This window comes from Caloenas nicobarica, chromosome 17 (genome assembly GCF_036013445.1).
Source record: "Caloenas nicobarica isolate bCalNic1 chromosome 17, bCalNic1.hap1, whole genome shotgun sequence".
Taxonomy (NCBI): Eukaryota; Metazoa; Chordata; class Aves; order Columbiformes; family Columbidae; genus Caloenas; species Caloenas nicobarica.
In genome coordinates this window covers 9,731,660-9,980,629 of record NC_088261.1, presented here as the reverse complement: position 1 = coordinate 9,980,629, position 248,970 = coordinate 9,731,660, and the positions used below count along the sequence as shown (strand labels likewise).

At 46.5% G+C, this 248,970-nt stretch overlaps 1 protein-coding gene across 2 annotated transcripts; it reads right to left on the bottom strand.

The window, feature by feature from the left end:
- Nucleotides 1-24,594: 24,594 nt before the first annotated feature.
- On the bottom strand, nucleotides 24,595-234,550 carry GALNT17 (polypeptide N-acetylgalactosaminyltransferase 17). 2 transcript variants are annotated; one of them, XR_010607134.1, is made up of 12 exons: nucleotides 233,899-234,550; nucleotides 181,578-181,761; nucleotides 161,861-162,027; nucleotides 151,236-151,410; nucleotides 147,956-148,153; nucleotides 101,557-101,674; nucleotides 43,650-43,835; nucleotides 39,392-39,529; nucleotides 38,060-38,155; nucleotides 27,306-27,473; nucleotides 26,189-26,673; nucleotides 24,595-25,637 (listed from the first exon to the last, which is right to left on the bottom strand). XR_010607134.1 is itself a non-coding variant. In XM_065647033.1 (11 exons), exons 1-11 carry the CDS (start codon nucleotides 234,134-234,136, stop codon nucleotides 26,545-26,547), a joined length of 1,797 nt encoding a protein of 598 aa, XP_065503105.1. In that variant the 5' UTR covers nucleotides 234,137-234,550; the 3' UTR covers nucleotides 24,595-26,544. The 2 variants fall into 2 exon arrangements, 1 of the variants encoding a protein (XP_065503105.1); XM_065647033.1 differs by having other exon boundaries at nucleotides 24,595-26,673.
- Nucleotides 234,551-248,970: the final 14,420 nt, after the last annotated feature.

The following is a 248,970-nucleotide window of genomic DNA, read 5'->3' as shown; positions in this document are numbered from 1 at the left end:
TAGCTCAAAACTCCTATCAGACAGTATTTTTGGTTAGACACAACATTTTCCTCCAGGTAGGCACGCTCTGCTCATGACCCTGCAGGCTGGCTTTACTATTAGCATCTCACCTACACTTCTTCCTGATTAACATCTACAGAAAGTATTCGCTAATGCAAATCCAGAGGCGGTAATTTATTTGGTAAAAGCTAGTTAATCCTGGCAAGGCTTTCCTGTGTTAAGTATAGACTAATATCATCTTGTTTTAATTGCTTCTTTAAGAGTTTCCCCCAAATCAAAAACATTTTAATTAAAAAATTCACCAAGAGTATCTTCCAGATCTTATCCCATTTATTCTTCTTCCCACCACAATTATCAGCACATTTGTAAAGTTCTAAAGAAAGTAATTACAGCAGATGTTGATCGCTGTCGCTAGCACTGAGGTTGCTGAATGCTGCACATCAGTCTCCCAACTTCTACCTTTTTGCAACTGTCTGAAGCAGAAATTTCCATTCTTGGTCTTTGCTCAGAGAGGAAGATGTCTGTGCAGGAGCTGGGATGTTTTCATGCCAGCAGCTAAGGCTAGGGGAAATCGGAGGGGGACGGGGGAAGAAAGGAGGACATACGATTAAGAAACTGCTAGGGATACAGAGATTTAGGCAAGGAACAGCTGAAAGCCATCTTATTTTACCTATAACACCATTTGTAATGAATAAAAGTCCTGTCCAACCACCACATTCCCAAAAGGCAAGATGATAAATCCTCTAGAAGTGCCGCCAGCACACACAGTCATGATGGTGTAGAAGTCTCAGACTGAAGATGCCAAGGGCACTCCTGCCACACTGGAATAAATGTCATTTAACCCCAATCTCTGTCTGGGTTTCTACTTGCCTACAATGAGCTGGCTTCAGAATAAGCTGTCAAAAGCAGTTCACCATAAAATGACAGAAAGCTGAGATAGTCACAGGATGGCCATACATGTCCCTATAGACAGAAATTCAACACAACAGCGTAAGCACAGGGTCAGCAACCTGTAGCATGAGGCTGATGGTGTGGGCAAGCAAATTTTCAGTGTCCTCTGACTGCTCAGAGCTGCAAAACTATGTGCGGAGCAGTGTCTCCTTTCTCTGCTTTGGGAAGAAAAATAGCACCCAAGCAGCGCTCACTTAAATGCTTGCTCACGGTGGAGAACTTCTAGGTCTGAGCTAAAATTACAAATAGAGCAAAAGTACCTTATGGAGTTGTGCAAAAGCTCCAGATCTTCTTTCTCTACATGGCAAGCTAGTTTCACAGAAAACTCAGCTCTCTGCCTTCAGCCCATCAGTTTTTGGCCTCTGTCCTGGACTCACCAAGTCAGACGAATCCCCGCACGCACACGGACGGGTGGGTTTAACGCACCAGGTCATAGTCCAAGTTCAGCACATCTTAGAGAGCAGAAGCTGGTTTCCACAGGGCTGAATTTCACGCACACAAATTCTAGGGCAAAGCCATTAATACTACAAACATGTAGCGTTACGGGTTGGTGTGGGAAGGCAGGCGAGGCTCAGCCGGCACCTCGACTCCTGGCACAGCCATGGGGACGAAGCAGGAGTCCTCTGTCCCAAGGAGAACATGACAGCGAGCATGGCTGCTACTGAGCCCTCTCCTCATTTGTCAAGTTCCAGTCTGCAAATTGTTTTACAGAAAGCACTAAAAGCTCCTGAAGTGAAGGATTTCAAATGGAGGGGCTGAGAGACCCCAGCTCTGGCAGTACGAACAGTACCGCTATAATAAGGGTAATCACTGCGTGTTGTATGGAAAAACCTCTTGAGTGACTGCTGTTTGCAGAGGCTGATTAAATAGAAATTAAACTCACCTGCATGTTCAGCAAGAGATGTGAACCGAATAGCAAGAGCATCCTTCCCATGGCTGCACGGAGCGTTTGGGGAGCTCGTCCCATGGCCTGGCACGTCCACACCTGGGCTGCTCTGCACCTTCTGGACCAGCACCAGCAACCTTAGCATTTATTGCAATTAAAAGAGCCACGTGCACTTACACAGAGATGGCTTCAGATAGAGTATGAACAAGCAATTCATTGGCCTCAAGTGGTTTGTGGGGGCAGAATGCAGCTCCCTGTCTTGCCACAGCTGATTTACCAGTTACAGCTGGTCGTCTTCATTTCATTCGAGCTCTCTAAACACCTCTCCATCTTGTGTTTGGGTCCTGGCAAGGCACTGAGTGCTCCATGTGTCCTTGCCTTTAAATAAACAGACAAACCATAAGTCATGAGGGGCCAAATTCTACACCACCAAGCATCATGGCTATGACTATGAAGAGATTTCTTAACCTTGATTGAAAATGGGAATTGCTTCTTATGGTGAAAGCGAGCTCCAAGCACCAGAAACAGGCTCCAGATTAAAACTCGTCGATACAGTCTTGCCAAAATTAAATGTATTTGCTAGTGTATAACCCACACTTTAATCCTCAAGACCTTCAACCACATACTTTGAATACTTATTATTGCTTAAACTCAATTTCAGAGAGCATTTTTTGAATCAATCAGCTACTGTCCTATTCATTTGGAGACTGATCACAAAACTCACTGCCTCTTGGACGTATTAAACTAGCAATTATTTTTAAATGTTTGTCCCCTTTAAAGAGGAAAAACAAGCACTGGTTCAGAGGACAGAAGGAAAGAAACAACTTAAGAGGGACAAAAATATGTCAAATCTGAAGAAACGTTGAGCATATGGATTTGTTTATGCTGGTCTCAGTAACAGGCTCAAAGAGATGGGTAGTGCATTAGGGGTACTACAAACCATTGTTATTTCTTGGGAAAGCAGTTACAGAGCTGTCGGGACAAATTGCTTCTAAGAATTCAGGGTACGGACTTGCTGACATCTGTCAGGCAGGAAGCTCGAGTTCAAATCACAATTGCAATTCTTGCAGTATTTTTAACCAAATCAGAGAGTGAACTTGCATGAATAAAAGGACTCCTTTATGTAGAAGCTGGCAAAGTGAAAACCATTTCTGCCTTTCCAGAACCCCCAAACTACCTCCAGCAGCCCAGGCAAACACAGAGTATCCTCAGCAGCCTCGCTGAACTCCTAACCTGATCTAGCAGAAAGTCCTGCGCTAGCACAAAGGTTGTTATTGCTGCAGTCGCGCCAACGCCACGCTCCCGGAGAAGGATTAACATGTAATTCTTTCTAAATTTGGTTTATGAAATATTGACACGCTGGTGCCTTCGCAATAAGCTGTAAAGACATCTTCTCCGCGGCGTGCAGCGGGAGCTCGGTGATGTTTATTTACTTATCCCTTTCACTAGGTTTGGCTCCGAACGCTCGCTCTGCAATTGTTAGTGAGCGCCCCAGGCTGAGCTAAGCAGATACCAGCAGGTAGAGCTAACAACCAGCGTTAATAAAAACCAATGGAGCATTGTGACAAGGAAAACTGTTATCCCTTTACAGCTCACAGTCTCCTCGCTCTGACAGAAGATGATGATCAACAGATGTAGAAGAATCAGCTGGGGGCAGCTCCAGAAATCTGTCTCTTAAACACATCCTTTTGCAGTCCCAACCATCTGATTTATATATTCACAGACATTTCTTAATACTTTTGGGACAGCTTATCTTATTGGCTAAACAAATCCACCAATGTCTGCATCACTTCTAAGTGTGAAATCATGTTTTTAAGGTTATTGCGACCCCAGCGATGTTAGACCCTTTCCAGTCGCAGCGACCTCTTTAATGACAATCCTTTGTATCGAAACGGTCCAGCTTTGTAAAGGTCTCGCTGCACAGCAAAGAAGTCTTGGGACAACAGCGTCCTGTTGGCCTCCCAAACATGCTCTGGTCCAAGACATGACCTCACCACAAGGCTTTACTGCCTCTTGCCGAAACAATGCCTTCTTCTGTATCCCGGGGAAATCAGTCACCGCTCTGGCACGCTAAGGTGGGTTCAGGAGCGGAGCTTGCGGCTCACACCTCTGCCTTAATCCAAACCAGGAGCAAGAATCTGCATTTACTGAGCAACCGCAAAGACGTGCTCAGAAGTAGCAAGCTGCCTCTCGGAAAAATAGGATGAGGAATTAGTTTTTCATTGGCATTTGCAGCAGAAATGAGGCTGCGCACACCCACGCAATGAGGCTGCTGCACCGTGAGCACGAGAAGCCCCCAGGCAGGAGCAGCTTGGGGGCTGCCACGAGGCCCATGTTGCCCCCATTCCCACCAAACTGCAGGCACAGAGGTGGGTTGGTGACAGCACAGAGGAAGCTGGCATGGGATACGACTTCCCTGATGTATCCCAACTGCGACACAAGACATCTTTATCTCTGGGTGTTCATAGAATCATAGAATGTCCAGAGTTGGAAGGGATCCACAAGGACCATCAAGTACAACTCCTGTCCTTGCATAAGACCCTGCATCTTCACCACCAGCAGCCCGGTTACACCGTAGAGCTCCACTGGTTCTTCAGGTAGGCTGCAGTGACAGTGCAGATAGAGACAATTTTAATAAGCATCTTAATGAGCCGTTCACCCAAATGGTGCCCTGGACTCTACTGAGTCCCAGAGGCTCATACAAGCTCAGGTGTAGGCGTCTGAACTGTAGCCGTCCACATTTAACCACCTGAAGCCTGTCCCTGTTTCTTTAGCCATTAGGAAAAAATGATGAGCAAATTCTTAACGGTTCTCCCCAACCTGTACGGATCCGTGAGTGTCCTAAGCACCAAGAGAAATTTTCCTGTCTGACAAAAAGCTCAGTTTTGTCTTCTCAGCACTCACCCTCATCCCTCCAGTGTGAGCTGACATCAATAGCGAATGACACGGGATGAGACAGAGGCCAACCCAAGAGTAACCTTCAGTATTTCTGGTTTGGGGGCATCTCCATTTATCTTCCATTACATCCAAATACTTCATTTTTCAGAATCTGATCAATAACCTGATAAGGCGCTGCTGACCCAAGTTCTTATTTTTACAAATCTTTCACCAAAGTCAGAGGCAGAGCTTACCTAAGCAGCAAATAAAGAATTCATGGTCACTCTAATAAACATTACCATTGACTTTTTCCTTTGCAAGAGTGAATGAGTGTAAATAGCACAGTCTACATCTGTTCTGGAGAATGAGAAAAGCATATTCTTTTTATTTGGTTTGGTTTTCCTATTACTCTCTGCATATAGAAGAGCTACCTTAATTAATGCAAGCTTATTATGAAATTAGAGCACAAATATAATTAAAGCATTGATTAAAACGCCAATGAAACAACCAGCTAAACCACTTTTGAAAGAGGAGCAATATGAACACTACTTGATTAAATATTACAATTCAGTCAATATTTAACCATTCAATTGTATTGACTTAATTTCTACATTGAACTGCAAATAAGCATCTCTCGGGACCTAATTATGTTAGTTTTGCTTCCTTTGTTGTTTGCTAAAGTTTGTGTGTTTGTTTGTTTTGATATTTCCTAAACTTCTGAGAGAGCAGAACTTCCATTCCAGGGCACCATACTTCATGGAGATAACTGATGAGTAATAAGGAGTCTTGGTTATTGTGTTTATTTTTGGAAATTAACCTTCCGAAATCCATAACATCTATAAAAAGAAGCCATGTCTCCTTCAGATAATGAGTTTGTTAATGAACTTAGCAGCTCAGTCAAATCAATACCCTTGCCCCATATTTACTGAAGGTCACTCTGGCGCTTAGTGAAGAAATTTGCCACCCTCCTTTCCACATCCATCTAAGACAAACATCGCGGCAACATCCCAAGCAACCTCCATCTCCTCAATGACACACAAGGAAACCACATCTTTAGAGCCACATCTAGCACTGGATGGATCGACAGCACGATGGACTCCCAAGGAGGAGTGAGAGTCCCCTCTAGGAAGCACTGACCCTCAAAGGGTCTGGCCCAAGGCTGATGGAACAAGAGAAATGGGGAATGCAACTCATCCTCCCATATTCAGCATGCAGTGACACAAGTCAAACTTCTCTGTCACCTGCACAAGAACAATGGCGAAGTCCTTCCTGAAGGGAGGAAAGAGAGAAGGTGTGTTGGAGGAAACAGTAAAGAAGGAAGCTCAGACATATCAAACTGTATCAGCCATCCCCACCTTCTCCCCACCATCATCAGAGCAAATTCCGTTTTGGGGCTCCTCAGCCTCATGTTCAGCCTGGAGAACCGGAGCTGAGGGGAGACCTTCTGATCTCTGAACTGCCTGAAAGGAGCTTGGAGCCAGAGGGGGTCGGGCTCTGCTCCCCAGGAACAAGCGCCAGGACCAGAGGAAACGGCCTCAAGTTGCGCCAGGGGAGGTTGAGGCTGGATCTGGGGAACAATTTCTTCCCCCAAGGGCTGTGGGGCATTGGAACAGGCTGCCCAGGGCAGTGCTGGAGTCACCATCCCTGGAGGGGTTGGACAGACGGAGATGAGGTTCTCAGGGACATGATTTAGTGCTAGATTTAGGTTATGGTTGGACTCCATGATCATGAGGGTCTCTTCCAACCAAAATGATTCTATGGCTCTATGTGGCCATGGTGTCCCGCTTCTCTCTTCTCCTCACAGCTGCTCTCCATCCTGCTCTTCACACCTGGGGCCTCCTGATCAGGCCAAGCTTCTCCCAGGCCCAAAGACTGATGCCCCAGTTGTCTCCTGGCATCTCCTTCACCCCCTGAGCACACTACCACGGCCATTTCACATATGTTTCTTTGCAGCATTTGCACGGGCCTCCCAATTGGTTCCCCGGAGTGTTTCTGTCCTTTAAAGCCCCAAACTGAGCTGTCTGAGCAAATGTGTCTAGCATAAACATGGCTATTGACCACCTGTTTAGCACTTGGCCGCTTTGTCAAAGTAACATCTGGGAACATCAGAGAGCCTGGAGGAGGCCATGTGCCCAGCCTGTCCCTCAAACTGTATAGGATGAAAAAGCACGCCTGTTCTTGAGGTTGTCAAGGCATTCCTATGTTTTCCAGCGCTCACTGAGCAACCGGTTGCAAGATAGATGGGCATTTTTGGAAGAGACAAGGTTGCATTTCAGATTCTTGCAGGCTGTTTGCTCTGGAAAACTAGCACAGTTTCATTTGCCTCTTCTTTTTCCCCTACAATATTCTGCAATCCTTTTTACTTAGGGAAACGAAACAGCTATGAAGTGAGGACCAAGATGAAAGAGAAGAGGAGGAGATTTTCTAGCACTTTTTTTGCTCAGCATTTGCATTGGATCCTTAATTGGGTCTGCAGTAACGTCTGATCTGTCCCAAGTGTGCAGCTTACTCACTGGCTGTGCAGACACCTCCCAAAACAAAGCTCAGCTTACCTACAAACGTGTGTTTTCATCAGGAAGGTGCCTTGAGAGCAAGCAGCCAGGGATCAGCATGCACGTGTAGTCTTGTCTGTCCTCTATGCCTGACACAGCTGCACAGTTCAGAGCAGAGGTTTTACAAAGCCTGTCTTCAAATAAAACTAGGCTGAAGTGTGAAAACCTGCTGGTTTGTCCAACTTGGTAAGTGCAACTCATTTAGCTCCAGAAAAGTTGGTACAATTGTTGGGACACTTCCCAGTTCCTCCATTAGGAGGCAAAAAAACATTAGTCAGCCCCCAGAGGGAGGGATGAGTTTGAGTGGTTTTATTTTTTGTATGTTTAACCTCCCAGGCTCACCACAGAGTGCACACACAACAAGCTCTGAGCAGGACTTGGACTAAGAAAAGCTAAAACTATCACCATTTTTTGCTCAGCAAAGAGGAAAGAGGAGTATATGCACGTTATCGCCGCTTGCAGGAAGGACACTGAAGCGGTTTAAAGTTAAAAATGCAAATCAAAGCCCAAATGAACTTTGAGATTGCAGCAAATGTGCTGTTGTGTGTCGTTTGCAGCATGGCAGAAACAAAGTTGTGGCGTGTGTGTGAGGTGTTAAAAAGAACAAACAACGACAGCAACAAACCTATTCTAGTCTTAGATAGAGTTTAAAAAAAAAAAAAAAAAAGACACACAAAAAGGGAAGTTTGTTAAGGGGTTATCAACGTGATGGCCTCCATCAAGTGATGTCGCACAAACTGAAAGCAGCTTCTGAAAGTGAGGGGGAAAAAAACCAGTTTATGACATCTAGTGGTAAAAGCAGATGTGCACACAGGCGCTGTCGCTGCACGGAGCCCTGCGAGACACTCGTATGCCAGTCAGGGCAGCCGGGCTATTTTCGGCAGCGAGGTCGCTGTACTTACATCTGCACTCCTTGACAATAATCTGTGTGCAAAGTGTCAATTCTTTCTATCAAAAGTCAAGGCGCTACCTGCAACGGGTGAGCGCTTTCAATTCCACTACCAACTGCACGGCACATGGAAAAACAGACCTTTGCATAGGCAGATACCACGCTAACAACAGCAGATAGCTTCAGCTCAAACGCAGATATCTGTGAGCTTTTATTGTAAATCTTGTAGCCGGTTTCTTAGAAATGATGACTGGCTGCATCTTTTCTGGTTTGGAAAAATGTCCATGCTAGAGTAAGAAAAAAGCTGCTGAAACTGCACCTGGGATTTCTGAAGTGAGTACCAGGTACCAGTCGTTGCTCACAGAATAATAGAGTCACAGAATCATAGAATAATTGAACGGTTTGGGCTGAAGGGCCCTCCCCATCTCCCCCAGTGCCCCCCTGCCATGAGCAGGGACATCTGCACCAGCTCAGGTTGCTCAGAGCCCCGTCCAGCCTGGCCTGGGATGTCTCCAGGGATGCTTCATCCACCACCTCTCTGGCCAACCTGGACCGGGCTCTCACCACCCTCAGGGACAACAATTTCTTCCTCACGTCCCATCAAATGATGGGAGCACTCACAGAGGCCGTATGACATCCCAGAGCACACGCAATTCCTGGTGTAACTGTACTTTTCTCTTATTGCGCTAGTAAGGGATGGCACTTTTGTGCAAAAAACATCTCCTCATACCCACCTTGTCCTCTAAATAGCCAATTATTGATACTCTTTCTAAGCACCTTTGTATGAAGCACTGTGATGGTAACAGATAGTTGCTTTAGATAAACAGCTTTTCTAGGTCATTTGGTGGTGTTCTCCATCACAGAAGAGCTGCCTCAGTCCTGCAGGAGACCACGGCTGGTAGAAACCCCCCCCAGACCTGGACAGACCTTCTCCCTGGCAAAGCCTCTGCCACAGCATCGCTTCACCCCCTGCCAGCATCCATTCAGACGTGCAGCAGGGCTGCTGGTGTGCTTTCCTCCAGGGACCCAGGGCAAATCTGAGCTTTTGCTTGACCATCACCACCAAAGGCACTCGACTCTTCCTCACGCTCTCCTCCATCACTCACTGCTGCTCCAAGGACTCCTCTTGGCTGCAAGGACACTGAGTGCTGCTCTGCTCTGGTCCCGGCACGCACCAGGGATGCCCAGAGTAGGTGAATCAGGGTCCCTTGGAACCAAGAAAACCCCTGAGAAAGGGAAAGAAAAGGGTGGACGTGCCTTTTGAAAGGGGAAAGTACATATTGCAATGTACACCCAGCTACAGCACGACTTGATGGTGCTGCTAAAATGCACACAGCTCCACCTAATAACTCAGCACAAATAACATAACGCTGGGTTAAGATTTGTCCACAGTAAATTCATGAGAATCAATTTAGAAGAATATTACTGTTTACACAGGATAAGCCGCGTCCCTGGCTGCCTTTTAAAGCAACTCTTTAAACTCTAAAAAGTACTAATTACAAAGTTCTGAATCACTTTGTCTTTTTACTGCTAGAAACACTTTGTATAAAGAGTTGCCACACACAAAGACGAGCAAAAAGCTGCAGTTTCTCTTTTAGACTCACAACCCAATATATTTTTAAGTCAAAAAGACTGTCTAGGTGCCAGGGAAAGGACAAGGTGACTGAGTTGGCAGAGGTGGGGACTTTATCAAATGACATGGTCGTGGGTCCAATACCAACACTGCTCCCTAGGACTTCAATGTTATCTAAAGCTCTTTCTGCATAAAACAAGCCAAATCAGATAAAAATCAGATTCTCCTGTGGTCCTGCCATTTCTGCCAAGTTCTTCCACCACAGGACAGTCTGCAGGAGAAGGCAGAGCTACTTTGCTAGCGCAGCTTTTCAGTTTGTAACAGAAGGCTTTGTTCAGCAGAGGTGGTCGCAAGCACCTTTTGGTTGATCCTTTCTTATGACGCTTATTTTGAGAGGGATCACAGCACTTTCTAATCTTACAACAGCCAGTGCTTTGGTGCTCGAGGGATGCAAACAGATCTCACGGCTCTGGTTTCTGTTCTGGGTGCCAGAACAAGAAAATTAGGGTTTCATCATCATTTCGCCACATGACCAAGAGCATGGAAATCCTCTCTTCCTATTCTGTTTCGTTATTTCAGGAAGCTGCTAAGCAGAAAAGCAAACATTTATTTATTCCGAACTCACACCAAAATAGAAATGAAATATCCGGGAGAGAAGGCACGTGAGTGCCCTTCGGCAGCCCCGGCTCACGCTTAGTTGTGTGGTTTTTGTTGTTGTTGTTGTTTTGTTTTCCATTCAGGATCCAACCTGACAATGTGCTGAACGGGTTTGGTGAGGCTTCATTTGTAGAGAGCTGGAAGAGCAGATCAATACCCAGAACTGCCTGCAGAACTCATATGAAGTTGTAGTTAAAGAACCCAGACAAAGAACAAGAACTGTGCAGTTTTAAATGCCAAGAGAAAATCTATTTCCAACCATCTAAGGGGAAATTCCCTTCCACACTCTCCTCATGTCCTGATAACATTAATCTTCATTAGCTTTTTCCCCTGTATTAATGTAAGAAATGCTGCTTGCTCTGGGGCTTTCTGGAGAGGTCTCCTTCGAAGAGGATTTTTGCAGAACTTACTGTAGGATTCTAGGGAAGTGTCATCAGACAGCCCCTTCATCGGATGCTGTACTCAGACCCCTGCTCAGCATCTCTAGTTAGAAGACACGATGCGTTGGTACCTCTCGTGTCCCCCTTTCCTCCATCCGTGCCGGAGCCGTCCTTGTTTTCAGACAGACACTAATGCCCACATGCTTCTTGCCAGGAGTCCTCCAGGTATCTCATTAATCACACAGCTTGTCAACGTGTGCCCTGGGCCCACATTTATTTGAACCCATTTTTTCCAGCGCAACTTTGAGCAAATTCAAGAGCCAAATCCTTCTCGCAAGGGCTGCTGCAGAGCTTGTGTGTTCCCAGCACCAGATCCTGCGATGTCTTGCGACAAAGCATCTCAGACAACCCAGCAAGCTCAGAGACTGTTCATCCTCTCGTAGGAGGAGACTTCCCATGAAGTACCTCTCTTTAGCGATGAATAAATGTTATTTCTGCACAAGGACTTGTCAGCGGTCTGTGCATTATGCTGGCTCAGCTGTTAATGGATGAAATTCATCCACCCCTCCATGAAGCATGGTGTATTTTCTAGAGTGTGGGGTGAGAAGAAGAAGGGAAAAGCATTTTTCTAGGGGAACTTGCAAGCCACCTCTTGTGAGAATAGCCACTGGGTGCACTGGAACCTTGCCCACCTTCCCAGATCAGCGTGGAGATCAAGGTCTGCTTAATTAAAATCAGGATACTAGAGTGAAAATCGTTCTTCTGCCATTCACAAGGGCCACATCTAAGAAAAGAATCATCCCAATAGCACCAATGGGGAAATTCTAGAGATAGAAGAGCCACAGAGGATGCAGGAGCAACACCATGTCCAACCCTGGAGAAGGACTAACCCTCCTCCCTGAGCCCCGTCTGCTGCAGCCACAGGCGAGTGGAGCCGCGAGCTGCTGGGTCACCAGGAGATGCTCACAGGGGGTCTCGGAAATAACCAGCAGAGTTTTGCTCGCAGCGTTTGGGAGGGACGTTCAAAGGTGCAGCCCCCACTGCCCCCGTGCTCGCTTTGCTGCCGCTGCCCACGGAACGCCGCAGCCTGCAGCCGGGCTTCCTAATCCTGGATGTGGCTCTCCAGCCTCGTGCCGTTTGCAACATTAAATTGCATGAGCCATTTATCTGCCTTCAAACCAAATCCCCAAAGCGCACGGCAAATTAACCGGCTCCGTTTTTGCTGCCCGCTTCCACGCCACGGGGATGCTCTTGGCAGCCTCTGCTAAATGACGTGGGCTGCTGTCTACCTGGTAGCTGGTTTTGGCCCTAAATCTATTCCTGTAACAAATTCTGTTGTCATCTTAGCAGTCCTGTAGTTGACCTTTATTCATTTCTGCACTGAAATATGGTTAAAAGGGGTGTTGGTTGCTGCGAGGTGTAGAGGGAGGAAGACAAGCAAGCCTGTACTACTCATGAAGCCTCAAAGCATTCCGGGTTATGCTTTCTCAGTCAATGCCACTCTTCATTTCACTCCTCATGAAAACATCACAACACACATTAACAGAAATGCATTTAGCCTCATAACGGGGCAACATGACAAGGATAAGCTCCCCTTAGCTGGGCAAGGGGAGAAAAGCTGAAATTTGGACACTTGATCACATTCACTGAACAAATCACAACAGCTGTGAGGCAACAACCTTGTCACAGCTTTCAGACCTTCTAGTGTGTTGCCCTGGTGCATCCTATTGCTGAAAAACTTAGTTTTCCCCCAGTTTGGCTCTGCCCTTGAAGCAGAAGCTCCCAGACCGCGCTCAGCTCTCCAGCCAGCCCCCTCACCTGCTGAGAAAGTTTGAAATCTCACCCCAAGGACCCAAACCCAAACAGCAAGAGATGTGTCCGGTCAGGGAGAGAGAGCGAGGTTTCCTCCCCACCACTCGTTTAGCATCGGTGTTTCCAAACCTCGCTCCTAGATGTATGTCCCTTTTTTTCCTTGCCTTAGAATCCTGGGGACCTCTTGTGGTGGAAAGTAAAAATGTGTTTATTTGAGAAGAGTAAGAGGACTGGGCAGTCCAGACTGGCAGGGTCTGTAGCTTCTTTAAAGAAACTTTAGCAATAGAAGACAAATGATGCCTTGGGGATGAGACCAGGGCTGAGACCTGAAATAAAGCAGATCTCTGTGTCCACCAAGGCACTCAGGGGGGAAGAGGGATGCCGCTATGCTGACCTGTGGATCTCCGCATTAGATTACTTGTTTTAAGACTATGCTAGCCCAAGGGTATGGAAACCAGGGAAGGGAAAGTCAAAACAGCTCAAGCTAGATTGTTTCTCTGCAAAATGCCTGTGGGTTGCTAAAGAATGATGGGTGATTTAGTCCCTTTGAAGATTTCGGTGCCCTCTCCAGTCAGCTGGCAAGATCAGCTCTGCTTGGAAAGACACCCTACAGAATGCAGATGCCCAGACCGGGTCCCAAACCCCCACCCCACTCCGTCTTGCTCTCTACAAGATACGCAGAGGAGACCGCGAAGACAAGTCCGATGCAAAGGCGAATGGAGCTTGGAAGGCTGTGGGGAGCACAGTCCGTTTGCTGTGCTCTTGGCTTGTTTATCTACAAGGGCGTTGCTCTTATGATGAAAAAAAATACAGTGTAATTTTCAAAGGCTCTTTTGCTCAATGGAGTCTCCTGCTCAGCATCTCCAAGAGCTCAGGACATGCTTTGGTTGGCTTTTCACAGGCCCATGCTCCTGTTAGAGCCCACGCTGTCCCAAGGGGCTCACACCAGAGGCCCCAGCACAGGACATGGGCCCAGGGCAGCGCTGGCAAAGCCACCTCAGCACCAGCCCATGGAAGTCCCTCTCTCCTCTGAGCAGCCAGAAGATCCCTCCCGGCCACGTCAAAGCAATTTAATGTGAAGCTACAATTACACACCACTCCTAATAGAACAGCGGCTCTTAGGTGGAAACCCAGATGATCTATACCTCCTCTTTAAAATATTAAACTACCAGTCTCTCTCTCGTCTCCAAGTGCTTGAATAATTAACCTGCCATTGATTGCCAGTAGTGCCTCTGCCAGAGGTGCTTTGGGACAACTCTGCTCCCAGGGAACTGGACTGTCCTTGGGGGGAGGCAAAGCAAACCCCCCCACAGGAGACCCTGTCCTGCAGCCGGTCCCCATCACCCACCCAGCTCCCCGGGGAACAGGTCCCTGGCACTTGCCTGATGCCTTGTCAGCAAATATATTTCTTTTGCTATGATTTGTTTTAATGCCATTTGATATGAACTGTTCTTCTGATTGCCTTAGAGATGGACAGTTCCCTGTAATCCAGGCCTTTTGCCCCAAATGATACTGTTCATATAGCAGATTTACAATTTTTAACTTTTCTCCTTATTTCTACTCCTGTGTTTTCTTTCCCCCCATTTTTGAAGACCATCCCATTGCCTGTGCAGAGATGCCTCTAATAACTCTGACATTGCCCCAGCTGGTTTACCGAGTAGTTTAGATGGGGTTTATTAGGCTCACATGTGCGTTTGGGGTTCATTAGGCTCATTTTCCATGCTGGAAAAGGCCAAGACCTCAGCAGACCCAGCAGTTCCCAGTGCTGATGATAACACCCCGACGCTCACACAGCATCAGGGCCGGGGGAGCAAGAGGCTGGGAGGGGACACGGCTGCAGCGGGGGAGCGAGCAAGTGGCTGCGCGGGGCCTCGCTGCATGTTGGCCTTAATTCAAAACAAATATCGAGGGGATTTTCCAGGTCAAATGGACAGAGTTGTGTTTGAAGGTGAGGCTTGACTCCGCAGCTCTGTTTTCACCCATGACTTCAGCAGTGCCAGTCGAAGGCAACACAGCTCCGCTGCTCTTCGCTCTCTCTCTCCGCTCTGCCTGAAGGTGTAATTCCCTGGTTTGATACACTGATGGCCAGGACACTTGTTGTAGTTAAGGATCAGGGTTAAAAAGTCACACACACACAGAAGATGTTGGACTGTCCCCTGCACCACTGGACACTCCCATGCTCAGCATACGGCAAACCAGGGACGTGTGGCTGACACCAGAGCATCCCCGTCAGAGGCCTCACTGGCAAGGAAAGAACCCACCAGGCACACTGGGAGCTCCGAGCTTAAAATTCACGTTCCTGTTTATTGCCACGTGTGCCGAGTGACAAACCCCTGACCAGGAGCTGTGTCCTGAGGGTGCCAGCCAGGCAGACATCCCCGGTCTGTGCCCTCTCTCCAGCTGGGCAAATATAAACCCCTTTAAACGTGCTTTTTGTTAAAACAAGACTCAACTTTCACAGTTAAAGCTTCACATAAAGTCATGCAGTCACCAGGGCACCACTCGAGCCATTCGTAGCGGTATTCAAAAGCCATTTTTTGCCCCCATTTGGGATTTGCTAGCCCCATAGGTGAGCCCTGCCCTGCTCACAGCTTTGGTGCCACCCTGTGCGGTTAATCCTGCGAAAGCGCCAGGCTGTTTGGTTTCCAGGCACAAGGTGGCACTGGGGAAGCAGCTTTGCCTGTCGCTGGGCTCTGGTTCCCTCCCGTTATCCCCACAGACACAGTTGCTGCGTGGGATGCGGGGCTGGAGAAGTTCGGTTTTCTGTCCCTCTGCTCTGTGAGACCCCCCTGCAGGGCTGGGCCAGCTCTGGGGACAGCACAGGACACACATGGAGCTGCTGGAGAGGGGCCAGAGGAGCCCCAGAAATGACCCGAGGCTGGAGCAGCTCTGCTGGGAGGGCAGCCTGAGAGAGCTGGGGGGTTCGGCTGGAGAAGAGAAGCTCTGGGGAGACCTTAGTGCGGCCTTTCCAGACTTAAAAGGGGCCCATAAGAAAGATGGGGACAGACTTTTGAGCAGGGCCTGTTATGACAGGACAGGGGGTGATGGTTTTAAACTAAAGGAGGGAGATTCAGGCTGGACATGAGGAAGAAATTGTTGCCCCTGAGGGTGGTGAGAGCCTGGCCCAGGTTGGCCAGAGAGGTGGTGGATGAACCATCCCTGGAGACATCCCAGGCCAGGCTGGACGGGGCTCTGAGCAACCTGAGCTGGTGCAGATGTCCCTGCTCATGGCAGGGGGGCACTGGGGGAGCTGGGGAGGGCCCTGCAACCCAAACTGTTCTGTGATTCTATTATTCCAGTTTTTGGGGTTTTTTACATGCATGCACTGTAGCATACTTCCCTTCAATGAGGATGTGAGCATGCAGGAGAGGGCAGAGTGTTCTACCCTGGGACACAGGGAAAGGCCACTTAGGTGCCACCAGCCCCATGGGCAAGGAGTAGCCTCTGGGCAAGCACTGAGCACCAGCACCTTCCCTGGGCTGCCTGAGAGAGGGGAGCAGCTCCAAGGCAGCTGCCAGTGCTGCTGGAGTACACAAGATGATAGTCACTGGTGGAGGACCCACATGTGCCTGTCTGCAGTGGTAGTGGCTTTCACAGAATCACAGACCCTCGAGATCATCGAGACCAACCATAACCTATATCTAGCACTAAATCATGCCCCTGAGAACCTCATCTCCGTCTGTCCAACTCCTCCAGGGATGGTGACTCCAGCACTGCCCTGGGCAGCCTGTTCCAATGCCCCACAGCCCTTGGGGGAAGAAATTGTTCCCCAGATCCAACCTCAACCTCCCCTGGCGCAACTTGAGGCCGTTTCCTCTGGTCCTGGCGCTTGTTCCTGGGGAGCAGAGCCCGACCCCCCTGGCTCCAAGCTCCTTTCAGGCAGGTCAGAGATCAGAAGGTCTCCCCTCAGCTCCTGTTCTCCAGCTGAACCCCCAGCTCCCTCAGCCGCTCCCATCACACTTGTGCTCCAGCCCCTCACCAGCTCCGTTCCCTTCTCTCAACTCCCTCCAGCACCTCAAGGCCTTTCTTGGCGTGAGGCGCCCAAAACTGCCCCCAGGATTCGCGGTTTGGCCTCCCCAGTGCCCAGCACAGGGGGATGATCGCTTCTCTAGCCCTGCGCTATGACTGTACCCGAATACCTTCTCCTGTCTCCACCCTTCATCTCAGGTGTTTCAGCCGTCTCTCTGGCCGTGCTTCATGCAGCTCCAGCCCAGGGACACCCACGTTGTTCGGGGCATGCGGGGTCTCTCGTAATAAATGGCTGGAGCATGTTGCACACAGCGAAGCTGAAAAATAACAGTCATGAAACGTTAAAGACCGCAGCGAGGAGCAAATACCTCCTAGGTAGTTTTCCAGGCCGATGGTTACAACAACCTCACTCTATGTTCACACACAAATAACAATAATTAAAGCAAAACCCAACAGAACTGCGTACACTCTTAACCAGATTGAAAATTAAAAAAATAAAACCCTCCTTGGGAAACAATTACACTTGTTCTGTGCTGTTTAGCTATTCTGAGTCTCATAGGAGTCCAATCTTTTAATGAGACATAAGATGCAATTACAAAGGTTAAGATCCCACATATTCAGGGCAAAACTATGTCCCTGCTCCACAGGATGGGAGCGGGAAGAGTTTTGTGCTCAAAGGCACAACATCTTTTGTGAAGAACAGTATTAGCCTTATTGACTGGATCATCTGTCTCATTGCAGTTTAATAGCAAAATTGCAGAGAAATAGATGAGCTTATTACTTTTTGTAATTTCATGCGAAAATTTGTGATATGGGGGAAATCGTTCATTAAAACACGAAAAGCAGCTTGTTTAATTTTCAGGCTTTAAGGACTCTGATTCAAAGGCTTCAGTAATAAATCCATTTTACCTGCCACTTTTCTCCAGGAAGGATCCAAATACCACGGGGCTTTCACTTTATATGCAATCAAATATTAAGGAACAATTCAGCGGGCGTTTTTCACTCCTCACCTTGCAACTCCAACCGTTAAATAATTCATGAAGGACTAAAATCCGCTCCCCCTCCAACTGCAATGGGCAGATGCTCCTGTTCACATCCCTCCACCTGCAGTAAAAGGAAATTGGAGTTAACTGGGACCATGGTGGGCTGGGAGCAGGATTTTTTGCCCCATCTGTAGCGAAGCGGGAACGGTTCACAGCCACGTTCAGCCCACAAGCACGTTCCTTGCGAAGCATTATTTTTTTTAAAATGTGCATCTCAGAAAAATCATGTTTTCCCTCGCCTGCTATTGTCACTGATCACTTGCCTCGCAGCAGTCAAGAGATAGCAGCTGATTAATATCAAATCTCTGGGAGCTGTTAGATATCCATCAAAGGCCTGAAGAGTGTGTCTTTTGCCTATTGAAACAGTTTAACCACTGATGGGATTATAATTATCTTGCTATCAACTGCAACAAAGCAGCTCAGCAGGAGCCGCTACACTTAAACAGAGGAGGTCAACTGAATTACCCTGGTGCGAAAGGAAATGTGAGACCATGACCTTGCTCCATAGATCGCCTATAATTAATTGGGTTTATGATTTATACTGCGGCCAAGCTTTCGCCTGGTGGTCCCAGGCCAGCGGGTCACACTCTTGGCAGCTGGATGGTCCCTTGTTGTCAGCTCCCATTGAGGGTTTGGGATGTGGGAAACCGCCCTGCACCAAGCGGGGAGCAATTCCCGGCTCCAGCAGTCATGCATGAGCAGGAGGTGCTGCTTTTGGGATAGGAAGCATGAAAAAGCTGCAGCTTGCTCTTTTCTGGACCAGAAGAAACATGGCACATGGAACAGGAGCAGAAGGAAAAAATCCATCCAGCCTGGTTGGTCAGCCTGGAGAACAGAAGCTCCGAGGAGACCTTATTGCAGCCTTTCCGGACTTAAAAGGGGTTGAGAAGAAAGATGGGGACAGACTTTTCAGAAGGGTCTGTAGTGACAGAAGAAGAGGTGATGGTTTTAAACTAAAGGAGGGAGACTCAGGCTGGACATGAGGGAAGGAATTGTTGGCCCTGAGGGTGGTGAGAGCCTGTCCCAGGTTGGCCAGAGAGGTGGTGGCTGAACCATCCCTGGAGACATCCCAGGCCAGGCTGGACGGGGCTCTGAGCAGCCTGAGCTGGTGCAGATGTCCCTGCTCATGGCAGGGGGGGCACTGGGGGAGCTGGGGAGGGCCCTTCAACCCAAACTATTCTATGATTCATGGGCCTACTACAGGGCACCTGGACAGAACGCTCTAGGTATTTCTTCCACTCTCATTTAGCTCAACTGGGGTAGCATAAAGACTAGTAGAGTAATTGTTTTGGTATGGGTTTTTTTCCTTATCAGAAAAATAAAGTCAATCTCGGCCTATAACAAACCCAGGTTCCTGAGACCCACACCCTCACATCCACCCTCATCCCTTTCACCCCCCCTCTGCACGAGTGCTCTGGATCTCTCAGTGAAGAACCACAGGCTCGCCTCACCACCTGGGAGAGCCGTGTCCCAGCCACGACGGCTTTCTGCTGCTTGAAAGCGGGATCCACCTGTTACCTGCACCTTTTCATAGTAGGAAGGTCTTGGAATCTGGATAAAACGTGGCTTTGGCCATGCCATCACCACCACCCAGCCTGTGTCAGGGCAGAGGCAGGACGGGTACCAGCTGCTCTAACAAGCTGTGCCGATGTCTAGTTATTAGCAATAAAAAGAAAAAAAAGAAAAAAAAAAGGATCTGGTTTATAGCCACTATGATTAAAATTTAAAGAAAGTAACATGGTCTGGTTTCCAACTCCAAATGCAAACTTGGAGAGGAAAGCTCTAGATGGGGAATCTAAACAGCAAAGCGATGGTGTACAAAGAACAAAATAACTAGGGGAGAAAACAAGAATATGGCGAAAACAAAGCAAGAGGAAAAAAGAAGAAAGATGAAACAGGGTAGAATAAGAAAGACTGAACAAAATCAGAAGTGGAAATAAGAAATCAAAACAAATAGTGAAGGGAAGAGAGAGCAAAAGAAAGAAAAAACACGGAGAATAAAGGAAGGAGAGAGGAGAGAGATGGAGCAAACTCACACAGAGAACAAAGAGGGGAATGTAAGGCAGCCCCTGACACAAAAACTAAGACAAAACAGCACTGAAGACAAAGGGAAAGTGGAACAAAAATAGCACTAGAGCAGAAAACATGAAGGGAGTGAAGGTACCAGTAAGATGACACTGGAGTCAAAGGGCAAAGCAGTGCGCGGAGCAGCGCGGGAGGGCAAACAGGAGCAGATGCTGCTCCTGAGCTGCTCATTCTCCATCCGGCACAGCCCTGCGGGACAAGGGGAGTCCCGGGGGGTGAGCAAAGGGAGCGGGTCACAGCACAGCCCCACGGCCATGAGTGGGTCCCACACCATCCAACCCATTACAGCCTGGCTGCCTCCCCACCCTGGGGCAACGTGTCCTGTTCTGTGCACAGAAACCCCTCCAACAGCTCTGTCACTACCCCATGTCCCTGAGAACCTCATCTCCGTCTGTCCAACCCCCCAGGGATGGTGACTCCAGCACTGCCCTGGGCAGCCTGTTCCAATGCCCCACAGCCCTTGGGGGAAGAAATTGTTCCCCAGATCCAACCTCAACCTCCCCTGGCACAACTTGAGGCCGTTTCCTCTGGTCCTGGCGCTTGTTCCTGGGGAGCAGAGCCCGACCCCCCCTGGCTCCAAGCTCCTTTCAGGCAGGTCAGAGATCAGAAGGTCTCCCCTCAGCTCCTGTTCTCCAGCTGAACCCCCAGCTCCCTCAGCCGCTCCCATCACACTTGTGCTCCAGCCCCTCACCAGCTCCGTTCCCTTCTCTCAACTCGCTCCAGCACCTCAAGGCCTTTCTTGTTGTGAGGGGCCCAAAACTGCCCCCAGGATTCGAGGTGGGGCCTCACCATCCCACTCCACTTTTTACTTGGAATAAATTAAATTATTTTTCCCCCAGTCAAGCCTGTTTTGCCCGTGATGATAATTGCTGAGTGATCTACCTACCTGTATCTCGACCCATGAGGTTTTTCATCTTTTCTCCCCTGGCTCTGTCGAGACAGAGGGGTGAGAGAGCGGCTGGGTGGGCACCCAGGGGCCAGCCAAGGTCAAACCCCCTCAGCTCAGCCTTGGGAAGCTCCTGCACGTGCCAATGCCCCACATGGGATCTCCGCCGCATCCACGCAGGGCGGCATCCCTGGGCAGGTTTTCCCAAGACAAAGCTTCGAGCACATTTTCAGCGCTGCGGAGCACTGTGGGAAATAACCAGCCTGCTCAAGGGGAGCACAGGGGCTGGAAGGACCCTCGCAGTGGCTGTTCTGCTCTCAAAACGCCAGGAGTTGTTACCGGTTTAGCGCGGGGTGCCACCTTCCGCATCTCAGCGCAGCCAACCACCTTGTCCTCACTCAGCCATTATTTTCCTCCTGGCTGTGATTTCTGAAGAGCACAAAAAGAAATTAGTTCCTGCACGGGTTCTTGCCTAACTATGAAATGCTTGCCTATAAAAATAAAACCTAGAATTACAATAGCCAGGGAAGACATTTGGAGAGCTATTACCCATCACGTCTCAGAGCCACCAGATGGGGGATAAAATACGAAACTCCTCCTCTGGAAAGCTCTCTGGGTTATACAGTCTCTCTTCTTGTTATTTTGCCTTCTGTGAGAGGAACAACACTTGACACAGACGATCATGATGGCTGTTCTAGGTAGCAATTCCTGCATACTTTCAGAATAAATATTTAGCCGTTTAGGATGCCCTGGAGCTAGCACCTAGGTGGTTATTTTCCCAATAAACGGCATTGCCTTGAGCAATTGCCTCTCAGCTCCGGCTTGTGTGAGTAACCCAAACTAGCAGTCCTGTACATAGGAATTGACCTTTTTTTTCTGCTATAATTCCAACCTCAGCCCACAGCTGAGACGTCCCCGGGGTGCGGCGCTGTGGATGGCACCAGCTGCTGCACCCAGCCGAGACACCGGCAGGGATTTATCACAGTAAATCCTCGTGGGATGTGACACTCGCCCCACTTGCTCTCCACAAGATATCCTGGATGAGTGGAGACTGCTGAGCTGGGATTTCAAGCCTGTCATTTCTGCTACGTTATTTTATTTTGGATGTGTTGCTGGGAGGATGCTGTCACTTGGCTTCAAAGCAAAAGGTGCAGCTGAGATCCCGGTCCCGCCAGCACTGACTCACCTGCAAACCTGAGCTCAGCCGCTGGCTTCAGTATTTCGTGTGGCTCCTGCCCGCAGGAAGATTTAAAGCCATTAATAAATTCGGGAATGTTTTTATTTATAAGAGCAGTGATTGCAGGAACCACCTCGTCCGAACACACGGGATCAGCCCACCTCGAGATCTTGGCCTTTCAGTAAAAACCCAGAAGATCTCGGCCCCTCACCTTTCGGGCACTAGGCTGACAGGGTGGGAGGGTTTACATCCCTAAAGCTGGTACAAAGTTTTTCTGATGTTTAAAGTACCATCTAGAGATCACTTTGGTTCGGCAGTGACAGGGAAGGGCTCTTATCCTTTTTCCCCAAAAATAAGACCTGCCCCAAAAATAAGCCCTAGCATGATTTTCAGGATTTTTGAGGGTGCTTGAAATATAAGCCCTACTCCAAAAATAAGCCCTAGTTACAGAACATTTAAAAAGTCAATTTAAACAGTGTCAGAGCTATACATGTAAAAAATTATTACGTTTCAGAGCAAAAATATAAGGTCCTGTCTTATTTTCGGCAAAACGGTATTACCAGGGTAGTACTTCATCTCAACATCCTTGGAAATCCAGCTGAGATTCCTAATGGCTTTTCCTATTCGCCAACCCAATGCAGGACGGCTTCTCATCTGCCAAGGTGAGCTGTGGAGATTTCAAAATGCCAATTTCGCAGTGCAGAGTGGAGCACTTAAATCTGTATCCATTGGCAGTGGATGAGCACCCAAAGTGCCCAGTGACCAAGCAGAGAGGCTTTTCTATTGGGAGTCCATGAGTTAAAATTTTGACTTTGAAACGACAGCAGTTCAACTTTGTTTGAGGGCTTAGAGGGAACTTTCCGAAAGTTTGGCTCTCTGCCCCAAAGATCCTGCTGAGGGCATCGAAAGAGTAAGAGCTCGCTGTTGACTTCAATTGATGATTGTACCGCTCTCTAACCTGGACCTTTCCCTTTAGAAACCCTTGTGTGTGTCAAATGCACAAAACAAGAGCACGGTTTTTCTTGCATCACTCTTTGTGGGTGCAAACTGGACACCCCATGACGCAGTTTTATTTATTAACACCACACTCTGCTCAAACAGGCCCAAGGCTGGAGGTGACACTTACCCGGACCAGCGCTGACAACCTGCCGTGTCCTCGGCTGCTGCTCCCACCAGAACCGCCACGGTGCCCTCAGGACACGCTGCACCCACAGACACGCTTCTCTCCGGCATGGGCGTATATAACACCGACCCACACCTCGCTGTCCTTATAGAGACACCGCATCACCCACCAAACTGGATCTTAGGACAACACGGATGTCAGAAAGTGGGTCTAAGGAGAGCCCCAAGCTTCAGCTGACATTAGAAACCTGCAGCCTGGGTACAGGAATGCACTTGCAAGCGATGCTTTTTTACCATGTAACGTCTCTTTTCAGCTTCTTGAACCTAACTGCATTATCTCGGTGAGTGGCAGCCGGCAGGGATGGATGAAATGGGAGGTTAATCTGCATCGGCCATCTCTCTTGATTTCTCCTTCATTTCCATTTCTTTTTAAAATGGAAGTTCCATTAAAACAGCAGCACTTTTCTATTAAAGAAGTAACAGAGAAGAATGACTGCCTCTGTATCTCATCAGCAGTGAATCTTTTTAAAATCACTCAAGAGGCAAGGCTCAAATCATATATTTAATAAGAACCACTTCGATATCACTTTTTAAAGCAATTAACATATTATTAGAGATAAGCGCAAGATGCAACATTTAGATCCAGATTTCTAAGACAGATTTCTACAGTTTAGGAGGGCGTGGACCTCGGGTCGTCGCCTCGGCAATCATCTCCGCATGTCACAAACCAGTGTCACAACAGAACTTCAGTTATATGGACACAGCAGATTAAATTCTCGCTTTCAATCCTGATTTTACTCATGCTGCTTCTTTTCAGTCATCTGAAAAGGACTCTGTGTCCACCGGTGAGAATGGACAAAGGACCTCGACAGTGTTTCTGCCCTACCTGAGGGTCCTGGAGCGAAGTGTTCACTCCCACCATCCCCTTCCTTCTGGATGTCCAGGCATTTGCTTTCTTTACGGAGCATGAAGGAAACACATATCGGAACCTTCGCTTTTTTAAAAGGATTGAATAAGCCCATCACCAACAGGATCCCCATCACCAACAGGATCCCCATCACCAACAGGATCCCCATCGCCAGGTCGTTTTGTGTCACCTGGTCCCCAGCACACGTCCATCAGCTCCAAGAGGCCCCACAAATGCCACCAGGTAGCTGGAGCTGCTCGGTGGTTCACCCAGGGGCTGCTGCCTCCCCAGTGGAGCCGCGTGGTCATCCCAGGGTGACTTTGGTGACAATCCCGTGCGTTAAACAGAGCAAGTCCCTCCTGCCAATTCCAGCAGTCGAGGTGCAGCCACAGATTCTTTTGTGCTGCCGGTGATGGGGACAGAAACCTCCAGCAGCTGAAGCAGATGGAAGGCTGGGGGCGGTGACACCTTATACCAGCACAATTAAATCTGACAAAGCCCATCTGTTGGTGCCCCGGGCGCTGGCAGGACTAGAGCTGAACTGGGAACCATGAATTACAGCACAGGCAACATCCAAAGGTTTTTTGCTTGTTTCTCCTGAAACATGCAGGCTTTTCCCAACACTAAACAATATGTGGCTTCCACTGACGACTGACAGCAAACTGATTGCTCAATTAAAGGGCATTCTACCATTTTGACCATGAGCTGCCAAGTTTCAAATCCCCCAGACTTTCCTGGAGTCCACTTCATCATTAAATTGCTTTTCTCAGAAAGCAGCAACAAATGCAAAGGGAAATACATCATGCACCTAAAGACATTGTGATCGTGTTGGTTTTGTAAGTGCTAAAATTTATTACACAAGAGATGATGCAACAGCGAATAAGAGCAAAATTCTACATTGACTCCCTACTTTGCAATTCAGGACAACTAAGAGGTTTTACTTCATTAAGGAAGGCAAGGGAAAAAATCAGAGACAACCCCAATGGAAGAGGAAGTCTTGTCAAGCCTAAATGAACAATCAGTCCTATATGATGCTCATCGCTGTAGAAAGAACAATGCAACATATCTGCTTCTGTTCAATAAATTACTAAAACGTCAGTTATAAACCTGCTGCATGGCATTGAAAATTAAACTCATTAAACGTCCAGGTAGCTCCATCCTGATGCAAATGGAAGACAGAAATGAGTGCTCTGCAGCAAACAACTCTGTGCACATCCCATCTTTGGGAAACATATTTACACGTACATTTCATATATTAATATATTTTAGTGCACCCTAGCCAGAGGGCAACCAGAAAGAGTATTATTCCACGAGAAGGACAGGAGATGGGCTGGCTTCTCCCCGCCACCGAGCGGAGCCTGTATCCACCCTTTAGTCTGGAATCCATGTAAAACAACTTTCCAAGACCACGTTTCCCTTTGCTGGTTAGCCAGCTATCAGGACCCCAAAACACTGGTCTCCCATGATGGTAGATTTTGTAGCCAAGACTACTGTGGGCCAAAAAAAGCAGGTGAGATCGCCCCACAACCCTTAAGTGACTCCAAGGTCAAGAATTTCAGCCAAACTGCCATTTATTGGTGTCTTGCCCTCCCACTCCATTGCCCATGAAGATTGCAGCACCGTGTGGTGTTTGAGGTGGACCTTGCCCATAGTCTCATGCTGCCCGGGCAGGATAGGTGTGTTTGAGCCTCAGGAAGTGACCTACACCACTACAAAGTTACGGAGAGGACCATTATTGAGGTCTTCATTCAGAGCAAGAACGTCTTAAAAACAAACCTTACAGCCTCCATGGGAGGGAAGCCTGCGCGGGACTTTCTCTTGTGTTACCTGCTCGCAGCTTGTTGCGCACACCAGCACGTCCAGCCTCACTTCTACAAGGAAAGAGTGAAAAAAGGGTCAAGGTGGGTGTCCAACGGGATTCTCCAAGGGGACAGTGCCAGGCCACCAGCTTTGCTGGGAGGGCAAGGTGGACCTTGCAGCTCCCTGATCTGCAGTCTGACTGATCCCCAAAAGAGAAGACAACTATCCATCCAAGGTCTTTTCCAAGGGGAACCCATTTGGGGTGTCCATGGGAGGGACTGGTGCTGCCTGGGCTGGTTTGTGCAGCAGCACCTGGGCGATGGAGAGGGAGCAGTGGGAAATCAGTGTTTTTATTCAACAGGATGTTGTTTAATGACATCTGTGATCCATGGGAGCTACCGAGGTGTCTCTGAGAGCTTTGCTGCTCCCAGTCTCAGGCAAGGGGCTGTGGGATGCAGGGGTGAGAAGGGGGAAAGAGATCGCACCTAGCAAAACACCACATCTTGCAAATTCAGCTCATTTAGGGCCTAGAAACCTTTTCCTCCCACAAGTATATACGTTTTCCTGCTTGCCAGGTAGGTATATCCAGAGTCTCTCGACTCTGATCATGCTGCAAACCTACCTGGCCCCTTTGGGAGAGCTTGGAGTCGTCCAGGAAAGCAACAATTCCCTGTCAGTAAATCGCTCACAAGACTGCATGAGCTTATTACAGTCATTCCAGCAGAAATAAGTGGTACCTTTTAGAGTGCTCGCCAGAAGAAAATAGCAGTTCAGACCCAATTTCACACAGTCAGGATCAGCTGTGGGAGACTAATATACAATAAAAATAAAAAGACACAAATGCCCGTTTCCCCCATGTCCTCTCCTAATAACATGAATAAAGCTCTGTTTTGATATTTTGTCCTTTCCAAAGGAGTCCAGTCAGTTCAGTCCAAGCCAGCTGTGGTTTGAGTCCAACTCCTCTGACCCTTCCACCCTTTACTTGATGAAATTTTTAATCGTCCACCTTTGTCCCGTGCAGCTGCGAAGAATCAGATCGATGCCGGCCATTCCTCTGTTCTCCACTTCCAAGCATCGTCCCGTTCCCTTGTTCAGGATGGCACCATTCTAAAATTAAAGGATACGGGGAAAATATTAAAAAAATTAAAGACACGGGGTTGCCTGTGAAGTGAACCAGGCCTGTGTGCTGCGCAGGAGTGCAGCTGCGTCCTTGTGCATTGCTGGAAAGTGCACAGCACTTGCTTGGGCAGTAACGCAATTCAAACAGTGAAAGAATTCCTAAAATAATCAATGTGAATTGATCGAGCAACATTTATCATTGACAAGACGGACCCCTGAGCAATTAAAGGACATCAATAAACTTTAAATAGCGTGGCTGCACTCCTGCGTTATGACGGTGTGATACTTCTGTACATGTGTATTATTTACTCTCTGCTTTGGGACAAAAGTGCCATGTTTTCCTGTATTTCACCACAGATTATCTGTAAGAAACAAAGAAATCTGGAAGTCATTGGCAGGGTAGGTTACACACACCTGAGGGTATCAGAAAGGGAAACTTCCACTGGAAAATAGCCCTAAAATATTGTCCCTGCCTCCGATCCCCCTTTTCCCTGTCCCCTAGGACTTATCGCCTGCTGCTACACAGGACCATTCCAGCTTCGTCCCGCAGTGTCTCACACCAACGATGTGCCACAGCCCGCGGTTTGGGAAGCAGCATCGGTGACAGACCCACGACAAACCTGTATGAAATTCCAGCGCTTATGGAGGCTGCTCTTGACCTTTTCGCAATCAAGGAGCTGAGGGAAGCGGCTTTTCACATTATCCACCAGGCAGCGGGTATCGGGGAGAAGAGTCGTGGTGCCGAGGGCGCCGAGATGAAGGAATCCCTCCTTGGTGTAGCGCGCAAGCTGCGGGACAGGGAAGGAGAGGAAAAAAAATCATCAGTATCTTTGGAGCATCGCTAAAAAGTGATGGAAAGGACAAGTTTGCAGAGCCCTAGAACAAAAAACCCACAAACTGTGAGGATGGTGCATAAAGTAGAACTGACGAGAGGAAAAACCCAAGTTTCTCCAGTCTTTTTTTCTTGTTGTTTTGGTTTTGGTTTTTTGTTTGGTTTATTTTTCAGATGCAGATGAGGAGCTGGGGCATAGAGAAGGGAAAATAATAACTCTGAGCCTTAAACCCATCACGAGGCAGACCCCTCCAGCCTCCTTTGGGCCCAAACACTGCAGGCTGGGGACATGGATGCTTTCCCCTGGTTTTCTGCCGGAGCCAGCTGGCTTGGCCGGTCCAGCTGGCCCAGCCTGGGGCTTCTCACACGTTTGGCGAGCCAGCCTTGCTTTGGCCAGCAAACGGTGCTGCCGGTGTGGCTGGCACAGCCGTACAGCAACTCCAACAGCCGCCAGGCCGCAACGGCAGCCAGAGGAGGCCAAGAAATAACTGGCCCCGTTCCCCGGAGGATGGAAGCCCAAATCTCGTTTCGACGCTGAGGCAAAGGCTCAGAATCGCGGCTCGGCCCTGCAGCACCCCCACGCTCCCAGGGACACAACTCGGCCGCCAGGGCCGGGAGCATCGGGCAGGGCCGGTGGCTCCTGGGGACACGGCACAGGCAGGACACAGATGGCACCGACACAGCACCGGGGCCGCACACAAAGGGCTCCTCCATTTGCGGTGTTTAAAGAATCCCAGCAAAGTATTTCCCTAAACATATTTAAATTCAGGAGTGAAAAGGGATGAATGACAGCGGCCTGCCTTTTATAGTTCAAGGGAAAGACATACACAGCTGCTTATTTAAATTATGAATCAATCCATTATCTAGCAGACAAATGAGTATTCAGCACATTAATTAACTGAGCATATCTATGACCCAGATGCTTCAAAACAGCCAGTAAATCACACTGGGAGTTTGGGTTATCTCAATTGGAATAATTAAACACTGAAAATCAAGTTAAAACAATGTAACAGGGTCCAACTCCAGCAAGTAAGCACAGGTACAATCTTGGTGCTTGAGGCCCATTCTGCCCTCCCTCCGTGATGCTGGCTGCAGGTCCAGGTGTGCTGGATTGGGATGGGTGCCTGTCGCGCTTTGTTCCCAGCTGCCGATGCAGCTACACTTCCAGCCAACGTGTGTCTGAAAGCAAGACCTCCCCTACTGTCCATCCCACCGAGGTCCATCTGCCAAAGGGACTGACACCCCGGCAGATTGAGCTGCCCACACCATGCAGCTGATGCTGGCGTGGGACAAAGCTGCCCCGTTCCGTCCCCCAGTGCAGGATCCGCTCTTCTGCCCCCAAAGCCCTCTGCAAAGATGGTGAAGAACAGTTCTTTGCAGTTAATTCCCCCTCCAAACCTCTGCGCTGGTGCACAGGGGTGGACTGGCTGATAGAGTTGGGGTGTTCAGCCTGGAGAAGAGAAGCTCCGGGGAGAACTTAGTGTGGCCTTTCTGGACTTAAAAGGGGCTGATAAGAAAGATGGAGACACACTTTTGAGCAGGGCCTGTTGTGATAGGACAAGTGGTGATGGTTTTAAAGTAAAGGAGGGAGATTCAGGCTGGACATGAGGAAGAAATTGTTGCCCCGAGGGTGGTGAGAGCCTGGCGCAGGTTGGCCAGAGAGGTGGTGGCTGAACCATCCCTGCAGACATCCCAGGCCAGGCTGGACGGGGCTCTGAGCAACCTGAGCTGGTGCAGATGTCCCTGCTCATGGCAGGGGGGCACTGGGGGAGCTGGGAAGGTCCCTCCCACCCAAACCATTCTATGATTCTATGACAGGAGGGCAGCCTGCAAAGCTTCAAGCTGTAACCATCATCACCTCCTCCTCCTCCTGCTGATTCTCCATCTCCCCCAAGTGCCTGAGCACAGGATGGGGATCCTGTCCATCCCCAAGCCCAGCTCACATTGCTGAGGTCCCAGCAAGGGACCTGCCCTGTGTACGAGGCTGGAGTAACCTGAGCATAACCCACCGAGCATCTCCAGCCCAGCTGAAGGCTCAGATTCACTTTATTTGTTTTTAGCAGTTCCATGTTTCAATGAGCTGAGCTTCAAGTGCTCTGACAGCATGTTTTTAACCACACAACTCACCTGAATTGAGCATCGACACAGAGAATGAGGACACTCGCCTTGTAAAAAGAGAGAGGAATATAAAGGAAAAGACAAAAAAGACAAGCTCTCTGCATGACAGACAGAAGAAATCATCCAGAGGTCCCTAATGGGCAGTGCAAGTTATTCTCCTCCTGTTTTCAAAATTTTTCCTACCATGTACATAATTAGTGTGCCAGACACTTCCTTTTTTATGATGTTTGGCAGCTCATCTTCAGACAGTTGGCCTAATGCCCACAAGGCAACACGATTTCTGCTCTTACATGTTACCGCCTAATGTGGTGGGAAAAGTAAGTAGAGCAAAAATCAAATCTTTCCCGAGGAAGGGAGGAGGGTGGGGGCTGGAGGGAGACAAAACGAGCTGAAAAACAAACACGGGTATTATGAAAAATGCATTAAGTGCATCTATTAGCTGTGTCATCTACTATGTATAATAGCCAGATAAATAAAGCACCGAACACGTGTCTGGATCCAGCACTCTGCCTAGAGCCTGATCTGCTCTGCTGAGCGCAGTGCAGGCTCCGCAGCAGCCGCTCCAGCCCTCCAGCCTGTCCAACCGCCAAACCTGAGAGCGATTATCCCCCCCAAATCCCACCTAACTCGGGAGTGCAAGCTCTGCTAAGACATTTATGGGATTTTTGTCTTTTGGGATATTTTGACACAGAAGTTCTCAGGGACATGGGTTAGCGCTAGAGTTAGGTTATGGTTGGACGTGGTGATCCTGAGGGTCTCTTCCAACTGAAGTGATTCTATGATTCTATGATGTCTTAATACTTCTTTCATAATTTTGCTTCTCTCCAGATCAAGCCGGAGGTCTCAAGCACATGGTGACAGTAGGGGGTGAAGCACTCGGGTAAATGGGAGTCCTACAGTGAAGCACCGATCCTGCTAAAGTTGGGTTTTTCTCGAGTAATAAAAGCCCAGAGCAGAGGCCGACACCGGGACGGCCCCGCAGGTGGCTGTGCGAGCTGGATGCTGTCTGGATTTGCCCGTACGAGAAGAGACGGGAAGCACTTCAGTCTCATCACCACATGGTGCATTGACCAACATTTTCAAGAGCAGCTCCAGACAGTGCAACACGTAAGACCTGAGCTGCCCTTAGAAACTGAAGGTGCCACACAAATGCTTTATCGTATCAGTAAATTACACCTGCTGCTGTTATTGAAACCTTCTGAGTGGTTGTAGCAATTCAACAACACAGCATCTCAAGCAAAGTTGTGTGCTTCAACATGGCCAGCACAGCTCCAGATAATGGTCTCTGGGAAAGGCAGTTGATGAGAACGTATCCTTTGGCTGAATATGAAAGTTGGGTGAGCAAGATGTAACAGCGAGACGTTTTTGCAAGTGCTCATAGGAACATTCAGCATCTGTGCAAACACCCCCGGGATAACGCCGCTCCTCGGCTCAGGGCCTGCCACGAGCAGGTCCAATGTGCCCCTTCTTTGGGTGCTGTGTTTGGGAAATCTCAGCAATGTAATTGTGCAAATCCTGTTGTCTTGCCCAGGAGTGTACCCGACCCACCCGGCACCACCTCGACAGTCCGTGCTCCTTCTTGTCCTCACGGCACGGCCAGGCGAGCTCTGCCCACAGGAGCTGGGAAGGCTCTTCCACCAAACGTTCTCCTGTTGGACCACAACGGTTTCCTCCTCAAATGTTACATAAGGACCATCCATCCTGCTCTTGACTCTTGCATTACTGACCACCCCAAAAACATCAGCAAGTGTCTGGAGAAGGTTCCTCCCTTGGAGATACCACGGCTGCTTTGCAGTCACCAAGGTTTGCATCACATGGTCATCATGGTGTTTAAAGATAATAAGAGTTCATCCTTCTCCCCAGGAAACTATTTCATTGATGAAGAAGGAGGTTTTGCTGACATGCAGTCCAGTCGCAGGAAGTTAATGACAGCCCATACCATATAACCAGTTAAATCCAATGGTATTTAATGTAACAAAACCATGTTTTTTCTGGCTTTGGATAAAGACAAATCACCAAAGTCAGATATCTGAGTTTAAATTCCGCTTTACCTGCCCTAAAAATATATGTTTTCTTTTAAAGTGAGCTGTCCTGGGTCTCATTGCCAGGCAGGAGCTGAAGGAACAGGGAAGGATATGGACGATCCAGCAGGAAAAAAAACAATCACGGAGGTACCAGCCTGAAGGAATTACCCAGCCTGGCACAGGACAAGAAACGAGGGAAAAACCAAGAGGAAAGACCAGAGAAAAAGAGTTAAAAAATATTACCAAGCTAACCATTTAGAAGTGGTTAACAGTGATGAGGTCTTAGGTCTCTTAATCAGTGTTAGTAGCCCAAAGCCACATCCCCTGACAGAAACACTGATCCATATCCACAGGCTCTTACAAATACCTTTCCAGGTAAAAAAACCTGCATCTTGCAGAGTCGCCCACCGTTTTACACCACTTTTGGGGGGCTGCTTTGCTCCGGGGGGACCCACACCCCCACATGTGCCCGCAGCATCGCTCGGGTTGATCTCCCATCAGCAAACTTGCTCCGCCAATAAATCTTCTTTGATTATTGTTGCTGGCTGGCTGCATCTCAGGGATGGGAGAAAGTTAATTAGACGTCTTAGCACCTGGGAAATAAAAGCCTTGACGACCTTCATTGACTCTATTGGAAAATAATTTAAGGTTGTTTAGCTTCCTTTCCACACTGAGTAGATCATCAATTAGCAACCACAACTAAAGTGTCCAGTATTTTCTTCTTAACACAATTTAATCTGATGTGCTCTTTTGTCACCTTTGATACTGCAGTGTCCCGGATGATCTCAGTATTGATGGTTTTGTCCTCAAGTTCTGATGCTTAAATGGGCAAAACATATTTTATCCTGTAATTAAATGAAATGCTCCGCTGGGTGAACATTATCTTAAGTTTTATAGTATTATAGTGCTTTCTATCACCTTAATATATCACCATAGTTCTGTCACTCCAATGAGATATTACTATATTATTAGTGTAATACATCATTACAGCAAGGTGTTTTCGTGATGTATTGCTTAAAAAATGAAGCCATCAGGAAGAAAAAAAAAATCCACGAGCAGGTTCAATATAATTACAGGATAAAATGATACTTCATCATGAAATCTGATAATGATTTGACCTGGAAGTGAATGAAAGCAGGCAGAATGGAAAGCTGAAGGGAAAACAAGAGAAAAAAACCCCAAATTTTCCCCCAGTGATAGATGCTACAGCTGCAAGCAAAAGCCAAGCCCTCATCTGCATTTGGCGCCAGGTATGGGATCCATATGAAGGCTACAGGCTTAGCTTAAACAGATTAGCAGCCGCCAGCAGAGAGAGCAGAAACTCAAGATATTATTTGGTATTATTATAATACCAACTGCCCTGCCTGGAACGGGACAAATCACTCCCTGCACAGCAGGTCAGTCCCCCTTTCTCTGCGCTGCTCACATACAGACACGTGGCAGCACGGGGTGGGGATGGATGGATGGACTGTACATCGAGAGTGAGGACTTCCCAAAAAATCCCCAAATTTGAGGGACCTGGGGGGTTCAGCCTGGAGAACAGGAGCTGAGGGGAGACCTTCTGATCTCTGACCTGCCTGAAAGGAGCTTGGAGCCAGGGGGGGTCGGGCTCTGCTCCCCAGGAACAAGCGCCAGGACCAGAGGAAACGGCCTCAAGTTGCTCCAGGGGAGGTTGGGGTTGGATCTGGGGAACAATTTCTTCCCCAAAGGGCTGTGGGGCATTGGAACAGGCTGCCCAGGGCAGTGGTGGAGTCACCATCCCTGGAGGGGTTGGACAGACGGAGATGAGGTTCTCAGTGACATGGGGCAGTGCCAGGGGTGGGTTATGGTTGGACCAGATGATCTTGAGGGTCTTTTCCAACCAAAATGATTCTGTGATTCTATACCCAGCATGGCAGAGAACAGGACCCGCGACCCCGCTGTCCTCGCACCGTTAAATGCCAGCAGGGAGCGCACACCTTCCCCTCGCTCGCTGCCATCGAGCAACCTGCTCCTCAACTGGGAAATGCATTTAAATGTGTGTGGCTGAGCCACGGTACCAAAGAGAGGAGCTGAGATTTGAGGACACTATATGAACACTGAGCTCAGGCACCACTGTGGGTGCTTTTGGATGCAGAACAACTCAAACGGAACTGCAACCCCTTGTGTTTCATACATATATATATATAAAACAAGCAAACTATTTGAACAAAGTGTTGACATTACTTCTAATTAAATTCCCAGCAATAAATTACAACACGCAGCCCATTAATTAAACGGTAGCAGCAAAAGTCCCATTTCTTTTGTGTGGCGTCCGTGCTTCTGCAAAAGGCTAATTTCAAAGCTTCTGCACTCACTGATAGCTACTTTTAAAAAGCATTTTCAAGGAGTTAAGTTAATTGCATGTATCGCGAAACAAAAGAACTGCCAAGAACTGGCTCTCAGTTGGAGAGGGAAGGGACAATGCGGAGGTGGAAGACCAAGGAAGAAAAATCTGCACTGAGTTTGCACGACAGGCGAGCTGGAGGGAGCCAGCGGCACCGCAACGTTTGACTTGAGAACATCAGGTAGGGAAAGAAAACATCGTTAAGTTTAATCACAGAAAGAGCTGAGGAAAAAATAAATAACCTGCTTTTTGCCATTCATCTTAAACCCCAGGGTTAGCAGACAATGTCAGGCTAATTCAGTTTCTCATACTGTAATGCACTTAGAGGTCCAAGTTTCCATCCAGAACGTCCAAAAGGCAGTTTGTGCCATTTAAAAAAAAGAATTGTGTGCATTTAAGCAACAGCGAGGTTATATTTAGCAGTGACTTGATCAGCCACAGTTGACTGATCTTTGTTTAAAGGCAAGGATAAACCAAAGTGAGATTTCTCTCTCCCCCAGAGGACTCCTGCAGCCAGTGCTTGGGCTCAGGTGGCTCTGGAATTTTGTAGTTCAGGCTCAGATGAGCTTTGGGGTTACTTAGTCCTGGTGAGCCTGGAAAGTCCAGGGTGACCATATTGTGAAAACGGGCTCTTTATGCATTTCCATCACTTGAGCTATGCGTTTTTTTAAGCTGAAAATGAGCCTCTTTGAGCTTGCTGGACCCCCAGATGCTCACTAAGATGAACGGCTGTGCTGCAGCTCTGCAGCCCCACTCGCTCCATCTCAATCTTCAACTCACCCTCGCACCAGTGAGGCCCATTTTGCAGGTAGAGAATCAAGAGAGACATGTTTAAGTCATATTTGAGGCCTGTGACAGAATAGAGAATTGACACCCCGTCTTTTTAAGCCCTGATTAATGCTCCAGGTTTTCAGCCAGATTTGATGATGTGACAACAAAAAATCAGATCTTATCTCAGGAAAGCTGCCAGGAATGGGATCGTATGTTCCCAGACCCTGGGGAATGGCTGTGAGATTTTGCTGTGAACTCTAATATGTGTTTCCCACCTGAAAAGCCGCAGTTTGGCACCTCCCTCCCTCCCTCGGAAAGTCCTCCTGCACGAGAACTGTGAAGGAGCTCCACTGACATTATCTGTAACATCCAATGGATTAAAGCAAGTTCTCTTTCCAAGATCAATTTACATATCTCTGGTATTCACACAAGTCTTCAATATTTGGGTAATCAAAAAGAAGACACCCAAATGCAAGATGTGCTACAACCCGTCACGGGCTAGAACACAACTGGAGCCAGGAAACCAGTCACAGAAGCCTCTGTTTCAACTGGAAAGCTCTGATGCTTAGACTGGAAATCTGCTCAATAAATAAATTACCCCAAATATGTTGGGAAACCCTCCTGTCTGGTGAGGCACTTTTCTTCCTCTCCCTGCTCTCCTTTCCAATTCATGGGAGAAATTTTCACCAGCAGGTTTTTATTATGCAAATACCTGCAGGTACTCAATGGGATGGTCTTTATCATGTTGTACTTTACAATTTTGGTCTTAACGAACGCAACCACAGTGCCTTCTGCTGTAGCATTATGAAGGAACCAGATGTTTCCCCTCGCTGTACCTGCACGGAGACCCCGGTGACCCGGCGCAGAGATGCAGGGCAGGCTGGCAGAGCTCCCAGGAGCAGGGATTCAGCCGCTGGTGTTGAGCACTTCCAGGTAATTTATACACTTCTGGGTTGAGAGGAAGGTTTGAGACAGTAACGTGCCTTTGATGGCACACTAAATCTGTCAGACACTGGAGTGTATCAGGATTTGAGCCTTCCCTCATTGCTGTGTCACCTCCTGTGCTGCTGCTGTCGTGCAGGAATTTCAACAGGACCTCGGTGCTCACGGCGCTTTAGACACACGGTCCTGCCCACCCAGCAGCTCTCAGCCTAAACCCCGTGTCATCTGACGGCGCTGGTTTGGGGTCGTGATGATAGAACAAGCTGTTGGAAGGCATGAGCAATGGCAGAGTAATAAACATCGTGATGCCAAGAAGGAAAATGGTAGAATGACAAGCCAGGGCTGCCTTAGTGGGTAAGGGAAGAACAAAGCCCATAGAGCACAGCGACCAGAATACCTGCAATGAGAGGGAAAGTCTTCCCTAAAACATGCAAGGACAGATTGTTGTCCTGCAAATAAAAAGAAATCTCTGTCTACCCCTTAAACATACCTAACACAGCATCCGGGCACAACTAGGATGGGATTGTCTCACCCAAATCAGTGTTAAACTTCCAGTGTAAGACTTGTCCTCTTGGCCATGGAGAACAAGTGGCAGGACCTACCCCACCGTGGGGGGTTCCATGGGTCTCCTCCTGAGGCACAACCCGACTTCTTTTTTAGAGAACGTGGATAACGGCTTCAGCCTAGCAATGTGGTGCTCAGACAGCTTTTAGGTTGAGTTTTGCTCCAATTTCTAAGCAGATCAGTAGATAAAGCCCCTTCCCGTGTAACCTCATCTGGGTGTTCCTGCTCTGGTGGGGAGATTGGACTGGATGAGCTTTCGAGGTCCCTTCCAGTCCCTGACATTCTGGGATTCTGTGATTCAGTACAAATGTGGCACATCCACAGAAGGTAACAGGGAAATATTTCTGAGTCTGGCAATAAGCAAGGACTTTTCAATGAAGAGAAAAGCAACAGAAGAAACAGTTTTGTCAGAGCGGAGTTTATCCCACGTTATCCTATTGCCACTACAGGCCGTGCAAGCACAATGACAGTAGAGCCCGTCATCCACAATCCCTCTGCCTTGGCTAAATTTCTAATTAGACAGCCACAGCATTTACATGGGAAATGTAACCAAAGCAGGAGGTTGAAGCCAGATAGGTACGTACATCAAATCCTGATGATAAACACCCGGGTCCTCATTGGATAGAGCCAAAGCACCAGAAGAACAAGTGCTGCTACTCTGAGGCTTTAGGGAGGTCAGGCACAATTTTGATAATGAAAGAAAACCTAAAAATCACACTGTAATTCTTGAAAAGCACATGTGTCATAACATGATCATTCTGTGTCCAGACCTAAAAGGAAACTTGTTGTATTTTCTCCTTAAAGATTGTAGGTGAGAAGGATATTGTGGTAAGGGATCTGGATGATGAGATGATGATTACCAGGCATAGAGAAAGAAAAACACAAAGGAAATCACAGGATTTAGGTAAAATACTGAGGTGAGAATGTAAGCAGAGATAAGAGAAAAACAGACAGGAAAAGTTAGCAGGGAACTGGGTAAATTATCCCCGGAGCTGATGATCCTGGAAGTCTAGAGTCTGCTCTTGGTTTTACAGACGCCAGCAGTGACAGAGCTCATGTTGGACACGGGTTGTTCCAACTCCACGGCAATGGAAGCAGCAGCATCGCCGTGCTGCTTTCTTCTCAAAACATGAGAGAGAAAGCTACAGAAGGGGCTGAATTAGTTCATCATCACTAACTTCGAGTGTTTGACACATCCATTAATCCTCTATAAGATATAAGATCTAGAAAGAATCTTGGAATGATGGTTTTTAATCCAGAATAAACTTAAAATTAAGATAAGAAGCTTTTGTTTTGCTCTAAAACTTTGGAGAGGCAAAACAAGTGCTAGAAAACTGATGTGATGGTAAATCCCAGCCAAGCTGAAACGGCTGATTATTATCCTGTTAAAAAGCGCTGTTTGTTTTCTCTGCCCAGTTGGTACATTTTTACTCTGCTGGGTGAAAGAAAAGAAATATCTTAAAGTGCTCTGCTTGTGTCCGCTCTGCTCGGCTCATTGGTTATTTGCTTTCAGCATTATTTACCCGCGTCTGGAAGATTTTTTCAAATTATGCTTTTACTTGCAGCTCCGTCATGATTACGGTAATCCAGAAAACAGTCTAAGAGCAGCTGGGGAAATGCACCTTTACATCTGAGATATTTTTAACAAGCTGGGCTTTATACATTTGATGGAGAAGCCAACAGACACGTTGCGCATCGGCACTCTCTCCTCTGCCAGGTACAACCTGCGTGTCCCCAGCAGAGTCACTGTGTCCCCACCTGCGGTCCCCAGCCGTGACACGGGTACAATATTGCTGTGTGGTTCTCCTGCGGGCCCTGGTCCAGGCACACGTCTTTCGCCTTGTTGTTTCGAAGCTGTAAAACACAAAAAGTGCAGAGTTATACGGCCCCATCTCTCCAGACATAAGCAATAAACTGATGCGCAGCGATGCCTCTGGCCTCTTGTGTTATAGGAAGAATTTATGGTGCTATATCACCAGGCATAATCAGGCAGAGAAAGGCTTAGTGCGCTGTACGTTTTCTTTAAATACAGAGCCTAATGATGACTGCTTTCATATAATAATCACCATCCAGAGGAGCCAACTTCCTTGAGCACAGTTTTCTTTGTATTTGGTCATGTGTGGTGGCAACAAACATATTTTTAGACCGCCGGCAGCGTGTTGCCAGGAGCCTCAAATCAATGCAGAATTGCTTGTATTTCATCAAAATCTCAACAAAGCTGGTGGGGGGAAAGTCCAGCTAGCAGAAGGAGCTCCTTCGAATCATCGTGGGCATGCAGGAGGAGATGCAGAGGTGGACAAACAGCCGTCAGGGACTGACGGACATGCTTGGGACACAGCGTGGAAGTACTGGGTTCATGCGACAACGTCCATCGGCGTCACCGCAGAGGTGTCCTCTCCCCAGTTTCCCTATGTAGGGCAACTGCAATAGTGCTTTGGAAAATACTGCTTTTGGGGAGGTTTCAGCTTGAAGGTATTAAGTTAACTTTGATAATAAATCTTTCTTAAAATTAATAAATCGTTCTTAAAATCCATGCCCATGTGGGGTGCTCAGGCTGTGCCTTCTCGAACTGCAACTATTCCATGAGACCTATTGCAACAGAATATTATTAGTTCCCATAAATGCCCTTTTTTTCTACTCCCAGTACGGTCTCCAATCCAGAAGAGACTGAATTAAGCCTCCTTACTTTATCTTGTCCTTAAGCTGTTGTGACAACACACTGTATCCTATAGAGATCTCATAAGGAATTAGGCTGAGTTTAAGTCAAAGGGTTTTATGAGACGACTGTGCATTAAAAATACACACACAGCTGCTTAATCCATGGAGTCAATGAGTAACATAGATAATTTTCTGTCAATTCAGTAAATGTGGTATTAAAATATTTTACTGCATACGGCCTCCAAGATCAGAAATAAATTCCCAAATAAGTTTTTAGAAGAAACTCTGAACAGATTTATACGAATTTATATAATTATAAACAAATAGTAGGTTTTGATGCACATTCCTCTCCTTTCAGGCTATTTCTCATTGGAGACTCGCCAGCTGTAAATATCACCAGTCTGATCTAAGGGACTGCTCGGTGTTAATTACCTCGCCATAAGCGACTGTGTTGTTGTATCTTCTCATTTCCGGATAAACGTGATCCAGATACCACTGGAAATTTTTACACTTCAAGCTCTTCCTTAACGCTTTTCTCTCGGAAACATCCCCAATGTCAATACCTGGATTCTGAAAAATAAATACACAGCATGTCACTGAATGGTTACTCTTAAAAAAGACTAAAAATGAGTCTATTTTACTGATGTTTCCACCTAAGAACTGCCAGCAGTTGAGTAACTCCATGCAGAGGCCATGCAGGGAATTTTGGCACACGTGTCGGAGGCTGAAATCATCTTTGTAGAAGTCAGAAGGAAAATTTGGGTTTATAAGCCCCAGTAAGAAGGAGACACCTACTTATCTCACAGGTTTTGAAGGCATCCTTGAAATGGCCACCAGACTGATGCTGGACACAATTTGGTGCTGGGAGGTAATTTAGAAAAGAGAATCGAAATGGAGAAGAAAAGGTTTTGAAGGAAATAAGGAAGGTGCAGCGTAATAGTGGCGAATCTTCCGACCCACTGCCCCGGGCTTTGGGTCCACCTGAGAAAGACGAAATCTGCCAACGGGCACGACGACAAAGTGTTTCTAACAGATCTCACCTCTGGTTTAGGTACTGATGTATTGGACTTCCAGATGAGCTTAACATAAAGGGTACGTCAGGATCTAAAAGACGGTCATGTGCTGAATCCTGGACAACGTCCTCAGACACACGGTGTGAACCGTGGGGTTGTCCTGTGCAGGGACAGGAGTTGGACTCGATGATCCTGGTGGGTCCTTCCAGCTCAGGACATTCTAAGATTCTATGAAATGCAAATCCCTGACTGAGCACCAAACCTCTTCCCCTTACACACCAGGCGTGTGTGATGCTGCTAAGAGTTAAGAAGTATAAAATAAGAGGGGGGAAGAAAAGAAGAAAAAAAAGAAAGGCTTACGATTCATATAGGCAGACAGCTAAGAATAAAGGATAAAAATGACAGGAGAAGAGAAGTTGAGGCCGAACCTCAGAAAAACCTCCTGACAAGTGGGACAATTAGTGGTGAAGTAGTCTCCTTGGAGACACAGAGGAACCCCACTGCTCCAGAGGATTTAAAAGCAGACAAGGCTACAAGATCTGTCCTCAGAGGAATAATCTGCCAGGAGCAGCGACTGGAGAGACCTGCCCCCCTCTACTCTTTTATTCCACTACAGAATTTGGGGAATTAATGCAGCAGCCCGGTGAAGGAAAACAAAGGCTCAGTGCAGCCTCTTTTACTCCTTCCTAGAGGTGTCAGGGGTTTTAATCTGGTTTAGCTCCTGCTCTTGTCTTTTGCAGTGATCATTAAATACAGCTGGAAAAGCAATTTTCCATTACAATGCTTGTAATGATCTTCTAATGAATTATTCACTCTGCTTTACAGAAGACACCATTTTAATGCACGACTGGTAGCTCATAGGTAAAAATAAAGATGATTGAGCATAGACAGGTAGGACAGGCTGAAATCTGAGGGGGCGAGATGGGACACAAAGCAGAGCGGGACCACAAACCAGTCAGCACCTGAAATATTTAGCGCATGTGGTCCGGCTCAGGTTTGAATATAGTAGCATCGCAAAATAATTCCATATCTGTATTAATATCGACCCCCTGCAAAATACCACCTGCCAAACAAAGCTTCACTAAAACTAAATTTCCGTTTTATTGGTATGACCTATATAAAAATCCCAAATGGTTTTTAGGGTGAGCTGGATCTGTTCCCCCAGCGCTGATCCCTGTGATGCTGCCTTTTTCCAGCCGTACGGGACCTGCAGCTTCACATTGAATTTTAATCCCTTTCTGCCCTCTGTTCCCGAGCAGGAGCACAGTGCCTGACATCTAAAAAGAAATCAGCCCAGGGATTAGGGCTGAACCCACGGTAATTTATGGCCCCTGCCCACGGGTGTTTGGATCTTGCAACCTATTTTTAAGAGAGACCTGAAATCCCTCAGTCTTGCAGACAACTCTGCCTCTCCAGAATCCTTGTGCCTGTCACAGCCAGTGCCCTCCTGCAGCTTGCTGTGTAAACACTATTTCCTTCCATTTCCAGTCATTTATTTTTCAATAACAAACTAATCCAGGACTCTCCACCACTGGCAGCTCACAGACCCTTCCCAGGTTGCTGTTGCTCTCTAATGCAGCACAAAATTGTGACTACCGTGGCTCTAAATGCCAGTAACTCTCCCCAGGTGTAATCTTTCCGCAGAAAGCAGCAGCTCGTGGTTTCGTGTTCTCCAGAGCAGCCGGGAGCGCAGCGCTGCCAGCCGGGGACGCTGCCGCTGCACCGGCGGGACCGAGGCGGCTCTTTGCAGGGGTGTGAGCAGCAAAGTAGGAGCATTTTGGAAGGAAGCAGTTGTGGTCAACAGCAGGGTGACCATGAGCCAGCACTGGGCCCTTGTGGCCAGGAAGGCCAATGGGACCTGGGCGGGATTAGAAGGGGGGTGGTCAGTAGGTCAGAGAGGTTCTCCTGCCCCTCTGCTCTGCCCTGGTGAGACCACATCTGGAATATTGTGTCCAGCTCTGGGCCCCTCAGTTCCAGAAGGACAGGGAACTGCTGGAGAGAGTCCAGCGCAGCCACGAAGATGCTGAAGGGAGTGGAGCATCTCCTGTGTGAGGAAAGGCTGAGGAGCTGGGGCTCTGGAGCTGGAGAAGAGGAGACTGAGGGGTGACCTCATTCATGGGGATCAATATGGAAAGGGGGAGTGTCAGGAGGATGGAGCCAGGCTCTTCTGGGTGACAACCAATGACAGGACAAGGGGCAATGGGTACAAACTGGAACACAGGAGGTTCCACTTAAATATGAGAAGAAACTTGTTCCCAGTGAGGGTGCCAGAGCCTGGCCCAGGCTGCCCAGGGAGCTTGTGGAGTCTCCTTCTCTGCAGACATTCCAACCCGCCTGGACACCTTCCTGTGTAACCTCAGCTGGGTGTTCCTGCTCCGGCGGGGGGGTTGGACTGGATGAGCTTTCGAGGTCCCTTCCAGTGCCTGACATTCTGGGATTCTGTGATTTTGTCTTTATTTTTAGCAGCAAAAGGGTGGCTGGAAATAACCGCTCGCACGTGGTCTGGCCGCTTACGGCAACTTCAACAGCCCAGCGCTCGTACCGGTGTACGCTGCAAGTGCAGTGAGTGGTGGGGGCTCCGCAGGGCGCCCCGAATCCATGTCCCAGCCATCACCTGGAGAGCCTCGCGCCCACCCCTCCCCATCGCCCCTTCTTCTCCCTCGGGCAGGACCAGATGAGGGGGCCGGTGCATCCAGGGTGCTCCCAGCACGCTCCGGGCAGCGTTCGGAGCCGGGAGGCGGGAGATGCTCTCGGGTTTCATGATTAGACACAACCTGCACGGAGACCAGAGCTCAAGCAGCAGCCTTGGACCTACAGAAAGTCCTCCTGGACCCTATAGAGCTTTATGCAGAAGTGCAGGGCATCACCTAGAGAGGTCCATGTGCAGGATGTGTTCTCTGGGCACAGTCAGCCTGTCTTGTTGGTGGGATCCGAATGTTTTCTAAAGACACGCCTTGCTGCCACACAACAAGATTTACATGGAAAATAATGTGTCAAATCCAAGAAAATCGAACCATTTCTGAACAAAAATAAATAGAACCACCAAAGCTATTTAAAGAGTGGTTTTGGTGCATTTGCACATGGTGCTGCTGGGAGGACATCTCCTGCGAGCCACCGACCTCCCATCCTTTATCTCTGAACACGGTTTCTAAGCGCTGATTGCCTCAACTTCCTCGGTGCTGGCAAAGCAAACAGCCCAGGCCCCTGGACCACACACCGTCTGCAGCAAACTCTGGGCAGCGACAGCGTCTGCAAGCTCAGAAACCCACGCTGGGCTGCACGTAACACAGACCTGCCTAAGCCGCAGGGAAAACCTCATGATGCTGATATTAATAATCTTCTGCCAACCGACTTTACAGACAGACTCCATCTGCGGAGCAGTGTAATGACACAAATTCATGCCATGTAAACACTCCACAGGGAGATAAACACTACAATCCAGGTTTAATTTTTAGAAATGAAAATAAAAAGGCTGATGGGAATCGCAGGCATTCCTGCAAAGTCTGCAGGCTTTGCAGCATCTCCATCAAAGCAGAGGGAGGTCTGCTGACTTCCACAGCTGGGGATGTGACCTGGGGTATTTAAGCCTATCTTTCACCCAGGGGCACTAAATGCTCTATAATTCAAATTTTTAACCCAATAAAGTGAAGATTTAGGATAGGGTGCAACAGCCTTACCTCTAGTGGCAGGTTCCATGCGATGTAGACGTGGGATTTATAGTCATCCATCCACACCTCGGCCACCCGCAGGGCATTGCGCTTGGTGTAGAACCCGATGTTGTTGTTGTAGGGCTTCTTCTTGCGCTCAATGTGAGCCACCCGGGAGCAGGGCAGGACCTCCATGCTGCCGCCGCACAGCCACACCTGCAACGCAACCGCACGGCGCCGTCAGCACCAGGCAAATTAAAGAGAGAGGAGTGGTGGGGGTTGAGTTCTCTCACATCACATCATGCTTACCGCTCATCGTATCACTTTCTTGCGCTCTGTAACTACACAAGGCTACAAGCTTAGCTTAAACAGATTAGCAGCCGCCAGCAGAGAGAGCAGAAACTCAAGATATTATTTGGTATTATTATAATACCAACTGCCCTGCCTGGAACGGGACAAATCTCTCCCCGCACAGCAGGTCAGTCCCCCTTTCTCTGCGCTGCTCACATACAGACATGCAGCAGCATGGGGTGGGGATGGATGGATGGACTGTACATCGAGAGTGAGGACTTCCCAAAAAATCCCCAAATTTGAGGGACCTGGGGAGTTCAGCCTGGAGAACAGGAGCTGAGGGGAGACCTTCTGATCTCTGACCTGCCTGAAAGGAGCTTGGAGCCAGGGGGGTCGGGCTCTGCTCCCCAGGAACAAGCGCCAGGACCAGAGGAAACGGCCTCAAGTTGCGCCAGGGGAAGTTGAGGTTGGATCTGGGGAACAATTTCTTCCCCCAAGGGCTGTGGGGCATTGGAACAGGCTGCCCAGGGCAGTGCTGGAGTCACCATCCCTGGAGGGGTTGGACAGACGGAGATGAGGTTCTCAGGGACGTGGGGCAGTGCCAGGGGTGGGGTAACAGTTGGACTCCATGATCTTGAGGGTCTTTTCCAACCAAAATGATTCTATAATCATTTAAGTGGAAGATGGAAACCCATGGCCAGGTTTGGCCTCTGCTCAATGGAGATACACAAGGAGAGTTTAACCTGTGCCCGGAGCAAAACATGTGTCGATGATGACATGATCAGATCCATGTGCACGTGGTATTAACACATCGTAGGACTGGCTGCTGTGTTTACAGTGATGTTGCCACTAAATAAAAAGGATTAGCGACTGGAATAGTTGAAACAATTGCAAGATCTCCTCTTGCAGAAGGGATGCCAGTGAAACATACGGCAGGGACAGATTTCTCCCACTTGAAAACATTTGTTCATTATTTTTCTTTCACATGCTGTTTAAAATTCCCTTAAATCATAGTTTACAAGTTAATAAAACTTTTTTGAGATCTTGTCTTTATCATATGGAAAGGGAATTCACAGAAAGACTTGCCATACCTGGGTTCCTCCCTCCCCGTTTGTCTTCACCAAGACGTTATTTATCTTAAATTGAACACGTGCATCCAGGACACCAGGACTTCAGGCAATCGTTACACACACATATGCCAAACAGCCCTAATAATCCCAGTTTCGCCTGTTTTGCAGTCTGCTCTGCATTATCACCGTGCACAGTTGTTGTAACACCCATCGTTTCTGGGATCTCTTCCAGGCTCACCACCTTTTATCCCATCTGTGTTCCCGAAATTTAACCGACCCTGCTCAATCCCCTCTCCCGACACTCCAAGGAGCCTCCTGGCTGTATCAGGTGCCCCTTTTTAATCTCTAAAATGTGGTTTCAGCCCACCCAACGTGGGACACGAGCATGGGGGGTGCAGCTGGGATTACCCTTGGGGTGATGTTGCTACTCGTGCTGCTCTCAGTGGGATTGCTGCAAAATACAGGAGTGCACACCCTAAAATCAGAGCCCCATTTATTAGCTGGTGTATAAACTCACAGCAAAAAAAATCCCATTTTATCCTTGTTTTGCTGTTTGACCTTTCTGAATGCTTTTAAACATAATTTCATGCCCCCAGAGCTGATGTCTGAGATGAGGAACATGCTCGTTCCTCCTGTCCAGCCACAACCACTCTTGTCTCACAAGGTCTCCCCCAAGTTTTGCAACCGGCCACATGCTGGCGAAAGAAGTGAGAAGTAAGCAAGGCAGTTCTAAAGAAAAAAAAATCATTTTTAAAGTAGTATTCTCAAGGCAATAGATTGTCAGAAATTGTGTTTCTTGCCTGCTCAGTTCTTTAGTTTCTCAAATAGGAGCATCGAGCTTGGCCCTCGGGTGCTCCCAAAGCTGGTGGGTTCGACCACAACGCTGAATCAAATGGCCAGTCCTGGAAGATCCCCAGCACCACCTGTTTTCGTAGTTTTGGGGATTTGTTAGGTTTTGTCCTGATTACAGATCAGAATAATTATTTTTCAAATGTAAAAACCACGATGTAATTAAAATGTCATTTTTCAGCAAGCCTGCCTCTAGCAGTAAAGGTGCAATATTGTCTTTCCGTGATTTAGTTAAAAAAATCACATGGCTTAATGACGGACAGTTTTCCTAGATTTCTGGAATATTGTACAAACTATCTTGAAATGCACATACTGTAATAATATGACAGAGAAAAGCGTTGGGCATTGTGCAAAGGGCATGGGTTATACACATATCCACATGTCAATTCCAGAGAGAGGAACAAAAATATAATTTAAAAAAGGCGCTTATGCGAGGAGAGACCATATTTCTATCTCCTAAATAAAGCCTAAATTGTCATTATAAATTTTTTAAAAATCTGGTTTTACAAGGCATTTATAAACATTTCTTCTGCTGGTAACGGTGGGAGCAGTCCCCATCCCATGGGAAATGTCGCCAGCATCCCTGCCCGCAGCGTGCAGAGGAGGAAACCATGGCCTTGGAAGAAACTGCTCCTTCGCATGCGGCCTGGCGAGGACTTTCTGTTCCTTTGACATCCAAAAAACCACGTGAACGTGTCCGCATGGGCTGCAATCCTGAGACACGGTAGATTTCTCATGTTCATAGCAAATAAATCTCCGATCCTTTCAGATACTGCAACTAACAGGACAATCAGTCCAGGAATACAGACCCCGCTCCATCTCACCCGTGTCTAGCTGTCTCATCTAGCAGAATCACACGATGGATGGTCCCATCTCCTCCATGCTCTAAGGAACCTAGAAAACATCTCAGACCAGGTTTTTAGTCTGGTATTTGTGGACACAGGCTGTCCAGGAATTCTTTTACAGTGTCTGTGAAAAGGACAGGAAAAAAAGTTCATATATGATGCACTGTAACCTAACGTGGAGAAGTTTCTGAAGGGTTCTTCTCCTCACCTGAGAAAATTCACAGGACTTGGAGATTAGAAACATCTGAAAAACACCATGGTAGACATTTAACTTTGAAATATTCCTAAAAGTCTTTCTGTGCCAAATAATTCCTTATAATATGGTATCTTGAAGGGGCCTCAGCTGAGGTTAGACTGCCACTGCACTAGGAACAACCCCCACGAGTTGTGACAACCTCTGTCTTCATGTGATAGTATCTCAGTTAGATTCCTCGAGTTGGAAAAGGAGAGAACAAAGACAGACAGCACAGAAATAACTTGTCAAGCTGCTCAGTGGAAGAATCAAGACAGTAATTCACACTTTCTCTACCCCAGCCCAGCGACGTCCTCGCTGTGACCTCCAGACGTCTGTCTTAAGCATCTCCCCACAGGAATTGTAGAATAATTCAGGCTGGAAGGGACTTTTGGAGGGCTCAAATCTGGCCAAGCTTCTGAGTCGGAGAAGCTTTCCCAGGACCTGCCCCGTCCTGGACAGAGAACAGGGGCTCCACAACCTCTTGTGGACCCGGTGGATGCTCTTGTTGTGGGAGCTGAGCAGAGGGAAGGGATATTTTTCCTGTTCGCATTAATAAAAACAGTTTGAAATCAAAATAGTGCCAGAGACAGAGCTCGCTGTAAGGTGCACGTAGGAGGGAGGAGGCAGCCCTGGGATGCTCACAGCCTCTCTGCTCCCTAAGGTACTTCTTGGACTATGTACTATATACATCTGCGGGAGAAAAATAAGGAATTTGGGATATTTCAGGTTTTTTGTCAGCACAAACAAATGCCTAAACACCAAAGCAGTTGTGTGTCCATGTGGTTCATCTTTTACATAGAGCTCCCACCTGGACCCGTCAAGCGCAGCCCGTTGCGTGATTGATTTACAGCAATGTTGTGTGCGTAGCTTCACCTTCAGCGTTCAGGGCCAGACACCGTGGCAGCGTGGAGACCCACCTACATGTCCCTTCTGGGAAGGAGTTTCAAAAGGGCATCCTGATATAGCAGCTTGTGCTGCCCCTTGTGCAGCCAGGTGACAGCAGAGTCCCCTGGGGACAGCGCGGAGCTCCGGCTGCGTTTGGGTCCCGCTGCCACGAAATCACGCTGAAAAGGTGCAATTTAACGAGCACAACAGTCAGCCGGCGTTTGCTGCACAGAAAATCGTTACTTGTGATGCTCTGCAAAGCGGCGTCCATGCTGTGACCAGACCCCAAGTTAAACGGAAAGAAATTAAGGAGATATTTTGTGGCGGTGCTTTCAGGAACAGGGGAGCATCAAAACGTGGTCCTGGGGAACAGGGGACCAGGCGGAACAAGCTCTGCAAGCAGCAGAGGGAGGATTTCAAACCCACTTGATCTCTACCCTGGCCCTGGGGATTGAAGGAACAGTTTGTAATGAGGACTTAATGTGAGGCAAGCTGCTTTCTGGGCAGCCGTGAAGGACACTTTCCTACGGCAGCGGTGGCATCCACGAGCAGGGCTGATTCCCTGTTGGCCGTAGGCAGAGGTGGATGTGTGTGGGGAAGGGTTACTGCTGCTCTTCTGGATGTTCATGTCGTCTCAGATCTCCTAATGGAGCTGTGACCAAAGATGCCCTTGTTCGTGTGGGCTGGGTCAACCTAAACAGTGCTACAGTCAATAGGTTCTGCCTTCGCTGGCTATGGTTTAGGGAGGGCTCATGCAAGCAGCTTTAGCAGCAGATCTGGAGTATTTTCTTAAGGTACACTTTGATTCTTTATTATTATTATTATTTATTTTTTAATTATTATTTATTATTATTATTAATATAATTTATTATTATTATTATTATTATAAATAATCCAAACATGTAAGTTCCCTGTAGATATGGAAAAGCGTGAACTGACCAAGATACTTTTGCCTTTTTCATGCCACCAACACAAGGCTCTTTGTAATGTGGAGGACGTAACACGCAGGTGCGCAGATGTGTCCCCATCAAAACCATGTGAATCCTTCCTGCATTTGACATAAAGCTGTTGCTGTTGCTGGTTAGAGAGAGAGGCTGAAATCTCAGCTCTGGAAAAGACAATGGGAGTTGGTGCTGTGGATCTTAGGGAGGGCAGCACTTAATATCCCTTAATATCAAGATTAGACTGTACAGGAGCAGTGTTAATACTATTATTCAGAACAATAGGAATGAAGCTCTGTTTTTAAACAGTGCTGTGTACAACAGGAGGAAAAAACCCACATTTTTGCTTCCACCCCTTCCAGATCTGTCCCCGCTCACTCAATTCTCTTGGCTATTGCCTTTGTGCACTAGTTGAAGGGTTGAATTTCTGGCTGCTGTGAGCAAGTTCAAGTCCTCTGAAGTCAGTGGCCATGCACCCAAAGTACGACTACACCAAGGAAATTCTGTGATCTTTATTAAACCAACATCTAACGGTGAGTACGAGCCCTGGCTGCTTGCTCTGGAAACTGCTGAAGATGAAAGAGAGTCCAGATGGACGGAGGTCTTGGAGTGTTTCATGGACGGATCAAGCAGCTGTGCCACAGTTATCGCCCGAAACGCTGGCCCCAAAGACAGCCTCCAAGTTTGCAATCACAGCTCAGTGGGTGTTCTGTCCCGATGGGAAATATTTCACGAGTTGGCCAGACTTGAAGGAGTGATGTTCAACAGATGATGGTGCCTACCACGTCGAGATGAGCAGGTTATTAATCTCAGAGCGCCTTTGCACAATGCTTTACCCACACAGGTACTGGAATTTTAACACATTTTTTTAGTGGAGGTTGAAGGCTGTCTGTGACAATCAGCTATCAAGTGGTGTTGCTGATGATAGCTTCAGAGCCACAGCAATTGCTCAGGCTTTAAACTTTCATACTTGCTTTGAGTTACAAAGTATTCATTATTTCGCAGTACGAGACAGCTTCACTGAAGAGAGGATTTTAACGCTGCCAGAGAAAATAAGCAGATGGCAGAGTGAATGGCAAAAATATGACAGCACGGCCCTGGTCTCTGGCCATCTGGTTTGGACCTCAGTTTAACATTTCAAGCTTGCACAGACCAAGTCTATCTGCAGCAGCCTCGGTGCTGGGAGGGGAACGCGTCGGGCAGGAGAACGCAGCAGCCGACAAACGAGGATCTGTCCTTGCTGAAACGGGCAGATACTTTCTCCCCTCTAAAACAAGGGCCAGACGACAGCTCAGTTCCAGATCTCGCTCGCCCTGCCCGACCTGCCCGGAGGTCATTACCGAGGTGATAGTCGGGGTTTGTGGCAGTGCTCTTGCTTTTGGCAGGACTAGCAAAACAAGTTTTGCGCTGGCTCCCTCCAACTCTTCTGGACATCAGTTCTGAGCAACAAAATTCAGGGTCTGGTGAAGGGCTGGAGCACAAGTGTGATGGGAGCGGCTGAGGGAGCTGGGGGTTCAGCCTGGAGAACAGGAGCTGAGGGGAGACCTTCTGATCTCTGACCTGCCTGAAAGGAGCTCGGAGCCAGGGGGGTCGGGCTCTGCTCCCCAGGAACAAGCGCCAGGACCAGAGGAAACGGCCTCAAGTTGCGCCAGGGGAGGTTGAGGTTGGATCTGGGGAACAATTTCTTCCCCCAAGGGCTGTGGGGCATTGGAACAGGCTGCCCAGGGCAGTGCTGGAGTCACCATCCCTGGAGGGGTTGGACAGACGGACATGAGGTTCTCAGGACATGGGGCAGTGCCAGGGGTGGGTTATGGTTGGACTCCATGATCTTGAGGGTCTCTTCCAACCAAAATGATTCTCTGATTCTATGAATATATAAATCTATACCTGTGGTTCAGACACATCCAGCAGTGGTTGGCAGAGCAAGCTCTGTGCACCCAGGAAGGGCAGGACCCTTTGATGCTCCCCTTAAGAAGAACAAGATCTAAAACTCAGGTACAGAGCCTTAGATACACCTGACAGTTTGTTTCAACACTGTTGTTGATCATCTTTTCTAAGCATAATGAATGAGAAAGACCGTGGCAAAAACACGGGAGAGCTGAGGAAACATTGTCAGTCTGGCTTTGAGCACTGACAAGGCGTAAAATACCTTGTGTGTGTACGTGTCTGTTCGTAGTCACAGGCACTCACACCACATAACACACACGCAGACGCTGCATACGTTTCCTCTCTCTGTATTTGCATGCTCTAGTTTTAACTTCATTAGCTGCTCTTTTTTGATGAGTTCCTTGAGCAGCTTTCGGCAGAGAGGACGGGCTGAGTCACATTCCACTGTATCCATCGATGAACACGGACGGAGGAGCTCGGCTCCGTCCCAGCGCCTTCCCCATCGGCAGCTGATGAGATGATATCTATAATTACAGATCACAAAAGCTGCAGTTGTGATGTGCTGCAGTTAAGAGGATGGAAAGAGCTCGGTGGAGCTGGTGCTGTCAGCCCAGGAGCTGCTCTATCACGCGCCTGCCTCTCTCTGCATAAATAATTCTCTTTCAGAGCTGCCTCTTTTGGTTAAAACGATACACGGCACCTTCCCCCCTCCTCCTGCCACTCCCACGTGGAATCCTGTTAGTCCGAAGAACCGTCTACAGATAATTTTCTCCAAAGGCTTTTTTTGCATGAAAAATAGATCAAAATTCTGTTGAACTATTTATGCTATTTTATTTTTACAGCTTTGACAGAAATTATAATAGGAAAATGAGATCAAGATGCTTTTGGTACATTACTGGCAATAAAATTTTTTCAAAAAGAGCAACCTCCAAGTAGTTCAGGGTCAAATCCTGCAGGTAATTTCTGTACTACAAGCATATAAAGCCCAGCATGTTCTTCATCTCCTGAAAGGTCTTATAGGTATTGTTGATGCTGTTTTGAAGGCACTTGTCTTTTATGAGTTGGTAATAATCTTTGCATTATACTATTACAACATAATCAAGTACTTGTCATGCTGCCAAGACTGAACAGATAACATCAGAGCACTGAGGAATTTTAGTACTAAACTTATTAGGAGAGACCCAGATTTACACCGCGATAGTTGCAAACCACTCCAGAACGTACCCGGCGCTTTGTGCTCCGCTGAACGTGGGTTTTGGCTATATGGGAGCTGGGGATACAGGTTTTTGCTCCAGCTCCAGCCAAGGCTGGGAGTTCAGATATGGGAGCATCTCTCCAGTTTCACCAAGCATTTGCAAGATGTGGATTTAAAAATATCTTGTTCCATTTTTTCTTTTTTTTTTTTTTTTTAAGAACTTTTGGAGGTGCTAAAATGACAGAGCTACAGTCGCTCTGGTTGCTATAGTTTGATTTTGCAGCAATTAAAATATTGGTCCTGATGCACCGAGAAGTGAAATGCTTCTTTTCAGCAGTTTTTCCAAGCCAAGAGGATGCGGACACTTGTCATTACAGCTAATCCTCCTCCTGCTGTGCTTTGTGATCGGAGTCTTTTAAATGTAGCTTCCCACCAAGCCCATCCTTACGTATCTTATCTGGCGATAAAGTCAAATCAATACCTGTTGTAGCCGGGAATGAAGCACTATTTAGAGCAGGTTGTGTTGCATTTGTTGGAGAAGCACGGCATAAATTTTTCATTACAAAAACCTCCAGTTTGAGCAAACGCAGTTGTGGTGTGTGCATATCCTTCTCCTTGAACGGAGGCAGCACAGAGAAATCACTGCTTTGCACTGACGTGAAGCTTTATTCTAACGTCTCCAATATGTCACATGTTAAACTATTTATGTTCCTTGCCAAGTTAAGAGGGTGAAAACAGTGGCCATTACCTGGTATTGCTGTAGGTTAGGACGTGAGGAGCGAATGGCGCACCTGAGTTCCACTCATTTGGCATTTTTAAGTGGCCATTATAAAAGGAATGAATTCAGTAGTGTCAGCAGGAAAGGTAAGACATTTGGACAACCTGGACATTCCTATTATTGGTCTGGCACAAGATAGGCAGGAACCCGTCCAAAGTGGCATCAGCGATGAGGATAAAATGTGAGTAAAGGAATGCCCAAAACGAAAAAGAATTTGTTGTTTTAAATGTAGTATTGCCCTCTCCTCCCACTTCCATTCTCTGCTTGAATAGACAGGGTCTGCAATGGTCAGGATAGGACATGGTCCATTGAAAAATCATGTTTGAAGGACATGGCTCATGAATACTGTGCCTGAGCTGGCCGCTCGGCCCTCGTCCTCTTGGAAAGGTTTTCCGTGGTCTCGTGACAAAGAAAAGATTTTCATTTTAGCAAGGAAATTCCTTTTCCTGTTTCAGCTGCAGGATGTTGAGTCTTTCTCTTCCTCATAGAGGTTTCTAAGACAATTTATGAGTTGTGCAGGATGGAGTTGTGTTCAGATTTCCAGCAAGACGGTCTCTGGTGGGTCCATCCCGTGGTGTCGCCTTCTTCTGAGACGGATGTGCCAGGGTTTTGTCCCTCCTTGTGGCAGTTCTTGGTCAGGCTGGTGGTCTTGGCTGTAGGTACAACACTGCACCTTTGCTGGAGCTATAGCGAAACGGCCTCAGCGGTGGTATATTCACTGCTTTTGTATAAATCCTCGCACCACCAGTCCTCCCTTGATGCGATCTGTGAAAATCCACATATCCTAATTAAAAAGCCATCCTCTTCAAGGAGTGCTTGTGTCCACCCGCAGAGATGGTGAATGCTCTGTTCCACTGTGGTGGAAGTGAAAAGTTCCCAGAGAGAGCTGATTTTCCTTCCTTTTTTTCTTTTCCCCTCTGTATGTGGTTTCTTAACTCACCCTCATGTAATTCTGCTTAACATCTCTATTGAAGTTCTCGCCGTGATTGTTACGTGAGACAGTGGCGCTCACAATAGCTTGAAAGGAGCACTGCAATGGTGATATAGGATGTAACATCTATATAAGTATATGTAAAAATGGAAAATATTATCTAGCTTGCTGCGTGTGATTTATGCAACTTCTGATTGTCTTCCATTAACAGCCATCAGTTCACGACGAGGCGGTGTTTATTTACCAGAATTTGGATTTAGTAGCCTTGCTGTGGTACGTGTCTCTCCTTGCTATGTCACACAAGTCTTGCGCCAGGGCGATAAAGGTCCTACTGCTAAATTGCACCTGTACATACCAAACCACAAGGCTTTCTAGAGGCAGTAAGGCCAACACTTCACCTTTTCTGTGTGCTGAGGATGCTTAAATCACAGGCAGGTTCTGCGTTACCTCTCTGACCTCGGGGACAAGGAGGTGGCAGCGAGTGCTTGGCCCTGGGGACGTCCCCCCGCGGTGACGGGGGACGGAGCACGGCCAAAACGAGAACAGAAAGGATAGAAACGGCTTCAGATCTGGAGCTGGAAATGTATCTGTACGTGTTGTTTCTTCTGAAAAATGATTAATTTGGAGAGATACCGTCTCTCAGAACTATACGAGGGAGCATGTGGAGAAATGATTATTTCTTTGCCTTTATTGCTGTTTCTTGATTTTATTATTTAGGTCTTTGTTCTGATACATTCCTTATTATTTTAGCTGCCCTGGGTAATTGTGTTTTTCCCTTTAACTAGGAAGTTACTTTTAAAAGAAAGGAGGGGGGTGAAGATAAGGCAAAGCTGTTAAATGGGAAATCTATTGCTAATTAAGGCACAGTTTTGCTAATCACCTTAGAAATGAAGTTATCAGCTGAAAAAGCCTGGAATTTGTGTAATGAAAGTTAGGAGCAGCTTGGGTTTGGTTTTTTTTTTCCCCTCTTCCTTCTGTCACAATACATTCAGAGATTAAAAGTTTACCTCGCAGACTTATCTTGACACCGTTAGACATGATGTCTCTTTGCATTAACTGCAGGCGGGCTCGAGCTGTTCCAGGATATATTTCGGTCTGAATAGTTAAAATTTGGCAAAGTTACGAGCACGTAAAGTCAGGATCCTTTAATGGGAGCTGTCGGTGTTCATCGTGGATGTCATGCCGTGCTCCACCTAGAACGCCGCGTCCAGGACCCAAGGTAGTCACTGTCCCTTCTTATTTTTTGTGGTTGCTATTATTATTAATGATAGCCAAGGGATAAGGAGGAAGCACAGCATTATATAAGGCAGCAATAGTATGGCTTTTCAGCTAGATATGCTGATGGATGAGAGGAGAAGGTGCTGTGCTGGGCCACGGGCTGGAAGGGGGTGAGGGACCAGCCCCAGTTTTGCCTCCCATCATGCAGGAGTCCTCTTTTTTTTCTGATGTTGACTTTCTTTGTGCAAAAACCAGATGGTGAGCCTGAATTCCCTTGCGTGGCTTGCAGCTGCATGAAGAGAAGCGAGACGTATGAGTTATCCTGTCATCCCAGGGGGTGCAGCCCCTGCATCAGTGTTTTTTGCTGAAAATATTCTCCTTCAGTTTTATGTTCCCTGCCCGTGGGCACCACGGCGTAGCAAGGGCTGGTTGCAGAAGGCCGGGGAGGGGAACGAGGTTTTTTTAATATGTAATATATGCATCAAACCTTTGTTTTCTGTGCCTTCACCTGTGCACATCCTCTGCTGCTCAGTGGGTGCTGGCTGGGTCACAACGCTGCATATGGGCACCCCAGGGATGGAGCCTTGGGTGTCCCTGTTCCACGGGGTGCGCGGATGGGGATATGAGGGAGGCGGCAGCCCCCACGCTCAGCAGCATCCTCCTGCTTGCCCCAAATGGCATCCAGAGACATCTTCTGGGTCGCTCCTTCCAAGCAAACCAGACCTGTAAAGCGCTAATAGCACCGACGATTGGATATTAGGAAAAAATTCTTCCCGCAAAGGGCTGTCGGGCACTGGAACAGGCTGCCCAGGGCAGTGCTGGAGTCACCATCCCTGGAGGGGTTGGACAGACGGAGATGAGGTTCTCAGGGACATGGGGCAGTGCCAGGGGTGGGTTATGGTTGGTTGGACTCGATGATCCTGAGCGTCTCTTCCAACTGAAATGATTCTATGAGTCTATGACATCACCAACCTCAAGGCATGAGCTTGGCCAACCCTCCAACACCTATTTCTAGCCCTGCTCATCCGGGCAGCACAGACCTGAGGCTGGTGTAGCCCAGGACAGGCTTTTGGCACCTCCCCGGGTCACCCTTTTCTGCCTGGCTGGCTACTTTGACAACAGGCAGATTGCCAAAAGCCCTTTTGTTTGAATAGTGCTTCTTGTGAATAATTACCGGCTCTGGCACACAGCAGCAAAGCACATTGATAGCCGCAGTATATTTTTGAGGGCAAAGGGGATCATGGACAGTAATGGTTCTTAACTGCTTAACACTTTGAAAATCGTTTCTGCGGCTGTTGCAATGAGCTGGTCAAACAAAATCAGGATTTTTGGACCATCAGTATGCTGCGTTTTGCAAGCAGTTTTCCATTTCCCCTCCATTACCAGGAGTGCAGTAACCGCAGGGGACGTGGACAACCCCAGACAATGCCAGGGTGTCTCCTCCCTTGGCTTGTGCTCGGTCCTGGTCCCCACTCTTCTCCAGGATGCTCCCAAATGCTGTGGCTCCTCTAGTCCTTCATGAAGGAAGGACATATCCTAGGAACAAAGACATATGGAGTGCTCCATAAGAGCACTGTAAAAACAACTTCAACCTTGCAAATGGAGGCCTGAACACTGATGGCAGAGGAGATCCCAGCACCCCAGGCCGGTTGGGTCGCAGGGCCCTCTGTGGATCCCCAGCCCAGCCCTGCTCACGCAGGGTCACCAGAGCAGATCACACAGGTCGGGCCAGGCGGGTTTGAATGTCTCCAGAGCAGGAGACTCCACACCCGCTCTGGGCAGCCTGCTCCAGGCTCCGGCACCTCCCAGCAAACAAGTTTCTCCTCATGTTCACATGGAGCCTCCTGTGTTTCAGTCTGTGCCCGCTGCCCCTCACCCTGGCGCTGGGCACCACTGAACAGAGTCTGCTCCATCCTCTGACACCCACCCTGAGATATTGATCCCATTGATCAGATCCCTCTCAGCTTCTCTCCTGCAGCTCAACAGCCCCAGCTCTCTCAGTGTCTCCTCATCACAAAGATGCTCCAGACCCCTCAGCATCTCTGTGTCCCTCTGCTGGACTCTCTCCAGTAATTCCTTGTCCTTCTTGAACTGGGGAGCCCAGAACTGGACCCGGTTCTGCAGATGTGGCCTCAAGATGCTGGTGTCTTGGCTGGGAGGTTACACGTGCACGAGAACGGCGCCTGGACGTCCTGTGTAGCTCTGCTGCTGTATCGCATCGCGCTCAATCTGCTCCCCAGCCTGGGTTATCCCCAGCACAGGTCACTGAGGCTGTTTCTCAAATGCTTTCATGCACCCATGACACCTTTGTGCTTCCGGAGGGGGATGAGAAAGCCAAGCTGGGTCACCCCACCCCTGGATCATGATGATGATGTCTCATGTTGACCAAAGTTCGCCTCCTCCATGTGCAAACACCGCTAGAAAGTAGTTGCCCGATGCATTTTCAGCTTAATTCGGACATTTCACTGATCAAGAGGAATCGCTGCTTCTCCACGCTGAATTCTTAGGAAGTCACATTTTTCTTGGAAAATAATTGCAGGTGTATTACCCACCAGCTTTCTGAAAAACACATCAAAGGTCTCTGGGTGATGGATTTGTTTTCTGTTTGTTTCTCTGAGATTTCTTCACTAGAGTTTAGCATTAACTGGTTATTTATAAATCCAAGCGTCTTTCTGTATGTTTGATTATTCCTGTGTGTAGACTGACGGAGAAGTTATTGAGTCACCGTCATTAACTGGAGGGGAATGCTTCTATTTTTAGTTCTGTTTCTCTTTACGGGTGGATGAATGGCAAGCTAATAGTTGTGTTGAAATCTGAATGTCAGAAAACAAGGCAGAAACTTGAGACTTGCTTGTCTTATTTAACCTGCTGTGTTACATACTCTATCCTTGAGTCTTTAAACATGTCTTTACATGCCATCCATGCATATTTTATCAAATAAAGTGATCGTTGTTTCATCCTTTGTAGGAAGCAGTATAAAATACTCTGCCTTGTTAAACAGGCTAAACATGAATTAATTTGACTATACCTTATTTTTATGATTGGTCTTAATGTTGTGCTGGCTCTTGATTACCCATCTACTAAGATAATTCCTCAAGGCATTAGCAGAAACAACAGGCAAATAAAGCGCAAGGACGTGAACTATGGCTGGAGGCTCTCGGAACCACAGGTTGGTGGACAAGGACCAAATGCTTCCAAGTCTCTAAAGATCTGATCATACCAATCAAAAATAATCAAGAGAGTTATAACAGAGAAGCTGAATCAGGAGGAGAGAGTTGGGCAACAGGCATATTGCCAAGTGTCGACGGATGAAGCTAAAGGACGTGCAACAGAAGCGCTGCAAAAACACAGTTTTTCTGAACAGCCAAATCTCTCAAGTGAATTAAACTGCGCTGGAGGTTGGTGAGAACAGTCGTTTCCCAAAATGTTCCTAAGCTTAGCTGCAGGAAGCTTCATCTGAATTCTCTGGATCAAAGCAAACCGAAACACCTCTTAACAGGTCATAGACTCAGCTCATTGATTTATTTACAAAGTTTAGGAACTAATATTATCTAGTTTGCATGAAATGTGCAGAACAGAGATAGCAGTAAAAACATACAGTAACATTTTCATGTGTTCAATCTGATAGGAAGCTTTTTATTTATTTGGTATTACTGTGGTTACCACACTCCTGTGCTTCCCCTCATCCTGTTATGTAGAAAAGTCTCACTAAATATTTGAGAGATTTTAAGAATTTCAATTCTAAGCCCCCAAATGCACAGTCGTTTCCTAAGATCACCATTTGTTTCTATTTTCGTATTACATCCCTTTTAAAAATCATTAATTAATTTACTGCTCCAAAAAAAAAAGAGAAAACCTCTGTAGAATAATGATACCCTCAATCCGTGCAAAAGGTTCAGCACTACATTTCACTCAGCGCAGGCCAATTTCGAGATTGCATTTTAATAACAGTCCTTATCCGTTCTTCCCTGACTCCTCTTGTCCTTGATTTGCCAATTAGAAATAACGGCGGTGGAAGCGATACAATCCCACAATGCTGCTTTCAGACAGACTGTCACCCAAACAGCTATTAGAGCGCCATAAAAAAAGCTCATAAGGCATTTTTTTCCCCCAATGAAGCATGTTGATTAAAAAAAAACGTAATGTTTTCATTTAGCTATATGTACACATACGTAGGAACACACGTACTCAGATATTTGACTCTAACACGAAGAAACCAATTACATTCTCTGTAACAGAGAGCCTCAAAAAGCACCCAGAAGTATGAAAATGGTGATTATATTCTAATCAGACATCTCCAAGGAGAATATTTCTAATTTTTCAGCCGAAGCCCGGAACAGCACGCAAAACAGCTTCTCACTGTAAAAAATTGTCTTTAAGTCAAAATCGCTATTTTCCAAGTCTGTCAAAATCAGGCTGCGCTTCAGGCCACCCCATGTGGTGGCATCTACCTCAACGTGCATCCCCAGCTGCTCCCTTGGTGTCCCCACCACTCTGGCCGGGGACATCGCAGCAGCGTTACGAATTCCGCCCGGTGGTTCTGTAAAAACTACGGCAACAAGCCGGCGTTATACAGACATTAAGTTTGGCCTCTGCAGTGACAACCGTGTCCCAGCACCCCTGGGTGAGGATGAAGAACCGGCAAGCACACGGCGACACCTGCCCCCAGGGCCTTGCCAGCCTCAGGCAGTCTGCGGCTTAAGGGCTCCCTGAGCAAGAGGTGGAGTCTTGGTATTTCATAACCCTCTGCAGATTTAATTTTGTATTTTTTTGCGGCAGCAGCAGCCACGGGGACGGCAGTTTGCTGTTTCTGAGTGTCTGCAAAAGCCAGGCCAGGGCTCTTGCGTGTCATGACCGTGACAGGTCTTGAAGATCACAATCTGTGCTTTTAGTTTATTGTCGTTTATTTTTATTACATTTATTTATTATTTTTTTACATCTCCAACTAATTCGCTTCAGGCCATTGCCAGAAGAGGGCTCTGATGGCACTGAATCTGATGGGGCTCTATGAGGTTCAAGATGACCCCGGTACGTAGGGCTGTTGTCCTCCTCAGCCGTGTGAGATCGCCTCTGCTGAGTCTGAGCCGGCACCAACAATGAGGGGACAGTTTTTTGTAAGAAAACACACTTACCATCCTTTGACTGGAGCAGAACATGGAGAAGGGCTGGTCTCTCTAAAATCACGCCCTCTTTTTTTCTTTGGCCTCTAAGAGAAGCAGCAAAGCTCCGGATTGCTGAGCACAGGCTCATACTGGGGCTTTGCTCCTCGGCAGCTTTGCTACACGAGACCAGAGCAGCTCTGCTGCCATTGCCTGGAGAACACTTGTTCATTTTATTTTACATCTGCGCTGTGGACTCGGTGTCCTGTGGGGAAGCCAGTTCATCCCATCTCCTTCCAGCAGCTCCACGACTGGGGAGGGCTCACGGGAGCAGGCAGGGAGGGAAGCCAGGCTGCTCAGGAGCGGAATTGCTCTCCCATCCCTCAATTACAGCCAGAGAGCAAAGAGTCCAGGGAAGAACATGAATTTATTTCATGTAAGCGGCTCTCTTACGCAGCCGGGTTTCACAACAGCTGTCTCAGAGAGCAGCTGAGATGCGGGCAACGTGCCTTCATGGGATGAAGATGAAGAGAGTTTGCAGATGAAGGATGTCCAGAAAAAAACGGGCAAACGGGTGCCCACATGGTGTGGGTGCAGCTGGGACGGCACGGTACCACCTGCCCCATCACGGCACGGTCCTGTTGTGCTTGGCCATGCTGCCTCTACAACAAAGCAATGCAGCAGAAGAGGACGTCCCAGGCTGGGTTGCACGCCACGCATCTACAGGACTTTGGTGGCACCAACACCCAGAGGTAACAAGCCCTTTGTTTTGGACCAGGACAAGCACAGGTGCTCCTCAAGCACTGCTGACCCCTCCCAGCGAGGGGACAAGGAGGTGGCTTCCACAATTGGAAATTAACCGCCTGTATTAATCATGCTACCTTGTGGGGACGAAACGGTTTTGCCATCAGATATTATGCCCTCAAAAATCAGCACGCTTCAAGTTTTTCATGATGTCATCCACGTTCCTGGTACATGTTGGCTTAGATAGACATCTAGCTCAGGCCATGAATAGACATCTCCCCGGTCCATGGCCCACTCCTGCTCCCTCTCTCCGCTGGCTTAATATATTGGAAGTCACCTGTTACAACATTTTGATACACCAGGGATGGGCAGGACGAGGGGACCTGCTGTGTAGGGCTTTCTGGTGCCTCGCCAAAGTCCATGAGGACACCCACCGATGAAGGACAAGAGCAAGTCCCAGAAGAGCCGGTGGACACGTCGGTGGGATGGGTGAGCGCTCTTATTTCAGCACTCTCACGATTATATTCAAAATGCTGTTTCTGGAGAAAGGCTGTGCTGTGGAAAAAGCAACCCCTGTCGTTTAGTAGGAGTGCAGGAGGATGAAGGGCATCGCCCATTAACAGTAAACAATTAACGGGGCCAGACTGTTCCCAGCTCTTTTGGTCTGAGAGACTGAAAAAGATGGATGCTCCTGATGTAACTGTCACTGAGCTCATTTATTCCACCACCTTTTCCACCATGAAGTATTTCCCAAGCCGTTCGTCTAAATAAAGTATCACATACTTATAAACAAAGAAGTGTACAGTGGTTACCCAGGCAGTTCCAAACTCTGCCTGCTCTAAAGAAGAAATTCCTCTCGCTCTGGAGCCCACTTCAAGCTTCGCTCCTGCCTCTTCCGAGCACTCACAGTCACGCATCCTGAGCCGGCTTTCATTAAACTGAGATTAAAAGGACTTTCTCCACAGACAAAATCATAAAATGGAAAATGTCTCATTTCAGCTTTTGCCTCCCAATACCAGGCTTGCTATTCAAGGGCACACCAGCACTAATAACTTTTCTGCTGAAGCAGCTACTTGTATTTTATTCCTTTCAAACGCACGACAGAGGCTACAGAACCCAGAGAGAAGGTGCAAGACACGTTTTTAAGAACAGCTCTATGGGACACGTACACGATGTTTGGCTCTGAATACAAAGGATACAGGTGTGAAGTGTCTCACACTTCTACCTTACAGGTATTTGCTGATAATTCAGCATATAAAGGTCTGGCCATGTCTGAAAACACAGAGGAGTCAAAAGCATCTAAAAACTTTTTCTTTAAAAATTTGGAATATGGTGATAACAATGAATTCCGCCAAAAAGGAAATGTAGCATTTCGAGATAATGGATCAAGCCTCATTTAGAGCTCATTGGAATGGAGAGCGCCTGTATTTTTGGTTTTGCATTAGGTTCAAAATTCATAATAAATTATAATAAAAATAAAAGCCCTGAATAGAGCAAAATTTCAGATTTAGTGAAAGAAAACATACTCATCAAGTAGAGCATTTTTTAACTTCAGTTTTGGAAGCTTTTCAGGTTTATGTGAAATGCATTTCAAAACCTGAACAGAAATAATGAGTTTTGGAAACTGCAATGTATAAAGTGAATAATGCAGAAGAAAATAGACAACGAGCAGCACTGTGTCTTCAGGTCATGACGACATTATGACTCACTTCTCATTCATTTGTTTAGATTTCAACACCAATTATTATTAGTGCCTAATTCATCAGCATCCCTGGGTTTGGTACGAGTTTCAAATGCCGAATATAGCGATTCCATGTAAACGCACAAAACCACAGGAGATGGAAACAAAGCATCAAATCAGAAGATCCCACCTTGATTGCTCCCAGATTGCTGTCACCAAAGTTTTCTGAACCATCTGCTGGTAAAAATGCACATTTGCTGCAGCCGTGGAGCCTTTTACGTGTTTTTCTGCTCTAGCAAGGTCACGCAGGAGAGAGGCTGGTTTTGCAAGTCATATCAGCATGTTATGATATTTTATTTTACCTGTAAGTCACCGGGCAGCCTTAAAGTCACTGCAGACCTTAAAGCAATGAAAAGCCTTCAAGCAAATTCCCTCTGAAATGAAGCCCAGGCCACGTTCTGGCTCCACTTCAAATTACACTTGTAAAGTGTGAGCCAAGTCCCTATAGGCAAATGGAAACGCTTCCATCCCCCTCCACAGGCTTTAAATCAGCCTTAAGCCTGGTCCCGCACGCCAGTTCGTACGGGAGGTGCCAACGGCATCATTACCTACCAGGGCTGAGGTTTCCATCAGGAGATGCCGGTAAAACTTATTTTTAATTAAAAAGATGCATCCAGGTGCAAAAGGATTTGCTCCTCCGAGGCGCCGGCTCTGAAAAGCGCCTCTCGGCTCTGCTTCATTAGTTTAACGAGAAGCCGCTCATTGATGTCTCCTGTAAGTGAGGGAGCCCTGGCACACCGGTAAGCGCTGGAGGCAGAAAAAGCTTCCCTGGCTGCTCGTGTCCCCCTCATCGCCATGGATAACCCGGACAGGGAAAGGCTGGGGGTCTCCTACCCCCTTCTCAGCATTTCTACGGATTTTCAGCTAAGAGCAGAGAGCTCAACTCTCCTTCCATCGTTAAACGGTTCCCCTGTATTTTTGAATTAGAATTTGCTGCTGGAAGGACCACGACGGAGCAGCTGCACATCTATTTCCATCACTACCTGTCCCAGCTCGGAGTCGACAAGGCTGCCCAAGCCTTCAGTACTGCCAGGGAAGGAAAAGATGGGGTTTGGTGTCACCACACCTGCCCCGCACCAGAGACCGGGGCACCCGCACACACCAATCACCGCGTACCAGCGATAACAGGGCTTTGCATATGCCCACAAAGCGCATAATAACTTCCCTTGTTCTCATTTGCTATATTCTGTCTGTCATGGTTTAGGTGCTTTTCAATGTCTTTCGAGCTATTTAGAATTACTCATCCTTCTACGGCATGAAATGAGAATCTGCACTCGAACTGCTGGTACAGAGCTTGTCACTGACTGTTTGCATCTCGGTGTAATTACTCTGGAGATAGATGCCTTCTCCAGAGACAGATGACTCAGCTTTCCCCGAGACCAACATGTTCTCTGCCCTTTTCCCTGAAAATAAGGTACCCTGAAATTAAGCCCTAGCACGATTTTTCAGGATTTTTAGGATGCTCGAAATATAAGCCCTACTCCAAAAATAAGCCCTAGCCACAGTTCATTAAAAAAGTCAATTTAAATAGTGTCCAGGCAGCTATACATGTAAAAAAGTAATAAGTTTTGGAGCAAAAATTAATATAAGGCCCTGTCTTATTTTCAGGGAAACAAGGTAGTTTTCCAAAACCCTCTTGCTGTAAGAAAACCCCTAAACCCAGCCTTGCCCTGGGCTTTGTGTTGGTCTGGAGTCCAAGCCCAGCCTTGCTTCAGTGAGGATAGGGCAGGCACAAAGGTCCCCAGCAAAAATCCTGTGAGGGCGAGCTTGCCATGTACCAGGATCTGCATTTCCATGACAAATACTGCAATTTGGAAATTCCTTCTAATTCTCACCAGTCCCAGATAAAGGTGCCAGAACAGAAACAGGGGCCCGGCTCTTGTGGAGCTTATCTGGTTTGAGCCGCCACTGCGCTGACTTACTGGGAGAATACACACACAATTATGTTTATTTTTATAAATAGCATCATAAATATAATACTTATTTAATTATGGACACTCTTCACCAAACTTATACCATCACACCAGCAAGTAACCCCTCAGCCTGCAGTGTCGGTGGTAAACCAGCCAAACACCAGCTGCTTTTTATTTCTCTTAAGCTCCATATGCACAGGAGAGAGACAGGATTTTGTTTCACCTGTGTTAAACCAGATATTACCGGGTCACACAGGTGCTGCACAAAGCCCAGCCGAAGCCTTGGTGCTGCCAGTGGCATCTTATGACCACGGCAGAGGGACTTGGGTTTAGTCCCGGATCTGTAAAATCCCTTAAAATGGAATAACAGCAGCTGCTAAGCAAATGTATAGTCGAAAGTTAGCAATTAATTTATGTGTTGTCACAGGTCACACCCCGCACTATCTGCAGATAAACAATTAAGTGGTATTTAACTCCTTCCAAGAGGCAGCAACAATTACTTAGGACAACGGTATTGTAGTTGCTATTTTTCTTGAAAGTGCTTTGCTTTGACCAAACCCTATTGTTGTGTTTCATTTTCACACTGGTAGTGTTTCCCTCTTTGTATTTTCTAAATGGAAATCAAAACCCTGAAGTTTTCACATACCAAAAAGGGAAAAGGAAGCTGAAAACAGTTCTTATTTAGCTCCAGTCTTCTGCCCTACATTTCATTTTGCATTAAAGTAGGAAAAAAAGATCTTAGTGGGGAGCATTTCTTCCCTCCCAGGCTTTTAAAAGGAAGTTCTCTAACCAAATATGCAAAACCCCATGTGGTTTTTCCTGAACCCACACAGAAATAGGCGACTCCACAAAGAGCTTTATCCACCAGCGTCAGGGTGGGATGAATTATCCCTCAAAAGGCACTTGTCTCCCTCTGATCTGCCGAGATAGCCCAGATGCGGGGCCAGAAAAAGAAAGACATTTCAAGACAGGTGCGGTGGATATTCCACAGCTCATCCGCACGTGGGATTACTTAGGAAGAGCTTTGGTTGTGGTTGGCATCCCCACGCTCTTGGCTCTCTGGACACCAGAGCACTTGTCCGTGTGTCTGCCTGGAGCAGCATATTTTAGGCCTGAAGCAACGCCCATCAGAATCAACAAAAAATTCCTACGAACCTCACCAGACACTGAATAACGACTGAAATATTTATTCACCAGAAAGGAGCTCAAGCTGTTATCAGGTCCTTATTACGCAGAATAAAAAGATTAGCTTAAAAAAATCCAAAGGCCTTCACCTTTGCAGGGCGGACACAGCCACGCTACGGCTGAGGACATGTGTCCCACCCCGTGTGGGACCAGGTGCGAGCAGACGCCTCGAGACCGAGGAATTGAGCTGCAAATGCTGTTTGGCACCCACAGCCTGAGGACCGTGTTATATAGGCATTATTATACCTACAGCAGCTACAGGAACAAACCCGAACCCTGCACGGGTACTGTCACAATGAGATCCACGCTGTCACAGTCACTGCTGGCCAAACTGTCTTATGTTTCTGAGCTCATCTATGCAATAACATAAAATAAAATCTATAAACCAGCAGGAAACATGCAGGCTAATGCTGGAAGAAAAAAAAACATCTTTGGAAACTAGAAGTGGTGACTCACTTGACAATCACAAGAACTGGTAGGAACCGGGATAATCAGGGAACTGAAAAAAAGCCAGAATGAACCTCAAGTCTTAAAGGACAAACTTAATCCGTGATTCATGTTACTGCTGGTTGCCCTGCAGCACCACCTCACTGCAGTCCCCTTGCTCAGGTTTACAGCTGAGACGGCAAATTCAGGGACAGGCCGGGCACTTACTGAGACTTTCCTGTGACAAGAACCCACCAAAACGAAGGAGGAATTGAAAATCTGGAGCTGGGCAGATGGTGTCTGGCAGTCTCTGCTCGGCCTCATGTGATTTCATTCCGCCTCCTAAATCTACTGGCTTCAAACCGTGGTAAAAAGTCATATCCAAAATGAAACGCACATTCTTGGAGGGTTCTGCTGCTGCCGCCATCTGCAAATCATTCTTCATAAAAATAATTACGTGCAAATGGCTACAAGAGGGGGAAGAAATTCCTCAGCTCCTTCCAGCAGGAATTTCGGTAGAAAAGGAGGGGAAGAGACCTGTGTGCAGCAAGTGTTGCCACCCCCTTTCAACGGGGAACATCCTCAGCGGAGGGAAAAGCGGAGAAACGCGTCCTGCACCTTGCTGCAGAAACACTCTGCATGAGCACAACCCACTCGACATGTTCCCAAAGCACCGAGTGCCGACACGCAGCTCTCCCCACACCCCGGGGCCGGCCAGAGAGCCTTTGGGTCTAAAACCAGCTTCCAGAATTAATATATAGCATTGCAAGAGGCAACATGGGGCAAAACCACAGCCCTGGACACGAACCTCCTGTCCCCTCCCGGGACAGGGACCGATGTGGCTTCGCCTCGCACGGGGCTGCTCCGCAGATGAAAAGAGGCAGCAAGAAACCGTCTCCGCAAGAAATCACATCTGACCCACACCCACAGCTAACGGGCTGGTGTGACAACTTGTGCCTTTGGCTTCATTTTACCCCGGGAAGGAGGGGGAGAAGCTTGGCCCAAAGAAAGAAGGCATTGGGCAGCTACCTTGTATGATCTTTTAGAAAATTTTTTTTCCTTTCCAATGCAAGTCATGAGACTGGAATGAGTGAGGCTGTAAGATTAAACAAGTTATCAGCTCCCCATCACTGGAAACGTAAACCCCCTTTTTCTCTCCAATGGCAATTAATAAGGAGCAAAAGCAGATAAAACAAGAGCCGGCTGCTTGCCATCTCCGCTTCATCTCCAGATAACTATTTTCTTAAAGCTCCGCAGACAGGCTGTTCTGCAGTGGTCCCTGCAGATGAGGCTGTCTCAAGAAGGATAAGGACATAAAGGAAGAAAAATAAGATAAAGAGATGGGGGAAATGCTTGGCATGCTAAAAAGGGTGAAAACCTACAAAGCTATTGCTCAGAAGCAACACAGGAACAGAGATGAAAGGGAAAAGATTAACTTCTGTTGTTCAATTTTATGACGGCGCTGTACACAGCTTGAGTTAATAGGGCTTCTTGCTGAAAATCATACAGGACAGAATTAGCAGCAGCTAAAGCAAACGGGGGGATTTGATGATTAAATCTCAGCGCGACAAAGCGCTTGCTTGCCAGTGTTCTGCCACGCTGTTTCGAAGCCTTTATTGCCGCAGCTCAATCCAGCTGAGCTGGGCAGTGTTGTCTGTCTGTCTGTCTGTCTGTCCTGGGGTACCTGCAGTGAACTGAGAGTTGTGCTGAGCAGGGAAGTACCACGGATGAGGCACAGCCACAGTGAGGACTGCACCGACTCCCCGTGTTTGCTCTTAGAAAGCACAGTGTGGGGAAAAAATATATTGTATCTATCTTATAACAATATATAATCCTGCCAGGGTAGCCGCACTAGTGCTCCCCATCACATCTGTCTGAGCCCAGCACCTCCCTGTTCACTTCTCTCGTTTGTACCTCTTCGGTCTGTCAATGAGGATCTTACAGGAGACTGCACCAAAAGCTTTGCTAATGTCAAGATAAACATCCACTGCCATGCCCTCACCCACGACCAGCCAGCCCCCTCCTTGCAGAAGACTATCGGGTTGGTCATGTACAATTTTCCCTTTGTAAAGGGAACTATTGGACTATTCCCAATTGCCTTTTTGCCTTTCAGGCACTTGGAAATGGCTCCCAGGATTAGTTGCTCCATCACCTTCCCAGTGATGGAGCAGAGGCTGACTGGCCTGTAACTCTTCTTTCCTGTAGACGGCAGTGACATTTGCTCTCTTCGAGTCCTCGGGCTCATTTCCCAGTTGCCATGAGCTTTCCGCAGCAATCGAGTGGCCTGGCAATGCTATCGAGGCAGCTCTCTCAGCACTTACGGGCGCATCCCTCAGGCCCCATGGACTTGTGTACGTCCAATTTGTTTATGTGCCCTAACATGATCCTCCTCCACCGAGAGCATGTCCTCCTCGCTCCAGACTGTCCCTCTGGTCTCAGGATTCTGGGGTTCTTAAGGGCCAATGCAAGCAAGATGAAGGTGGCATTGAAGGCCTCAACCTTCTCCAGTGTCCCTGTCCCATTTAGCAGCAGACCCACATTTTCCTTTGTCTTCGTCCACTGCAGACAGACTCATAGAAGCTTTTGTTGCCCTCTACATCTTTCACCAGATTCAACTCCAGGTAGGTTTTGGCTTTCCCAGTCCATCCCCATGTACTTGGAGAGTGTCTGGGTTCCCCTTGGGTGACCTGACTCTGCTTTCACCCATGGCACGTTTGGGTTTTTTTTTATTTAGAATCACAGAATCATTTTGGTTGGAAAAGACTCTCAAGATCATGGAGTCCAACCATAACCCAGCCCTGGCACTGCCCCATGTCCCTGAGAACCTCATCTCCGTCTGTCCAACCCCTCCAGGGATGGTGACTCCACCACTGCCCTGGGCAGCCTGTTCCAATGCCCCACAGCCCTTGGGGGAAGAAATTGTTCCCCAGATCCAACCTCAACCTCCCCTGGCGCAACTTGAGGCCGTTTCCTCTGCTCCTGGCGCTTGTTCCTGGGGAGCAGAGCCCGACCCCCCTGGCTCCAAGCTCCTTTCAGGCAGGTCAGAGATCAGAAGGTCTCCCCTCAGCTCCTGTTCTCCAGCTGAACCCCCAGCTCCCTCAGCCGCTCCCATCACACTTGTGCTCCAGCCCCTCACCAGCTCCATTGCCGTCCTGTTTGAGTTCTGTGAGGAGCTCCTTGTTCACCCATCCAGGCCCCCTGCCACCTTGGCTTGACTTCCTGCAAGTTGCAATGAACCATGGGCAGATGATCCTTCAAAATCAACCCATCCACCTAGACCTCTCTTTAATTTTTATTCAGTTTTTTTAAAGAAAGGTCAATATCAAGTACCTCAGAGTATGTTCCAGTCTTCTTGGATCTCCTCTCTGAGCTGAGAAGTCACAGTGAGTTCTACCAAAGCTACACTTAGATACCACACTGATAAAATATTCTAGATAAGACAACCCAAAAGGATGATTTTGACTTTGTTTTTCTTGAGCATAAAAATGCTAGAAGCAATTTTCCTCTCTTTTATCCAAACCTGAAACATACCATTGAGTTCTCCAGACTCCATCAAAGCATGAGAGCTATGTTCCACACTGCGGCTCTTTAAGAAACAATAGTCCAAACTCCAAAGCCTGATTTCAGTTTGAACTGTCAAAATATTTTCCACAGCCAGTGCAGGTACACACTTACAACTGCCAGTCATCCCAGATGTCTTCCCTGGTAAGGAGAATTTTATTTTACTTGCTAACTTTTTAATCCGTTTTGCGGAAACACTTCATCCTAATTGTCTATTAAAGGCAAGTAAATAAGACGTGATTTCCAGTAGGACACCCATGTTACGCATGTGAGAGACGACACAGCAGACTCACCAGCTGGGATTGCTGCTTTGACAGAAGCCACCAGAAGAATTTCGATAAACAAACACACCATTAGGGCTATAGCTTCTCAGCAGTGCTCCAGGTATTAGGACAGCTTTCAAATACTTGCTAGTATCATTTTGAGCCCCAAAAAATCTGCTGTAAGTAGCTTTAGCAGATCCCGAGAGCCTCTCCCGTACACGTGGCTGTGGTGCTGCTGCTTTTCCCTCCGTCCCAAACACCAGCGTTAGAGCCTCTGCTCCGATTCCACCTTTCCCTTCCTTGTGGCTGGTCCCGCACGGGGCTCTCCCCCCATTTCACTCCCAAACACCATCGGATGAACCGAATCAAACATCTGGAAGGGCATTTTCTTTGATAAATCAGCCAAACTCTTGTAAATCAGTGGCAATTTGACAACCTCCAATGGTTTCGTCTCCCTTTTGGATGCGAGCTTTGAGTAAGACTTAGACCACTTGTGACCAAGTCCATCTCCGTGACACTTTTTATATGAAAGAACATGTCAAATCATGACATCTTGGCCCCTCTGAGATCCATCTGAAGCCAGGCAACTCAAGCTCAGTTCAATATGACAAAGTTGCAGGATTAATAAAGCTGCTTAAGAGACGAGCTGCTCACATCGGAGTCAGCCGCGTCGTTTATCGACACCACAGCGTGATCGGCGTCGGGAATTTCGGCACTCAGAGCTGGCAGCTTCCAGGCCAGAAGGCACCACGTCACCTTGAAAGTAAGTGTTTCCTCTTGCTCTCAGCGGCACTCCGGATTAGTTAGAAGTTATTTGTTATCTGAAACGCAGCGTGACACCGAGAACAGCCCGTGACCAACGGGGACACTCGCCAGATCTGCTGCCGGTGCCGAGGGGACAGCAGGATTCACAACGGTCGGCTGCCCAAACCAAAACACGGCATCGTGCTCTTCAAACAAATGCCCTGTGTCCAATTCCCTGATGCCTCTTTTACAAATTGAGCTGCTTAATTAGCCCATGATGAGTTATTGCATGCATTAATAGGAAGCCCATGCAGAAGCGCTGTGCTGCTGCCTCGCTCAGCAAACGGGCTCCCAGAGCTGCCGTGCACATCGACTCGAGCATGTGGACTTTGCAAATTAAGGTCAATGAGAAAATAAGACCTTCATGGGTTTGATTTTTTATCTTGCTGCTTGCCACGGAAAGGGTTCCCTGTCCCTGACAGCCTCTTGGTGACGGCAGATCGAACTTAGTTTGTCTTATTTTCTTTACTATCAGTCTGATAACAGTATGAATATTCAAAATAAATCACAAACAGGCCAAAATACCCCACATGCTGCACATACAAGTGGCAGTGAGCTGCCATCGCTCTACAGCCATCGCTGTAGACGGCTTTTAGTGCAGCATTGGCTACAGCTGAACACTTCAAAAAATCCTCCTTCTCAGCCCACCCGGAAGCTCAGCCTCACATAAATATATCCAAGGTCCTCCTGAAATATATGCCACTCATTTATCTTATAAATGCACCTTGAGTTTATTATCTAGACAGCATCCTCAGCCCCTTGGAAGCAGGGCACCCATCACCCCGAGGTCTCACCAATACGCTCCTGATGTCCCTTTGCTGTTGCAGGTGCCACCGATAACTCAAGTGAAGGTGTTTTTGAGGATGCTTGATTTGCAGAGAAGGGAAAGGAGAATTAAGAGCCTGGCAGCCAGAAGCAGCGTTGAGCTTGGCAGAAGTGCAACCAACACCCCTGGTGGGCTCCAGGCAGGACCCCGGGGTGCGATGCTCACCGGATCCTCCACGCTGAACACATCGGTAACGCTAACGAGCCCGGAACAATTAGACGGTGTGACGATAACCTTGCAGATCATCTCTGATGGTGCCGTGGGAAGCTGGGCAGTCCAGGGTAACACAATGCTTTTTAGTCTTTGAATCAGTGGCAATTAACTGGAAGCTGGACTTGCTGAGCGCTGTGTCCAAATATATTCTCTGCTGCTCACAGGCTGCATTAAAAGGCGCAGTTAAAAGTTTCTTATTCCCGTCTTCGAGATGGGCAGCCAAAGAACAAAACTGTTGTGTTAACACAAAGAATTAGCCTGAAACAGCTGGAGACCGAACCCAAACTCAAGTGCTGGTTTTGTGCAAAGGGCCGACCTTTCCAATGCACTAGAAATAGGTGAAATCTTATATTTACTGCAGAGAATAAGCAAGGATGGAAGGAATTAAGTGGGGGGGGAAGAAAAAAACCTAGCTCTTTGGTTATTTATAGTCCTTCTCTGTGCCGCAGGAGAGTGTGTGTCCACTCACACCCGCGAGACTGTAAAGAACCGCAGCCAAATGGGCAAATTCCCTACAAAACACTCACAGGGGACATGGAAATGGATCTTCTTTCCTGATCAAGAGGCTCAAACGAACAACATGCAGTTTGCAGAAAAGTCATTTTACAGCTTTGAGCCCTGCTTTGCAGCAAACATGGTAAAATTCACAATTTTTCACAACGGAACACAGGCCAGGACCCGGCCGGGATGTTAAACTGTATCAAATATCATCAGGAAGGAGAAAAGCCTGTCGTTTCAATTTACCCTCTGAACTTACTACAGCTGTGAACAGGGAGACAACAGAGAAACAATAAGCCATGCGGGTTCAGAGTTTCTGGCTTCAGACTCTCAAATTTCAACATTTTCCGCAAGACTTGGTCCGTGGAATCAGCCACTTCCAAAGAAACGCACGGTATTTGTATGTTCTCCTTATATAATTTACTAATGCTACCCCAATTTCCCTCTCCCCCAAAGCAGCCCTGACTTCCACAATAATGTTAAGCTCCAAAATATAACTCTATATCATAACTGGAACCGCACGGAGGATGTCATGGTCGCAGCGTCCGTCACGAGCCGACTCGGGGACGCTCGATCCTCCACGTGTGATACAATCGGGCTTTGCATTCACAGCAGCCCCAAAGGTTCCCCGCGTACAGGAATTCAATTAAAGCACTGAAAGGCTCTCCTACCACTTTGCCCAGACAGGCACATCAATTTCTGCCCACAATTAACTAGAGTGGAAAAAAAAAAAACAACAACGAAATGAAATCTGAGAGCGACCCTCATTCTCTATTGACTGAAATTCATACTTGGCTTTCAGCTAAAGGCCACTGTCAATCTATCACCTTTGTCCAAACCCGTCTGAGAAAGCGCGGAAAGCAGGAAACGCTGAAGCTGGTATTCAAACCAGGGGAAACTTCAAAGTGACAAGAGAGAGAAATAAAAAGACTGCGGGGAAGCAAAGTGACGGGAGGTTACACAACTGGGATTATCTGAACAGCCTTGAAGACAAATTCTCTTCGTTGTGACGGGCTATATCTTAGAGTTCTTTCCTTGCCCCTTTTATTTTTTTTTTCAAAATCTCTTCGGCTATTTAAATTCTCATCATTGTTCTATTTTTCAAGTAGTCCTCAAATCACTTTGACTCCGGTACAGAATTTGGAAGCACACAACTGATGAAAGCGAGAGGACTCTGGTCCTCGCTGGTACGTCGCTGCAGCCGCAACAAACCCTCTCCTTTCGTTTTCTCTCCTATTTTAACTGCCAGTACTTAAAACTTATCAACTGTGATATCAAGAGAAAAGGTAAAGCAAGAGACAGGGCTCATTTATTCTTCTTGCTGCTTCACTTACGAGACGTCACCAGAGCCAGGACTCCTAATCAAAGTGGCCTTGTAGACGTGCGCTGACTTTTTAAAATGAGGAATATTGATTAAAAATTTAACTTCGATCATGAAATTAATTTTATTTGGTGCTTCTAAAAAGTCTCAAAGTTTGGTGAGCCTCTCCTTCCTTATTTCGATATTTGCTGATAACTAATCACTCCGAATAGCCCAGAAATTAAGTTTATCACGGAGGCGTTATTCTACATAAACTATGCAGCTTCTGGTAATACTGAAAAATTCAACACTTTAAATGGCTTAAATTCAGAGGCAAAGCAACAGCAAACATTCCTGAAACATTTCAGAAAATCAGCTATTCAAAAATTCATTTCCCCATCAGGATTTTAACATGAGAAAAAATACTATCTTCACTTTTTTTTTTTTCATTTTTGTATCATTTTGCCATCATTTCTAATATTAAAATGGACACGAAGGTATCTTACTCGGTATTATGCACAAGAACACTCCCATATCTTAGAATAAAAGAGGAAACCAGACAGTTCAATGCCAGAACACAGCACAATTTAACTGTCACACAATACTGCAATACTTGTTTCAATAATTGTCTGCTCTGACATTCATGTCCATGTACAAGTCATAAATATAAACCCGTTAGACCCAACACAATTCCATTTGAAATGAAATTCTGAAGAGCCCACAGTTTTTCAAGCCCGTACTTTAAACATATAAAATCTGTTACCGCATGGATTTTCCTTCAAATGTATGAAACCGCACGGAAATACAGATTTTGAAATAGATGTTTCCAGGAAACAACAGCTCAGACAACAACTCTCGGCCTCACCAGCCACTGCCAAGTCCTTGGCAGAGCCCAACACCTCAGATATGGGGGATGATCTATGTGATACGTAATATAACACATATATTTGCACAGCCTCCCCACTCACAAGGATTTCAACACACACAACTCTTGTGTCTTCAACACACACAACTCTTGTGTCTTCAACACACCCAACTCTTGTGTCTTCAACACACCAAGGAATAATTTAGTCTTGTCCATTGGCCATTTTGCAGCAAAAAAGAAGTGGAGAAAGTGTTATTTATTTGAAAGAGCCACATGAGAGCTAGAATCACGGTGATGTGATGAAACACCTGCTTGAAAGAGGTATCAACCAGCCAACTGCTTTGCCTTTTCAAGAGTCATTCCAGGGTTTCTCTTGAGTGATGAGGAGATCAAGTGACGTTGAGGGCACCCTGAGCGGGCAACGCCGAATGCCGAAGATGGCAAGAGCATGGGCAAGTCCTCAAAGTCTCAGTTTGTACAAGAGCCACACTAGCATTGTGTCTATGAAAAAATCACAAAATAAAATAGACCCGCAGTACATTCCTTCCACATCATCCTGGAACCAGTCGCAGTAAAAGCTCCTCCATTCAGATGTGATTCCATCCAACATGATGAAACTCTTAAGACATGTTGGCTTGAGGAAGACAAGGTCATTGTGAAGCCAAAGCATTGACCTACTTTTCACTTACTCTTTCTAAGGAAAAAAATCTGAGGACTGTGGGCTCAGACCTGCTCTGTGAGATGATGGTGTGAAGAGGAAGGAAGAAGAGGAGGGTGAACGAAGCATGTTGACTGTTCCTCTGAACAAAAGACAGGCCGGAAAACTGGAAGAGCAGCAGTGCACCCAAAGTGGTGACAACACCACTGAATTAAGAGCGGGTTGGCCACGGTAAGAGCACACATGTTCACACTCATCACAAAACAGTGGAGCAGCAAATCCAACCCCATTCCTGCAGCCCCACCTGAAGTGAGGAGCTCAAGGACAGATGTGGTCTTAAGGGCAATCAGGCAATTGGGACTTGAATCTTTAACATCTGAGCTGGGTGATCTAAACCACCATCCTTGGTCACACTTCAAGCACATCAGCATCTTCCTGCCATTTTAGAAAAGATGAAAGTTTAGGGGATGAGGAGGTTCCATCTGAACACGAGGAGAAACTTCTTTGCTGGGAGGTGCCAGAGCCTGGAGCAGGCTGCCCAGAGCGCGTGTGGAGTCTCCTGCTCTGGAGACATTCAAACCCGCCTGGACGCATTCCTGTGAATCTACTCTAGGTGAACCTCCTTTAGCAGGTGGGTTGGACTAGATGATCTCAAAGGTCCCTTCAACCCCAGCCAGTCTGTGATTCTGTTTGCTGGTCATGAGTGGTGGTCCCACATCTCCTGTCCCTCACCCGGTGTCTCCACAGGCAGCCCAGGCATCACACTAACCTGGGGCTTTCTAGATGGTTCCTACCCGACCAGGACCATGCTGGGCTGTAGGATTTTTATTCCATGCCTAATCCAATGATTTAGACCAGCTATAATATAAAACCAGCGAGCTGGCTTCATCTTCTCTTCTGCAGCAGCTGCATCCATCTAAGAGCCCACAATTTTATTTTATGGTTGGACTCCATGATCTTGAGGGTCTCTTCCAACCAAAATGGTTCTACGAATTTGGGCTAGGATTGGGCTTTTTTTACTGACTGCTCTCCATCCAAGCTCAGTTGCTCAATAGGGATGTTCCTGCTTTGCTGGCAAAAAATAAGCCTAAGAGTCAACAGGAGTTCAGACCTGTAACAACAGAATGATGGAAAAAATTGTAATAGAAAGAGCCAGAAAGCTTAATTCTTGGCTGTTGTGCAGTAAGAAATAAATGCTGTTAGCTAGCTCAGCGCAAGTCTGTGTTTTTTGGTACTAGTTTAGACTTCATAAAGATAATAAGGCGTAATCGCGCTACACAAACATCTCAGCTCTTTGCTTGGATTATTTTACATGAGGAAAAAATAGAAAAAAATTGCTTCAGTAAAGGTTTTAAAGGAAAACTAACTTGGAAAAACTAAGCACTAGCAGGCAGTTAATGACACCTTTTGTTTTGCTGGGCAAGATGCCCAGAACGCCTAAAACTCCCTTTATTTGCCCTGATCAAGTCGGCAGCCGTTCAAGTGTCCCCAAAGCCCAACCACAGGGGTTGGGAAGTGATTAATGCTACACCAGCTGACTCGCCGCAGTCCTTAATGTGTTTTTCCAGAAATAAAATGAGAAAATACTTCATCCTCTCTTTAATTTGCATGATATTCACCTGCTTTTTCAACACTTATTACCAAGTTCATAACGGAATAACTAGGCTAAAGACCCAATGTGAAATGGAGTTTCATTTCCCAGATCACGTATTACATTTTAATTAATTCTAATAACTGCTTATAGCTATTAGCACAGTGCCAAGTCGGGACTTGAGTATATATATATATATATGCAAAATTTCATGAAAGCTATTTCTGTAAGACTATTTTTGCAGAGAAGTATTTTTCCACGTCCTTGGTTTTGTCTGGAATTTGGGGACAGGGGGTACTATCGAGGTTGGCTGGTCGAGAAGGTGATAGAAAAATTCCATACCACATTTTCTTTTGAGGCAAAAATAATCTATTTTGAGGCAACTAATCTCTGATCAGCACTGTTTTCCATCACCCAAGCAGCTGCGTGAAACCAATGGAAACGTTTCCACCTGGAGAAAGTTTCAGTGATTTCTTCCAAGTAACTTTGCAGCCAACTCAGTGAAAAACCGGCTCTGCCCTCCAGCCAGCACAGATCGTGCCGTTCTTCTTTTCAAGCAGGAAAACCGGTTCATTTTCTAAAAATGGTTTCCATTTCATACTCAGGAAAATAATATTCCAAGTGTCCTCTCTCCTCAGTGAAATTATTTCACGTAATTCCCCCAGCATCTGGTTTTATTTCAGGAATTTTATGTCCGGCTTTGCAGAGCAACTGTTACAATTGAGACAAGGGATGTGAACTAAAATAAGAATTCACAGGATGTTTATTCTGACTTCTGAAAAGCTTCGCTAAGGTCCAGAATATCCTCTTGGACAGGGGGATCTGAGTTCAGCTTCCAGTGGTTTCCTCCTGAATTCAGCCCAAAGACAGAAATACCACAAACTAAGAGCTTTGTATTCTCTTCTTTACTGAGCCTTAAATAATGATGCCTTTTTATGCATGGCACAATCTATATTTGAACAAGACAAGTGGCAAAGAACATGAAATCTAGTGATTTGTAACTGAAGACTGAGAAAAAAACATAATTCTTGTGAAGTTTTGGGTCTTCACTGTGAAGGCAGCAGAGGAAAAAAACACAAGTGAATTGTAAGAAAGATCTTTCTGTAAATCCTTTCCAAAGAAGTAGGAAATAATCAGGTCTGGGCAAAGTTTTGATAAGCAGCTTTCCAGTGTGGAAATAATGTTTATTTTTGTGATAATGTTGGCCGGTGGCAGAAGAAAATGGCTGTCTGGGGCACTTTGCTGCTACTAGGATATGAAATTCCTTCCAGCAGGGTCTGCTTAGAAAGGTTCATCCAAAGCCTGAAGTTCTCCACCACTTTTCCTCCAAATTTCTGATATAATATCCAGGGACACGGGGGATTTGTAACCAGTGATGAGGTTTTCCCTGATTTCCCAGACCATGAGCATCTCTGTAACACCAGAGGACTCTGATGCCTCCTGAGCCATTGTTTCAAAAGAAAAAACCACACAAAATTCTTTAGCACTCGTGCTACTATTATTATTATTATTATCATCATCATCACCATTTTTACCCTCAGCCTTTTCACTCTTGCTAAGCTTGCAGGACCACATGCTCTCGCTACAACGCAATCTCCAACAGATGATCCTTTTCAGGAGTTTTCTTTAACTTTCTAATTTCTCAGCCATGCTAATTCCCAGTATTAATAATCACTTGCTGCATCTGGTTGCCCGAGCAGCATTTGCCACTTAAAAGGATTTCCCGTGTATCAGAACACACTCACTCCGGCAAAGCGTCTGATCTGGAGTAACGCGCGGTGCCCTGAATTGCGTAAAGCCGTTGGCTCTCAGGGGCTTACGCCTTGTACATTGTAAATATATAGCTTTAAACATCTCCACTTTTGATCTCAAATCAGAGGGAGAACAATAAAATAATCCATTAAAGACGGGAGCTCGGGAAGATGCGGTGACTAAAAGCATCCTTTGTTTGGAGGCTCAGCTGGCGCTGGACCAGAGCTTTCCTACTAGAGATGGAGAAAACAGTTAATTTGTTCTGCTACTAAAAAACAGATTAAAGCACAAGGCTAAAGCACAGTAAATAACACCATGTTCCTTCTCAAAGCCAATCAAATGGTTATATAAAACAAACAGAAGCATTTTATAATTCAAATGGAAAAGGAAAGGAGGTTGAATTTGCACAGGGCAGACCCAGGCACTATATTTTTTCAAGTATTTTTCTCTCCAGGAGAGAAGCAGCAGCAACCTGCCTTCCATTCAGGAACCACTCGGCATGCTGGCAAGTAATCCATCAATTCGAGCGCTTTTTTTCCTTCAAGCAATTATGTAGAGTTCACAGTGTATTAATTTAAAGGTAGATCTCATCTACATAGTATGCTAAACCCTCACATTTAATCAGAAATCAGCCTCACGTTCGCTAAGCACCACCTCTCTCTTGTTTCTTTGATTTGCCCGATTTTGGCAGCGTTGGTGAAGGACAAAGGGACTTTATTGATACTTGGGCAGCACAAATCGCCCAAAGCCCAGAAACTCATCTGGTTGACACGGTGGCAGTTCCAGGGCTGGACCAACAACTCACGCAGAGCAATTTATCCAGGTCAGACCACAGTTCCAACCACCTTCTCTGCTTCTGAGTTGCCAAAAGACTTTCATATTTTGTAAGTATATAAAATATTTACAGCTGTAGGACGAGCACACCAATACGAACATCTTGGCTCCTGGATTCAACGGTAAAACTGAAACCCCAGCCCTGCACAAACACTCCAACATATTCCAACAAACGTACAGAAACTGGTGACGTTTTCGGGGGACAGTGTGGGGACAGCAAAGCTGGTTTCAGGTACGTTTGGAGCTACATTAACCCACACTATACATACGTCATGTGAATTAGCAGAATGTATTATAGTAACCCCATCAGTTACTATAATATAACTGATAATATAACAAATAATAATATAACATCCTGAGAGAAGCTAGAGAGTGATCTGGGGAATGACAGGGTCTATCAGCATTTACGAATCCTCCACATCCTTTCACAATTCCACATTTACGAATCCTCCATGTCCTTTCACAATTCCACATTTACGAATCCTCCATGTCCTTTCACAATTCCACATTTACGAATCCTCCACATCCTTTCACAATTTCACGTTTATGAATCCCGCCCATCCCTTTCACAAAAGGACGGCTCTCTAACAAATGACACCCTCTCCCCTCCCAGACTAATGCAAACACAAACCAGCCACTTTGCATTTCATTCGAATCACAAGAGACACTTCAGGAGGTAACAAATTGAAGGCATTCTTGCCCTATATATTTTCACAACAATAATTTGCTTTGCTTTATGCAAAAAAATGTCATGAATATGTATTCCAGTAGCAGCGCACATAAATCAGAGCTGGGGTGAACACACAGCTCCTCAATTAGAAACCTGCCTTCCCCGGGGATTCACCAGAGTGTTTGCAGAAAAACACCGGCAGCCGCTTTGTCCACAGCAGCAATAGGTTTAAGTAACTTATTAATATAACCCCAGGCTACAAACACCCCGTGCACGGGCTGCGGCCACCCTCCCCATCACCAGGTTTGCTGCTCTTCCCTCTCAGCCTTGTTTTATAAGATAATGTGCAACGTCTGCCAGACCACGCAACCCCAGATATTCACAGGTCACGGAGGTATCAGCCTGCAGTGCTCATCCTCAGCAAAAAGCACTTGTTTGAAGCAGCCCAGCGTTGCTCTCCGTGACATCTGGCTTAACCACAGCATGTGGTGCAGAGGTACTGAAACTTTGCTTTTCTTTAGACTTTCCCAGGTTGGAGCAATGCCGGAGAGAGAGATGATTTTTATCGTGGCATTTTCACATGAACAAGCATGAGGGGACAAGAGGAAACGGCCTCAAGTTGCGCCAGGGGAGGTTGAGGTTGGATCTGGGGAACAATTTCTTCCCCCAAGGGCTGTGGGGCATTGGAACAGGCTGCCCAGGGCAGTGCTGGAGTCACCATCCCTGGAGGGGCTGGACAGACGGAGATGAGGTTCTCAGGACATGGGGCAGTGCCAGGGTGGGTTATGGTTGGACTCCATGATCCTGAGGGTCTCTTCCAACCGAAATGATTCTGTGATTCTATGAGTCTAAGCAATTAAGTTAATGTAGCATATTTTAACCAGAGACCAGATTTAAATGACGACGTGATGCTGGCGCAAGCCAAGTTCACACAAGGAGGATTTGGTGCTGCCGCAATCCACATTAAACCGCACCAACCGACCTTCTCTGAGCAAATCTCTGCCTGAGGACTCAGCCTGGCTGATATGGGACTCACACCCAGCTCTTGGAAGTCAAAATCTCTTCTCACTGACACACGTGCAGCTCTGCCCGGCACCGAAACGCAAAGCTGGGAGAACAGACCCCAGGCAAACTTCTAAAAACCAGCAGGCACTGGAAACTTCAGCAAGTGCCCGGCCTGACCGAATTCCTTTATTGTGTCCAAATTACAAGTTTGGTAAGGACTCTGCAAATCTCCTATGGAAAATCTGACCTAGAGACGTGCAAAGCGCTGTTACCATCATCAGCGTCAATTGTACAGTCAAAAGGAAGGTTCGGTTCTGCCGGATCGGTGGTTTGACTCAGACGCCATCCACAAGTATTACTGCAAAGCAGCAGCAATTAGCAAAACAGAAAACTGATGAACCTCTCAGGGAAAATACGTTTTCAAATACTCTATTAAATCATCCTCAAGCAGAGGGGGTTATTTCCTGCATCGTGAGTGGGAAGGATCACACACCTTCCAAATCCCTTTGGAGCAGAGCAAGGCTGATGTCCCACAACTGCATTTATTGGAAACGGTTATACCATAACCAGCAAAAGGCCAGGACAATTCTCACAAGGATGAGCCAACTGGATTAGAAAGGAAACCTGCTCATTGTCTCTTTTCCATCATAACTTATTTCATCATCAAACAAGGTCTCAGTAATAAACTTAAGTTCTGCGGTTCCCTAAATTCAGCAATACTCTAACCTGAGGACCTGTCACCAATAACAATAAAGATTCCAGAGATCCAGACATCCCATTTCAACAGAAAATTTCCACCTACTGTGATGGTAACCAAGAGAAACAGCAAAAAGCCTGAATAAAGACTCTCTTTTTAGGCAAATTCCATAAAACCAGGTGGGTTTATTCTATCTTATGTTTTAAGATTTCCCCTTCGCTACCACCAAGGAGTTCTCATTTTCTGCCCACAGCGAATTTGTTGTGGATCAGCTCGAAAAGCATGAGACCAAAAAAATGGGCATTTTCTAGTAACTGCCCTGCACGTGTTTATGGGAAAATAAGTTAGCTCACGTCTTAAAGATACGATCATGCCACTTCCAGGACATCAGCATAGTTTAAATAGCAATTCTTATGCAACATGCAGGAACTGCAAGGCAAGACATAATGAAATATGTCTTATAATTCTCCATGCTCGGGAGGAACATATGTTGTCTTTAAATAGTATTGCCTTTCAAAGCAACTGATATAGAAAAAGTAGATAAATGTCAGCCTGGGAATGAGATTTTAAAGGCAGGTCCTCCCTGTGCAGAGTCCTGCGTGGGATAATTCAAAAAAAATCAGGGCAAGAGCTGGTTACCCTGAACAGGTGATGTATCAGTTACAGTGCAGAATGGGCAATTTAAAATTTTTTTTTAAAAAAGTAAAAATTAAAGAAATTTAAAATTATATTTGAGACGATAAACAAGGAAGAAGCAGCAATTGGTTTTCCTTGGCGTGAAGCATCTGGCTCTACACAGGGTGCCAGTATTTCAGGTAAGTGCGGTGGCTGTCGGGTGTTCGCAGGAACCATCTCGCATGGACGGTTCAGGCTCGCGGTGTCACATTTGCCGCCTTCAGACTTTGCTGGTGTTGCGGCCGCTGAGACCTGTTTTTCCTTGACCCAGCCCTGGGACTGTTGGAGATGAGCTGTTTTGCTACACTTCAAGCATCCTCGGTATTTTTTTCCTTTTTCTTTTTTTTTAAAGCAACATTTCAATGACTCTTAGAAGAGCGGCGACAATTTCTCAAAGCTGCCGTTCGGCAGAGTATAAATGTCTCCTGCAGTGGTTTTTTTTCACCTAAGCTCTACTGATGAATTGATTCTGTTCGTCTTCTTTCTAATCTACTGTTCACGTGAAAAGCAAATTTTGGCAATAAAAGCAGGGCCAGAAATTGCATTTGAGCTGTCTACCCTGCCAGCTGCATCTCCACAACTCATCAATGCCAGCGTGTCCCTGCGACCTGTACATCAACTTTCAGATTAGCACACGTTTTTACGGCCCATCTCTAACCTCTCTCAAGGGGTTTAAAATGAAAACGCTGACACATCAGCCCTCGCTGCAGAGCAGGAGTGCCAAACGCAGTACCCGTGCAAAAGGAAAGAGATGTAATCTTTGAGCATGTCTACTAGTGATGTACAAGGAAGGGTCAAATGAGGAGCAACAGCAGGAAAAAAATCAAATAGAAAAATCCGTAATATCTGCCAATGCTGACTTCTAACTGGCTCGGCTGGGCTGGCAGGCACAGCAGCAAAGAGGAGGATGAAGTCAGGCACGCTAATCTGATTAACGGGTGATTAAAGGACACGGATTGAGAAAGGCAGAGGGTGAAGGGTTAACAAATACCACACTCGGAACAGCAGAAGGGAGGACACCGTCTGCCTTGATGATGAAATGAGTGCAGTTTTGACAGATCTGGGTCTGCTGTGCTTAACCTCTCCTGCAAGGAGATTTCGAGCTGATTTGCTCTGTCAGAAGAAATCCTTCCTGCTGCCGAGCGCGTCCCCGGCACACGACGGTTTAGCCGGCGGCAGGGCACAGAACCAGCTTGGAAATCACTTACTGTGAACTTGTGTGCGTCTTCGGTGCTTTATGGCTTTCCCGGAGTTGTCCTCTAAACACAGACGAGTTGCAAAGCGAGGCCACACAAACAGAGGTGAAATAAGGACTGGGAGACGCGTCTCTTCTCAGCGAGCTCAAATGGAGCATCCAGCCTATGGCATTTACCCAAACTCCCAGTGCAGGAGTTAAACTTAACGAGGATGAGTCACTCCAAGCGCCCAAGTCTTTCTTCTCATTATAAAGGACACGTATCCCCCTCCAGGACTCCTCAGCGAGGGATGGAAGAGGGGACCCTTCAAGTAAGAAGCCCAGAGCTGCAGCAGCATCTCATGGACACAACCAGGTGTGCCTGAGCTGGCACCGCTTTTGTGTGCACAGTGAAACGAGACAGAAATAGGTGGGGTGGGAAAGACTCTAATAAACTGAGTAGAGATTAACATTCAGGAGTCCTCTCTTCACCTTCAGCCAAATTCAGGTCTAGGTTTTTGAGAAGTGAAGCTGGATGTGGCCAAGAGCCGGTGCTGGGTGGAGAGGAGAAACGTGTAGTGCTGCTGTCCCAGACGTGGGTGACATGTGGAGTCAGAGCCACTGTCTCTAAATTTCATAGCCCCCAGTGGACTTCTGATGCCATTAATTAATCCAGGAACTTGTTGATTAAGTGAACGTTTAGAAGCAGCCAAGTGCCCACACACACGGTGAAGAGGCATTTTCTTTGGTGTTTTCAAACTCTGGGCTCCCTTTGGTACGTGTCCCAGTGGAAGGGCCCAAGGAAAAGCAATTCTGTCTGCTCGCCCGGTGTTACTTCTGATTTTGCAGCTTCCCCACGTCCTCCCCCACTATCCAGGCTCCAGACGCCCTCTCTGCTGAGCATTCCCAAAGCACGAGCCCTTTCTCACCCTCCATCACCCCTCTGCCCTCCTCCGAACCATTTCCAACTCAAAATCGTTCTTGAGACGGAGGTCCTGGAGCTGCACAGCACACTCGGGGTGTGGGCAGCCACAGCAATGTCCTCGCTTTCATTCTCAGCTCTTTTCCTGGTAAATCCTGTGTTTTCCAACCCCCAGTTCCTCAAACAGAGGACGGAGTTTCGGAAAGCAAAGGATGGACGTGGGCAGAGAAATGAGTGGGGCACGTATGACCCTCCATCAAAGGGGGGTCAACCACACCAACATTTCTACATTTAAAGCACCAAACGCCTCTGCAGCAACGCGAACAGAAAAACCTGCACGTCTGTTTACTTCTGAGAGCCCGGACCCTTCCAGGTGATTATCAAGAGCATTTGTACAATGGGCTTTTCATGCTCTTCAGTCGACATTATCAGATATTCTTTACAGTCTATTCTATTTACATGATACACATTTGCCAAGAGCTAAACGCTTTCAATGAGAATAATCTACTACACGCTGCTCATTTAGAATAAAGTTCTCTTTTTTCCTTTACAGTGATGCTTTCCAGTAATGAAAGCAGCCGGTCCCAAAATGCCCCAGGACTTATTCTTAACTGGAATTGAAATATGGAAATCCGGGAGAAAAAAAAAAAAAAATCTCATTTGCACTTCTTGAGATGTGCTCTAAAGCCAGAAAAAGTCAGCAGAAGGAAAATCATTCCCTCAGTGCAACGCCCAGAGATCTCCAGCCTTGGGCCAGGTCTCCTGCAGCTATAAAAAAAATATTTCTCTTCTCCCTCCATAAACCTGCATGAATTTACACCAGCAGGATAAGTACAACTGCACACGAGCTGTACCAGATGCAACTATTCATTTATCTGCAGTTCAAATAATGCACCTAAGGTGTGCAGATCTGCTCGAAGAGCACGTTCCGTGCACTACTTCAAATGTTGCTATAAAACAAGGAGTTTTATGAGTATCTGTTGTTGAGTTAATCATCGATTTATTTCTGAAGCCTGCGTACTGGAAGTCAGATCAACTTTAGGAGAAAACGGGAGAGAGATACAATTTTATGAGAAGATAAAAAAATAGGTTTATGGTATATTACCATTATAGTTCCTCCTTCATATGTTTCAATGTCTGAAAAATTTAAAGCGCTCTCTGTATTTTCCTCCCTTCTCCATAGCAATGATTGCCTTTAGATATATATACCAGTTACAGTAATACAACGGAAAATGATGATATGCCATAGGTATTTTATTATGCATTCAGTTTTTTAGGACTTGGATTCTAACCGCATCGCAGAAGCCTGGTCAGCAAAGCCAAGAGAACTTCTGCAAAGACAGCAAAACTGACGATTTCCCATTTCCTATCACGTTTTCCAAAGCACGGAACATATCTCCCTCTTAAAAGTTACAGGTCTTCTAAATTTGATACCAATAAACACATTTTTTACCTTTATACATGTCACAGAAAGAGCCCAGCAAATCCATTCAACATGCAGACTGCTCTGCCGTGAACAGAGCGTCCCCCACGCCAAGCGAAATCAGAGCAGCCCAGGCAAACGCCTCCCCGGGGGTGCTCAGTTTTTAGGTAGATAGTTTTCAATTTTATGGTTCAGAAAGATGCTGGGAAGAGGGGAGCGATTCGGTGCCTAAGTGTCCCTCGCGAAAAAATGAAAATACCGTTGCTGTAAATGTTTTTTAATACAAGGGAGATTTTAGAAACAAGAGGCACTTTCCAGCTGAAATCGAAGCAGAATAAATGGAATAAAAAGCTCCCTGGCCTGATGTGTAAATCCACACCAAGGGCAGCAGCTTTTGGAGGCAGGGAGGACATGAATGAGATGGATTCACCCACTCCATCTCCCACGCCACCGACAGGCGGTTTTCTTGGGGTCACAGGACACCCCGTCCCTTCCTCCTGTCCCCCCGGTCACCGCGGGGACACGTCACCAGGTCATCAAACCAACCACACACCACAAGAGCAGAATCGGCTCCTCAAAGAGGCTTCAAAATGTGCAAAATCCAAATTCCTTTTTCTGGGCCATCATCTCATTTGAGCAAACCAACAAGCTCTCCAGAGATCCTCCTCCATGAGCCGCTCCTTGCGCTGTGACCACAGTCAACACCAGATGTAGTTTCAGTTGCTGTTAAGCTTATACATTAGGAAAAAAATACATTAAATGGCAGTTTCAGATGAGGTAACCATCTTGTTACTGTTCTTGAGTGTTCTCCTTGTATCATACAAATGATAATCCCTGAACAACTGTTTGCTCCTGTAATATAATCTAAATAGACAACATTAACTCTTGTAAAAATCAGACAAAAGACATGACAAGACGCTCTTCTGTGCATCTGACAAAAGCAGCAGATGATGTAAATGAACGGTTTTGAAAGGCTTTCAAAATGGTTCACTTGGCTGATTTTTGACTGTCAGCAAAAATTACCATGAATCCACTCTGCTTAGAAAGGTCTGTGTGCTGTTCCTGCGGCTCGTACACAGCTGAGTGACCCAGACCTCCTGTGATCAAACAGGTTTGTCTTCTGAATAATTTTTGACTCTTTGGTATTTTGAAGCTTTTGCTCCATGGCCTTAGAAGCACATGGAGATGCATTTTCAGGCAAAACGGGGGACCTGCAAGGAGACATGGGGGTTCAGCAAACCCTTGGCCATGGGTCAAGTCCAAGTAGAATAGATATGGTGAGAGAGGATATATATGCTTGTTACCAAAGGAACTCAGCGGGGAAGTGATGCCACTGCTCTGACAGGACGGTGTGGGATGAAAGGGCTGGCGAGGAGCAAGGCTGGGTAGCAAGAAGAGTTGGTGACCCATCACCATGAAGAGGTAGTTACCACCACCATGGAGAGGCGGTGACCCATCGCCATGAAGAGGTGGTGAACATCACCATGAAGAGCTGGTGACCCATCACCAAGAAGAGGCGGTGACCCATCACCATGAAGAGGCGGTGACCCATCGCCATGAAGAGGTGGTGAACATCACCATGAAGAGCTGGTGACCCATCACCATGGAGAGGCGGTGACCCATCACCAAGAAGAGGCGGTGACCCATCACCATGAAGAGGTGGTGACCCATCGCCATGGGGAGGCGGTGACCCATCACCATGAAGAGGTAGTGACCCATCGCCATGGAGAGGCGGTGACCCATCACCATGAAGAGGTGGTGACCCATCGCCATGGAGAGGCGGTGACCCATCACCAAGAAGAGCTGGTGACCCATCACCACGGCACATCAACAGCCCAAATCCTGGCAGTGGTTCCTCCCTGTCTGGGGAGCAGAAGTGCAAGAAAACTGTGTCTGAGCTGGGGCTCTTTAGCTTGGAGGAGACTGAGGGGTGAGCTCATTCATGGTGATCAATATGGAAAGGGGGAGTGTCAGGAGGATGGAGCCAGGCTCTTCTGGGTGACAACCAATGACAGGACAAGGGGCATTCAGTACAAACTGGAACACAGGAGGTTCCACTTAAATATGAGAAGAAACTTCTTCCTAGTGAGGGTGCCAGAGCCTGGCCCAGGCTGCCCAGGGAGGTTGTGGAGTCTCCTTCTCTGCAGACATTCCAACCCGCCTGGACACCTTCCTGTGTAACCTCATCTGGGTGTTCCTGCTCCAGCGGGGGGTTGGACTGGATGAGTTTTCAAGGTCCCTTCCAAACCCTGACATTCTGGGATTCTGTGAAAATTATTGAAGACTTGGTGGCTTTGATGAGCTTGGACTAGAAATGTGGTTGCAACCCTCTGATGATGTAGGTAGCAAGGGCTGTGAAGGGGGTTGGGATGGATAATGCGGCTGGTCACCCTTTTGGGTGCTCCGGCAAAATCTGCTCCTTGCTCGTGGCTTTGGGTAGGGCTGGAAAGGGCCCTTGGTGGGAGCAGAAGGGTTTGGGGGCTGTAATGGTGCGAGAACTGGCTGTAATATCAGAAAACTCTGCATTTTTTTTTCCAGCTCTGGGTTTGTCAAATTGTGTTGAATGGAGACATCTGTGCTGGCCGTTAGAGCAGGGACAGAGGAGGCCCCAGGGCAGGCAGCGTGTGTCATCTCCTGGGACTCACCACCCCCAGTACCCACTGGAGATGCCACTGGAGCGAGCACAGATAAGGGAAAAACACGGCTTGCCAACATCTGAGTTCACAAGCAGTGAGATATTATGGGATGTGGGGCTGGCTGAGCAGAAACCAGAACTATAGGAATGTGGTTTTTTATGTTCGCAGCCAAAGCCCAGGCTCCCGATCCTGGAAAAATCCAATAAGGAACTTGAGCTTTTTGCGGACCCACACTCATTTTCAAGTATAAATGGCCAAAGCTAAGGTTTTGAATATATAACAGATGTAAAATCTGTACCTTTATATCATTTTAAACCAAAAGACCCCAGGAAGGAGAAAGGAAACATTTTATTTCTGAATGCAGTAACTCTACAGCTGCAAAGCCAACCGAATCAGACCAAACAGAGGGGTGACAGCCGACACTCAGGTTTGGGTTTAGATTTACCCTCCTGGCGTTGACAGCTGCTTGGAGGGGACTGGGATGAGGACAACGTGTCCTGGCAGCACAGGGGACCCAAGGACAATCTCAGGGAAAAGTACCAACCTGGGGATTTGCACCAGCTCCATCCAGAGCTCCAGGGACAAAACGGGCAGGGACAGGGGGCACAGGGAGCGCTCGGGGTTAATACAGACACGTCTGTGCTACTGGACCCCGTAAGGAAAGGAGATTATCCACAGTCACCTGCCTTTGCTGGGCGGACAGACACCTCTGGATGGAAAGACCAGACAGTAAGGAGTTTTATTGCCACTCACAATGTCTTCGCCAGCAATGCTAGTGCCAGCTCTTAAACATTAAAGGTTACGGTCCTTCCACACAGTCCTGGCTCATCGTTTCATACCCAGCTTAGACCCTTTGTTTGGAAAGCAAACAAAAACCAGCCTCAGAAGCAATTATAAAAATAACACCGATATGCCTTTAGTAGAACCAATACTTAGCAACAAATAAAATAAAAGAGAAACCGAAAGCAGACTGCTGAGCTGAACAGGTCAGCGATGAGACCACCACGTGCAGACCGGTACCAGCTCATGGGGTCTGGGAGATGTGCAGGACAGGGATGTGCAAAATGCTGGCAAAGACCTGAAGCGTTTCAGAGCGGAGGTACCGGGGGCGTCCCAATGCCGCTGCCCATGAACGAGGCAGCTGCTCGACCCCATGTCCCCATCTGGGCAAGGGTGACAACACCGAGGACCACCCTCCTCCTAAAGCGAGCACTTAGTTATCTATTGCTCTGGGTACTGCTATCACCCTGGCTCTTGCTATACACTTAAACCTCCTGTTTTACATATTAAGTTAGATATATTTAGTCCAAATGTGAATTTATATCTAATTGTTTCTCTCCATTTAACTCGGTTGCTTTGACAGAATTGAAGCACCTTCTGAAAAATAAACTCGGGTTCTTGGTGCCCGAGGCAGATCCAGACAGTTATCTCCTCTATGGGATTACATATGAATTCTTCATTATAAGCTGCATTATCCGCAGCGGTTTCTGCAGCGTTAGGAATTGCTGATTCTTTTTCTCTTTTCAGTCCTGGCACTGAGCTTCAAGGCACAGATCTGATATTAAGGCACTGCAGTCAGCACAAAGCAGTATTTCTTAATAAAGTAAAAATGAAAAAAAAAAAAAAAAAGGTGATCTTGGCTTGATTGATGCCACTTCATTTGCATATGCCCACTAGCAGCACCTTGGTTAATTAATACCTATTTTGTGCCTGCAGATGAATGTGAAAGAATATGTTTGTTATTGAAGCTTTAGGTATAAATTTATTCAATGAACAGGTTAGTTTACTTCCCGGTGTCTTCTCCCAGTATTTTCTGTGCAAATAAGACATAATAACTCTCTAGAAGGTGGTGACACGTGACAAAATCCAAGAAGGATGCACTTGTATTTTAAAGCTAGACGAATTAATTAGCTCATAAAAAGGGAGAACCGTTTGGAGGGGGCAAAGGGGGGAAGGATGAGAAACAACACCTTCTTCTAGTAAAAAAAATTGTTTTGAAAATATTAACCCTTATGGCTCAAGTTCAGCTTCAGAGGCCTCACTCCAGAAAGGCACTTAAGAAGCACTTCAATTTAAGCAGGTGCAATCGTGCCACAGGAATTAAGACGACTGCCCAGGTGCTGGGAGGTTAAGTGTTCTGCTGGATCACAGCCCGGGCAGTCAAAGGTGGAATTTCATTTTATTCTCTGCTCTGCCTTCACCAGCTTCCTGCACCAGCTGCTTCTAACCAGCTCAGGGAGAGACAGGATGCTGAAAATATTGCTAAAATCCTGAGTGCAGAAAAACCCCTTAATATATACTTTAGTTCCATCATAACTAAAACCTTAGTGGCCAAGTTTTTAGGCAAAGTCAAGGAAGTTTTTGGTCAACCGCCTGAACTCTCATAGAATTTGAGGAAAGGATTTTTCTGGCAGATTAATACCAGGGCGAGGAGGTGTCGAGGTCAAGCAGTGACATCTTCCCCTTGCCCCAGGACTCCTAGAAAACCCCTGAAGTCAAGGAGACAAACGAAAACTGTGTGCAGGGTTCCTGGGGTTTAATTACCTTTTACACATTACGGTGGCAGTGCATCGCAGTGATCAGATCACCTATGAAGCAACAGTCTTGCTATGAATACTAAATGCACCACGGGGAAGTTTGCTGCCGCGATAGAATCTGCTTTATGGGGAGCTCTGACTGTGAACGAGTCCCACGGAGCAGCCCCTCACCAGCCTCACCGAGCATCACAAGGACGCCCTAGACTGAAGGATAAAAGCAACACGAACCATAAATCGCGTCTGGTTACTTCCAATGTTACTCCCAACGATGCACAGGGCAAGTGTCAAGTGATGTCACATCGAGGGACGCTCAGCGCCAGGCTCCTGCTGGTCACAAAAGGAGACGTTCTGGGACGCCTGAAGGAGGGAAATGATTAGTTCCCACTGAATTTGACTGGGAATTTTCTCCTCCTTGTCAAACTGAAGCAGTCACTCAAGTCTGCTGGTACCGAAAAAGCTGTGGAACAGGTGAGCCAACTCATTTGAGAAGACGACCAGCCAAACTGATACTTCACATTGCCATTAATACTGTTACAGTCCAAAGACATCACCACCTTTTCTAAACACACAAGGCAATGCAATCCTGACCTCAATAAAGTTTCACATACACAAAAGCTACGTGAAGACGGTAAACCAAGTAAAGTGAGCTCAAGTACACAGGTATAATTTAGATCAAAAGCAGCCATGGGCTGGACACAGCACAATTTGCCAGAGGCAGAGATCTTCCAGAGTCTTCTACAAAGCTTCAGAGCCAGGCATGATGCTGTAGCAAGTGTTAAAATACCTAGTAAGTATTTTACAACTGCTTTGTACTCACTGTGTGCTGGAGCTTGTGACAGCACAACGGAGAATGATGCTCAGGAACACCAAAAAGGAGAAGGTCAGGAGGCAGGTGACTGACATCCAAACACGCTGGACCCAGTTTCTTGGAGGAATGGGTGACTGCAACATGGCACAATCCATCAAAAGTGCCCAAAAGCTGCCACAAGAGGAAGTGCTACAAAGCAATCCCAAAGAGCAGGATACTCATGTCCAAGGGATTCGGATTTTCAAGGAGTTCAGGAGATGCAGGATCTTCCAGCAAAACTGGGATGCTGGAAGAGCATGGGCAGGAGGCAGGGGAGAAAGGGAGTGAAGCTGGGATTGCTACAGGGATGGGACAGTACCTGGTCATTAATACTAGTATTATTACTACTATAATCTTCTGCTGACTCAGCAGAGCTGGGCTGGACACACACGGTCTCTGTTTCTTGCCATCAGCTGCCTTTTAACTGTGCTTCGTATGGGGAAGAGTTCAGGTGAAAAAGAAACAGCTTAAAGAGTTCCCAGAGCTGAGACTGTGACCGCAGCGGGGTCTCTTGGAAAACAGTGGGTTTGTTTGTAAAAATGACCCGAAATTCCTTGAGAGAGGACGACTGCAAAGCCTTACAGAGACGCCGAACATGCTAAAAGGTGGTTAGGAATTTCTAACTACAAGCTTTTTGGCTGAAAAATCACAGCAATGTAACAGGATTGATTACATCTTCACCAGGAACAATCCTTATGCCTAGGAGAAATCTGTAGGCAATGAAGAGAGAACCTTATCCTTGAAAAAATCCCAAAGCTCAGGGATTACGAGACAGGACACCCGAGGTCTGAAGCTGCCAATCCTGCCCAAGTCACCGGAGAGAAAGATAAAATCAACTTTGTGGCTCTGGGTGAGGCAGGGAAGAGATCGGTGTGTCCCACAGCCCCAGCAAGTGCATCACAAGACAGCCATCTCATAAGAAAGGACAGATTAAAAGACAGAAAAATAACCTTGTCTGTGCACTCATGATGAACAGGGAGCTTTCCAAAAGCGTTATGAATATAATGGGATGAAAAAAACCTCATTCCTCATCTCAGTTTATTACGAGACTCATTTATTGGTGCGTAATTTCACGTCAAATTTTCTCTTGGCATTTCCCAGGCGTGCTTTTTGTAAGAAGACAAAGTTCAGTTTGGCTTGGAGGTGGTTTTTAGGAAGACACAAGCCTGGTTTTTGTTTTATAGGGTAATTTATATCCCAGACATTGTAGGCACATGCACAGAGTAAATGGGCTGCTGCTCACCTTGTATAGTGACGACTGAAGGCGGAAAGCAAATTTCAGAGAATTATTGTTTCACATACCCAGAAATACTTTAAAGGACAGTTGTCCTCCAGGGAGCGATGCTATAAAACCAGCTTTCAGGGGCCTAACTCTGCCACATCTCAGCAATTCCTGATCGAATTGCAGCCGCAAGGCACTGGGAGAGCTGGGATGGCTCCAGCTTATGCATCATCCCCACATTAACAAGCGCTCAGAGCTGGAGACGTGACCATGGCCTGGGGGACAGAAGGGATGTCCCAGGGCTGCTTCCACTCCGCAGGACCCAGAGGGCTCATAAAGAAGCAAACCAATGTGCCTTGCAGCACAGAGGAGAATATGCCAGTTGAAATGGTCTGGGAATCCATCTTCACAGCATCCCAGAATGTCAGGGGTTGGAAGGGACCTCGAGAGCTCACCCAGTGCAATCCCCCCGCCGGAGCAGGAACACCCAGATGAGGTGACACAGGAAGGTGTCCAGGCGGGTTGGAATGTCTGCAGAGAAGGAGACTCCACAACCTCCCTGGGCAGCCTGGGCCAGGCTCTGGCACCCTCACTGGGAACAAGTTTCTTCTCGTATTTAAGTGGAACCTCCTGTGTTCCAGTTTGCACCCACTGCCCCTTGTCTCACATTGGTTGTCACCGAGAAGAGCCTGGCTCCATCCTCCTGACACTCACCCACACTTCAGCTGCTTATACCCATCACTGCTGTTTAAGAAGACTTCAGTAATTTATTTCCCTGCAAGAACACGGCGGGTGAGAGGCAAAGCACGGCTGTACCGAGCCCGCTGGTATCAGACACACCAACTCTTTCTCCTCCCAGACACACCAGCCTATGGTGAACGTCAGCACAACAAACCTCCGGCCCACATCGTCCTTAAAATGCCTGTTGATGCCGCCTGGATCCCACATTTCAGTGTGCTGGGACACCCCTGCCCAGCCAGCCAAGAGACATCTCCTGCTACAGGAAACCCTGGAATCCTCCCACAAGAGCAAGGGTTGCCTGGATGAGACGCATCGGGTGGCACCGCAGGGGTCTCTGGGGTTAAACACAAAACGAAACTCTTGCCTGAGCATCAAAGCCAGGGCTGCTGAGATAACCTGAATCTGCCTGGCAAACGTCTTCATCTGCCGGGTTTTATCCCAACAACCAAAATATAAAACACAGATGGTGAAGTAGCACCCTGAGCCCCAATCCCACACCCAGTGAGGTTTAGGCATTTCCACATAAAATCTGGAGGGAACGTGGCCAGGGATGGATGCACCCCTGAGCAACAAGCAGGAGAAGGGGAAAAATCAAAGACTTGGGGTGTCTCCTTTGTCACGTCTTTCTCCAGAGACGATGGAGAGCCGGCAGCCCAGGAGAGGCTAAAGGGCTTGTGGAATGGGTGTCATGCCCAAGAAACACAGCGTGTGGTGGAAAAAAAGAAATCAACCTGTCTTGGGGATGCTGGAGGCGTCTTTGATGCCCAGAGCCTGATTGTGGGCATGGAGGTGAGCACCCAAGCTTGAGGAGCCCCTGGAGCAACCTCACCAGACATCACTGTAGTCCAAATCCTATAGCAGTGGACATTCAGATTCAAATTTCCAAAATTCAGTGGAAAGAGCAACATGGGAACAGCTCTGTTCAACAGTTAGGGAAAAGACAAGCGCTGTGGAACCTCCCTCAGGATTTAGGCTCCAGTTTCTAAAATCCATTGGTGAAAAGCATAAATGAACCAAACTTTGCTTAATCTCTATGAACCTGCATGGCCACTTGCCCTTGCTGCCCACAGACCCTTTAGCTGTGGAGATGCTGTGGCTGCTGTGCACATCTGGTGCTCTCCACATCTGGCTTTTAACACCTGGGCGACCAGGGTGGACTCCAGTGAGTTAAACCAATGTCTGGCAGATCCTCAACCATCATTTGTCAGGGACACCGATCCTGTGAAATACCAGTAAATAGCTGACACCTGCCAGAGTTTCAAGTGAAGATACGGCACGGCTGAGTCTTAAAGTAGATTTCTTCATTCACCAGTGAATCACAACCGCGACACGCAGCCTATTGCATGGCAAGAGTTATCATCTTCCCCAGCAAAGACGATCAGTGTCTTCCCAGCATAAAATTCAGCTTGTCAGTGAAAACACCAGAATCCAGTGGGGTGAAAACAGCGGAACCTTCTCCCGGCTCTACCTGTCCCCATCCGTCAGCGGGCAGCAGGCAGGGATGACAAATCATTTTCTATCAAGAGGAAAGAGCGAGCCGGGAGCTCTGCAGCTGCTGCGATTTCCCTTCGCTGGCAATAAACGGAGCAGGACGGTGAGAGCAGAGCTGCTCTACACCTCCCAATGCAGAGGTTAGAGCCTGTTTAGAAAATAATCAAAATACGGCTCCATTTCCATGGAGGCGGTTGTGATGAAAAGCATTTTACCAGTTTGGAAATCTAAGCCGGAGCTTCTTATAAAGCATCTTCAAGCACCTACAGTAAATACGGAGCTGACAAGGAAAATGCCAAACATAGGATCTGAATTTGTACTTTTACTGATTTCTGCTCTTAAAATAAATGCAGGCAGTGACTGGATATTGTTCAGCGCTGTAAATGTTTCTCCAGCCACACAACAATCACTCTGAAGAGCAAAATCAACTTTTCTAACAGTATGCAGGTACAAATAAACAGACTGTGGCTGCACACGAAGGCAACATATTACTGGTGTATCGCTATTTCTAAAGCTGTAAGAGCTTTTCCAAGGTCAGTCCTATTCTGCCTCTTATTTTGTTCCAAGTTAACTTGTTTTTTCATTTGGAAACAGCCTCAAAAAACAAAAAAAAGCCCCCATTTCTAAGTGGATTTTGGTGCCTGACTGATAAAATACTTTCTAAAGGTTGGTCTTGAGTTTATATTGTTGGCAGATGGGGGAAGTGTTGCGGTTTTTTTTGGTGTTTGTTTTGTTTGTTTGTGGTGGTTTTGTTTTTTAATGTTTCCTGAACTGCAGGAGTCTCTGGGGTCTTGCCAAGCCACAGGCTTTGTCCTGCAGATCAGGCTGGGCTGACCGTAACTCCAGCATCTGTTAAATAAAACTTACCCCAGGCTTTGGTGGTTCCCCTGTCACTTTTACCAAGGTTTAGCCCCCAACTTTTCAAACAGGGTCTTGCTCTAACTCTAAACTTTCTTTCCCTGATGGGTGAGCCCAGAGTTTCATGCCCTTCCCCTCCTGCCCACAGCCCCACTCGAGCATCCCCCCCCGACTCACAATGACTTTGGCATCATCTGCATCTGAGCAGCTTCGTGGAGACTCCAGTTCCTCAGTGTAAGTTCTCAGAAATGTCAAAAAAGCAGGTGTTTGAACAGTACATACTCCCCAGATAAGCAACTGGTATCTGGTAATTTTAAACCCAAACATTCAACTAGTCAGAGATATTTTCTCTCCTTCTGTGCAACCAGAAACGCGTGTCAGCCCATGCGCTGACACCTCCTGCAACCAACCACAAAATAAAGCCTGGAAGACGTCTTGCAGCAAACCCTATCTTCATAACTAATTCAGTCTCAGCAAAACTAGGTGCAGATCATGAAAAATCATAGAATCATAGAACAGAATCACAGAATCATTTCGATTGGAAGAGACACTCAGGATCATCGAGTCCAACCATAACCCACCCCTGGCACTGCCCCATGTCCTGAGAACCTCATCTCCGTCTGTCCAACCCCTCCAGGGTTGGTGACTCCAGCACTGCCCTGGGCAGCCTGTTCCAATGCCCCACAGCCCTTTGGGGAAGAAATTGTTCCCCAGATCCAACCTCAACCTCCCCTGGCGCAACTTGAGGCCGTTTCCTCTGGTCCTGGTGCTTGTTCCTGGGGAGCAGAGCCCGACCCCCCTGGCTCCAAGCTCCTTTCAGGCAGGTCAGAGATCAGAAGGTCTCCCCTCAGCTCCTGTTCTCCAGCTGAACCCCCAGCTCCCTCAGCCGCTCCCATCACACTTGTGCTCCAGCCCCTCACCAGCTTCGTCGCCTGCACATCACGAGAAACTTGATTCAACCCTAACTACTGCGTCTCAGCAAACCCTCACGAGCCCAATAAAGCCTTATGAATAAATTACATGCTTTTCAGCTTCCTATTATTCGAAGTGATTAAAAAACCAGTGTAAGAACGCATCATCACAGATCCCTTGCGTCCCACCAGCCTCAGCGCACATGGCACAGTGTGACAGTCACCGGTGAACGCTGGAGTTCAGGCCCAGGCGCTGATGGGCTGGGCGCTTAAAGGAATTTCAGGTGTTACCAACCATCAGCTACCTCTGTCTGCACCCAGACTTTAATATATGCATCAGAAGAACTGGGAGAGAGACAGACATTTGGAGATGATCACACAAAAAGCCCATTTGCAGTGACAGCAGTAACACACGTCACAGCGCCAAAACGTGACATCTGATATTAGACGCCTGCACGTTTGGTTGGTGTCGTGAATTCCACCCTCACCAGGGAGATTTTTACCTTTTGATGAGAGGCACTATTTAGATATTAGGTTCATGCAGGTAAAATCCCAGCCAAATACCCATCCAGCAATGGTATTTCTGTGCTCCCCATTACGCTCATGTCCATCACTCTCCATTTTAGAGACGTGCACAGTGGCGTAGAAAGACACAGAGTACCGGAGCCGGTGTTCGCACTCGGGCTGGGAAAGCAACTCTGTGCTAGTGTTTGTTTGGGGTTTTTTTTACAAAAAGAGAGGAAAAGAAACCTAAACATCTTTCTCACGGCTCACAGCCCTGCCCTGCCGTCCTTCCTCTGCTCCCACCCAGCGCCCACCCCACGAGGGGATTTTCCACCTCTCCCAAGGCTGGATACAGGCTGCTCATCCCCCGCACGTCATCTTGGACCCAACAAAGCTACAGATGTTGAAAGAATCGCTTGCTCTAAATACCCTCCCTGTATTCTTCTTATAATGTTATGGAAAATGCATGCATGAAGAGAAGAATTTGATTTTCTGAATGTAGAAAGAACCAAGCTCCCTTGTGGAATCTAAATATACCTACTTGATTTTTTTTTTTTTTTTTGTCTGACCCTCTCAACATTTCAGCATATGAATAAATGTACTCACATAAACAAAACGGGCTCCTTCATGGATAAAACACACACACGGGAGATTTGTGCCATTAAAATGCTATTTAATCTATTTTAAGGGTTTCTGAAAGACTGAAGGGTGCACGAGCACGGTACCCTCTGGGAGAGCATCAATGTCACCGCCGGTACAACTGGGTTACTCATGTGCCCAAGTGGCTGCAGGATCGGAGTCTGATTATTAAAGAAAACCCCACTACCGACAACATGCTCAATACCCTCGTTGTAGCCATTTGATTTTCAAAGCTGGGTATTCCCAGCCCTTACAGCTGCGCACACGCGGCGGCACCAGAAACCTCATCTGTTGAATCTAGATGACAAATCTGGGGAAAAAAACCGGGCTATTAAAAACGATGTGCTGTTTTCCGCTGGAAATAGTTTTAAAAGACCTATCTCAAACTTTAGATGATTTAACATTCATAGTAAAATGTAGCCTGAGTCAGTCATTAAACCTCAAAGGGATCCCTGGATTGTGCTTTTCTTAATGAATTCAATAATCGATTTTTACTACACAAATAAGGTGTGGGATGGATCAGCTAATAAGCATTCTCAGTTAATTGCTTTCTTCAAGTGACAATCTGTACAAATGATACCATCCAAGTAGTAATAATATCCTTATTGATTAATTTAATCTCTAAAAGACAACCCAAATAAGTTTAATTAGCAACGTGTGGCAGGCGCACACAACTCTTTGGAAACAACCTTGCAATCCATCCCAGGCTTTAAAATCACGGCAATGGTCCCGCAATAGCCTTTTGCGTCTTCACTCAAATAGACACGCGCAATTTTATGGAGCATCTTTAGTGAATGTCTGTGACTAACCATGAAAACCCACGAAACCCTCCCCGCAGAGAAGGGACACGCAGCAGACACAGCCTTCCCACTTAGTCACACAGCCACTAAAAGGAAGGGCCACAAAGAGTTTTAAAATAAAACAAAAAATTTCAACAGAAGGAGCAGAGGTGGTCAGGCAAGCCAAAATTCACACGTAGAGCCGATGGGGACCCAGAGCAGCGTCAACACTTTCAAGCCACGGAAAGTGGACACTAACTTAATAAAATCAAAGCAGAAATGTGTTCGGTACAGCAAAGGGTTAAAAGAGTTGGCACAAAGCTTGTTCAGAGAGGGCAGGTTATTCGTTCTGGGCCCGGGGAAGGGCTGTGGGTCCCCAGCACCCGCGTGTTCCCCAGGACGGGCAGCGGACAATTGTTCTCCTGGTTCATACAGTGAGACCAGTCGTGAGATGTCTCCACAGCTGTCCCAGCAGCTCCACCAGCATCGCCTGGTCCTCAGCCAGGCGCGAGGATGGGATTGCCACAACCAGTCTGCTGGAGGGAGTTATGAACTCAGGGACACATCAAATGTTTGGTCCTTGTTGCTGTCAACACGGTAAGAAAGACCTGGTGCTGCCGTAATTTGATTGCAAGGCGCACTTTGAGAGAAAAAAGAAAAAAAGAAAAAAAAGCATGCTGAAAACCATTCAGTTGAAATATTAGGCTAAACTGCCTTGCTTAGCAAACTCTTCTCCGCTCTCTGCCAAGAAAAGGGGAATTAGACTCAATTCTGCCTGGGGAAGTGAAGCACTGGACATCAGGGACAAGAGCAGTGAATAAGCACAACCTTCACAAGACACTCCAGCGTGATAAAAGAAAATACAATAACACAGAGAACAGCGTGCTCCCCTTTTCAGGGCCAAAGCTGCCCGGCAAAGCACAACAGGAATTTGCCTGGGGCAGCAACGTGCTTAATGGCTTCAATATGATTATCTGAGCAACCCAAGGATGCTTGGAATCTTGAAGCATATTAATAAAACACAGCTCTTACACACTATAAGGCCTCAGCCCTTCTAGGTTAGGACAGACGAACCTTCTCACCTACTTATTTAATTTTGTTATTCAGATTACCTGCATTTAATTTTGCCATAATTAACTTGTGCTTTTGCCCGAAACACTGTGATTTTTCCATGCCCTTCCCATAGCCTCAGCTGGTTTATAATCTCATTTTGGTTCTTTGAGCATTTTTGATAATGCAAGAAGAGAACGTTTTAAAAAAATGCCATGGGATTCTCAGACAGATGATAGTATTTGCATCATCAAAAGGAAAATAAGTATTTTCTCTACTTATTTTCATCGAAAAGTCACTGAAACAAGCAAGAAACTACCAAATTACTTTTCCAACTATAGCTACGAAAGACACTTGCACAGAGAACGATTGTCGGAGCTCAGGAATCTTTGAATATCTACATTCTACATAGTCTCACAAGGTGGATTTCCTAAGTATTTTGGCTCTCAAAACCACCAATATTCTTAAAACCTTGACCAGAACACATAGTACACAAGTGTGCGAACAGCAGGGAAACATCTGGGTTAGAAACGCAAGACTGGAAAGTCATTTGGGGAAGAGAGTGATAATTTTTTTTTTCCAAAAGGATGTTTATTAAATAGCCTTTCTATAAAGTTCAACATGTGAAAAAGAAGACGACATATGCTCATCACTTGGTCCCTGAGACATCCACCTTATTTTTCCTGTTAAGAAGCCAATCTTGCACGAAATCCCCCAAAACCCCAGCAGATGGGTTGAATTACTAATTGTGTAAAGACTAGCTCCACAATGGTATTGTTAAAAAATCCCACAAACAAACAAATAAGGACGGCCACAAGAGAAGCCTGGTTGAGAGCGGGATCTCTCTAGACCCAAGAAATGAGCTGCACGATGATGTGCAATAATTACTTCACATGCAGAAGAGCTATATGGCGTATTTAAAGCCCTTAATTTCTATTCCCTTGTTTAAGTGAGATTATTGCTCCCTGTAGCCAATGACAACAGATTTTTTAAGTTTCTCCCAATTTGCCAGCAAAGCAAATATCCTCTGGTAAATCCATGAGCTGAACAATGATTTTTCATTTTTACAGCAGCACGGTCAATTCAATTTTCCAGTTATAAGTCTCAAACCTCTCCCTATCACTTTGTTAACGTACAAGTGCTGTACTCTAAAACGTGCCTGCAAGAATCTCCACAGACTTCGCCGTCCCAAGTTGCATCTGAACATTGAATTCATTGCTTATGAATTCACTTCCCTCTGTGTAAACACTTGAATCACTAAGCCACATCTAATATTGTACATAGTAACCAAGTGCTGTTGTCACGGTGGATTCTATAACGAGAAATGCCTGTGCGGATGCTCTAAAAATACGACTATTCACGTTTCACCTTAAAAAGCAAATTCAAAAGTCCCACCAACTTCCCTAAGACTGTTCACATGACTAAAACGGCACTATATTTTTTCTCATATTTAAGATACCTGTAACTTACAGTAATGGTGTAACAACATGCCCAGGGCCTGCACATGTTGACAAGCCATTTCAACTCAGCTTGTTGCATCAGGTCAGACCAATAAGCAACCAAGAAAGAAAAAAATGCACTCACCCCTAAAAACAAGTCATTTTCCCCCTCGAAGTTAAATTAAAATGCTATAAAACACATCAGTGCTTAGTTCCCCTGAAGCATTCTAATAACTGTTTATGCCAACTTGTTTGAGTGTTGCTTTGGGTTCCTCAAATACTGTTCAGGTGCAATTTTTCTCGCAAATGTGTCACAAACCTTGATGCCGAGCTCTATGTTCTCCCCTCCGTACACATCCATCCCGGGATCGAGAAGCCCAATTTCTCCGAAGAACTTTCTGTGCACAACGAACGAGCAACCGATCATCGCCGGTGTCCTGGACAAAAAGAAAACCAAGAGAAATGCACAATTATTGACATTTTCCAGTGTTTAATGGACTGAGGGCTAATTTCTGCAAAGTTACCTCAGAGACTTTGCAGCAATGAGCGACTTCTGTGCCTTTGAAGATATTTGTTACCACTGCAATGGCATTGTCCAAAGTGTAAATTCATTTCACTGTGTGGACTGGAGAAAGAGTTCGCCTGGGATTAAACTACTTAAAAGCCTTCAGGTCTTGGCTTGGTGTGTCTATGGGCAAGGGCACTACTTCTTGGGGTTTCAATTCCCCATTTGTAAAGGAAATATAATAATGGCATTTCCTTTCTCTTATTTTGCCCTAGCATGTAACAGAGAAGACTTCAAGACGGACAGTAGTTTTTATGGTCCCTTGTGAAACGAGGTTTCAGATTGGGATGATGACAAAGGAGACGTTATCAACTAGCAACAGCGAGGTAAATTGCACATTTGAAAAAGCAAATTCTTTAAAAACTCAAGACCACTGCTTGCAGAAATATCTGCCCAGTTCCACCAACATCGACAGGGCTCTGGGTTAGAGATTAAGTCACGTTCATCCTGTGAAACCCTGTGCCCTGGAGCTAAGAGCACTGCTCAGCTCCACCTCTGCAGGGCAGCCACCAACGGTGTCCGCTCAGGGAAAATAACAGAGAAAGATGAGAGCGGTACTAACAATACTGACATCAATAGAATAGCAGAAAAATTGAGGGGAAACTTAGTGTCAAGGGTAAATTTATAATAACCGGGCAATTTCAAGGATGTAATAGATGGCTGGGTCTGCTAACGACCCCGGCTGCCATGGGCACACGCACCGTCCCTCCCTCCTTCCCCAGCTGGACCAGATCTCCATCTGATGTGAGGATGCTTCTCTGGTTCGCACAACCCGAGATCACGTTTGGGGGTATTTTTTGAGTGATTAAACACTTGTGACCTCTCTCTATAAAATTACACTTTGCCACAGAGCATGGCACTGGAAAAAACTGTATCATTATGCTCTTGCTGCTTAGGGATACCATAACCGCAACAGATCAGTTTATGTGGAAAGTTTACCCCCGGGATGTTTTCTGTACTAAAATAGAAATATAAAAACCATTCTTCTCTTTTGCTTTGATTTGAATCTATGCTGTAAAGAAAACAAACAAGGATCTGCTTAGAGGGATCAGCACAGAGGAGACAATGAACGTCAGAGCTAAGGGGTGGCAGGTCCTGCCAGAGTCAGCTCCTATGGGAGCTGCGGGTGTCCCTGCCCACCCTGCGCTCACAGCTCCGAGCAGGGGGAAGCTCCACCACGGCCACCACCTCTGCAGCTCCTCACCTGGGCCTAGAGGACACTGGGGAAGCCTTGCAGGGTGCAACACCAGCGGTAGCCCCTGTACCTGGAATCTCGTCACACTGGTTAGAGACGGACATTCTCCAGAGGGAACCTGGTCTTCAGGTAGAAACGGGGCAACGGGATCACGTATTCGTGTCCAGTTCTGGGCTCCCCGGTTCAAGAAGGACAAGGAATTACTGGAGAGAGTCCAGCAGAGGGACACAGAGATGCTGAGGGGTCTGGAGCATCTTTGTGATGAGGAGACACTGAGAGAGCTGGGGCTGTTGAGCTGCAGGAGAGAAGCTGAGAGGGATCTGATCAATGGGATCAATATCTCAGGGTGGGTGTCAGAGGATGCAGCAGACTCTGTTCAGTGGTGCCCAACGCCAGGGTGAGGGGCAACGGGCACAGACTGAAACACAGGAGGCTCCATGTGAACATGAGGAGAAACTTGTTTGCTGGGAGGTGCCAGAGCCTGGAGCAGGCTGCCCAGAGCGGGTGTGGAGTCTCCTTCTCTGGAGACATTCAAACCCGCCTGGACCGACCTGTGTGATCTGCTCTGGTGACCCTGCGTGAGCAGGGCTGGGCTGGGGATCCACAGAGGGCCCTGCGACCCAACCGGCCTGGGGTGCTGGGATTTTAACGGCAGCCGCGAAGTCCTGGCTCAAAGCACATTTCACGGCTTGTCTGCGCTGTGGAGCGTTTTCAAGGCTGAACTGACCAGTCGCGGCTCACAGAGGAAAACACCCTCGAATATACCCAGACACAGCTTACAGATAGCAAGGGTCACGCCCACGCTCAGCCTCTCCATCCACACCACACGAAATGCTCGTATCGGCCAGAGGAACATCTGGGGTCCCTGAGACACCCCGGGCTCAGCTCCACCAACAGCGGCCAAACGAACCCTTGTGAAACCCCGAGCTCCTCGGATGATGAGTTCTAGCCACTTAAGTATTATCATTTATAGACGTTTTAATACTTCAAATAGACTGGTAGAAGAACTGAACGGTGCTGCCATATTAAATTAGTTACAAATTGAATCCATCAGTGGGTTTTTTCAATAGATTTCTTCCCTGACAGCCAGCTCAGCCTTCCTTCGAATAAGCACTATAATGTTTCATGCTTTGCTGCCACTCTAGTACTTAAGATTTCAATTCTCTTGCTTTATTTGTAGCAAGTTAACTGCCATTAGCAGAAACAATTCTTTCTGAAATGATAACCACATTACAGATGCCAAATCTAATAGCTCCATTATCCCAGATTACCTCCTGGAATTAAATAGAAGGGTAAGTTGTTGTGGTTTTACGTGGAGCATGAACAAGCCAGTTCATCTGCTCCGCTGGGAATAGGTGTGGGGGAACACGGGAACCTCTGACTTCACTCAGAACCTGTTAGTTCTGTTAAAGGCACTCAAGAGATCAATTAAAGCCAGAAAAAAACCCAGGTGAGAGTTTCAGACAAACAAAACTGCATTTCTGGCCCAATAGTTTGGGTCACTGGGAACTCACCACCAGATAAACAAGAGTTTCTGAACTGGAAGCCGCACACGGTAGCTGTACCCCAAGAAAGCTTTTTTCATTATTATTTTGCAACATGACTTTATAGACCGCAGAGTCACCGATACTCTCCAAAACGCTCCTGGAAACAGCCTGTTTGGGATGTTGTAACTTCATGTTCAAATTTTCCTCCTCTTCCTTTTGCCGCAGATTCTGTTTTCCACACAAGGCACCGTGAAGCCTGCAAAGCAGCGCAGGGTCCGATGTCCCTCGGGCAATACAAATTAAGTGCTACATTCTTCTTTGTAACAATGCCTCCATATTAAATAAATGAGGAACCAAGCGGCGCTCAACAATTTAAATAAAAACACCATTTGATTTTGTAGTAAATCCTTCAAAAAGGTGGACGTTTACAATAATAGATCGTCCATCCAGAATGAAATAATGGCCTGCAGACAAAGAGCTGATAAAGCCTCTTGTTCCTGTATCCCTTAATTAAAAGCATTAACATAGTTTGTTTTTAAAAATCACACAGCTCAGCTCAGCTAAATGCATTTTTATTTGTCCCAATAGCTATTCTTCCTTTAATGAGAAAAAGGCAGAATTTGGCAGAAAAAGCATGAACAAGATGTTTAGCAGAACTATGGGGTTTGTATCCAGAAATGCACAGCCTTAGTTCCTTACCATTATTTCAGTTGGCTCCTCTATACAATAAGTGACGAAAGGTCAAGAAGAGCAGCTTTTATGAAATATCCTCGGCATGAATCTCTAAGTAAAGATGAAGAAGATAAAGGAAAAAAAAACGTTTATCCCAGTCTATTAAGTTACTTTAATGGTCTTCCTTTCTTTAGTGCACAGTTGCCATCTAATGATTAAAAAGTCTCAAGTAGATTGCTTCCTCAATTCAAGGAAATTAATTTTCTTACCCAATTGGATTTTGCTTCCAATTTTATACTAAAGCGCAAGTTATAAAATATGTAGAAAAAAGATATTAAAAAAATAATTAGCAGTCATGCCGCTGAGCAGCAAAAGGCTGAGAATAAACTTTAAGAACTGCTGGGGTGTCCAGTTTCCATTAAACTGCTGTTGTTTCTAATAATCTTCAATCACGGTGTTGCTCTACCTTCAACGCCACATTCCCACTGCTTTAGGAGACACAGCACCCCATTTAGCAACATCTGGGATGGTCCTTTACCTGCCCAGAAAGGTGTTATTTGTCCCTCTCCCAAATTTGTCATTCCTAACTTAACATACCAAACTCAAACATCTTATTTTCCATTTTGAGATTTCAGACTTGTCCAAAACACGCACAGTTTCCCACTTTTGCTGCCCGTCTGTGTTACAGCTGGGGGTCACTGGTGGGAGCCAGCATCTCAGCAGGGAACGCTGCGAGACTCTGAGCTTTATGGTCTAAATTTACCAAACTCATAATATGTAGCAAATTATCAACTTGGGTCAAATTAAACCTGTGGATTTAAGTAGTGTCCTATAAACGATTTTCCCGACTATACCAGGGTAAGCGAGAACACCATTTCTTAGGGACATGGTTTAGTGCTTGATTTAGGTTATGGTTGGACTCGATGATCCTAAGGGTCTCTTCCAACCAAAATGAGTCTATGATCTTTATTTTTACGTGGCACTGTGTCATAAAACACCTGATTTTCTCTTGGCCAGAGATGAAATTAAAGACCCAATTTGCAAACAGAAACAAGTGTCAGTGTCATCACCTCCGTGCTTCTGCGCTTGTGGCACAGCGAACATAATGCAGAATAAATAAAGACCGGGATAAACGCAGGTTTATAGCAAGAGAAGTTAAACACAAGTATGTGGTATTAAGGATTGTCCCCTCTGGTCAGAGCTCCAGGAGAGGCCTCCAGAGACCATGCAAAGCCCTTTGCTCTGCTGACAATAACCGTGTCCTTGGGGCTCGGGGACTCAGGAGGGGACTCCAGGCTGGAGCCCTCCTGTCCCAAGTGCCTTCCTGGCCAGTCCAGCTGTATGGGAACGTAGCGGAAGATTTGGCGAGGAGGTTAGTTAAATGTGAATACGCTCAAGTGACTCGCACCTGTCTGTAGAAAAAGCACATACATCACACTAATTGTTTAACTGACCTTGTGTGCTCGGTGAGTAGAACGTCTGTGTTAGATAACATAGGCCTGTGAGAAACTCTAAGCACCTTATCACTATGTCTGAGATTCCTGCTTTGTTGTGAGAAAGAGCGGGAGGCTGCGCCTGCCTGAAGCCTTGAAATGCAGGCGAGCTCAGCAGAACCAGGATCTTCCAGCAGGGCTGAACTGACCAGCGCCTGCGTCCCCCTTGTGTCACCTCTGCCTGGGAGCTCAGGTGCGACTTCGGAGATCCCCCAGTAGAGAGGTAACTAAAATAAAACTTGCTCTTTGCAATGCATTCGTGGCCTCCGGCTCTTCTCGTGACGTGCCTGCATATGTGTACGCACCAGCCCAGTGCAGACCGCGCACTGGGCCCAGTCTGGCCGCAGCAGGATGGCTCTGGGATGGCAGAGGGCTCCAAGTGCCACTCCGGGCGTGCGCTGTCCTGGGCAACCTGCTGTCCGTCTTGCTGCAAAACCTCTGCTTCCTTGGGTTTTGAGGGCAGAGGAATGGCAGGGGAAAGGAATCAAATGAATTAAACATTTGGGAAACAAGCCCCTTCTTCAATTGCACTTGGCTTGGTGGCTGCGTGCAGCCTCGGGGACTGTCCCACTCAGACCTGTGGGGAACTGGGGTCATCGGAGTGGCTGTGACAGGGAGGCTCAGGCAGATCCCAAAGCTGGAAGCAAGCTTGTTTTCCTCTAAAATGAGATGATACCAGGGCACAACAACTCTCTGTGCAGGGCAAATGGCAGGGCCAGGCAGAGCAAACCAGGGGCCCAAAGGCAAATCTGGCCCTGCCTGCTTTGTCAGTCCTACCTCACACCGCACTTCGCATCCCTGCACTCAGAGAGGATTCGGTCACATCCAGGAGGCACCAGCGAGGATGAGGATGCTGATGAGGCAGCACCGTCCTGCCCAGGGCAGCCCTCCCCTCCAAGAGCTCCTCACCTGCAATGGCAAACGTGTGCCCATCTCACCCCTTCATCCCATCCCAGCTGCTCCCAAAAGCAAGCGCACAAGGCAGACACGGCCTGGGTGCATGCTGTGGAGTGGTTACTTGCTTTAAAAATAAACTTCAGACCAGTAATTTAAGAAATCTGCAGTAATGGAGGAGCGTTTGAGCGGCAGGGCGGCCGCGGGAGGTGGCTAACAGCAGTGCCAGGGCAAGGGGCTGATGGCAGAATCCCAAAAACTAATGTCACACAAGCAGCACATCTCGGAAGGAGAAATATATCTTGCTGCTGCCTCCTCCGGCGGGGCATTTCCATGCAGACGTGGTGCCAGGCAGGAGCTGCGCTCTCAGCTTCCCTTCACTGCCTGCGTAATGGCCTGGGCAGATCAAAGCTGGATGTCTTTCACGAGAATGTAATAAAATTTCTACGAAGGAATGGCATTTTAGCCCACAGCAGCGTACCTTGCCTAATATTATCCCCAGGATGGCATCTAACAATAGTTGTTTCTTGAATAATTCTCGCTTCTCTGCCCCAGTGACCTCGGTTAATTGTCTGTTTCGAATTGGTTTATTTTCCCGCTGTTGCTAAGTACTAGAGAATGCGCGAAACAAATTAAAAATAAGAGATACCACATAAAAGAGATGCTAGATTGAATGCCTCTTCTGAATTTACTGGAGATTAATACGACTTAAACTATTAATGGCACAGAAGCTGTGAAAACCATGTATTTTTTAAAATACCTATTATATCTACCCATGCCTGTGACCTTGCTCGAGATGGATTTGACTTTGTCGCTGTTGGATGCCTGCTCCGGTTTCCACGTCAAGAAGAGACTCACTCTGGGACCTCGGGCAAAGCATTTAACTTCCTTGTCCCTCTGTTTCCTTGTCTGTCAGATGGGTATAAGACCTAAAAGCTCTTGAGAAAAAGCTTTTATAAATCACTTTAGTGACTTCCCCATTGGCGCTGCTGAATTAACTACCAATATTGTTACGTATGCCAGACCCCCCCAGTTTAAGTCATCTACAGTAAGAAAAGCACTAGTAGTTAATAAACTTATAAGCGAGAAATTGTGCACACAATTTGCTATTTCTAGCCTTGCTTTAAGCCATCAGCAGCAATGAAAACTGTGCACATACCCTCACGGTGCTAAGACAGAGCGTCCGAGCCTAACGCAGATTTCTATCTACACATCCAAGCTTCAGGACTGTAACTTAATCGTAAAATTTCCCCTCCAGCATAAAAACTGCTGGCATAGTCACTGCCTAAAAGCATTTTCCTTCCTTATGTATTTTGGAAAAACCCAGAATGTCCTAGCACTAAAACTCACTGGATGCCTGAGCACCCACCCACATGGTCCCGTTTTCTTGGGCACTTTTAGCAGAGGTTTTCGTGCAGATGTGTGCTGTTTGAGGCCGTCAAAATGCTCGTGTGCTGGTAGCAATAGTCCCCAACTATGTATTTTGTCAGCTGAAGTAAAACTCCAGCCCCGAAGGTCTCCATTGAATGGACCAGAGTTTAATCCATTTCCACAGCCACTTAGAAGCAAAAGACACTTGGCCCATGTGCCAACTGCCCAAGCATCTCCCACAGCCACCTTGTTGGGACCTCAGCAAACGACACCAACCTTGAGAAACTCTTCCAGACCTAGATGGGAGTGAGCCTTGTGGGAATTCACACACACAAAGGCGTTTTGGGCTTTTCTCCATCATTTGCCTGGGTCCTGGGAACAGTGCGAGGTGTCTGGTCCCGCTCGCTCTGCGTGCACGGGGAGCAACGCTGCACCGCAGTGTCTGAGTCCAAAAAAACATAACTCAGAGTACGAGACTTGAAGAAGTCACCTTGGAGAAAGTAAATTTGATAATTACCCTTCAAATGTGACTCAGTCTCTGTTCAGGAATGGTTTTGAGGAAATAGTTGCAATTACAGGATTGTCCCTTGGGATATACTTAAAGGATGGCTCTTCGTTTCAGCTGATTTAATGGCAGTTGCAGAGCTATTCCTGGAGGCAGCGCAGAGACGGGCGCTCGGGGAAACCCACCCTTCCCACAGGGATGAGCCCGGGGAAAGAGGCTCCTTCCGCACAACTGCACATTTGCAAACGAGGTTTGACCCTTAATGGTGTCCTGCTTATTCACAAAGAATTAAGGGGAATAACCCTGATCACTCACAGCGATTTATTAGGGACAGTCCTACAAGAGATGCGACACAGAGGCTCAGATTTAGAGGCTGAGATAAAACAGAGCATGATTTTTATATATGCGCTGGCTCCTATTGGAAGCTGCTGAAAAATGCATAAAAGAAAGCAAGAAAAATACTTTCCCTGGCTGGAAAGCTATGGCACATGGAGACAGATTACAAAGGGGAGCACAGATTAGCATGGATGAAGAGTCAGAACGACACAGTATTTAGTTAACCTGGTTGTACTTTTCCTACATGACTGGTCCCCTAAAGGTCTTACACTCAAAGCAGATCTGGAAATTGCTGTTACGTTTGACTCACGCAGAAATTATCCAGCCGGAGTACATCTTGTAATCAAACCCAGGAGCTAAGCCACAAAGCCTTGTCTCCGCAAGGAAAATAGATGTTTTCTTACATCTCATTAGTTAAAACACGTTAACCAACATGAGATAAAATTCTAGCAAAACAAAGCGGTTTGCAATTTTAATCTGAGCCGGGGGTGAGAGAAAATCAGAGTCTCTTCCTCTCGATGTCTCACCGCCCAGGAAAGCTGCTGTTAACGCGGGTGGGTAAGGACAGCACGTGCCTTTACAGATTAATCAACAGAAGGTCACGGTCCTACTATTGACTATCAGTCGCCTCTTCAACGCAAATGGCAACAACCCGCCCGAACATCTTATTCAGGGGTTTTCAATCTCACAGGAACTTTTCATTAAAAGGGTAGTGTTTGTCTATGCAAATCAGACCTATTTACTGCATGGTAGAGACGCAGAACTCACTCCCCAGGGCAACGTCAGGGACTGGCTTCAAAGTTTGGCCAGAAGTAGTTTAAAACCTCATTTCTGCTAATTGGCAGCGACTGAAATCCAGCTCACTGGGCTGCGCAAACCAGAATGGGTGGCGACTTCACCAGTCCTCCTAGACACCTGGATTTAACACCACAGCTGGGCAGCCAACACCTCTAAACCCTTTCCCAGTTCCTCGAGCAGACGATGTTTTTATATAGTAGTGGATTTAACAAGAAGACAATGTTTTTATCTAGTCTTACATTTAAGGTGTTGCATTTGTACCACTTCAAAAATCCCACTGACACCACGGCAGGCAAATGCTGGGATTTCACCTCAACAAAGGGGAAGATTTCTTGTACTTTATTTCCTCTAACACATGATCTTTTGGCACTTCTGACCCCTGACTTGTAACAAAATGTTTGGTGCAAGAAAAGGGAAAGAAAAAAAAAAAAAGACCAAATATTTATCCTTGGAAACACATAGGATAGAGACCAGAGTTTGGATGTCACAGACAGCACTTGCTCATCTAATCTGACATCTAATCCTAATCCCATTGGCTTTCAAATGGGAGCACCTAATTCCTTACAGACAAATTAGATATGGATTATGGCAAACCTGCGCTGGGGACATTCTGGTCCCACCCCTGGGTCTCTGACATCCCACTTTCCACAGCCCCCAGCCCCGGTGGGTTCGGTCCCAAATCGCTTCTGCAGGAATCGCTTCATCAGGAACACGGCCCTTCCCTCACTATCTAACTGTAACTTCACCACCTTCCACTGTTGCTAGACTGCTAATTAAATGATAATTACTTTTAGATGTAATATATATAACTAACAGGCACTTTACAGGAACATGTTATTTACTTTTCTTTTTTTAACGTGAATATATTTTTTCTCAAGGGCAGAAAAGTGTCTGACTTTCGGTCATGTTCTTCCTCTCCACCTAACACAAAAATCACAATGAACAAATTTCAGTGGTAAACAACCTTCTCTTTGCTGCAGACACAACTCTGAGCCCAACACAGCAACACCCCAGCCAAAGCGCCGAGTTGGAGCTGAAGGATCAGGATTCAAACCCCCAGATCCCTCGCTCTGGTCCACGGTGCTAAAGAGCCCTCGGTGCCCAAAATGGGACTTGGGCAGCATGTTGTGCCCTAGAACAGGAAAATCAGTGTTCCCATTTAACTCGCTGGGCTCCCCCGACTCAGCGAGCGCTTCCCAGGGGCTCCATTCTCAGCTTCTCTTCCCATGGAATGACCCCAGTACAGAACCACAGCACCCCAGGCTGGTTGGGGTCGCAGGGCCCTCTGCGGATCCCCAGCCCAGCCCTGCTCACGCAGGGTCACCAGAGCAGATCACACAGGTCGGGCCAGGCGGGTTTGAATGTCTCCAGAGAAGGACACTCCACACCCGCTCTGGGCAGCCTGCTCCAGGCTCTGGCACCTCCCAGCAAACAAGTTTCTCCTCACGTTCACATGGAGCCTCCTGTGTTTCAGTCTGTGCCCGCTGCCCCTCACCCTGGCGTTGGGCACCGCTGAACAGAGTCTGCTCCATCCTCTGACACCCACCCTGAGATATTGATCCCATTGATCAGATCCCTCTCAGCTTCTCTCCTGCAGCTCAACAGCCCCAGCTCTCTGTCTCTCCTCATCACAAAGATGCTCCAGACCCCTCAGCATCTCTGTGTCCCTCCGCTGGACTCTCTCCAGTAATTCCTTGTCCTTCTTGAGCTGGGGAGCCCAGAACTGGACCCGGTTCTGCAGATGTGGCCTCACCAGGGCAGAGCAGAGCGGGAGGAACAACCTCCTTGACCTGCTGCTCACACTCTTCCTCACACACCCCAGGTACCATTGGCCTTCTCGGCCACAAGGGCACATTATTGGCTCATGGTCAACCTGCTGTTGACCACAACTGCTTCCTTCCAAAAACCCAAAATCCCGGCTGGAGGAGGCTGTGCCGCCACCCTGCCCATCACAAAATGCGCCCATCTGTGTTTACACACATCTGTACAGACCAGGCCAGGCCGGGGGGTTTGGGAGGCCAATACCACGCGGTGGCTCAGTCCCATCCCAACCCTGTGTCCCTTTTTCACCCTTTCTGGATGAAGATACGTGACACAGCAAGGAAGGCAGTCATGATACATCACACAAACCCCAAAAGCATTTCTCCAGTGCAGCGCTTACACCAAAATACTCCTCCAGCTTCTAACCTTGCTTCAAGTGACTATCAAATGCAAAATGAAAGGAACTGCAGTACTACAGTTAAATTGACTTTTTAAAGGTGCTGATAATACGAACATGGGCTCTGAGGGCCATGCATGTGAGCATCACTCTAGAACAAACTTGGTCTGTTTATGGCTGAAATGTCATTTTTATTCTCTGAACACTCAAGCCAAACCCCAGAAATCAAGAGTGAAACCTCCCTTAGTGAACCACTGCCTACAACAAAGATGCTGCAAACCAAAATCACGCACCTGGGGACAAACATACACACGAAACTGTGGGTTGTCACAAAGTAGAGTTAAAAAGTAATTCCCTTGACAGGCAGGAACAAAGCACAAGTCCCTGTCAGCTCAGCCGGCCCCTAAGAAACAACACGAATAAAAAAGCCATGAAATATTAATGCCGTCATGACAACGAGCCGTGCTTGTGAATGCAACACCTCTTCCCTGGGATGGTTATTTTGCACAGTCACTTTTGAACCTACCGTGGAACCACAACCCACTGACTGGTTTCCTTCCAACACTCAGAAATACAAATGAAACCTAAATTCCTCCTAAATACTAAATTCAAGGTACTTTCGGAAATATGTGTTAGCTGACGACTGAGCTCCTCGTTATTAGTTCTGCATGGCCCTGTGTTGCTTTCTGATATATCACTGTAATGGACGTTGAAGTTAAAGATTCAGCAGAGTGAAGTTTTGGGGAATTTCACAGATATTTCTGCAGCCAGAATTTAGGTGAACGTGTTTACACTCACAATAGGTTGGTACTAAGAATAGGGACATGAGTAATAGTTATTGACAGATGGAGCAGTTTCAGTTTGTGGGTAAATGAGAGTGCACTGAAATAGCCCTGTAAGCACCTCCAAGAAGCTGAGTAATGCATTTATTTTGACAACTACCTGATCCGAGCCGATTCGTAGGGAGGGCAGCTCTCAGGTTTATCTTACCCTTCACGCATCCATAGCGCAGCAGCACAATTCCTGAGAAATATAACAGATACAATTTGTGCCTCCAGCGTTTAATAGTAAATGTCATTCGCATTTCTCAGGGTTTGGGGTTTAGTTTATTTTAAACACTGAGCGAAGCAGACAGAAAAGAAAAATGGATACGGGAAGGACTGCATCAAAATGTAAAAGCAAACTTGGTAAAGATGATTGCCAGGTATGGAAACTCAGGGGTGAGGAGGCTGTTTTATATTCACCTCCATCTGGATTAGAGCAGATCTACCCAACCACCACTCCACGTCCCAATATTTGCAAAAGGATTTAACCAAATTGCCTTTTTCAGGGTCAGACAACTTAGGGCCAACAGCTTCAAAAGCAGAAATCACATCCCACCCCAGGTACATTTATCACACCAAAAGACTCATGAAAATGTTAAGGCTCTGTGCGTTTCCTCCCATGGACGCACTGATTTTCTAAATGGAGAACTTGGATTCAAGACCCTCCTGAAGTTGCTGGCAAAACTCTCAGCAAGCTCCTTGGTGGCAAGAGTTCGCCTTCAACGTTTACAAAAAAACCCACCACCACGATGTTTGAATCACAGGTTGCTGATGTAAGCAACCGCTGCCCATCATCAGCCAGATTGCGCCTCTGGCACCTGATAATTAGGGGACCGTGCAAGCCGGGGTGGATGGGCTTACAACATGTAAAGGCAGCATTGGATCAAGAAGAACTGGACCTGATGAAGAGCCAGGATTTCACTTACACACTTGACCACGACGGGAGCTCGTTTGAAGTCAGCATCTTCAAGGAGCAAAGGAAATGCAGAAAACAGGCCCTTTTTCCCCTTCAAGTTGTCATCCCAAGGAATATCGCGTCATTCACAGTCAAACTGGAGAAGTCAGCATTAATGCTCATTTAGCCGCATCTACAGGTGCTTTCTCACACTTCACAACCAATTTGGCAACCGGGTTCCCAGGACCAAAAAGGAGAAGGTCAAGGGAAGGCTGGTCCCAGGCAGGGGGATTTGAGAGGTTTGGGTCTCTCAGCTCTGCAACGCGGTTTTGTAGCTTTATGCATAAAAATGCAGCTGGGAGCAGAGGGGGAGCTGCTCACATTTTCTAAAGAAAGGTGACATTTTACACAAGGAATTCCAAGTGCTTTGCCATTCTTGCTTTGCTAACGAAGCATTTGTCCCACGTTTGTGGCCCAAAGGCTGAGGCTTTTATTTGAGTTTTTTGCCTAAAAGTTTAGCAGCATCAGACTCCTTGAGGAAAGGATCTGCACTTTGCCCTGACAGCCCTCCAACAAACCGCAGCTTTTAAACAAATCGAGACTGTGTGATTGAATCCACAGTCTGGAAAAACCTGGAGGGAGTGGATGTGGGTGTCTGAACTGCTAGAAAAGTAGGTGGATTAGTGGGGAAACCTTTATCAGTGGATCGTCTGTGGAGTGCTGCAAATCCAAAGACTCTTGAACAAACCAAGAGTTGCAATGAGTTCGTACCATTAAGGACACGCTCCGTGCCTTCTAATCCCAACCGCCTTCTGATTCTTGGACAAACAAGTATTAATTTAAATTGCATTTTTCAAGTGTCTTTGCAGAGGCTTCTTGCTCATGCAAAATTAACAGGAGGAAGGAAAGACCAAAAATAAATGCAAACTCTAGGCATCACTGCCAGTTTTACCACATGAAATAACAATTATACCCTCTCTTTCTACAAAGCGCTGCATGCCAGAAGAACCAAAAGCACTTTCAATCCACTTTTGCCTTTAAATGGAAAAAATGTGTTGATTTTAACAGTCTAAGGACAGATCACAGGATAGCAAGGGACACAAGGAAGGTTCTGAGCTCATTTGGCAGAGCTGGGGGCAGGAACAGGCTGTTTGTAACAGCGGCTGCGATGTTAAGGAGTCAATCAGAAATGGGGAGTGAAGAGCAAAACCCAACTCTGCTGAAGCTGTGGGGTGAACCTGTACATGAGAACAGGAGCTGAGGAGAGACCTTCTGATCTCTGACCTGCCTGAAAGGAGCTTGGAGCCAGGGGGGGTCGGGCTCTGCTCCCCAGGAACAAGCGCCAGGACCAGAGGAAACGGCCTCGAGTTGCGCCAGGGGAGGTTGAGGTTGGATCTGGGGAACAATTTCTTCCCCCAAGGGCTGTGGGGCATTGGAACAGGCTGCCCAGGGCAGTGCTGGAGTCACCATCCCTGGAGGGGTTTAAAAGGTGTTTAGATGAGGTTCTCAGGGACGTGGGTCAGTGCCAGAGTCAGGTTATGGTTGGACTCGATGATCCTGAGGGTCCATTCCAACTGAAATGATTCTGTGATTCTATGACCTACACAGGACAAGTGCTATAATGAAAAGGTTGATAATCTGCACGTGAAACGCATCTGAACAGTTCAACGTTAACGCTGCTCTGAAGAAGCTCTTTCCTGAGCTCCCACTTTACCATCCCTGCTTTAATTGCAAGGGGAGAATCTGACATTTGAACAGGTGAGACACTCAATTGTGGATGGCATGCTCCCGCTCGAGAATTTACTCTGAATTAAGAAAACCATTTAAGCCCATATTGATGGCTCGTGATACATTTTAGAGATTCTTGCCTAGGAAGGAAAAGAATAATGTCATAGAAAACAAAATGTGTATAGCATATACATTTTAGAAATTGCTTTGTGCCTGTGGACGTGCAGCATTAACAGGGGAACTAGGGCACAGCAAAAGACACTGGAAATAAGTTGTCCTGCTGGCAGCACCACCAACATTGGAGAAAAACAACCCAAAACTTTGCTCTCAGAAATATCTAGCCGCTAGCATTTAGAAATGCTGTTTCACAAATTTTGGTCTTAATCTTGCAAACAATACCTCCTTTAATAATATGTTCTCAATTAAAAGATGACCGGGTGAAAGAAGCCCAGAATGCCCATTTTCCACAGGATCAGTGGTTACTCCTGAGCTTCAACTCAGCGAAACCCTGAACACGTCCTTGGCATCAACCACGACAGCTTCAGATCTCCAATGTTACACGTTTCACTCTTACCCTGATCCAAAGCCTTCGCTTTCACCCAGGCCGAACCAGCTCATTATAATTAACGCTGATAAAACCTGAAGGTTTGCAAAACTGCCCCCACTCTCTGATGGTTTTCAAGAGAAGAGGCAAAGCCACACACAGAGCATCACTTATGCAAAACTCCCAGCGGCACCACGAGATGCCAGCCCTACATCTGGGGCGTGTGAGAGCATCCCCGGTCACCCGGCCATCCAGGCAACGAGGAGAAAAAGGAAAGAAAGTGGTGAAAGAGGAACCGCGGGAGCAGAGAAGGTCCGAGCTGCCTACAAAGAGCCAAATCAAAGCTGTTTCCAGAAGGATGATCTGGGTTCTCACATATGGTTAAAGCCAAAAGCCCATTTCACTCTCCCCGTGGCTCTTCTCTTTACTTGAAAATACACTGAGCAAAAAGCAAGCGGATGGCTGGTTCCGTGCTGTGACTGTCACAACCTTTGCCTTAATTATCCCCCTGCACAAAAATCATATTTGCATCCACAGGACACAACGGTTCTGCCCTTAAGCAGCTGCAATAGCTCAGGCCAGTGCATTTGTGATTGGGGCCGTTTGATCTGGAGCTTTGCTCCAGGTCCTGTGCTGGCTACGGAAAGTTCCGGGGCAGAGAGGAGACTTCAAGTGACCTTGGAAAAATCAAATTGCCCCCCAAGAAGTCAAATGGCCAAAGCGCAGGGTCTGTGCAAGCAGCTGGGTTTCCAGCTCTGCGTCTCCCAAGTGGTTTTGCTGGAATCGGGGAGACGCAGGTGGGGAAAACAATTCCCTCATGCCCACAGAAGCTTCCCCAGAAAATTTTTGTACAATTATTTTAGCAAAAAAGCTCATCTGGCCAACATAGCCAATGGAAAACTCCCGTGCATTGCCCACAGCAAATTAGCCCCATCACAGATATGTAAAAGGAGATCACGGACAAACCCAGGATTTAATTCCACATATCACCTCCCAGAACTGGATGAAAAATCCAGCTCTTAATTTAAACACAAAAATTGTTGCTCTTTTGCCTTTCTGAGTGCCCCGAGTGTCTCCAGAGTTGCTTTTGAACCACACTGAGAATCAGATGCAAAAGCCAAAACTCTGCAGTGATCAGCCTGGGATTTAGAGCATCTGTGTGGTTGTTTTTTCTCCCCATTAATTTAATTTGACAGAAAAGAGCAGGAAAGCTTCTGGCTCCCGTGTGGGCAAAGTAGATAAACAGCAGGAATTTTAAGGGAAGCTGAAACAAAACAGAAAGGAAAGAGGTTGGTGCGCTGGCTAACGGCCTTTCATGCTTCTTTTTCCCCCATCCCATTCTCTGTGCCCTGCATCTTATAACAAGACTTTTCACACTCCCCACTTGCCTGTTTTAATCTGTTTCATTTAGGCCTTTTTAACTAATAAAAGAACACAGAGTGCTCTTCCAAGAAGATCAACTCTCATGATGGATCCCATGAAAAATCTGCAAGAGCAATTCCTTAATGAGCAAGCATTTGTGTAGCTCTGGAGTCAGAACTGCATAAATTTAGCACCACAACTCTTCTCGCGGAAGAGATCTTCAAACCTTGTTTGTTTTGATTATTTTCCTGGCTGTTTTTCGGCGTGGGCAGATACCGCTGGAACACACAGGGCAGAGCAGCTCGTTTGCTGCACCTGCTCTTGGCTAAGTAAGACACCTTTAAGCGACGGCTGCCGACACCAGCTGATTTACACCCCGCGGAGCAGCAACGCGTTCGATCCCAACATGAACATCTCTGACCTCTCAGCAGCACATGTGAGTTTTTCCAACCTGCAACGCTCCTTTATTTCTTTAGCGATGTCTCAGCCAAACTGAAACCAATCCAGACTTGAAGGAGGCTTGAGGTTTAAGCTCAGTCCTGGCTCAGTGGAGAAGGGACAAGGTGACTTTCTCTGGAACAGCGTGTAGGAGTTCTAACTTGGATATATGCAAAGGAAAACAAGCGAGTCAGGCTTTCCCTTCTGCAAAGCATATCCCACAGCAGAGCTCTTCAACAATAAATAACACCAGGCCTAAATCTTACCCCCTCCCTCTTCAATAAAAGGAAAATCTTGGCTGAAGAGGAGAAAGTTTTGCAATCAGCCTCAGTAAGGGAAAAGGATTTAGTCGTGATCTTTGGGATTTGGCAGAGTAGGTCGATACTAAAGCGAAGCCCCCTGTGTCTGTCCCACCCCTTCTAGAAACTCTAAGTTTTAATTGAAGCAAGAAGATATGGAATTAATTCATGTTCTCAGTCCCACAACCATCAAACATCCAGTGCAGCCAACTGAACGACTCTGGATTGAGCCCGGCTGGAGTGAAATCAGAGTGTGGCCAATCAGCTATATAAGGAACACACTAATTAAACACCAGCTGCTTCACAATTTTCTATACATTTATCAGCCACTCGCTTTGACAATATAAACAATCAACAAGATCCTGCTATGAGAGACAGCAAACGGTCTCCGGCTAAAAGAGGATGATGAGAAAAAGCCAATACAAACCTCCTCTCCGTAAGGGACTCATCACACCGAGAGTCAGAGACCGGAATGTCTGTGGTTATACTGGGATCTCCGGTGGCTTTAGGAGAAGGTGGGATCCAAAGATACATTACAAACCCCTCAATCAGCTGTTTATCAGGACAGTTGGGTTTTATTTTACCTGCTGCAATACAACCACTGGGACCGTAGCTACGTGCCTGTTCCTTTGTTGTTGCGCTACCTCTCCATCTCTCATCATCCTGGAGCAAACACCTTCCAGGGGAACTCAACAGCAAAAGACAAGTACCGGGTGGACTTCATGGACAGATATGGGCAACAACTTTCACCAAAAAAAGATTTCAACTAAAAAAATACTTAGTTCAACCAGAAGACTAAGCTTCTATAACTTTTCAACTAAAGAAGGACACCCACAGGCTCCTTAGTTATTTTCTCAGATATCAAAACTTTGATTTTAGATTAGATCAACCCCCCAAAAAATCCGCAAAGTGACATTTTTGTTTCAGTTGACAGCCTGATTTTCATTCAGCTGCACTCACATGAAGAAATGGGCAGGTCCTTCACATTAGATAATGATGGAAACAAAAATCCCTGACAAACAAGTTACTGAGAACTTAACACCAGGCTCAGAAAATGGTGCAGGCTTCAAAACTACATTTAATGAGCTGCCCAGACATTTATGGAATGCACTTTAATACAGTCCTTCAGAAAAATAAAACCAGCGTTCTTTCCATCAACTGAAGAGGATAAGAAAGGAAATATAATATACGTCTACTAGTAAAATTTGTATAGGATACACCTTAAGGCTTCAGACGGTAAGAACAGCACTTGTGCTGTCAGAAGATCACATCCTGCACTGCACCTCCCGGGCCCAGGAAAGGGATTTACAATTACTGGGAAGTTTTTATGGAACGTGAGAACTGGCAGCAAATTCCACGGTCTCAGTTCTGCACTCCCGAGCAGCAGAGAAGGAGGAAAAAGAAGGAAGAGAAGAAGGAAGAGAAGAAGGAAAAATTGGCAGGTCAAGTGCAATACTGCGAAGGGAACTGGAAGATTAAAAGGTTCAGTGGGGAATAGTTTACCTGCTGTTTCTTACAGAGGAGATGCTGGAAGGCAGGAGCGTACCGCAAGGAATTACAAAAAGAAAAGGTTATTGGAAATAGAAGTGGCGCTGGGGATGCGCTGCCGCAGAGCACAGAGACAAGCTGAACAGCCGGGGTTTCTGGAGGGCAGGTCCAGCAGCACATTTTCAAATCAATCCAAGTCCCACGGCGCTTGTAGCACAAGGCAGGAGGAGAAGGAGCCGCCTGGGCTGCCTGGCTCTTGCTTTTCACAGGTACCCGTCACCTGGACACTGAGCTGCATGGGGCTTCCGCTACATTAAATATGATTATTCTTATAAAACTTCATTATTTAGGCAACTAATTTCCTTATCTACTTTAAAATTTAAGGTTTCATGCAGTGGCCTTGGTGCCCCAACAACCAATATACTCAATATTATGATGGGTCATAAAAAGACAGGGGAAATGTGTTTTTTTGAGAAGGTCCACGCCTTCATTCTTCATGAAATGCAACGTTTCAGCAAAAGCTCAGCATAAAAATTTTGACTTGTGGCATTTCCAACCAGCACAAGAGCTCTGAGCTGCTCCATGCACGACGGAGCTAAAAAGAAACCGCGTTTCAGATGAACCAGCGACCTGCACAAGGAAATTCAGCAACGCTCCCGAGATTAATTCACTGTTTCTCTCCCAATCACCCATCATTTCTGCTTTCCTCTCATCCCATTTCCATAGCACAGTAGCAGTAACTCTGCTAGTTAAAACCAGGTACGAGCAGAACGTCGAGCACAACATTTTCAGAATAATTCAGGTTCACTGAAAGCCCCATCCAGGGTCACGTACAATCTATAAATTTACCACATCTTCAGCAAACAGAGTCCAGCATTCCCCTTGTCATCACAGCATCATGTCCAGACAAACCAGACTCCTGTCCCAGGATTAACAGAAAACATTATTCAATGTATGGGCGACTGCCAACATGAGTATATAAAGCTGCTCGCTCCAGACATTTGACCTAAAAATCACATCTGCCTTCTTAACAAATACATACAGCACACGGCGTTAATGTGACCAAAAATTTCATGCTTGCCACATTGTGCATGGAGCAGATGCTTGACAAAACTCTGGGGATATAAATAGGGCAATCATTTACTGGGGCCATATGTTGAAAGGATGTAAGATGGACTCAACTGAAGAGCCTTCAAAACCCGCAATGATCATAATAGGACTGAGCAGATCTCAGATCTAATATTCTTTGGAGCTTTTTAGTTTGGGGCATTATTCGGTAGAAATTGAAATGACCTCTGAATAGCTTTCCTCTGCCCTCTCTGACAAACCTTTCCAGCAATGCTGACCAGCTACAGGGTCTGACTGAGCGGGTCACGGGTCCCTACGGAGATGGAGCTTGGCTCAACACTCACAACAGCATCTTGGACAACCGCCCTCGTGTGATGCTCACAGCATGGACGTCCTTACGCCTCAAGTGGTCTCAGAGTATTCCAAGACCCTAGAAACGCAGCATCACGCACCTCTGACTGCCCACCCCAAAACTTCTTGCTGGGTTAACAACACAGTGATTTCTCCAGCAAACACTCCAGGAGCACCAAATTACCATTCGCAGGGACCTAGATGGGGAGAAGGGGCCACCAGGAGCTTCAGGATATTCGGTGAGGACAAATGCCAAGTCCTGCACCTCTTGCATGAAGACAGGCTGGGGCCAGTGCAGGAGAAGGATCGGGGTGTCATGGGGCGAGCAGGCTGAACCCCAGCCGGCAGCAGAGCGGGTACAGCAACAGCCGGTGGATAAGGGGACTATTCCCCTTCACTTGGCACTTGTTAAGTCACACCTGGAAGATCAACCAGCATTGGGACCCCGAGGGTAAGAGAAGGAGCAGCCCAGGGGTAGGTGAGTTCAGGAGATGTCCCCAAGATGGTGGAGAAGAGGCTGCGGAACAGGGTTGGTTCAGCTTGGGGAGGAGGCGGCTTTGGGGACACCCCTAACAGCCTCCCATACCTGCAAGGCACTTACCAAGACAAGGGAGCCAGGCTCTTCAGCTCCCTCTCCCAAAGCCAGATGTTGGAAGTTACCGTGATTAAAAACACAGCTCTTCAAAGAGCTCCATCCAGATGCTGCTCCCTAATGCAACGGGACGTGTTACAGATATGTTTCTTTGTCATTTCCCGGGTAGAATCCCGTTCTCTTTCAGTAGCCCTCATATTTGGATGTTTCCAATTTCACTTTTGTGTTTTTTTGGAACACAAAATATTTCATGGGTTTGGTTTTTAATATACAGGAAATTATGCGCACCATATGCGAGGGGGAGCAGAATGTGCTGACTGCACAAGTGGGTGGAAAAGTCCGGGGGGAATAGCAGCAGAAGGAAGGGAAGACGCTGCATTAAATATTAGTGTTTCAAAGTTGCTGAGCAAAGGAGGAAGATGAGGGTAGCCAGGTTTGAGACACAGCCTTACTTCATCACTCCAGCCCCCAACAGCAAGGGAGAGAGACTGCAAAACCTGATGCCCTAATGTGAAACATATGGTGAATAATTCGAAACTCATCAATTTTTTCTGATGAAATCTCCGCAAGGAGATAAATATGCCAGTATTTGCCTGATCCTTATTACTGCATCAAGGGACAAATCCTGCAAGGCGCTGATCATCAGCAACGTTTTCGAGACAGATCCGCAGAGCTGGATCTCGGGGGTGATGAGGATGCTCCGCACCTCTCGTCCATCAGCATCCCAGCTCTGCTGCTGGGAGAGTTTAGTTCTCCTTGTTCTTGTCAAGCTGTGTTTTCAACTTCACTACCTCACCTATTTCCTCCTCTCTTCAGAGGCTGAATATTCAGCAGTACTCAAAAAAGACTCTGATGGCAGATCAGAACATATTGATCTCTCTGTAAGAAAACCAAGGGATATGGCTTAAAGTTTAGGGGCAGGAGCAGCGTTCCATAGAGAAGCCCATTTTCTCTAAATGCTGTTTTCATTTACAGAGAAATGACAGTTTACAATAGTTCATAGTGAATAGTAATTGCATCCTAAACCCTCAGCTGATTCACTGAGGCAAATTGCTCAACAGTGCTCAGAGGTCTTCAGAACCAAAATCCGATTTTCAAAGGTGACCTGGATGCCTACAATCCTGAGTCTCATCGATTCGGGGCAGATCCCCTCTTTTCTCTTACTGCTATGAGAAATGAGGAAAATAGTTCTGCAATCCCATTAGCTTCCCTAACACTGGAGGAGAGTTCCAACGTTAACAGCGAGGTGTTATCGCTATAAAGTGACTGAGCTGGTCAACTATTTATTCTCAGCAATGCAGCAGAAAGCTTTTTCACCAAAACACCTGAATATCAGTAGCAACCTGGATTTTCAGGTTTCTTCCCTGCTGTTTGAGCATTTGGGGCTGGGCCCTGATATACCACACTCAATAATCCCTCCAAACAGCTCTGCAGTCGGGCATCATGACCTCCATGTGTTCAAGAGCTCCCGACAGTGACAGCAAGGCCACCCTTGTCCTCAGGGCCACCAAGATATCCCACAATATAGCCCCCAGTGTTCACCCCACCATCCCAAGCCCTTCCAAAGCCACTCTCATGTCCCAAAAATGCGTTCTACCAACAGCTCGTCCTGGGTGTGCCAGTGCAACCCCCAAAGCAGTGACCTTCCAGCTGTTATAGGCATATACCACCACAACCCTGCTGTTAATAAGAAGACATTTATTATGGAATCACAGGATGGTTTGGGTTGCAGGGCCCTTCCCAGCTCCCCCAGTGCCCCCCCTGCCATGAGCAGGGACATCTGCACCAGCTCAGGTTGCTCAGAGCCCCGTCCAGCCTGGCCTGGGATGTCTCCAGGGATGGTTCATCCACCACCTCTCTGGCCAACCTGGGCCAGGCTCTCACCACCCTCAGGGCCAACAATTCCTTCCTCATGTCCGGCCTGAATCTCCCTCCTTTAGTTTAAAACCATCACCCCTTGTCCTGTCACTACAGTCTCTGCTCAAAAGTCTGTCCCCATCCTTCTTATGGGCCCCTTTCCAAGCACTGAAAGGCCTCAATAAGGCCTCTCTGGAACCTTCTCTCCAGAGCCTTCCCAAAGACAGACCTTTTTTTTGGAGACAGTGGTGGTGTTCTCCCTCTTTCCAAAGCCACGCTGTATTTGTGGCTCTCCCAGCAGCCTTCAATTTGGATGAAATCACTACAAACTCACTACACTTTGCCACAACTTCTTAAAATCTCTCCGTTCCACAGCTGGTGCCTCGGGGACAATGGTGTGCAACACCCACCTTGCTGGATGCCTTATTTACACAGGCTTTGTAGATGATTGCTACCAGTTAGAAAACCGTCCCATCCATTATATTCGCAGCTTCTTTTTCAGCAGCAGCGTAGAGTTTAGTTCTGCAAAAGCACGTCCAGGCTCCCCGGAGCTGGCTCACCACACATCAGTCCCAGGGATCTGGCTCCGGAGTGACAGGGATGTCCTTCAAATTGTCACAAAACGAGCCTCATGAATAATACACACAGAGCGGGCTCGGCGGCTCCGAATCCATCATCCTGCTGCTGTCAGTGCTCGCCACGAAGAGCAGGATCAGGCCACGCCATCGGCTGGGGGATTATCTTCAAGTCACATCAGTGACAGGGGCAGACCAGGGACTCCCACCATTTACTGGTGATGCTGAGGCTTTTTTGGACTATCCGGCACCTTCAGGGTTCATTCAGGTTTTAGGACATTAAAGGTGCTGGTCTGGGACGTGCGAGGAAGATGCATCACACCCTGGCAGATCTTTCATTGGATGGCGTATAATACAACACGCTTTTTCTCAGCAGGATCATCTGTTTTCTGCTTCACACTGTGCAAGACAGAGCGCACACACCACCTTACAAAAGAGCTCAGTTTAAAGGAGGCAGGAACGGTAAATAAATGTGCTGAGAGAAGATGTGAATTAGTGTTTTGCCCTCAGGGTACAGGCCTGCGGCTCTATTCTTGTTCTCCTTACAGGTTGATGTGGCCTTGGGTGAGCCACTTCACTTCCCACGCTTCGCTCCACCTGTAAACACCTTTTTCTAGCTATTCAGACACCGAGGCCATTGCAACACGGATTTGCTTCTGCTATGTGGTACCAACAGGGTCAAGGAGGGAACAGCCAGGTCAGGTATTACACATGAATGCTGAACACTCCTCCTTCCAAAACAAGAAAAGGAGGATGAGACAGATCTTGTTGACCAAACTGAGATTCAGGTGGTCAAGCTGACGACCAAGGCCTGCAATTCCCATCAGTAAATTAAACCGCGACCATTTACAGAGCCAACTTGAGCCTTTTATGAACCATCTGCTGCTGGCTTAGTTTTACTGTTAGATGTAGCTAATGTTTGCAGTTGTTGAAGTTTGTCATTTTAAGACAGTTTCACGTTGTTATAGATTAATTTTAGCTTGCATGACTCACACTGCTGTTAGCAGGATGCTTTTCCTTCGAGACAGCAAAGGCAGCTCAGCCAGCCCTTCGCATCCTTCTGCCTTCTCCCAGTTCCACCTTGTTCCTTGCCAGCTCCAACAGGCAGCAAATGGGTTTGACCATCTGCTGCTTAAACCTAATAAGCCAGATCCTGCAGTGGAAATCCCCAGATCTAACACACGCTGCTCTCCACAAAGATCACTTCCAGTGGCTAACACTTTGCATGGCTTTTGAAAGAGCATTTGCAAGTAATTACTATTTCCTTGCCTTTTTTTTTTTTTCTCTCTCACCAGGAACCAGACAAAAAAAAACCCAAAAAACTCTCCTTCACAAACTGTGGGACACAAACCAAGCAGGATATTTAATGGGCCACTGCACCTACAGGGAAGATTCCTCTTTTCAGGGAGCATCCTTGATGTTGGATGTCAATGAGAGGCAATCTTTCACAGCAGAAAAGCTCTTTAGAGACTTTAAATATCTCTGTTTCTTGGGATTTCATAACTCAATCAACATTTCACATCTACAAGGGATGAAAGAAGAGCTCGTGGGAGCTCTGCAATCCGGCTTCCAGCTTCCTGCTCCTGTGCCCAAGATCTCTTAGAAATCTTCTGGAAGGCAACCACGGTGGCAAAAAGCAGGTGGTATCGTAATTCAGAATACAAATTCTCTACCATATATTATCAAAGCAGTCTCTTAGCACTCCCAAAGTCTTCACATTGACTTTCCTTGGCTGCCCCTTCTATGTGCAATAGTGTACAACAGGGCACTGCAGCACCCTTCACCTGCATCACCTGGGCAGAAAAGAGAACCAAATGGCCATTCAACTTTTAGGCTGCAGGATGCAGATGTTGATCACCTTGTTGAAGCCAACCCCCCAAATATTAACTCACTAGAAAATAAACAGCTGAAAAATTCATTCTGCAGAAGCAATAAATAAGCTGTTCAGCAACACATGTTCACATGTAGTATTGCGTTGGTGCTATAGAAGACCTTTGGAATTAGTTTTTAAAGTTTAGCCTGAAGTACAACACTACAGATTATTTCTCATTGGTTCTCCCCTGTATTTTGCAGGGAACAAAGGCAGATCTGTTAGAGTCCGGATCATATCATGCAAGTGTGGGGATTGGGAAAGGAGGGAGAGGAGGGAAAAGGGTTTAACAAGAAGACTCTGCACAGAGAAAACCAGAGGTCACCGTCTGGCCTTACTCCAGATTGTCTCTCCATTAAAAAGCACCAACCTGCGCCGGGGACGTGCTGCACCTCCAGGTATCACCGAGGCAATTCCCACAAAAGCCACAGGCTGCCTGTGCACGCCCAGTCTGCTTTGAGTCTCTATTTTTAACTCGCAGAGAAGCAGAAGGCTGGAGAAGGAGTTTCTGTCACACGAGATGTGCCTCCAGCGCTCATGGCAGGGACACGTGTGGCTGTGCTGTCCCTGAGCTCCGTTCACCCCACTGCTCGTGTTGGAGCTGCAGAGCTTTCAGGTGGCTCCAAGAAGCAAAAGAGCAAACTTGCCTGTGCCCACCGTCTTCACCGAACCAGCGGGACAGCCCTCGCCCTAAAAATCCACCGCGTATCCTGAGCCGAGGGGTTCGGGCAAAGCGAAGGGCGCAGACTGACATACCCGTTGTCTCCAGTGCGCCGCTCCGCACACCCCAGCCCTCAACTGGTTTTTATTCTAAGCCGCAAATCACAAGAGGTTGCTCTAGGGGAAAATAGATAAATAAATAAAATGAAGGTTATTTCCCATTTGCTTGTACACAGCAAGAAAGATAATGCCGGTTTGCTTTAGAATAAAAATGCCACTAGTTATTTCTCCAGGTGAAGAATTAGGTATACTGCACTAACTAGTAAAAGCTCAATGAAAAAGTAAATCCTTAGGATGAAGCGCACAGAGGAAAAAAAAAGATTAATTGATTTGTGACTACCAGGAGGTTTATTCAGAACTATATTTATCACTACAGTGTTTCTGAATTCAGAAGAAATCCTATTCGATTTTCTCCTGCAACCTTTCTTTGCTGTTCAAGGAAATATATCAGCAAGAAAAGAGAAGTGACACTTAATTTTAAGGAGCATAACCTTGCTTTAGAAAATAAACTAGACTTTGGAGGCACAGCTCTGGGAAATCTGCCGAGCGCTCACACGCAGGTGGGATTTGGCAGCATTTCTCGGCTGACAAACACGAGAACATCGTCACCACGGTGGAGGAACCAAGGATTTACATTCTGATTTCACTCACTTTTCACCTCAAGGTGCTGATGTTGACAAGTTGCTTGGAGTACAAAATAGGGAGGGAAAGGGAAGATGGGGGGTGTTCTCCATGCGCTAAATTCTGCTTCACTCCCACGCGTGCAGCCCCTCATGTGTCCCTCAGGGGCACCCACGGGCTTTGCAGACCCAACCCCACGGCAGAGTGTCCATGGCTTTAAAATGCACTATCTGAAGACACCGTTTGGGGACTGTGTCCCACACAGCTGAGAATTTACTCACATTTCAAGAAAACAGACCGATTTCTCCCACGTCTGAGGTTCAGCACCCGTGGGCATACATCGGCGCTGCTGTGTTCTACACCAAAGTCAAGAACCGGTCAGCTCTTTCTCTACATCTACAAATCGCTGCAGAGCAGATGGGTCTTTAGAAAAGTTCCAGTTAGTGCAGCTTCTGTGAACACCCCAAAAGTTACTTTGCAAACACATGTGAACCCCGGCCACAAAAGGGCTGTCATACCCCAACCACCGAGAAACTGTGACCAGGAATAGACATAAGTATTAATAAGTAACAGAGATAAGTATTAATAATAAGTAATAACCAAGCACAGGGAGCCGGGCAAATCCTGAGCCGGTGAACTCTCAGATTCTGGCATCAAATCCCCCAATTTTCATGTCACTCCTATATTGCCTGTTCAAACATGCATTTGCTCCTATTTACTCACTATGGCAAATGGGACTGTGCTAAAAATACATAGAGATTTCAATACAATAAAGACAGGTTAATCATGTATTTATTGTTCGCTTCTCATTTCAGAACCTGAATTACACCATAATTACTTGAAGAGAAGCTATAAAGACCCAAGCTGTTTGTCTAGCAGCCTCATTTATTTTCACATGGCAAAGAAATTATTCCCCCAAAAATCAGAAAAATAAGAAAAATACCCTTGAGTGCTTCATCCAATTTCAAAGCAAGCTATGTGTTAGTTCACACAACAGCGAGCAATTTAAATCTCAATTAAAGGATTAGATCAAACAATAACTCTGGACCATTCCGCACGCCGCGAGCAGCTTGGAAAGGAACAGGCACGTTTCTGTAACGGCGAGAAACTTTTCTTACACAAACCCGGCGCAGACACCCGAGGTTTCATTCACAGGCAAGAACAGAGAGCGAGGAAAGAAAAGTGAATGGGAAGAAATCGGGCGGTCAAAGATCTGAAAGGCCCAAGCTGAGGGGAACACTGATGTCCTGCACCATGAGGAAGGGTGAAACCCAGCCAGGCCAGGAAGGTTTTAAATATCTCTATTTCTTCTGACAATGTCCCTTTTCACCGGAGACAACCAGCCCTGCAGAGGGACGATCAGGAGAAGGAACGGGGCAGCCTGTGAAAGCGGCAAAGCTCTGTTACAGATGCACTTTGGGCCTCCTCCTCCCAACAAAATACTTACGACTCGCAACGTTTGCCTGTTCAGCCGTCCCTGCGCAAACCCAGACGCGTCTCGCTGCAAACATTTAAAGGGGTTTTTCCTTAATTCCTGGTCTACTCTGCTGCTTCTGGAAAACAAGCCATGACACAAGAGCTGTTTGCAAGGCGTTGCAATTATGACATGGGTTCTATTTCCATGGCTACTCTCCCCTCCTCCTCAACTTATAGACATGCATTCCCGGCAGAGTTCGGTTGCAGACACAGATCATTATATTTAATCTGAACAAGTGTGTACCTGAGTTGACTTTATTTCATGAAATTATGTAAGAAATGAAATTTCTCTCCCTATTTCCTTCTCTTATGTCCCAGTGTCATTACTTGCAGTGCTCTGCCATTACTTGTTGGCATTTTGCATCAGTACATAATGATCCAATATCAGATAATGTTAAGACGCAAAAACCACTCAAAACACCAGACAGCAATTTTCTGCTCAGTTTCCCAATTTAACCTGAATTGATACTACACTGTAAGTTTGGATGAGGTTCAGGGACTACTCTAATTATAACGGCAGCACTCACTTGCATCCTGCCCTTTTGCTACTGGCCTTTATAGTGCAATTAAGAAGCAAAAGCGAGAACTTCTTTTCAAGATTTGTCCTAATGAACAGTAAGAGGCCCTGAAATTAAACCTCTTCTTTGATCAGGCTGCTGCCTCCAGCCCAGTGTAGCCCTCAGCTCTAATGGAATTCATTATGTTTTATGAATACCTACTTCAAATGTAGACGTTTAAGTTCCTTTTCCAAAAAAGCAGCACAGTGCGATGACGAGCACACCTGGCAGGACCCTACAGTCGCCGTCTCTGCAGCAATCCTGTAGCTATACTTATTCAGCTTGCACGGTAAAAAGCGGGTTTTCCTGCCTCCTAACCACTAGCACTGTAAATCTGCTCCCGTGGAGTCAACTCTGGTCTTTTCCGTCCCAGAGGACACCGAAAAGAGACACTCAGGAGGTCATGCGTGATGGCACCAACTCAGCACAAGTTGGGGTATTTACCCACTGACCTAAGTATAACAGTAGATACCGCCGAAGCACACGGATGCAATCAAATCATAGAAACTTCTTGGTTGGAAGAGACCCTTAAGGTCATCGAGTCCACCCATAACCCACCGCTGGCACTGCCCCATGTCCCTGAGAACCTCATCTCCGTCTGTCCAGCCCCTCCAGGGATGGTGACTCCAGCACTGCCCTGGGCAGCCTGTTCCAATGCCCCACAGCCCTTGGGGGAAGAAATTGTTCCCCAGATCCAACCTCAACCTCCCCGGGCGCAACTTGAGGCCGTTTCCTCTGCTCCTGGCGCTTGTTCCTGGGGAGCAGAGCCCGACCCCCCTGGCTCCAAGCTCCTTTCAGGCAGGTCAGAGATCAGAAGGTCTCCCCTCAGCTCCTGTTCTCCAGCTGAACCCCCAGCTCCCTCAGCCGCTCCCATCACACTTGTGCTCCAGCCCCTCACCAGCTCCATTCCCTTCTCTCAACTCGCTCCAGCACCTCAAGGCCTTTCCTGGCGTGAGGGGCCCAAAACTGACCCCAGGATTCGAGGTTTGGCCTCCCCAGTGCCCAGTCCAGCAGCCTTTTTCCTGCTGTCAGACCAAAGAATGGGATGGAAGGTGTGCGGATGGAAGATGTGCTGACCCCCCCACATTCCCCCGTTCAGAGGCCGAGCGACAGGGGCCCTGCCCGCGCGTGGAGGGGGCAGAAAGTGCTGAGCCCATAGGGACGGGAGCAGAAGCTGCTGGTGGATCAATCCTTCCACACACAGCACTGAGAGCTCCACCTGATGAGAAGCCATAGCTAAAAAATACCTTCTCCGCTCCTCATTACCCTTTTTCCCCCTAAAACCGTGCATTAAGTCAGAAAATAGCACAGTGTTATAGCAAAACCCCATATCCCTGTGTGCTGAGCACACACGCAACTCGCTGCTTTTACAGGGCAGGATTTGAACCCAAGGCGTTCACACGAACAACTCGCACGGTGCGTGATAAAAAACGTTGGGTAGAAATTTCCTAAAAGAAACTTGGAAGCTTTTTCCCCGATGGAAAGCCACTGGCAAGAGCTGCCATACGTGCAGCTTCACGGCCAAACGGCAGAAGGAAGCGGTCGGGGCTGGCACAGGGAAAAGCAGCACGACTGTTCCAAAGAGAAGGTTTTACATTTCATGCTGCCTTCATCTGAACTCAGCTGGTGGTGATTTCTGCATCCCTAGTAACCCCTTTTATCCCATCTCTGCGGTTGGTAATTTCTGCATTTTTAACCAAGTCTATAAAGATAACAGCAAACACACCAATTGTGTTCTAACTGCTCCACGTCGCGGAAATGAAGCTTAAATGAGACAAAGCCAGGATGAGATGAAAATGAAATGAAACCAGGATTTGCTACTCTGAGATACGTTATTTCTGCGATGCTATCAGAGATGCATCTTGCACCTTCAGGAACAGAGCTCCACGTTCATGGAAGATGCTGGCAACAAATGAAAAAATTCCATTTGGAAAAAACACAAGCCCAAACTGCTGTATTAAAACAAAAGCCACGACACTGTTCTGTCACACATCGTATGTGCTCAAGCAAGACAACACATGGTTAAGACTGTCATCCACATCAACATGACACTGTGTTACGGTTATTTGTCAGAAAAGAGGCAAATCTGAGAATCTGAATCACAAATGTCTCCACTGCAAATGCAGTCAAGTGCTAAACCCTCCGCCAGCACAAGGGACCACATCTGGAGTTTAAGTAGCTACTTCCCACCACACACATCACCACACAGCCCATGTTATCAGTTACTGGGGATAATCAAGAAACAAAACTCTTTTGGAAGGAGAACAAAAGAAAGACGCCAGCAGTTGTTTGTATTCTGCACTGGATGCAATGAGGTTTTCTCCCGGATGCAGTAAGATTGTCTCCTTTTTTTAAAAAAAAAAAAAAGATGACCAAAGGACAACACTACCCCAAAGCAAAGACATTGAATATCTTGTTGTTCAGGATATCCAGCCAGGACATCACAAAGGGAAAGCAGCAACTGAATCCAGCTCATGCCCTGTGCATCCTCACCACGGCATCAGAGTTACTGCATTTTGCTTCCAACCCCTTCTTGTGTTCGATGAATTACACAGATTAGAAGAGCTCTAACCAAAGGGCCTGGAAGCATCTCCCGAAACGTTGAACGCTGACCCGGGACCACACGAGCTTTGGTTTCCCATTTTTCGGGTCAGCGCTCTGAACTGAACCCAGGCTGCCAGTTAAGAGGTTTCATTCGGAACCAAAAGCCCTGGGCAAGTTTGGCTGCCACTGCTCCAGCGCCATGGAAATCTCCGTTTTGGAAAATGGCAAAAAGAAGGAATTTAAGCCAACGCTGTCCCAGCTGGGCTCCAGAAGAACCCTCCGGGTGCTCGGGCTGAGGGTAAGTGCATCACCAGCTCCCTTCTGGGGCATCGCACCTGGAATCCCAACTTTAACTCATTTTCTCTTTCATCTCCACAGTTTGCCTTTAATAAATCATCTTCCTTTAAAATAAACCGCTCCAGCGTGGTGTTCACTCAGGCATAGGAAATTAAAATGTGTTATAAAACTAATTTATGCGCCCCGTTGGCCACGGCGCCTGCAGAATGTGCCTCCCTGGACACAGAATCTGGAAGCATTTGCACATGTTTGATCTGAGTTTTGCTGAACAGTGTTAGAAACTGCAGAAAAGTTTTTAATTTTTTTTTTTTTTTCTCCCAAATAAAAAACTTTATCAAAATAGACATTGACACAAGACTGGGGTGGGGAGGTACCATTAAGTATTCCACCCCTGAAGAATCTCACGTTTTCATTTCTTAATACAGAGGGTGAATATCGGCCCAATTTCTTTTCATTAGGACTCCTTATATTGTTCTGGCTTTCTTTGAAAAATTTCATGGGAGAAAAAGAATTCCCAACAAGCTTTAATTTTAATTGATTCATATTCAATCCAATGAGATCATGCATGTTTAATTATCATCATCCTTATTACAGACAGAAAATCAACTTCCTCTGATGTTGCTGGGCTAATTATCATCTCATTTGTTTAGGAATGGCATCTAGACAACTGAACGAGATTACAGCAAACAAACAGCAAAAACACCTGTACAGAAGCCATTGCAAACAGCGGCCAGGATCCAGCAAAGTACTTTGCCATGTATCACATTTACCACCATTTAAACGTTCCTGTTTCAGCTCTTCAAGTTAAGGACACGCTCGAGTCTTTTGCCACATTGAACTTTCAGTAAAAGCAAGAGGAAAAGCAGCAAGAAAATATAATAATATTCATTTAACCTACGGGAATGGCGGTGCAGAGTAATTACAGATGAGCCTTTGAAGGGACAAAGTGTTTCTGAAACAGGGCTGGTAGAAACAATGGCTCAGGTCCTCAGGTTGGATTGATTGTGAGGAATAAACCACACTCTGGACAGATTTTTATAAATCCCCTACAGCCCCAGTAAATCGTCAGGCGCCTCGGCACCTTTGCCAATTTGTCCCTCAGGACCGGTAAGTGCCACGTGTCCTCTTAGAGGTGGTGAAGTTTTCTCCATAAAGATGTTGTCATTGAGCATCCTCAAAAGCGAGATATGAGAGTGAACAAGATCAACCGAAAACTCACAGAAAATGCTTCTTTCTTTTGCTTTAGAGAGAAGATAGGTAAACTTGATGCTAATCTCTGCTCCAAGCAAGCATAATTCTTTCGCATCCAAATAAATCGTGGCATCTCGGAGTTCAGTTATAGCACATTAGTGCAATGATGCGCGTGACCCAAAATAAGAACATGAGGACCAGGAGACTGCTCTTCAAAGCAGCTGGGTGTACATATCTTTGAAATGGTTATTAAGTTCATTTAAGTACCAAATTAAGCAAAGAGTGGGAGGAACGACTGATGAAGCTATGATCTGATCACTTGATCCAGGTTTAACCTTGGCTTGGTGGCACTGTCTGGTTTTATACTTACTTTTAATTCAGTAATGCTCTGATGATTTATTTCTATATTAAAGTCTACTTCACAAAATCACAAAAAGAAACTACTGTATAAAACGAAAACGCTCCCTCGCAGTTAAAAATGAACCCATTTTACTAGGCATGCAGGAATTTCTTGACTAAGGTACCCATAAATCAGCAAGAGGACTGCTCACTGGAAAAAAAAAAAAAGCAGTCATACTACATTGTCTTTCTGCAAGGCTATTCCTTGCTAAAATGGAAAATGTGTCTCTGTTGTACAGCCCTGATAACTAATAGGTCTGCAAAGCTCCTTGGTTTATGTCAAGACCTCCCTAGAAATCGCATCCGTAAGTATTTTACCGTATGCGGCACTAGAACTTGTGACGGCTGCAGAGAGCCCATCGGCCTGGTGCCACGGCCCAGTAAAACTATTAATCCTTTATTTTATTTGTCTTCATGAATCCCCAAGTGATTTTCCTTGGCGATAACTGCAAGACCCCATCCCCGAGCCAGCTGGACCGCTCCGCTTTGGGTAGCAGCAAACCGGCCATCTGCTCCCCATCTCCTCGGGTCTGTTCCAAAGTAACCGCAATCTCTCCCCTCCTTCCACTTTATTTCCAGAGCATCCTTCAGTCAGAGCTCAGGTCCCCATCACTAAGCAATCCCGCACTTCGTGCACTTCTCCCTCCTTACAACCACATTTTCTTCCAGTGGAAATATCATAGTGGAAACATGACGTTTGTTGACCGGCGGGTAGAGAGATTTACAACACAAAGAAAATAGCGCCGAGATGAGCCAGACCTAAATCCTGAAATTCACTCAGAGGAAGGTGAAATATCTTCATCAAACCTCATAATCTAAAAGGAAAACAGATTTTTTTTTTTTTTTCCCTCTAGGAAATAGTGACCAAGCTCATGACTGCCCACATGTAAGTGCCAAGGACAAAGAGAAAAGACAAATCCCAGGGCTCCTGCAGTTGATTTCTCTGTATTTTCAGCCTGTTTCTGAGATGATACCCACACAGCTGGTCACCGAAGCGGAAAGATAAGCCTGAACTCTGGGCTGGGCGGTCAGTCAGTGTTCGTGTCCCTTTCCTTCACCAAAAAGAGAAGGAAATGTACTGATACATCCCAAGTCACTGTGGAAGCTGCAGCTACACTGAGAAGAGAGAAGAATATTCCAGGGTGCTGCTCTCAGTCACCTCATCTTCCCCTTCAAACCAAACTAAGGCCCTCTTTTCAAGCTGATATAATTAACATTTTAATGACAGCACTCACTCTTATGACCAACTGTTCGAACTCTCTATGAAATGCAAACGCACGTAGGTAAGAGCAGTTTTTAACGTGCTCATTTTGCTGCGTGAATTGCTCTGTCCGAACAGCTTTGTGTCAAAATCCGTCTTGTCTCTCCCAGCGCACGCAGCCCCCCAGGCACCAGAGAACTTCATAATTCCCTCGAAACTCAGAGGAAAATATAACAAGCTGCATCCAAACTCTTCCTTAGTGCCAGCCTTTGCTTCTGTCGCAGCCACAAACGTTCTCAAGACGTTCAGTGGTTCAACTCCAGCCCCACTCGGCACTGTCACCAGTGTCAAAATGCTCAGTGCCACCTCCCCTGGAACCTGCAGCTCTCCAGCTCCTTTGGTTTTCTGCTTGTACAAAACTAATACCGTGAGGATTTCGGAGTGCTTCTTGGCACCCTGCCTTAGCAGAATTCCCACACCTACAGAAAAATTTCTGTCATTGTAATAGGAAAAAAAAAGCCACTGACTTTTTTCCCCTAAAAAATGCCATCACGTGGTCTTTAAATCCCACGTGGAAACTGCATTTGTGGAGGATCTCTGCCGAGCTCTGGGAAACCTGTCAGACACTTTTCTCCCAGGGCTGGGCTTGACAAGAACATTGACGCTAAACAGAGAGCTTGAGAAGGCAATTATAAGGTGCACGTTTGTGAAAATGACTGATGACTTTTCTAATTGCAAAGAAAAATGCAGCAGTGGCGGCAGCGACGGTAAGAGAACGGACTGTTGCCTTTGCAGACATCAATCTAACGCTTTGCAGAGGAAAGAGCTCTTTGCAAACACTCCCAAGCAGTGACTTTGGGAAGAATTCACAAAGATTAACCAACCTGAGTTGCCCTCTTTGCAGAGGCTGGTCTGGATGCAGGATGCTCGTCATGGAGGAGCCCATTCCCACCTTCTCCCAGTACCGAAACCTCCTCTCCAGCCCAGTTCGCCCATTCAGACAGGCCTGCCTGCTGCAACTACAAAACTTTCAGGTCTTACAGCACCACACGAAACTGCTGACAGCTGTTCACTTAAATATTTTATGTGTTTTTTCAAATATTCTTCCCTCCCAAAGTATTTTTTTCCTGAAGGGAAACCACAGAGAGTGACGGAAAGGATAAGGACGGAGCAGGACATGCTGTGCTGGCGCTCGAGCAGCGATGGATGCTCTGCTATCAGCTGGTGCTACAGGCTGTGCTGGGTTAATAGAGACATCACCCCAGACTGGTAGTGCTGCCTCCAGGCTTAAAAATTTAAAGACAGGACTAAAGAAGGGAGAGGATGGAATGCCAGGCAAAAGAAGAGCTGCTCTCCCCAGGGCAGACAAGCCCAGTGCAGAGCCCAATTGGCTTCAATACAGAAGGTTTGAACCAGTTCCCTCTCCCCCAAAAAGAGTTTGCCCGGGCATTAATCAGAGCAAAACGAACATCCTGCAGATCAAGCTCAGAACAACCCCAACCTGGCTGCTCATTAGCAAGAATCATACCTGCTTGTCTAAGGAGCGGAGCAGCCACAAGGCAAGTGGGAGCTGAGAAAAGTGTTCATTAAACACCGCGGTGCCCGGCACAGAAAACCAGCCTTGCTCACAATCGTGTCCAGGCAGAGACTTGGGCAGAGAGATTATCAGAGCAAACACTGCTCCCAACCTCCTGTTTCCCCAGAACAGACTTTTGCTCTCCCCAGATCGTCTTGGGAGAGCAAGTTTGTGATGCGGGGACTCCAGAGATCCCACGGAGCCGTAAGGACTCCTCCCCGCCCCGTGGGATCCAAACACACGAGCCGAAGCTGCAGAGCTCGTGGCGGGAGAAGCAGGAGCTGTGATGACCCAGCACCTCCCCAAACCCTTCAGGACCAGCACGGCCGATGCTCATCCCTAAAGCTCCTCTTTTAAGGAGCCCAATGCACGCAACTCCATGAAGGGCTGTACGAGAGCCAGCCCAGCTGCAGAAGGTAGCAAACATCAATTTTTCAGTTCTTCTGCCCCAAAAAACAAGAGGTGGGGAAAAGGTGGGCACACCTGCACGTATAGGGGTGAGTGATCACCCCCCAGGAGCACCATGCCTGCAGGAACACAACCACCACCCTTCTACCAAAGCCTCCAATGCTCTTAATTCCAACCTGCAATGCTCAGTTTGAAGTTTGAGATTCTCTGATGCGTCACTTCCCGTGACACGTGACGGGGCCGTGGGGACTGTGTTCTGATGACAAGCCGTCTTTTCCAAAGCTCAGTGTTCGGCAGTGATTCTTCCATCCGTGGGACGTGTGTGCACAGCCCACCACGGAGAACAGACCAAACCTGCACCGAGCTGATAGCGCTCCCAAAGCTACTGCTGGATCCAGGCACGGATGGACTGTAAAACAAATCAGTGACTGCCTGGGGAGAGCTGGCAGCCAGGACATCCATCACGTGTCCTTGCTCTGCTGCCACCAAATCACACCTCACCGACAGCCACACTCTGCCACTTCATCCCCTCCTCTTATTCTCTCGGTGACTTTTACCTTATCGGATGTCCTTCCACATCACCAAGGTCCCCAAGATCCCAGGACATTCATTTCTGGAGCTGCTGGTCCACACCAGCCCACAGCCAAGGCAGCGGGCAGGGCTCTGCTGCACTGCGCAGTGACATTTCTTGTCTTGATCCTACCCCAAAAGCCACAACGCGGCCAAACTGGCAACATTACCTCCAACTTCAGAGAATCGTAGAATTATTTTGTTTGGAAGAGACCCTCAAAATCATTGAGTCCAACCATAACCCACCCCTGGCACTGCCCCATGTCCCTGAGAACCTCATCTCCGTCTGTTCAAGGGATGGTGACTCCAGCACTGCCCTGGGCAGCCTGTTCCAATGCCCCACAGCCCTTTGGGGAAGAAACTGTTCCTAGAGAAGCTCTAAGAAATCAGATCGAAATGCCAAAATTTTGAAACACTCAAAGAGCTAAATTTTCAGAAACCCGCATACAGACAGGCTCAGCAGCGACCTAAACCAGTGACAGCTGCAAAACCATTGGGGACTCACAAATCTGCCGTTCTCCAGGTCTTTCCACTTGCAGATTTCCAAATCTGCGTATTTCACCAGAAACCCGGGACGAGGAGAGGCGGCTGTGGCCGACCTGAGCCTCCTGCTCCGCGCCTGGCTTTAACAGATGACCCCCAAGACACATTTTGCCCATTAAACACACGACGTTCAAGCCTGCCTGCTCGCATCCACGTGTTTTACAAGCGCAGCGAAAGCATTGAGAGATTTCAACTTGAGAAGATTTAATTTGGACTATCCAACCCGGGCAGGGGGGAGCGGGATCGTTTGTAAAAACCGCTCGTGCTCCCAAGCAGAGACAAGCTGGGAGCTTCCAGGCATCCACCACTCATTGCTTCAACCAATGGATATGATAATAAAGATCTATTTTTCCTTTAATTTAAGCTATGCCTATTTATGCGCCACTGACTGAAAAGGACAGTGAATTAAAGTGCACATGAAAGCAAATGATAGCCCTCAGCACTTGCTCTCAAACACTCTTTTAAGTCTGATGAAAGGCTGCTGTGTTTTGTCACCGCGCGCAATCGGCTCGATTATCGCTTCTTTGTTTTGAATACCCACCTCCGAAGTCATTAAATACTTGCTTCTTAATGAGAATAGATTGGTTTTGGCCAATAAATCACTTAAACGCCATCTGCCAAAGGGAAAAGAAATTCAAAGCGCCAAATTCCCGCAACTCCTTTTTGCATATTTTCCCCTCGGTTCTGGATTTAGAGAGAAAAGACATTTGTATGATGTATCAAGGGCAGCTTTCTCCTGTGGGGAGTGTGAACAGCCCACGGAAAAGGCTCCATTTGGCTTTGACTTGCAGAACCACTTCATGGACTTTGAAACGATCCAGCCAGCGGGATACGAGCTCTGGATATTGGTGCTGCCCCAGATTGTTTTGTTTTTATTCATAAGATTATTTCGGTGAAAACAGTTTGACTGAAGCTTAATTTTACTAGCAATTGTTAAATAATTCAATACCCATCTTTTCTGTCTCTTTAATGCCTCCGAAAAATCAAAACCCTTCACAAATTACAGGGCAAATCCTGTTTACTCTTTCCTTCTCTAAAGCAGCTTTGACATCAATAAAGGCTGTTTTTGTGACTTGGGCTCAGATTAAAGGTTCTGTCAGTGCGAGGTTTGTTTTATTTTTATTTTCTTTTCTTTTTCAAATCAGGAGTATGCTTTCCTTTCTTTTTAATCAAAATACTTCTCTTACAAAAAGCTTTAAAAATACAAAGGCAAATGCTTCCAGTATGCCCAGCTTGCTTTATTTATACAAATCCCAGCACCCCAGGCCGGTTGGGTCGCAGGGCCCTCTGTGGATCCCCAGCCCAGCCCTGCTCACGCAGGGTCACCAGAGCAGATCACACAGGTCGGGCCAGGCGGGTTTGAATGTCTCCAGAGCAGGAGACTCCACACCCGCTCTGGGCAGCCTGCTCCAGGCTCCGGCACCTCCCAGCAAAGAAGTTTCTCCTCATGTTCACATGGAGCCTCCTGTGTTTCAGTCTGTGCCCGCTGCCCCTCACCCTGGCGCTGGGCACCACTGAACAGAGTCTGCTCCATCCTCTGACACCCACCCTGAGATATTGATCCCATTGATCAGATCCCTCTCAGCTTCTCTCCTGCAGCTCAACAGCCCCAGCTCTCTCAGTCTCTCCTCATCACAAAGATGCTCCAGACCCCTCAGCATCTTTGTAGCCCTTGCTGAACAGCCTCCAGTAATTCCTTATCCTTCTTAAATCAATTATATTAATATTTTATACCAAAAAACTACGACTCTCTTCAGGAATCATAGAGTCGTTTTGGTTGGAAGAGACCCTCAAGATAATTGAGTCCAACCATAACCCACCCCTGGCACTGCCCCACGTCCCTGAGAACCTCATCTCCGTCTGTCCAACCCCTCCAGGGATGGTGACTCCAGCACTGCCCTGGGCAGCCTGTTCCAATGCCCCACAGCCCTTTGGGGAAGAAATTGTTCCCCAGATCCAACCTCAACCTCCCCTGGTGCAACTTGAGGCCGTTTCCTCTGGTCCTGGCGCTTGTTCCTGGGGAGCAGAGCCCGACCCCCCTGGCTCCAAGCTCCTTTCAGGCAGGTCAGAGATCAGAAGGTCTCCCCTCAGCTCCTGTTCTCCAGCTGAACCCCCAGCTCCCTCAGCCGCTCCCATCACACTTGTGCTCCAGCCCCTCACCAGCTCCCTTGATCCTTTGCCTCAGAAGCTTTTCTCTAATTTATAGACAAAAAAAAAAAAATAGGGTCCAGTCCCAAACCCTGGTGTTTGGTGGGAACTTCACCATGGATCAACCCCAGCTCTGGACTCAGCCAACATTTGCAATGCCAAGGACAATCTTATGAAAATAAAAACATTTGAAACAAGACGCAGCTCTAACATACATGGAGGTCACTGGTCATCACACAGGCAACTGCTAAACAAGCCACATATGCTGAAATCTCTGGTGCACCCTCTGCAGAGGCTTTCTAGTCTTTCCAGCAGTGACATAAATCTGTTCATCATGTAAAACCCGACACTGTTACGAATTATTAGACACCCTTCTTTTATGCTTTGCGTTAAATTATGTAGCATTAAAAAACGACCAGATGAGGAATTCATCATTAAAAAGCCATGACACCAGCAATCTGAGCTTCCAGCTGCCCGGAGCTCCCAGCAGGTTTCTCACACCACTGGGAATCTCCGTGAAGTTTAAGATCTTAAAATTAGCACACTAGTGAGCGAAAGTCACTTTGTACCGTGAGCTGGGGTTCAGTTCTCCTCAATACCTTTAAAATAAAAATCAGGGAAGTCAATTAAATGTTTTGTTCCTTTTTTTTCCCCTCTGTGGCCTCAAATCACCACAAAAAACCTCCTGGCCGAAAGGAAAACCCAACCTGAGAAAACTGAAAAGGTTCTTGGCAAAGTAACTTTTGAAGCTGGTAAGCACTCGATGGTTGTAACCTGATCTGGAGAATGGATGACGAAGATTATTGAGGTTGTGATTCTGACCTAAATATTCCCTCTCCCAGAATCTGAGCCCAAACAAGACTGCCCCAAATTAAACACTGACGAAAAAAAATCCCCTTATTTCTTCTTGTTAGCTTATTTTCAAGTCTCCACAAACCTCTGTTCTGACCTGTGCCCATCAGGAGTGACCAGATTTTAAGATTAAGAGCCTCATCCTTGGAAGCAGGAGCCTCCAGCAGCCAGGCTAAGGATGGCTGGGGTTTGATTTATTCACATTTTTATACGAGAAGATGGGTGCAGCAGCTCTGTTTGCAGGAGTCCTAACAAAACCCTGTCTGGGGATGAATGTCCATGTTGTCCCCATGCTGGACTAAGGTCTGGTCCAATGTTCTCTTAGACTATGGAGGGGTTTGCTATTATAATATAAATAAACCTAATATAAACCTGTCAGGAGGACACTGAGCACCTGGACATGCAACTTCAGTGAGAACAGGGCTTGGAGGAGAATCAGAGCAGAAAGTGTTTGAGTGGCCACCACAGAGCTTTATTTTCTTTGAGCTGCTCATGATAAGGGGCTTTAGAGACAGAGACGGATCACCTGTGCCATCATTTTATTGTGTTTCTTAGTGTTTGATTTCAGTTTTATATGAAGCCATTAAATGGCTCTGTAAGCATTCTGCAGCTGTTGGGACATTCACGCGCATCCCATCCCTCTGAGCAAACACCTGCACACAAGTGTCTTCTCAGACATGGCAGGTGAGGCTCCCAAACACAAGCTAGAAATCAACTTTCCCCTTGACTTCCAAAAGCAGCTACACCAGAAAGAACATCTGACAACTGTCTTCACAAAGGAATAGGAATTTTCCCACAGTTTATAGATGCTAGTTCCAGTCAGGAAGCACTGATTTAAACATATTCGGCATTTTGTATGAACAGTTTTCCGGCGAGTCTGAGATTCTTCAAAACAAAGAGAAACCCAGGAAATAATCCCTGAAATTCTGCCCTTTCCTCATATCACTTATGTTTAACCATCCGCAACGTCTCCGAGTTGCTGGATGCCTTCTGATAAACTGCCACGCTGAACACTCAGATGTTGGGGAAAATATTTATAATAGTTTAAGCAAGCCTGTCTAAAGCAATCTATTGAGGTTCTGATGTGTAACACGCTAATCCCTGCGAAGGTGTGGAAGTTGTCCTGGACATGAAGATCCACTGAAATAATGTTTGATGCTATAGAGGTTCCTCCCAGAGCTCTCGTGCCCCTGTGGCTGCTTCAGGGTTTGTGTGGACAAACGTTTTGGGCTGTGACAGTTGCCTGGGAGAAATCTCAGTGTTAGACTAACAGGAAAGAGCACACCATTTATTTAATTGAAATTAAAAAACCACCAAGTTTTCATGCTTTTGAAAGCCGTCATGGGATGATGGCTGCTGGCAGCAGTAAAGCAAGACAATAGCTAGTGGTTCCTTGAATTAAAATACATATATATACATATAAATATATAATAATATCACCACAAATCCCTATGGTCTTACTGCAAGTGAAACGCACAGCAACCAGCGTGGGAGACCTCGACACCATTTGCAGCTTATGACTGAAAGAACAGTTTATATAAAACACCGCATGCATTTCGTTAACTGCTACAATTAGGCACCTTCTCTCCACTCACATGTTGTACTCAATAACCTAAAACCCTTTTTTTATCTCGACCTCTGCATCATTTACACAACCGGCATGAGCATTTGCTCTTTCATAAGTGCATTACAGGAGCAAATCCATTAGCATTTGTGAGGCTGAGAAAACAGGTAATTGGGTGGGCTAATTCAAATTATTTCCAACTTTAAAAAACCTCAAACCAAACAGCCTTCCTATTCTTTTACAATCCATAACTCTCAAAACTGATTTCCTCCTCGCAGTGATCTTAATACTAATTAAATTAGCTTTTGTCTTCCAAGACCGGTCAAGATTAAGTACCACATAGAACAGCTGCAGTAAAGCCCCGGTCAACGTGCGGCCGAACCCGCTCGCTGGTTCCCAGCTGGCACTGTGGGCTTGGGAAGAGGCTTCTTGTCACCTCTGAAGTCACCCGAGGACTTCTCCTTCAGCCCCAACACATTACAGGGGTTTGCTGACTAACGGCGACACTCAGCAGTGTTTCTGCCTCTTGGACTCAACCGATCCGCCCAACCGAGTGTGGAAAATACAAAGCGAAAGTCGGGAAATGCACCGTATTCTAAATAATCGATTGTTTGGGACCAGCGGGGTCACAGTGCTGTTGATGGACTCATCAAACAAGCAGCAGAGATTCCAGTTTCTTTTCTCTCCAGTGGGAGATGTGAACTACTGCCGGCAGAAAAGTGCGATGACCCCAATTTCCACGCTCAGGTGAGTGTCCCTTGTCCCCGAGGCTGCTCCACACGCACGATCTGCTCGCGCGGCTTCTCAAAGAGACACAGATGCAAGGATGCATTTAATTGTTTTCCTGAATCAGACCCCTGGAGCCATCAACATCACATATATGTAATCATAAATCACGAGTCTTGCAACTGAAGCACAATCAGCACATCGAGCCATAAATCTTCCCGATACCAGCGATTTCTCCAAAGCTGCTTTTTTGACCAAACTTGATGCAGGATGAATTAAATAAGTTAGGTAGAAGAAATGGCCGGTGTTGAGGTTTGCAGCCCAGCGATGCTGCAGCAGCCGACGGGCTTTGTACCCCGAGAAGCCCCAAAAAACTCACATTTTCCAGGTGGGAGATGAACCCCTGGAGACGAGAGGGCAGATCCCCCCCTGGGATACCCCATGTCCAGACCAGCTCACCAACCTGCAACTCCAAAGACCTTTTTTGGACTTCCCATGGGACACGGAAAGAATCTTCTGCTTTTTGTTATCACTCGTTTACTGGACTCTCAATAAACACTGATCAGTGTATATCACAAATGACAAAGGGCTGAATAAATCCTGGCTACATCTAGAGCAAAGTATGTCCAAATATATATGTATATATATTCATTAGCACCATTTGAACTTGGAAGTCAAAATATCCCTGCGAGAGCTCACGCTGATGAAGATCAGGATCTATATGACGACTGTTTCAAATGTCACTTACTGTCTTGCCTCTTCTGCGAAAACTAATTTAGACATGATACATGAGGCTGTAATCACAATTTTATCTTCTTGGCAGAGGAGCCTGGAAGCCTGGAAAGGAAATGTGGCTGCGAAATACATGTACAACTGGGAGCTAAGACTGAGAGGATCTTTGTGTATCAGGATTTTAAATGTTAATGAGAAAAAAAATACAAAGGAATAAGTATTACGGAATACAGGTATTACATCGCATCCCTCCTAGGCATCGAGACTATTTCTTGTAGGGAAATTATTGGATAAAGCAGGAGCCTGGAGCCAGTTTGAGACTGGGCCATATTTTAGATGGGTTTCATGCCATCAGCTCTCTTTGCCTGGATAATTATATCTTGTGAATTATCCATGAGAGAAAATTGCCTCCAAACGCATCCACACATCTGTCTGTCTCCAGTCTCCGCTGCTGAGTGTTGGTGGGGGCTGAGGCACCGGGGTTAATACACACACAGGAACATCCCCCTGCACAGGGAACTTCTCCTGGGGATGCAATGATCCCCAAGAGAGTAAAAACAACAACAGAAAAGGAATAAACTGCCTTACTTTGCTCCCACTCTTTTACCCTAACAAGTCTCTAAAAAATTAATGTACCTCTGGATACTATAATTTCAGAATTTCCTCTAATCCCATGCATAATTACACGGGGCACTGCACTTGTATCCCTTTCATGCAAATATTGCCATAAAGTGCATAGTTTTCATAGCATTATATGACCAAAAAAATAACTGCAGTCATTTATTTCTGGCCTGTATGTGGTTACACAACATAATACAATGAGACAGTATTTTTCATTAGCTTTTTGTTGTGGACACTACCCATTTATCTTTCTCACAACCCTTCCCCCAGTGCATGTTAACTATGTTATTTTAGTAGGATGTTTAATTATTTAACGTGGCTGGGAGGCTTTCCCAGCGCCCGTGCCCTTCCAACCCTGAGCCGCGCACACCGCGGGCTCGAGCAGCAGCATCCACGTTACAGACGCCTTTAACAAAATCAAACAGATGATCGCAACATGCATCCTTCTTGCTGCCACTCCAGGGGCTCCGTAAACCTTCTCCGAGCTCTAACTCATTGGTGGTTCAATTCGGTGCTCAAGAGCCGAGGGGATGACAAGGCTGCAGATGCCACGGGGCTCACAGCATCCCCAAAAGGGATGCGACTGGTGCAGAAAGGTTGCAGGAACCCCAGAGCAGACTGATAAACCTCTCGTACCTCCCAGTTCCTCCTAAGCCATAACTGTTTGCAATCGGCTTAAATGCAGAAATAGGATGCTCAGTATCCTGCCCACATTTTAGCACCGTTCATGGATTTTTTTTTTTTAAGGATAAAACAAGCACCAGAACAACCTAATATGGCTATTGTCTCCAACAGAAGACAACTCCCATGGCAAAGCCTTCATTTCTATAGCAGGGGATCAGAAGCATATAAAACACCAAAGCAGCACTCAAAGCTCAGCGGTATCTGCTGGCTCCCAGCATTGAACCCAGGAAAAGCAGTGTGGTGGTACCCTGTTTCCCCAAAAATAAGACCTACCCCAAAAATAAGCCCTAGCGTGATTTCTCAGGATACTCAAAATATAAGCCCCACGCCAAAAATAAGCTCTAGTTACAGTTCATAAAAAAAAAAAAAATCAATTTAAATAATGTCCAGGCAGCTATACATGTAAAACAGCAGTAAGTTTCAGAGCAAAAATTAATATAAGACCCTTATTTTTGGGGAAACAGGGTAGACGTGTCAGTGCCCAACATCGCTGTGATCCCATCTGCACTCCTGGCCTTGGCGGCCACCTTTGCAAAGTGGTTCATATCTGGGGAGCCTGGGGCAAAGGTACATCCTAAAAACCTGACATCCCCACTCTGCCTCTTCACAGCCACCCAGCCCTTCGGCTGCCCCAGCTCTCCTCCTCCTCCTCCTCCTCCTCCTCGATCAATCACTCTTCTCCCGTCTCCTTCCCTTCTCAGCTCCCCTGCCATCAAACACCAACATCCCATGCGCCCAAAGCCTGTTTCTCCCAACTACAGTGGATCGGTCTAACAAAAGAGGCTGTTTGTTCTTCCCTGCAACACTTTCTTGACTTTTACAACCCCTGACAGAGAGGTTTATCCCAACAGGGACAGTCACTTTTATCACCCTCCAGAGGCAGCAGTTTGGGCACCGCACACTCAGACCTCACGAAGGCTTTTCAATTCCGCACCTTCTGTGCACCCCAGCCATTCAGCCTCTCTTAACAAGTCCAGCACCTTGCATATGGTTAAAATAACCGTTTATTCCTCAAAGACTTGACTCTTATCCAGAATAAACTGTCAGTCCCTCCACCGATGGCTGAATATGTTCTCTGGAGCAAGGGAGCCCACAAGAACAAAAAGGTCCCCGTGTCAATGCGAAGAGACTTAATCTCAGCTTCCAGGGATTAAATAATTGAGTAATTTTGGTTCAGGATTCAGATCAGGTGTGGATTTGCACACACGCATCTGTTAGATGCCTGAGGACAAGCCTTCTCTATATGAACCAAGGTAGGAGCAATGGATCCTTTTCACGTGGCCAGAAACCACTCCTGATAATAGTGTCACTTCTGGGAATCAGGGGCTGTCAAGGGAAAACCAGCGACTCCCGCACACAGAGCAGCCCACTCTCCTCTGCTTGTGCTTCCCTCCCCTCCCGCTTTTGTTTTGTCTAAAGGGGCTTTTCCCGCACCTGAAGTCAGGAGGGGCTGGGGGCGACACTTCAGAGCTGCCAGCCCTGTACAATGAAGCATTACAACAACCTGAGACACATTTTACAGCATGCCCCGAGAGAACACGTACTTTCTATTCAAGAAACACCAGCACTGTATTTCATGAATTCACACTCAGTTCATTACACAGGAATAATCGCCTCATTCCTTATGATTTGCAAAAACTTAATGCTGTAATTAAGGTAAAGCAACTTTGCCACGTGCAGTTAAACATAAGACTGTACAAATCTACGCAGTTCACACATTTCCCCAGTGTTTTTGCATTTTGTAACAAAATAATAACCCTTTCCAAATCTCTTCACCCTCGCAAAACTCCTCCTGGCTAGTGTTAGAGCCTCTCTGAGCTGGCTCGTCTTATGATGCTGTATCCAACACCGCTAAGCCGCCTTCCTCACGTTATCCTTCTGCTTTTTGCCTCATTGCACCTCACCCCGGGCTTCACCACGTACCTGATGGGCAGCGAGGGGTCCCCGGCGTCCCACCAGTCCTTGGGGGGGCTGATGTACATGCACCACAGCTCCCAGCTGTACCCGTGCGCCGAGTTCTCATAACGCTGCACCTCGAAGTTGTCCTGCTTGATGTTGTCTATGGAGGGGAGAATGACCCTTCTCCGGTTTTCCTGAATCCGTGAAAGGACGGGCTCAGCCCTGAGCGGTAAAAAAAAAAAGCACAGGAATACACTTAATTTCTTCCATCATTTGCAGATGGACACCGTAGCTTTCGTACAGCTTTTGCACTTAAATGAGGGGTAGAAAACAGGCGTTCTTGTCACCAAGAAGGTGCCGCCGGGACACAGGGGCCAGGCGCTTTGGGGGGTTTTAGTGCTCTCCTGCACAACCAACTACACAAACTCACGGCCCAGCTGAAGCCATCAGCACAAGGAAAGGACTATTTCCACAAACTGAGGCGTTCAGCTGTGGAAATGAATTAACGCTTCTGAAACCGGACCCCATCTTCTCCTGCAGAGTTAGTACGCTGTGTTTTCTCTGACAATCAATGACAGGACAAGGGGCAATGGGTGCAAACTGGAACACAGGAGGTTCCACTTCAATATGAGAAGAAACTTCTTCATGGTGAGGGTGCCAGAGCCTGGACCAGGCTGCCCAGGGAGCTTGTGGAGTCTCCTTCTCTGCAGACATTCCAACCCGCCTGGACACCTTCCTGTGTAACCTCATCTGGGTGTTCCTGCTCCGGCGGGGGGATTGCACTGGATGAGCTTTCGAGGTCCCTTCCAATCCCTGACATTCTGGGATGCTGTGATTCTCTGGAGTGCTGCTTTGAAAAAAGCATTATTAAATAATAATTCCATATTCTGAACTTTCTAATTTTCAAAATGTGCATGTTTTTAACCTGAGCTTTCCTGACATCTTTACTAAGGTAGCAATGAAGTCAGACAATCCACTAATCCAGTTTTGCAGCACATGCCGACTGTACAGCCAGGAGAAGGTGCTCGGTGACCACCCGGAGACTCTTTTCATACAAGAACTATGGACCATCAAAAGCCTCGAGAGACAACAAGGAGTCAGCTCTTTCCACGGCGGGTAGTTAAGCTGCAGAGCACCTTGCCTAAGGATGCTGTGATGTGTTTTAGAACAATTTCTTCCCCAAAGGGCTGTGGGGCATTGGAACAGGCTGCCCAGGGCAGTGCTGGAGTCACCATCCCTGGAGGGGTTGGACAGACGGAGATGAGGTTCTCAGGGACATGGGGCAGTGCCAGGGGTGGGTTATGGTTGGACTCCATGATCTTGAGGGTCTTTTCCAACCAAAATGATTCTATGAATGCTTTAAGTTTACATGGGCTCGACAGGCAATAGGTAAAAACTCATGAGAAATGCAACGACAGTTGCTAAATACATAGAAGCCATGTCTGCTTTGCATCTGCCCATCAGCGGACTTCAGTAGCACGCTCTGAAGGAATGCTGCATGTGCCAGCCCTACCCACATACGCTTTCCTAGGCTTCCGGCTACACTTAGCAGCACACCAGAAGGTTAAACAGGCCCTGGGTTTGCTGCAGCGCAGCTGCTCTCGTGTGCAGCTGTTTCCCCTGGACCGTTACCCCGTGTAAAGCCCCAATGTGCAGCTGCGGGGTAACTGCACACACATCCCTGGGCTGTCACGCATGGGTGGGCATCTTGCACAAAAACACGGTCCACAGGCTGAGAACTCTGGCTCCAAACCTTTCCTTCTGTACAGCAAGGCTGTGAAGGATGTGCTTTGTTTAAACCACGCTTTAATTAGTCCAGACTCTCGTAAAATCAAAAAAACCACATGTCCCTGGGCAGAACAGGGTACATTCTTAAAAGCAGGACTATCTGAAGAGTCTTTTTTAACTTGGAACACAGTTTGAAGGACCATATCTGGACTCTACAGCTACAAAATTCCACTCTGGGACATGCAGATGTCCCCAGAGCAGGGGTGTGCACGGCCTCACCTCTGCAGCCTATGGATCACTCTGCCAACACCACGAGGAACTTCCAGTCCTGGTGCCTCCAGTGACAGCAGCAGGTACGTAACACCAGGGTGAGTCAAGCCCACGCTGCAGAAAAGCTCAATCTCTACCTCTAGAAAATCTGTTTCAAGAGCTCAGTAAATGGGAGCTTCCTCTGTGCATCAATAAAATCAGGTGTGAGGACTTAATGACCCAGGGAGAGGAATGTTTAGTTGGGAACACAGATATCATCGTGAGAAATGGCTCCTAAATCCACCCTTCAGCTGCACTGTCATCACAAATAATGGGGTGTCTACGCGGAACTCTGTTTGCCGCTGCTCAAGTATTTTTCTTGTGGATGTTACTGTGTTCAAATTAGATGTAAGTTAATTTCTTCTATCTCCACTTTTCTAAATGCAGACCATTTACTTTTTGCATTTGGTTAGATGAAATAAAAAACCAACTCACAGGCTCTTCTCATGATCTCGACTCAAGCTTAAGCCACTTGAACTCAAATGTTTTGCATCTCTGAAAAAATCCTTATGAAACACTTTTGTTCCTTCTGCACCTCTGCACTTATTCCGAGCTGCAGAAGAAACCAATCAGTCTAAACCATGTAAGGTTTCCTCAGTGGGATCCAGCTGCAAAGCTCAGGGAAGCAGGAAACACTTTCGCATTCAATTCATTGCTCTGTGAGCTTTTTTTAAACTTCTAGAAACTACTTAGGGCTAAGGGGATGGGAAAGCAACCTGAAAAATATAAACAGGGGCCAGGGAAGGGTAAAGCATAAAGGATAAAAGGAGGAAATAGAAAATTATGACAGAAAACAAAAGCAGGAAAAAGCTTTCCTTGTATCCTCCCATCATAGAAATCAGAGAATCATTTTGATTGGAAAAGATCTTTAAGATCATCGAGTCCAACCATAACCCACCCCTGGCACTGCCCCATGTCCTGAGAACCTCATCTCCGTCTGTCCAACCCCTCCAGGGATGGTGACTCCACCACTGCCCTGGGCAGCCTGTTCCAATGCCCCACAGCCCTTGGGGGAAGAAATTGTTCCCCAGATCCAACCTCAACCTCCCCTGGCGCAACTTGAGGCCGTTTCCTCCGGTCCTGGCGCTTGTTCCTGGGGAGCAGAGCCGAGGACCCATATCACACCAGTGGCCATCCAGCTCAGAAGGAAGACAGGATTAAAAAACCAGTGGACTTGTTTGCAAACACGTCCTTACAAAACGACGGACTGTCCCTTATTTAATGTGTCACACACACTCTAACAGAGACCCCGAGGTCGAGCACCTACCAGCCGGCAGTGAACTCCACGTGAGCATCAAAAAACCCCGTGATCTGGCCAGTGGCAGCTTTCCAGCCTTCGATGCGAGCGCGGATGAGTCCCTCTCTCTTCTGGTTGCGCACCACCTTCACCAGCCCAGGGTAGCGCTTATTGACGTATTCTTCCAGTGGCGCCTTCAGTTCCTCTAGAGAAGAAGTGCCAGAGAACTCAGTGAGAAGGTGCAACAGTTTTCACCTAAAATAAACCACTTTACTTATGGATATGAGCAGACCTTACTGGAGCCACACATCTCTGAACACCACTGGGAGGGATACGATCATTTAGAGTCAACCAATGCTCATTCGCAAAAGATCCCCTGATGGTGGACTGACTACAACCCTTTAAAAAGAAATTCGAGGTTGCCAAGGAAAAAAAGCAGGAAAAAGCTTTCCTTGTATCCTCCCATCATAGAAATCAGAGAATCATTTTGATTGGAAAAGATCTTTAAGATCATCGAGTCCAACCATAACCCACCCCTGGCACTGCCCCATGTCCCTGAGAACCTCATCTCCGTCTGTCCAACCCCTCCAGGGATGGAGTTGTCCTGTTGGACAACTAAGGAGCCAAACACTAGTGCTCTAAAGTTCTGATGGAGATTTGAGCTGAATGGATTGCTAGAAATGCTGTAAAATCCATCTGAAGTGACTTAAACTGCATCAAAACTGTGCATGAGCTTCACTACGCTTTTTACTCAGCCTCACTACTACGGTCTTGGCATTTGCTGAATGTTTTCCAAGCTTTGCCACTAGAAAGATTGAAATTCCCCCTGCTTTTACGATCGGATGAAAGAGATTTTTGGCTTCATTCAGAAGGAAACTGCAGATCGTTTAATTATGTTGTCTAAACCTGTATATGCGCTATGGCTGAGAACATAATGGATCTGTCAGTCTGTAGTCATTACCAGCATCAAACTTTGTGATAGTTACAAGTATTGAGTATAAATGGCATGCAGGACTTTGAATGGGGAAGCATACGAAACGTTACAATAAAGTACTAGTATGTTTTTTCAAAAAATTTGGAAAAAAGCCAGTGTTCTGCCAGAAACCTTGGACTTTTTACTTTCCGATGCATCAGTTAAATGCACAAAGATCACTGATGCGACATGGTCTGTAAAAGCTCAGCAATGCCATTGTCTATTGACACACACTCTTAACGCCATGAAAGCAGCTCCTGAGAATGTCTTCTATCCCTATGAGGCTCCAGGAGAGATAAAATTAAGATACGGTCCATGACCCCAAATTATAGTCAACTACTCCCCACACATACTCCCTTTCCAGAAAAAAAAAAAAAAAAAAAAAGAAAAAAAAAGAAAAGAAGTCACCATTAATATAATGCAAAGGGTAAAATATTTGAGATATATGAGCGCAGGTGGGTTTCTAAACGAAGGAAAAATGGCAAAGGAGAGCAAAAGAGTAAAGAGCAAGTCCCATCTGCTGGGCTTAGCCCGAGAAATCATCAAAGGAAAAGGGATTATCTGTTGCCTTCCCTTCCGCGCCTCTTCCAAGCACATAAAATGTGCTTTCTTCAGACTGCCTTTCTGGGATGGTTCCCCTCACATATCAATTTCCCCAAAGTCTCATTTCTCTTTTATGCTGAAGTAGGAATAAAAAGAATAAAGCAAATGAGCCCCTTCCTCAATTCAAAGCATCTGCATCACATACATACGTAACTCAGCAACTTCCATTTCATGCTGAGCCACTTGGAGAAAAAACAGTATTTTATGGAGACAACAGCTCTTCCAAATGGTTTAAGGAGACAGAGACACAGATTTTTTTGACAGCTGAAATCCCACAAGCAGAGCACTGGTACCTCACGTGGATTTGTCAGACGGTGAGTCGTTAATGCTGCAGACCACGGCATTACAGGTTAGACGGAACAATTAAAACAACTTTCAAATTGGAGTTTTAGCCTCAGTTGAAGGAAAACAGGAAAAAATCCTCATGGGAATTCTTTGAGAGAGAAACAGGGAAGAATTGTAACATCATGTCTCAAAGGTAGTGAAGGGTGAAGTCCATACACGCTGTGTATGATGCAGATCAGCAGAAACTCCCCGGGGAGGCACAGCCACGTCCTGCTCCTCTCCGAGAGGATGCTGGATGCCAACAGGTGAAGAACTGATCTGCTGAGAGCCCCAGGGCCGCTGCAGCACCCCCTGCACCTGCGAAATGGCTGAGGTGGCCATGGAGAACCGCTGGAGAAGATGCTCGCGATGAGCATCGTTCTAACACATCACTCCTTCATCAGGTGAGGCCAGATTGCTCCTGTTCTGCCCACAACTCACAGTACAGCCACCCCTAACAGGCTGCTAACTAAGTGGAGTCATAGACTCATAGAATCATTTTAGTTGGAAAAGACCCTCAAGATCATGGAGTCCAACCGTAACCCACCCCTGGCACTGCCCCATGTCCTGAGAACCTCATGTCCGTCTGTCCAACCCCTCCAGGGATGGTGGCTCCACCACTGCCCTGGGCAGCCTGTTCCAATGCCCCACAGCCCTTGGGGGAAGAAATTGTTCCCCAGATCCAACCTCAACCTCCCCTGGAGCAACTTGAGGCCATTTCCTCTCATTCTGTCATCACTCAGATAAAAGCATTAACCAGACATGGGAAATGTGGTTCCAGACCCTTTCTTTGCTCAGGGCTTCCTGCACAACCTTGCCCAGATTTTTGGGCTTTGCTCCCTGCCGGTCTGGCTCAGTCCCCAGCACACACCTTTTGGGTGAGAATTTGGTTTTCTTACGTGTCCGTGCAAGCCCTACCAGAGAGGATGGCTGCAGGTCTGTGCAGTGTCTTACCCTTCGGAGCCGGTTTGCAGCTCTGCAGGGGTGAGCATGGTGCACAGCAGCTGCTGAGCACGAGGCTGCTCTTTCAATATTCCAAAATACATACTTGGCACTCAGCTGGGCATCCAGCCAGCAGGCACAGGGTTGAGGTGAGCTTTGCATTTCATTTCTCGGTGTATCCAGAAGAGCAGGTGTGGAAAATTCAGTATTGGGTATCAAAAGTGAAATGCAAGTCTCCAGGAATGCTCTGCAAAACTGCCGTTCGAGTACCAAGTGAGCTCTGGCCCGGGTGTCCCCTCATCAGGGAGCGGGACTGACGTGACCGTGGTGAAAACCATGGGTGAAAATCCAGCTCTGGGACAGTCGCATCAGTGGATGCTGATCCAGTGGGACCAGACGTGCTCAGCTCCCTCCACGTGAACTCCAGCGGGCTGCAAATCATAACTCACTCACAAATCTAATCTTAACCCAAATAATTTAAAATTATTCCTAATTTTACCCTGTGTTTTCCTTCACTCAGCAGTCACTTCGTCAAGCGCCACTGGCCTAACAGGAAAACAACTGGCGGCGGCTCTGACGAGCGCTGTCAACTGGCTGCAGGCTGAGGATGTGGAGAGCTGTTGCACTAAGGTCAGTAGCAGCAAAGCTTTTCATCTGTCATATTAACTTAAGAAATCTTTCATTCCCAACTACTGAATCTTTGCAGCACAACCCAGAGCTGTAATAGGAAGGCTGGGAGGTCTGAAGGAGAATGCCAGGAGTTAAGTGACCTCCACTGATGGACAATAGCAGATACTCTCACCAGAGGGACTCGGCTTTCACAAAAACGGGCAACCCGGCCTTTGGACCTGCTATTTTCAGGACTTCACGCAAACTACAGCGGGGGAGAAAGCATCTCACAGTTCAGATAACTTAGAATCAGAGAATCATTTTGGTAGAAAAAGACCCTCAATATCGAGTCCAACCGTTACTCCACCCCTGGCTCTGCCCCATGTCCCTGAGAACCTCATCTCCATCTGTCCAACCCCTCCAGGGATGGTGACTCCACCACTGCCCTGGGCAGCCTGTTCCAATGCCCCACAGCCCTTGGGGGAAGAAATTGTTCCCCAGATCCAACCTCAACCTCCCCTGGCGCAACTTGAGGCCGTTTCCTCTGCTCCTGGCGCTTGTTCCTGGGGAGCAGAGCCCGACCCCCCTGGCTCCAAGCTCCTTTCAGGCAGGTCAGAGATCAGAAGGTCTCCCCTCAGCTCCTGTTCTCCAGCTGAACCCCCAGCTCCCTCAGCCGCTCCCATCACACTTGTGCTCCAGCCCCTCACCACGTTTGTCACCCTTCTTGCTGCCATTGTCCTCCCCGCTGCCTTGCGCAGGGTTATAGTGGGGCTTGGGCCCCTTCAGCTCATGGCTGAAAATGAGAATCTCCACTAGATACTGAACCGATGACAATTTTAGCATGCTCATCAGTGCAGTGTTCACAAGCTGAAACTCTGGATGCAAAGTAATGCCAAAGAAAGTCAGGAGCCAAGACGGGAGCAGAGCGCTGGCTCCCCAGCTCACCTTCATCCTTCCTTACCAAAGAACCACTTATTTAGTGGATCTACATGAGCTACACAACCAGCAATTTCATCCCAACTGAGCTCTGCAATGGAAACTAGAGACTCCGTTCTCCTCTGGTCCCCTCTGACACTCCCCTGACACATCCTTTGAGGAACCCTACAGCACCATCCTTCAGAGTACACCCAGCTCATTCCTAAGTCATGGTTATCAAGGATGCAATCAATATCTGCACATGGAGGCATTTGTGAATGTTTGGTCTCTCATTGCACCAGCGACTTCCAGGGAAGATTTGCAGGGAGAAGCCCTACTGAAAACCAGCAGGTTGCATTTCAACCCTGCCTTTTGTTCTCCACCTGTCCATATTGATCTTCACTGAAGTCCAAGCCCAAAGAACTACAATCCAACAGACTTGTTGCTCTATTAAAAAAACAGCATCTGCCAGCTGCAATTAATTATGTTATCTGTTGCAAAGTATTTTGTCACCTACATGAGCTTTCTGGCAAACAGGGCTGCCAGAGAAACTGATGCCACTAAAAGTGACCATGTCACGGACATTAGACTAGAAGCAACTGCAGGAACATCCACTGCTCAAGTGCTCCACACCACAAATCCCGCCCAAATAAGCCCAAATCCTCTTGAAGTCCCCAGAACTAAAGGTGGGAACCGCCTGGTGCCACACAAAGAAAGGAGTAAAGACCACCGGTACCAAAGGAGCTCAAGGAACTACCAACGGCAGAAAACTTCTGATCCGACAATGGCCGGGTGGTCCCGGGGAGCGGACTGCACCTTCTCTACACCCCTAAAGAAAACACGGTTGTGTTTGCCAGGCTGAGCTGGGTGGGAAAAGTCCACAGAGCCCCGGGCTGTTATCAGCAACCCTGAAAGCTGGAGGACACTGGAGCTGGGGCTGGGAGGGCTCTGGTGCCAGGGGAGACACCCTGTCCCACGCTCCCTCAAACAGCAAAGCCATCGCGGGCTGGGTTTCTGCTGCACAAACTCACAAAAGAAACTCCTTCGACAGGCAACAAAGGGATATGAGAATTTTTGCAGCAAGACTCAGAGGCAGGTGAGAGAGCCATAAAGTTGATGAAGGGAGTGGAGCATCTCCCGTGTGAGGAAAGGCTGAGGGAGCTGGGGCTCTTGAGCTTGGAGGAGACTGAGGGGTGACCTCATTCATGGGGATCAATATGGAAAGGGGGAGTGTCAGGAGGATGGAGCCAGGCTCTTCTCAGTGACAACCAGTGATAGGACAAGCGGCAATGGGTACAAACTGGAACACAGGAGGTTCCACTTCAATATGAGAAGAAACTTCTTCATGGTGAGGGTGCCAGAGCCTGGCCCAGGCTGCCCAGGGAGGTTGTGGAATCTCCTTCTCTGCAGACATTCCAACCCGCCTGGACACCTTCCTGTGTAACCTCAGCTGGGTGTTCCTGCTCTGGCAGGCGGATTGGACTGGATGAGCTTTCGAGGTCCTTTCCAATCCCTGACATTCTGGGATGCTGTGATTGCAAAGCTTTTGACATTTGCTTGCAAATATTAAGGAGCAAACTGTGAAACGGGGAGCAAGCGCATGAATCGGGTCTCACGCAGGGTTCCAGGCAAAGCTGGTCCCACCTGCTGCGTTTGGCTGCAAGTCTCTAGTTCATCTGGTTCAGCAAAAGTCAAATAAGAGACAAAGCAAGGTTTGCTGCTCTCCTCCTCACCTTGGCAGGGCCTGAAAACCTCAGACATGAAACACCGGTGGGACAACACCAGGTCAGCTGCAATTAAGCAACCCATCTTCAGTTTGAGCAACTGCAATAATTAGGCCCTTGGGTTGGAGCAGCACCTCGGGAAAGCCAAGATATGAGTCAGCTTCTTGCAGTTCTGTTAAAACCTTCCTCTAAACACAAACACACAAAACACAAGCAAACCAGCTCCCGGGAGAACATGCACAAACCGCTGTTGTTGCTGTTGAAATGAGCTGCAAAACAAGAAAGGGATATATCAAGTCCCAGCTAAAATGTTACACCGAGGTAAATTACAACTCATAGCATGGTCTCCCTGAGTGCAGCCAGCTCCTTTACGCAGTCTTTTATCCCAAGGTTTTCTTTTATACTAAGAGGTTTGCTTTTCAAAGAGATATCATCCCAGATTAAAAACACTGAAAGACAGACAGCAAAATAAAAAAAAAAAAGCAGGTGATGGTTAAGCAAGAGACTCAGACAGAGTGTGCGGCTGCGAGATAACGTAACATCTCAGAGGCACGTTGCTGTATGTCTCCAACAACCCAGGAAAAATGTTATCACTCAGAAACACAACCTGCGCACTGGCTTTGTAATTACACCCCTGCAACAAACACAAACAAAAGCAGCCTCCAAAAAAAGTCTTTATGAAGAATAATGTGCAGCTCAAGGGAGAAAGGGGTTCAAACTACAACTCCCCAAGCTTTTTCCTTTAAGGAGGGATTTTTTTTTTCCCCACTACAATACATTGGTATCTTTTATCTATTTACAGCTCAGATATAAAGAATCAAAATGACTGTGTTTACTCACTTTTCATCTCTTTGCGCACTTTTATGTTGTGCGGTGTTGTTGTACATACTACGTTACAACAAAGATAAGAGCGAGAAGCATCTAATGAGTCTTCAGAAGCAGTTTGTTCCAGTCTGAAAACTACAAAACGCCAAATGGTTTTGATGGTGTCTGTAACTACTCAGTGGTCTCCCTGAAGAGTAAATCACAGCCAGGGGAGCCCAGGGCCTGCGGTTCCAACCTCCATCCCCGGGACTAATCATAAAACTTAGAGCTGACTTGGAAATCCCAGAAGCCTTTAACATTTGCTTTGGGAACATGCTTTGTTCTTCAATCACCGTACAAGCTGTATTTCCTCTTCACGGCTGTGTAAAGTGCTCTCTGCCAAAGCCAACACAGAACCCCCCAGAACCATGGCTTGCATGAGCCTTTAGAAGATGTCCCAGGAATTGCTTCTTGTCATGCATCAGGGTACAAACACAGGTACTGGGTTTGAGCTCCGGCTCTACAAGGCCAGCCGGCTTTCAGGTGCATAAAACTGAGCCCAAGGGCTTTGCCCACCTCAGACACACGCGGCTGCTCGCAACAGGCTGCGCTAATTCCTCCTCTTGTTCAGCGGCAGCCGCTCGAGTCGCACCCACACAACCCCATCCTCTGCTCAGCGCTGGTGCCTGATTCTCCGGGATTCATCTCTAAATCTTAGAGCTTATGAGAAACTATTTTCCTGTAATTATTTTCTTGTAGAAGCCAAATCCATACATTGCCAATGACTCTGTTTGTAATATCCAAAGCATCAACTATATGATGTTGCTATTGCTGCTTACAATTATTTCCTACCATTAGTGGGAACTATACAACAATGTTATTGCCATTATTAATTCTTGGCTGTCATTGAAGTTCCTTGACGATGCAGAGAATGAATGCATGGGTCCCAGAGATATGGTCTGGTTTGTATCATTTCTTTTACATGAGAAAACTAGATTATTACACGCTTGGGAGGAACTCTCCATAAACATCTGCCAAGCTACCTCATTATCTTCCTTCAAATCCCTCCTTAAAAATCTCATTTGTCATGATGCCTACAAAGACTCAACAGCATAGTACGGGCATTACTAACTATCCGTACCAGCCAACAGCATCTCCCCATCCCCTGCACCCACTCGACTCGTACAATGTCATCTCAAGGTTTTTGATGGTGGAGCCACCTTGGTGTTGAGGTGTTGGACAACCCTCAGCACAACCCTGGCCCATCACTGGGGACCCTAGATGCTCATGATCCCGATATAATCAATGTATCCTACTGGTGGGATGCAGAGCACACAGTGCTGGGGTGTGCAAGGAGACCGGGATTTCCCCACGTGATGGGGACAGACTTTTGAGCAGGGCCTGTTATGTTCAGATTACAGGAAATGGAGCACCCAGGTATATGTGCTGCTTTCCTGCACGGCCATCGGGAGGACCCGCAGAGCAGCTGCCGGTGCTGCTGGTGCAGCTCATTTGAGATAATTGACCTGTTGCTTGGCATCGAACATGGGGCTCCGGGGAGACCTTATTGTAGCCTTTCCATACTTAAAAGGGGCCAATAAGAAAGATGGGGACAGACTTTTGAGCAGGGCCTGTTGTGATAGGACAAGGGGTGATGGTTTAAACTAAAGGAGGGAGATTCAGGCTGGACACGAGGAAGAAATTGTTGGCCCTGAGGGTGGTGAGAGCCTGGCCCAGGTTGGCCAGAGAGGTGGTGGATGAACCATCCCTGGAGACATCCCAGGCCAGGCTGGACGGGACTCTGAGCAACCTGAGCTGGTGCAGATGTCCCTGCTCATGGCAGGGGGGGCACTGGGGGAGCTGGGGAGGTCCCTCCAACCCAAACTATTCTATGATACATTAATTTGTCCCTCAGTTTAAGGTCACCTACCTGCATCTGCCACCCTGGCCGGTGCCCCAGGACACTCCAGCACAACACGGGCAGCCTGGCTGGCCTGCACAGCACCAGGACGAAACCCCCGGGCTGGAACCGCTTGGGCACACGACGGGTTTTGGCCGCCTGCCTCGCTGCCCTGTCACCCACCGGCCACCAGGCAGCCCCACCACCACAGCCCCCCAGCACTGGCAGCAAACAGCCAGGGAAGATGCCACCTTGTAATCTCAGCAGTGGCAAAAGAGATTTAATCCTGTGTCCTCGCTGCCAGCTGCAGTCTCAGCTGCCTGGGGGGCAATTCTTTTTGAAATTATTCATTTCATTGTCCTGTGCCTTTCAGCAGTGTCTCCAGAGCACTTGACTCAACATCAGCCCCAGTGCTGCATACTGAGTGATGGGTGGGGGCCGTTTAGAAACATATTTCTTTGTGCATGGGCAGAGAAGCTCAATAATTATTACCAATGGGTTCTCTTTTTCAAGAGTGCTCTTCTCTTCGCCCCATTGATATGATAAAATTTGGAGAGGAACACCTCATTTTAGCTTTTCAAACCCCGTAAGTACTGGGCAATGCTAAATACTGCAGCGACAGGTCACCTGCACTTTCTCTGCACAAGCCAAGTGTCCCAGCTCTGAAATCCCAGCGCTTCACTGGTGCACATCACCCCAGCTTTTGCACCAGAGCTGCTGCGATTTCCCTCAGCTGAGGAGCTGCCCTCCTGTTTCTTTTACTGGTAATTATAATTCATCAGCTTTCTATGGTGCTCATTACTGTGGTGTTTGAGTGCCTATTTTTGCGGGCTTGAATAGCTTGCTGTACACCAGCTCATCTCATTGCAGACAGACGAGCAGCCTCTCAGGCTCCCTCTGGAAATGAGTTCTGCACGTCCTGCACCTTCCCTGATCTTCCTTTCTGATCACAGCACCCATGGCACATGTCTATTATTTTTTAAAGTTATATTAAAAACAAGCAGTACAAATAAAGAAGGATCAAAGTAACTTCACCATTTGCTGTTCTTCATAAAGATTTTTAGCTACCCTAACGACATCATCCAACTGTATATTGGGAAAAACAAATCTTGCAAGAATCAGAGTCTGAAAATGCTTCCACATGAAACCACCTCCTGTGGTTTTGTGTTATCAGAAGCCGGGGGGAAGGTTTTGCAACAGTGAGCGAGAGCGGGTTGAACCTAATGACACGTGTGTAACATGGGAAACCAAACATCCCCTCTGTGCCTTGTCATGGCCTGACTTGTGCAGGTTGGGTGCGTTTCTTTCCTCTTCTCCCAATTCACTCCTCCTTCTCACATCAAAAACACATTGTGAGAGGAATGAGGGCCTCTTCAGAGTCCCAGCCATTTACAAAGCCTGGGACTTTATTCTACAGATAGGGAAACCAAGGCACACACAAAGAAAACGTCTCATTTAACATCACTGCACAGGGTCAAAGCAGAAATAGCTCACTGGGCTCCAGGCTCTTGTTCCTCAACTCTGTGAGAGGTGCATCCCTGCAACAACCAGAGTGTTGTTATCAGAAACAAAGATACACCTGAGACAAGAACTTCTGGATACTACTGTGAAGAAAAAGGTAAGATTGCCCTCTGGTTTCCTTTAGCCTTCTTGCTTTCAGCTACACTGCCAATCAGTCTCAGATTTTAACTTGGGTTTAATCCTGTTCCTTTTTTGCTACAGAACTGGTGTCCCAGCCAGCACACCATGTGCCCCCCAGCAGTGTCACCACTCCCGCAGAAACGCGACTCTTCCATGAGATTTTAGGAAATTAAAAAACCCTCCCAATGTTTCGGAAACCCTAGAGCCCAGTGCTGCTAACCTTCGTCACTGTTGTCATCCACAAGGATAATCTCCTTCAGGAGGTGAGCTGGTGTGTGATTCACGGCGCTGTGCACTGATCGCAGGATAACCGACAGCGCCTCGTTCACGAAGATGAAGATGATGGAGATCTGGGGCAGGTCCTTGCCGTATTTCAGCTCTTTGCACCTGCAGCACGAAGGGCAGAGAGGGAGAGATGGATTTACCAGAGCACAGTGCGGCACTTCCAGTCACATTTAATACACGGTGCGAGGCAATGGCTGACACCCCACAGATTTGCACAGTTCCAGCTGCCTGGGCGTGATTTCAGTAGGGCTGTCTAGGAAGAGAGAGCAGCAATGGAGACTACCCTCTGGGCTCCAAGAGCATCCTCCGGGCTCACAGAGCATCCTCCATGCTCACAGAGCATCCTCCGGGCTCACAGAGCACCCTCCAGGCTCTGAGAGCATTCTCCAAGCTACCAGAGCACTCTCCGGGCTCCAAGAGCATCCTCCAAGCTCCCAGAGCATCCTCCAGGCTCCCAGAGCATCCTCTGGGTTCCCAGAGCATCCTCCAAGCTCCAAGAGCATCCTCCGGGCTCCCAGAGCACCCTCTGGGCTCCCAGAGCACCAAGGGCCAGGTGCAAATCCAGAGTTCACTTAGCTGAGGTTGCATATGTATGTAACAAAATGCAGCCTCCAGAAGAGCGAAAATGGCTTTGGCTTTACCATTTAAAGTGAAACACCACATTCCTATTCTGTTTTAAGATCAATAAGTGCTCAGAAATGAGCTTTGTTCTTAAACAGCACTTGTGAATTTTCTTCCCGTTTGCTTTGGAATGAAATTAATATGAAATGACCCTTGGTTAAATCATCTTAATAGATGTTTTAGCTCTCTTTGCCGATACTTCTAAACACATTCCTGTCTCTGCAGTATCCCGGCACAGCATTGCCATGAACTGGTGTCTTTGTACTTCTTTGGTGTCTTTGTCCTTCTTGGTGTCTTTGTACTTCACAGCCAGGATAGATTAAAAACAAAAACTTGCGCTCATCTCTCTGCATTTCGGAGTAATTGCTTAACTGGGGCTGGTTTTGTGGGTGGGCACTTGCTGAGACCCAGTTCCGTGTACCAGAGTGGGACAGAGGTGGAAGGAGCTCCCAGGTCACCGACCAGCCGGCTCGTCCCTGGCAAGCAACAGGTTCACACGACACCCATCTCAAGGGCAAGGGCACCCACGGAGCAGGACTAGGGTGGCTCTAAGTGGAAGAGGTTTCTCCATGGAAATACAGATGTTGTTTTAATGCCACACTTCATCCTAACCAGAAACTTAATAAGTACTTGCAGAAAGCAAACAGGCTGTCTTGAACTACTTCAAGCAATTTAATCAAACTCTCCAGCTTTCTCTACAATAAATACGTGCAAGGGAAGGAGCAGAAAACGAGCGTCCCCACTCCCCCTCCGCATTCATGACAGATTAGACATGCAACATTAGCGGTGTTCGCAGAATTACAATGAGCGTTTACCGAGTAAATCCTGCCCAGATAAGCAAAGAAAGACGGAACGCGCGAACGACATCCCTGCGTCGCTTCAAGCTCATTGACTCGCCAACAATGACTCTATTTAATTGTGCTGGGTGTTTCTTAGGCAACAGCACACGTTCTTCAGACTCCAAAATGAGACTTGGGAGACAAAGATTTTCACAGAAACACAGTTCTTTATGATTCTTATGTAGTTAAACAAGGATGCTGGATAAAAACAAGGTTTTATTTCTTGATTTAACTATTGTCTACCCAAAAGCAAGCCAAGCTCACTAAAAAAGGGAGCGTACCAATTGCCAAAAAGTATCTTCCTAAGGGAAGATCTCTCTTTAAAATGAACAGTCGTGATGGGGTAAAGTGACAATTGACCCTGAAATCCTGCCATGAAAGTCAAACTAAAATGACTCCGAGATTAAAAACCTGCTTTTGATAGATGTTGATACCTGCTAAGCTGAAGAGAAGCTGGTCACAGGAGCAAGAGTGTTTCCTTTTAATCATCGCGCACCTCTGGGCAGCCTCCCCCAGGGCGCGCTCCGGGGGGATAAAGCGCTCGGTTTCTGATCAAAGAAGTTTGGAGGAAAATCCAAATCAGAGCCCTTTGAGGTTCATCTCCCGCTCATTCGCATTCGCCCCGCACCACTCTTATCACTGTTCTCCTTCTCTCATTGCGGAGGACAGGCGAACAAAGATACGGGGAGAGGAGATAAGTCCGGACCGAGTGGGCAGCCAAATACCCACATTGTTCATATGCACAAAGCTGCAATTCTCCAAAGGCAGGAGGAGGGAGGCAAAGGCTTTGCATGAATACCGCGCTCTCCGGTGGCTTTGGCTGTAACCACATGAGCAGGGAAGGCAGCAATTTAAAAGCAAATTAACCTCAAGTTTGTCAGTGCTCCTCACGTGGGCCGTGTGATGCTCTCTGCCCACAGCCACGTGCCATCGGACTCCACTGCAGCGGTTTATTATTGACAAGCTGGCATGGCAACAAATATTCCTGCATGTGTGCAGGAAAACTTCTGGTGCTTCTGGGCTCTCCTGGGGCCAGGGAGTGGGGAAAAGCAAAAAAAAAGAAAAAACCATGCTTGAGCTCGAACATAATTAGAAGGGCCAGTGGAGAACTTGTTAGAAACAGCAGGAATAATGAGTATGTGGGATGGGAAGTGTAGAATCATAGAATTATAGAATCATTTCAGTTGGAAGAGACCCTCAGGATCACCGAGTCCAACCATAACGTAACTCTAGCACTAACCCATGTCCCTGAGAACCTCGTCCAAACACCTTTTAAACCCCTCCAGGGATGGTGACTCCAGCACTGCCCTGGGCAGCCTGTTCCAATGCCCCACAGCCCTTGGGGGAAGAATTTTGTGGTGGGGTTTTGGTTGTTTGGTGGTTCGTTTTTTTTTCTTCTAAGCATTCTTCTGGGTAAGGCAGGAAGACAGATGACATGATATTTGTGCTGCCTCCACCACTGCAAGCACAACCCATAGGAACAGCACAGAAAGCCAGTCCCAAGCGGTGCCCGGGCTGTGGAACCCCACCTGGGTCACATCTCGTCCCTCTGCCCACAACCAGCACCCTCGGGCGAGAAAGAATTCAGCTGCTTGCCGCACAGTGCCTTCAAAATGCAGATCCCAGGCCAAAATCCTTCTAAATCCAGGATTCACATCTCACTAATTATTCAAAGGAGATGCGCAGGGCAGAACTGGATTCTAGCACAGCTGTGGTCCTCAGCTCAGGCCGTGGGCTGGTGTCCTTGGGGATTAGCAACTAATGAGATAAATGTGATATTCAGGAAGGTTCTCAGGGGAGCTGAAGGCTCAGCAGCACAAGGAAAACAAGAAGCTCTAGGAATAAACTTGTTGTGTTGAGATTTTTGCCAAGCTTTTCTAGAACTTGCATTAATACCAAAGCAAATCCATTTCTTACGTAAGCTGGAAAACCTTTGCAGCTCCTTATGTCTTCTATGAGGAGAATTTCAGGTTTTATTTCTAATGCTCAGCTCAGACCGTATCTGCTCTGCCCACAAGCAAGTCTTGGTCCGGTGAGTTGGATTTCCAAGGGAACACTGAAAACTTTTAAGTTTAAATGAAACACCACAATTCATTCCTGTTGGTGTCGGTGATTAGTTACCCATAGGGTTAAAGACCAGAAACTCATTTTAAATTTAAAGTTGTCCGTTTTCAGTTCTCATCATTCCCGAAGAGTCATTTCTGAAAGTTCTCCCCACCACGTACCAGGGACACGTCTGCACGGGGACCACGACAGAGCCACTCGACAGAGCCACCGAGCCCGTTCACAAACCGCCAATACCTGGAAATACTTGTAGGAGAAAATGGAAGCAGAATGCAGCTGATCCCCCACAATCTGCTCTTTGCTAAATGAGAAGCACTCGACTGGTAAAAGCACAAAAGGCCACTTAGCTGCCACCGCCAGTAAACTCATCAGGTGCAGTTTACACAATGGCTTTTTCCCCACTAAATCCGGCTCTCACAGGCTGGCACCTGCCTGCAGGATTTAGATCAAAATTTCAGGAATCAATATCAAGAAGAAACAGACCACTTACAGTTTTGTCTCTCATTTAGACCAACAGATTATCAAAGTAAGAAGCATTTTATGTCCCATTAAATCATGCTTGACTAAGCCCCATTAAATCATGCTTACAAAACTCTAAGTTTTGAGAGGCTGGGGCAAACCTAATTTATGGTGTTGCGTTTAATTTAGGGACCTCACTGAGCTCTCATCGATAAGTGTCGCTTGCCCTTACATAGAGGAGAAAGGGGGTTGACTCCATCCTTGGTCCAAGGCTCAGACGCATCTTTTTTCACTTCAGAAACAGACCAACCGCCAACACCAGACCCAGCACAAACCTGCGCCTGGCACGTCCACGGACCAGGTCCCGGTGTCTTGAGCACCCACCCGCGGGGGGACCGGACACGAGTGGGTGCAGAGCCACGGCACTGCTGGGCGGGGACGCTGGCACCTTCCACGGTCCGAGACCTTTATTCTACGTGAAGCCCCAGTTTGCAACCCGGAGAACGTGCAAGGAAACGCATGAAATAAAATATATTTACGTAGGACATTTTTCATGGTGAATTCTTTGCAGTTACTGCTTTATGTGAGAAGCCGTTCAGAAACAAATGAAGGATGAGAAGGGGAGACAGCGGAAGGGGAAATATGGCTGAGTTTATGCTGAACAGCTTGTCATCCATCAGGCCGCGTTAATCAAGTCAGCCAATTTCAAAACAACGAAAAATACAAGTTTCTCTACTAGGTACGTTTGTCTGCTGCCTTTGAACCCTCCGATCATTTGTTTTATGCTCAGCACACAGCTGTAAATCTGCTCTTCAGTGCAGCAAGTGAGATTAGGATGTTTACTGGCTGTCTGGGTAACAGAAAAGGGATATCGTATCATTTACTGCTTCGTGATCCCACGGCAGAAAAATAACCTGGAACCACAGCAAGCACTCCTGGAGCACAGAGGCCACAAAACGGCAAGTAACATTGAAAAACCACTTCTTTGTGCTCAGTGATTTAACATGATTCACTCTATCACTCAATTAATACGTATCAACTGTCTCCTGGGGCACGGAGCCATTTCCATAAACCATCTAGAATCAAACTGTCCAGTGTCTGACAACTGAGAGCCAAACTCAAAACACACCCCCCTCAAAAAAAAAACATTAATGAAAGAGACAATAATGCATTCTATTTTTTCCAAGTCCATAACCACAGACAACAGGACCACTATCTCACACTGTGGAAAAAATGGGCCACGGCATTCAGATACAGAGCTGGACAGACAGCCCTGCAGCTTGCTTTCCTCCCCAGGTCACAAAGCAGAAATGAAATACTGCTCGTACTGAGAGATCCCGTAATCACTCATCCCAGATGCTGTATCAAAGATGACACTGATCACTGGCTCTAGAAATTATCTTCCATCTTCCATGATAATCCTTGCTCAAGCATCCACTCCTGACAGCACACACATCTATTCTGCACAGAACCTCCGACCTTGGAGACCATCCCTTTTTTCCTAACTTGTGCCTTTTGTACTGCTCCCTTTCTCCCAATTTCAACATAAACATGCCTATGAAAGTTTTAAGTGGAAATTAAATACCATTAAGCAGAAAGTATAGCTGTCCCCAGTTCCAGCGAGGAGGCAGAACTCCGTAAATTTGACAAGCCTGCTTTGGTCAGATGTGCCCTGGTTTTCAAATATGTGCAATGTTTGAAAGGTAATACTTGGATTTAGATAAAAACCAGGCTATCTGAAAAAGATCCATCGGTTACCTGATTTTCCGAATGATGTATTTGTAACAAATCATTCCCAACTCCTTTTATCCAGCCTGGAGCCCTCTGGAACCATCTCTCCACCCAAGGGCCTTGGGTGCAACAACACGCAGAGGTTTCGTGACAAGATCTACAGGGAGACGAACTGGGAGGAGTATCAGGTGCTGGAGAGATATTAGAACAACACCACTGAGGGAAAAGTATCTGCTGCTGCTGACTCCGAACACAGACAATATTTTTAAATCGCAGTTTCAAGGAACGTAGAGAAAAAGCTAACCTCGCACCCCTGTGCCTGAAAACACTCGGGTCAGCCAGTCTCGCCATCTGTCCTGGGACACATTTTTGCGTTGTATGGAACCCCATAGACACAACATTTTGCCACGAGGGGCACGGTTCGGAGCACGAGCAAAGGTTCCGCTCGCAGATGTGGCCGTTCACCCTGCGGTTTGCAAACGATGCCCCAGGCTGATCTCCACCACAGCCCCACCAGCACAAACCAAGGGTCAGTCCCAACCCCGCGCTCAACCCGGCTCCTCCCCGTCTGCGACGCCAACACAACAGCGAGTGAAGCCAAACGGAAAGTTCAAGAAATGCCAATGAAAAACAAAAGCTGCTCATGAAAGGAAGGTCTCAAACGTGCCCGATGGCACAAGGGAAGAAGCAGCGCACAGGGGTCCCGGGCAAGGCCACAGGCCTAAGCCAGAGCCTGGGGACAGGACAAGCACCTTCGCCCAGGCTGCAGTTTGATTTTTAAACACGGATCTGAGCCGTAACCTGAGGAACAACAAAGACAGAGGGAAAACCAAAGGCAGTGCAGCTGTATCTGTGTGGGGTCTTACAATATAATAAGAGGAAAGATACATCCCCCCCAACCTCCCATCACTTGCCCGGCCTTGGTTTAAAGTCCTTCTCAAATAAAGTCAACAAAAGAACACTAGGCTGCTTTTTAACAGCCGCTGGAGAAATTTAACTGGTCTGACTAACGGCTGGGCACAGGTAAGGGTTAGGCAGCTTCACACGAGATAATTTTTGGAAGCACGCAGCACCGTGTTCTCCTCTTACGCTGGGGAACACCCCGATGGCCACACATGGCAGAGGCTGTCGGGAGCAGAACCCTCCGCACCAGCCGTGACGGGTGCTCGGGCTGATTGATGACCAGTGTATCTATTTAACAGCTCCATCGTCATCAGTTTTGACACTACGCCATTCCTCATCTTTGCAGAAATGCCCTTTGGGGCTGTTCAGGACAATTCTCCCACACCACATGAAGGTGACATCCCTTCTACGTGCCCTTTGGAAAGGCCAACAGCAGGACTGCCGTGGAGAAGGGTGAACGCCCATGGCCCACAGAAAGCCCCACGTCTTTAGGGCTCCACACCCTCTGAGTCTACCCCTATAGCTACTAATGGGGGTCCTACTAGACCCCCTACATCTTTTTTGTGTGATCAGCCATAGTAAACACTCATGAACCGGGCAGACAGAAATAGGCATGAAAATCTGTGCCAGTTGTACAGTGGCACAAAATGGACAGGGGAACCCAGATCCTATGTGCCTATAGAAGAAGACAGGGTAGAAAAAGACTTGACTTTGGTGTTTCTGATTATGAAGACCACGCTTGTTCATAAAAGAAGACACTGACGATGAGTTTTCAAAGATTTCCTCCTCTCCTACACATTAGAGTGGTTACGTTTCCCATCACACACACATTTTTTAAGTCTGAGCACCCAGTAGTTCCTCAAACCAGTTCCTGAAGTATAGTTATTAATCATTGCTTTGCTGGCCATCACACAAAATAAATCCAGCTAACGTGCTTATCAGGAGCTTATCCCTTCCTGACATTTCATTCTTCTAGAAGGCTTGAGGGTTTGAATATTTAAATAGGCAAATATCCTTTTGATTAGCAGAATAAACGATTCTTGTTACTTACTGTCCTTAGAAACACTGTTAGCATCATGAAAGTGCTCAACTGTGCCGGCACAGCTTTTACAGGATTTTGTAGATTTTCCTGTAAAACGTGGCTCAGCAGCAGAGAGAGAGTTCAACTTAATAAGCTCATACATTTTCAAATGCCTTTCTTACAAATATATATATAGCTGCACTAAGGGTGCGTAAGAGACAACTTGGTTTGAATTTCTGCACTTCAAGTGGAATTCTCCCCAAAATTACTATCACATAGATTACTGTTTCACTAAGCTCTTATAAAGTCAAACTGAAGCAAACATCTTGCAACTAAAGGAATTATCAACACATCTCTCAGTGCCTGGGAAGCTCTCAGCCTTCAGTTCCCAAAACTGCACTTCCAGAGCTCTCCCCAAATACGATGTACCAACAATGCCACCCCATTATGGAGCAAGAGCACCAGGGCTCTTCTGGTGGAGCAAAAGGCTGCTCTCTCCTTAACTAAGGCATCAATGACTTAAGCACTAAACGATGTTGTTCGAAGTTAACATAATAACTGCTCCAAATGGGGGAATGCAGAAATTAAGTGGTCAAGCCCAAGGGGACAGGAGGTCAGGAACAAAACCCACATGTCCTGCTGCAATGGCTCTGCCAGTCTGTTGGTCTTTCTGTCATCCCAGGCAAAGCGCATCAGAAGGGGAGAAAATTTAAGATATAATAATTTAAAAAAAATTTAAAAAATATATTAAAACAAAGTAATTTTTGCCTGTTTGTTTTAAAACAGTCCCTCCAAACAGAGTGTACACTGAATAACGTCAAAGAGGAACACTGACCCTGCTGCAGCAGGGCAACCAGATCCTCACCAATTACCTGCTCGGAGATCACAGGATGAAAGGCAGTAACGTAAAGTTGTAAATGAACAGCGTATGTTTTGACATCCTCTGTTAGAGGTGTCTGTTGCTCGCGCAGCCGATCGTGTAGACGCAGTACTGGATGTGGCTAATTAAGAGACAGCTACGGCCTAAGTGAAAGATCCCATCAACGTCAGTGAAGAGACGCTGAGGCTGCCAAAGGACAATTAATTCCACCCCTCTGTCCATAAGTATATTTCTGTCGGTAAAACAGACTGATGCAGCGATTTTTCGGGCAGGTAGAAATGCCTTTTTTTCTCCCTTGATCCCAGGCAGACCTACACTGAAGGCTGAGAAGGTGGATCCAGTGAAGTCAGCCCGTACCCTCCCATCAGAGCCCCCAGAGCGGTGGCTTCGGGGTGACAATGACACCAACCACCTCGACCGACAAGTTCACAGCTCTGCCCAGGCAGGTTGGTATAAAACCATCACTGGTGTGAGCCTTACCTGCCAAATTTCAAATGAAATCCTTGCTATATGGCCTTACCACAAGAGCGTCTTATAGAATAGATCTCATGGGAACTCCAGATTTTGACATCCCCAGCACATCCTTGGGGCAATGAATAAGAAAAGTGGCCAACACTTGTCCTGCCTGGAACATAGGGTGGAATGAGGCCTTTGCGGGAACAGCTGGTATAAAAATGATGAACTTAAAAGGCACAACGGATTTTTAGAGTTAGCTCTGCTTTTTTGTAATAACAAACCCACTCTGCTGACAGGTTTATGAACTGCGAAGATTAAGAGGTTTTTAAACCTCTTCTGTTATGTACAAAAATCACTGTGTAAGTTGATTTAACCCCATCAGAATTAGATCAGGCTCAGCTAAAGGGTGTCACTCAGACCCAGCTGGCAAAGCCCTGTACTAGTTAATGCAATTAACTGGTTATAAATATTGGTGCCTCCTTAATGGTAGGGGACAATTAAGCATGGAGAGTTTAATAAACCTGAGGACCCCATAGGTATTTAGTGATAGAGTTCAAATGCAATGACGTCCCACACTGTCCGTACTCCAGTTTTTCATGCAACAATTGTTTTTCTGGTGCAATAAATGCAGAAGGCCAAACATTCACCCCATTATGTCAGCGGTTTCCCTTTATTCCACAGATGCAGATCCACACCACCACTGTTCTCCAGGGTTAAATTTGCTCCCATATGACTTTTGTACTGTTAACATTGTCCACCTTGGGCAAAAGAAAATGCAAGAGACAAAACTGGGAGACAAAATGGACCAACTCAGAGCCCAAGCGTAGAGAAGAGACGTCATCCAGTTTATCCCAGTGCAAAACAGTAACACCAGTTACATGCCAATCCAATAAAGCCAGTCAAACAAGAGCTGAATTGCTACAGGGTTAAGAATAAGAAGACCTGGACTGTGATTTTGAGTGATGAGCTGGAGATGCCCTGTGAGCTGTATCAGACCTATTCGCTGCCTTTATCTGCAGAGATCCAAATGTCAACAGACACAGCTACCCAGCACAGACCCTTCAGAAAGTCCTTTCCTATTACCTAAACCCAGAGAACACCATTTTAGGCTATAGGTTTATTTGCTACCCCAACAGAGACACTGACAGGAATATCTAAAGCCTGACGCACTTGAAGTCAGCTCCTCTCTCACCGCAACACCCCCAGAGCAAACAGATGTATATATAATATTACTGCAACTTCAGGTGCATGTACTGGCTGCCTCATTAGATGCATTTTTAGGCATTTTTAGGTAGTGGTGGCCATGACATACTTGATCTGAGTTAGACCCCAAAAAGGAGCTTTCCTGGCAAGAAAAATGATACAGTGGAAACCATGGGAGCCTTTAGTTGAAGAACCTGCTTCTGATCAGTGGAGATGGAAAATATAATTTTCAAAAGGGTGTAAACTCTTAAAAGTAAAAAAAAGTTAATTATTAATCTATTGTTGCTGAGAGTTGTCTTTAAATTAAAGATATTACTTAATAAAAACATGTTTTGTCCTAATGCCCCCTTATATTTAGCTATCTAAAGACTGCTTCCAATTTCTTGCAAAGATGGTTTTAAGAAAATTCTGTTGTTGTACAACCTTTGGTGTATTTCCTTTTGTCATTCATTATTAACAGGTTATTTGTGCCTCACGTGTTCATTGACAGAGTCCTGAGCGGCTGGAAGTGCTGGGAGTGAGAGCCTGGCCCAGGTTGGCCAGAGAGGTGGTGGCTGAACCATCCCTGCAGACATCCCAGGCCAGGCTGGACGGGGCTCTGAGCAACCTGAGCTGGTGCAGATGTCCCTGCTCATGGCAGGGGGGGCACTGGGGGAGCCTGAAGGTCCCTTCCAACCCAAACCATTCTATAATTCTGTAACTTGTACGGAAATACGTACAGTGAGACATGGTTACACCTTCCTAACAGGCCTGCACCTGAACACCACACAGCAGGGAAATTCAGAAGCGTTCTTCCCTCTCATCCTCACAAATATTATCCAACTTACACCCACTTCTCACAAGACCTAACACACAAAATCTTCTCCCACCTGCACAGCCGAGCTTAACACGTTAATATACACCCAAGATCTGGCTTTTCTTTCTTCCTGCAACCAGCAGCTGTTCACAGATCCCCTCCTGGCCCCGCACACACTCCGCTTCCCCACAGAAAACCAACATCCAGTGGGTATTAATGCCGCTGAAAACCTGGGAGGTGAATTCTTACAGATCAATGGTGCACTGATTGGATTGAATGATTTACTCGTGATTGTGCTACAAAGCGCCGTGGTTGAAATGCAATACGTTACAAATCACATTACAATCTTCTGCTGTCTACACACACGCAGTGTGTGTGAACACACACAGGCAGGTTCGAGCTTGCTCAAGTTTCCTTAATCCAGTCACACAGACTCCTTTGCAGCTCCTTCTTACATATCTGTCCTGCTTTTTGTCTTTAAATCTGAAGTAGGAAAGAAAAAAACCTTGCATATCCTCCTGAACTGGTAACAAGAAATTCCACAAGCTGAAATTATTGATTTCAAACGAGCTTCCTTCATGTTCCCCTCTCGAACATAAAGCATCGCCAGGAAATGAACTGATCTTCATGTGGCTTTTGTAAAGATTATGAACAAGCTTAAAAGAAAGCAAGTGTTCCGGCTGCTATTCAGATTGCCACTTCCTAATCATGCTACATTCATTGATTGCTTATTTTAGTTTGTATTTTGCTGATTCAGTTGCACGTGTCTTCTTGCAAAAGGGATTATCAATATTAAATCAATTGTGTTTATGAAGCAAATGGAAAACTGAACCATTTTCTATTACCCAAGCGTCTTAAAAGACCTAATGCTGTCTCAGTGTTCACAGATTCATGGCACCAGATTCTCATAAACTCTTTCTGATCATTAAAGCTCTACAACTCTCCACACTTCCCCATAAAATTTGTTTTTTAAAGCACCTACCTTATTTCCATTAAGTATTTTTCAGAAATGTTATGCTTCATATTTTAGAATTAAGGTATCAAAAATACACATTACAATTAAAATATTTAGGGATGTACAGGCACTTCTGAATGCACGTTACTTACTCAGAAAGTTCTAACAAGAAATGATCTACTAAGTCGTAAAAACAGAAGGTGTAGAACAGGATTTATTTTTGCGAGGGGCTCTTGTAATAAAGTTATTGGGTTCAGACAGCTCTATGGGACATAAAAGCCAGAGCAATTACGAGTGTCACATCCACTTACCCATTTCTCCCCATGCACAGGAGCTATTTCACGTATATGAAGTACAAGAGTCATTAGGAAACCCTTGGTCTGGGATTTAACGAACAACCACAATTTAGGGAGAGGAGAAGAGAGGAGGAGAAGAGAGGAGGAGAAGAGAGGAGGAGAAGAAAGGAGGAGAAGAGAGGAGGAGAGAGGAGAAGACGACAGGACAATAGAGGAGAAGAAGACAGGACAAGAGAGAACAAGAGAGAACAAGAGAGAAGAGGAAAATCCAGTAGCGAACTCTTGAAATATTTCAAAGGATTCGTGCTTTGTGCTTGATCATCCTTTGGAACCAGCCACGGCTGGCCGGACACGCTCCCCTGTCTGGGTCACCGTCCTTCTGCCCACAGTCAGAGCGACAGCCCGAGGCAACAACACACCCCAGTGCCCCGGCTGCTGGAAAACTCAATAAATAACCTCAGGCCCAACACTGTCAGTGTTTGATTCCCACCTCTGCCCGGTTTGGCCGTGAATATCCAGCCTATTGAGAAGCTCCCGTGGCAACAAAGAGCTCCCTGCAACACATGAAGGAAGACTGGGAGCACAAACACAGCAGCTTTGATTTCTTTGGATGCCAATTTAAAAGAAGCGTATCCAAAGCTTAATTTGGTTCATTTATTTTCATAAGTATAGTTTAGTCAGAAGTATTTATGATAACGCAGGTATTTTTCATCACCGGAGTTCAGGAGAGCACAAAAGGAACTAATCCCATCGTCTGCCCACGCGTGCATTTAATACTTACGTTTACATCAGTAAATGTGTTACAGCACACTTCACAGATACAAGTCTTCCCCGAAGTATCATGTTCCAAACTTACAAGAACAGGGGATAATTTTGTAGTCAGGAAGGGAAAATTGACAATTAGTGGAATGTATTGCATAAAAAAAAAAAAATGGGTACAATTAATATAAATCCATGGCCACACCATTTCAAAAATTACACCGCGCAGCATAACAACAGTAAGAAAATGCCGTAACAGCCACTAAACACAGTCTAGAGTTACTTTCCCAAAAGCGCTTTCTTAACAACTGATTTTAAAGAAGATACTGTGACTTCTAAGCACTGAAACCTTCTGACGCACTTCTGACTCCAGAGCACATGCAGATGTCAAAATATACACCAAACACCTTTAATTCAAAAGACCTGTGTCCCCATCTAAATCCAGAGCATAAATAATTAAAAAAAAAAACTAAAACTTTTCAGTTCTTGGGTGATTTTTCATAGTGCACAAGGTCCCACGCTGCCCCGTGCCATGAGCTCCCTCCAAGGGGTCACAGCAGCAGGCAGAAAAAATAATCCGCAAATACAAATACGTGTTTTTAGAGACCTTACGTGTTCAGTTTTCAAGCAAAAGAATTACTGGAAGTCCAATAACAATGTCTCCATACATGCATATTGGTACACACTGAGGAATAAAGATCAACACCAGTGTTTATTCAATAGAACGCTGGGTTGTGTTAGTACTGGAAGAGCAACGTGGCAATAAAGCAGCTTCCTCCTCTCGTGCAAATCATCTGAAAAGTCACCCCAAGCTGCAGCAGCATCCCTGGGGAGGCAGGCGGTGGATTTGGTGATGCCAGAGAAAGAAAAACCAAATTGTTTCACATCTGAAGATGGATTTGCAAGTGTCTTCCTACCCCCGTGATCTCCAGAGCAGAGAGGGGGCAGATCCAGGACAACCTCGCTTGTTCCTCTGCAAGAGCATCAGGGCCACGTGCTGCCTGGCAGAATAAAAAAGCCACACAGGGACAGGACAGACTGGGCAGGACAGGACATACAGACAGAAAACACGCAGCAAACCGTCTCTGAGCTGCAAAACGGATCCACTTTTGGTGAGTCCTGTTCTAAGACATGTTTCCTTCACATGAGGGCTTTGGCACTGATACTCGCTGCTTGATTTCTCTGCTTGCTCTCCCAGAAAATTTTCAGGTGGCACCTTTCCAAGTATTGGAAAAAAACTACTTTTCCTTTTTTTATGGCTGAAGCCATAAAAAAAACAAGGGCAAGAGTGTTTTTCACAAAACACTGGAGCAGATCACAACTAGCTAGTAGGAGAGAAGATATACAACTAGTTCTGACTTTTTCCTAGAGATGAAAGTACCTGTTAATACATTCCCACGTGCTATTCAAAGAGAATTTCACATCTGAAACACTGTCATTTTTTTTTCCCTTCTCGCACTGTCTTGATACCTTGCTAGTTCTTCCTTCAGTTATTTGATGAAGAAAACTCACTACACCCCGCCTCTCTTTTCCTCTGCATTGTTTGTATGTGGGACTGCCAAAATGAAACAAAAGCCTCTTTGCAAAAGGTAAAATCACATATTGTGCATGCAAGAGAGAAAGAGCTCTTTTGACCTGCTTTGTTTGCAATAAACAGCAATGACTGCAAATAAACAGTCAGGAAACTCTATTTCCCAGCAAATATCACCGGTGTAATTCAAGTAGTTTGTTTTTGTTGTCTCAAGCGCTGTCCTTCTCCTCAGACTCATTTCACCCCAGGGCAGGAGGTGACTGAGTAACTGGCAGAATATCACAAACGTGAGACTCCAGGAACGTTCCAGCTCCTAAAAATTTAAGGAAACCACCAACAAAGAGCTTTCTCACCTGCCACAATAATATATGTAGATCTTGGCCACGTCTGCCAAAGAGAACATTCTCGTTTGGGCAGGGGGAGAGGCGAAAAAACCATTTTGCTTCAAGTAAAGCTTGAAGGAGGTTGTATGTCTTCTATTTTGGGGAAGAAATGAGCCACAAGACAAATGTGATGCCAGATATATGAAGCACCATCCAGGGCAGTCCATGCCCAAGTCACAATATGGGCTGAGAAATTATCTCATTTCATTATCTTGGTACAAGAGAAAGCTGAGACAAAGCCACCCGCAAAACCAGGTCTTTTTAGTTATTTCCACAGTGGAAGTGATTGGCTCTTCTGCACCAGAAATAAATACAATAGCACATGAAACCTACAGAGACTTTCCTGAGCCCCATCGGAGCAAACCACAGAGCGCAGGTTGAGGTTCATGGCTCAAAACTTTGTCACAGTCTTGGAGTCCCCGGGGAAGCCCCTGAGAGCAGCTCCAGCGCAGGACAAAAACGTCTCGGGGCCAGCACGAGATAGAAATCAATCAGTAATGGATTTAGGTGTTTCCAGTTAAGCAGGTTGTCGAAGAACAACCCAAAGTCTTCTCTAAAACCCTCAGTCTTTTCCACTATATCACAGAGTTTTAACTGGTTTCTGGTAATAAAACCAGCTAAAGCCAGATGGTGCTAAAAAGCCCAACTGCTCCCAGGCTCCCAAGGAAGGCAGCTACAGAAATAAACGGGTGATTCAGTCACTTGAGATGCTTGAGTGTAACAAGTCTGACTCAACCCCCAAACACCCCACTGGGAAACATTAAAATCAAGTCAGTGATAGGCGGCTGTTTAATCCTTAGCGATGGTTTCCACTCCGGACACTGCCCTAAGGCTGCGTGGTCCAGCTACCAAACCCAAACCTTTTACCAGGTGCACGCTGCTAAAAACCAAAAGCAGATCGAGCTCGCCCTACACAACCCAGACGATTTTCCAAGCTTTGCCTGACCCACACGCAGGAGGAAAGGGTCAGGTCTCCCAGGTAAAAAACCCTCAAAACCTCCGAAAACCAACCTGTGGAAGTTGCGTATCACTTACGCCATCGTTCCTGTTCGCTTTAATACCTTGAAGCTTTGCTGCACGAGAACAGCTGCCGAGAGATCCGCAGCAGCAGGAATGTGTCATCTTCACCCAATGATTCAATAGTCCTAACAATCGTGGGTATTATTTTTCTTAAATCTACTCCTTAATCCCATAATGCCATAAAATACCACTGAATCAGAGCTTAGCAGGATTCCAGAAAGGAACCGACTTTTAAAGAGATAATGAGAACTCCATGTTTATATTAGATAGGATTGAAAAGAGAGAATAGAGAAGACAAGGTACCAGATGGGCAGATTATTTCATAGTTTGCCTTAATATGATTTCTTCAACCTGAAGCATCTGGTAATTCCACTATTGGAGATGAGATACTGGATAAGATGGACAGGCAGGCTGATCTAACACAGCAATTTTTATTTTCCTGCTACAGGTAGGAGGGGTTCCCATTAAATCACACATCACAGAACAAGACAGAGGTGAATAAAACCTAGTATCAAAGCAGGGAATGTTAGCAGCCCTGAGGATTCCATGTAAATACGCTTCACTTTTAATCAAGAAAACAACACGTCATCTTAAACCGCCCCCATCCTTCATCAGCAAGCAGAAAATGCTGTGAATTGATCAACAACAAAACTCGCAGATCAGCCTCGTCCTTCACAGTTTTTGGAGAAAACTGAAAAAAAAAAAAAATCTCTGCGGCTCATTTTCTTTGAGGTTTGTGCAGACGTCCTGCGGTCTGCCAGCAGCACCTTGGCTACTTCCAATCTAGAAGTAGTAATTGTTTTCCAGAACACACAGGAATCTCATCTTAAAGTCCCAAAACCTAGTCAAGCAAGATAGAAGTGTGTTGCCTACGCCTACCTTATTACACACTTTTCTGCAGCGTGACTTGAAATAAAGTCCCTTGCACAAAAATACCAGTGCTCCCTTATTCTTGCAAAAGGAGTAGCTTTCTCGGTCATCCAAAATGTTCTCTGATTCACCCAAAAAACGCAATGCACACCCAACGCAACCTTTCCTACTGACCAGAAGGCCGGGATCAGAAAAATCAGTATCAATAAGCTCAAGACTAAGGTCTCACAGGTACAGCTCCCGTACAGTATCAGTACCACACACATATTTCATGTATCTGTACAATCAGCAGCACTTTTTCAGGAATCGCTCTTGCGTAAAGCCCGATACTGTTTAAGTGGTGAACAGCAGCACTGACTTTCTACCTTCCTGCAGGTGAGCAGCCTCAGCTTTGGAAGAAAAGAAAAATCTATTAAATCGCATTTTACAAGCAAAATGAAGAACCAAACTACCAAGAAGAGACACCACAACCCCCCAAATCAAAATAAGTAAGGTGCCCTGCCCCAGGGAAGCCCTCACCTTCCACCTGCATCCAAACACCCCCGGGACTCTCGCCAGAGACACTTGGCTCTGTCCCGGGACTCGTGATGCTCCTCACTGCCCACACCTGCCTGCAAATCCCTCTGAACCTCCGAACCCTCAGTGATGCTGAACACGAGGTGCAGGGAGTCGAAACACAGCAAGATGACAAACATACCCAATGTCCCCTAAACTCCCCTTCACTTCAGCCACAGTCACAAAACACGGGCAGGAAAAGGACCGAGAGGTGAAATCCAGCATAGCTCAGCACCCAGGAGAGCGGCACTTGACCACGTTAATCTTTTTCTTTCAAAAAAGAGAAAATTTAAAGGGAAGAACGCACGGCAGCCGCTACTAGGAACAGTCCACGGGCATTCCAGCCTTTAGCTGAACGAAACGCGCTTCGCTATTACAGTTAAAACTGATAGACGCTTTGTAATGCTTATCAGCTGGAGGGTTTTCAACAGTTTTTCCCCGCTAATGCCGCAATTTCAAAGCCATTTAGGCTAATTTCCTTTGACTTGAATCTATTTTAATCAGAGACCAGGACACTTGACTTAAATGGTTTGTATTAAACCCTTCATAAAATCAGCCATAAAATTGCACGCACAAAATAGCGAATGGATCTTGAAGTCAGGAGTAGAAAAAGCTCAAACTTTTCAAATCCTCCAGCAAACTCGAGCCTATTTCATAACCAGACCAACCTATATTAGAATACCAAGCCAACTGATCCTGAAAAAAAAAGCAATAACCAAAGCACACTCCTGAACTTATTAGATAAAAAACACTAAGTTATGCAGCTGCAGTCAGCACCTACAAATTCGCTCCGAATTATTAGCCCAGCTCCAAAATGATGCATATTTAAATAAATTGCTCTGTCTGCTCTGTCCTCTCCACCACCCTCCAATGAAATGACGAATAGTGGCGCCGATGAAGAATACAATGCAAACCTAAAAATGTCAGAATTAATCCTTTTCTTCCCCGCAAAGATCCAAAAAAAAAAAAAATACTTCTCAAATTAATTCTCACAAAGTAATGCTGGCTCTGCTAGAAGTCAGAGTTCTGGATGAGAAATGAAAATAAGCAGCTCAGGCTCAGGTAACTGCTAGAGAAGGTCTCACTCGGGGGATTTGTCATTGTAGTAGGATTTGCATATCATACAGCCAAAGGTGCAATTTGTACCTGCAATTCGTTTTGTCCAGACGAACCGTAACAGCAGAACTGGAGGCTGGGCCTCCATTCCTTTGAAAACTCATCCAAATATTTCTGTTGTCAGTGGTTGACAGCTTTGGAAACTCCGAGTGGCTGCTTGAAATTCATGCGGCATGCAGAGAAGTGAAGGAACAAAAGCTCTCCCCGCGCTCCCATCCTTAACAATTTGCCAGGACGCTGGAGACACGGAGCTGCATCCCCTTGCTGCATGATTTTCAATGGTTTGCAGATGCCAAGCAATGGCTTTGTCCCTGTCCTAATGACACAGGCATTGGCCACGCATCTGTCAGAATCTAAATCTCTCGCCTCATTTTTTTTTTTTAATCAGGGATTTCACTCCAGGCCTGGACAAAACGACACTTTCCTATTCCGAGGAACGCTCTGCTAGCCCTATCTAAAATTAACTCTCATAAAGATAAACTTACAGCACATCTCACACTCTTAACAAAATGATTTGGCATCTCATTTAAAGTCTTTTCTACGGTGCTCAGCACGTAAACACCATCATCTTAAAAGGTCATTCTGGAAAAATATTGCTATGGGATCCACTGGGCTCCCTCCAAAAGTGACGCACAGGGGTGTCACTGCTCAGGAGCTCTTACCCTTTCTAATTGATATTTTAAGCCTTTTCCCATGTCTTCAGTGGCAAAGGGTTAAAGCGCTTCTGTCCCCTCTCTGAGCTGCCTAAAGATGGATGGGAGGTGCCCTAGCAGTCGCAGGACAAGGATGGTGCTGGGGGAAACCCAGGGGTCCCGAGCTGACGGGGAGGAGAACGGGAGAGTCTTTGCCCACATTTCCAGGGTAATAAACCCCAAAGGCCAGTGAACAGGCCTTTGCTGACAAAAGGAAATGTGAGCTTCTAATCCCCCAAAATAACATACTGCCTTAGGAAAATAAAAAGAGAGAGTGAGAAGAGTGGGGAGAAATTCACTCTTTCCCCCTGATAAATCGTCTTTATGAACTATCTCAGTTGCAGCCACACTACATCAGTTGTTTGTTACGGAGCACGGCCCTGTAAACGATTAAGGAGGGAAGAGTGAACAGTATTGCACAAGAACATGGAAACAACCACCACTCCTGCTTTCGGATGATACCGAAACAGGCACATTCCTTCACGGAGCAACTGGTACTTACTTGGTTGGACGATAATCTGGGATGGAACGATCCAGGGAAATTTTCTCACTGAGGTAGGAGTTGTAGCCGTATTTCTCATGGGGTCCCTTCGCTTTCTCCTCCTCCTCAGGGGACAGGGTAGCAGGAAGGCCACCTTTACCACGGCCACCATAGCCTTCAATGAGACCCAGCGACTTGGACAGACCTCGAGAGAAAAAAAAAAAGCAGATACCAGTTAAAATTCCTCACTGTCATTTCCAAGCTATCAAAGAAACGAAAACAATCTAAAAATCCAGGGTTTTCTGGTTTGGTTTCCTGAAAACATTTCAAATTCTAGTTCTTTGGCCCAGCACTGGAACGAAAACGACTCGAGCTTTGAAATTCTTCACGGCTCAGCACGCTGTTCCACATCGCTCTGCCACCAGCATCCAACCGATAACCCGGCCCAGGAATCTGTGCACTTATTTAGTTGTTAGGAAGGTTATTTAGGCCTCCTTCCCACTCTCAGAGAGGTAATTACATATAAGGTTAGACGTCCCCAGGAGAAGGATAGGTTGAACACAGAATAAGAATAAAATAGGGTTGGTTAACTGCCAGCTGACTGAATTTTTGCTCAGTATGAGCAGCGAACAGCATACAAATGGTATGGATTTAAAAACAATTTCCCCTCAAAGCTTTCTTATCTTTTCAAGTATAGCATTCCCAGACCTTTATCAAGTGGAATTATTTATTTATATCTGCATAGCTGAAGGAAACAGGCAAAGTTCAAAACGAGCTGCACAAAACCAGCTATATCGATGATTTGGTGGTGACTGCGGGAAGCCGAGAGCCTGCTCATGTTGTTATTTATTGCACAGGACAGCTGGAATTTTAATATTTTTCATTAGCAGAGACTCGCACTCTTTTTCAGAAACCAAAAAAAAAAAAAGGAAGATTTTCTTTGTTTTTTGTCGATTTTATTTGTTTAATGAAGACATATATTCCCCTTTGTTTTAATGGCAGAGTCCTGACTCTGAGAGAAGACCAGACTGTTGCCACCACCGATGCTTTTGAAGGGACAATAACCTTGAGGTCCAGCTCCCAAACGCACCACAGATTTCCACTGCCCTGGACAAAACACCCTCCCCATCTACAAGACACAGATTTAAACACTTTTTTCCTCAAAAAGTAGTAACGTGAAGCAGTAAGAAAATCACCTATGGCTGTAAATCACAGTTTGAAGCCCTCTAGTAGAAATTATTATTATTATTATTCCCTCTGACCAGCCTCCCCTGCTCGAGAGCTCCTGAGAGCTGACGGATCCCTCTGTCTGCGCTGGGCCCGATTAGATTTTATCTGAGGACAATAATAACAAATCAACCGCGAGGAGCAGCTGCCAGTGACGTGAGGATGGATGAGAAATCCAAGCTGCCTTTTTCCATCTCGAGGCTCAGCAACGGCCAGAGGAGTGAGTCAAGAAAGCTGGGGAAGGTGAAATGTTCTGTCCCGCTGATCACTGGTGATCTTCATAACCCAAATAGCGGGAGGGACAAGGTACAGCTTACGAAGAGACCAGGTACCAGTTTCATTTCACGCCCACATTCCAACAGAATTAAAACTGTATTTAACAAAAAAAAATATTCTCACGAAGAGACAGTTCTTCTCATAATGCTGATTTCTTTATCAAAATCTTTCTACTCAGGAACAGCGCACCCGTAGATACACACATTTCCTTAGGGTACCTTAGATCACGCTTCTTGTTACATCAAAAAGACAGAACAGCTTCCTTGGTTCATCAGCTGAGAGTTTTACCACTGCAACAGACACATTCTAACAGAGATTCAGTTTATCATTTTAATTCCTTCTTCTTTACCTTTCCCGTAAAATCTTTCCACCAAAATCTCTGGCTCTTGGCCGGACAGGCCGTAGCACAGAGCTGGGAAGCAGGACGGCATCGTGAGACCATCACCCTCTCTTTTAGTGCCACCCAGGACAGCAAACACCCCCGCAGGGACAGTGACAAAGCGAACGTCCCCAGGTGCGATGTGACAGGGTGGATCTCGGTGTCTGTCAGGTGCTGGTTAAACATTTCATCCTCCGGTTCGGGCTGTCAGCCGTGCAGCCGGGATGTCACTTCGGCGTACGGCGCTTCGAAGCAAGATTCAAGTAACACTTGGCAAGAAATATCATTCATGTCCAAACAAAAGAGGACGAAATTTGCTTCCAACTGGCTGAAAAGATTCCTTGGGAGAGGCAGGACTGAAAGCAAATGGTTACAGCAAACCCTTCTCCAGCCAAGCCGTTCACTCATTTGCTTTTATTCACCACATTTTAAGGCTGCACAAAGACGGGGACATTTCTATAAGCTTGAGACACCTTTTCTATAACTTCAGCAATTCTCCCCAGCCCGTGCAGGGCAGGAACCCATGGAAAGCTCCTTCTGGGCAGGGAGCTCCGGGCTTTGCCTTAACCCACATTTGGGTCCACAGGGACACTCAGACGCTTCCCAAGCCTAAGTGAGGGCTCACCTGATCTCAGAATCACCTTTTCCAGTCCCTGCTCAGGCCACAGTCACTGCAGTGGGACCCTGGCCCATGTCAGGAGCCCAGAGCTACAGACAGCAGGTTTCTGGAGGTGGCGCGTAAACCTTCTTTCATTTTGTGTTGGCCTGCATGGAAATACTATTTGGGCCTCAAAGGACATATAAGCCTCTCATATGGTGTTCAAACAGCATAACGCTGCAAATGAATGACTAAGTGGCTCTGGTGACGCAGGAGCAGAAAGGGGAGAGCATCTCTGCAGCCCATCAATCCCACCCACACCCGCCCAGGGCCAGTTTCCAGCCCAACCTTCTGCTGTGGCTTCTTGCTTGCAGCATCTTCACTCTTTGAAAACCTCCAGCCCTTTGCCAATCCTGCTTGAAATTGGCGCAGAAGGCCCAGAAGTTACACACAGAGACACGAGCAAGAAAAAGCAAGACCATGATCCCATCAGCTTCTTTCCTTGAAGAACTGGGCTAAAAAGTAAAGAGTCAAAACCGCTCCCGTGTCACAGCCCAAACCCTTTCTCATTCTGGGCAGGCAAAGTACAAGTGCTGAGTCGCTGCCAAAAAGTCTCTCCTGATGCCTGGTCCAGCCTATCTACAGAGATAAACAGCACTAATTCCCCACAAAAAAGTTTGATCTTTGGAGTGAATTCACTCCCCAGTGAATTTTGCAGCTCATGAGATGGTAATAGGCCTCATCACGATGAGATGTTCAGTGTCGATCAGAGCTCTGAACGGCTCTGAGCTCCACTCATCCTTAAGCCACGTTCACCCAACAAGTACCTTAGAAATGAAAAGAGGATTTTTTTTTTTCAGAATCTCCTACAGCATCTGAACTGTGGGACAAAAGGTGTGTATTGCTCTTATATTGCAGGAATAGGAAGGGGAAAAAAAGACACCGCTTAGATCTGCTAAGATCTGAGCCATTCCTGCTGAAACGGCCAGACATGGGATCCCCTGGGGACAGGCAATGAGTTGGTTTTCTTTGAGATGATATAAAAATTTAATCTCTACAGCAAAATTATTCCTAGACTGAGTACAGTTATAGCAAACATATTATTCTCTCCTTAAACTGGCAGTATATTTCATAAGGAGACAGGAGGTTTTTTAGGATAGAGAAAACCTTTGGTAAAATAACAATATAACGTGATACGCAGCCTCGGGTTATACAGCACCCAGCAGCCGTGTTGGAAAAGCATTTTGCTACATGTCAGCCCACATGAAGGCGAAGGTTAACCCTACCGATCCAAACCTCAGCCAAGGAACTTTCTTTCATTAAAAAGAGGGAAAAGTACCTGAAAGGCATTTCGGAGAAACACAGGTCCTGAGCCTTAACACTGGGGGAAAGAACAGGAGGAAATGATACCGCAAAGACTTCTGGAAAAGCTACTTTTTTTTAGTTGTGTCCTTATTTGTCTATGTCATCCTACTGCTCCAGTTACAGAGTAAGTATAGCTCAGATTGAAAGCCATATGCCTGTAGAAAAAACACAAAGCCCTCCTTCTCCAGAAGAAGTAAATAATACTGAGGTGATACCAAAAAACAACAGAAGCATACAGAGAAAATTAAAGTAGATGTCTTTAAAAAACACAGCTCTTATTAAGCAAAGCACCACGGATCTTCCAGCCCAAATACCTCTCCCAGGAACACGTGTTTCTGGCCTCTCTTCAGCCTGAGATTTGAAGGCCAACAAGAAATTTCCGACTCATGGAAAAAAGCAAAATCAATGAGGTAAATGGCCCAACTCATGCCACGTGTTGCTCTGCAGATATTGGCTCTGCGTGACCTCTCCGGGAGGATGGAAAGAGAGGACACAACAGAGAAGCTTTTAGGGCTATTTTATGAGAAACCAGAATAGATATCAAAGGGCGAAATGTCATACGTAATGCTAGAAATTACAGAAAACTGCTGAAGTTTTTAGTGTTGTCCTGCTGATTGCTGCAAATACAGACTATTAGCGGGAGGACTCATTAACGATAAGGGTAATTACCAGACTAACAGGCACCAATTTTCCTTTGCAGCTTCGGTGGAACCTGGGACCTGGCATTCTCTGTTTTCTCCCTGCAGCAGTTTTTACACTATTTTTACCGAGTTTTCTGTTTATTAGACTAAATAATGCAAATCCCACTGACTGTAGGAGACACCTACGCAACAGGCAGCGATGAGCTGTTGAAGGGCTACGTACCAAATCCAACTAATACAACTTTGCTCCCGCTGCCTCCCCAGAGCATCCTCATACTCTTGCAAAGGAAATCAAAAGTAGTACTAAAGCATTAGAATAGATTGCGTTCTTGAGGAAAAAAAATCAAAATACAAATTTTTAAAAATGAGCTTAAATACTAGAGTCCAGCAGAAAAATCAGTATTCTCCTGAACCCTAAACGATTTTATTCAGTGTACATGCTAGGTATGTTTTTCCCAGGACTGACCACTTATCAAAATCCAGGATATCCCCCAAATATCCCCCAAATCAGGGATTTCAGTCAGACACAGACAAACTGAAACCAGAGCCTATTTTATCTGTAATCCAACATACCCCATCTTTAAAAAAGCTCCTGTGTATGTAAAATTATTTGAATAATTCTCACTAAAATTAATTTGTTCAACAGACCACTAAGTTTTCACTTAAATAACTGTGACAGGTGGGTGTGCAAGAATCGTGCACATTTTCCCACAGCCCAGGAGGGCAAGGACCAAAATAGGCTGCCCAGGACGGGCACAGTTCCTCATTATGAAAGATATTTAAAGACAGATTAGATAAGCATCTGTATCAAGAATGATTTAAGCCCAGCTGCACTTACATCGTCATGGGAACAGCCAGAGAACATCAAGATTTCTTCCCCCTTTGTACTCGATGGAAAGGATGGTAGAAAACAGCCAAACCACGCAGAGTTTGAAGTCTCGTTTGAAATGTTTTAACATTTACACACATTTATGTGCATATACATATGCATATTCAGAATTGAAGTTTTCTTATCTATATGGAAATGGAAACACAGAGAAATTACCTTCAGAGCCAGAGGGAGGATCAGCACCCCTCGCAAGGAGAACACAGTCGTCAGGAGAATTTCAAAGCCTCTCTCGCCCTATTCAGGCCATTACGCTACCAAGTTCTGGGTCTAGATGATAATTTCCTGATCAAGATTCACCTCAGGCACAAAATAACAGAAATCCTTCGGCTGGCTGAGGCGGTTTAGTTCACAGGAGTGATTTAGTTGATTCTAAAAGCTGGGACTAGTAGAAGAGCTTGGACATAGATCAACACTCCCTGCAAGTCTGAAGATGTTAGCGTCTACCATTCTGCTTCGCATTTTCAAAATAACTTGTTGAAACAAAAGGCAGGACTTGGCAACAGAACTGGATTAGAGGCAGCAATCCGTCGGCGAGGAAAAGCTCTTTGCGGCTCAGCAGGGAGAACAGGTGGTGCTTCAATGGGAGACTTACACACAGATATCTTGTTCAGATACAGAAGACAAGACCCAAGGTGATTTATATCCCAGGGAAAACCGCAGACACGCGCGAAGCATTCCTGACAATTTAATTGCAGTGATGCTCTTCCCAAGCATGTACTGACAGACCCACCCCAGGAGATGTCCTGCTGCCGGAGCTCCCCCTTTAAACGAGAAATTCAAACCAAGAGCTTAATCGCTGACAGTTGTTAAAGGTTTGTCTCAAAATGACCAATTATCCCCTGCTGCCCCTTGCATGGTCCATGGTTTCAAATGGATTTGGCTTCCCTGTGCTCTTGCCATCTTCCCCTCGTGCCCCATCGTGTTTGTACCCCAGAGCATCCCTGTATCGCGGTGGGAAAAGGGGCTCCTGCAACCGGTACGCCGTTCATAGCTCTTTCTGGGATGAAATATGCTGTAATAAGGCACGTCATTACATCAGCAGGTGCGAGATACATGCGTTGCAAGAAAGGATATCTATTTTGCAGGCCAGGCGTTGATGTATCTGAGGCGGTTGCCAAGGGATGGAGCGACACACGCAGCACCCGCAGCTCCAGATAACGCACCGGGGTCTGCGAGGGGAGATGGATGAAGCGTATTTGTGGGAAAGGTAAAGAAAAGAATGTTGTGTAGCAATCTCGCTTGCGCACAAATACAAACTTATATCTCTGACTAATATATGGGACCATCAGATTCTGGAAATACCTGTGTTATTTACTGGAGAGAAGGGGGGAGAAAAGGCCAAAAGTAGTAAATCACAACGCGTAACAAAAAGGAAAAACAGGGTCAAAACCATCACTGAGATCATTCAGCGAGACGGCTGACTCCAGGCACACTGCATCCGCGTTCAAGATGCTGAGGAACTCCAGAGAGCTCACTTTATTAAGCCCTGCCTAAGGCCTGCTGTCAAAAAGTCAGTCTTACTGGGACACTGGCGCAACCACTGCCCCAACGCACAGCAACGTGTTTCCATAAAGCGTTTGGAAAAGTCTAATGCAATCTCCTCACTGTTACTTTAAATTGGCATAAACCATGCCGAAGAACCATCATGCCCAGGTAGCAATAAGAAAACTCTCAGAGAGCGGAGAGGAAGATCTATAGAGGAGCACCCAACATGACCAGGTATTAACACAAGTAACGAGACCTAATTAGAGAGAGAGGAGACACCCAGCACAGCACCGTAGGACATGCAGCTTGACTCACAGGCAGTACTATCAGATTTGTAGGGCTTAAACCACCTTCTCGGTAAGACACTCCAGCATCAGCAATCTGGGTTCCATCTATCTCAAAGGCAACTTCTCTCCACCATTGGTCACTCAAGTGGCTGCAGACACAATGCTCTGCAGGCTTTTCATAAAATCACAGAATCATTTTGGTTGGAAAAGACCCTCAAGATCATTGAGTCCAACCATAACCTAACGCTAGCACTAAATCATGTCCCTGAGAACCTCATCTCCGTCTGTCCAACCCCTCCAGGGATGGTGACTTCAGCACTGCCCTGGGCAGCCTGTTCCAATGCCCCACAGCCCTTGGGGGAAGAAATTGTTCCCCAGATCCAACCTCAACCTCCTCTGGCGCAACTTGAGGCCGTTTCCTCTGGTCCCCCAGACCTGTTCTGCCTTTTTCCCCCTTTAAGCCCAGCCTAGGGCCAGAGAGCAGGGCTGGTTGCTCCACTGCCAGCCAGGAATCTGGGGGTTCCCGGCTGAGGCTCCAGGACAAGAGGAGGACTCAGCACAAAACTGCTCTGTGAGAGGTGAATGTTCCGTACAGGAGCGATATTTCGCAGCTTCTCTTTGTATTGACAGCAGCGAGGTTAAAGAGCAACACTAAAAGCTTTGTCCAGCAATACATCTGCTATGAGTTCACATACAGCCACCTAAAAACTGATGAAGTGTCATAAGAAGAGTCTGTATTAGTAGCCTACCAAGGCAATATAACATAAACCATGGCAGGACTTCACATTAAAAACCTGATACTGTTCCAGTAACTTCAAAGATCAATTTAGGGTGTGTCACCGTTTAGAAGAAAGACAAAGTCCCCGGTCTGTGCACCTAATGGCGTATTGATTCAGCACACACCTGAGTGCTGGCTCTGCTCTCCATGGGCTTTGCTGAAGCACCCGAGCTATTCCCACACAGAGCCCATGGGAGAGCTCAGGACACAGGAGCTTGGATGCGAAAGGCCAAGGGCAAAAGCAATCTTGCATATTTATGGTTGTCAACCACAAGCCCGTTTGGGTGATGAATTCAGCAATAGTCTGCAGGTTCATTTTTAGAAGGTAAATTGCAATTCAAGCAAGTACAACCTGTCTTGCTTTCCTATTTGAAGATGGCAGGAGCGGCGCAGAGGGCAAGGGCAGCTCAGAGAACGTGGAGATGCCCCATCGCTGGAAGTGTTCCAGGTCAGGCTGGACGGGGCTTTGAGCAAACACTGGAACTAGATGATCTTTAAAGGTCCCTCCCAACCCACACCGTTCCATATTCTGCAATTCTGCATCAAGGTCTCCCCATTTATTTTGAGACCCAACCCAAGCACCAGAAAGCACAAAGAAAAATGAGGATACATTGCTCATTGTAACATCTTCTGTAGGCAGATTAAGAACTTCCCAAACTCCTCTGTCCCCAGCAGCAAAACATCCTCCCGCTCATTTGTGCTGCTGCAGTGATTTGTGGGGCCATTCTGCAAACTGTTCATCCCCGGGCAGTCGCTCCTACCATGGTCGGAAAACCCCAGTCAGATGAGCCTTTTGTTTAATTCCACGTAACTGCTTTTAAAGTCCAGCATTAAATTTAACTTCTTTGGGTGATGCAGTCCATTCCCGTCTCCATCCCAAGCCTTTTGCACCCAGGCAGAGCTGCTGCTGGGCACAGCACAGGGTGCTGAGCTGCAGTGAGTGCTCAGGGCCACGCAGCCAAAGGTGGAGATACAAGAATTGCTTCAATTCATCTTGCCCCCCGTGAAACCATGACTAGAGTTACACCTGCAGCGGGACAGGAGACCCCAGGAAACAGAGAAGAGCCACAGGAACTACTATGGAAGCAGCAACAGAACCCAAAAAACCACAAGCCAACGTTTTTGAAACCCCAAAGGTTAAAAATAATATTTTGCATTTCTATTTTCACAAGGAATCTGTTATTTCCAGATCGTGTTTCTATAACAAGCCGTTAGTGTTTGTGGTTTCTCTTAATGCATGTTCTTGTTTCCCTTTTTGTAAAATATTTCCTGCCTCTATAGATTAGCGCGTTGGAAAGGGGGGGGAAAAAAGTTGCCATTTGGTAGGAAAGGAAATGAAGAAACATCACACTTTAGCACAGATATCATAAACACAAAGCTGGCTACTCCATTTGGGGATTTTTGCTTACGTGACCGGTTACATGTTTAGCTCGTAAACTGCATCATCTCCGCAGAGCCCCGGGGAGCAGGGGAACGGGAAAGGGCAGAAACCGGAGCCGGTCACCCAACCTCTGCACCAGGTCAGGCCACAAAACCTTACAGAGGTTGGTGAGGCCAACTGAGGAACTCCCTCCTCCTTCCCCACTTCCCACCCCTGAAGACCAGGAAAATGGTATTTTTAACCCCTGGCCCCAAGTAGAACACCACAGAGCAGAGACAACATGCCAAAAAGCTGGGAATCCGTGGACAAAAAAAAGGGATGTGGGACCATACCCTGAGAAATAACCACTCCTCAGCCAGGTTCTCAGCATGCTATAAGTTTCTCTACAGAGGCCCTTTGACCATATTATCGCTCCCTGGGCTACCCCTAAATCTGCTCATTAAGCTTTTCTTTAAAGAACAACATATCAGAGAAGGGATGACATTGCCCACAATGGCCTTTCCCAAGCGAACATCTTGAAGCCAACAAGACATTATGATGTCAACACAGCTGCAGAAAGAGAAACTCAGAATTAAAATGCGCATCTTCAGCAAGTGTGTACATGCTTCCTCCTGCTAATTGCATTTACCGAGCTGTGAACTTACTACTTATTTTAAGGTCAAGAAAGTCTATTTTACAGGGTTTTGCTTGGTGCATTTAATGTGTTCTGTAACACTTGTTCTGGCTGCGCTCAGATGCTGTTCTCGCTCAGCCACTGAGCCAATTTGTTGTTGGTTTTCTGGTGTGCATTCGGTGCTCTCAGACATACAGGACACCCCAGAGAGCACTTGTGCTCTTCAAATTTCTTCCCATCTGTTTGTGCTTTCCAAATAGTTCATAGGGGTGATGCACCATGACTTGCAACATCTAAGGACAGAAATAAAGGCACTAATTTGCTCATCAGAGAGAAATATTCTCCACTGCAATGCCTTTATTCTTGTACACATCTGCATTCTCCAAAACCACCCGCTATTAATGGACCCAAGGTGTTTCATGTAATATATGTATGATTGTAATGAATATCTGAGCACAACAGATACCTCTTAGATAAAAACCTGGAATTGCTCTAGTATCTCTTAGTCTCTATATGGTGAAGGCAGAGCTTTGTTTAAGTTCAAGTAGTTTGCTACCAAACCCAAGTTCACTGAACTCTGTGAAACTATTCAAGCATTTAATTAAAGCATCAGCTTAAATGCTTTGCCAGACAGGGGTCCCAGGGAAGGAGAACCGGAGCTTGCTCTCTACCGTCAATGCAGATTTATGAATGGTTATGCTTTATGGCATCGGGAACAATTCCTAAGAGGCCGCAGATCTGTGACTATTTAAGTTTGTGTTTCTGTAGAGAACTTCCGATGACAGGCACTAAGTGCTTTAAAAACTTAATTAATGCTCAGAGCACTCCTGAGAGGGAGCTCAACATATGACTCAGATTTCAAGCTACCTGAAGTAGGACTGTCCTTGTTCTTCTCAGAAAACACTTGGTACAACAGGGAACATGGTACAACAGGGTCTCGGTCCCATTGTGTTTGTACTCCAAGAGAACACAAGAGAAAACACACCTCACTTCTTTTCTAGATGGTTGAACACAGAAAATTATTTGTCCAAGGTGACTTAGCCAGAAAAGATCAGTGTTTACAGACAGAAAATGGGAGTCCCTAGAAATTAAAGAGCTTCCTACCTCCAGAACAACTGCCATGGCAGGGGGGTTTCCTCCAGAGACCCTTCTGAGTGACCAGCACCAAATGACGGTGACACGCGAGCAGCCGGACCGTACCCACCCCACCCCGGGCTCCAGCCCCTGGGCTGCACGGCTGATTCCAAAGTCCAGACCAACCCAGTGCCTCAGCCTCAGCCGCTACAATGCTTGACTTTTTGCAAAAGTGGAGTGTTTGTCGTGGTTTTTTGAGAGCAACGCATTCAAGTAAAATGACAACGAGCCCCCCGGAGGTGGAGCAAGCGGGGAGGTGTGTGGTGTGTCCGTGCACCAGCCTCCATGACCCTCCTGCCCGCAGCACAGGTCGATGCCAGCACAGTGCACGGCTGCCACTTTGCTCCCCAGAGGTCTCATAAAATGAGGCCTTTGCTGAAGCTCCTCTCTGGGAAGAACTGCCCTGCGTTCGCCACGCGGTGCCATGACTCCCCATGCAGACGCAATTCTCTTCTCCGTTTTCTCTCCCACCCTCCCAGCCCTTTAGCACACACACTTTCTTCTCTCTTTCCATCCTACCTTCACCTTCTGTCCGTCCCCGCTGCTCAGGGCAGTCTCCCTTTACACTGCAGCCCTTGAACGCCTCAGCCCTTGCCCCACCAACCACCTCTTGTCCCCAGGACCACACACCCTGTGCCAAGTCACGGCCGATCCTGCCCTGCAGGAGCCAAGATCAGAGACTCCCACCCAGATTCCTATGAAGATAAATTAATTCATAGAATCATAAAACCATAGAATCATTTTGGTTAGAAGAGACCCTCAAGATCATCGAGTCCAACCATAACCCACCCCTGGCACTGCCCCATGTCCCTGAGAACCTCATCTCCGTCTGTCCAACCCCTCCAGGGATGGTGACTCCACCACTGCCCTGGGCAGCCTGTTCCAATGCCCCACAGCCCTTTGGGGAAGAAATTGTTCCCCTAATATCCAACAATTCACCCCAACAAACTGTGCTGAGTAACCCTGTAGCTCCCCAGCACACAGGAACGGAGTGGTCTTTTTGTGTCAATACTCATTTAATTTAAATGCCTTGTCATTGCTTGTTCTAGACACACAGGGAGAAAGACAAGTTGTTAAGCCTATATTTTATTTAATCCCCAAATTCATCATCTTAAGCAATTTGGGAAGTATCTTGCAACCACTCAAACAGCGTGTTGTATTTTCCTCTCACTCTTTCACTCATCTGGGGAGAAATGCAACTATGACCCACCTGGCAAAGCCTGCCCGCTTCACCCTTAAACAAATTAGAGGACTTAAGGGGAAGAAAAGGTTGTCGTGCGATACCCAAGGCCACCAACCTCACTTAGCAGCTCCTTGCCTTTCCAGGGCAGGTTTAGCAGGGAATCAAGATTCCCAGTGGAAAATGCAGCTGCAGCGGCCACGGAGCTGCCAGATCCCTTCACTGCTCAAGCAGGTCCTGGAGATGCTGCAGAGAAGATGCCCTAAAAAGATGCCCATTCTCAGAAAAGGAGTATCATTTCTTTCCCCCTCCTCTTTCTCAAATACATCCTTCCACAATCTGCTGCTTTTTTTCTTCCTGCTTGCCACGACAAAGCCTCCCACACACCCTGAGTTTGCATTCTCCTTGGGGAAATTATTTATTTATGACCAAAACACAGCTCCTGCTTCAGACACAGGTCAAGAGAAAAAAGCATTCCATTTATTTCTCCATGTTTACTTATTAAGGATACACCACATCTCGACAACACCTGAGAGTAACTTGGATCTACAATTCAAAGAGAATAAGAAATGTTGAGCAGGAAGCGAGGAGAGGCAGGGAGAACAGTGAGCCGCCCGCCCAACTCATCTTTTGGGCTTAAATTTTGAGTTCCCAGTACACATTCTTAAAGCCGAATGTGGAAATATTTTAAGCACTTGCTCTTCAGTGCTGCTTTTCCAGTGTCAAGTTTTCCACCACGCCAGAAGTTCACAGCTCTGCCTCCCCTTGGACACTGCTGTGATAACCTGCGCTCACGGCCAAGTGGTTTTCCAGACTGGACCCCCATCCATCACAAACCCCACCCTCTGCACCCCCCAGCCCCTTTTCCACCACCTCCCTACCACAACCCACCCCTCGTCTTGGGCATCTCACCCCGATATGTGTTCAAGGTCCTCAGGAACATTTCCCAGTGACAGCAACACACTCAAGCACCTTCTTTCTATCAGAAAAGGGAATATTGGTGTTCGTTGCTAATAAAGTATCTAATGACGGAGAGCATTTCCTCGAAACTGCTCCTTCCCACTTGAATCTGCCATGAGTTTAGGAGGAGACAACCCTGGGTACCAAAACCCTTTCATTCTACCTAACCATGCCAAGCATAACGTCCGGCTGCTCTGGATTTATTCCTCCGGATACGCTCCTACCATCAGAAATCCAGACTCAAACTACCAAGCTCAGAGGCTGGTGCTGACTTGGCATCAATCCACAATTCGGGTATGCACTTGGGCTTGAAACAAAGCCTACGGGACTTCTAAAACTGAAATAATTTGGAGTTTAACTTCATAACTCTGCAAGAGCTTTCCCCAGGGGAAACGCAGAAGGGACCGTGAGTCTGTGGCAGTGCCGGCACCTTGTTGTGCTCCGCGTGAACCTGAAAACAAGCCATTCGATTAATTTGCATGAGTAAAAGTAAGTTATATGCCTCACAAAATGAAGTCGTGATCCCTGGCTGGAAGAGCACTTCGCTTACAACCCAAAGGCGCTGCAATATTGGCAATTACTCCCCACACCTCCTTCTGCAGATTAAAACAAGGATCTGAACTACCGAACCGCAGTTGCTAATGGCTTCGGTGCAGTCTGACTTCACGGGAGTCCTTCACCTTATTTCAAGAAGCCTTAAGAAAGATTCTTTTTTATCTAAAACTGACCAATTTGCTGAGGGTCACTACATTTCGAGCTGAATAGTTATTGAGTCTTATTTCAGACGCAGGAAAAGTTTTCTCCGTGACACGTCACCCTCATTACCTACTTGTACCTGTCATCAAACCTTATTTTGGTCCCAGGCAGATAACAGTAGTCTGAACCAGTTTTTTCCTATGTGCACGTAGATGTTTAATGATCTGTGCTGAGGTGGGGAGGGAAGGGGGAATAAGACACAGAAAAACGCAGTACAAAAATAATAAATATATTTTGTGTTGCTCAAGATTTCAGCTCCAAACTGGGTATAGTTATGGGGCTGGCAAGAAAGGCGTATGTAGTTTGAGCTACTAGAAAATAATTTGCTAAAAAAAAAAATTCCTTTCTAAAAGGTCAGATTCCTGAGAGGATACGTTTAGACCAAATAATTTGTCATACTCTCAATACACGCGCTCTTGTAAGAAATGTGGTGCTCGTTTCAACTAGACCAGCCTCAAAAATCAATCGTTCCCAGACTGAGTCTTTGGAAAGAAACGGCACATGTGCTCCACACCCGCCAAAATAATCCTCAAAACAACCCTCACCCTCCTGCCAGAAAACGCATCGGATTCCCAGCAAGTCCAATGAGAAACCAGCGGGCACTGGTCAGAACCAGCCCAGGCCCTGGCTCAGGGTGAGGGGACCCCAGAGGGTATTTGAGTAAATAAGGGCAAAATTCAGATTGTTGGCTACACTGCGATATCCCAGAACAGCTGCTCCTGTGCTCTCGTATTATTGAGAGCAGAGATAAAAACCTCAGGGTGAGTGTATCTGACAGAAAAAAAGGACAATATACGTTTACTAATTTTTCAAGAGGTCTCAGGGCAAATTCTCCCATTTTTGCCAAGATTAATTAGAGCAATTAGTTAAGTCATTAACTGTAAGGTCTACGAAGCAGTGTGTCATTTTATTATTTGTAGCGAGCCTAACTCAATGAGATCCTGATCCATGACTGGGTGTCCTAAACGCTACCTAGGCACAAATACCTAATGACAAAACCAATAAATGTGATCTATTTAAGGTGATCGCAAGACTCCAGGAAGAAGATGTCAATCAGCACAACTTTATCACCTTTGGGACGCGCCTCAGCGCTGGACCGAGGGCTCTGGGTGCCGGTGCCAAACAAAAACAGGTGGTAACCACAAACTATACTGTATTCGAGATGGGGATTTGGTTCTTGTATCGGTTAGACATCAGGGACCAAGAACAATCTTACCAAATCTGCTTTTATCTTTTGAAATGTCAAAACTCGCACCTCCAGCCAACACTGGCTGCCACTCCAACGACTTATTTTTAAACACTTGCCTGCGTTTTATAAAATGAACATCCCTCCCTTCCCAAGGCTGGGGAGAAGAGCTGCATCTCACTCCGGATAGGAAATCCATCTGCCAACTACGACCAGGCTACACACGTAGGAGGGCAGGAAAGGCGAGTGCATCACGAATTACCAGCAGGAAACTTTTACTAGCATCTGAGGAGCAACACGTACCTGTTTCCTGGTATCGCTGTCAGAGAAGCTCATGGAACCTCCTACTGTAAACTGACTAGACTTTGTGTTTGTAGTAAGGATTTCATCTTATTTTTCAACCTTAATGCCTGTCAAACCCAGTATTTCCAAGCATAACCTGCCTCTTACCTTACGAGGAGATCCTGCCTGCGCAGGAACGTCTGTCCGCAGAGAAGCGAGCGAAATGCCTTCCATATAACTTTGAAATAAACACAGGGCAACTACAGACTGCACGCCATAATTCCCCACATGTTACATGCCTGTAATTGTCTGCAGAAAGTAACTTGCTCATTATGGTTGAAAAACAAAACAAACAAAAAAACAAACAAACAAACAAAAAACACCACAAAAAAAACCCAAAACAACCAACAAAAACCCCAGCTGTGCATATTTCTGGCATTCATTAAAACTGCCTTTATGAATTCTGCATTAGTCTATGTGTTAGTCAAATGAAATAATAAACAGCTGCAAATCATTACACATACACAAGGTCTAATCCTATAATATTCCAGATTTAGTCATCAGGTACTAAGCCCCATTTCCTGCGATTAGTAACAGAAGAAATTTTGAGATTCTGGTAAAATTTTTCAGGTAATCCCAGTTAACGGCCAAGAAAATATCAGTAACTTTTCTTCTCAGGTTTGATCCCCTGTTCAGACTAATGTAGTCACTGCTCCCCTGCCTAAAATAAGCACTTTGTGTTTTCATTCACATGATTCACTATTATGTTAAGTTTAAACGAAATCCATATGTTGGCATCAGCTACGGCATACCTCATGGCCCAAACTATCGACAACAGCTCCATAAAGCTAATTTTACCCTCCTTCCAGCACGGCATTTTTTCAAGCAATCTGCCTCACAAAGCCACCCTGAAGGAACAACGCGGGGTTGCAATATCCTATCGACAAAGAAGAAAGGGAAATAAATCCCTGATGACACTGCACCCACGTTGAGGTAGAAAATCCGTTATTTGAGTACAGGCAGCTGAGCCGGTATCAGGTTCCTGGAAGAGCCCAAAGCGCTTTAGCAATCACAGAGGATCAGGACCACAGATTAAAACTCTCTCCAGGTTCAATCCGCAGCAACAGCAACACCCAAACCCTGGTGCTGGCAGCTCCAGGGCTGCTGGCACCATGGGCTCCCCTCTCCGTGTCCCCCGACCGGGCAATACCTGGGCTTAGTCCTACTGAGCTGATAAACTGGGACATCCGCTCACCAAACCGCTAATATAAGGAGAAAAGGAAAGAACAGCAGCAGGACGGTCAATGGACACAGATGAGTTTGGATTAGCCTGTGGCTATTGAACTGCAGCGCTACTAACGCATCCGAGCTGGCTGAGAAGGAAGATGCTCTGATCACCCCGTCTTCCCATAGAATCATAAATGTCCTGAGCTGGGAGGGACCCACAAGTATCATCGAGTCCAAGTCCTGTTCCTACACAGGACACCCCACAGGTCACACCGTGTGTCTGAGGACGTTGTCCAGTCTCTTCTCGAACACTGTCAGGTTGGGGCCGGGACACCTCCCTGGGGAGCCTGTTCCAGTGTCCAGCACCTCTGGGTGAAGAACCTTTTCCTCGTGTCCAACTGGCCCTCCCCTGACACATCTTCCTGCCGTTCCCTGGGTCCTGTCCCTGTCACAGAGAGAAGAGCTCAGCCCTGCCCCTCCTGCTCCCCTGCTGAAGCTGCAGCCCCATGAGCTCTGCCCTCGGTCTCCTCTGCTCCAGCTGAACAAACCCAGGGACTTCAGCCGCTCCTCACACGGCTTCCCCTCCAAACCCTTCACCAGCTTCGTAGCCTCCTCTGGACACTCTCTAGTAGCTTAATATGTTTTTAATCTTCCCATCAGGGTGCACAGAGCTCACGAACAAACCCCTCTGAATCCCACCCAGCAGCCAGGGGTCCTCAGGTTCCATTTAACTTCCCAGCGAGCTGAGCAGCCTCTAAGTCTTGCACCGCAGTGATTTTAGGTCATTTTTAATCCCCAGTTGTTCAAGCTAAAGGTAGAGCAAGGATCTCCTCCCGCACCAACAACAAGGTGAGAGGCAAGTAATCAATGACCCTTTTCTAGTTATTTCTGCACATTGTATTATGGCTACAGAAACACAGAAGTTGATTTAATCACTTTCAGATCAGAGATTCATTAAGTCTGCTTATGCCTAAAAAAATAGTCCATATATATAACTAAAGACAGTCCAGGGCAAGTCTGGAGAATTTCAGCCTCGAAAGGCAAAGCTTTCGGACGCCGTGAACGTCTGAGCATAGCCGCTAATGGATCAGTCCAGTTGTCCAAGTGCTGCCGCTCACCGGTGTGTCGGGCCAGCAGATCACTAAAAGAGATCCCCAACTTGTTCCCATCTAACACAACAGCAATCACACCCCAAAAAGTCAAACCTACGATATGCATTTTCAGTTCCCTAACCACGGGCGAAAAAACGCTTACAAGAACCAGGAACGCGTAGAGAAACATGAAATTCTCAGAGGCAACACAAGTTGAAGACAGCGAGATGGAGGAACTAGCACCAGAGATACAAAAGACAAGTAGAAGAATCACAGACTTGTGCATCTTTCTGTGCATTTGACTTGGGCTTGGCTATAAAACATTCTCAAGCATTAAGACATTGCAAAACAAAAGATGTTTCTTTAATCTTGAGGCGGCAACCGTACAGCTGCAGGAGCAGCGGCACGGCTGGTCTGCAACACCAGACTGGCGACGGAGCAGAGAAACGACAGCACTGGGACGCGGGCATGTGGTCCGTGACAAATAACGAGAGTAATTAAAGGCAGGCAAAGGCAAAAATTGTCCTATCAATTCTTCTTTGCATTTAATTTTGCATTATGCTGGAAAAGGAGCAGGCAAGCAGCAGAGCTCATGCTCAACGGCCAGGCTGGGGCTGACCAGAGCTCGCCAAGCGGGGCCCAACACGCGCCTTCCAGAGCTCACCAGCGGTTTTTCCTGTTTCTATGTTATCTCAATACGTTTATTTGCAGAATTCTTCATGCTTTTGAGACACAAACACTTCCAAGAATCCAATGTGAGTATAAATATAAGTAATGGCAAAGGAAGCACAGCTTTTAGTCTAAATTACATACAACCAAATGAGATCGGAATAAAAATAAGCAATTCCATAGGTTGAGTTTTCCCCTGGAAAAACTGCTGGTTTTCTAATACATCAATACATCTGTGCACCCGTCAAAAAATCAAACCATACATGAGACCTAGTTGGTGGAATCCTAGCACAAATACTAAATATAATACCAATAATATCAGAGTACTGCCTTTCAAAGGCAGCAAGACATGATTGAGATAAGAACGGTGAAGAATGCACCGAGATTAAAGAAAAAGCCCTTTGGAAGCAGGGAGGCGTGTTTGCTGGCGCGGATCCAAGCAGCGTTACTCCATCCCCGCTTATCTCCTGTGTCATCTCCCCATCACTGCCAAAGCACATCACAACCTGTTACGCAGCACGAGCCGCACGTTTCCAATCCAGCGTACATCAGCAAATGTGTCATCTCGGGAGCTCTTCACTCATTTCCACCCCAGCCTGTGTGGGTGCGCGATGCTCGCACGTGCCACAGCAAACGGCAGCGGCCCACGGCCTCGAAGCAACAGATTTTCCTTCCCAGTGATGCAGCACAGATGTGTTTGTTCCCTTGAATGGAGCGCACTGCAAACAGCAAAAAGCCTGGCTGCACTGAGTCAGCCTGCATGGAAAATACATATATGCAGGACTAGGGGGTGGCTGTAGGGGTTAACAAAAAAAAAACCAACCTAATCACAGAATCCCAGAATGTCAGGGATTGGAAGGGACCTCGAAAGCTCATCCAGTGCAATCCCCCCGCCGGAGCAGGAACACCCAGATGAGGTTACACAGGAAGGTGTCCAGGCGGGTTGGAATGTCTGCAGAGAAGGAGACTCCACAACCTCCCTGGGCAGCCTGGGCCAGGCTCTGGCACCCTCACTGTGAAGGAGTTTCTCCTCATATTTAAGTGGAACCTCCTGTGTTCCAGTTTGCACCCACCGCCCCTTGTCCTATCACTGGTTGTCACCAAGAAGAGCCTGGCTCCATCCTCCTGACACTCCACCTCAAGGCAGATCTCGCAGATCGAGGTCTGGGGTCCCAAGTGCGGGTACAACCTCTCCGTAACCCACAAGACCCTACAACCCCAACAGCACGTCTGTAAAACACCCTCAACTGATAAAAAACAGACAATGGAATATTGTGTCCAGCTCCGGCCCCTCAGTTCCAGAAGGACAGGGAACTGCTGGAGAGAGTCCAGCGCAGCCACGAAGATGCTGAAGGGAGTGGAGCATCTCCCGTGTGAGGAAAGGCTGAGGGAGCTGGGGCTCTTGAGCTTGGAGAAGAGGAGACTGAGGGGTGAGCTCATTCATGGGGATCAATATGGAAAAGGGGAGTGTCAGGAGGATGGAACCAGGCTCTTCTGGGGATAAAGTTAATGCTACTGGCAACGCATGCTGAACGCAGAGCTGAACTCATAATAAAGCTTCGTGACACACCCCTGGTTTTCTACAAAACATTTGAGTTTGGGAGAACAACTGCAAATACTCTGAGCTACGGCTAAGCAGAGGTGAAGGGCAGGCAGTGCTTTGGCAGTTTAATGTGCTTTTCCCACACACGTGAACAGTCCCATTAACTTGCTGCTATTAACAAACTTAACACTAAAGATGCTCTTAAGTGGATCTGGGTCTTAAAACGCTTATATAGGCCAATGAAACAAATAAAGAGCGCAGCAGATTTGTACAGGCGAGAAAGGAAGCCTGGTGTCTGGCTAAAAGACAGCGCTGTGGCGTTGGTATCTGGAAAAGAGACCAACTCCTTTCAGTAAGGATTGCAGGTTTTTCAGGGGAGAACACAATCCATCCCAGCTTTGCTTAATACTCACTCCAGATTTACCTGGACACATGACAGTGTCTGGCATTGAAGGAAACTACCTCTCCTTGCAAAGCAAGCCAAGTATCTGACTGCTGGCACAGAAATACCTGCAGTTTTGTGATATATGGTGTCATAGCATCTCCTAGTCTGGAAATAGATCATCCACTTAATGCACGTACCAAAGAGATGAATGCTAGAGGAGTTTAATAGCACCCTTGATAATAGGACTTGTAATAGATTTTTAAAGTGAATTTAAGTCTGAAGGAAGATGCTGCACTGACGCTCTTGGAAACCTAAACCCTGCCGAGCCCTGTCCCAGGAGCCATTCTCGGCGGGGAAGCGAGAACTTGGAAAGAGAGAGCTCTGTAACTCACAGACGAGGAGCGAAGCAAAGGCACCGGTGGGCTGGTCCACGCTTATTCCCAACTCACACACGAAGTGTTCACTTGTGTGGAAGTGCTTCACGGCATCTGCGCTGTTTGCTGCTCCAAGGGAAAAGGGAGAAAAAATGCAGGAGCAGGAGGTCTCTGAGGCATCAGTAAATCCTCTGTGGTTTGCAGTCTCGTGTGGGCTAAAGGAGACCCTTGCCAAGGCCACACAAGGTCCTTCATGACCCAAGGTGTCATCCTTGATCCTGTCTCCCTGCTCTTCCGCTCTAACTTCACCAAAACTACCTTTCCCCACACCCTGAGCTCGTCCTGTCGGTCTCAATGGATCCCACATGTCCAGACTTCCATGGGAACCCAGGAGTCACCGCACAGAGATCCTCTGCAAGACCAGAGCCAGAAGCACTGGTCCAGCAACTACTTATGGCTACTATTTATGCTTAATTTTAAAAATATGAGCATTCCCCCCATTGCATGCCAAACAGCATCTTTCCCTGGACTCCAACCCCAAAAAAAGAAAAAAAAAAAAGGCCCCCCAAACCTCACCTATATGTTCAAGGGAACACAGATGCCTTGTTGTACAAAAGCCATTATAATCTCAAACACATACAATATTTAAGAGCCAGGATTAACACCAAACAAAAAGGAACAAGCAAGCAAAAGCTGCAAATTATAACAGGGCCAAAAGAAAGAATGAGTAATAATTTAACAGGAAGGAGAGCAAGTGAAAAAATGTGGTCTTTAACAAGATATCATGGGTAAGATGGAAAAGGTGGACAAAATAAAGGTTGCTCTTCAGTGACTGCTGCTCAGAAATTGCTTTAGTGTTCTGTATAAAACACAGCATCTCTGTCACATGGGCGCAGGTGCAATATAGTTCAAAAGCAGATGTAAATATGCTTAAATAATCCAGGGCGAAAGTCTGAAGAATGCGGCTGCCTTGGGTACCTCCTGGCATTCATCTTTAAGAGGCAGAAGAGCCCTAACAACTCCTGACTGGTGGAGTTGGCCTTATCAAATCTCTTTCTTCTCTCACACAGATTAACGTCACACAAGATCCAGAGCATCGTGCGTTATCCCCCTCGCTCTTGCGGCACCGATGTCGTTAGAAGACTGTCAGCATCTTCATTACAATCTATATCTTCAAGTTGAAAATATGAATTTACTCCGAGGTGAAACTCGACATACAAGCTTCTGCCTCGGAGCAACTGGTTTAGAAAATGTATTAAGATCCTCCTGTGGTAGAAAAGAGCAATAGAAAAACAATTACCTGAGACTATTATTAATTATAATTACTATAACCTTTGGTCTTGGTGCAGTAAAAGGACTTTCTTTCTGGGGGAAAAAATTATGCCTCAGGCACAGAGGCCAAGATGTTTTAGTACTGGATACCTAAAGCTAGGCTCTTCAAGCTATGTCTTGAGATTAAAGAAGAGATTTCCAAAGACGTATATGAAAGTTAAATGCTTTGATTTTGCAGTCCTGCAGAAACTTCTGCATCTTTTCATCCTAACACACTACTGATCAGCTCTGCTGATTAACTTCATTTAGGCACATGCATCCGTCTAAGCCTAAATTCTGTAGAAGCCTAAGTCTTACTGATTTCTGATAAAAGGCCTTCGGTTCACATAGACTCTTTTAAAAACGTTGCCTTTGATTCCTCTTGACATCATCTAATGCTGTGCCCTTGAAAATCTCCTCCTTACACAGAGAGCAGGATTCAGGAGCGTTTGCTTTGGAAAGTGTATCTGAAAGCCTGACACCGTTCTTGCTCCAGCATGAGTTATCTTACACCATATCAGCTGCACTTTCAAGATCTTTGGGGTTTTTTAAACAGCAATACCAGTAAATATTAAAAGGCACATTACAGAAAAAGACTGGGCAACAAGGACACAGGGTGATGGTTTAAACTAAAGGAGGGAGATTCAGGCTGGACACGAGGAAGAAATTGTTGGCCCTGAGGGTGGTGAGAGCCTGGCCCAGGTTGGCCAGAGAGGTGGTGGCTGAACCATCCCTGGAGACATCCCAGGCCAGGCTGGACGGGGCTCTGAGCAACCTGAGCTGGTGCAGATGTCCCTGCTCATGGCAGGGGGGGCACTGAGGGAGCTTTGAAGGTCCCTTCAACACAAACTGTTTTGCGATTCAGTGATTCTAAGGAGATGTGAGACAGAATACAGAGGTGAAAGTGATTTTTCTCTTGCAATGACTTTAATATAAATATTTTGTTTATGTTAATGTAATTATGTAAATGTAAACAGTGCGACATTAGCGTTAACAACAGCACAACAAATCAGGAGGTGCAACGTGCCAGGCGCCCCGACACGGCTCATCCGCAGCCACTACTGCTCGGGGCTATGGGAGCCACATGTGGCCCAAGTGATGGTGCACAGAGCCTAAAAACAACCCTGGACACGCACGCAGTCCATCTGTAGCCATGCACCACACATTATAAACATTTCTCAGTTATTTTAAAGGTCTTTTCCAACCAAAATCATAGAATCACAGAATCATTTTGGTTGGAAAATACCCTCAGAATCATCAAGTCCAACCATAACCCACCCCTGGCACTGCCCCATGGCCCTGAGAACCTCATCTCCGTCTGTCCAACCCCCCAGGGATGGTGACTCCAGCACTGCCCTGGGCAGCCTGTTCCAATGCCCCACAGCCCTTGGGGGAAGAAATTGTTCCCCAGATCCAACCTCAACCTCCCCTGGCGCAACTTGAGGCCGTTTCCTCTGGTCCTGGCGCCTGTTCCTGGGGAGCAGAGCCCAACCCCCCCTGGCTCCAAGCTCCTTTCAGGCAGGTCAGAGATCAGAAGGTCTCCCCTCAGCTCCTGTTCTCCAGCTGAACCCCCAGCTCCCTCAGCCGCTCCCATCACACTTGTGCTCCAGCCCCTCACCAGATCATGCTCCATTCTGAATTTTATTGCTTTATTTTAGCTGGTTGTGGATGAGACAGGAGGAAATGCTCAGATATGACGTCAAGTTGGAGGGAGCCAGCGCAAAACCTGTTTTCTTAGTCCTGCCAAACGCCAGAGCGATGCTGTGCTGCCGCAGACACCGACTGTCACCTCAGTAATGACCTACGGGCAGCTCGGGCAGGGCGAGCCAAATCTGGAGCAGAGTTGTCACCTGGCCCACTGATTCCATGATTCTATTTTTCAAGATTAGGCAGCCCAGACAGAATTTAAATTATGAGTCCAAACAACTCAATCCCCATCTGGAAAACCAGCGACACACAAGCCTTGCTCTGTGCATGACATTTGCATTCCCAAGCCTTAAACAACGCAAGTGTTAACACAGTTCCTCATGCCAAAGCTTTACCCCAAATTCAACTCCAGGGAGTTCACATCCCCATCGTGGTGCTTTCCCTATGCATGTCTGAGGTTGGAGATCACTCGAAGAGGAAAGTTCAGAGGGTTCACAGGGTACCAGGGAAAAGCTAAAACCAGAGCCAGGGAAAAAACGCCCATGGCTTAAACACTGAAAATAGCATTTGCCTGGCAAGTCGGGAATCAAAGCGTAGAGATTGAACATGATAACGATCATTCGGCACATCTCCCGTGGGCTGAAAAATCCTCCCCTCCTTCACAGGATAAAGATGCGAGGCCATTAAGCGGAGAAGGGTGGAGAGAGCTGCATAAGCTCCCGGGAAAAGTTGGTGTGCAAGTGAATACAAGCAGACTGAGCCTTTCGGCAGCCGCTCTGCCTGTCTGTCCCCACGCACGCACCATAACCAGAAGCTGAATATGAAAAGCTGCCAGGAACCACTCACATCCTCCCGCCCAACACGGAAAGATGACGGTCCAACCGCTACGCTCCACAAACAGGGGTGAGCAGAGATTTCCCTCCTGAAAATAAAGACAAAAACTATTCCTAAATGCTTCAAAATGTCCTGGGCATTTAGTATAGAGACAGACGAGGTTCAGCTACTGGCAGAGGATGATATAAATCAGGACTGGGGCTCACCCAGGGGATTACTGGCTCATCTCACTACCACACCTGCCCATAACATCTTGCTCAACCACTGTCATTAACCAGCCCCTTTTGTGCAGCTCTGCATTCATTCACGAGCTGTTAAATGGAAAAGAAACGCATTGATCTCTAGGATTTACAACGACAGCACAACACACAGCTGGGTTTATTAGGTGAAGCAAGCTTGCGCACACACACACAAAAAATGAGCCTCTGTGAGCTGCGCTTATTAAAGACATCCATTTCTTTGGGAAGCTCACACACATACAGACCACGCAATGCTGCATCTGGGCATTATTTACAGGGCTTCGAGCCTGCAGCACCAGCAGTTTGCCCTGACAGAAAGGTCCGATCCAGTGTCACAAAACGAGGCTTCTGGAACCATTCTGCAGATCTCAGGAGAGCCCCGGACCCTCCGGGTTCAAAACCCGGCCGGAAAGGCTCCCACCCACAGCCGGGCACTGCAGGTTTCCAGGCACAGTGGGTTCAACCACAAGCTTGTTCCACTCCTCTACACACATTACCACGTTACCACAGTTAAGTTCTGTGGTTGTATTTTTAAAGCAGACTATTAATTTCACTATAAAACATGCATCTAAAACCATCAGACTGTGACAAAAAGTCTAAATCAAAGAACCTGCCATTTTACATAAGCAGAAGCATACAACAAGAAAAGAAAAAACCCAAAGCAGTGGAGTGAAAGCCTCACAGAGACATCCTTGTGCACCAGGACCTTTGCTGGTGTATTCTGGGGAAAAATAAAATGTGCCTTTCCCAAAGTGGAACTCACCACTTGTCTCCTAATGGCCAAACACTCCATGTGACACAGAAAATACTTTGAGTTTACGTTAAAGGACAAGGAAATATGGCACTACTGCTCCTGAGGGCAAATTGATCGGAGCCTGTCAGGATAAATAAATTAATAACCCATGTTTTCATGCATCCTATAAAAGAAAAAAAAAAAAATCAGGCTGTGCACATTCTATATGTTATTCTATGTCTCTCTGATTCTATTTAGCTTTTTTGCCTTTGCATGTTTGTAGCAAACTTTGCAGAAGTCTGGCACTCGTGAGTTACAAAATACAAATCACCAAATAGACATTAAATTTACAAGCCCAGGCAATTTGCATCCTGTTAATGATTATGTGTACATAATCACTAATGAGGCCCAGAAATACCACCCCGCCGGTGCAGCGGCCCTGGCCCAGCACCCTGTTTGTGCCCAAGCAGAGACCTCCCCATCTACTCATCCATCATCTGCTCAATTAGTCACTGCACTATATTATATCGTCTGGTACCCAAAATCCGCATTTGAGACAAACGTTAATCCGCAGCGAACTGGGAAGTAGTTACTGAGCTGCGGTTTCTGCCGGCACAGACCCAACCACTAGCGTCGAAAAAATATCTACAGCCACCACAGCGTTGCAAGGCAAGGGGAATGTAAAATGTTAAAACGCTACGTAATGTCAAGGAGAAGGCTCAACACAACAATAACCTGCTACAGAGCCCACTGGGGAGAGCAAAGCAGGATGTGCAGGTATTGCAATCCTGCAAATGCTCTTTTGAGAGCCAGTTGCAAGCGGCAGCTGAGCTGGTACAAGCCCCATAAGAGCAGAAACACCGAGGACAACTGAAGAAGTTTTAACCTGGGGTTCACTCAACAGCAGCTGAGTGGGTTCAAGCGCAGAAAATGGCAGCTGGAGGATAAGCCAGTTAAGTTGTTTTCAACGCACAAAGGCAGAGAAGGTCAGGAATGAAAAGGCAGCACAAAAACACCAAAAGCACCACCGGCCGCACAGAAAGCAAACCGACCTCCAGATGAGCACACAGACAGACAGACACACTTCCCCTGGTTTTAAGATGTAAGAGCCAACCTCGTGATGCTGTAGAACAGTCCTTGGTAGGAGAGCAGGTGTGGGAGGATCTGCGTTAAACAGTTTTCAGAGCCTGCTGGAAGCCCACAGGTGAATTCTTGAGAAAGCTACTTTCTCAACAGAAAATTATATAGATCTGTGATTTAAAATTTAAAAGAACAAACTCAAAAGAACTGCCAGGTACCCTCGCTATGGGTCTCATGTGAACAGCCGTGTTCTGCAATCACTGAAGAAGCTCTTACAGCTGATCAAGCGGGCCTGAAATGCACAGCAAAGCAAAAAACGGCCACACCAGTGATACAACAAAAAAAATTATTTTCCTCCATCTCTCTCCTCTCCCTGGCTTAGATGTATTTGTTCTTGGCAGAGACTTACTGAGGGTGACAGTTAAGGAGCTGATGGCACAGAACACTATCATTTGTCCCCACACATGACAAATGCAGCAAGAAACCACTGCCAAGAACAGTGGCTGAGTTGTCTGCGGGACTGCGGGAGGTCAGTTTGCCCATCCGACCTGTACCTAACGCTGGGATAGAGAAAAACGCCGTTTAGAGGATTCGTAATACATCATCCAGGGGCAGCAGCTCGCATGGCTCAGTGTCTGCTCCACATCGCGAACAGTGAGGCCAGCAGGACAGGGTAGTGACCATGCCCTGTGCTGGGCACTGGGGAGGTCAAACCTCAAATCCTGGGGGTTCAGCCTGGAGAACAGGAGCTGAGGGGAGACCTTCTGATCTCTGACCTGCCTGAAAGGAGCTTGGAGCCAGGGGGGTCGGGCTCTGCTCCCCAGGAACAAGCGCCAGGACCAGAGGAAACGGCCTCAAGTTGCGCCAGGGGAGGTTGAGGTTGGATCTGGGGAACAATTTCTTCCCCCAAGGGCTGTGGGGCATTGGAACAGGCTGCCCAGGGCAGTGCTGGAGTCACCATCCCTGGAGGGGTTGGACAGACGGAGATGAGGTTCTCAGGACATGGGGCAGTGCCAGGGGTGGGTTATGGTTGGACTTGATGATTCTGAGGGTCTCTTCCAACCAAAATGATTCTATGATTCTATTTGTGGCACAGCGAGGAGACCCCCTGGCGACCACGGCCGGGGGGATGCAGAGGAGGCAGGACAGCAGCCAAAGGGCTGAAAGAGCAGCCAGGGCAGGAGGCAACACGGTCAGTGACACTGCCAGATGAGATCCCTCTCACCATCTTGATCCAGGAGAGCGGGTGAAGCAGATGTGAAGCACAGCAAGGGTTAATGTCACCTGTCTGTCACACAGGAAGCCTGAAGAGGGAAAGGGCTTCATCTCAAATATTACAGCAGGAAAAAGGACCCACTGACACAAGCACAGAGGGGTTTGGTTTGTGCTGAATTGATGACTCATCCAGCCTTGGCCAAAAAGATGATACATTTTTTGCGAGTTGCAGGCACTCTCCCAGGAACACTGATGCAGCCTCTCGGTGTGAATCCAAGGGAGTTATCTCTCATTCTGCTGCGTTGTTAAAGATCGGAAGAAAAATGTCCTTTGTGAGTAATTCCAAATTGTTCTCCAACTGAATTATCTGCAAGGATCTTACAGAGATTCACATTGAACTACAGAATCTCCTTTTCCAGGAAGGGAGGTGAGGTTATTTTAGAGAATACACGCAGTCCTATATTTTTACCCCCATGAACCTACAAGAGGCTGTAGACTCCTGTTGCTGCCATTTTTCAGTGTAAAAAGTACGTGGCCTTTTGGTTGATCTATACACCAAATCACAGAAACAACCACTAAAACATTTTGCAGCCTTTTTCTGATGTGAACCACTTTGTTTCTGACAGTTGCTACTGAGCTTGTTTTTCTTCTCTAAAATGTCTTATATCTGACATTTAAAATTTTGAAGTTTTCAATGAGACCTCTCCTGCATTTTTTTCCCAACTGAGCTCCCTTCCACTAGTTTAGTTTTGGTAACCATCTTCTTTCCCAATCTCCCTCCCGTCTTGCAGCGCTGTACATCCATGGAATGAGTTGCAAGCTCTCCACTTCCAGTACTTCTCTCTTTTCTGAAAGCCACATAATCTCGCTTGGACAGCAGAGAAGTGTTGTGGATAAAAGTCTCCTGAGGTAGAAGAGGGAGGAGGACAGGGCCAGAGGAAGGACAGCTGTGTGGCAGTGTGCAGACTGAACCTCAGGCTTTAGCCACAAAAAGCAATAAAAATCAGGAAACTGCAAAACCTTCCAAGACTCACTTGGGCATTAATTCCACATAACACCTGCCAGTTTCAGTCCACCCAGCTCAGCTGTCTGCGGAAAAGAGGATGGTGGGACATCTACAAAAGGAAGTTTTATATAAGGGCTATAAGGGGTTTAATATATAAGGGTTAGGGACTCTGAAGGAACAAGAAACTTCTTCCCCAGCGAACGAGCATCCGTCCTGGACAACCAGCCTCAAGGGCAATGGTCTGATCGCATGCACGCAATGTGCTCTCCACATTTGGCACAGACATCTCCCTCCATAATAGTCAATAGAGACTTGTGAGGGCACCAGGACAAAAAATTTAAGCCAAACCTGGAGGAACGTGCTTTACCAGAGGAAGAACCAGGAGTCACGTTGGATGCTTCCGAGATTTTCTGGCTGCATCCGAGCCGAAAGTTTTACAGCACTGGCTGTGTCTGTGCACACAGGGCAGAGATTTCTCATTTCATACATCATTTACTCCTGCAGTGATTCCACAAAGTCACAACACGTCCTTAATACACAGGAGAAATCCATTCTTCTCATGATAATGGTTAAGGTTGGAGATATTGAGCATAGATTTCTCCGCACAGCAATGCTGCTTGCTACAGGATAATCATATGTCCGTAATAGAGAAATACAAGGCAAACACAGGAAAGCATCGACTCCTTGCAATCAGAGGACAGTTACATCAGGAGGTTTCCCACAGCCCTTAACAAGTTATTTATGTGCAAAGCTCCAGCCGTTAAGTGGAGCATAATTCTCGCTGGAAGCTGTCGACAAGGTTTTTAGAGTAGAACAGGTGCCCGTGGGTGGTCAATAGACAGTAACATTAAGCATTCAGAGCCTTTTACGTAACTTGGGGTACCAACACCAATTAAACCAATCAAAATAATTATGACACTCGTTGGCAAGCTCAGCTTCAGCTTAAGCGTCCTCCTGTCCGGATCTCGATGTCTTCTCCTTGACCTCTACTATCACATCGCTACTCTCCCTCCTGTCCTACAGGTCCCTAATACTGCAGGACGGGCACCTTTGGCCATTTGCTAAGGATTAAGCTGTATGTAGACTGGTGCTAAAGCACAACTCCAACCATCACTGGAAAGAAGGGGAGAAGGCACTGGGCCCTTGTGGCCAGGAAGGCCAATGGGACCTGGGGGGGATTAGAAGGGGGGTGGTCAGTAGGTCAGAGAGGTTCTCCTGCCCCTCTGCTCTGCCCTGGTGAGACCACATCTGGGATATTGTGTCCAGTTCTGGGCCCCTCAGTTCCAGAAGGACAGGGAACTGCTGGAGAGAGTCCAGCGCAGCCACGAAGATGCTGAAGGGAGTGGAGCATCTCCCGTGTGAGGAAAGGCTGAGGGAGCTGGGGCTCTTGAGCTTGGAGAAGAGGAGACTGAGGGGTGACCTCATTCATGGGGATCAATATGGAAAGGGGGAGTGTCAGGAGGATGGAGCCAGGCTCTTCTCAGTGACAACCAGTGATAGGACAAGGGGCAATGGGTACAAACTGGAATACAGGAGGTTCCACTTCAATATGAGAAGAAACTTCTTCATGGTGAGGGTGCCAGAGCCCGGCCCAGGCTGCCCAGGGAGGTTGTGGAGTCTCCTTCTCTGCAGACATTCCAACCCGCCTGGACACCTTCCTGTGTAACCTCATCTGGGTGTTCCTGCTCCAACGGGGGGTTTGCACTGGATGAGCTTTTGAGGTCCCTTCCAATCCCTGACATTCTGGGATTCTGTGATAAATATATATAAAGGCAAGAGAACTAGGAATGAAAAAGAAAAAAACACAAATAGTGAATAAAGAAAGATGTTAAGTGTAACACTGCCAGTGAGGGTTGTGTGGATGTTGATCATTAAAGCTGCCACCCTGGGTCACACGTGTGGTCCCAAGAGGCCAGTGATCTCTGGAGGAAAAGCAGAAAGAACAAGGCAAGCACAGCGTGATGCATCACTCACAACTGCGGACTGCAGGGGGCCAGCAAGGCTGGAAGGTGTAAAACCTCATCAATTAAAGCCACCCATTGAAATTTAACAGGGGGCAACAAATTTTCTGTTGTCCTAAGGGTCTCTGAGAACCCTCTTGGAATAAAACCAGAGCCTACAGGGAATTTTACAACCGAGATGGCAGCACACCATTACAATGAACTGGTTACTCCAGGTGCGAGTCTCACTAGAGATACCCTGGTCAGAGCTGGCACAGAGATGGCAAAGCAAATTTTTTGGGGAGGATGGGAAAAGAATTTTACTGACTTGCATTAGAAATTGGTGTTTGCATCTTCTGGAAAAGTCAGTTTTCTTTGTGGGGGTGAGCAGAGAAAGAAAACAAAATTTATTCCAATGCTTAACATTCCACCCCAAATCTACCTGGAAAAGTCTGGAAGAGGAAGCACACTTTAAAATGTTACCCAAAGAGAAGGGACTGGCAGTAGGACAGAACACATTAAAGTGAAAATGAAATGAAGGGATCAAGGGAGAATTTATTAAAAACATATTGCTATGAGATTTTTCATGCCTCTGTTTTCTTTCCCAAAACACTGATTTACTAGAGATTAACAAAGAAGGGAAAGGACATACTGAAAGTATATACCAATTATTATTATATGTATCTTACAGAATTTATCCAAGATCGCTCTGCCTGGTGTCCTGAGGGCCAAGAGCGGAGCCAGCAGCTGGGAATCACTCTGGGCTGCTTTAGCAAATGAACAAGTCCCCAGTTAACTTCACTAGGCACAGACCTCAACAAAAATCCTGTGGCCTGTCTTACACACACTCTACCTAAACCTGACCGTGGACCAGCCATCTGTGTCTCGGGGCTTTTCTAACCTTCACAAATGATAAGAAAGTCATAGAATCACAGAACAGTTTGTGTTGAAGGGCCCTTCCCAGCTCCCCCAGCGCCCCCCCTGCCATGAGCAGGGACATCTGCACCAGCTCAGGCTGCTCAGAGCCCCATCCAGCCTGGCCTGGGATGTTCTCCAGGGATGGTTCATCCACCACCTCTCTGGCCAACCTGGGCCAGGCTCTCACCACCCTCAGGGCCAACAATTTCTTCCTCATCTCCAGCCCAAATCTCCCTCCTTTAGTTTAAACCATCACCCCTTGTCCTATCGCAACAGACCCTGCTCAAAAGTCTGTCCCCATCTTTCTTATTGGCCTCTCTTAAGTATGGAAAGGCTGCGATAAGGTCTCCCCAGAGCCCCATGTTCGATGCCAAGCAACAGGTCAATTATCTCAAATGAGCTGCACCAGCAGCACCGGCAGCTGCTCTGCGGGTCCTCCCGATGGCCATGCAGGAAAGCAGCACATATACCTGGGTGCTCCATTTGCTAGAATCTGAACATAAATATCCTGACACATTTTAGGGCAAAATCTCCCACATGCGCTACAAAACCGCATTCTGTAGTTGAGCTCCTAGAAACAGCTCCCAGCACCTTTTAATATGCAACTTCCCTTGCATACAGATTTGTTCTTTCCATTTGGGACTGGAGCCAAGCCCTGAGCCCCTGATACCCCTTCTCTTTGTACAGATAGGAGTCCTGTACAGTTCCTGGGATGACACAAGAGGGCAGATCCAGCCCCAGCAGCAGGGTGAGGAGCACGAGGCGTCCAGAGCCCCCTGACCCATCACCCCCCTGCTTGGACCCAGCGCCCACTCAGTGCCCAACGCTGCCACTCCACGGGGCTCCCAAAGGCTCGTTACAAATTCACGGCTGCAGCTGACCTCCATTAGAAAGCGGTTTATTCAATTAAAACATCAATCCCAGAAAGAGATGTTTGCTTAACGAACGTTAAGTGATTCGGGGACCTCATGCCACAAGCCGTAAAATAAAATCAAACCGTGGCAACGCCAAAGAAACTAAGCCATAAAGAGAAAGCAGTGGGAGGAACGCAGAGACCTCTTGCCAAAAGGAAGCTGCTTATCACAGCTTGGTACAGATTGAAGGCTCTCAGGTGTGCCACATGCAGGCCACCACTGCGGTGTTCCCTTTATGAGCAGCGCCGTGCTGCAAGATCATCTACAGGGCTTGGGAAAAAAAAACAAAACCCTAACCACAGAAAAAAACCCCACAAACCCAAACCACTCTTCTTCACTTCCCCTCCAAACACAGAGAGGATTTGGGGCGCTGCTGCTTCCCAGATGTTCCGCTTCCTTTCCACGTTGAGGGCCACATGTTGGACATGCCGTTTGTGACCCTTCAGGAAGGCTCAACTGCAATGAGCTACTTGGAGCGTATTTGCCCCTCTACTCACACGCCTGGACAGGAGGCAGCAAATTGATTCCAGTCCCCTCTTCTGGCACCGAGATCCGTTAGAGATACCAGTCCCAGCATCTCTTTGGAAAGCCAGGCGAGCAAGGCCCCATTCCAAGCTACACAAAGCGCAGTCCGGAGGGTTTTAATTGGACAGAAACATGATACAAGAATTTATTTTCAAAATCCAAACCTGCACCCTCCTTAGGGCAAGGCCACTATGAGCGATGTTCTCTCCAGCCTCCGTTTATGGCAGATACCAGCCCATAAAACTATTTTCCAGAGGTACAGATGCTATACCCTGCCCAGCAGTCCCAGCTTCAGCTCATCCCATGCAGCCTCACTCAGAGGCATCCCAGCAAAACCCTTCCTTCCTTCTTCCATATCAAGATAAGATCACTAAGTGGTTTGGTGTTTATTTATCCATTCTCTGGCTCTCTTTAGCGCACACAGGAGGAAAGCGAGGGGTGTTCTGGCGGGCAGGGGCTGAAGGCAGCAGCCCCAGAGGCAGAACTGCGGTTTTGTATCACAGGAGCAAGAGGGAAGAAATCATAAAGCTCAGTGATGCAGAATCTCCATATGTAACAGCACAGGATGTCAGTCTACATGTATTAGAAAAAACAACCAGTTAATTAATTTTCTGAAGAAAAGATGATTTTGCAGGGCTTTTACAGGGTCCGGCATTACTGAAGCTCCACTCCTACGGCAGACGCTGTGCCAGCGAACGCAGAGCACGCTCTGTTTGCACACAAGGGCCCATCTGCTCCATCTCTCACAACTGGATCCAAGAGCTCTGCTGGTTTTGTTTGCATTGCCATACTCACGGGAACGGCTTTATCCTGTGCCACGGACAAGCATGTCTGGAAAAGGACACTGTCTTTATCAGTATCAACTATTTCTGCGCTGTTCTCCCTCCCTGGAGCCGAACTCCTGCAGGCACCAAACACTGAGGACAGAAACTCTGGGGCATTTCTCATCAGGGTTCAGCCCAGTTTGTCCACTGCCATCCACATGGAGCAACCGATAACCAAAGCGCTTTAGGTTTCAAAGCATAAGGCTTAATCCTGGTATTTCATAACCTCATCACAGAGCAGAAGAAATGAATTAAAAAATAGCAAGAAGCAGAGAGCCTGCTGACCCAAAACAAGGGTTACAACACGAGGAGACCTATTCTGCAGCTAGTTGTGTATCAAGGATTAAATAACATTCCTGGGAGGCATCTCAGCAAGGCCTCAGCTTTCAGCTTTGAAACGCAGCCAGCTCGCAGGGTCCCAGAACACCCGGCTACCTTGGAGTGCAGGTTAATGCTCTGGGCACTGCAAGATACGGTCACTGCCGCTCTAGGACCCCCCAGATCTCAAAAATATCTTGCCAACCGTCTGAAGCCATTATCTGGAACAAACTGCCTTCCGCTAAAGGCAAGCAGCTACAACACTGAAATCCAAAATTTCATTTACCCATTGTTTGAAAACAGATACGTAACAACAAACAATAAACCAGCTTTGATTTTGATTCCCTTTTTGGGTATCTTCCAGTTCGTACCAATCCCCAAGTCCTGTTTCCAGGCCAGCCTTTCCCAGAGTTAACCCTGACACAAGTTCCTTCTTATCCCTCCCTTCTCAGCAGCCTTTCTGTTGAGTATAAAACATCCCGTTTTGGTAACTGCTTTTATTTGGGCAATATCCCATTTGGGCAATATCCCACCTTTCACACCCTCTCCTTTAGGTCAATGCCAGTGAACTCAGCAAGTTTTTGGGCTCTCTCCTTGAGCGGTGAGGACATTGCTGGTACAACAATCTTTTGACTGGAAACATAAAAATAAGATTTTATTACAACTTAACTTACCTGTTTTACCATTCAATCAAATGCCAAAATGGCTAGAAAGAATTGCCATGTTAGCTCTCCAACAGTTCAGCCAAATAAAGTCTTGTTTAAAAATACTACATTAAACTAAATCATTCTGAAAGGAATCGTTAAATTCCTACCATAGACACAACTTGTTTTAATGACACAGAATTACGTTGTAAAGCATCTTACGTTTTCCATTTCAGTTTGGTCTGTTTATACTCTGCAGTACTGGCACACACAAATCTGAAGTGCATCGTATTGATGTACACGTTAAATACAAATGCTACCAAAAAAAAAAAAAAAAATCAAAGCCTTACTGGTTTCTGACATGAACAAAAGAGTCCATCGTGCACGACTGCAAAAGACAGAGGTGAAAGGATCAGTATGCAAGAGGAATAGCTGCGGAACGGAGACAGGAACGAGCACAGACTTGCCAAATTCTGCTCAGCGAGAGCACCACGAACATCCACACCACACATATTGACAGAGAAGGGGGAAGATCCATCTGCAACCCCACCGACAACAGGTAACATACCCTTGGAGATGCCAGGAGGTCCTAAGAACTCCATTAATCCTGATGCTAAAATTAATGGTCTAGAGTTCTCCAAGTGGCTCAAACTGTCCATGTCACTTCAGGCTCAGCTTTAAGCACCTGATTTCTACTTTCTGATGCACCGAGACTCTACAGACCCAGTGAAGCAGCCCAAAGACCCGGGAGGCTGAGGGATCTTCCAGCTTCACCTTCTGCAGCACCAGGTCACTGTGGGGAAGAGGGTAGGAAGGGGAGGACTTGGAAGAATTAGAGACATTCAGCCCAGGGTATGAGAAACCATCTACCTGAGGCCTGGGCCAATTTAAACAGCAATAGTAGCAATTACATATAAAGGAATGTCTTTGATTTTTCCTGCAAATATTGATGACAGTTTGCCAATGTCTGGCCCAAGTATTTCCTCCTTATTCCGGGCCTTGCATTCATAGCCAGAACACCGGGTGCAGCTCTAGTCATCTCCAGTTAAAAACAAACAAGAGTACAAAAAAATCTAGCAATACAAAGCTATAGGATACCAAAGATTTGTTTAAATGCTCTTTATATAGGAGAAATTAAGTAAACTAGGACTCTTCACCATGGGAAGAAGGCAAGTGAGCTCAGAGGACATGAGAGAACTCTGCAATGCTCAATGATAAAAAGCAAGATCCGGTAACTCATTGCTCCTCTCCAAAAGTTGGGAGCATCTAAGAAGCTACCAGGTTGCAAGTTTACAACTTAGTTACCAGACCTTACCAGTTCTCCCCATCACTCTGTCAGCATGAGTTGATAGACTTTCCCCCCTGGTCAATAAACTTCTATTTTGTATATGTTACTTGAAACATAAAACTTTTAAAACAGGCCACAAGACTTCCTATACACTTCTCAGATTTACTATTCTTAGTGGAGACTAGAAGTTAAAAGGAGCCAAGTTTTGACTCAAAGAAAAAGAAATGCCACTAAAAAAGCAACAGGGGACAATAATTGCATGGAACAAAGTTGTTATGGCAGCACCGATGCCCTGAGGTGGCTTTGAGCAGCCTTTTCTCACCTACTCGGCAGTTCTTAATTATTAACTTAGTTCATAGACCCTGTCAAATTCCCAATGGGCTTCGCAAACTCAACATATGGCTCCAGTGAAACGCAACTACCCACAGGGCAGGGATGTTGTCATCTCGTTCCACTCAGGTATTGGAAGAAATAAAGATTTCAGGCAAAGATAACCAGACACACATTGTTCTTACAAAATATTTAGCACTATGCAGGGTGAGCAAATAAAAATTTTTAGTATCTTCTCTGACTAAATGAACAAATCTTCTCTACACAAACTTGTTAAGACGACCAGTTCAGAGAAGACTGAGTCAGAAGCTCAGACCAACAACCTGTCCTCCCTTTCTGCCTGTCGGGACATCATAATGCTTTAAATGCAAGAGCAGAGTATCTATCAGTTTCTGAGCATCTGAAAGCTCTGACCATCACAGTTTCTTGCAATGAGCTGCACTCAACTCAGGTCCCGGAAATATAAATTATTTTGCAGATTATGCAAATTAAGATACAAACACAGCTTGCAGGCCAGAAAGCAGCACCAGCAGGGCACAACCAAGCGAGTGTTGGTTCTCTAAACAAGTTATAAACCCCCTGGGACTGACAAATCAGCTTTTACTGTCTAAATTCCTGCATCTCAATGGCTCGTATGACCCATGGCCATTCTAATCTGAGAGCACATCACACTGAATTCACAGCAAAAGAAATGACCGTAGCAGGAACAGGGCAACAAGCTGTAACTGTGTATGCTGGTGTCACTTACTCCAGCTCCACGGACAGCACTGGCCTCCCAGACACTGCTGCTGGCTTGCAGGTAGATCCTCTCCTAAATGGTGCCAGGCCTGAATCAGACACATATTATCACTAAGGGAGCCCATTTTAAAGAAAAAAGGCCACAAACCATATACCCACGTGTTTCTTTGATAGCACATACACACATAGGACTCCATGCATCTCCTGGCTACTAAACTGGGAGTGCATAAAACCAGAAGTAAATGCTCCTCACCACCCATCTGCTGCTCCACCGTGGGGTCTCCAGATCTGCCATGCCGTTTGGCAATCCTCCACGAGGATGTTCCCGAACATCCCGTGCTCTTGAACACGATGCTCAAGAGCCCCAGAGCTGCTCCTTCTCATTTAAGCGAAGCAATGAAGATTTCCTACAAATGTTAAGCTGTGATTAACATTCCCCCAAAGCCCTCTCTGAATCTTGTCATCTACCAAGTTTCTCCGCACTGAGCTGCACGGTTCTACCTGCAACGCCAACACAAGTCTTTTGAATACAAAGGAGACTCTTGAAGGACAAACGACGTTTCTTCAGCTCCAACTTCTTCACCCTCTGCCAGGTGAGTGTCAGGAGAGGGCTCAGCCAGGAGAGCACTGATGCAGATACTTTAAAACTCTATCAATAAATAACAAGCCCGTTTTTGACTCCGCTGGCTCTCCCCCTCCCTTTAAATAGGTCGTTCTGCCTGCTATGGAAATCAGCTCATCTTCAAAGCAGGTTTGCTCAGCTCCTTCCTTATCTCCTTAATATTCGAAATGTGCAAAGCATTGTAAGAGCAAAGGCTAATTTCTGACTAATTTGATTTATTCCTGGCGTGGGTATAAATATGAAACTGTATTTCCATGTAAAAAAAAAAAAAAAAGGAAAAATGAATGACAGCTTGCACGGTATTTGCTATACGGTTAGTTCTGAATTTGGTACATAGCTACAAGTCCAAGTCCTCAACAGATAACACAATGCAAATGGAACACAAAGGGTCTTCGTAGCCTAGTAAGGAGCGAATGAAAAAAAAAAAAATCTCTTGAATTAGACTGCAAAAACTCAAGGGACAGATGTGAGAGAAGCCCAGCACATACCAACGTCAGCCTGAAAATTAGGCCTTACCTTTTTATTTCTTTCCCCTAACATAAAGCCTTCCAATTCGCACTGCCAATCAATAAAGTGCTTCAGACGAGCCTGATCCTAACGGCCCTGAAGTCCCTGGCAACGCCACAGCTTGGACCCGCACTGACCAAAGCGAGCTCTGGGGTTCTTCCCAGCCCACCCCGATGAAGGGACAGGGCAGGATCCGCTCAGCAGAATTTACAATGCAGACAAGGCTACAGGGATTAATGTTGGTGCTTTGAGCTGTCCCCATATTGACTCACAGAAAACGTTCGGTTTGCGCTGATCCAACCAAGTGGCTTCTCCAATTCCAGCCTAGATCACCGAATAGGGGAAGCTGAGCTTTGCTGCGGGCTCGGACGGCTGTTCCGCGTACCGAGCTCTGGGTACGGGGCAGGACTGCGGATGCTGCAGAAAATGCAACTGAAGGCATGAAAAGAAATTCCAGTGCTCACAGAAGGCAAATCCTGAAAGGGTTTTATCTATTAACACCCAAAAAATGAGACAAAGAAAATTAACCACAAGAATTTTGTTACTGAATGGCCCATCAGCAATTTTGGTTTTAAAAAAAAAATTAAAAATTAGCATTTTAAAATTCAAGTATAACGGAATTTCCTAAGACTGGAGGAGCATTTGCCTTATGCACCTCTGAACATAATCACCTGGTACGAGCCCCTGACACAGCATGTTCAGCAAAGTTCTCCTAACTCACAATTGTGCAACTTCAGCCTGTTTTTTTGCTCCATTGATCCAGTGAGAAGAATCCTGGATCAGCTTTTTTTTTTCCCCCCAACTTCTTGAGCTTCAACTCTTAAGGTTTTAAGCCAAGGCTCAGCATGGAGGTGTGAGAAATGCAAATGAAGGAGCAGGCAAAAAAGGAAACCTTTTATTTTTTAAAACTCCTGCAGGAAAAAGAGAGATAGAGGCTGTAGGGCTGAGGTTGCCTCTAAGAGCAGCAGCGTTTTGCCTTCTAGAGAGCAGAAATGGAGCTGATAGCTCGGAAGCAAGAAATAAAATAAGTTGTGCAGATACGTAACCATAGGAGGTCTGTGCAGAAGGAGCTATGGTGCGTGGTTCAGCACAAGAAGAACCTGCCGCACGTCATTCCCTGGACGCCACCGTCTCTTCCTCCGGGTCAGATTGAATTATTTCCCAGGACGCGAAGTGAAAAGGTTGTATTCAAAGCTTGCACTTACATTCAAGCATTTAATTCCGGACCTGAGCGCTGCCCACTGCACCTGACCCTAACACACTGGGACATGCTCCTAAGCCACGTTTACTGCCAGGACATACCTGCCAAAAACTGAGGTTTAAAAAAAAAAAAAACCCACACCACCATAATTGCAATAGGCCTGGAGGCTTCTGAATTTGGAAAGCACATTATTAATATGTATCATTTTATAGTAGAAGAAATACCAAAAATAGACAGCACTGTGCCTTCAGGCCTAGAATCAACTGGGATTTTCGGCAGCACATGCTGGAGAAGACAGGAGCAGCTGTCGAGTCACAGCTGGAGTTGCCTCTGGTGAAGATGATTGAGAAACGGGATTAAGAAAAAAAAAAAAGGTAAAATTCAAGGTAAAATGAAATGCAAGGAGGACAGACAACTGAGTTAAGAAGCTTTCCTCACTTGCAGAGCATCTGAATTGTTCCAAGTTATGTATTTCCTTTTTTCCTTCAAGTATCCCTGCTTCCTAACATTTTATCAATTCTTTCGTATGACCACTTTCCTTGCATTCTCAGCTCTGTTTTCCAGGGAGGCCACCAGACTACAAGGTCGACCGCCCCATAACAACTGCGAGGCCTGAAACTAGTTCATGTGGTCCCGTTACATTGGCCCTTGGAGCAGCAAAATGGACCAGGATTTTTTTCATCCTGCCTTTTTCTTCCCCACAAGCCACTTGGGAACATTGCAAAGCTGCTGCCCAGGCTGCCACCTTGCAAACAGCCGCATTTCCCTTATTCAAAATTCCTTGGAAAATCCTAAGGATTAAAAAATGATAAATAGAGCAGGAGCTCCCAAAACAAAAAGTGTTCCACACAAACCAACCTTCGTGGACCCAGCGTGAGTTTACACCACAAACCAAAGCTCACTGAAATAAATAGGTGTGTTCTCCAGCACTGCCAAATCTCACTATTTCTGCTTCCACTGGGGACCAGTAGATCAAAAACCTTCTAATGAAGAACGGTGTGAGGCGAGCGCTTAATGCCAACCTGCAAAAAATCAGCGATAATGCTCAGTTCTCAGGAAATAAAAAAACAAGCTACCAGCAGTTAGCTTGAAACTAGGACAGCTGCAGGCTTTGAAATACCTACTACGGATGAGAACTACTTAGGCACATCATAATTAGTAAATGGCAAATATTAGGAGTTATGGGAAAAGCGATCGTTAAACCACATTTTAATAGCCCAGCATTTCATACATTCAGATGTGAAAATACAGTCGGCGTACACTTGGAGCATTAAGCCTACATTAAGAAACAAACTGCTTCATTTCTGGAGTTGTAAAAACAAAGGTTAAATATCTGTTTCAGCACAAAACCCATAATTTTTCCACAGTGACTGTATTGTTTTGCTTTACACAGCTAATAATACCTGCCCTGGCTTTATACCTGCACATCTGCATGCTCTGCAAGGTTAACACTTTAATCAGCAAAACCGCCCAAGAACCACATTTAGCATTAATGTTTCTGGAAGTAACCTATCTTTTTACTTAAACTTCATTTATATAAAATATTGCGTTGAAAATAACACTTTTCTGCAGCTGGCCATATATCCACTACTTGTAATGAAATCATCAAGTAACTGTGCTACATTCAAACATTCCTGTAGCAAACCGGAGATGTCCCCAGGACCCTGGCCCTTCTCTCCCCAACATGAGCCTCCTCATCCCCTCCATCTCTGCTCCTATGGTTTCCCAGCCCCATTTTTCAGAGCTGCCAGCTCAGCCCCTCCACTCCTTGTCCCTTGGTACTGGCTTTTGTCCCTCCACGGGAACAATGGCACGTATTTTTCTCACACATTTCCAAAAACATCTGGACCAGTTTGCTGGGATTACAGACAAACACGATCTTGACAATACCTGGCCATCTCAGCCTCGTTGGGAAAACTTATAAACAAATTGAAATAGTTTCTCGTGATGGAAAAGGCTGAGCAGCCTCAGAATAAGATGCTACCAGAGATGCCTACACCTGGGTCTGCAGTTTTGGAGCAAATTGCTTTCTTTGGATATCCAGCTCCAGTAACCGTAATTGCAGCCAGCTATTTCTGGATATGCAGTTCCGGTAATTATAATCAGAGCTGGACATTCAAGGGAATTCCAGGATTTTCCAAACAGCTGCACAAAGAGCAGAAATTATGCCAGGTGCTTCAAATTGGGATGTGATGTCAAAGTTTTATTCCTTTCTGTTCGTTGCCTCTTTCCTCATCGTAGCCTGGCAGATGGCTCTAATTTGCAAGGCCTGATGCTGTTCTAGAGGATCAAACAGGCAGCATCGGTAGGGAGGAAAACTGGTGGAAGGAACAGAGCATTAATTAGTATCTGAAAGTTGAGCAACTTCCTGAGAAAAGACTGATAAAAGTGTTAAATCCCATTTTACCGTCTAACCCTTTTATGTCTCTGCAGAACAGCTATTAAACACCCCTAGAAAGTCACTTATTGATTCAGTGCTTGATCCAAAGACAACTGAAGTCAATATGACCTGACCCCACTAACACCTTCCATGTCAGACACCGCAGAAATCGGTAGCTACCTACAGACACTCCTGCCAGGGGCAGGTTTCTAAATGAGAGCTGCCTGCACGCTCATAAATCATCTGCGTGATCCAGCCGTCATACTGTCCCTTCATATCACAAGTACTAATCAAACAGTTTGAACCATCCCCCTTCACATCGGAGAAAGGAGCTCACCCACCCCTGGCCCCTTAAGTTAATTATTCATTTATTTATCCAGATGCTGCAGGTTTGTTTCTCATCTCCACCTGCAGAGCTTAAAACCCGGCTCTGTCCCTTTGGGCATTGCACATGGTCAATCAAATCGGCCTTAACCACAGGACCAGCATCTGCTCCTCCAAACTGAGACTTTTGGTCCCTCCACCGTCCCACAACCAGGGTCCCTGAATTGGTGCATGGTGGTTATTTTCCTAATGTTGAACCTGTTTCACATCACTCACGGGGGCAAGTAAAGCTGCTGGAGGCAGGAACCCTGAGGAAGGACAGACAGGAGCCGGTCCCTGTCCCCTCCGCTGTCCCCAAAGCCCCCGGGGACCCTCCAGCTGCAGGACCTGGCCCAGCACGTTGCTCCTGCCCAAAACCTCCCCTGTGTCTTCTCCTCCACCAGCACATCTTCCTGCTCTATTATTGCATCTTCTCACACGTCTCCCCTTCAACCTAGTCGACATATAATTAATATAGCTTTAAATCAACACGAGTTTTAAATCCAAAAGCCACAGGGAATTAACACATTAGGTCTAATTCTCCCCTCGTCTTCAGCCTCATGCTGTTGCATGATTTGTCTCGCTGAATGATAAGTGAGTGGGGAACGGCCTGTTTCTCACTGTTTATAGCACCAAATATACTGGACGTGAACCAGACAGGGCCACTGGGCAGGGTCACAGTGTAAATGAGTGGTAATCACTTAATTAAGGCCACATTCCAGCCATTTGTTATGGTAGGGAATAAGTAGTGAGTCAAACATCTCTCCTTTCTCACTTTTTCTGTTCCTACCTTTTTGATGCCAGTTCCAAGCATCTTCAAATCACTGCAACTTTTCCTTTGTTCTCATACAATTTCCCACATGTAAACCTCTTCATCTCTTCCTGCCCTTGAGACATTCACTCAGTAATATAGAAGGGAACTTGAATCTCTAACTCTTTTTTTTTTTTGTAATATTATTCTAAGTGACTCATCCAGCATCACACAAAATGTTGGAGGAAAAACTGAGACCTAACCCTTTGGTACTGAATGCCTGGTGCCCTTGATGGTGACACCAGTCCCTTCATGGTGACACCCTCCTGATTACATGAATAACAGCTTCAAGCAAACTGAAATTCCACATTATGGTGTTTGGTCTACACTTAACAAACACAAAGCACAACATGGCCCCAGCCTTGACTACAGGTTTAGACAAGTGTGATTGTTAATATGAATATTGTCTTGTCAGTGCAAATATCAAACACTTCAATAAAATCTAGCAGACTAGGGTTTTTATGCTCCAATCTGTTTAAAGCATTTGGTGTTCCAGCGCACTTCACTACACACCAAAAACACACAAAGGTCAACAAAAATTATTTAAAACCTAATAACGGAATATAAGCAAGCTCTAAAATATCATCAAATTGTTTTTCACTTTTTTTTCTTCCTACTTTGCTTTATGTTTTTAGAGTATGATCAAGCAATTGTTTCAGAAGAATTTGTTGTAATTTGGCAGGAACGTGAGCACTCTCATGATTTAATTTAAAGTGTAATGTAGGCAAGGACCCAGAAAGAAATTCTAATTGTTGCATTTTAAAATTAACCTTCTCGGTTCATCTTTATGCTCTGAGAACACGCACAACCACAGTGGACTGCTACACTGCCCCGAGTACTACACGAGTAAATGAAGATCAAAACCAAGGTTAAATAAATTCCGATGACAGTCAGGTAAGAGACCTTGCCTGACTCTCTCCGGCTCCCTGCAGCTTGAGGAAAAACCCAAAATAACTCAGTCGAGGCACTGTTAGCGTCTGTTAATCCACTCTTGGTTTTTCTCTTGTGATGGGTTTCTGCTTTCTGTATTTCAGCAGCACTTAGACATGCCAAGGAAAAGCAATTTGGATTTTCACTGCCCACAAACACACAAAAAAATGGAGAAAAGAAACTCCTGTATCCCATTTGAGCGCTGGAGAAGGGATTCAGGGAGATGAAGGATGCTCAAGGGCAACCACGCTTCACCACGGGGAGGAACACAAAATATTTATTTCCATTTGCGCACAGGCTGAGGGTACTAAAGGGAAGCGGGACTGAGGATTCCCCTTCCTTCCTCTGCATCAGATGCTGACACATCACACAGCTGGTTTTACTGTGCTGAAATTAAGTAATCAGGTACAACAAGGCATGCCAGCTGTGCGGTGAGAAGTGATGATTTACTATGGATGACAGAGCCCCAGCTTTGAAGAGATCTTCCATTTTCCCTAACAGCAGGAAGAGTTGTGCTCTTGGTCAGACAACCTGGGAAAATCTCTATTTTTAAAAAATCCAATTACCAAGAGTTATCATATTACTCTTGTATTATCCTGCGGGGCTGGAGGTATCTCCTGTTCCAAGGCTGAACGAGTGCTGTAGTACAGCAGGAAACCTTCAGCATCACCGTCTGGGTATCCGAGCGAACCCCAGGAGGGCAGGATCACCAGAACCGGCGCGTGTCACACGGCGAGCACACATCAGCGGGTTCTTCAAAAGGAAAAGGCCAACTGTGATTTTTATCCAACTCTCTCCTGACTTTAGGGAACGGTCTTTCTTTTTCTGATACCTTTGCATGTCCCCACTGACAGAAGTACCAAAGTCCCATCATTATGTCAGGAGCGGGGTGTTAATTGCTGGGTGAGAGCAGAGCGAGGCTCAGCACAGCTCTCCCCTGCACGTCATGGTTTACATCGGGCTCTCGTTGCATCGCTGCTGTATTATCTTTAGAGAACCATCCGTGACTGTCAGAATGCGGGTCGATAGCTATTAGATTTATAGGCAGAACTAGTTATGCTTACAGCAACAAGATGTAAAGCATTTGACAATTTCTTGAAGAAATTTGACCATGGGGATTGGGGGCTAGAAAATACAGTTGCTACTACTCCCAAAACTGTTTAGGAAAAATAATATTGTACCACTAGGATACATTACTGATGTTGAATCACCACTGTTGACTCACGGCAGGGTCAACACTATGACTATTCAGTTTGAACAGCCCTTTGCAGACTTCAGTAAGCGCTTCTTATCCTAAAAAAAGGTCTCCTTTTTAAGTTTAATATTTCAGCATGCAGAATGTCCTCACCTACCCGGGGACGCAGGCGCATCTGTGGGAGCTGGCGGCCTGCCAGCCCGCCTAACATCTGGACCAGATTGTTCAGTTTTAGATAAAGATTAGTGGCATAAATCACAGAATGATTAAAACCTTCTTAATTACCTGAGAAGGATTTCTATTTTCTTTCGTGCTATGCCTTATTAACAGGTAGATTTGCTCACAAGCTACATACAGCATTTTCTTATTCGAAACGCACACGCTTTCTACCAGGAGAGAAGGAACGAGGGAAGACAGTGGCCAAGACAGACCAGAACTCCCCAAAATCTGAGTGCATCGACAGCACACGCCTAAAGCCAACTTTGTCCGTCTGTCCTCCCTGATCAAAGCAGAAGATCCCAATCGGCAGGCGTGAGATTGTGTTGTCTCAACAAAAGCCCAAAGGCCTCGGGGTACCCGAGCCACTGTGTGAGCCCAGCAGATGTGACAGGCGGTGACGGCTGAGTCGGGCCCCTCTGGAGCGGCAGCTGGAGCCTTCAGGCATCAAAATGTCACTAGATGCCCATGTTTTGCCAAACGCATCCAATTCCAAAGGTCTCTTACTGGAGACACAATAGCACAGTGCTGATCCAGACTGAGGCTTGGAAATAATACTGTAATTCACATCATTACATCACCTTTTTTTTTTTAAATCCTTATAAAAAATATTCCTAAAATCTGCCTAACTAATTTAGCAGCATAAGTCTAATGTACCTTTGTACATTTTACCATCTCCTTTTGGGCAGACCTGAATTAATATGCAAGAATAAAATACCAGCGTTGTCACTATTCTCTAGTCACTGCTGTTGTTGCATCTCATGAATCCTGTGTTGTCACTGCATGATAAATGTGTTAGTGGCTTATTACTCATTCATCGCCAATGACAGCGAATATTCGGATGATGATGCCAAACAACTATCGAAAACAAAAATTATCTATCAGTTCCTAGTCAGCGGGGTTGTAAACTAAATGTCACATTAATGTCTAAGCTTCCAGATGCTTCTTAAATGACTATCTGAAGCCTCATCTTTTAACTTTATTATTTCTCTAAGACTTATTTCTTTCATTCATTCTTTGATTGGTATCAGACCCAATTTCCATGAACCTGATAAGAATAATTTAGAGACATCAGCTCTCAGGTGTCTCAAGCCTGTGCACTGTCCTGCAGTTGGTAAGTTTAGGCTGAGAACTTCTAAAAGCATGTACTGAATCTGGATATTTTGCATTATTCCTAACGGTGAATATGGCAACCAGTTCTGTTAGGTATACAATAAATATTAAAGCTGCAGTGTTTACCAAGCATCTGTATAAGGCTATACCAAAAATACAGTTGGTTTTGACTTCAGACACATCGCAGCAGCGGGACAGATGGGGAAACAACATCTCAGATTCTGGGTGACAACTGTCAGCCAATACAGAACTCACACCCCATTCCTATCGCTTTATCTCCACAGCATCATTTCTCATATCAAGGGATTTCACCCAGTGAGGCTGTGCTCATAAAGAAAGCCATTCTATTTCATTACCATGATTTAAAAGTTTGGGCTCTTCTGCCTACAAACAGCATTTCCCTACTCTCAATTATTTACATTTAGTGGTTTATCTTAGAGAATTTCTTAGCATTTTAGTTAATATATTACCTGTTAAAATCTTAATATTACTAGTCTGTGAGCATAATGCTATTACATACTACTAAATGGCTAATAGAACTGCTTTTAATCTGCCTTATTTACATATTTAATTTTTACGCTCAGTAGTTAACTAAGTTTGTAATGACCTTTGAGGATGATAAGTGTCACAGAAGATAAGCATTATCTTATCCTTATGGGAAGTAAATCCCAATATCTTTAAAGTGTTTTAAGTTAATTAAGTGCCACTTTACGAGGGGGCTAGCAAGGCCACGCAAAAGGCTGTGTTTCAGTATCAGCCTCGGTGTCCACACACAACCCTCCCAAAGTTCATTTCCTAATTGGATAAGCAGCCGCGAGCACAGGCTGCGTGCAGGGAGGCTGCTGCGGGCACTCGTTCAGATCTCGCCATGTGCAAACAATTCCATGTGCAAAAGCACAGATGCAAGCTTGTTTGAAAAAGGAACGTGGGCTTATTTAACCACCAAGGAATTTAAAGTTCCTCTTCATTTTTTTTTTTTTTTTTTTTTTTTTTTTTTACTCTTGGTGCACTTGTTTAGCACGAAGGGGAAAGCCCTCTCTGCTCACCCACTGTCTGGCCAGCATCAGTGGTTCTTCATCACTGGCCTCTCATTTACAACAGTTTGCAAATAGCTTTTATTCTCCCTGATCTTACACATAATCTGTTGTGAGTTTACAAAATAAAATTTACAAGAAGAGTTGGGGATGAGTCAGCAGTGCCCTTTCACGGTGTTTTCTGTCTTACGAATATTTAGCTTGAAGGATTTTTATGGTTGTTTTTTTTTTTTTTCACACCACTCAGAAAGATGCCACATCATTCCTGTCTCATTGGCTTCCAGGCAGCCAAGCACTTACTAGATTCAGCTGTTGTGTATGAACCCAAAAGCACTAGAGAGGGAGTTTAGAGCCTTCGAGGAGGCTTTAATGTAAGAGCCAGAGCTCTGTGCACACACAGAGACACGGAGGTTTCACCCCAGCACACCCGGGAGGTCCCTCAGGTGAGCGGTGACCAGCAGAACTGATGCACTGACAGCTGTTCGGGGTGCTCGGCTACGGCAGAGACGGATCACGGCTTCCCCACACGCAGACCAAGGGTTTATTTAGAGCACCCTCCCTCCTGTGCTTCTTATTCTCAAACTAGCAGCGCTATTTAATGACTAAACTCTTTATATATTGACTCCGAGAGCTTCTGGCAAACAGGGTTTACAACAGGGGATCGCTCATGCTTGAGTAGGATCAGCCTCAGAAGGATAGAGACAAAAACCAACACACAAAATCAGATCCAGGCTTGTTCCTCTTACCTGGGATGAATAATCAACACGAGCGCAGCCCCAGAGCTCTGCACACGTAAGGGAACCTGCATATGGATCCTGGACGTCCCACCAGGCTCTCAGATAATGACCAAGCTCTGAACGCTTCTCCTGCGCTGGGCAGGGACGGCTGAGGGCAAACACCAGCCTCATCCTCTCTCCCGCTGCATTTCAGGAGGCAAACTGTGCCTTTCTTCAAGTCATGTCGCTCATCCTGTAAATCACTTTGATGTTAAAATTGGCCCACCTTTGTCTCAGGATCCTACAAATGCACTATTTCTTAAAATCCTCTCGATGGGTAAATCCAAGCGTTTTCCCAGTGCTGCCCATGAAGCCCACGGTTACGGCAGAAGCTGAATATTCTCTTCTAGGTCTTTATTCACTCCAGCTCCCCATGAGCTAATTAGCACAGAAACCCTCTCTTCATAAACACAGACCCAACCGAAGAGTTCATTTGCGTGAATCTCCATTAAGTTGGAGATAATCTGGACAGCAAGTTTTGCTTATGTAAATATCAGCACACAAAAAATTAGGTTTGGATCAAAAAGACAAGTTGTGGTTAATACCCAGAGTAAAACGCGCACGTTCCTTCCAGGCCTTCATTAGCTTTCTCTAAACATCTGCTGAACAGAAAACTCTATCCATAAAAGCGACTACAGAAATTAAAAACCCTCTGAATTCTCAGATAAGTGCGTGCACATACAAACCCCTCCATTTCAAAGGATGCACTCATACTTCTTTGTGACTGTGGGAGCCATTCAAGTAGAGAACAGCAAAAAGCAACAAAAAAAGCAAAAAGTAAAACCCACAAGACTCGTGCAATGAACTAAGGGGCAATAATAAACTTTTTAAAAAAACAAAGCACACATACAGTTCTCAATCAGCTTTAGGCCAAAAAAAGGCTGATTAGACAAATTTGGACGAACCAAAGTCTTCTCATGGATACTTTATGAATTACAAAGAGGAGGAAACCAAGCAAGGCCACCGTCTGCTGTGGTGGCTCCGCGATCCCGTTCAGCACCCCCAGGACACTCGGCCACTGTCTGAAACAAGGATCCCACAGTTGACATGACATAAATTTGGGCAACTGCAACCCCAGGGAGCAGCAGCTGGAAAACACAACAAGAGCAGTGAGGTGCATCCCGGGCAGCGGAGTCAGCGCAGGAGGGGGACGGGGCCACATCTGGACAGCAGCTCCTGCACAAACAGGACTAAGAGGGGGACCAGAGTTACTGCCAGAATGGCACCATAGAGAAATGCCCTTCAAAAGGAACGATTCTGTAAAATAGCTCCTTTACCAGACTGCAGGCAGTGTTGTTTAGCTTGTTTTCACAGCCAACATTTACAGAAATAAATAAATAGACTTATATACATACAAAATGAGAGTTGCCATACCAGAGAGCGCTGCTATTTCCAGTATGCTTTACACTACAAGACTCAAAAAAAAAAAATAAAAACACGGCAATGGTATGATCAGATTGCTCATTTTATCTTTACAGAATGGAGCTTTTCAAGAGATTCAGTTTTTTAAATATGGCTTCAACTCCTACTGAAATCCAGCCAAGTCCTATAACGCAGAAAAAAATCCATAGCTGACTGCACCCAAACTGCAGTTTAGTTCCTTTCTTTGGCCAAACGCTTCCTGATGCTCCCTGAGGTGCAGGCTTTCCATGTGCCACACAATATATATACACCATATTCTAACATTTTATACGTGCCAAACCACAGGTTGAAATTAAAGCAAAACACAACCTTATATGAGAGAAAGAGAAATCTCTCGGTGGCTGCATTTTGCAGGGAGCTTGTCTAAGAGCATATGGTGGGTTTCGTTAGACACTTCACACCAGTGTGCAACTTCCCTATCCTAAAAGGAAAAAAAAAGAAAGAAAGAAATGAGCTCATATTGGCACACTTCAAGCAGGCACTAAGATAGGAGTTTTAGGTATTATTTCAAGTGCCCAGAATGACTTGGGCACAGAAAACTCGTGGTAGGGAAGCTGGTCCAGCCGCTTCCACACCCTCAGACCTCTGAGCTGTCTCGGTGGTTTGTTTTCAGCGCCGGCGGGTGGTGATGGGGTTCACCTGGCCGCCCACACCACGCTCTAAACCCACAGCTTGCTGAAGCGCAACACACAGACATCACTCAGAGAACAGAGCACATCGTACTTTTCTAAAAATCACAGGTACCAAATATATACTTGACCCACAGTTATATAACTGCTACGCCAGAGCTATTTTTTAGCCCGGCTCGTCAGCGCTGCTATAAATCACCCTGGTACGCAGAGGCCAGACAAGCTGTCACATTTATGCGCTCAGCTTTCTGTCTGCCCTAAGAAAACGTTTGTGATATGGGCCACGTATCTGTTACCTCTCTGCCTGCCCTGGTCTTTAGGTGCACGGCTGCTCCTCAGCACTATGCAGAGCCCCGTACGACACCCAGAACGTATCCGAGTGCCCCACAGACCAGACAGCATGTTCAGAGCTGCCGCAAGCGCCACCAGCTCCAAAAGCAGCACCCAGTGGAGCACGGACTCCCAGGTTCATCTCTAGAGAAGAAGGGTAATAAGTTATATTTCAGTTCTCCCTCTGTATTTGTGGGAATAGTAGACAGTATCATGATTACCTGTCCAACACCGAGGTGCTAGGATGAGGTCTCCTGCCCTGCACTGCAGCTATCGCTCCTTTTTAAATGAGCGCCTAAACCTTCCTGGAAACTTCTGCCCGAGCAATATCCAGAAGCAGCCAGTTTCACAGTTTGACTGTAAATAATTTTCTACCTTATTCCTTGTTACTCTTTTGTTTCACCTTGTTTGTCACCCAACAGTGCAGCTTCTGCACCTTCTGTGCCAGGTGCTTTCAGAGACAGGACGGGTTTTTCACGCAAGTGTATAAAGTAGCAATACAAAAAGCACTTTTCTCAGCTGAGTGCTTCTTGTTTTGTGTAGTGCCTTCCCTGAAGCACAGACACTGAAACAACCACTATGCGCCAGGAAAGGTGCGTTGTGTTCCTGCACCTGCCTCACGTCCTCGGTGCAGGAACAGAACCAGCAATAGCTCTGAGTCAATACAGAGACACAGCACAGCCGGCTTGACGTTCAGCATGGCACAGAATCACGCATTCGCTTTATATTCCAAACTCAGAGAAGGAATCACACTGACATCGCCAAAAACATTAACTCTGCTAAGTCTGCAATACAAAAACTCGCATTCTTTAAAGCTACAGAGATTGGAGGCAATAAATGGGACTCTTGATTGAGATTGCATTCCCAGTTGTGAACCTACCGGGAACAATTTAAAAAAAATGAGCTTCCACAGTCAGCGTTTTAATTAGATACCTCACCTAGATTTCTTATGTCTTTACAACATGTTTCTCTATCCCACACAGCATCTTTAGAACTCCCTCTCTACATCTCAGAACTACTGAACCTGGTGAGATTTTAATAGAAATCCCTTCACCACGCTATAAAGAGAAGCATTACTTGAGATTTTAATTAGCAGCTGTCAACGCTGAGCCATAGGAGATACTAAATAGTTTGCTTAACTTATTAGAGAAAGTGCATTTGTTTTCTGACCTTCTGCACTCAAATAACGCAAGGTACTTTAGCCATTTAAAAACTCCCTTCCGAAACCCTACTCTGTAGTAGTAAATGCCATTCCCACAATCAATATACTGCGTGGTGCTGCAACCGTACTCTCCCACAGAACACCCTTGTCATTTGATGCAGAAATCATGACACTGTAATTTCCTGACCGCTACTATAAAGCTGAAAGGCAGCACTACGCTATTATGCTTTCCTCCCATCCTGTGCAAGGTACTCTGAGCTTTAAACACAGGCGGAACTTGGAAATCAGACACTAAATTGATGCAGTCCATTGAGACTCCATTTGCACGATAATACAGTAAAAAGCACGGTTCTATCCCGCAAACTTCAAGCAAGCTGTGCGCCCGCTCTTTGCCTCGATTCACCACCCACAACCGTACCCAAAAAGAGAACTACTTCCTACCATTCAGCTGCCTGTAGACTATATCTTCGAGGAGGGAGAGTCTCTTCAGCACCGCATCCTGGATGGAGCTGATGCCGTGGGCTGTCAAGTTGGCCAATTCTGCCCTGGGATGGATGTCATGGAAGGAGTCGCCGCTCTTGGCCGTGATGGGTCTGCACTTGGCCAGGAAGAGGACGAAGCCAGCCACCGCGATCAAGTTTAACACCAGCAGGACTTTGACTCTCCTCAAAGAAGCCATCAAACTTCCCGAGGGGCCCCGCCAGCCGCCGCGCTGCCCGCAGGGCTAAGGGAGCGCTCCGCCAGGTGCCCGCCGCTGCGCGCACATCGCCCGGCGCGGAGCCTGCGCGGGGAGCGGCGCGCCCGAGCGCGGCCCCGGGCTCAGCGGCGGGGAGAAGCGCCGCTCGCCGAAGCTCGCCCCGGGGCTACGGCCCCAAAACGGAGACGCCACCGCCGGGGCCGCCCTCCCCGCCCGCCGCGCTGCCGTCGCCGCAACTTCATGCCCCGCGCAGGGCGACCGCGCCTCGGCTCCCGGGCGGCGGCGGGGCCGGAGAGCCCTGCGGCAGCGCCGCCGCCGCGCCTGCCTCCGCCGGCCGCGCGGGGGGGCGCGGGGCCGCTGCTGCGCTGCGCGGACGGGGCATGCCCTGCCGGCCGCGCCGCCCCCCCGGCCCCGCCGCCTCGCTGCACCGCGGAGGGGCGGGCAGAGCGGGGGGCGGGCGCGGGGTCCCGCCCCTCTCGGCGCACGGGGAGGGGAAGGAGGGGAAGGAGGGAAAGGAGGGAAGGGCACCACGGCGGAGCGCGCAGGGCCGGCGGGCTGCAGCAAGGAGAGCGCCGCTCCGCGCACTGCCCGCGCCTGCGGAGAGCGGCCCCGCCGCGGCCCGGCTGCCGGGAAATCCCGGGATGGAGCGCCGAGCACGGCGCGGGCCCCGCCGCCTGCCGCTCCCGCCCGGGGATGGGGGCGCGGGTCCCCCCGGATCTCCCCCGGCAGCGCCAGCGGGGGCGGCCAGACCCGGGCAGCGGCTCCGGACAGCGCGAACGCGCACCGGGGGGTAACACCGGCAACGGGCACCGGGGGGTAACACCGTTACATTTAGACGGGGATCGTCACGAAAAAAAAAAAAAAAAAATCATAGAATCATTTCAGTTGGAAGAGATCCTCAGGATCATCGAGTCCAACCATGACCGAACTCTAGCACTAACCCATGTCCCTGAGAACCTCGTCTAAACGCCTTTTTAAACTCCTCCAGGGACGGTGACTCCACCACTGCCCTGGGCAGCGATTTGCAATTCAGTCTCGCAGAAAGTTTGGGCGTCTCTGATTTAACAGCCCCCCGGGCTGCTGAGTGGTCCTGGCGCCAACTTTGCTGCCGGCTCCCCTGGCTGAAAGCTCTGTCCCCGCACTCGGAAATGTGGTTTGCTCTACACAGGCGTTTAATCAAACAAAGCAAACCATCCTGCTTTCAGATACGGCTCCCCAAATATTCTGTGCTGGGGAAGCGAATGGCTGCAGCGCTGGCACGGAGCTGGTTAGCAAGGGTCTTCCACGCTTCAAACACGAAAAAGAGGTAGTGGTAACCATCATAAACTACAATTCAAATCCAAAATTTTCATGCCAGAATACTCAGTATCCTCAATCTGAGAGGACAGTCATGGCTGAACAATCTCAGTAAAGCCACCTACTCAGAGCTTTAACCATTTGCCACAGTTAACTCTGCTTTTCAGAAAGATGACATGGAAAGGGATTGGAAATGTGAACAACATTGAGTCATTGTATCATATAAGGCAACTTTTCAACATGTAAGAACATCCTCTCTCACCTTCAAGCCATAACTAAAAAGGAGAAACAAAACAAAACAAACAAAAAAAATAATCAATGCCATGGAAACAAACCTAAAATTGCTTTAAAGGATGTGGAGTTTTAATTTAATACTAGCTGCACAAGAAATCTTTTATGGTTTCTACATTCAGACCCAGAACCCTGCTACAAACCTCAAGAACTGCGACAGGCACATAACTCACAGTGAGACCTTAAAATAACGTGGTCAGTCCGTCATCCACGCTCAGGTTCATTATTCCAGCAAGAGGTCAAAGTTGTGAACGATTCTGGTGACATGAAGCCAGAACTACCTTACAAATTCCTCAAAACCATGAAAGCTTTTTGCTGGCACCAAGGGGAAGCTTCTCATGACAGCTGCAGGTGTGGGGGCTCTTTAGGGATGTGCTGGCACACGATAAATGTGATTAAAAAAAAAAGAGTATCAGAAGCAGAAATATTTGTGCAAACAGAAAACTACTTATTTGAAAACAGCCTTGCCTTGGATAAAGAAGCCTCATTCCTGCTAGCCCTGCATTACACAGCACTCCCACTGAAGCTGGCATTGTTTGCATCACACAGAAACAGCAAGATATATTTAAAATATAAAACACTGCTTATAAATAGAGATTTAAGGAAGTTGGGCACATGGTTATTGCATAATATGACCCTAAAGCAAAAAAAAAAAAAAAATCTTAATATCTTTTAAAAAAGTGAATGCAAGAGTCCAAAGAAGCTCCTTGCTGAAGGACAAGGAGAGTAATTTTGACCCCTCAAGAAAGGAGCAGAATTAAGTCCCCAAAGCAAGCAGGGATGGAGAGAAAAAGCCACAACGCACCTTCGGGTGAGCCCGTGTTGCTGTGTAGTCACAGGACAGCCAGGTGCTGTGATGATGGGAACAGCATGCCACTGTAAAGAAACACGTTCGAAAAACCTGCAGGAAAAAGAAAAAAAATATCCTCTGTGTGGAAAATAGCATGAGCACCAAAAATTAAGAAAACACACACATTTACCAGCCAGCCAAACAGCCCCCCTGCCCCGTCCAGGAGGATTAACTTCAAAAACTTCCCCAGGTGTCTGTTGTTGCTGCTTTTCTTTCTATAGAGTAGAAGCACACTGCACAGACTTTGAAGCCCTGCTGGCTGACAACAAACAGCCATCACCTGGGAAGTTCACCAACCCAGCTGCAAAACATCTCTGTTACAGAGGAGAAAGGTTTTCTGCTGCTGGTCTCATGGGGCAGAACTCCTGAGGCTGGAGAGCTGGGCAGGGAAAAATTTAATGAAATATAACAAGGGCAAGTGTAGAGTCTTGCATCCGGGCAGGAACAAACCCAGGTTTCAGTATAAGTTGGGGAAGGACCTGTTGGAGAGCAGTGTAAGGGAAAGGGACCTGGGGGTCCTGGGGACAGCAGGGTGACCATGAGCCAGCACTGGGCCCTTGTGGCCAGGAAAGGCAATGGGACCTGGGGGAGATTAGAAGGGGGTGGTCAGTAGGTCAGAGAGGTTCTCCTGCCCCTCTACTCTGCCCTGGTGAGACCACATCTGGAATATTGTGTCCAGTTCTGGGCCCCTCAGTTCCAGAAGGACAGGGAACTGCTGGAGAGAGTCCAGCGCAGCCACGAAGATGCTGAAGGGAGTGGAGCATCTCCCGTGTGAGGAAAGGCTGAGGGAGCTGGGGCTCTGGAGCTGGAGAAGAGGAGACTGAGGGGTGACCTCATTCATGGGGATCAATATGGAAAGGGGGAGTGTCAGGAGGATGGAGCCAGGCTCTTCTCAGTGACAACCAATAATAGGACAAGGGGCAATGGGTACAAACTGGAACACAGGAGGTTCCACTTAAATATGAGAAGAAACTTCTTCATGGTGAGGGTGCCACAGCCTGGCCCAGGCTGCCCAGGGAGCTTGTGGAGTCTCCTTCTCTGCAGACATTCCAACCCGCCTGGACACCTTCCTGTGTAACCTCATCTGGGTGTTCCTGCTCCGGCGGGGGGATTGCACTGGATGAGCTTTCGAGGTCCCTTCCAATCTCTGACATTCTGTGGTTCTGTGAATCAGCATTGGCTTTTTGGGGTGGAGAGGCACCCTGGACAAAACCATCTGCCTCTCCTGAATGAGTTTGTAACACTGAACATTCCACAGGGCTCCTGCCACTGGGCTACTTGGAGCAGCAACAACAATTTTCCCTCAATTTCTTTTATTCAGAAAATTTAGATAAATACAAAATGGTAGTTTGCTATAAACATTAAGAAGGTTTGTCAAGACCCCACTCTCCAAATCTGAGTTTCACCAAGAAGCTCAACATCCACTGCAGTGTTCAGAGTTTAGGTTTTTTCTTTTTTTCATGTCGTTTGGTTTTTTTTTTTCCATTTTCATTACATCCCTACCCAAAAAGCATGAAACATTGTTGCTAAATAGAGAAGAAGAATAAATCAAGGGTATTTATCAGTATCGGGGAGAGAAGATCAGCTTGCATGCCTAATACAAAAATTCTATTTTTGCCCAGTGCAGTGGAGTTCTACCAACAGCACACACGCTTCTCAAGTGCCAGCCAAAATAATTGCTTCTCTCCTCCTGGGCCGGGGCGGGGGGCGGGGGGTGGAATTCCATTAAATCATGAATATTCAATGGATTGATTAATGACATACTAATCCTTTAGCTAAAAATCTCTGCTCCTTAAAATATAGTGAGCACTAGCTGCCAGTTACAAAGAAGAATTAAACGTACCAAAATAACTTGGTTTCCAGAAGATATTCTGATCACTTTGGACGTCTATGATGGGAGTAGGACACCATGACGCATTGGGGGCAGACTCTGCACATTCTGGTAGGTGTAAACCAGGCAGAAAAACCTGGTTTCTTGCTGCTTACTGGAGCCGCTGCCAGCGTGGTGTGTTCTCCAGGGGACGTGGCAAACGTTCCTTCCAGCTCAGGTTGCTCCCATCTGCCCCAGGGCTGCTGCTGGGTGTCCTGCACCCACCTGGGGAGCTCTGAACACCCACACTGGAAACACCACGCTTTGGAAACACCAGCCTAAGCGAGTAGATGTTGAAGTCTTCTTAGATCAATCGGCTTGAACTGCATTAATCTCTGTGCCTTTGAATCCCTGCATGAAAACCATGATCTGCAAGAGGCCGGGGGGGAAAACCACAATAAAAAAACCAGAACAACAAACCACAAGGGTTCAATCTGAAGCCATGAGCTGTTTCCTCAAAATGTTACAGTTCTGGCTGGAGTGTTGTCAGTGCAATTTGGTTTCTTCTTTGCTTTCAGGCTTGAGGTGGCACCCAGGAGTTACCCGTCCTTCATTTTTTCCTCTCAGGCTTTTGAGATTTCCCAGTTATTCAGTTTTAATTGTGTTTCTTTGCCACCTCTGAAAAAGTCCTCCCTCGTCGGGTTAGGTGAATTCAAGGCTCAATATCACCTTGTGGGCTCTTTGCTCCTCACTGGGGTGTTTTTCTCTGTGCAGGAACCTGCTCCGTGACATCCAAACAGCTTCTGCAGCCCCACACTGTTCCAGAACACACAGCGGTGCCCACATCACAATGGTCACCAACACATCACAGTTCTCTGGATCCTCAGTTTATTGCTCATGTGAAGACCAATTTTGTGAAATGACTAAGCACCTGCAAAATTTTTTTTTTTTTCAGAATCTAATATTAAAAAGTTGATGGCACATTGTCTGCTTTCTCTGGCTTCATTTTTGACAGTAATTCAGGCAAGTACTTAACATCACAGGGTGAATCCTTTATCTCCAGCCTTTAATTTTTCTTCCACTACTCAACAACTAATGCACAAAAGTAACTTTCTTCAGTTTTATCTTCAAAGTTTGGGAACATATTTAGTTCTACATCACAATGACTCTATTCAGATTTTCATGCCTTTTTACGCTCAGGCTGTGAGCAGGCACAGTGCATCACTGACACATCAGGCAAATGCTGTGAAAAAACAAGCAACCTATTGTACTTTTAGCTTATGAAATTGCTTTATGGTTCCCTCAAAGATATTAAAAAGACATCTTTGCAATGGTTATCAATAAGTATCTTTCAGGAGCAGCATTTCTAAAGCTTCTAGAACAGCTTCAACTCTTGACTGAGTTCAGAAATATAAAAACTCACTCAGAAAAAGCAAAATCAGAGCTTAGAGCTCAATTACTCTTCAGTTTTGCTGCTTTGAACTTTAGTATTCAGCTTGATGACCAGAATCTAATTCTTAGATCATTTTCCTTCCAACCGAAATAGTCTCTTCTATTCTACTCTGTTCTTATTAAAGCTGGTTAGAAAAGTTTCAGCTTGTCAAAAAATAGGTGGGGCAAAGGGAGAAGGGAGAAGAGCAAGTTCACTGAAATTTTGACAAATGATTGAAAAAATAAGAAAATATGTTTTAAATATTGACTTTTGGTGTGACTAGAAAAAAAATTTCCCACTTATTTCTTTTTATTACAGAAGACACCTAAATGGTTCATATTATTCAGCACCTAATTATCACACAGACCTTCCAAACATCTCATTTGAGCCAGGGAATACTGTTATCACATCACGTGCAAACAAAAAGACACCCAAAGACCTTTGGAAAGGCAGGTTTTAAATTCCCAACGAAGTCAAGAGATGACAAAGCCGAGCTGCCCAGCATCAAACCAAGAGCCTTTAGCACAAGAGCTCAGATCGCCACCACTCTCTGAAGTTCAGGGCCACCACACTGAGCTGACGGCCCGTTCATCAGCACTGCCGTACGCCTGTGCCAGCGGAAGCAGGGAAATCCCCAAAGATCCCCAGCGCCAATTTGCAATCTGTCCCTGTTTCAATTAACACTGGGCTGCCTTTCTTGTGACTGTCACAAGGGCAGATCCCGTAGTGCAAAGAAAATGTAGACAAGAAGTCAGTTAGCTTAGATATATTACAATAAATCCTTCCAGGACTTAGTTCTCTCTCTAAACGCCTGATCTTGCTTCCTGGAGCAATCTGGCCTCTCTTACCACAGAAGAGATCCTGGAAATGGAGTATTCCTGCTCTGCTGCTCGGTAAGCCCAGCTCTGAAGACTTTTAGATTGGGCTCATGCTCAAGAATAACTTCTCCTCTGCCTATACCAAATACTCAGGTTCGGGTGAAGCCTCAGAGCCTCTTCTGAACCCGTGGGCTCCTCTGGGTGCAATTCACAGCTCATCCCAACAAGTGATTCAGGGTCACAGAGACTGAAGATCCAACATTCAAGACTTGGTCGTGGTGCAGCCACATGTGTCAATGGAAAACTGACACCTGCATTTTTCCTTGAGAGCTCTTGAAGTACTGCAGTGTTGCCTTAAATAAAGAAAACAAAACAAAATTACTGTGAATTACAAGCCAGTATGCACAAATACTTGCTGCTTTATGTCTTTTCATTTTTTTTTTTAGATAATCAAGATACTTCTTGCACTGGATTTGTGTTTAACCTACGTTACAGTCATACTAGGGCAGCTTTTCTGCCATGATTCTGAATGGTGGCCTGACCATCTGGAAATAATATACTATTATAACCTTAAAAATCTAAACGTCCCAATAAAGAGGTACCACAGATTGCAACAACTGCTTAATGAAAGCCAGTTTGTGTACTGCATCACACTAATTCAATATTATTGATAGGAATAAAGTTTTTTACAGAACTTAAAATATGCTTCTCATGAAAATTTGAAGAGGTCTGCATCCCAGCAAAAAAGAAATACTTCAAAGCAGTTCTTAACATTTAGAAACACAAGTAGGTCAAGAAACAGACAGCTGTATGTTTACACATTGAACTAAGAAATTGAATTTCCCTGTTGGGTGGGCTTTTGTTTTATTATGGGGAATCTGTGTTTCAACTGTTTTACCAGCTCCCAAAACACACCAAGTGCATGTCTCAGTGGTACCTCATAGCTAAATATAATACAAGGTGCTGTGTATCCTTGTGGAGTTCAATGAAAGGGCAGGGAGGGGGGAAGAAAAAACACCAAACTGAATTTTATTCCAGATTTGCTGTTGATTCATTGGGTGTCCCTGGGCTGAGCTGAGTTTTGAGGGCAGTCAGGCACTCAGATGAGGGCTACAGCCTTACAAGAGCTTCATTCTGCAGATAAATCTCAATGCACTGAGCTGCTCTGAACAGCTAGTGCCTGTGTGGGAAGGGAGATCTTGAGCAGATCTCTCCTCTCACTCACACACTGCACAGACTCGCATTCTCTGCTGCCACCTTCATATCTTTAAGCAGCCCTAAGAAGCACATCGAAATCCTCAGCAACACTGCTGAAATATTCCCTGTCACCAGCTGTAGGTGGTTAGTTTGGGAGGTGGGGTCCACAAAAACCACCAAACCCAGTGTAGAGGCTCCTGAAAGCAACAATTTTCAGGTAGGAGCCTCCTTTTTGTTTCAAATATTCTCAGCTGGGAAGTCGTTCAGGCCAAAACTCTGCCCCTTCCTCTTGTTTAATGTCTGGGTGAAGCTGCTGTAGGAGATTTGGGACGATACAAGCCAGAGTGTGGGCTGAATTGTGCTTTCTCTTCAGGGTTATACGTACGGCAAGGACACGGGAGGAGGACAAGCAGCTTCAGCCGGGTCAGCTCTGCTCACAGCAGGCGCTGGACGGTGGAGCTGCAAAGGAAAGCACATCCCAAGGCTGAGTAAGACCTATAACTTGCTCTATCCAATGAAGTCAGCTGTGATTTTGCCCCCAGTTATAAAAGCAGCAATCAAGGAACTCTCCCTGTCCCCAAGCACAGCCCAGCGCTGTCCCAGGGAAGCGCCATTCCAGCCAGTGACACACACAAACGTCTCCACAGGCAGCTCCAGCCTGATAAAACAGTTGTGAATCTCAATACCTCACAAGTACAAACCGCCTGTTTTCATATGGTCTAAGTAGTTATTGAGTTAGCCTGAAGGGATTGTTTTTAGCTTTGAAGATTGCTGCTTTCATTTCAGAAGAACAGCCAGAAAGATTTTCTGTTTTCTTTCCAACAACAGCATTTGTTGTGGGTGACAGATATGACATCTTTAAGGAAGCAGAGAGAGAATTATGTGCTAGACCTTGCCTCTGAAATGCAGCCCCTGAAGGAACATACATCCACATCTAGGGCTCAAGATCCTGCAGAGAAGAATATTTTTTAATGGAAAAAAAGCTGCGCTGAGCCCATCAATTCTCTCTCCTTTGGTCTGTCACATGGCAGCACCTGGGTGTTTCCCCTGTTCTCCACACAGAAGAGAAATAAAGCATTAAGAGATGGATTCACTCAAGTTGCACCTACAGTTTGCAACCATGCAATGAAAGGTGGGTGACCCCAGAACGTTCTGCCGTTTTCTCACCATGTCGGAACTTCCTGCTCGAAGACGGGCAGCAGAGCAACGTCCTGCTCCACGCTACCTCAAAAATCACGTGAAGTGAAAAATCAGTGATGGTGAATCAAGCAGACACCATTCTCTCAGTGCTATTGCCACCAAGCTCAGAGCTTGTCAGTAACTTTGGCTCAAGGACGAGGTAAGGCCGCTCTTGGTGTTGGTTAGATTAAGGTCTACATGCCTCCAGCAAACCAGTTCTGCAGTGTTTAAAGCTTCCAGCTCACCGCGCGTCCCGCAGTCATTCCTCCTCGCTCCCAGCAACAACGCCGCACTTCACACACCAGCGGAACATCACACAGAGACACTGCAGCGCTTTGTTTTCTGCTCTCCTTAACTGCTTCTTTAGCATTTTAAAACAAAATGCCCTCATGAAAGCTTGTAAAACTCCTCGTAAAGTTTACTGTGCCACAGGATTATAGAATTTGTCTTGGAACTATGGATAAACAGCTAATCTTGGATCTGTCACCAGAAAGCACTAATATATTTCAAAAAGCTATTAGCCCTTAAACCAAAAGCAACACAGAATTTGATTTGGGGCAACAGGCTATAAAACACTGAAATTGTTTGGCAACTCTGCATTGAGAGCAGGTGGAAGAAACTGTAAGAGCTCTGGCATTTGTTTTATTCTGCTATTTAAGGCATATTTTACATAGTTTCCAAAATGTGAGCATGAAAACTAACATTAAGTAAGGACACTTGAAAAAACTGTTGAACAATTGATTTACCACACATTTTTAGGAAGCAGAACACCATTTGTTATGTTACAGAAGAAGGCAGGGGAAGGCAGTAAATATTACATATAAAAAATAATAAGCTATAAATAGCCTTTGTATTTTTTTTATGGCATCATATCTTTAAGGAGCTTTAGAGCCATCAGCACTGACCATAACCTCCAGATGAGCAATATTCATTTTGTGGATGGGAACACTAAAGAGCACCTATTAATCCTAAATTCCCTGGGTATTTCTGCAGGGCTTTGCACCAGGAATGGCCAGGGCAATGTGGGATGGCGGGACATGGAAGAAACAGTGTTTGTTTGAGGAATATAAGGGGGAAATAAAATTTGAGATTCTCATGTGTAAAGCTGAAGCCAAATGTGTTTCATAACTTCTCTTCCTGGCCTTTGTAAGTCCCCAGTCTTGTTCTTGCCTCTTGCCAGTGGCTGCAGGTCATGAAACAGAAAAGAGCAGGAGGGTGAATTTTCTGGTCAAGACGACATGAAGAGACTGGACAAATGCTTCAGGTGAGGGGTGCAGGAGTTACCCTCGCACAGGGTAGAGGTACTTTGGTTAAATATTTAGAGCAAGGTCATGTTTAAGCTCCTCAAAACCTCGGAGAACTGGAAAACACAAGCATGATGCAAGGTGAGTCCTGGCTTGTGGCTGCGTGCTCAAATCTCCTGTTAGAGAGAACAGAAATGGCTGATGAAACCGGCTGCGATGCCGCTCCAGAGTGGGTTTATTTGCGGCCTGGACAGGGCATTTGCATTTTCTGCACAGAGTGATTACTGCAGAAAGGCTAATACTCAGGGGAAAAATATTTTTGATATTTCTCTGGGAAATAACCTGCTATATGCAATAATTTCTTCCCCACACCCCAAAAGATGCACTAATCTCAGAGTTTTTTTAAGGAGGAGAGGTGTCAGAATCATTGACCAGAGCGTTGCTGCTCTTGTGCTCCTGCACCAGCAAGTGTTGGACCTACAACTTATCAGTGCAGCGGTGCAACTCTGATCTTTACATGAGGCTTTGGGGTCTGCTTTCTATCAATTAGACACACATTTCTATGAGGAAGAGCTCAATTCTAAAATTGTGTCAAAAATGGGTTTCAGTAAGAAATAAATTATGTTTTCAACATCCGTTCATCCAACAGAGTGTAAGCAGAAAGGAGCTGACTCATTCCATGGTGCTTTTACACTAGCAGTGTAAAAATTTCAAACAGAAAGTGATTGCGGTTCAGAGGAGACAGTTCTAGAAAGAAAGAAAGAAAGGTTATGATGACCTGCAGAAGTCATCGTAAATAAGCAGAAACAAGATCCACAGGGTGAGAGGCTGAACACATCCCAACAGCAGCTTTGTGAGCTGCTTTGCTCGCTGTTTTGCTCTCACGAGGAAACATCCTCACATTTCCAGAATTCACATGGAAGAGCCACAAGTTCTGGCTACCTCAAAATGCCATTTGCAACTATTCCAGGGCACAATCACACCAGTTAAGACAAGACAGGTAATATGGGATGTAAGTTTTTCCTTTTCATTATTCGGTGTTTTGATGTTCAGAAACAGGAGAGCACATACGAAGGATTCTTTGAAATAATTTTGGCCATGTCCACCTCTGATGCTGTGAGCCCCCCTCTGCACCAGCTGGATATGAAGAAAGGCACATGCAGGCAATAAATAGACCTTTGCAGAGTGAAAAGCACATGGCATAGCTCCAAACAGATATACACACCTGACTATCCCTGTTTTGTGGGTAAACCAGTGGAAGAAGTCTGCTTTCAAACCCAGCATTTGTCATGTTCAACAGAAAAATTGCACGGATGGGTTCTTCTAACTGTACAAAATTGCATCAAGTAAAAACTGAGCAGGGCACTTCAGAATTACATATATGAAAAACAAACAAACAACAAAACCAAAACACACACAAAGCCAAAAATAAAAACACAAACAAACAACAAACCACCACGAAAACAAAACAGAAAAGCTACTTCTCTCAGTTTAGCTACTAAGCTGCCTGTAGTTCACTACAGATGGAGGAATCACAGACAGGATCAGAAGAAGCTACTCAATAGCTTGAATTCAATAGGCTAAGTAGTGCACTGAGCACACCAGCTGTCACTTCTCAGGATTAACAGAGAGCGAAGTGCCACATACAAATTGCAGTCTGGCTACAGCACCTCTCGAGATAATTGAAATTAAGGACTTCAGGCCTCAAGCTCACCAGTTACAGAGCCCAGCTGGAAAGCCTGGTCTCCAGAGCCCTGCAGGCACCGAATGGCCTTTGGAGTCAGACACACATAGCAAAAAATGACTTTATTGAGACTCCCAACGCTTAAGCACACCTGGGCCCAAGCACATGGACAGTCCCGTTGAAGCCGGTGACTCCGCTAACTCAGAAAAAAGGTATCACAACAGTAAGTGCTGGGAGAACTGGGATCTCAAGTGCTGGGGTTTGGAATAAAGCATCTGACTGGTGAAGGCAGGGGAGAAAAGTTACTCAGACTGAGCAATTCAGTGAATAAGAAAACACCATTTCCTGGATTTAATTCTTGTGTTTGTGAATTGCTGGCAAAGATATAATTTGTGTGGATAGTCTCAGCCATGCAATAGGAACCTGAAGGTACAGATTATAGCTTGTTAATCATTCTTTTGCAAAAGGCCAGGATGATACCCATGTATAACTCAAAGCCATTTAAGCCCCAGATTAAAAATTCCCTTACAGTAGCTCACCGAACTGAATTACACGAGTAACCGGTACGTACAAGCCTGGGTTTGAGTTGTCTTGCTCTTGATCTAGTTCCATTGTGGCTCATGAGATCACTTGTGATGAACAGCTACAAGGTCGCAACATTAATTTGGACTACAATTCAATCAGAGAAGAAAATAAATTTTGACATACTACATATAAGAGTTAATTTTAACTAAGTTAATGTTTAAAAAATGGTTATTCAAACGAACTCAAGTAACTTGATTGAGCTGCTTATAGAAATGACAATTCTCTAGCTCATATTAACTGATCGTATTGAAGCTATTCATGGCTATTATCAATTATCCATGAACCTTTGACAATTAGACTTGGTGTTAAAAACTACTCATCATGCAAAGCAGTTTTCTGTAAAATATCTGAATAAGGACATCAACTGACCATTCAAAGAACACAGTCTATATACCTATAGCATGGGTGGTCCTACACAGCAATCAATGCAGAAAGGTTAAAATACTTCTGTGCGTAGTTGATTCTGCTGCTGAACAAAAGCATGCCTGATTCTCTCTTTTTTGATGCAGGGAGTCTGGAAAGGATCTGTGTTTAAACTCTGCCTGGGGTGGGATAATGAATGGTCTTTCAGCTGCATTAGCAAGGAGGAAGGCTTGTAGGCAAAGCTTTCAGCTTTTCTTGTAGGTGTAGGTTATAATCACCGGAGACTATACTGAGGCAAATGAGCCTCTTGATGTGGTATTTCTCTGAAAAAAAAGAGTTTTTGCTGCTCCTTTAAAGAGCTGCCAGCGCCTGGAACAACATTATGTATATATTTATGTGTATATATAAGTATTCTGCTTAGAAAGAATATCATGGTCATGTTTTCCATACTGATCTACCTTTCATCTGCATCACTAAGGGCACTTTCACAAAAGCAAGAGCCTTATTAGGGACCTCATGTGCTACTGCTGCTTATTCCCCTACCTGAAGCTGAACACCCAGCAGACGGATCTTTTTCATTTTCCCAGCAAACAAACAATGATATCGGCTTGCCCGGGGGAGAAGAGTTAAATTTCAAGGGAAGGTAAGAACACCTAAGCAAAGACAAACAAACGAAAGATTTCATAAGGTGTCATTAATAAATGACAGGTCAACCTGTCAGATATTTTCCCATATGGTCCTTAAATGAAAACCTTGCTGGGCTCTGCAATTGCTGGTATATAGCTGGGGATCAAGGCACGTTCAAAAGGAAGAGAGGCTAAGAAATGTAACATCACTCACCTTCAATATAAGCCACAGCTATAAAATGCAACACTTTTATGGCATATTAGATATCAGGCACTTAGGTACACTGTGAAAGCCATAGTTCTCCACCCATTAGTTATGGGCTATTATTTGACATCTTTATTTATACTAGGTAGCACTTTACCTAGTAAAGCCCATTTATATCCCTGGAACTGATCACAGAGTAACTTTTAACATGTTACAGGTAAGAGCAGCAAAGCCTGGTCTTCTGTAAGGGTATTAGATGCAACACACCTCTAGTGCATCCATTCTAATTACAGTGGTTCACAACTTGGCAGCTTTAACCCTCTTCCAAATCCTGGATCTGCATGACTTGGTGATTATTAAAGAGCTGCCACACTTGTCAGCAAGCAAGAGGTTGTGTTTCATACCCGAGGGTCCAATGCCGCTGCAGCAGCCGGTGGGTTCACATGCTGACTCCAACACCAGGTTGTATCTGTCACCTACCGGTGTTTACAGCACATCTCCAATCTAAAGGCAAAAAATAAGAGTAAGAAAAATGGCCTGTACACAAGAAAAATAGTTTTGGCCAGTATTTGAAGGGAGGTGATGGAGAATCCTTCACAAGGAACAGGAGATGGATACTTCAGAATATAACCAGCAATTAAGATTATATTGAAGCTGTTACAACTGTTGCACTGTATAGCAATGTCCTCATCAAACATCCCAATGACATTTGCATTCAAACGTTAATATCCACCCCACCAAATGAGGAAGGCCCCAGGCCCACAGAGGTCACAGGAGAAACTTCCACCAACCCAGGAAAGACCAACAGCAATACCTACAATTCCACATTTCATGCCCATGCTCAGAGACCCACCCGCACTGAGACGCCTTCACAATCCTGTCAGAAAGTCCAACATGTATTGACATGATCCAAAATTACACATATTTGATCATGGGTTTGGGTTTTGCTTTTTTAAAATATCTGAAATAATGGGTCAAGGCCGATCCAGCTTGGAGTGGACGACAACAATCAGAACAACCAACAAATCCCAGATCCCTGCCATGCTGCAAAGGGCACAGCCCCGATCTAAATAGGAGGATGCACGAGGGCAATAACATCACAGCTCTTCAGAGTGTACAGGAACTGATACCAATAGGAAAAGAAGATTTTAGTACCTCCTTGCCCACCCCTACTTTAGTAAATCCTTACCTGTTAATGTCTAAGCCCATCAGAAGCAGACTTGGGTGGTCATTTAT

Excerpts from the sequence above, each read along its gene's own strand:
- GALNT17 (XM_065647033.1), bottom strand. The coding sequence starts at position 234,136 with ATGGCTTCTTTGAGGAGAGTCAAAGTCCTGCTGGTGTTAAACTTGATC. Across the intron at positions 39,530-43,649 it reads CATGGAACCTGCCACTAGAG|AATCCAGGTATTGACATTGG; the intron begins GTAAGGCTGTTG and ends TTTATTTTTCAG. Across the intron at positions 26,674-27,305 it reads AGCGCTGGAATTTCATACAG|AATGGTGCCATCCTGAACAA; the intron begins GTTTGTCGTGGG and ends CTTTAATTTTAG.